Source organism: Canis lupus, chromosome 10, assembly GCF_048164855.1.
Source record: "Canis lupus baileyi chromosome 10, mCanLup2.hap1, whole genome shotgun sequence".
Classification (NCBI taxonomy): domain Eukaryota; kingdom Metazoa; phylum Chordata; class Mammalia; order Carnivora; family Canidae; genus Canis; species Canis lupus.
The window spans coordinates 74,776,020-75,064,377 of record NC_132847.1 but is presented as its reverse complement, the minus strand read 5'-3'; the positions used below and the strand labels follow the sequence as shown (position 1 = coordinate 75,064,377).

Sequence of the window (288,358 nt, the reverse complement as noted above, 5' to 3'; positions counted from 1 at the left end):
CTTGGGCCTCCAACGGTGAGTTTTGTCATCTCAGGTGAGTCGCTTGCCCGTCCTCGCTGCCTGAATTCAGTGCTTGTCATTGCGTTCTCTGGAGCCGGCCCTCCCAGAGTCCTTCGGGCCTCCCGGCCTGGACAAGCTGTGCCAAGGCACTTTGCTCCTCCTGTTAACCCCCACTGCGTTCGCGGCGGTGTGTGCGGGGCGCTGGGCTGCGGGGAGTCTGGCGCGTTGGCAGACGGGAGCGGGGACTGGGTGGGTGAATCCAGCCACACCCCCTCCGCTCCCAGTAGAGGCCCCGAGCAGCATCCGTAGGAGCTCAGTAACCGCGGAGGGACCGGGCAGAGGAATACGTGGCCGGGCGTGAACTCGGGGCCTGGGGGTGACGGCCATAGCCCCCAAGAACACTGGCCGTCTCCTGGCTTGTGGTAAGGGTCAAGCGAGGGCCGCGAACGAGGCTCGTGGGAGCATTGCACCTGGCCCGTGACCGATGTGCGGGGTTTGCATCAGGAGGTCACGAGGCCGAGGAGAAGGGGGGAGCTGTGTTAGCGGGGCCCGGCGTCGTGCCCGGGCAGAGAGCGGCTTGCTGGGCGGGGAGGCCCGTGGGGGACACAGGCCCACGCTGCAAGGGGCCTCTCGTGCCTGAGACGTAGACCGTGTCGTGACTGGGCCCTGAGGCCGGGAAGTGAGGAGGTCGTGGCCCTCTAGCAGATGAAGGGCGAGAACCCCCACGCTGCCATGAACACACGTGATGAAGACCCGGGGTGGCAGGGAGGGCCTGGGGGGACTTGCACGGAGGCTTATAAACTTGGTGTTGCTCGAAAGCAGGAGGAAAGTCAAGTCTCCAGGTGGGGGTTCCCGCAGCCGGGGCTAGTGGCTGGACCGGCCGACCAGGGGGCTGGCCCCTCGGGCTGCGGCGCAGTTTGCGTGGGGTCCCAAGGGGTCAGGAGGCGGGGCAGCCCGGGCCGCACTGGGGGACCTCAAGGCCGGGTTCAGTGCTTGGCCTCCCCCGGGTGCAGACAGCCCGAGCTCTGTGGGCACACGGTGGTCATCCCTTCTTTTGCCCAAAGGCCTTTAGGGGCTGGGGTGGGTCGCAGGACCTCTGGAAGTTTCTTCCAACCACAAGGCTCTGTGGTAGTCAGAAGACAGATAGAGGGAAACAAAACCCAGGGACCTTGGCCTGGATTTCTCTCGGTCATAAATCTCCTCACCGCCGGGTGCCGTCTCTGTGTCCACAGATTAATCTTCGCCGGCTTCCCGCGGGAACAGAAGGACCTACTGACCTCATCCTGATCTCCAGGCTGCGAGTGAGAAATGGGGTCCTCAGACCGGGCCGGCGAAGGCCTCGGCCTGGACAGAGGGCAGCTGAGCCTGCGGCAGGCACCCCGGGAAGAGCAAAGTACACACGGACCGTCTCGCTCCAGAAGGGCCCTCTCCCCGGGGCTGTCCCCAGGGTCCCGGCCGGGGTGGGGAGTGTGCATCGTCCTTCTGCGTGGACGTCTTTGACCTGAGATTGCAAAATGTTGGAGGGGACTGCAAACGCTTATCACATCGTTTTCCACTGTGGCAGTGACCTGGGATAAGTGTGCATAGTTTTTTTTTTTTTTTTTTTTAAAGATGTTATTTATTTATTCATGAGAGACACAGAGAGAGGCAGAGACACAGGCGGAGGGAGCAGCAGGCTCCATGCGGGGAGCCCGACGTGGGACTCGATCCAGGGTCTCCAGGATCACGCCCTGGGTTGAAGGCGGCGCTAAAGCCCTGAGCCCCCCAGGGATCCCTGAGTGTAGTTATTTTTCTTACTTTTTTGTCCACGGTGCTTCTTTCTCACCATTGGCAGCTCAGACGCGAGGCCCTGTGGCTGGCTAGAGAGAGCAGGGGCTCCAGCCGGGAGGCCGCGGGCTTGCTGTCCCTCGGGGCCCGCGCCCGTAACACGGGGTGAGCGTCGTGCCCACTACGACGGGTCTGGCGAGCACTGGGGCTCTTGGGCTCCCGCCAGGCCCACCCCAGTACGGAGGAAGTGCTAACCTGGGGACTGACTTCATCATTGGAAAATGAGGATAAAAACACCTGTCCCCGGGGTAGCTGTGACAGTTGCACTCACTCATTGTTCAACACAGACAGGCCCAGCACCCAGTGGGCACCGGGCAGTGTGCTAGGCCATGGTGGTGTGTGTGTGTGTGTGTGTGTGTGTGTCACATGCCACGTGAAAGAGCCCCTCAGCCTGGGGCCGGGGCTGCAATACGAGCCACGCCAGGGTGCCCGGTCCAGGAGGCCGCTCCCAGGAGGCGCCTTCTGAGGTGGCAGATGGAGGATGGGCAGGAGCACGTGTTCCGGGCACCCTGGCAGCTCGGAGCAGTGCGCTGGGGCCCGAGGGTGTGCGCGAGGGGCCCTGGGGGCGGCCGTGTGTCCTGAGTGTGAGCTGCAACGGTGGAGGGCGCCGCGCCGGGCCAGCGTACACTGTAAGCATCCGGCGTGTCTCCTGTTTTCCGCCACAAAATAGCGGGACTCGGCCGAGCGGAGAGGGGCCCGCCACGGGGTGACTGTCCACCCCATCGCTTGTGCAGTTCACACTCGGAATGACGCAGTGGCCTGAGCACCACGAACACGGGCCGTGAAATGCGTGTGTGAGCGTGTGTGTGAGGTTCTCGTTCCCCAGTGGAGTCTGGAGAGCTGCCCTGAACCCCTTGTCCTGGTGTGCGGGACGCTCTGAACCCCAGTTGCCGTCCTCTGGAGCCTGGGGCTGCTGCCTCCCCCTGTTCTCTCGGAAGGTTGTTTGGAGGAAGGCGCCCGTAAATGCGGGTTCAGGTCCCCCTCCTTGCCTCTGTGGCTTAAGCTTCACTGTCCCGGGGCCTGACGCCAGCCTGCGCTGGGGAGGAGGCGTTAAACATCCGTGGCCTGGGTCGGCAGCGGTGTCCTGCTCACCACGCGGTCCCGGCGTCGGGGTCTGACCACCCGAGGCACTGCCCGGCCTCCCCACCCGGGCCCAGAAGCCACTGGATTCACCGACCATTGCGGTGCAATCAGTGCTTTTAATTCTGACCAAGTGAGCGAAAGGGAGAATAAGGGGGGATCTATCAGGACGACTCATGAAAAATATGTATGTTCTTTAAAGGAAGACGGCATACAAATGGGATATATGTATATATATATATTTTTTTTTTTTCAAAAGGAAAGGGAAAAAAATCACAGGCTTTTAAACAGAAGACTTTAAGCAGGGAGTGAGAGAGGAAAAATATGTCTCTTAAATGCATTCTGCGCCATTGCCACGGGCTGCCGAGCCAGGATTGTTTATTAGAAGATAAGATAGTGAAAAATGTATTTTGCAGAAAGAAAATAGTAAAGTCAGGTCTGAGGCAGATAAGAAGCCAAATTTCTATTTTATGCTCAATTGAGTGACTCAGTTACATTATCTGGGAAGCAGGGGTGAAATAACACCCTTCGGAAATGAGGCCCGGGTGCTCTGGGTCCCCTTCCAGCCTTGGCCAGGCTGAGCCCCGCTGGGCTGGGAGCTGCCTCGCGAGGTCAGCGCCTTTGGGGTCGGGGCTGGGGCTGGAGGGCCGGGGCCTGCGGGGCTGCGGCGGGGCTGGGGCGGGGCTGGGGCCTGTGGGCGGGGCTGCGGTTGGGGGCGGGTCCGGGCCTGTGGGCGGGACCGGGGTTGGGGTTGGGGTAGGCCCCGGGACTGTAGGCGGGCCCGTCATTGGGGGCGGGGCTGTGGGCGGGGCCGGGGCATGTGGGCGGGGCCGTGATTGGGGGCAGGCCCGGAGCCGGGGGCGGGGCTGTGGGCGGGGCCGGGGCATGTGGGCGGGACTGTGATTGGGGCAGGCCCGGGGCCGGGGGCGGGGCTGTGGGCGGGGCCAGGGCATGTGGGCAGGGCTGTGATTGGGGCAGGCCCAGGGCCGGGGGGCGGGGCATGTGGGCGGGGCCGTGATTGGGGGCAGGCCCGGAGCCGGGGGCGGGGCTGTGGGCGGGGCCGGGGCATGTGGGCGGGACTGTGATTGGGGCAGGCCCGGGGCCGGGGGCGGGGCTGTGGGCGGGGCCAGGGCATGTGGGCAGGGCTGTGATTGGGGCAGGCCCAGGGCCGGGGGGCGGGGCATGTGGGCGGGGCCGTGATTGGGGGCAGGCCCGGGGCCGGGGGGCGGGGCTGTGGGCGGGGCTGTGGTTGGAGGCGGGGGCGGGGCTGTGGGCGGGGCCGGGCTGTGGTTGGGGGCAGACCCGGGGCCGGGGGGCGGGGCTGGGGGCGGGGCCGGGTCATGTGGGCGGGGCGGGGGCGGGGGCGGGGGCGGGGCCTAGGGGTGGCTCAGGTGTGCAGGCTGGGGCTGGAAGGGGGCTGGACCTGGGGCTGGGGCTGGGAGGCTTGGAAAGGGAGGTTCCAGCCTTTTCTCCTGGGCTCCTTCTGGTGTCCGTGCCCCGCCCGCTGCCCGAGGAAGGAAGTACAGGGGGCGCCCGCGATGGAGGGTGCTGGGCCGGTGGTGCTGGAGCCGGAGCGCAGAGGGGCGGCTGGGCCGGTGCTGGAGCGGGGGCCTGTGCGGCCCTGGCCCGGGCCCTGCGAGCTCACAGCGCGGGGCACACTCCCTGACCTGCACCTCCTCCTCCCTGACCTGCACCTCCTACTCCCTGACCTGCACCTCCTCCTCCCTGACCTGCACCTCCTACTCCCTGACCTGCACCTCCTCCTCCCTGACCTGCACCTCCTACTCCCGCCCGGCTGGCCCTACCTGTACCTGCAGACGCAGGAGGCGGCTCCCCCAGTTGGCCTTTCCAGATCCGCAGGGCGAGCGCGGGGGCTTGCATCAGGGATCAGGGCGGTCGGGGGCTCACCTAAGGTCACGCAGCCGCCAGAGGCCTGGGCCCCGCCAGAGCCGGACTCCGGGCTCTGCTCCCGGGCACCCGATCTCTTCCTAGAGATCCACCCCCGGCTCTTTCCTCACTCAGGAATTCTTGATTTATTAGCCGGTTGGAGGTTCGCGGCACCTGGAAAATGAAGACTAATTTAATTCAACAAATATTTACGGTCTAACTAACCATGAATGTACCTGTTCAGCAGAGAGCAGGCTTGCGGCCCACCTGCTGGCACAGTGGCCAGAAGGATGGTCCCCGGGGTGTCCGAGCCCTCGTCCCCGAAGCGCATCATTAATTCTGCAGATGTGTTTACGTTAAGGACCTTGAGCCGGTGGGTAAGTCCCAGATTGTCAGCTACTCCATGTCATCGCACGTGTCCTTAGGAGTGAAGCAGGGTAAGGTCAGAGATGGGGAGATAGGGAGATAGGGAGAGGGAAGGAGGGAGAGACGTGGTGGCGGAAGGAGCGTCCAGAGCTACCCGGTGCGGGTCCCAGGGAGGAGAACACCTGCAGAGTGCAGGTGAGGAGGGCATGCGGGGGCCAGCCTGGGAGGACACCGCCCTGGGGACGCACTGCCGCCCCCCTGATCCACCCCAGGAACATAGGACACTAGGTGAGCGATGCTCCAGGCTGTCCACCCCCCTGCACTGACCCCTTGGAGGGCAGGAGGACCCCAGCACCTGCCAGCACACCTCCGCTCACCCTCTGCTGCAGTCCTTCCGCTCCCTGGACTCACGGCGGCTTCCTTTGCGGCCACTCGGAGCTCCACTTGAGGTCAGGTGGGCAGCAGCTGGAGCCCGACCGATGCACAGAGCCTTCGAGCCCGGACCGCGAGGGCTAATGTCATTTGACTCCCACAGAATGGATGTTCGGGGCACCTGGGGGGGGGCGTTCTGGGTTCCACATCCCACTCTTGATCTTGGCTCAGGTGATGACCTCAGGGTCCTGAGATGGAGAGGCACATCGGGCTCCCCGCTAGGATGGAGCCTGCTTGGGATTCTCTCTCTCTGCTCCCCACCTCCAACCCCACACTCACCTTCTCTCTCTTAAAAAAAAAAAATATATATCATCCAAAGGATGAGGGAGACGGAGTCCTTCCTCAAAGTTGCACAGCACGTCCAGGTCAAAATTAAAATCCTGGCTTTCCAACCTCTAGCTCAGTGTCATTAAGATTCTCTGTATTTATTTATGTTTTGATTGGTTTAAAATACTGTAATACTATAGCCCAGAAACTGGCATTTGGTCACCCGATGTGAGGCACCTACTGGTCACCCGGCTTCCTGCGAGGACCTAGCTGCCGCTCCGTGAGACAGACACGGCTTTTGCTCGGTGGGCTGGATACCCCTGTGGGCAAAAATGAGAGCTTTGGCTTTTCTATGCCAACGTATACAGAAGTGGCTAATTCGAGGCAGGTTATAGGCCTCCACGAGAAAGGAAAGCCAACAGAGCGTCTACAGGAAAACACGGGAGAGCATCCGCATGACTTCGGGGTCGGTGAGGGATTCTTAAACGGGGCATAAACCTCACTACCCACAAAAGAAAAGAATGATGAATCGACTGTCACTAAAATGAAGCACATTTTTTGTTGGGAGACGCTGATAAGGGAATGCGGGGAAGTCAGAGACAGGGAGTCGGGGAGTCGCTGTTTGCAAAACTTGCATGTGACAAAGGGTCCGTAATCAGGATGCATCACCTGCGATTAATCAACAAGAGGAAACCAATTAAAAACTGGCAAAGACTTGAAAAGGCAAAAGAGTTAAACGCACAAAAGACCTCACGGTGGTCAATAAGCTCCTCAAAACTCCTCATCGGTCACCGAGGAGGAAGCAGGTAATTGGCCCCGAGATGCCCCTGGCCCCGCTCCCCGGAGGCTAAGGTGAGGAGGAGCCTGAGCACCAAGTGTCCTCAAGGACGGAGCGCACGGCCCGCGCTGCTGCTCTACTTCGTCGTCCTTCCGTCTCTTGAGTTTTTGGACAGCAGAAGCCAGTCTGGTTTGTATCAGATACACACCCGCCCCCACCACCTGCCCTGGACCCCCGAGACTTTGGGCTGCAGTCACCTTCCAGATGGGAAACTGCCCGGTGGCCGGGGTGGTGGCCGTGGCGGGAGAGCAGCGCAGAAGGTCCCGTAGCCTCCAGGGACGGGAGTTGGGGAGGCAGGAGGACCAGGGCCCCGGCGCCCGCCTTCCCCCAGGTCAGGGTGCAGCCCTCCTGCTGCGTGGGCTCCGCTGGCCTCCGGGAGCAGCAGGGCGTCCTGAGGGGAGGAGCCCGGCCGTTGTCCCAGTCCTTCCGTCCGTCCCCTGGCTGTGTGACCTTGAGGCCCACCGCTCCACCTCTCTGGGCCCCGGTCTCCTTCCTTGCAAACAGAGCTGGTGGCGGTCCCTGAGCAACAGGTGGCAGTGCTGGTGAGTGAGTGCGAAAAGCAAACACCTGGCTCGAGGGGTGCTGTCATCAGGCCACCTTTGTCTTGTCTTGGCGTCAGGAGGTCCCAAGAGGCCCTTACCTGTTGCGAGAGGATAACCCATTTCAGGAGCGCCCGTGGATTTTCCTCTGTACCTTCTGGAAATCTCTTTTGTTTACATCCAGACCTGGCCCTCAACACAGCAGCATTGCCCACGACCTCCCACTCCTGCGCTTCGTGTCCTCCTGCTGGGGCTGGTGCAGCTCCTGCGGGGGGTGGGGTGGGGGTCCCGTCTGTCACCTCCCCTCCTCGCGGCTCCTCACTCCTTGGGGAAAGGCAGGGATGCCCTGGGACAGGTCGGGGGCTCCGGGGGCTGCACGGGAGCACGTGCTGACACTGTCGGTGGCTCCTGGGGACACAGGCCTACAGCAGACAGTTACGGTCAGGGCGCTCCAGCGGCTGATGCAGTGATGGAAGGAGGAGAGATGGTGCATGCATGTGTGTGTGTGTGTGAGAGAGAGAGAGAGAGAGAGAGAGAGAGAGGGAGGGAGAAGGGTAAAGGGAGGGAGAGAAGGAGAGGGAGGAGGGAGACTTTGGCCCCGTTTCCGTGCACCTGAGCACTGCAGGTGCAGAGGAAGGGACCGTCGGGGGCTCACAGTCAGGTGCCCTCTGATGCGGCCCCTGCTCGCCCCGTTTCTGGTTCACCAAGTAGGAGGGAAGATGCTCCCCCAGGTAAGGCAGGGGGGAGGCTGCTGTCTGGGGGAGGGGGTGCAGCGAGGGGACGGGCACCAGCACAGGGGGCGCAGACTAGAAACCCCAGCACCCTGCAGCCCGCACTGGGGCTGGGTCAGGGCCTGGTACTGGGCAGGGAGGCGGGACGGGGCCTGCACTCTGGGGCTCCAGGGCTCCCTGGTGGGGGGACCAACGTGTCTGAAGCCTCGGTGTCACCTCCTGTGGGACGGGAGTAAGGATTCTTCTGGTTCAGGACCCCGCGGGCGGAGGCGGCCGAGGGCCTGGCGCACAGGGCCCCAGGCTTACTGCTACTGTCGTGTGTGTTGTGTGATATAATTAAGGGGACCCGGTTCTGCTCCCCCCGCTTGTGACGTCCTGGTTTATAACAGGAAGTGTGTCCTTGGCCTCCGTCCTCGCCGGGGTGACCCAGGTGTCCTTGCTCACGTTGCTGAGGTGGCTGCTGCCACCCCTAAGGTTGGGGCTTGGCTCCCCAAGGACCCACTGGGGCTTGCGACCCCACCCCTGACCTCCGGGCGCTGAGGGGCCACCTTGTAGGACTGAGCGCCGGACCCTGGGATCCGACGCTGACCCGGGTAGACGGCAGGACCCCAGCTGGGGTGCGGAGCGTCCTTGCTTGTGTCAGGTTGTGTCAGCCCCGGCGGATGGGATTGCCGGTTGTTGTGTGGAGACCCCCCAACACGCACACTGGGATGGCGTCCAGGAGACCCCCAAATAGCTGCTTCCCTTATCTTTGGTGCATCGTTCTGAGCGCGGTTCCTTGAGCCGCAGGGTCTACAGCACCGGGGAGGGGGTCTCAGCACAGGCTCCCCGAGTCCCCCTCCGACCTGTGGGCTCAGCAAGCGCGTGTCTGCCCTCCCCGGGCGCCCGGCCGAGTCCCGTGCCAGGAGCACAGCCCACAGCGTGGCCGCCGACACCTGCTAGTGCGTCCCCCTCCGTTCCTGCTGGCTCGCACACTTCCTGCCTCTTCCACCCACCTCCTCCATCTCTGACCCCCCTTCCTCGATAGACCGCGTCCCCACTCTCCACCCCTGTGATTGGTGACTTTGGGGAGACCCCGGGCACTGTACGCGGCACGGAGGCCCCCGTGGGGCTTAGCCCCCCTGCCCCGGGAGGCACTCCCCACCACCCCGTGTGCTCCCCCCGCGGCGTGCCTGGTGACGGACAAACAGGACCTCAGAGGCGGGCTCCTTGGGGTGGGGTCCCGGCTGCCACTCTGTGACCAGAGCATAGTAACCTCCCTCTCCCGTGGCCCCGTTGGCTTCTCTGTGAACCAGCACGTGGGCGTTGCAGGTCGCCGTGTGGCCTGAACGAGCCCGGAGCCCCGAAGGGTGGAGCACCTGCCAGTCGGCCGCCAGCGCGGCCCGGGCCTCCAGCTTTTTGCTCTCTCTCAGCTTGATGGGTTTGAGTCGCTCATCCGGGGGCGCCTTCCCCAGCCGCCTTGGTCCTCCTGAGCATCATCCCCGACGTCTCATTTCTGGACAATAGCAGGTGTGTGGCCTGCCTGGACTCCGCCTGGAGAGTCCGTGCCAGCTGTCGTCCTGGACATCCAGACATCAGCGGCGCACGCGGGGGCGGGCAGGTGACGCCAGATGAGGGCGGTAATGGGTGACACTGGTGACCAGGCCCCCGCTCCCCTTCAGCCGTGCCTCCTGAGCCTCTCCCCACTTGCTCCTGTCACACAGCTTTGACTTCCAAGTTTGCTTTTTCCGAGTTACCAGTTTCCCCTTCCTTTCGGTGACAAAGGCCCCCATCGACTTTCGGACATGCCGTGCTCACGGGGTCGCCATAAGCGTCGTGCTGAAATTACTACGGAATCCAGACATTCAGAGACTTTGACTTCTTTCTTTGGTAACATGAGATCTTGTCCAAGGGTATCTCCGGGGGGAAGCGCTTGGTTCTCTCCGTCGTCTGTCGTGCCCTCCTGCTGGTGGCTGGGCTCCCGGAGGGCCTCTCCCCGTCTTGTGAAGGTCGACTTAGGTCGACTTTCCTTGTTCTGTGGTCGTCCCATGGGGATCTCTCTCCCGCTCTCTCTCCCCACCTCTCCTCCTTCTCCCTCCTCCCCTGGAGTTCTGGGCTCACAGGGGGCCTCTGGTCATAACATAGGTCGGCTTGTAGAGCAGAGGATCCTTCCAAAACCAACCATCCCAGCACCCCGTTTTATAGCCAGACAAAGAGGTGCTCCTGGCCTAGGGCCCCAGGAAGGAGGAGCTGCAGGGCTGGGCTCCTAGAACCTCCCAAACCCCCAGGCCTGGATCTGCCGCCTTGCCTCTGCGGCTGTGTACCCCTTGGCTAGATCCCAACACAGCCACGTGCCACCCACCCCAGCCCTCTTGTTCACAAACCCTCAGTACCAACTTTTCACCAATTAAGGGTCGTATCCCCCGAGCAAGCCCCCACCCTGGCAGTCAGGTCTTCACTAATACAGACAAAAGGCTTGGAGCTTCCTGCCCAAAACTAAGCACTCGGAAACAGCTTTCGGTATGTTCTGACCCTCTACGGCCCCGCAACGGAGATCCCCACTATCCATTCACCCCTTTTCCCCTTTTACTAATTTCCCTCAACCACCCGTCCTGCCAACTTGGGTTGAGCTCATGGCTGCCCAGCTAGAAACTACGTTTCCCAGCTTCCCTGGCAGGAGGGAGTGGCCTCGTGACGGGTTCAGGCCCAGGAGGGCGAGTGCCCTCCCCGTTTTCTGGTCAGTTCCAGGCCGTTTGCCAAAAGGCCAGCCTGCCCTCCCCGGGCGCCCCGTCCCCGTTTGCTTGTGGCTCAGAAACGGCTGTGCTGTGGATGCGCAGCGAGCAGGCCCCGCGCCCGGTCCCTGGGCACCGGGGGCATCACGGCAGCCACGGCCGGACCCCCGGGGCCTGGGACGCTCACCGAGCTCGTGCACGTGAGGGGGGTCAGCTGCTGTTTGGTGTGGCTCCTGCGCTTGGGGATCTCTGTAGGAGCAGCTCCTTTGCACCCCAGCACAGGCCGGCGTCCCCCTCCTACCTCTCCCATGACGCCCTCCGTGCCCTACTAGTATCGCTAGTTCCCGAACACCCGCTTCCCCCGCGCCAGGCCTTTGCTCAGGCTGCTTCTCCAAGACGAAGGGAGGTGCCCTCGGGACACACGTGAACGTCTGGAGGGCGTCGCCTGAAAAGCACATCGACGCTGAACCCGGGCTGGGCGGTGAGTCCTGGCTCTGGCACTTTGGGCGAGTCCGTCGGCGCCCCGAATCTCCGTGCTCTTACCCGTAAGCGCACCGGGCCCGGCGATGCGTGGCTGACTCGCGAGGACGTTTCCAATGACTGATGCTTAGTGTGAGCACAGTGCTCGGTCGTCACGTGAAAGCTGGCGCTTACCACAGTCCCCCCGGCTGACAAGTCCCGGCCCGATGTCATTCACCCCAGAGTTTTCCAGCTTTCCTTCTCGATTCAAATCCTGGGGGTGTGGTTAGATGCACAGCTTCCCCATGTCATGTCCCAGCCCCCTTTTTTCCTCTCTACATATTTTTTATTGGAGTTCGATTTGCCAACATCTAGCATGAGACCCAGTGCTCATCCCGTCCGTGCCCCGGCCCCCACCGGGAAGTTGGGGACACGCGGACCCTTCTTGCTCAGCCAGAAGCAGCTGTCTCCTTCCCTCCTGAGTTAGCCGAAAACTCCTTGGAGTCTTCTGTTTAATCCCTCTCCGCTTTGCATTATTATTATTTTTGCGATGTACACGTCCGTAGCTCCACTAATAATAGCCAACACTTCTGGAGCGCTCATCAGGTGCCAGATGCGATGTAAAGTACTTTACATACATTATCGTCCCTAATCCCCTACCTACCCTTTCATCAGCTGCTGATGGAGAAATTAATAGCAGCTACTTTATATTGTGCCTTTAAAATGTGCCAGGCGTGCAGCTGGGCACCTCTCACGGTTATCTCAGCCCTTCATGGCAGCCGGCCCCCGGGACGGGGATTAGCGCCCCTATTCTCCCGGAGAGCTAGCGAGGAGGTTCAGAGAGGCAGAGCGACTCGTCCAAGGATGCTCAGCCTGAGGGGACGGAGGCAGAGAAGTGCGGCTGTTGGAAGGCGGATGGAGAGAGCGGGCTTAATCTCCCGACTCCTGCAGGGAGAAGGTGACTTCCGCAAGCTGACGCCCCTCATGAGAACTTCACAGACCATCCCCACCCAGGGGCGGCATCCAAGCAGAGAGGATTTACTGCCTTCCTTCTTGATTGCTGCAGGGGCAGGCAGCTGCGGCACCCATCTGGGCAGCCGGGGAGAGGCGCCGGGGAGGGGGAGACAGCTCCTCTGAGCTCTCTGTGGATCATTGTCAGATTTAGGGAAAAAGATGAGAGTGGTCTGTCTTGCAGGGCATGGAGTCTGGTGGACCCCCACCAGGAGTCGGGGCGCCTTTCGGGGCCTGGGTGCATTTGGAAATCGTTCTGATGGTCAGAATGGCTCCTGATGAACCAAGCACGTATGAACTGAGTATTTGCTGACCGCAGGGAGGGATGAATTTGGTGCAGATTCTACTTCAAGGAAGGCAGGAGAAGAGTGAGCCGTCGCCGCCTCTTCAGCTAAGGAAAGCGGGTAGAAGAACCAACAGCCAACCCCGCCCCACCGCCAAACGTTTCGTTGTTGTTCCGTGTCACAAACACACACGGATGGGCTCTGGGCCCGTTTAGCCTAGGAAGACCTTGACCCTCCACACTCCGCCTCCCGCCCATTGGGTCCCAGATTGAGGCTTAAGCTTTCCGCAGCCCCGGACCCGCAGGGAACCAGCTTACGCTGTGGGATGGCTCCCTACTGGCAAGAAATGCAAGCTGAAGCCGTCAGCCCATGCAGAGCGTGGCTCGGAGGGGCCTGGGCAGCCTGGATGGGCGAGGAGAGCAAGTGATCGCGCCGCCTTTACAGGAACACTCCACATCCTGAAGGATCCTCGCCGCTTGCGTATGAGCCGCGCTTTGCAGTTGCTGCAAAGCAACCTAGGGCCTGTGGTCCCACTGAGCCACCCCGACCACCCAGAAGAATGGATTCGGAGAGGGGCCCGGGGAGCTCGGGTGCCCGAGGCGGCGTCCCACAGACACAGAGCTCACTGCCCCATCCACTGGCCCGGCGGCGGCTGCCGTCAGCTCACCCCCAGAGTTCTGCTCGCTTGACTGAAAACCCGCACTTCTCACAGGAATATTTTCCCTTGCCTTCCATCCCCTCGGAGGTGGGGGAGAAATGCCGCTATATTGAACAACAACTCTACCAAACGCCGGAGCAGAGATCTAGCAAGAGATGAATGAAGCGTTTGGGGCTGAGAGCTCCTGGCGCCCCCGAGTCCGTGCACGTCCTAGAGGCTCCTCGCAGCATCATCAAGGAGGGGAAGGCTCAAGGGGGTGCTTCTGAGGGGACCAGGCTCCAGACTGCCCTGGTAATTGGAGCCCCCAGGTAGAATCAGTGACCTCTCAGCAGGCAGCGCACGTCCGAGTCAAACAGATGGCAGGTACGTTTGGATCTTTCCAGGATTTTCCCTGCAAACCAGATCCTAGGAGCCAAGCAGACAGCTGAGTCATTAGCGCATCGACTTGGCCTGTGTAGACCGCCAATCTGGGTAGCTCAGGATCAGGATCCAAGTCATGTCTGAGAGAGCAGCGGGCCAAGGAACGTCTGGAAGACCCCGGGCATCAGAGATGGTGAGGCTAGCTACGTCGGGACCCCCCGACTGGGACAGCCAGAGGTCAGGGTGGGGGGTTCCGGTTCTGCGCAGGCGCTCAGCCTCAGCCCTGTGAGGATGGCCCCACGGATGGGAAGAAATGGCAGGATTATAAATAAATAAATAAATAAATAAATAAATAAATAAGAATAAATAAATGAATAAATAAAAAAGAAATGGCAGGATTAGCCCCATGATCAGCGCGGGAGGGCACCGCGGAGACTCGAGGATCGGCCGCCATCGCCCTTCCTCTTCTCTGCTTTCACGTCTCCCCCAGGAATCTGCTTCCTTCAAATCAGCCCGGCTTTCTCCTGGCCCACGGCACTTCACGGAGACGGCTCTTCCGTGGGGTCCCCGCATCCAGAGCGCCTCCAGGGCCTGAGTGGGAGCATTCCCCGGAGCAGGCATTGTCATAGACGTCAGAGCAGGGAAAGGCCCTTCCAGAGGACGCCCGATCTCAGCACCGGGTGGGTTGGGCGTTCATGTCTCAGCGTCCCTCCCACGCGCTTCACATCCGTGGTCCTGGTGTAATTCTTGACAGCAGCCCCTTTCACTCTCAAAAGTGAGGGTTTTTGGATCCCAAGTCATGAGTCTGTGCCGACGGGAACGTGGAGATGCAGAGAGGGCTAGATGTCCTGCCCGGGTCACAGGGCAGGGTGGTGATGGAGCTGGGGTGGGACCCAGGGCCCCCCCACCCCAGGCCTGGGCTCTGGCCACCGCGCACCCTCCCTTAGGTATTTGCCTCATTCCGGAGAAGATCTCAGGCAGTCGCTCCCCCACAAATTTACTACCTCGTCGTTACCGTTTACCACCTGCGAATCATAGACGCTTAGAGCTTCCTCTCGTAAAACCAACTTGGGAATGTGGTGCGCTTGTATATCAGGAGCTCGCATTAATTCCAACGTCTCCGGGGATTTAAAAGTTCTTCCGGAGAAGTCGTCCTTCATTCTGGAGTTTTACGATGACTTTGGTCGGAAGCAGTAACGGTCTGAGCGCTGGCCTCGCTGTGGCTTCGGAAGCATCTGGAACACCAATGAGGAGCGAGGACGGGAACTTGGAGTTCCGGCTTCCCCATTTATCAGATGTGCTACCCGGAGCAGGGTTCATCGCCTCTGCGAGCCTCAACTTTGCCGGCGTGTGTTGGGAGGGGCCTGGTTCTAGGAATTAGACATTTTATAAGCATCCTCCCTTCATCCTTAAAGGGCCCCAACGAGGTAAACACTGTTGCGTGGCCCAGCTTATTGACAAGGAAACCGAGGCCCAGACTGGTGAAGCAACTCACAAGAAAGTACCGGAGCTGGGGTTTAGATGCAGCGGGGCGCGCCCGGGGCCTTGGGTGCTGCTCTGACAGTCGACAGTCGGCTGAAATGCTCCCAGCGACAGTCGTGCCAGCGTCTCCTGAGCGCTTGCACGATGCACCTGGTCAGCACTTCACACGCACCCGCCTGTTCGATCCTCGCGCTGAGCGTGTCATAGATCCCGTGCACAGTGGGTTCTGAATGCACAGTTTCAGTTTATGGAGGGGGTAACCGGCCCAGAGGGAGCACGTGATGTCCTTTCCCCAAAATCAAAGCTGAGATCAGAAGCCAGGTCCTCTCCACGTCGGGTGACACTGCGCTCTCAGGAGTGGCCGAGAGCTGGCCTCGCTGGGAGATGGGCCGCGGAGGGAACCCAGGAGGTGGCTTGGCCTCAACTTGCAGCCCCTGTGGTTCTATCTCCCTTCCCGGGCTGGCCTCCCGTCGCCCCTCGTGTCCTCTCTTCCTGGCCACTCTTGCAGCTCACGGCTCCCGGGGCAGACCGGGCGCTTCCGTGGTCGCTCAGCTCTCGGCGCGGGATGCCTTCCTGCTTTTGTTCACATGGGGGATCCTCAGTCTTCCTTCCCGCATCGACATACCTGTGCAGCCCTTTCTGACTCATGGCTGCTCCTGCCCGCCCATCCCAGGCACCAGGAGCCCCTCTTTAGCACAGCTCTCTTGTACAGCTGTCGCAGTTGGAGCAACCTGCTGGAGCTGGGTTCGAGTCTGGGAGCCCAGACATCGGGGAGCCCACTTAACTTCTCTCTGCCTCACTTTTCTCATCCAATGAAAGGGGACACCAGCAGGGCCTCCCTCTTGGGCTTCTTATGGGAATTGGGGGAAACACTATGTGACGTGCCGGGGGGCATAGCAAATGCACAACAGGCCAGAGAGGCGAGGGCTTCTCTCTGCGTCCGTCTGGCCTACCAGACAGTGAACAGATTCGAGGCAGAGAATACGCCTTTCCCCCCCCGTCCGAAGCGTTCAGCGTCACACCAACCTTGCACATGGCAGCTCTCTGCAAAGGGTGGATGTGAATTTAATTTCCACCCCGGAGTGTCTGCATCTCAGCTGCTAATGGGGAGGGGAGAGAAGTCCTGGGGCTGCTGCAGAGATTCTTTCCCAGGGGAAACCAAAGAGATAACAGTCATTTATTCAACGAGTCCTTCCTTTCCTGGATGCCTAACTCACTGAATGTCTCCCGTTTGCCTGGGGATTCGGTTGTGGCGAACAAGACAGCGAAGGTCTTACTCCTCGCTCACCTTATGGTCTGTTGAGAGAAAGCAGACGTAAACATCCAGACGTCAGTTAGCCAAACCGCCTCCGAAACGTAATGCCCCACAATGACACCCATTTATGTAGCCGGTCATACTGCGGGGGGCTGGGCGGCTGGGCGCCTCGGGCCTCGGCGTGCCCGGCCGAGCTCTGCACCCAGCTGGCTGGTTGGCTGGCACTGGGTGACCCAGGACGGAGCACACGCTGGCCTGGGGAGCCGGGGCGGGTTCTGCCCACGTCTCCCGTCCTCAAGCAGGCTCGCCCCGGCTTCTTTATACCCCGGGCACGTGGTCCTCAGAGCTGCAAGAAAGAGCAAGGCCCAGGGTGCAGACGCTGCTCACATCGCTGTGTCACGTCTGCTCTGGGCCCACAGGCCAAGGAAACTCTCGTGGCCGCACCCCGCCTCCGTGGGGCTGGGGACCCTCTGGTTCCAGGAAGGGGAAGAATTTGTGCCCGTGTTTGCAATCGTGCTGGTAACTCATCCAGAGTATTCCCTAGGACCTGTCGCCTCTCCCCGCTGTCACTCCTCCTCGAGGGGGCTCCCGCTGACAGCCTTTCTTGTCTGACGCCCTCTTTCCTCCCCGGCTCTGAGCCCATCTATGTCCCACTCAGCGGTTAGAGAAATGTCTACAAACCGCAAACCTTACATTTTGATCTTCCTTTTATTTTTTATTTTATTTTATTTTATTTTATTTTATTTTATTTATTTTAATTTATTTTATTTTATTATTTTATTATTTTATTTTATTTTATTTATTTTATTATTTTATTTTATTTTATTGTTTTATTTTATTATTTTATTTTATTATTTTATTATTTTATTTTATTTTATTTATTTTATTATTTTATTTTATTTTATTGTTTTATTTTATTTATTTTATTTTATTTTATTTTATTGTTTTATTTTATTTTATTATTTTATTTTATTATTTTATTTTACTTATTTTATTATTTTATTTTATTTTATTATTTTATTTTATTTTATTATTTTATTTTATTTTATTATTATTTTATTTTATTATTATTTTATTTTATTATTATTTTATTTTATTATTATTTTATTTTATTTATTTTATTTTATTTTATTTTATTTTATTATTTTATTTTATTTTATTGTTTTATTTTATTTATTTTATTTTATTTATTTTATTTTATTTTATTTTATTGTTTTATTTTATTTTATTATTTTATTTTATTATTTTATTTTACTTATTTTATTATTTTATTTTATTTTATTATTTTATTTTATTTTATTATTTTATTTTATTTTATTATTATTTTATTTTATTATTATTTTATTTTATTATTATTTTATTTTATTATTATTTTATTTTATTTATTTTATTTTATTTTATTTTATTTTATTATTTTATTTTATTTTATTGTTTTATTTTATTTATTTTATTTTATTTTATTTTATTGTTTTATTTTATTTTATTATTTTATTTTATTATTTTATTTTATTATTTTATTTTACTTATTTTATTATTTTATTTTATTTTATTATTTTATTTTATTTTATTTTATTATTATTTTATTTTATTATTTTATTTTTTTATTTTATTTTATTTTATTTTATTTTATTTTATTTTATTTTATTTTATTTTATTTTTTGCTCTTCCTTTTAAAGCCCTGGTAAGTTCCCTGTTGTTCTGAAGATAAAGACCAGGAGCCTCACCCAGGCGGTGAGACCCTGCACGACCTCACCCCCCCGCGGCATGGGGCTCGCCCCCTCCCCGCGATCTTCCCCGAGGATCCAAGAACACGGAGGTCCTTCCAAGTCTCGAAACACTGGCCCTCCCTCTGGCCCCGGGCCTTTGCTCATGCTGTTCCTTCATCCTGGAGGACTTCCCACCCCTCCCCACCCGGATGAGCCGCCAGCATCTTTTGGGTCCCCAAACTAATGTCACCTCCTTGGGGAGTGTCCCCTGATCCCCAATTAGATGGAGTCCCACTCACACGCTTTCAGGACAATGCATGCCTCCCACCCAGGGCACCTGCTCCAGCTTAGAATCATGAACGTGGGGGGTTATTTGGCCACCTCTGTCTTCCTCACTAGATGTGCAGCTCCAGGGGACACACACGATCCGTTGGCTCGCCGCGGGATCCCTGGCACCTAGTGCAGCATCCGGCACACAGTAGGTGCTCACTAATGACCATTTAATGAGGAATGCTTAGGCGCCTCACACATCGCTGTTCTCATTTCCGTCTCGCCTCTGCTCTGTGCGCGTGTGGAATTTGTCAGCAAGAGAGCCGAGAATTTGTCCTGAATTTTAAATAACATTTGATTCCAAAACGGGGAGATTTAGCAGACAAAGCTCTTTCCTTCATCTTTTTTTTTTTTCTTTTTTTAAACTAAGGCTGAGATACTGCTCACCCTCTGGGGACATCTCCCTCCCCTCTCTCTCCCCACAAAATGGGCGCTGTGAACTACTCTCTTGGAAATCTCGTGAAAAGGGCAGGGTATTGGAATTTGAGACAAAGGGAAGAAAAATGAGCTGGCTTGTAAAGTCTGCCGGCATCGTAATGAGCGAGATTATTCTGGGAAATGCAGGAGTCTGCTGCAAAGGCCCTGGTAAGAGGCACTTTATAACCAGCCTTGGGTCAGGCACGTAGCCCCCTCCCGCACCTGGACACGGCCGCGCAGCCAGCCTTCGCCTCGTTCTGACAGCAGGAGGGGCAGGAGGGGCAGGAGGGACAGGCCTGCAGTCGAGGTCCCTTGGCACCACCGGGCGCCACCAAATTCAAGGATTGGGCTCGGGTTTTCCTGCTGCTTCGACGCTTCCAATCTCTGGGCCAACCTTGTGAATAACTTGGGGAGGAGCTCTGTGAGGCCTAAGTCTGCCGGACTCAGCTCGGGGGCCTGGGTTCGAGTTTGGGCTCAGCTGCCAACATGCCGTGTACACCTGGGCACAGATTCTCCTTACCTCGGCTTCGTCGCTTCTGATAATATTTATTATTTTTATGTCCATATCTATGGACACAATAGTTACACACTAACCGCAGTTGACCCTTGAACGAAGCCAGAGCTAGCGATGCCAACCCCCCTACACAGTCAAAGATTCACATATAACCTTTAACTCCCCCAAAAGGTAGCTACGAAGAGCTTCCCGTTGACCAGAAGGAAGCCCTACTGGCAACATGAATAGTCGGTTGACATATATTCTGTATGTATCTGCATTATGTACCGTATTCTCATAATAGGTTAAGCTAGAGGAAAGGAAATGTTATTTATTTTTTAAAAGATATTTATTTATTTATTTATTTATTTATTTATTTATTTATTTGTGAGAGAGATCACAGAGCGAGAGGGAGAAGCAGACTCACCGCTTAGCAGGGAGCCCAACACGGCCCTCGATCCCAGGACCCCGGGGTCATGACCTGAGCCGAAGGCAGACGCTTCACCGACTGAGCCACCCGGGTGCCCAGAGAAAGGAAGTGTTGTTTAAGAAAATCATAAGGAAGAGAAGATTCACGGACAGTCCCTGTACTGTATTTATTGAAAAACAAAAATCTGCGTGTAAGTGAACATGCACAGTTCAAACCTGTGTTGTTCAAGGGTCAACCATGTAGGTCAGTGGTAGGGACTGAATGTTTGTGTCTCACCAAAATTCAGGTGTTGACACCCTGACCCCTGGTGTGGCTGTATTTGGAGGTGAGGCCTCTGAAGAAGTAATTAAAGTTAAATGGAGGGCGCCTGGGTGGCTCAGTGGTTGAGCACCTGCCTTTGGCCCAGGTCGTGATCCTGGGGTCCTGAGATCGAGTCCCGCATCGGGCTCCCTGCATGGAGCCTGCTTCTCCCTCTGCCTGTGTCTCTGCCTCTATGTGTCTCTCATGAATAAAATATCAAAAAAAAAAAAAGTTAATTGGAGGTCGTGAGAGTGGGGCCTGGTCCGGCAGGATTAGTGTCCTCATAAGAAGACACACCGGGGAGCTCCTTGCATCACTGCTAAGTGAAGACACAGGGAGAAGGCGGCCGTGTGCGACCAGGAAGAGAGCTCTCACCACAGCCTGACCTCCGACTTCCAGCCTCCAGAACGATGAGCGACACATTTCCATCGTTCCAACCACCTGGCCTGTGCCATCCTGCTGCAGCAGCCCGAGCAGACTAATAATATCGCCAGGCACGTGTGATTTGGACGCGGGTCATCGTCACAGCGATTTTAATGGTCGGGGCATTATTATTTTCACTTGCGAACACAAACATCGAAGCTTAGGGAGGTCAGAATATTTGTCCCAGGTTACATAGCAAGTAGGTGGGAGTGTCAAGATTCAAACCCGGGGGGGATCCCTGGGTGGCTCAGCGGTTTCGAGCCTTTCTTTGGCCCAGGGCACGATCCTGGAGTCCCGGGATCGAGTCCCACACCGGGCTCCCGGCATGGAGCCTGCTTCTCCCTCCTGTGTCTCTGCCTCTCTCTTTCTCTCTCTGTCTATCATGAATAAATAAATAAATCTTAAAAAAAAAAAAAGATTCAAACCTGGGGATGCCCATCTGCAAAGTCAGAGCACGAGCCCTTGGGTCTCTGACAAAGGGCCTGACTCACCCTCAGGCTCACCTTCTTGTCCAAATTCAAGGTGAACGATGGGGACCTGCAGATCCAGGCCGGGTTCCTGTTTAGACTCTGGATTGCTGTATAATTTATTTCCATGGTCTGGAAATCATACCATCCGACTGGCGCAACCGTGGATGCCATCGTAATTTCTGTCTTTCAGAAAAGAAAACGGAAGCTCAGAGAAGTGACGTGACTTCCCTCAAGGCTTCAGAGGGGAGCCAGGATTCAGCCCTGTACCCGTCTTCCCCTCTGCTCTTTAATTCACACACTGGGCTTTAAAATTATGAAGATTAAGCCAGGGGTTCTCCAAGGTCCTCCAGGTGACGTACATGAGCCCATGAGCATAGTTGGCATCACTGTCTGGACCAAGGTTGGACTCCTCAGGAGGATGCGGCCTTCTCCAGACTGTCGACCAGGGTAAGGCAAGCGAGGCACTCAGCCCACGAGCACAATTTAAGGGCCACCAACAAAATTCAGTAAATATAAATAAATACTTCATTCAACATTTGTTAAATCAAAATTAATGTAAAAATATCCAGATGGTTAAGGGCAAAAACTAGACCCTGCACACACAGATCTCACCTTCCTTGGCTTCCCCGGCCTTCCCAGGGTCGGGGGGATGCCTTGTGCTCTGAGGTCTGGCTGCCTCCCACGAATCCCTGGAGATGTGTGATGAGAGCCGGGAGCAGAGCAGAAGCAGCCCGGCTGCCGTGGCTGGGCTACCGGGCGGGGCGGGGCGCTGGGGGCATCACACAGGCCATCACTGGGGAAAGATGGCAGCAGCGAGAAGACGTGGAGCCTGGAGACCAAACCTCACTCAACTCACACCTTTGTTCCTTGGGAAAATGGCTGGACGGGCAAAGGCGTCCAACCTACAGACCTCCTTGGCCCACCAGGTAAGCAGCCCATGCCCTCAGGGGGTCCCGAATCCCTTGTGGTTCTTTAACCTTTTAGGAATTTCAGTCCACCCGAGAGGGTTGTATGAATGTTGAATTTCTTGCCCTCTCCATGCACACCCCACCCCCAAAATCCCCAACACCCAGAGATGAACACATCCCAGATCTGTGTGCAAGTTCAAGACGGGCGAGAACACCCCACACCCCCATTAGTGGAATTCTAGTATTGCCCATTTCAAGAGCTTTGGTGACGCGGTGAACGTACCTTGTATTGGGACGGAGCAGACCAGAATCACCGATCACAGTCTGAGTGACCCGCCTTGCTCCTGAGCCTGTTTCCTCGGCCCGTCAACGCAGGTACTAGCGGGACACCCACCTAGCAAAACGCTGCGAGGCTCCAACACGCCAACGGACGTGAAAGTGCCTTGTAACCGGAGTTTGCTCCCAGTGGGTAGCAGTTCGGACGCCATCGTGATCTCTGCCGGCCTCTGAAAGTTGGCTGGCCGGAGCGTCGAGGGCCTGGGAGGCGGGAAGCGGCTTCTCCGTTGGGTGGGGTGAGCTGGGCCTGCCCCCCTCTGCCTGCCCCTGTCCCCTTCACCAAGCACCCGGCGCCCGCGGAGAGCGCCGTCGTGCACACCTGCACCCCTCTCCCTGCAGATCAGTCACAGTCGCAGATAAAGAGGGTGGAGGACCGAGGGAGGCCACAAAGGAGCTCCCATTAGTGAGGCCTGTGTGTCTCTGGCGGAAGGGGTTGGTAAACAGTTCCCACTTATCTCGCTCCTCAGCATTTAGCTGATTTCCATAATGAGCTCCACTGAACCGCAAGGCCCCGGAGGTGTCCCCAGGCTCCTGAAATGCTCTGTGTTCTGTAAATCTGATTTGTGGAGAGGTGTAGACCATGGTGTTAACACAGGGGGAAGCGTGTCCATGCCGGGCTGCGGCATCTGGGGACACCGAGGCCCTCGCGGCCCAGGCTGACGCTGGTGGGGGAGGCGTGGCCGCTGGGACTCCGTCATGGCCCCTGGTAGGCACCAGGCGGGGAGGCCTGAGTTGAGGAATCGGCAGGCATTGGCTGGCCAGGCGGAGGTCGCGGGGTCTGACCACAGGGGGATCAGCGTCCCGACTCCTCTTGCATCAGCGACTCGCGTTACAGCCAAGGACTCCAGCAGGGTGGGGCCAGCTCAGAACCTAGGAGCACAGGGCACTCGTCTCAGGCGGTCACCTTTCCCCCCTCCCCCCTTCCTTCCTCCTTTCCTTCCTCCCTTCCTTCCATCATTCAGCAAGCACGTGTTTCGGGCCTACGATGGGCCAGGCCCCGTGAGATGCACTAAGGACAAGGTGATGAGCCATTTCAGATCTGGACGCTGCTCCCATGGAATTGACACTCTGGTGGAAGAGATGGAAATCCATAAAGTCATCAAATAAATAAAGGTAAAATTGCCACTTTGAGAAGAGTGGTAAAGGAGAGATACTTGATAACATGAGAGCCTCTGACAGGGGAGAATGGTATAAATAGGGAACCCTTCCCTGAAGAAGAAATGCTTGAGTTTTGAGACCTGCAGGAATTATTTCGGTAAAGAGGGAAGAGACTCTCAGGCAGAGGGCCCAGCTTGAGCAAAGGCCCTGTGGCCCGAGGGAGGAAGGGTAGGGTACTGGTCAGATGCGGTTAGCGTTTGCTGCAATAACGAGAAACCCCAAATACTAGAAGCTGGATGTAATGGAGATTGATTTCTCACTTGTACCGTGGGTTTGTCATCACTTAGCATGACAAGGTTCTGTTTCAAATCACCCCCATTCGGGAAGACAGAGCTTACATCCTTGGGAACTTGCAAGGTGCCATGAGGAGGAGGAGGACCGGGAATGCTTGGTGAGCAGCCCTGAAGGCTCGACGGTGGTATGACGGAAGGACGGAAGGACGGAAGGTCCATGTGCCGTTGTGAGGGTCTGGGTTCATGCATTAAAGCAACGGGCAGCCGTTGAAATTTTGTGAGCACGGAGAGCTTAATAAGGGGAGGCTGCTGGTGTTCTTATTTTACAGATTATGATGTTGATGTCGATAGTAGCAGTGCTTGAGTACCTACCCCGGCACAGGCACTTATGTGTTTCCCTGCCCCTGGGACGATGTATATTTACTATTTTTATCTCTGTTTGACGAGGAGGGATGTAGGCAAGGGAAGCAATTTGCTCAGAGCCACAGCTGCTGAGTGGTGTCCATTCTCGCCCATCCACCGTTCTAGTCAGGGGCCAATCACCCATCGTTAGGGCTGCAGGGCTGGAGGGCACTGGAGTGGTTACCCGCAGGCAAGGGGGTGAGGGAGGTGTCATCGTGGGCAGCCCCGGGCTCTGCCGTGTTGCTGTCCCGGCACATGGATGGCACTTGGAGGACACTTTGGAGGGATGTGTGGGAAGGATGGAAGGATGGGAGGGTGGGAGGAGGGATGGAGAAGGAAAGGATGGAGTGGGAGGAGGGATGGGAAGCTGGGAGGAGGGATGGAGAAGGAAAGGATGGAGTGGGAAGAGGGATGGGAGGCTGGGAGGAGGGATGGAGAAGGAAAGGATGGAGTGGGAGGAGGGATGGGAAGAAGGATGGAGAAGGACAGGCTAGAAGGCTGAGAGGAGGGACAGAGAAGGAAAGGATGGATGTTCGGTGACTCCACACAGGAGGGCTGCGTGGAGGAAGCTGAGCACATGACGTGGTCTCAGTCCCAGGATCAGGTTTACAGACAACCTGAGACCTGCACGTGGAGGTGAGGACTCAGGAGCGGGGACCTGGTGTGGCCTTGGGGGCAGGGAGGCCGTCCGACAGACCCGGGCCACGGAGGCCTCACGCGTGCCAGGTATTTTAAAGCATCGCGTGTTTGAATCCGTGTTCGGAGGCCCGTGCGGGGGAGCAGGCCTGCGTGCACCGGGAGTGCCAGTGTCCGGTCCCGGGTCCCCGGTAGTCGCTGAATCATCGAATGTGGGTGCAGTTAAAGGCCAAGTGCAGGGGAGAGGAGGCTGGTTCTGGTCTCTAAGGTCAGGTTCCCTGTGATTCCCGATGCACAGAGCCAACCTGCAAGGCGCTGGTCACAGGGCGGCCGCTCCCGTCGTCGGGAGCCTTGCAGCTCTCCCGTGTGTCCTCGTCTCTGCGGCGGGCGTGGGGAGGCAGCGGCTCCATAGCAGCCTCCTGGAAGACTTGCCCGGACGTCCTGCGCGATTTCCACGTCTGGCGGAAGGCCCGCAGCCTCCCTGTTCGCCACACGCGGCCTTAGGATCGACGGCCTTCGCGCCTGTCGCCCCGCCGGCTGCTAGGGGAGCCGGAGCTCCAGGCTGCGGGGGAAAAGCAAGGAGGGCGGGGGGAGAGCACGAGGGCCTGGGCATTGTCCTTCCGCCTCACCCGGTGCACCTGTCAGTCTTGCCGGCTCTTTCCCAGGGACCCACACCGGGTACCACCGCGCCTAGTAGCCCGCGTACCCTAATTTCATCTTCCCCTTTATTCCCCCGTTGATTCGCAGTCTATTGGTCTAGTTGCTCAGGTGCGCACTGACCAAGCGCCCAGGAAGCACCCAGGCCCGTGTGAGTGCTGGGCTTCCGCCTGCCGGGGCCCTCCTGTGTTCTGTGCACAGTCTCTGCTCAAATGTGCTCTCCGTCCTGACCGTGCGTAGCTCGGGGCCCTCTGGTGTCGTCCCTCCATCCGCTGGCACCGGGACCCCCGCACCCTCTCCCCCGTGCCTGCCATCTCTCCCGGGTAGGCTCCTCTCTGGGTGCCCTGGGGCTCCTGCCTCTGCACCTTTCCCTCCGACCATCCCCCAACCCCACCCCGCGGTCCACTCTGCCCGTGAAATCCCAGCAGGCTTTCGAGGCCTCACTCATTTCTCTAGTTTCTTCCAAAAACGTCCTCTACCCACTGGGTGGGTGTGCACTCCTCCCTGTGACCGCCGGCGAGCGGTGACTTTCGCTCATCACGACGGACGCAGGCAGGGAAGCACCTTGAGGTCGCACACCAGACTCGACACTTTTTTTTTTTTTTTTTTGGCTTGTTTTTAAATTTCATTCATTCACGGGTCTGGTGGAAAGAACTGTTTTCAGAGCCCGAGAAGGGGGTAGTATTTGGGTTTTTTACTTACCAGCCGGCTAAGTTATTAAATGTCTCTGAGCCCGCTTTCTTTTTTCTTTTTTTTTTTTTTTAATTTTTATTTATTTATGATAGTAACAGAGAGAGAGAGAGAGAGAGAGAGAGAGAGAGGCAGAGACACAGGCAGAGGGAGAAGCAGGCTCCATTCTGGGAGCCCGACACGGGACTGGATCCCGGGACTCCAGGATCATGCCCTGGGCCAAAGGCAGGCGCCAAACCACTGCGCCACCCAGGGATCCCTCTGAGCCCGCTTTCTTTCCTTTTCTGGAAAGCCACGATTGTGACCCTCGTCTCAAGGCCCGTGGGGCCGCCGGGACCCGGAGCACAGTGGGTGTTCACGGAGTGTCAGCGGCTCGGAAACGTGTCCCTAGGGCAAGGGCTTTCACTGCGCGCTGGGGTGCGAGCGGCCCCGGCCCCCGACCTGGCCGTCCCCAGGCCACTGGGGCGGAGGCCGAGCCGGAAGGACGACTGAACGAGGCATTGAACACAGGGACTTACCCAGGCGGGCATCTGGTCAGTGCTCAGGACACCGTGTAAGCGCCTGGTGCAAGGGCGAGAAGGTATGGCTGGGATGTGGGCGATAAGCGGGTGCTTTTTAATGGTGTCACGGCCTCCGGTTGGGGCTGCTGGGGCGTGTTTGCAGCCTCACGCTGTTCACGGGCTCAAAGGGTGTGAGTGAGAGAGCAGATCGTCGAGCAAAGACAAAGGCCTCCCCGGAGCAGGGTTCCGGTGACAGAGGCGTCGAGGGCCCCGACGGCGGGAGTGAGCGAGCCCAGCCCCGTACCCCGGGCCCGGCCTGCGACGTCTCTCTAGCCAGAGCGCCCTCCGGTCAGAACGGGCTTCCGGAGGCAGGTGCGGGGCCTGGGCGAGGCCGCACGGTCCCAGGGACCCAGAAGCAGCCGCTGCTCACCGGAGGGAGCCCGCGCCGCGGCCTGAGCTCCCGAGTCCCTGCCCAGCTGGGGGACCTGGCTCAGCCGCGTGCCTCCGAGAGTCCCCGTTTCTCTCCTTTGCTCAAGTGTAATTAGCAGCGTGATGTTGGCTTCAGACGAATTGCGGTTTCTTATCAGCCGTGTTGGGGCGTCGGACTCACGCCACGTGGTGACACAGCTCACGTGAAGCAGGTCGGCCAAGTGGTCCTGTGGACCGTATGTAAGATTTTGGGTAAACTAGCAGTTTTTTTTTTTTTTGAATTTACTTATTCATGAGAGACACGGGGAGGGGGGCACAGGCAGAGGCAGAAGCAGGCTCCCTGCAGGAAGCCCGATGCAGGACTCGATCCCAAGACCCCTCGGTCACGCCCTGGGCTGAAGGCAGCATAAACTGCTGAGCCACCCGGGCTGCCCGTCATTATTTTTTTTAAGGGGTTGGGAGAAAATATTTTCGAATCACGTATCTGATAAGGGTTGAATGTTCAGAATAGATGAAGAGCTCCTAAAACTCAACAGCAACAAGAAAAGAAAAGAAAAAAAACCCCAGAAGTATTTTTAAATGACCAAAGGACTTCGACACGCATTTCTCAAGAGAAGATCCGCCAGCGGCCAATAAGCAGGTGAAAAGATGTGCGGCACCGTTAGTCCTCGGGGAGAGGCAAACCCAAACCGCGTGCAGTTATCCCCTCACGTCTATTCGGATGGCTGTGGCAGACAGACAGACAGACGAGCTCGAGGACGCCAGCGCCGTTGTACCTCGCTGGTGTGCAGGGATGTGAGATGGTGCGGCCACCCCGGAAGCCAGCTTGGCAGCCCCTCAAAAACCTGCGCGTGGAATCGCCATAGGAACCGCGACAAGACCCCGGGCCATAGGCTCAGGGAACATGAGAGCGCACGTCGGTGCAAACGCGGCACCCGGCCCGTCGGGCGCGGCCCCTATGAGCCCAACGGGGGGAACCACCCGGGTGTCCATCGGGGGCCGAAGCCGTCAGCACCCTGCGGGGCACACGGGCATCGCTCTGCAGCCGCAAATAGGAATAAAGCTCCGGGAGGGGCCGCGACCTCGACGACCCTTGAAAGCGTGTGTTACGTGAAAGAGGCCCGAGGCCAGAGGATAAATATTATTGTACGATTTCACTTATATCAAACAAATGTCTAATATCTGCACCCAGGAAACATGAACGAATGGCAGTTACCATTCCCGAGCCCCTGACGCTGTTATATAAAATGATTAACCATAATCGTCCCGGGGGAGCCGCCATTGGAGGCAGCAGAGCAGACGCGAATGATTGATTAAGCGGAGAATTACGGGGGGAGGACCGGGGCGTGACCTCAGGACGGTGAGATGGAGCCCAGGTGGGGTGTTGGCTCACTGCTTGAGACTCTCTCTCTCTCTCAAATAAATAAATAAATCTTACTAAAAAATTATGTATTATTATTATATTATTATTAATCCGATTATTGGATTTTAGACATTCATCAAGGCCTACCGTGTGCCAGGCGGGAGTGGGCCCCGCTGGATCTGCCAGCGGCTGGCAGGGAGCAGAGCGCAGAGGGACTGCTTCGGGGACGCAGGATCCCCTCGGGGGTGGTGAGGACGCTCTGGACCAAGGTCGTGGTGATGGACGCACCAGGCGGCGGCCGCCCTCGCTGCCCGAACCGTGCGCTGCGCGATGGTCAAAGTGTCACACGTGGTCTGCACGATGGACGCGCTGGGGGTCGTAGGTGCTGTAGTACCGCCGAGGTCCTGCACCAAGGCCGGGCCAGGTGGGTTCCAAGGGAGGGGAGGCCTTGGTGCCCGCGAGCCGCGGCCGTCAGAGCGGCGACATGGTCACGCGTGCGCCGCCGCGGGGAGGGGGCCGGGCGGCTCAGCCACCTGCCGGGCTGTCCCCTCCCCGGTGCAGGGCCCGGGGCCTGTCCTAAGGGATGAGCAGCTCTACCGGGAAAACGCGGGGTGTGCTCCGCCCGCTGCCGCAAGGCCCCCGATTGCGGGGCCGTGGAACGGACGGCGTGTGAGCGCCCGGAGGGAGGGGGCGGTGAAGGGCTGCTTGGGTGTAATTGTGTATTTTGGAGTTTGGGGAACGTATAGCCCGAGCTTCCCTTCCCACCCCCATTTAATATTCCACAAACACTCGCCACATAAACAACATGTCTTTTCTCAGCCCTTATTATCATTCCCAGAACCACTTGCAGGCTTTCAGAAACCCATTATTATAATTATAATCAAGAATCTTAGGACAGAGCCATTTGTGCCAAAAATACATTTACACTTGGAATTGTTTGCAGAGGAACAAGAGCGAGAGATGTCGTTTTACGGCTCCGGAATCTATTGGTGGAAACTCCTACGCCATTTAATTTCTCTTCCTCCATTTAATTTCTTAATTTAAATTTTTGTTGTCAAATTCCTAACTAATATTTTCTTTGGTCTCTCCCTTTTTTTTTTTTTTATCCCCTCCCCACCTTGAGTCTTAATTTTCAAGGGCTTAAAGAGTGCGCTCACCGTCTTCACCCTCTTGGCTTCTCCATCTATGGGGGGACAGCCCCAGGCCAAGGCGCAGAGGGGCTGGTTTCAAACGTATCAGCGGGGTCTCCCCCCCACCAAAATAACTGCCTACACCCTTGATTCTTTTATGTTAGAACAAAGGTTTCCATTCCATAATTAGAGATAAATCAATGCGGAATGACTTTAATTCAGTTCACATTTATTTAGGTATTTTTTTTTCCGTCCGTAGGCATATATAGATGAATCAAACATAGCTCTTGTCCTCAAAAAGAACATGGTTCATTACAGGACACAGAATGTGAATAAATATTCGTGTTGAGAGGCAGGATGTAACGAGAGCCATAGAAAAGAGAAAAAAAAAAGAAAAGCAAAACAAAAAAATCCCTGTGCTGCGGGAAGGAGAAGAGGGGGCGGTGCGGCCAGATCCCAGCAGAGAGCCGGGGGGCCCGGGTCACCCGCGTTCACAGGCGCTTGCCACCTGGGTACACCTGGGCACACCTGGGCACACCTGGGCACGCCTCATGTCAGGCTGCGGCCACACCTGGAGCGCGCGGTCCCTTGGGGTCGCATGTGCACTGCAGAAATGCTGCTGCCAGCATCGCGGCTGTAAACCCCGGGAAGGCAGGTGTGATGGCCTCAGGTCCCCCGTCCCAGGCCCCGGAGCCCCAGGCCCGCTGGCAGCCCTTGGGCGCGCTGTGCAGGAAGCCGGCCGGGAAGCAGGGGCTGGGCGCACAGGGGGAGGCTGGGAAGCGCCACTTGGCGGGGCGAGGGCCCCGATGTGAGGCTGGGAAGGGAAGGGAGTGGGACTGGCAGGGACTGGCAGGGAGAGGCGCTGCGACTGGGAGCTGCGGAGGGGGCTCCCCGCTGGCAGGCTCAGCCCAGCCCTGACGGGGCTCCCGTCCCCATGGGGCCGGGACTTCCTACTCCTGCCTCCGGGGGGGAGGCTGAGGCGGGCAGGGCCCTGGGTGGGGCGGGGCGGGGGCTCTGCGGCGGGCACCCCAGGCGGTGGCGGCTTCACCCCCGTCTCCGGCAGTGCATGTCCAAGCCCACTGTGCTTCACAAAGGGGGACTCACTTGGGGCTCTTCCTTCCCTTCCTCTGCCCCCCCTGCCCCCCAGCTCCACGCAGACTGTGCTTTTACACGGATGCATGAGAAACACTCCTGCGGGAGGCCTGTGGAGAGGCCGGCAGACCCCCCCGGACGGGTCACAGCCCAGACCTCGGCCGTCCGGCCCCCACGGGTGCCTTCCGTCGTCCCTGCTCTGTCCGTGCGCCGCACCCCAGAGCAGCTCCTCTGCAGGACCTCCCTGCATCCCAAGCGGCATCCCCGACGCAGCTTCCTCCCTTCCCCGGCACCTTGAGGGTACAAGTTATCCTTCCGCGGCCCAGGTAGAGCCTGAAGCACACCCTGAATGGTGGTTGTGCTTGTGATCTCTTATTACAAACGTGATCAATGGGGTCAGACTCAGCCGTGCGTGGGGAGCGTCGGCCTCCACTTCTGTGCCTCTTTGTCCCCTGGGCCCCTCTCCTTCTCGGGCTTCCTGGTCAACCTCCTGGTGAATGCACAGTCCCCAGAATCTGTCAGTTCAACTCAACGTGCTTGGGTTTAATGAGATGGGCCCCCGGGGGACTGAGAGCCGACACCCCTGGGTCCACTCCCCGCCCCCTGCGACCCTCCTGTCAGATCTCACAGCCTCTGTTCACTCACTCGGCAAGGGGCTGAGAAGGCCTCACCTCCCAGTGCTGTGAAGACCAGGTCATCAGGGCAATGCAGCCGTTCGCCGATTCACTCCTTCCTTCCTTCCTTCCTTCCTTCCTTCCTTCCTTCCTTCCTCCAACCACCATTCGACACCTGCTAGTGTCCGTCCTGAGGCCCCCATGGTGGCGGGGACACATGCGTTCCCGTCCCGTGGAGCGTTCACGCGACTGCCGCACAAAGGCAGTCGGAAAGTAAATTAATTAGTGACTCTTGAGCCGCAAACAGGCTGTTAAAAATAAAAAAAAAGCAAACAGGGCGCAGGCATAGAGGAGATTCCAGAAGCAACGCAGATAGCAAGGTCGGGGGGGCCGTGGGAGGAGGGACGGGCGCCCGCGAGGAGCCTGTGGCCAGCGCCCGCAGCAGACCCTTTCTCCCCCCGGAGCGGCCACTGCACTTGGTAGGTCACCCTGGTCCCGGCGCGTGTGCCCGTCCCTGGCGATGCTCACGGCGCAAGCTTCATTATTGACCTTGGACTTTCCTCCTCGCTTCCTCAGGACCAGGAGGCCAATCAGAGGCGGCCTGGGCCGGTGGCGAAGTGTCCCTTCCCAATCACGTGCGCTGCGTTCAAATTCCGGCCGACCATGTCTGAGCACGTGCCCGAGTGTAGGTGAGGTGCACACGCGTCGGCGGGAGATTGCCTCACATCCAGGGAAGCCCCCCGAGGGTCCGGAGAAAGCCCCCGGTAGGCGCCTGAGACCTATTGGCTGAATCTGTCCCTCTTAACCCTTAGCTCCTATTCCAGGCTTTCTGAGTTCAAACCCTGCTCCGGGTTGGGCTTTAGCTGAGAATTAAACCGGATGACATTCGCCGTGAGGACCCAGGAGGTGCTGCGTGAACGCTTCTGGAAAGACGGGATTGGACGGGGTGGTGGGGCCGGAGGGCCCTGGGGGCCGTCCCGAGGGTGGCTGTGGGGCTTGGGGCGGAAGGGCCTTTGTGGGAAAACACGCACGCGAGCCCGTCCTGGGTTTTATTAGTCTGTCACCCACGTCTTCCCTCTTGAAACACTTTGCAATCAAAAAGATTTTGGAGTGGACTATTTTCAGCCCTCTGCCTTCACCCTGAGCCGTGCTAAGAGGGAAAGCTGATTAGGGAAGCTCCGTGGTGTGCACATAAGTCAGAATCACCAATATCCCGCCTCCGCAGGATTAGACCGTTAATTTTCCCCCCGGAAACATTACAATCATGTTTTCAATACCCTGGTGTCACTCTCTTTAGGATGCATTACGGCGAAGACCCTGAAATCTGTGACTCTTCTTAGCCAACTTAGAACTTCTTTCGAGGCACGGTCCAGAAATCCCCCTTGGCTGAAGTGCCCCGTCCCGAGTAACCCGTCCGTCCCCGCAAACGCCCGTCAGCCTCCCGCCACCCAGAACCTCCAGCTGCCGCGTGCAGCTCGTGCCAGGATAACTTGCATTTGGCTGAATGTTTCCTGTTCGATCTTCTCCATAAGAGGAGAACCCGGGACATGGACTCAGACCACCTGCCAGGATTTTCACCTCCTAGAACCTCTGTGTCTTTTTTTTCTCTTTTTTTTTTAAGGATTTTTTATTTATTCATTTATGATAGAGAGAGAGAGAGACACAGGCAGAGGGAGAAGCAGGCTCCATGCCGGGAGCCCGATGTGGGACTCGATCCCGGGACCCCGGGGTCACGCCCTGGGCTGAAGGCAGATGCCAAACCGCTGAGCCGCCCAGGGATCCCCTCTGTGTCTTTATCAAAAAAAAAAAAAAAAAAAAATAAGGTGCAAAATCGGAAGACCTGTCTTCCAGGTCTGTTGTGCTGTTTCCATGTGACTATCGGGGCGTGCCGACAGCTCCCTAAATTTGCATATATATTTTCTAAGTGGATGTGGCTGCTCTTCCTGAAAGTGTATGTTGGGTTCATGAGGTCAGGGGCCAAATATTCTATCACTGACTTTCTGTGTGACTTTGGGACCATCCCTTCCTTTCTGTGGGCCTCAGTTTCCTCGTCGTACAATTCTGATTTTGAATGTGATGGGCGGTTTTCAGATTTCCTTTATTTTAGAGAGCGTGGGTGCGGGGAGGGGCAGGGGGAGAGGGAGAGAGAGAATCCTAATGGGCTCCATGCCCAGCGAGGACCCCGATGCAGGGTTTGATCCCAGGACTCTGAGGTCGTGACCTGAGCTGAAATCAAGAGTTGGATGCTTAACCAACCGAGCCACCCAGGCCTCCCCACCCGGTTTTCAATTGTCAGCACGCGTGAGAGTGCACGGGGTGGGGGGCTGCTGAGTAGGAAGGTTTCCAGCCCTTCTGACTGGGGGACGAGGGTGCATCCTGGAATATGCATTTCCTTGCAGGCACCTTGGGAGATTCCGGACACACCGGAAGGAACACCACAGGGATCCCCCAGCTAGCCTTCCGCTTGTCTGAGAGGCACGTGTGAGTGTGTCTGGGACTGCTCCCTTGGAGGCCGGCCCCGCAGAAGGGAGTTGGCGAAGTTCTTTGGCAAAACCATGCCTAGCCAGAGCCTCCCCGATGGAGTCAGGTCAACCACGAGAGACTCGCAGTCACAACACGACAGGGACCCGGTGGGGGGGCCTCAGCCCCTGGTTGCACCGGCGGACGGGCTCTGCTGCCTTAATCACAGCACCTCAAGACCCATCAGGGGAAGGCAAATCAAAGCCCTAATGGGATGTAGCATCACCGCTGACAGGACGGAGATTATAAACACACACACACACACACACACACACACACACACACACAAAAACAAAAGATGCTTAAGTATTGGCGAAATTATAGGAAAACTGGAAGCTTTGCAAAGAAATGCAAACACGGTGCAGTTTTCACCACGGAAAACAGTATGAGATGTCCTCCAAAAGGTGAACGTAGAGTGGCCTCATCATCCAGCGGCCCCACTTCTAGGTAAACACCCACCAGAATGGAAGCGGGGATCTTGGAGGGATGCCGGTGCCCCCACGTTCACGGGGGAACCCATCGTAACCGCCAAGCGGTGGCAAGAGGGCCCATGCGCACCGACGGAGGAACGGGTGAGCCGTGCAGGGTGCCGTGCAGTGGAGCATCAGCCACCCGTAGTAAAGAAGGGGCTCCTGCCACATACAGCGACACGGATGACCCCCGACGAGGGCACCGTGCTGAGTGCGACAAGCCCACCACGGGAGGACCCACACGGCACGACCCCGCCTATACGGAGGGTACAAACTAGCACCTCCCGGAGGCAGGCAGTAGGACCGTGGTTGCCAGGGGCTGGGCTGGGGAGCCCCGGGGGGCATCCTCCAAGGCCCTTCATGCCCTGGCACCTGCTTTCCTCCCTGGCTTCATCCCCCACCGTACATGCTTCCAAAACCAGTGCGGGGACGGCCCACCATACCCTACGGGACCGCGCTCTCCCAACCCCAAACACCTTCTCGCGTGCTCTTTTCTCCTCTTGGAACCTGCGCAGCCTCCACCCCCCACCTCCCCGGGCCCTCCTATCCTAATCCGCCAAACCGACTCCTGAGCATCATTCAAAACCCAAATCAGACATGACGGATGTCTTCAGGAAGCCTTGCCCGAGCCCCCCAGAGACGGTCCTCGGAAGGAGGACGGAGACCTGCCCTGGGTGAGCCTCATTTCACTCCCCCGAGGGGCTGGTGATGTCTGTGCTTTTGCAGGTGTTACTGCCCTCCTGACGCTGAGCCTCCTGGGAGAGGGAGCCTGGGTCGGGTACATTCCTGCATCCGCAGAATGGGTCCCTTGGAGGACCACCCCGTCTGGGGGCTCTGCCCTCGGGTGGCACGCAGCGTTCCGTGGATCGCCACGTGGACGACGGGGCTGGAGTTGTGCGGCTCAATCGTTACGGCCACACGGGAGGTTCTCAGCACTTACATGTTTGACGGACGAACGGACAAGTGAATGAGTGAATGGAAGCATCGCTCGCAGTCCGAAGGTGTGTGAAGGTGCCAGTGGCCTCAGCTCCCAGGGCCAGGGCATCTCCGCCCCCAGCAGGAACTGTCTCCTCGGCCGCGTGCTTGCTGCGGGCCCTGCACCCCGCCTGGGCCTCGCCGCGCCGGTTCTCGGGCAGACGCTCCTTGGAGACGCGACACCGTAAGTGCAGACGAATGAGCGCCTGAGACAGTCGCGTTGGCTTCTGCTTCATCAGGAACTCGAGGGGAAGGGGGGGGGAAGCCGTCACTGCTTGCCACTCGGGGATCGCATCAAGAGAGGAAGGAATTTTAATTTTTCAGGTTAGTGAGAGGATATTAAAGTGGCGCAAGGTTGGGTGTCACGGAGATGGAGAGTCTCTTCCGACTCAGAGTGACATCCGCGGAGCACTTCACCGGAGTCCACGGGCAGCAGGGGGCTCGGGGAAACGACCCTCCCTTCTGGCTCAGAAGGCTTCAAACAGACTTATTCATTCATTAAATATTCACGAGCACCTGTGTAGGCAACACGGCCTTGGAGGGCAGGGGACGCAAAGGTGACCGCGATCAGATCCCGGAGCTCCGGAGACTCGCCAGTCGGTGGAAGCGGGCCGGCAGCGACACTGTCATTAAGTCACCACGCTGCGGGATGATAACAACCTCTCCCTCCATCTGGGCCGCCGGCCACACCACACTCCACGCCCGGAGCCCATGAACTCTTTTTCTTTTTTTTCCTTTTTCTTTCTTTCTTTCTTTCTTTCTTTCTTTCTTTCTTTCTTTCTTTCTTTCTTTCTTTCTTTCTTTCTTTCTCTTTCTTTCTTTCTTTCTTTCTTTCTTTCTTTCTTTCTTTCTTTCTTTCTTTTTCTTTCTTTCTTCTTTACACCAATCCTGTGAGATGGGTGCTGCGGTCATCTCAGCTTTGTGGGTGGGAAAATGAGGGCACTGAGAGGCTGCGTGGGGCCCAATGTCACACGGCAGCTGAGCGGCACAGGAGGGATCTGTACCGGGGCCGTCCACCTCCAGAATCCGCGCCGCTCACCATCCTGCTGTCCCGGCGCATGCATTCTGCTTTGGGAGCCATTCACTGTAGAGTTGCAGGGAGTTTCTCGAAGGTGGGGACTCGGGAGCCAGGCTTTGAAGATTAAACCAGGGGTCACCAGGCGTCTAAGGTGCATATGGAGCCGTGAGCAGAACTAAAGCAGGTGCATGCAGGACATCTTGCCAAGTAGCTGATGGTCTTGTCCCCGAGCCGCACACTCCCACACCCAAGACGGGGGTCGCCAGCCACACAGGGTACCCCTCCTGAAGTAATGTCTGGGCAAAGAAGGAAAGATGCCCAGTACCAATGACCCGCTAGCCACAGGTGGGGGTGGGTTGGGACTCGGCACCGCGGTGTCGTTGGCCCTTTCCGGTGTAAGCTACTCATTGGGTGCCTGAGAGACGGATTGGGGAAGGACGGGCCCAGACAGCCTGGCCGAGCAGATTGTAACGGGTGCGGAGGGGCCGTGTTGAGAACGGGGGCGGGTTGTGGTTCGTGACGTAGGTCCTGGGGATTCGGGGAAGGTTTGCAGCGGTTGAGAGGAAGACGGATGTGTGCACAAAGGACGCGGTGATTTCAGTTTTGGCCTCTCTGTTCTGTCTCACACACCCCCCCGCCGCCCGTGAGCCCTGGCAGGGGGCATCAAGGATCGCCGATGGACGGTAGTCAGGAGGAAGGGCAGGGGACCCTCACTGAGAAAGACTCAAAGTCACCGAGAGACCTCAGAGTCCACTAATTGCAGGTAATCCTGCTTGGGGAAGCTGAAGGATCGGCCGTGCAATATGCCAGCCCGGCGTAGGAGAGCAAACCAAGGCTGAGAAAGAGGAGGGAAAGAATAAGAACTCCCTTGAACCGACTGGGGCTGGTGGTCCAGGGTCTTGGGGGGCTTGGGGGGAGTTTGCATCTTATCATTGACCTCATCAGAGAGTGGGAGTTGCTCTCCGCCGTCTTCAAAGCATCGCTTCCTTGATCCTGCCAACGAGCTTCGCCCTTTATGCTCAGAGTTTCACCATCATGGAAGGAGCCCCCGGGTCGGAGTTAGGGGGGTGCGTTCCGGCCTTGACTCTGTCGCTCGGGCGTTGTGTGCCCTTGGGAAAGTCTCTGCGCACCCGTTTCTACGTCCGTAAAACAAAGGGGTCGCCTCGAAACATGGGGGCAGAGTTGTGTCGTGTGGGCTCCCAGCCCGCCAAGCACGGCCTCGCACACCCGGTTAATCCGACGCAGCATGCTTTACCCAGGGAGCCTGGGGCCGGCCCCACAAGCTTCCCCATCCCAGTGCTCCAGGAGGCCCATCAGATTCCAATTCTACTTGCCGGGTCTCAAAACTCCCTTCCACCTCCGACGTTATCGGATTGTATGAAAAATCATTCATGAGAGAGGAGGAAGAAGGTTCCAGAAACACACGTCGGTGCTATGCATGCTGGAGAGGCCTTGAATGCCAGCCTGAGTGTAAACGGCTTTGACGTTTCGAGCGGAGCCGCCATTCAATATGCTCAAAGCAACACAACAAATGACAGCCCAGTGGCTTCATTTTAATGGGCCAGGGCATAGGAGGCCACGTTTCCATTACAGGGAGATCTATAAAGGAATCACACCCATTAATGGTTCCCATTAAATTCAGGGCATGTGGGGAAAATTGTAGTTTGATTTAGTTTAGCAACATGAAGATATTGGCAAGATAATCGCATAAAAGCGACACCTTTTACGGCTGGGCTATTTGATTTTATGTTAGCAGGTTTCAATCCCTCACATTTTTATGATGGCGTATAGGTTTCCCCACCTAATGTATGCATTAGCCGGAGTAAAGGTTAAATAGGTTGTTTCAACATTCGGGATTCAAACCTGATAGTAATGATAAAATAATAACATCGCTGGCCCAGAGCCCCCTGCCCGCCCCCAGCAGAACCCACCCCTCTGCCCCCGCGACCCCGAACCCGGCGGACAGGGCGGGTAGGGACGAGCCCGTGGGGCAGAGACGGAGACGACGTGGGCTGTGGGGTCAGGGGCCCCGGTTCACATCAGGCGGGGCGAGCGCGCCTGAGGTTTCCGGAATCGGGGACGCCTCCAGCGCGGGGCTGGCGGCGGGGTTCACGCGCGAAGCCCCCCCCACGGATTCACGCTCATTCACACCTGTCCGATGGAGAGGGCGGCAAACATGAGGAACCGTCCTCTCAAATTAAATTTCTTATTTAGGACCAAAAAAGAAAAAAAAAATTGTGAAAGGGCCATTATTTCTTCCCGGGAACCGCGTTCTAAAGGGCCCGCTGCCTCCCCGCCGTGTCCGCGGAGATAACGGGGCGGCCGGGTCGCCTGACCTCGGGGCGCTGGAAATGAGCTCCTGGGCGCCGAGGGGGGCCGTGCAGTCATTTCCCAGGCATTGTTTTGGGGCCGGAGGGGGGAGGCCCGCGGGGAGGCCCTTAGAGCTCTTCCCTTTTAATATCCCGCCAAGCCCTTGGGTGCATTTAAGCCTTTAATTCTTCTTCTTTGTGCCTCTTCCTTTCCCTGATAAGTTTTTGAGGCGTCTTTGAAAGGAAGGCGAATATTAGCCCCCCGCCCCTGCCTTTGTGGGCAATCCCTGCCCCCAGGGCTGAAGCTCCTTGGAGAGAAGCCGGGCTGGCCCTGTAAGTCCGCTCCTCGGCCTTTCACGCTGGCCCTATTTAAATATTCCAGACAATTTCAAGACTTAATAATGATGAATACGATTAAGATTAGGGTTTAATAAGAGTGTTAAGAAAAGATTTTTCATGCCGATGGAGGTGGGCTGCTGTGGAAATTGAATGGGCACCAGGCCTCTCGGGCCACCCTGGCCAGGGGCCCCTCGCGTCTCCCCGTCTCCCCGTGTGTGGACTCTCTGGGTCCGGAGTCCTGGGGGGACCCGTGCAGCCCGTGCAGCCCGCAAGCGAATCCCCCGCCCGTCGGGTCGGCCACCCCCGTGCTGGGCAGCCGGGAGCTCACCCTACACAGACCTCGGCCGGGCTGAAGGCCCCAACCGGGCTGGGGTTTGCGGGGAAGGCTTGGGACTCGGGCGCTGCAATACTTGTCCCAAACCAGACGGGTTCCTCCCTACGAGGGAAGGGCGGACGTGTCGCTGTGCGGAACTACCGAGGACAATCACTGGAACGTGCTACCTTCAGCTCCTCTTGGCTCATACTTGATTTGGGGATTTTTTTAAAAAAAAGACTATTTATTCATGAGACACACAGAGAGAGGCAGACCCAGGCAGAGGGAGAAGCAGGCTCCCTGCAGAGACCCTAATGCAGGACTCGATCCCAGGACCCCAGGGTCACGCCCTGGGCCGACCGAGTGGGCAGGTGCTCCACCGCTGAGCCCCCCAGGCACCCCTGAATTGGGGCCTCTGTACCTACCCGGGTCTCCCCCACACGGGAGAAGCCAAAATAGAGACAAGCCCCAAGCTCGAGACACAAAGCTCTAGGCCAGAGCGGACGAACTTTCTGTGCCTCGAGGACCAGGGTGTGGACCGGTGCGGCGGGGCATAGGGCCTCCGGGGCCGCCGACAACATGGACAGAAGGGACCCCACACGCCTGCTACCCCACACGGCTCTATTTACGGGCTCAGGAAATGTAGATTTCATTTCGAAAGAAATATGACGCTTTTGATCTTTCCTCAACCTTTCAAAAGGTAAACACGATTCTGGGCGGGCAGGGTGTGGCCCCGCTGCCGCCGGCGAGGCCCTAGTCCCAGAGCTGCTTCCGTCCCCGGTGCTCGGGCCCAGCCGCCGGCCTGGCATCGGAGCCGCCCGGTGAGGGGCCGGACATGCAGGATCTCGATCTGCTCCTTACTGCTCGGGGCTCCCGCCGCTCCCTGGAGCCCAGCACAACCCCCCCACCCCCCCCCGGGACGGGCTCCGGAGACCCTGGCTGCTCCCCGGTAGGTGCATCATCCTGCCTTTCAGGGACCCCTGGGTTGAAGTCCCACCTGTCTACCCACCTGTCTCTCCCTCTCCCTCTCCCTCTCTCTCTGTTTTAAGATTGTATTTATTTGAGAGAGCGAGCGAGCACGTGAGCACAGCAAGGGGAGCAGCGGAGGGAGAAGCAGGCCGCACATGAGCGGGGAGCCGGTCGGACCCCGAGCTCACGCCCCGAGCCTAGCAGGTGCGTCCCCGACCGGGCCCCGGGTCCCCTCCTGCGCAGCCCTTGAGAGCAGCGCCCTCCTTTCCGTCCCACCACCTCATGACGCACGTCTGTCCGTGGCTTTCCGTCCCCGCGCCGAGGCCCACCCCGTTCCCGCGACGCTCCCGCCTGGCTCCCGTGCATCCTCGGGGAAGCTGTCCCCTGAGAACCCCACCGCCGGTTCTCTGCCTCAGTCTCCCCAGCCCTCACCTTTCTCGGGCTGTGCTGCTGCCTGAGCGGGCGCTGCTCTGTGCTCAGCACCGTGCCGAGGCCGGAGCCCCTGCCTCCCGCGACGCCGTCCCGATTTCGAGGCCCTGCTTAACGGATGACCTTGTCCTGCCCACGGGAGGATCAGCGGCCGCGTTTCACGCCGCACCTGCCGTCTCCCTCGCCCCCACCCGGGTGCCGCGGGCAGGCGGTGCACACGGAGAGCGCTCAGTGGCCGTACGTCCAGGGCACACAGGTACGAGGCTCCCCACTGAGCCCAGCGACAAGCCCCCACCCTTTAAAGTGACCGGTTATGAGACCTTTCGCGATCCAGTCCTTGCTTAACTCTCTGGCCTCGCCCCCTCCTGCCCTCCCTCCCTCTCCATCCGACACTTGAAGGCATCTTGCTCCGGGACTGGGGACACCTGGGTCACACCTGCTGACGGGCCAGGAAGCCTGGACAGATCACAGCACGCTTCCAGGTGAGGTTGCGCAGCTGGACTTGCCCCCAGGCCCCCTCAGGGTTGGCCCATGACCCTCCGTGATGGCAGAAGGGCAGCACGGGCACCCCATCCTTCCCAACGCTTCCCCGCCCGGCTTAGCCACCACATGTCCCACGAGTCCTGGCCCCGGCGGCCTTGAAAGCCACGTCAAGAGGCTACAGGAAAGGCACTGGGCCCTTTTCATAGCGGAGAGCTGTCGGGCTGGGCTTCGGGACACTTTGAGCCAGACGCCTCCTTATCGTGGGGGGACTGTCCTGGGCACTGCGGGAGGCTTAGGTCTCCCTGCCCACCGGACGCCAGGAGCATGCCCTCGTCCCCACGGCTGCGACCAGCGACCATGTCTCGACATTGCCGAGTGTCTCCTGGGGAGGGAGGCCCCCTCCGCCCGGGGAACCAGGGCTCTAGGGAGTCCACAGGCATCCTCCAAGTCCGCAAAGGCTCTGATTCCCAGATCACCTGTTCTCACCCCCTCACTTGGGCGGTGAGGAAGCTGTGGAGCCCGGGGAGGAGACGGGGCTTCCGCGGAGACTCCGCCGTCCTATAATCCCGGTGCCCCCCGTGCCCCCGTGCGTCCCGCGGCTGAGCCACCACAGATGCTCACGCCAGGCCCCTCCCTTCAGGCCGTGTGGCTTTGCACGTGCTGCCCACCCCCCCCAACCCCGTTCTCTCCGTTCGCCCGCAGCTAGAGAGCTCAACAGCCGCCGCTTCCGTGCTCCGTGCTCCCCTAGCGCAGCCGTCGTGGTGCCGCCGAACGACTCGCTCCTCCTCCCTCGCCTTTCAACCGCGAGCTCCCGGGGAAGAGGGCCTGGGTCTGACTCGGCTTTGATTTGGCACCGGGGCCGGCCTGTAGCAGACACTCAGTAACTATTTATTGATTAAATAAATTAAAGGTCATCGAGCTCAGCTGCTCTCAGGCTTTTTAGACTAGAGCATCCTTTGTTCAAATGCGTCCTTCACAGAAGCATAAATGAACAAAAGAGATAAAAGTAGGGTGCTCTGAGCTAAAACGGGGGGGCGGGGTCTGGGCAGTCTGCTTTCCTTCCCACCGCTGCACCTGCCACCCCGCCCCTCACCTTCGTGGAGCGGCCCCAAGGGAGCTCCGGGGAGGAGCTGGGTTTAAAAATCACTAATCTGGTCCAACCTCAGTCTGATGCTTGAATTCTTGCCAACGAGGCTCAGGATTCTCAAACTTGGCTCTGGGTCAAAACCACCTGGGACAGCGAACGGCTCGGATTCCCAGACCCGTCCGGCGAGAGATTCCGGTTCAACAGGCCTGTGGGTGGCCCAGGGACATGTATTCTAGACTCTCACCGGCTAATCGGACGGCACAGCTGGGCCTGGGACCCCTAAAGGCACATCCCGCGGTGACGGCGTCCTGCGGCCCGGCCCGTTCCTCTCGAAGCCGGCCTGACGGTTAGAAACCTCTGTTACTCGTAAGGCTCCACGCTTTTGAGCATCCTCCACCGGCCCCTGGAAGTTCCCACATTCTAGAACACTCTACGTGGGTGGCCGAACCTTGACCGTCCGCAACTTTAAAAAAGGAAAGGCCGGTAGGAAGGGCAGGGCCTCAGGGGACGTTATTTGGGTCACGTGGCCCCGTTGCCCATGGCCCACCCCGGGAGTCAAAGGGCTCGCAGGCCGGGACAGACGTGTGAGCTCTGGAGCTCGGCCCACCACAGGGGATGGGGCCACATAGAAGGGGCGGCTTGCCCGCAGCTCCAGCGGCCCCCCACGAAGACCCCCACTTCCTCTGACAGTTCAGTTCACCCTGAGGGCTGGTGAGACGGAGGTGAAGGGCCCGGGGAGGAGGAGGTTGTAGCTGACGTGGTCCTGCGCCCGGCGAGGCCGCAGACGAATGTCACAGACGCCGCCGGAGCCCCGAGGCTCTGGTTCGGTCTCCCTCCTCGGCCGGCCGCGTGGTCCTGGGCTCACCGTGTCCGCGCGCCCGGCCTGGTTTTCACCCGTGAACCAGCGAGAGTTCGAGTCCCTTCTAGGGTCACCGGAAGCATCGGACTCCGTTGCGGACGTGCCCGCTGTGGTGTGAGGCACGCAGGTGTGAAGCTCCCCCTCCAGGGTTCAGGGTTCAGCTGATGAGGGTGACCGGGCGGTAGCTGGCCTTGCCCGAGGGCCGTGTCCCGGGCGCTGAGTGCGCACATCACCCAGCGGACACCGGGCTTGCAGCGATCCCACAGATAGAGACTAGGGAGGGTGGCTAAGGGGCTCGTCCAGGCTGGCAAGGGGCAGTCTCTGGTTGGACTCTGAGGCCGCCTGACCCTGGAGCTTGGATTCCTACACACCCCACAGTACAAACAGGCAGGATTTTAAACAAGGAGCCTCCTAGTTGGAAGGAGGGTCATGAGCCGGGGACCGAGCTGAGAAGGTGACAGGTGCAGGTGAGGAACCAGTGTCCCCGGGCAGGACGTGGCAGGTGAGGTTGAACAACAGGATGAAGCGAGAACGTGGGGAGCCTCGATTGTGCCATTGGGAATATGGGTTTGACGGCACATGCAGCGGGGAGCTGCGGAGGCCTCCGACTGCTGCGCGAACAGTGCGGCCCTCAGAGATCTAACGGAGGGAGGACAAATGGGTGGGTGGATGGATAGATCTGGACTTTATCCAGCCCTGTGCAAACGAATCCCTTTCTGGCATTCCTGCTTTTGTGTAATTTCCTCCCCCCCACCGTCCCCAAGCATGCGCTGCCCTGGTCATTTGCTTTGCACGAAGAGAACACAACAAAAGTGATTAGGACCCTCCTCCTGGGATCAGGTCACAAAATACTTTGATCTGTGCCCTCGGCTGCCTTCCTCTCACTCTCTGGCCTGACGTGCTGGCCCTGACGGCGTACGTTCCCCGGCTGTAAGGTGTCCCCGGGGGAGGACAGCCCGGCAGAAAGGCCAGCTCAGTCTCTGGTCAACAGCCTGTGGGGGACAGACTCCTGACGGCCCCTCGCGTGAGCTCGTAAAATACCCTCCCTCAGTCAAATGTTGAGATGAAATGTCAGGCTTGGCGGAGTCAGGGGAGTCAGCAAGAGATGGAAGGAGGGAGGAAGGGAGCAAGGAAGGGAAGAGAGAAGGAAGGAAGGGAGAAAAGACACAGACTTCCACCTCCCAGACGGGGAAGGGAGAAAAATAGTCCCGTTCACGAAGATTCCACAGAACAGGAAAAGGCAACCGGTAATTCGAGATAAAATCCTTTGCTGCAAGCCACAGGAGCCCAGAGAACGGCACTAGGTACCCAGCGCTGGGTAGAAACGCAGGCTTCTGAGTCAGCTGACGTGGGTTTGATTACAGTTCGGCGTGTGTGCAACGGGGCCGAGGTGGTTCATTGTCTCCTGTTGTCTGCTCGCTCCTTCCTCCTCTCCAGTAGAGCTCCCCAGTGCTAGCTGCTGGATTTTATCTATCCCCGTGCAACGAATCACCCCACCACTTAGTGGCCTAAAACATCGACGATTACTAATTAGCTCTTGTGGGTTCTGTGCATCGAGTTTGGGAGCAGCCTGGCTGGTATTTCTGGCTCAGGGTCGCCCATAACCATGGGAGCTGCAGGCCTGCAGGCTGACTCGGTCACGTGGCTCCTCGACGCGAGGACGTGTCTGCAGGGCGGCCGGAGTGTCTTCATGGCATGATTGTGGGCTTTCCCTAAAGTAAGTCGTCTAAGCGACCAAAGCAGGAGCTGTCTTTTATGCTTTGGTCTTGGAAGCCTCCTCGTATCATACTATGTCACACTGTACTCTACTGTATTTAATTTTATTACACTATATTATGTTAGTCACGTGGACAGGCCTGATGGAGCGTGGGAGGGGATTGCACAAGGCCATAAATATCAGGGGGTGAAGATGACTGGGGGCCACCTCCCGTGGCTGGACACGTTCTTCCTCGGAACAAAGACTGCATTTCCCAACGTCCTTGGAAGTTAGGTGTGACCTTGTGACCAAACTCAGCCTAGAGGAATTGAGCTGAAGCCCTGTACCCACCTTCTGAGGCCTGTCCTCAAAGGGAGCGGGTGTTGCATTCTCCTTCCGTTTGCTTCTTCCTGGAGTTTAGAATGTGAACTCCATGGCTGGGGCTGAAGTAGCCCCCTTGGACCATGAGGTGACAGCCGTGTGTCGAAGGTGTTGGGGGAACACATAGAAAGAGCTGGACCCGATGAGAATGCTCTGGGTTGTCTACATGCACGGAAGAGAAATGAGCTTATCTTGCATCGAAGTCAGGGTCGCATCACGTTTCGCATCACACACAGGCACGTCCACTGGGCTGTTGCGGTGCTTACGTTCTCTGGACTCTACAGTTGCGAGTGGCCAATCGTGTCCCAGGTGTAGAGTGTGTGGCACAACGCGGGCTCATAGGAGGAAGCTTAGCATGCATTTTTGAGTTATCGTGATCCCCATTTTACAGATTGTAAAACTGAGCCAGGTGACAAAGGCAAGGCTCGAACACAGGGCCTTTCTCAAAACCTGTTCTCCTAACTATTACGACATAATAAGTCGCTCTTTTGGTAACACTGGACTTGGGAGAGGGCGTGTGAGTCTGTGGGGGGTGGTGGGGACGTCTTCAAATGCCCTTGGAAGAAGAGAGGCAGGGTGGGAGCCGAAGCAACGAAGGCTCACGCTCTCCCTAACGGAGGTCCTGCCAAGCCGGCCCGCCCAGTCCTGGGATGCTCAGAGGAAGTACTTTTCGTGTCACTGGGTTCTCGGTGCCGCCTCCCAGATGTCCTCCGAGGGCGAGATACCGGAGAGGCACTGGCGCAGTAACTTGAACGTGACTTATGTTCGACTGGACTCCGTGCCAGCGCTCATAACCAACCCTGAAATCAGTGTTTTCACCCTCGTTTGGACGATCAGGTGTAAATATACATTTTAATTATTTACATAATTAAGTCAGTGATTTGCTGCTGATCCGATATGTTTGACAATATTTCAGTGCCATCTGTTTCCTAATTGGACTTAATCTCCAAAAGATGTTACCAAAATAGCCACCAAATAATTACAAAAAAAAAAATTTCAAGCCGCAAAAAAAAAAAAAAAAAAAAAAACCAAAACCCTCCATTCCCCTCACTGCCTTCATAGATGCACATAAACACACGCGCCGCAGTTTGCAGTGGCCTTGGGCATCGTGTGCAGGTGCCTTGGTGGCTCGCAGCGTATACGAAGGCCTTGAGGGATGTAGCGCACAGCACGGTAGGCTCGGGAGGCGAGTTCCAGAGTCGCTGCGTGACCTCGGGCGGGTCAGTCCCTTCTCTGGGCCTCATCTCTGGTGAGCACAGAACCCGCGTCCCCATCTGGCGCCCACTGCACGCTAACTAACCCCATCACGTGGCTGCTATTCCATTGTTGGGCACTTTTTATACTGAAAAGTCTTCCTTGGAACAGGTTCTGGAAACTGAGGTGAAGGCTGCCTTTTGCACCATGACCTTGGGTGACCCCTTTCCCTTCCGTGAACCTGACGTTGGCCGTTCCACAAAACGGAACTAATGGCGTCCAATCGGATTAGGTAACGCTTGCCGCGCCGTCAGGGTCACGCAGGGCAGCCTCTGGGTCCAGAATAGGCTGCGAAATCACATTGTCTGGGTTCGAATCCCTGCATCCCGCTCTGCAGCCAGAAGCCTCAGCTTCCCCATCTGACAACTGGGGCTCAGGATGGCATCTTCCTCCCAGGATTATCGGAGGTTTACACGAGAGGACGTCTGAACCATCCCTGGCCGGCGGCGAGCTCTCAATTAAGATTAATTGTCACCGTTACGAGGTTGTTGTAAGGCCGTCACGTGGAAACCTGCTTTGAAGGACCAAGGGAAATAGGGACTTTAAAGGATTTTGCACAGCGCGTGCTACTTGTACATCCATTTAGAAACGTGGCTCTCGGGTCTTTGAAAAACTTTATCCACGTTTTATGGATGAAAAACATGGCAAAGAAGGTTCAAATGATTTAGGGGTGGGGTGGGGGTGACTTTAGAGCCTGCTGATTCCACAAACCAAGCAGGGGCTCCGGCAGTGCAAGAGGACTTGCTTTCTGTTTGCTGGAAAAGCTTTGTCACGGGCTGCTTGGTTTTCCGCTTTTGGTGAGGCCTTTTTTGGTGTTTTTTTTTTTTTTTTTTTTTTTTTTTTGAGAGTACTAGAATCTGTTATTTTTTTCCTGTGTGGCCCCTGGATCTGGAGAGATTGAACGATTAATTAATTAATCCCACAAAGTTTTGAGCACCTGTTCGGCGCCGGGCACTCTCCCGGCACAGGGGACCCGGGGAAGGAGGGGACCCACGGCTGCACACACGCGCCCCACGACACCCGATGGGGAGCGGGGCCCCGAGTAGACGGTCGGGGCTTGATGACAAGGTGACTCTCGATTGAAGCAAGGGAATGTGCATGTGGGGCCAGGAAGGAGCCTGCCCAGGCCGAGGCCACGGCGACTGAAGTCCCCAGGGTGCAGGCCTCCCCCGGAGGCCAGGGAGCAAACGAGGTCGGGGGACACCTGGGACCGCAGCTGGGGCCATGGTGAGGACTCGGGACTTCATTGTACACGTGCATGCGGGGCCGTGGGAGGATGGTCCCCAGCGTGGGAAGGGCACGGTGAGATTCATGCGTGTGCTTGGTGACTCGGGCTCCCGTGGGGAGCGGAGCCAGGGCAAGCCGAGAGCAGCAGTGGGGAGACCAGGGTGGCCCCCGGCGGCATGACGGCAGCCAGCCCCGAGGGAGGGAGAGACGGTGGCGGTGAGGCCAGCGATGCTGCTGGGGAGGGACGTGCTTTAAAGGACCCCGCCTGGCGGGATGTGCCAGTGGCGTGGTGCGGGGCCGTGAGGAAAGGAGGGGGCTTGGGGGCGACTCCTGGGCTTCGCAGCTCACAGCTGGGGGGACGGGACTGCTCATTCTGGAGACGCGGGGTGCTGGGCGGGACGCAGGGCATGTCTTCGGAAGGAAAGAAGGGCCTTTACGGTGGGATGGGCAAACCGAGCCCATCAGGGCGAAGGGGAATCCATGAGCACGTGCAGGGCCTGAAGCCCAGGCCCCGCTCCGACCATTCTGTAGGGACGGGGCTACAACGGGGTTAATAAAGGGCCGAGGCCGTCCACGGGGCGGGGGGCACCCCGGCATTTAATGGCAGGAGAAGGGACCAAAAGGAGCAACAGTTATGCTGGAGGAAAATCAGGTGGCAGGTGGGCCGCCATCGCCTCGGCCCCGCGGGGGGCTCACACCAACAGCCCGTCCCCTCAGTTCTGGAGAGCAGAGTCCACAGGCGGGTTAGCGGGGAGCCCGGGCGCCCACGGGGCCTCGGGAAGGTGCTCCTGGTCCCTGCCCGCTTCCGGTGGGCCCGGCATCCCGGTGCTGCTCGCCTTCCGGCCACGTCCCTCTCTATCCGCCGTGTTTCCACGTTTGTCTTGCGGTGTCAGCTCCGCGTGTCTCCAAGTCTCTGCTGGTCGGGCCCCCAGTCATTGAGCTCAGGCTCCCCCCGAGCCCAGGATCCCAGGATGACGCCGTCCTAACCTAAGGCCGCCTTCACACAAGTCGGGGGTCAGGAACACAACGCGCCCACCACGGGAGCCGACGCGGTCTTGGGCTGGCTGCACTTTGTGTCCTCTGTCCGCGGTGTCTGGCGGTGTCCGGCGGTCATCGATTGTAACTCCTCCCACCTTGGTTAATTAGGAGAATTCAGCATGGTCACATTTTTCAAATAGTAATTGTGTGAGATGCGGGCAAGGGGTTAACCTGAAAAAAGTTTTCTGTGGTTAGATGTAATGGAGCAATCTGGGGTTAAATACGTGGATTTTTACCACTGCAGGACTTTTCAGTGCCTTTAATGGATGGACGGGCACTGGGAATCGCTAAGACTGGGTGCAGGATGTAGAGCATCCCCAGTAGCTCCCAGAGCCTCCAGGTCACAGAGGAGGAGGGGCCGGTGCGGGCGGCCGGGATGCGGGATGCTGAGGGAGAGCTAAGACACTGAGGAATCAGGGGAGACGTCTCACAAATGACACGCGTATAACCTTCAGTCCTTTATCCTCTGGAAGACGCTCCTGCGCATATTGCACCATCTATTCAAAATCAGCAAATTCCATTATGCAGATGAAATCCTGTGGAAACACATCTGACATGAGGAGAGAGAGAGAGAAAGCTTAATCCACCTCAGACATTTGATTTCATTTTAACCTTCCCAGGAAAAGGTTTCTTCTGTAATGTTTCCAATGGATTCGAGTTGATCCTATTATGCTCCATATTCATTCTTTTCCAACGAATATTTGAAAGGCGCCCACCAAGGGCCAAGTGCATTACGTATCTCGTCCCCTTTAATCCTTCCACGGGTCCTACAAGGCTTCCCTCCTTTTGTCAACGAGGAAACCGAGTCCGCGAGGGTGGGGACCACCTGGCTGACGCCGCGCAGCTAGCGGTCCCAGGGCTGCCTGTCTCCGACGCCCACGCCTCTTCTGCACGACGCGGAATGGCTTTTTGCTCGTTTGTTCAATTGTTTGGAAGGAGGAAGGACGGGGCTTGGACCGAGAACGTCAAATACAGGGAAGCAAGTTGTTAGCAATAATAGTAGCTCCTGACGATTGCACTTTTGCTCTTCGGCAGGCGTCCTCTGACCGAAAATCACGGCTGTCCGGCGAAGTGGACGCTCGCGTGAGTGGTGCCCTGGGCCCCGACTCCAGAGTTCAGGCGAGCGGCCCGTGTGTCTGGTGTTGGGAGTCCGAGCGGAGGCCTGCACCCCACGGCGGCGGGGACCGGGGTCTGGGTTGAGAAGGATCCCGAAGCTCTCTGTGGGCTCAGTGAACCACGGTGACTGCTGTCTGCCCGGGGCTGGAGGTCACAGGCGTGCAGGTGCGTCATTGTTCCTCGGTTCACCCGCCCCTGTTCCGAGGCACCTGCCTTGTGGCCTCCTTTCCCCGTTTCCTCTTTTTTTTTTTTAAAGATTTTATTTATTTATTCATGATAGACATAGGCATAGAGAGAGAGAGGCAGAGACACAGGCAGAGGGAGAAGAAGGCTCCATGTAGGGAGCCCGATGCGGGACTGGATCCCAGGACCCCGGGATCACGCCCTGGGCCAAAGGCAGGCACCAAACCATGGAGTCACCCAGGGATCCCCCCGTTTCCTCTTTTATTGAAAGCACAGAATGGACAGTTCACCGAGGGAGGGCGAGCTTGGAACCATTCGAGGCGTGGTTGGGTTTAAGAGCGTGTCGTCGCAGCGGGGAGGGCCTGAGTGGGCTCCGGGGGCGATGACCATGCCGCCAAGCGACCCCTCGACCGGGCGCCATCATCTCAGGACGCGTGTCGCTGAGCAGCAGCCACAGGTTCCTTCAAATCCCGCTGTCCCGCAGCTGCTCGCACGTGTCCTCCTGGTTCGCTGTGGTCCTGACCGCAGGTGGGGCGGGAGCTAGGGTAAGACGGAGACAGGTGACGTTAGCCCTGGGGGCGTAGTGTGGATGGAAGGAACCACGGGCATGGCCAGGAAGGGGTCGGGTCTGGACACAAAACCGTTTCCTTCTCTTCCCTTCACCTCAAAGCCGCCGGTTCTTTCCTATGTTGAATAATACCAACGCGATCCTAATACCCCTCGGTTATGAGCTGCTTACTATGAACTAGAAAGTCTGCCGAATGCCTTGCGGGGCGGATAGACTTTAACCTGCGAATGAAGCCCAGCCTGCCCCCGGACACACACCCGTGTTACAGGTGGCAAAACTGAGTCCCACTGAGGTTTACTCATTGCCCCGCTGGGAAGGTTCTGAGCCGGGATCAGAGCGTGGGGGCTTGCAGAGCCTGCTCCCCTGCCCGTGATGGCCCCCCCAGGTCGGTCAGACCAGCGGGGATCCGGGGACACCCCTCAGGTACGTATTTGCAGATTCCGAAGTGTGGTTTGCTTATAAACATCAGATCTGGGGCGGACGCAGCACAGCCCGCAGCGGAGGGCACAGGCCGGGCCAGGTCACCGCCGCGCCGTCGTGCACCTGCTGTAAATACAGGCTCAGACGTTGCGTCTCCCTGGCCAGAATCCTGACTTCGAATACGTGCCCCCCAGGCCTCTGTCTTTTCTCAAATACCCACATAAATCCTCAAATTTCTTGTTACTCTTCCTCGGATCCATTTTTTCCCCCTCCCTGTGTATTGTTTTAAGCAGGAAGAAAACTGCCTTTTTTTTTTTTTTTAAACCCAATGTAATGCCTCACTTGGGGTTGTCTTGCCAATCAGGGGATGAACTACCACCACGTCAGGCCAGGCTTTCAATTCAGCCCCGTCCTCCTGGTTTGCCATTTGAGTCCTGGAATTTACACAGCCTCGTTCCCACTCTAATTGATTCTTCTAACCTGACCATGACTTCCCCCTCCTGTGCTGAGAACGCCTGGCTGGCCTTATTTCTCTGCTGTCAGGCCATAGATCACCTTTAAAGGGACCCACACTGTCAGGAAGTTTATGTCTCAAATTTAAGATTTCTTAAATGAAACAAGAACTGCCAGGCAGTTTAAAGAGCTTAATATGGATAATAAAACATTCAAACACGAGATGTTCTTTTTTTTTTCTTTTTCCTGAAAACTTTATGAAAAAAGACATGGACATTTCTCTGTATCACGGACCCACAAAATGTAGCCAATTTCCTTCAGCCCAGGAAATGTCCAAAATAGGACTTTTGCCTCAAGAAGAGAACGTGTAGCTATAAAATCCACCCTCCCTCGGACGCTCGTATCATTTGACGTGTATTTGCAAATGGTGACACTTGCCCTGCCGGTTGGAATAAGAAGGAATTAGCTATGATGATCGAGACTCTAAGGAGAACACGGAGAGTAGGTTTAGTCCGTTTCTGAAATCGCAGTGTTTGGACCTCGGGAACACCGTGGGTGTTGTACTAAGTCATTACGTCTGCAGATACGACCCCGGATCATGAGGGGACTTGTGTGTCTTGTTGGGACACACACCGGGCTGGACTTGGGTTCAGTTGTGTCCCTAAGAGCCACCGTTGACTACATGAATTGAACTCTCACAAAAATCCCCGGACAGTATCGTTATCCCCGTTTGACAGAGGAGTGAACCGCGGCCTCTAACAGAGTGACGTCAGAGTGGTTCACAAGGACACGCGGCAAGAAGGGGGGAAGGTCAGGATCTGAGCACCCGTCTGTCTGATGCCCGTGTCTCCCCCCATAGCCACTGCGTGCGTCTGGACCAGTCGCTTCCAGCCTGGGCCTCAGCTTCCTTAGGGCCAACCAAGGACATTCACGTAGGGAACCTTACTGTTGATTACGAAGCTGAAATGGACTTGGGTTCAGAAGACCTGCTCTTGGGATCCAGAATCTGTCCACAGGTTGTGCAGCCTTGGGTGAGCCATTCAACCCTCAAGCCTCGGTTCCGGCAGCTATGAAATGGGGGTAAAATCCTTCACTAGAGATCCCATTAAATAATGGAAATGAGAGCGTTCTTATTTGTTATTAATTGTTAAGTATTATTTTTTAAAATATTTTATTTATTTGAGAGAGAGAGAGAATGGAAGAGCAGAGGGAGGCGGGGCGAGCGGACTCTGGGCCCAGCGCAGGGCCTGGCGGGACGGGGCTCAGTCCTACCTGATGCCAGGACCTGAGCCAAAATCAAGAGTCAACTCACTGAGACGCCCCTCATAAGTATTATTTTAAAGCCTAAGCTTATTTTTATTCATTAAAAATGATTGCAATAGGACCTACCCCTGAAAACCTGCATCACATTCATCACATTGATCACTAGCTTGGAAATACCTGCCATCTCGCGGTCATATCCAAGACGAGGCTGCCTGGACGAGGGGCACTGCAGAGTGACTGGGGGCAAGGGCTGCAAACTCAGACCCTTCCCTGCTCTGTTATGTACCAGTGATGTTATCTTGGGCAAGCGGCTGAACCTCTCTAAGGCTTGGTGTCCTCTGTGAAGTGGAGACACAGCGGGGCAACCCCAGGCGGCTGACGTGAGGGTGACATGGGCCACGGACCCCTGTGCGTTCCCGGCCCAGAGCGGTGCTCACTTCGCACCTGCGAACGAGACGACAGCCAGCCCAGTGGCACCCAGAACACGCTGGATCGCCGTCTTTATCGAATCAAATAATCCGCTCGGCCCGCCAGGCCTCCTTGATTTCATGGCCCTCCCTGTAGCCGCCCCAGCAGCAGCGATGCTGAACCTGCGTGGACCGACTCTTCCTGCGAGTGGACGCCACGACAGGGTGGCTGATTTAAATTTCAAGTTCCGAGCTAATTCGCCACTAATTAATTCTTAGCTTCATCTGGTCCTTTGCTGTATGCGAGGCTGTGTGTGCGGGATCCCACTGGCCCGTAGAGAACCCCGTGAACAGCGGGAGTGACGCTGGGGGCGCCATTTGGGGAGCTGGAAGGCTGAGGCTCAGGGGAGGACGAGCGGCTCCTCCAGGAGCACCCGGGTAATCAGAAGGCAAATCCAAGCATTCACCCACACGCACACACTCATGCGTGTATACACGTAAATACACGTGCGTGCATGCGATCCTACATGCGGGTACGTATGTATGTCCATATAGTACTTCAAGCCTTCAACTGCACACATGTACACATATTCAGGCCATGGGTGGGGATTCAGGCCATACATGTAATACAGGTACACGCAGTACGCAGGTAGGTGGGTGTGTACACACACACACACACACACACACATGCACAATTTCTCTTTCCCCAGTCTGCTTGCTTGAATGCTCCTCCCATTTTAAAGAGGATTATCTGCCACCAGGGGACATAATGGAAAGAACACTCGAGATTTTCTAGGCCGGCTCCACGTCAACACAAGGGTTCCTACAAGAGGGTCGGGGTCTGGGAGACACGAAGATGCCGCAGCGCTAGCTCTGCAGATGGAGGAAGGGGCCACGGGCCAGGGGGTACCGGGAGCCCCTAGACGCTGGGAAGGGGAAGGAGATGGACTCCATCCTGGAGCCTCCGGGAGGAACGCGTCCTGGCCCACTCCTCCCTTGATGGCAGCCAGTAAGGCCCACCCGGGACTGCGGGCTCCACTGGGAACTGATGCACCACCACCGTCTCTTGCAGGGCGACTTCAGCTGCGTCCAAACTGGTCTGTCTCCCCCTATTCCTGCCAACCCTCCACCTGCAAAATCTCTCCCCCGTGCAGCCTCTAGAGGGATCATTTCAAACCTAACCTGCTAATGTCCCTGGTGTGCTTAAACCCTCCACAGCTCTGTCCCGCCTCTAATAAAATCCATGCCCTTTACGGTGGCCTCATTTTCCCAGCTGTGGCCTGGAGGGTAATGGACTTGCCCAACCGGTCCTAGGAGGACAGAGGGAGAGCTGAGCTCAGAACCCCAAGATCTGGCCTAAGTTCCCCCACTCTGAGAGAGATGTGAATATTCCTTGATCCGGAACCATCTCCCCAAGAGAAAGGAAGGGAAGAGCTTTCCCAGAGAGATGTCAGGGCAATTGCCACCGTGTCGGAGGTTTTCAGAAGGAAGGCTGGAAGAAGTCGGAAAGCTCCTTCTGGAAACTTCTCTGCTCTCAGACTTTCCTGTCCTCAGAAGTGCACAAAAGGCTGCAAAATCTATGACTCAGAGGAATTCTCCAGGAAAAAAAACAGGTTTGGCCATTCCAACCAACCACTCGCTCTCTAAGTGCATGACTAGGAAATAATGACGATCAAATGTATATTTATTTATGTCGGGTTATAAACTCAAATGCCTGCAGGACCAGACTGGAAACATATGGGTGGGGATTCAGGCCACGTGTTGCTAGATCTTCTGATTTTTCTTTTTCTTTTTTTTTTTTTAATATTTTTTTAATTTTTATTTATTTATGATAGTCACAGAGAGAGAAAGAGAGGCAGAGACACAGGCAGAGAGAAGCAGGCTCCATGTACCGGGAGCCCGATGTGGGAATCGATCCTGGGTCTCCAGGATCATGCCCTAGGCCAAAGGCAGGCGCCAAACCGCTGCGCCACCCAGGGATCCCAGATCTTCTGATTTTTCAAGAGAAAATAGAAATCTGCAGTCATATGTGAACACTCCCAGTTTTTAAGTACAGGCAGTGGATTTTAACAATTATTTTCACCATGTGAGGGCCAAACAACATTTCTGAGAGCTGCCGAAGGCCCACAGCCATCTGCCTGAGATGCGGGTCCTGCACACGTGGAGCCACGCCACCAGTGCCATGCCCGAGTTTTGTGGTCAGGTGTGGCCCCATCCCACCCCATGTCTTTCTGCCGTTTGGATTTCGGCAAATGGGGAGTCGAGCAGAGCAGGCCGGAGCTCGTGCCGGGGATCTCCGAGCTAGCTCTTGTCAGAAGAGCGCACGGCACCCATGCTGGGAGCCAAGAGGACGGCGATGGCGTGATGGTAAGGGCCACGCTCTTTCCTCAAGTTAGGCCAGGTTCTCAACTATCCGATGCACCTGCTCATGCTCTGCCGTCTATACACTGGCTGAGCTGAAGAAGACAGGCTCCCTGCGTGCGTGAATTCACGGTGGGCCCCCGGGGGCTGTGAGACACGCAGATAAACAGGGAAGCCTCGGAATCTGGATCATGTTCAAGGTAGATTTATAAAAAAAATAAATGAATCTAAGAGAACACAGTCCTGCCTTGGAGGGCTGGCACACCAGGTAGACTTCCTGGACGAGAAGACTGGGATGAGTCTTTAAAAATAAAAATTATCTTTTAATTCAGGTACAATTGACACATGACATTATATCCGCTTCTGGAGTCCAGCATGAGGACACAATCTTTGTCTAGGTCGCGCAGTGATGGGCACACGAAGTCTAGTTAACAGCCACGACTCCTCAAAGGTGATGGAGGGGGTTATTTTGCGAGGTAAGCGCGGGTAAGCGTGCTCCTGGAAGAAGGAACCTCTTGAGCAAAAGTCTTTGCTCGCGGATGATAGACAAAGTCTCGTTAGGAGGAATGAATGTGCATTTGGGGAAATGAGAGGATAAGGTAATGAGATAAGCGGAAATAGACGATAAGATAAGATGCCGGGCAGACGGTGGCCAGACTATGGGAGAGATAAGGGGCTGTGCCACCGCCACGGGCACCGGGCACCGGTCACCACCTCAGTCTGGCTTGGCACTGACCCTACGGAAAGGCTTTGTCTTTTTCCTCAGGACGAGACCTGGGCTCACCATCAGGGAGGGCCCAGTAATGCCAGGGAAGGGCCCCCTTCGGTCTCCTTGTCCCCCATCATGTCCCACAGCACGTGTCCCTGTGGCAGGCCGGGCATCGTGCCCTGGAGACCAGGTGAGGGATGGGATCTGTATTCAGACCCGCACAAACAGGGAGTGCAGGGCACATCTGCCGAGCCTGACAAGAGGGCGCCGGCGACAGGCCACCTTCTCCCGGGATCCACGTGCCCCGAATACTCAGGGACCCAAGGTTGGCCGTCTTGAAAATCCAGATGATCTTGATTTTACCCAGGTGCTGTCTCCTGACCCCCAAAGGTCACAATGGCTGGTTTACCTTTGCCTACGAAGAAGCCCTATTTTTTTTTTTTGAAACCGTCTTTCAAGTTTTGCTGTTTATTCTGTTGTTGTTTTTTTTTTTTTTTCCAGATGGCACCTCCGTGAGTTCCATCTTGATGATCCTGTTTAAAATCGTGACTCCTACGCCACCCCGTCGCTCCCTATCTTCCTGATAATCTACTTTATTCTTACCAGGATGTGTCCTTCAGGAGAACACGTACTTTAGTTGCTTCCGCGGCTGCTCCCTCCCAGCACCTGTAATGGTGTCTGGCACACAGTAGGCTGTCGATAATTATTTGCTGCAAGAGCCAACTATGACATTTATTGAGCCCCTGTTGGGTGTGTAAGGTCTGCACCTTCGCGGCACGTAGCAATCTACGGGCTATTTAACGTCAGACACGGTCCAGGGCAATCGCTGCGTCCTGTCCCTGTCTGTTTCCCCGGGCACAGAACCACGTAGGTGGCGGGTGCTCAGCAGCTCTGGTCAAGCCCGTGGGTCTACACGACGTGATCCCTCCAAGCCGGCCAACCTGGGCTTCTTGACAGCCGCGGAGGGTTTCCCCGACTCCTGAGACCTCCTGACCGTTCCCTGCACGCTGGCCACGTTGCGCCCCGAGGGCCAGGTGCTCATCTGCAGCGACAGGCCGAGATGGTAAGATGGTAAGACCCAGTGCCTCTACCTCCCGCCTCGGTCAGCAGGTTCACCCGCTTGGCTTCTCTGCACCCTGGCTCCTCGCCTGTAGGCCGAACTGAACGGTAGCGCCTCGGTCACGGGGCTACTGTGAGGGTCACGCTTAATACCCTCTGAAAGCAGCGGGTACACCGGGAAATTAATAAATATTAGCCATTGGAAATGCTTTTTGAAAAAAACCCTCTATGTGAACTTTAACCGTATGCTACCTCTCCTGGGGTGCCCGCCGGGGGTCTTGCGGTGGAAACGCTTGCGTGTCAATCTTCCCGAGCGGATCTCCCATGGAGAGTGGGTTCCCGACAGAGGGGTGGGGTTGAGAGACGGAGGTGGGGGCCAGACAGGTAGGCGGTCGAGCTGAGCCCTGCTGCGGGTTAGCCGTGCAAACGCCGGCAGGTGCCTTCATTTCCCGGATCTGGGCTCCCTCTGATAAACGGGCGTAGGGTATAGTCACGGCCCAGCGCGGTAAGCGGCCCGTAGGCAGAGTCTGGGACACGTTCGGGCCGTACATACCTATGAATGCGCGTCTCATGGCTTTTAAAACTTCCTTGCTGGAGGACGACGTGTGCATCGAAACCGGTGCCCTTTCCCCGGCTCCCCTGTGGGGACCGGAACCTTCCACCGTGTGCCCTTTCTGCATTTCAGGCAGTGCTCGTGCAGAGTGAAGGCTGGATGGGAATACCTCCTTGCCTCTTGTGGGTGATCGGTTTACACCAAATCACAAAATCTGATTATAAGTTTGTAAATGTCTTTGCTTGCAGAGAGAGGCCCGTATTATTAATGGCCATAAAATCAAATTACCCGCTGCATTTCTATCGCAAAAGAAAAACGGATCCATGTTCACTAGTCAGCCTGCATAACGTGGATGTATAAACAAAAATGGGGCGGGGGGACACCCACCGTGTTATTTATTCAGTTCCAAAACATTTTCCACACACCATATGGCAGGATTTTTTTTTTCTTTCCCAAGCCTTTTTCACAGATGTAATTATAATTCTTTTCACCTTCCCCAGAGAGATCGTCTTGAGTATTGTAAAGATTGTGTGAAACTTGAGACCTTACAGGGAACTTTATTATCGTGGCCGCGTCTCCCCCTCCTTCGCCACATTCAGGGCTGGCCTGGGGACGGTAGCTCTGCAGAGCATCGGGCCTGCGGTTTGCCCCGCGGACCATTCACGGTGGGTGAAGGTCAAACGTCATCGTCATATCGTGGTCTCCCGTCCGTCAGCATCTCACGGGCAGGGATGCGGTTCTGCTGGACCCGTGAGCGACACCGTCGGCCTGAGACGGGCCCCAGCGCTCTCTTTCTCTGGCCTCTGGCGCCGTAGGGTGCTCCCCAGTCCCATTAGAACGCAGAATTAGCGGGGTTTCTGCGCCGCACTCGGAGCATGAGGATCTCAGCATTTACCTCCTGTTTACGTCGCGTGGAACCAAGCAAAGGGGCTGGACCCTGGAGAGGCAGCTGCTAAACACTTGTTAATTTTAATTTTCCTGCCGCATACGGGTATTGGTAAGGGCTGCTCCAGTCAACTCAGAAAGTGCAGGCAGGGGGGTCCCTGGGCGGCTCCACGGTTTAGCACCTGCCTTCGGCCCAGGGCGTGATCCTGGAGACCTGGGATCGAGTCCCGCATCGGGCTCCCTGCGTGGAGCCTGCTCCTCCCTCTGCCTGTGTCTCTGCCTCTCTCTGTGTCTCTCATGAATAAATAAATAAAATTAAAAAAAAAGAGAGTGCAGGCACATAGAGCCAGGCGTCCCCGAGGCCGCAGAGACCCCGTTTATGAAACACGCACCGTGTGTCAGCTCGGGGCCCGGAGCTGTGTGCACGGGATGTCATCAACCTGGGGGGCATCCCATGGGGTAAATAGTCTCCAGCTTTTACAGGGATGGAAACGGAGGCTCTGAGCGCTTATGTGCGATAGGCGAGGTCACGGGCGTCCTCTGTGACCACGATGTGGTACAAGAGCAGCCCCAGGGGCTCCAGCACAGCCACAAAACAGGGGCATTTTTAGTGACCCATTGTGAAATGAGGAACGGAGACTCAAGGCCTAGGGAGCTTGCGCGCGTCCCACAGCCAGCAAGCGTGCTCTCGCCCAGTCCTTGCCCAGTTCACGGCGCCCAACAGTGCGTCATGCTCCCTCTGAGTCTTAAAACACGGACGCCTCACCTCCATTTATATCCTTGTTTCCACGGGGCGATGTGTTCCAAGTGCCAAACATCCGAGGTACAAAGGAACTTTTGGCAGCGTGACCTGTGTCTGTGTTGAAGACGGTCTGTATCTTCCATCCTGATGGGGCGCGTCTGGCAAGAGCGAAGCCCGTCTCGTGACTTACCAGATGGCGATTTCTTTTCTCCAGCTGGATCGGGAATCCCGGGGGACCTGCAGGATTCCAGCAGCTCCACCCCTGTGCCACAGCTTCCCCGCCAGACGCGGGGCCCCCGAGACCCTCCGCCCGGGTTGCTTGGCTGCAGCGGGGCGAGGGGCTGCCCCAGGTCTAGGGGGTCGCGCCCTTGGCCTGCTCCTCAGGAGTTGCCCGCACGGACGCTCTCTGCACTGGAATACGGATGTGGACGGCCGCGCGCACCCTGGAAGTTTCGGCCCCACGAACGGTTGGTGCTAAAGGGCAGGGGAAGCGGATCCCGTGGACACCAGCCAGCGGGGAGCTATGCTTAGTGCTTTGCGGCAGCGCTTGCCCATTGCTTTTGAGCCCAGCTCCCAGAGAGAGAGACGTCTTTGGCTGCGGCCCCGTGCACGTAGGTAAGTGGAACACGCTCTATGCGCAAAATGTGTGTGTGCGCGGGGCCGGGGGGGTATACCTGAGACAGAGAGCTCACGGAACAACACTTACCCTTATTGTGTGAGTCTCACCCTTATTTTCCTTTTTTCTCTCTCTTTTTTTAGAGAGAGCACATGTGAGTGGGGGGAGGGGAGAGGGGGAGGATCTCAAGCAGACCCCTCGCCTAGTGTGGCGCCTGACGCGGGACTCGATCCCACGACCCCGAGATCACGACCTGAGCTGAAACCAAGAGTTGGGGGCTTCACGGACTGAGCCCCCACATGCCCCACACCCTTATTTTTCTAATCCAATCCTTTTCCATTTCTTTCCTGTCTGTTATGAAAGTGTGCTGGGCACACTCCTCTGAATGGTTTCCCCAGCCTATGGTTTGAGAACACTGCTTTACTATGGGTTCCATTTACCTCTCTGGGGCTCTAGATCTAGCCTCTCTGGCCTCAGTTTCCTCATCTGTAAAATGGATATAAAACCATTCCTTTTCTCATATGATTGTTGTGAGAATTAAATGAGGTAATGCTTGTCTGCAGATCGTCAATAGGTGATACCGTTTCTAATACAAAATGGTGAATTATTATTATTGTCTAGTTCATACCATTCACTTGATTTTTTTTCAAGATTTTATTTTTTTTACTCATGAGAGACACAGAGAGGCAGAGACACAGGCAGAGGGAGAAGCAGGCTCCCTGCAGGAGCCCGATGTAGGACTTGATCCCAGGACCCCGGGGTCACGGCCTGAGCTGGAGGCAGATGCTCTACCATGAGCCCCCCAGGTGCTCCCTCTACCGTGCACTTTAAGGATGGGAAAATGAGAGCTGCTGACAGGGAAGCTGGCCGGAGGTGGCCCCGGGAATGAGCAGAGCCTGGGACCAGAGTGCACCCTGCTCACGTCCATTATGACCTGGGCCAGAGGGAAAGCCCTCACTGGTAGAGATGGCACCAACTCCTGGGGTCCCTGGCACGCCCCTCCCAGCCCTGCCGGCACCCATCCTCGCCAGGCTACCCGGTGAGACTTTTCAAAATGCCAGCGCCCCAGGGAGGCCCCATGTCTTTCCACCTGCTGAGCTTGCCAAGGCGTGAATGGCTCCCCTGGTCAGGGAATGAGGCCACCGGGATGTTCGAATGGGAGATAGAGGCCCTCCCACGGGGCCCAGCTTGGGAAGATAAGACAGCAGAGGGTGCTTCAGCTCTGAGCCTGCTCTGTTAGAACCCCAGAGGCGTAAGCTCCGAGTTTGGTGGGGGGGAAGCTGGTAGCAGTGAGTAAAGCGTGTTCTCAGCCTCTTTGCAGACGGGGAGGCCGGGCCTTGAAGCCAGCTGTCCAGCCCCACGTCCCCAGGTTTGCCCGGGGCGCTCCCCTCCTGGCCTCTGCTCAGGCAGTTCCTCGCACCCACTACCCCACCGCTTCCTCCCCATCCTAGTGTTTCCCGGGGTGCCTACCCTGACCCCAGCTAGCTGGACTCCTTTGGGGGGAGGCATTCATCATTCCCTAGCCGCGTCATAGACGAGCATATGAGATTGTTCCCTTCTGCTAATATACGAGCTCCTCGAGAGGCCGAATCTCTGAGTTACCTTTGTGTCTTTTTCTGGCACCTGACGGGGTATTATGTTTGCACATATGAGGCAATGAAGGGCATGTGTCAGGTGAATGGGTGAGGGGAAAAAATAGGTGGGTGCGCGGTAGGTGACTGCTTGGCTGCACTGATGACACATTTGCGTGTGTGTGTGTGTGTGTGTGCATTTTCCAAACAAAATTGTAAGCCCAAGGGTCTCACCCTTGGGTGCTCATGAGCATCCCCTTGCAGAGTTTATATAAAATACTGAGGCTCCACCACCAGAAATTCTGTTTGGGCTAGGACCCCGGAGTGCACGTATTCAGCATCGTCTCCTGGTGATTCTAACGTGCAGCCACGGCTCAGAGGCCCTGCCGTTAGCTCCCTGATTAATAGGAAGACGGTATATGAGAGCGCCGAGTGGAGGAGCTGGCCCGTGGGAGTGCCAACAAACATGTATAAACACTTCCTCTCCTCTTGCCCCTCGAGAGCTGGGACTCTGTATTGTGTCGGGAGCCGGGCTCCGGGGACAAGCTAAGGAGAGGACGACAGATGTTTCAGGGGGGAACGTAGTCAAGAGTCCATGAGCCCGTCCAGAGAGCGAGTGCTCCACGCTCGCAGGACTTCGGTGGAATCCCTGCGGACCACGGCATTCGGGGGAAAGCTTGTGAATAAGGTGGGATCTGAGTTGGGGCCCAGCGAATGGGCAGAGCTTGGCACATCGGTGAAGGCAGGTAGGAGGACATCTAGGAAGGGGCCAGAGCATCCCCAAAGACAGGACGGCAGGGGAGGACTACCATGTGCCCGGCCCGGTGCTGAGAACTCATCTGCGCGACCGTATTCAAGACTCATAGGAACGGTGACTGTTCCCGCTTTGCAAAGGCTGGGACAAGGTCCGGAGAGGGATGCACGAGCTAGCTCAGGGATGCAGACAGACTGAGCGGCGGCCCTGAGGTGCAGACGGGGTTTGTCTGAGATCCTGCGTGCTGGAGAGAGGGGAAGCAGGTCACGGTGTGGGGGCAAGTCTGTCTGAGTAGGGGCACCTGGGTGGCCTTGGGCTCAGGGCACAACCCTGGGGTCCCAGGATCGAGTCCAGCATCGGGGTACCTGCATGGAGCCTGCTCCTCTCTCTGCCTGTGTCTCTGCCTCTCCCTCTGTGTCTCTCATGAATAAATAAATAAAATCTTAAAAAAAAAAAAGACGTAGTCCGCCTGAGTCGGAGGGTTTGGAGGCGGAGGCGTCTCTGGGCGAGCCCGTGAGCCGCGCACCTCCAGATGTGGAACGTTGCCTTGGGGGCCACAGGGAGCCGTAGACTTCTGAGTGACCTGATGAATGTGGCTCAAGCCACGGAGGGCCGAGAGTTAGCAGGGTTGACAGGAGCCCGAGGTAAGTTATTTAATCCACGACTGGCCGAATGAGGAAATGGATTTTTACCTTTCCTAAATTATTCCTGCCGGGGATCGAACCCAACACTTGAAACCTTTCTTGGGAAGGAAATTTGTAAGCATCGGCCCCAGCAGGTTGGGCAACGTCATTGCAGTGCTTTTCCCTGGGGGGCCTCCGACGGGAGGCTTTAACTGAGCACCTACTGGGTGCCGGAGCCGGTGCTGCGGGCTGCAGAGCAAGGGCTCAGGAAGACCCGCTCCCTTCTCCCCATTCCTCCCGTGGGCGATCCCTCGGAGACCGAGCCGGAATGGACTCATCGAATGCCTTCCATTATCTGCCAGCCATCTTTTCGCGGAGCTGAAAATGCACAGAATTACCTTAACATTCCTAACTGGGTCTTATTTTCCAAGCCGCTTTCATCCCTTGTCTTGCTTTCCTTTGAACTACACCCAATTTATCACTTTTTTTTTCCTTTTCTTTCTGGAAACATGATGCTCAAAATTGAACACAGCCATCCAATTAAGTCTTAACCACAACCAACGAGGTGCCTGGCTTGTTCAACATGGTGAAATCTTATTAATAGGTAGGTGGGGAGAGGGGCCGTGAGTGTACTTGGGACATTTAGATTTTAATTTTTAGTTTTTTATTTTTATTTATCTATTTATTTTGAGCAGCACATGCAGAGGTGGGCAGCAGAAACCAACACCCCATCCGCTGCCTTAGAAATATTTATACTTAATTTTTTTTGGGGGGGGCATGTTTTATTTGGGAGGGTTTCGCATTCACTTATTTTATTACCTTGACATTTTTATACCCCCGGTAACAATTTTTTTTTTTTTTTTTGTAAGTTAAGCTTTTACTTAGGTACAGTGTAAAGCTGTTCTCGAGATGAAAGCTGTTATCTGATTCAGGGCTTAATGTTGAAAAGTTCTCAAGCTGAATCTAAAGACATTTCCTGCATAATTGTGTACTTAGAATTCACTGGCAGCGCAAGAGAGAGAGAGAGCTTCATGTTCTGTCTGGAATCACGAAAAAAGACAATTTATTTTTAAGTGAACTGGGGGAGATGGGGGGAAAAGAGCCGGCGACGGAAGACGTTTAGCTGAGTTACTGAAATACCATCTGGAGGCTTGGCTGGGAGAGAAGAGAAATCCTAGAAGGAGCAAGATGTGGGGCAGCTGAGCTGAGGAAGGGCCAGCGTATCTGGGAGATGCCGCCCGGACCGGCGACGCGATCTGTACAGAGCAAAGTGGGTGGGTGGGGAGCTCATTAGCCCTTGGAAAGGGAAGACAAGACTCCTTTAAATTTTTAGAAGTTGTGACCTAGGGCACATAAGCCAAAATGTGCCATTTGTAAGTGTCCAGGGTCCGGGCGTACGCAGCACACATGCATTGATATGCAGGCGGCACATTGCCCGTTGGCAGGCGGGCGGGCCCTCTTCCCTCCTCCCGCAGTGAAACTCCATATCCATCAGATACTCCTGCCTCTTCCCCCTTGTCCCTGGTCACCACCATTCGTCAGTTATTTCGAGATGGTTATTTTTTTTAAAGATTTTATTTATTTATTTTAGATAGAGAGGGAGGGGGAGAGGGAGGGAGCGTGCATGTGCAAGCAAGCAGGGGGAGGGAGGGCGGAGGAGAGAATCCCAAGCAGGCTCCACGCCCAGCACGGAGCCTGACGTGGGGCTCGATCTCAAGACCCCGAGATCACGACCTGAGCTGAAACCACAGGTTGGATGCTTCCCCAACTGAGCCACCCAGGTGCCCCAGAAAGCTATTTTTTTTTTTTTTTAAGTCGGAGAAGGGTCCATGAGGCCTCAACTAATCGACCGACTTTACGCGACACTGTCACACCGTGGCTCCTGCTTTCCCGCTCCTGGTCCCGTCTTCTGTGGCGGCGGCTGTCCTGGGTCAGTGTGTCCCCACCTGTGCTCTCCGTGAGAGCGGGACGCCTTAGGGGCAGCCTTCAGACCTGGGGCAGACGCTGGCAGCTGACGGGTCCTCACGACTACCGTGCAGGGGGCACCGGGATCAATACTCCACACCTCTGACCTCTGGGGTGCTCAACCCTGCAGAGGCGGGGTGCTCAACCCGTCCTAGAGGCGAAGCAAAGGAGCGTCTGGGAATTCAAGGAATTGCTCAAGGACAAGGAGCAGAACCGGGGTTTCAGGAAGAGTCCATCTCTTGGGGGCACCTGGGTGCTGCCATCGGTTCTGCGTCTGACCCTTGACTCTGGCTCAGGTTGTGATCTCAGGGTCCTGGGACCGAGCCCGTGTGGGGCTCTACGCGCCGTGTGGAGTCTGCTTGAGAATCTCTCCCTCTGCCCCTCTGCCCGCTGCGTGCCTTCTCTCTAGCTCAAATCAATGCATCTTCTAAAAAAGAAAGTCTACCTCTGTACCATTTTCCAAGACGTTTTCTGGAAGACCACTTTGGTGGGATGGAAGTAGGTACTGCGCCTTAAAACTGAAAAAGGTAACGAGAAGGGGCCGCGCTCCTTTCGTTTTGTCTGATACGTTGGGAAATACTGAGTTTGACACAGTTGAACAGAATCGTCCTCGCAAAACATCTCAGGGGCTGCACTCTTCGTCCAGTCCTCAAGCTTATTTTTCATCTTTTTGGAAAAATTTGTTTATCCAGTACTCCATAGGAAAACCTCAGTAAGTGCCAGGGGCGACATTCAAAATATTTAATGTCTGTTGCAGCCTGGACGATGGCCAGTCCTCCTGGAGAGTGGCCCAAACAGGAACAACGGGAGCCAATAAGCAGTGTGGGCACCCCGACGGGCGCTGACGGGAAGTGCCACCTGCAGGTCACCGGAGCTCACCTTAACCCATCAGGGCTCTTGGAGGACGGACAGCTCCAGGGGGAGGAGCAACCAAGCATGCCAACCTTCCCCGGGGGAGAAGGAGGCCCATTTCCTGAACGTGCTTCCTGGGGGCCATCCAGGACGCAGGGGTTGGGAATGAGCTTGTGTCTATGGGATTCAACCCCTGCGTGACCTACAAGAGGTTGGCACACGTCGGGTGTGCGGTGCGGGCCGTCGGCTGGGCTCTATTGTATTTTGAGCAGAGGCAGCACAGCTCACTTATTATAGGACCCAGTGGGTCGGGCTCTTCAGAGGGTGCGTGGTGACAAGAGGCCACTGTGCAGCCCGCGATGGGTCTCCGCACCAGTCCCTAGCACAGAGGTGGGCCGGGTTATCGGAATTCTCTCCCCATAACGCCTCACAACCCCCTCTTCTGGGAAGTCCTTAGTGGGCCGACCCCAATTTTTAGTAAGTGACTTTAGTAAGTGACTCCCCCCTCGCCGCCCCCCCGGCGGCGCAAGTCGAGGCAATATAGGTTCCTTCCTACCTGTCAGGTGATGTTGCTACCAAGATAAAGGCCGTGCCTTTTGAATTCCACATCTGTCTGGGTCTCTTCCTCGCTTGATGCGCAGCCAGGAGCGGAGTGGGGAATGTATCGTTAATATTTATTAAAGGGCTCCAAATCTCTGTAATCTTCCATCTTTGATCCTGTTAAATATTCTAAACTCCTTTTTTATTTAAACATGTTTGACTGGTCTAATCGCGGGCTGATGTGCCTCCCCGGCTCCCCGTGCCTTTTCGGCGGTGAGCCGGGAGAGGAGGGACGAGGCGAACGGGGGACATTTAATGCTCACGTCAATTCCACTTCTACTTTGTTCAAGTTGAAGCAGTTTTACCTGGAAAACCCACCACTGCGATGGCTGCGCAGGAGATTATCACCAAGGAGTCAAAGCCATGTACGTGGGGACATTCGTCCCCGTGTTACTGGGAAGAGGGAGGTGTTAGAGCCTCCTTCCTGTATCGCGTGGAGAGCATGTTCCAGTAAGTCGTATCGGAACGCAATTTTACGCAGTGATTGAAATCTTAGTCCTGAATATGACATCGGATTTTTGGGAAGCTCTGTGGCTGTAGGGCTACCAGCGCCCACATCTCACAATGCCCGCACAAGGGTTGGATAGGAAAAAAATTAAAAAAAAAAAAAACAACAACAAGGGTTGGATGGGGAACGTGACCACTGATCATGGCTGATTTATTACGGGCCGTGGGATTACGAGATTACGGATGACGTCGTCAGTTTCTGTTATTTTAGTGTTCAAGACCCCGGAAATCACATACCATACATAGTGGAATAAGTATTGACTTCAGAATTGGGCAAACCTATATTCAGACTCAGATCTTTGTTACTTCTTCATGTAGGATTTTTTTTTTGGGTGGGGGGATCTCTCATCCTTACCGAGGAGCTTCATGTGTGGAAAGTGAGCTCTTCTTTCCGCCTCAAATCAAATCAACGAAGCTGCGATTTCTTGTAAAAACGTCCAGTATGATAATAAGCCACCGACTTCGACTTCTGCTCGTTCCCGGCGATCTGTGTGTTGTGAAGCTATCCTGCTCTAGAATTAGGAAGCAGCACCGCAGCGTCCCCGTGCAGGTCTGAGTCTCAGCTCCACCGCGCCGTGACTCTGGTGACCTTGGGCAAGGGCATCTGTTAGGATTTGACCTGGTGGGTGAGCAAAGTCCTTCTTTTTCCTGTCTGAGCCCAGAACCAACTGAGAAAGAGACATCTGAGTCAGATTGAGATCAGAATATTACCTTTCTTCCTTTAAAGCTGTTTGGAGGATGTGACAGGGATGCGTTAGCAGCTGTCGGCTTCCTAATCCCGATTTTCCCCTCTTGGCCTCAGGACTCCCGCCTCAGGGGAGAGTGGCTCCCCCAGGCTCACAGGAAGGGAGAGCAGAGTGCAGCCTCCCCGTAGGTGGCAGCTTCCAAGAGAAATAGGTTTGCAGGTCTATTTCCATCCTCCTGATATTCTCTTGAAAATTCAATGGGGTTGCACAAGTTGTTTTGTACACGGTGACGGGCATATAATTAGTGCTCAGTAAATAGGTTGAGCTACTGTCCCTCTACCCACTTCCCCAGGAAAGGACCCCTCCTAGATGTCTGTGGATGAACCGCCAGACCAGTGAGGCCACGGGAAGAGAGGTAACACGGCATGGGATCGAGACTGTGGCTTCTGAAACCAGATGGTCTACATACGAACCCTGGCCTCGCCACCTGGTTGCATGACCCTGGATGGTTTACTTGACCTCTGTGTGTCTTAGTCTCCCCATCTGTAAAATGGGCCCAGGGCCCTAACTTCTCTCTGAGCCCTTAGAAGGATTAACCAAACTGATAGCTGTAAAGCGCTTAGAGCAATCCCTGGCACATAGTAAAAATGTTTGCTAAATATAAATAAGTAATGAGGACCTGGATATTTACTATAGGGCCTCCCCATTCCACAGGATCAGTAGATTTAGGCTATAATGACGACATGCCCAACTGTCCGCATTAATAGAGTATTGGGAGGATGTCTCACCCTTCCAGAATCTTTTTTACATTTCTCACTGCCCACCCCTCCCCGATCCCTAGCCCCCATTCTTTCACTTCTTGGTTAGAAAAAAAAAATAGCTCTGCAGCTGGCAATGGGAATGATTCTGCTTTAAATTGCCTTCCGTGGTGTGTGCAGAGTTGTAGACGTTGGGTCCGCAGCCTTCTTTCTCCCTCCTACCACCCTAAATTTCTTGGTTAAATTCCCAGCAAGATGAGGATTATTTATAATTTGGCCCTAACTGCAGCCCAGCAGGAGAACATGTTAATGAGTTCATTAATTAATTAGCTTGCATTTGCATAGTGCTTTAGCATTTGCAAAGATCTCTCGGATTCATTACTTCATTTTATGATCACAATACCCCAGTGAGGGACAAGGCAGGGGTTATTCGAGACTGTCAGACAAGGAGGCTGAAACTCAGTGAGGTTAACAGGTCAGCCCCAGACAACTAGTTCAAAGGCGGAGCTGGGATCATTCATTTCTGGCAGGAACCAAGGAGCTTTACAGACCCTCATTTAAACCCGAGCTCCAATCTGTGTTACGGCGGGATCCTAATCAAGTTACTCATCCTCTATGGTCGTTAGTTTCCTCATCTGTAACACGAAGTTAAAAATAGCATCCACTTCATTAGGACTGATACGAATATTAACCAAGCTAATACACAGAAAGCTCACACTCTACTCCTTCGTCAGTGGTAAGGCCATTATTATGGCCACAACGATAAGCTTCCACCAAATATAACACGGTGTGGACTATGGAAGCATTGCAAGCAAAGCATATTGGGAAAAAGGGGCAGGAGTAAATTGGATCCACTTGATGCAGTGGGGAGTTGGGGAAATCATCTCGGACGCATGGGGGTTGAACCTTGACAGGTTAATACAAGTTCTTCCAAGCAGAGGGAAATGAAGGGAGATCCCAGGGAACAGTGATTGACCCAAATCACAGTGCGGTGAGCCTGTTGCTGTCTTCAGGTTAGGTGTTGGCAGAGGATCTAGTCGTGGAAGTGATGTTGGGTGTGTAGATACAGATGGATCACAAGAGAACGAGGGGGTGCGGTGGTTGTTGGGGTGTGGGTGTTGTGACAGCGTAACGTACCTCGTGCTGAACGTCATAACTGGGAGCTGGGCCCAGAGATGGCATGGAGTCCCGAGTGGTTGAGGTGGTGGTAGGAGTGTGCACGGGGGATGGATAGACTCTGGTAGTGCAAGGAGCCAGAACAGCAAGGATTATATCGTGAAGTTCTCGGAATCCATGAAGTGCATGTGTATTTTTATGGAAAACGGTATGAACGATGCTTGTCTATTTTTCTTTAAGAAGATGAAATGATCTAATCTGATCCATGCTTCAACAAGATTACACTGATTGTAAGCACATGGGGTGGATTGAAGAGGAGTCTTCCTTTCACAGGAGCAATATACAGGCTTACCCTGGAATGTCTTTTAAAGAAAAACATGTTTGTTTCCACTTCTAAATTTTACTCTTGTATTTTCTGAAGTTCTGTTTGATTTCTAAGCCTGCAGGGTAAGGTTTACAAGCTCAGACTTGAACACATGCAAGTCTTCCCATCACCAAAAGGCTTAGATTCGTAAATTCATAGAAATTTAGGCTAGCGTGGGGTCGTGGGGACCTCCCATTTGAGATTTTCCTGGGACGATTTGGGTAACCATCGTGGTCACACATTTCTCCAGGCCGCTGACTCCTCACACAAGTGAATTGGAAGTTCTGTGATATCTTGGAGTCGTCTGGCTTACCCAGGCGCAAACCACACTTGGGGATCACTGGCTGTTAGATACATGAAGGGGCAAGAGCCTGGACGCCCCAACGCCTCTTCTACCAGAGAGTAGTACCTGGCCAGATAAGTTGGGGGCCTTCCAAACTAAATCCCCAACTCTGTCCCACTCCCAGCACACATGCCTACAAGCCCTGGTGGACACGCATGCATGCGCGTGTGCACAACACACACACTTTTATATTTGAACAGTGACGATTCACAATGGAACATTAAAGACTCTGTAGGACAAGCAACAAAAGCAGCAACAAAGCCAGAGTTTAACGCTATGTTTCCCAAACTTAATTGACCATAGAAACAACATCATTTTTTTTTTTTAACAGAATACTTTTCACATCCCACCTTGGGACATTCTGATCAAGCTAGTCTTCTGGTCACCAGGGTCAGCTCAGGGAGTTTGCTAGGGCTACAACAGTAGTTATTGCTGGAGCTCTGGCTGGAATTCACGTTCAATGCCTTGGACATGCTCATTTTTGTAAAAATATTCCAAGTTCTGAGTCTTCTGGCCCAAGTCTGCAGTATGAAGATCTATTTGGGAGAGTGTCACGACACACAGGAGCACAGCTATCTGTCAGTTATGATCATATGTGTCACTGGAGAGTTTTTCTCTCTCTGAGTCGTTGATCTGCACCAGGACTCTCTTGTTATAAAATGTCTTGAGGAGTGAGGGTTTTATTTCCGCCTCATCTGGTTTTTGCATTTGTAGTTTCTGCTTTGTCCAAACAAATTACTCTTTCGGAGGATGAAATACTTGTCTAATTTTTTTAAGTAATATGTCATTTAATTGCATTTTAATAAAATCCACAGGAACTCAAAATTTTTTTTTTTATCTTTTACGAAAATGAAAGCAAAATGGGAAAGTCACCATCTTCTCTAACTGCCAGCACATTGCAGTGAACACAACCTGGACACCAATGTTTTCGTAGAAACAAGCTTGATGCTAACTCACCCCACTTTTTTTCTTGGACATCAGGGAAGACTACATTTCCCAAACTTCTCTGTAGTTAACTTAGGATCAGTTGATTTGGTTCTGGCCAAACGGACATCAGATTGAAGTGATTGTATTCCACTTTCGTTCTTGGTTCTAAAATCTGCTGTGCACTGCTGGGGATTTACCCCAAACATGCAGATGCGGTGAAAGACAGACACCTGCACTCCAGTATTTGTAGCAGCAATATCCACAACAGCTAAACTGTGGAAGGAGCCTTGGTTTCCTTTGAAAAATGAATGGATAAAGAAGATGTGGTCTCTATATACAATGAAATATTCCTCAGCCATTAGAAACAACAAATACCCACCATTTGCTTCGACGTGGATGGAACTGGAGGGCATTATGCTGAGTGAAGTAAGTCCATTGGAGAAGGACAAACATTATATGGTCCCATTCATTTGGCGAATATAAAAAATAGTGAAAAGGAATAAAGGGGAAAGGAGAGAAAATGAGTGGGAAATATCAGATTGGGAGACAGAACATGAGAGACTCCTAACTCTGGGAAATGAACAAGGGGTAATGGAAAGGGAGGTGGGCGGGGGGGTGGGGGTGACTGGGTGACGGGCACTGAGGGGGGCACTTGACGGGATGAGCACTGGGTGTTATGCTATATGTTGGCAAATTGAACTCCAATAAAAAATATACAAAAAGAATAAAAAAGAATAAACTAAAAGAATATAATAAATACATTAATTAATTAAATAAAATCTGTGCAATTTTCCTTTCTCTTTCTTTTCTTGGTGACTATGGCATTTCTTGTGTTGAAGGTGGGGACACTTCTGGATGGAAATTCCTGAGTCATAGTGGAGGAGAACCAGCAAGGAGCTCTACCCAACCCGTATGTCTTGTGGTTGAACAAGGCACGGATCTTGCAGTGTAACACCACAGAGATGTGGTGCCTATGCCTTAGGACAGCCTAGCCTCGCCTGTTCTAACACAAACAGCGTGCCGCTGACTTTAATTTTCCCTAATGTATCTGAGTATCGCCTATTAGAAACAAATATTTATTCCTTGAACTCTAAGTACCTGTATAGCATCCCAGAAAGAGTCTCATATCTCTTATCTCCTTTGAGCCTCCCAACATCCCTTGAGGAAACTTGGCAAGGTGTTCATCATACCCGATCTATAGGTGTAGGGGGCACGGCTTAAAGATTGTCCAAAATAACTCAGGATGTCAGCATCTCATCTGAATTCCAGACTCAGGCTTCGTGTCTTCTCCAACTCTGGTGCTCCCTCATCATACTCCTGCAACCTGGTATGAAGTCAGTAGGATGGCAAAGCCAGCCTGAGACATCCAAAATGGCTACTTTCAAGCTATCTATATTCTTAAAGCCCAGAGAAATTTGATTACCAAAACTTTAGAGCCAGCGGCATCCCCAAGCTAAGGAAAACAAAATTCTTCTGGCTATTTTCTTGTATTACTGCGCTTTCCCTGCTCGTTATACATCATTATCCTATACTTGTAGTGGCTACTCTAGAGATTATAATAAGAATCTTTGCCTTATTTAGAGGTGAATATAAATCTGTGCTTTTCCATTTCCTGGACATGCAAGGACCTTAGAATACTTAATTCCCTTTACTCCTTCCAGTCTTTTATGCTATTTCATTGTGAATTCTCATTTTATAAATATTAAACCTCAGTGGGAATCATTATTAGTATTGTTATTGCTTTATACAATCAATATTTACGTAGACTTACTCTACCTCTCCCTGTATCTGATTTAGTTGATACACGTTCTTTTTTCAGCCCACGGTATATTCTGTAGTATTTCCTGTAGTGAATGCCTACTGTTGATGACTTCCTTCAGTTTTGCTCGTTTAAAGTTGTCTTTATTTTGCTTTCATCTTTTTCACTCGATATAGAATTTTAGATGGAGAGTTATTTCCTTTCAGTCTTTGAAGATACTACTCCACTTTTCAGCAGCCTCAATGACTTCTGTCCAGCGGTCAGCCATAGTTCTTATTGCTGCTCCTTTGAAGATAATCTGTGTTTTCCCCACTCTGGTTGCTTATAGGATTTTTTAGTTTTCTTTGGTTTTCTTGTCTATATGTGGTTTTCTTTGTGTTTATACTGATGGAGTTCATGGTGATTCTGGAATCTGGGTCTTGCTCTTGTTCATCAGTTTGGGAAAATGCTTGATCATTATTTCCTCAAATATTATTTCTGTTTCTTCTCTGTCTCTTCCACTTCTAGCAATCCAACTGTATAGACTTGGTCAGACTTTCTCAGGAGATATCATTATATCTTACTTTCTTTCTATATTTTCTATTGTTTTGTCTCTTTGTGCCTTAGACTAGATATTTTCTTTTGTCTTATCTTCTAGTTTACTAAGCCTCTCTTATGTTCTATCTAATCCTACCCATATGTTGTGTTCAAATTGCAGTGACTGCATTTTTCCACTCTGGAATTTCCATTTGATTCTCTTTTATGGCTTCTTGCCCTCTGCTGAAATTATTCATCTTGGCATCAGATTTCTTCAACTATTGATCCTCCAGGGAGGATCTATATTTGCTTCTTAAAGACAGATTAGGAACAGAATTTTAAATCAAATCAGAGATAGAGCACTTTGAAACTGGGTTTTAGCTTTTTAAAGAGCTTTTGGTTCTTTGAATAGATATTTTTAGAGCAGTTTTAGGTTCATAGCAAAATTGAGAGGAAAGTGTAGAAATTTCCCACGTACCTCCCACTCCTGGCTCACATGCACAGCATCCCCTCATTATCAGCACCCCCACCAGAGTGGTAAGTTTGTTACATTTGATGGCCCTGTATTGACATAGGATCACTCCCCAAAGACTAGTCTACATTAATATTCACTTGATGTACATTTTATTGGTCTGGGTAAATATATAGTGATATGTAACCACTGTTATAGTTTCCTACAAAGTAGTTTCATTGCCTTTGAGGACTTCTTTAGTTCTTGGTTATTTTTTTTTTTTAACTCTGGGGAGAGTCTTTCAAAAATCCCAAGAGAAAGCTCCTCCCTGGCAGACCTTGAGCTCCAGTTTTAGTTATTTCAACCCAGGAAGATTACTTTGTTCAACTTCTCTGCCTCTGAGCCTCAGAGCTGCTCTGATACTCATTTAAAGTCATCAAATCTCTATAGTAGGAAAGTAGCAATAAATCTTAGGCTCACTCTCTGGACTCACTTTCCCTCTGAAATCTTAGCCTTTCAAGTCTTGGTAGTTCTCAGATATCTTCAAAATGGCTATTGTGTTTATAATTGATCAAATTGGTATAATTTTTCATCCGAGCTTTCATAGGATTGTTGGTTTGAAACAGAAGCAGAATTCCCTTTCACAGCACTTTCTGGTAAATCTCTAGGTTTCTTTCATTTTGTTTTATTTTTTTCTTCTTCCCATAGTCTCAGGCTGCATTTAAATGTAAATATGTATCTTCACACAGGATAGAATTTCTGAGGATTGGTATAATTAAAGGAACGTATCTGGCCCTAAAACATAAGAATATAGCATGGTTCTAAAAAGTGGTTCAGATCAACACATTTAAAAAAATTAAAAATGGTTCAGATCTGGAAAAGTAAAAAGAACCTGGGAATAGGAGACAGAATCAGCAGCTCAGCATTAGAGTTGTGTTTTGGGCCCCAACTGCCAGATGTTCTTCTATTCTCCACTTAGAAACCACCCTCTTTCTCCGACAAGGGGAGTCAGAGCTGCCTTTTCATTGGATAATTAAGATGAAAAATGTTCATTAGGAAATATGGCATGCTAGAATTTAGAGGGATGGGGGTGGAGTAAAGGGAATGTTAGCCTTGCCTTGATTGGTGCTTCCCAGACAGAAATTAAAGAGTATCAAATGAGCCATTTTAGTGCAAATAAATGGTACCACTTTCATGACAATAACTAATGCTAAGGAAATAAAGCCTACTCTACGAGAATATCAGCTTTGGCTACTTTTTCCACAACTTACATCCAGTGCTAGCCTAGTGCCTGACACATGGTGGACACTCATCAGGCCTGTTTTGCAAGTAACAATGCTTGAAGCTTAAATCCCTATAATATTTCCTTTCCTTTTTCAAAGCCGAAACTAGGAACTCTACACTATCACTTTAACCCTCTTATTTTACGAATGAGAAAACTGCGGTTCACATTTTCTGGGTCATTGCTGAAAGCAGATTATAATAGGGAGCCACAGAATCTTAAAAAAAAAAAAAGTTCCTTGTGACTTAGGCTTTGTTACAAAGTCATGAATGTAAAAACAGGTGCATAAACCTATGGGTAGATAATAGACAGAAATACAAGTACACACCCATGCAAATAATTTACTTAAGAACCTGGATGAAAGACACTTGGGAGTCACTGAAGGAAATTTTGTGTAAACCACCCATGAGCAGAACATGCTGTAATGTGTCCTCTGATGTCCAGAAAGATTACAAGGGCAGACTCTTGTCCATTTTTTTTTTTTTTGCAATAGATTTGAGAATGTTGGCTAAAGTGATTTAGTACAGGCAACCCATGCATTTTCCTATTGCATATTTGCCTTCTACTGTTTTGATAAAATTGTCTCTATCTGTACCTTTTAAGGAAGAATCGTCTGCTATCAATGTTTGCTTACTGTCATTTAAGTGCATGGAAACATGGGCTGAAAAGAGAACACTATATTTAAGTTAAACGTCAAATCTAATTTTTGGAATGGAAACCCCTACTGCTGTCTGAGGTAATTATCAAAATGTGGATCCGGACAAAGCGATTTTATTCCAGCCAGCGCCCTTTACGTTTGGAACAGGAAGTGGGTTAAACGTGACTGTTTTTTTCTTTTTATTAGATTCTCAGAGGGGAAAAAAAAATAAAAGCCTTCATCTTTAATTTGTATCAAATGATACTTTGCTGACATGTTATCTGCTGAAATCAATGCAGCACCCTGGCTAATTTGGAGTGGACTTGTTTTGCAACAATTTAGAACATAGCTTGGGAATTAGCTATTCAGCAAGCCTACATTAAAATTAATTTGATAAAGTATACATTAACATCCTTGACACTTCTCTGAGCATCGATTTTAATAGATCAGCGTATGGGGGGCTCGGCCAGTAAAAGAAGAGCTTCCTCTACGAGATGGATAGAGAAATGCGCCATCTCGCCCTCCCACACCGTGGGACTAAACCCTTCAGCTATCAGCATAGTACATCAAATTTAAGAGTCTTTAAATATTAAATATCAGTGTGCACCATGGAATGTAATAAACCCACTTTTCAAATAATGTTTCATTCCCCGACATCAAAATGTGTGAGGAGTTTTCTTTTAAATATACTGTGGAAGTTAATTAAGTTCACTCAAGTTTATTGCGCGGATTCACTAAGCCTACATTGGGATATTTACGACCCACCCAGAATGCAACTCAGGGAAACTTTTGATATGTTGATAAGTGATAAGGATGTCATTTGAGGTTTATTTTTTAATAATAATTTAATTGTCATTGTAAAATGCCTCATAGTTAGGACAGATTAAATTGCCACCAAAACCATTACTAAAATTCATAACCTCTATAAATGTAAAGTGTTTGCTGCTGTGTCATAAATAACAGCACTTGTTCCAGGAAAATGAGGTGCCTGAAATAAATTAAGAAAACCAAAACATATAAATGCATTAGATTGCAACAATTTCTGGTTGCTGATGGGAATGCAGCTGAACGGGGAGGTGGATTCTTTTACTGGGCAAGGGTTACTTATGATCTCAGTAAATCTTGGGTGGCTGGATGATTTCTACAGTGTTTTTTTGTTTGTTTGGCTCTTTTTGTCATTTTGTTTTGTTTTGCTTCTTTTTTACCTTAGTGGCACTTTTGGAGGGGCTGAGGAGGAGCAGGAGAATCTGGGAACTTTAGAAGAAATTTATCATGAGCAAGGTGACCTTGTCCATGCATGGTCTTCTTGAGTCTCATGTTTCCCATCTGCAAAATGGGATCAGGTTTTACAATCATTTTGAGGGCAGAGAGCCAAACTGGGATGGATTCTTAAGGGATCCTCTCCCATTCTAACATCCACTGACCTTAGGTGAATGGTCAGCTTTCTTGGGAAGCATTTTCTGATTTCTCAAGTAGGATCGGACCTTCCCAATCTGTCATTCATCTAATGCCATTTATCATGTGACTGTTCTATTATGCATCTACTATATGCCCAGTCGTATTCTGAGTTCAGGAGATGCAAAGATGAATAGCACAGATTCTGACCTCTGAGGAGCAAAACCAGTCTCCGAGCATATCATATGTCAATGGGAGAAATATCTCAATACATTATTTAGTATATTTGAAACAAGAATGTCTTCACATGGTTAAGGGGATTGCCCAGATTATATGCAAGAAACTTTCAAGTTTTTAAATTTCATCTCTTGGTACTTGGCAATTTGGCATCCGGGACAAGTTTGGGTGGGTGTGGGATGGGTCACTTTTAGGAATAGCTCGGGTAGAAGATTGAAGAAGAGACTGGCTGTTTTATCCACAGAACTAGCATCTGTCCTAAACATACTGAACTGATAAACAATGCAGCTGCTATGGAACTCACACAGAGAAGTGAGCATGGAGGCCATTTGTAATTCATTGTGTTAATGAGAAATTTTTTAAGAATTATAAAAGAAGAATGGGTTTCTGATCACTATAGGCATGAGTCAGTAGATGCATTTGGACCTCAACTGGCTGAGAGACATAGCCTGGGCTGATTGCTGTTTTTGAAAGAACTCCAGGGTTTTGCACAGTGAGGAGGAAAACCAATGTTGGATTGGGAGCTAAAAGATTTGGATTTTGGTCCTGACTGAGCAGCTTCCTCTCTCTCTGATCTTGAGTAAATCCCATTCTTTGTCTTGGCCTCGATTTCTTCACATGAGAGATGAAGATGGTTGTGATGATCCCTACGTCTCTCTTCATCCCATACAGACCATGCTTCATGTCGGGATGGCCAGATGGCTCCAGGGTGGGGGTGCTCCCAGGTCAGAGACAATACGAGCTGCAATCCCAGTTCAGGGAACATGGACTATGAGGCCATCAAAGTTGGGGGGTGGGGATGACCCAGCATTTCCACTTCCTCATGGCTCAGTTCTCATTGTTCTTTTGAAGTCAGAGCCAAACTAGAGAATAACTAAACTCGCAAGACAATCAGGATAAAAGGGGACTGAGGAAGAATGAGAAGGTTTAACTTTCTGGCCCTTCCAGCCAATTACAGCACGTACCCTCCAAGTGAGGGTCCCCACTGCGTTTAACAACCCAGCAGGAAACAGCCTTGAAGACAGTTCACAATTCCTCTCTCTGACATGAAACAAAACCAAAGGTTCCTTATTAGTGGGTTGAAAACCTAGGGACAGTAACCAAGAAAAAATAATAAAGTTGTAAAAGTTCTTTCCTGTTTAATAGAATTTTGTGTTAGTATTGTAAATTAATGTAAATGTCACTTTAAAAGAGGATACAGAATAAAATCCTAATAAAGCTGGATAGCACCACAGGGGTGGTGAGTAAATTGAGAGCCTATCTGATTACACTTCAAGATGCTGCTTTTTAATTCATGGGACTACTTTCATTTCCCCCTTTATTAGATGTGGTGGTTCAGGGTGAGTTTCTTGGGTGAAGAGGGGTATATCTTATTTCTAACTCCATGTTAACTAGTAGATCACAGAATAGCATTTAGCATTTGTGTAGGTTCATTTTTTTTTTTGCAAGTGTTTCCAATTATTAGTCAATCCCTTTGAGAAAGCCAAGTGGAAGGTTTGGCCAACAATGAACAATGAAGCCTAGAGAGGTTAAGTAAATAAATTGAGATCCCACCAAAAATTGAAAGCTGAACCATTTTCTGGTATGTGTCTAGGAGTGCGGTTCAGCTGCTGGGAGGTGGAGATTGACTCAGTCATATACTTGATCATGCATATATCTCCATGTAATAAATGCTGATTGAATTAAAGTTTCTGCTGGCATTAGGTTTAGAAACATCTCTTACTGGGAACTTTATTTATTTATTTATTTATTTATTTATTTATTTATTTATTTGGCTCCGTGCCCGGTGTGGAGCCCAATGGAGGGCCCAAACTCACTTGACCCTGAGATCACAACCTGAGCTGAGATCAAGAGTTAGATACTTAACCGACTGAGCCTCAGATGCCTCTTACTGGGAACAACCAGAAGCCTTGGGAAGGAGCCTTCTTCATAATTACTGGATCCTCATTTCTCTTGTCTGGGGGAGTGGATTAGACTCAATCCAATGTGTTCCACCCAACACTAGCAATTTGAGCTACTTCATGGTAAGAGGCATCCATGGCTAAGTATGTCTGGACAGAGATGTGAAACTTCCCCACCTCTAAGAGATGCATAGCACACCCCAGTATGCTAAAGACTATGAAAAGGCCTAAAATAAGGAAATCTGTTGAACTTCAAGCTATTACTACCAACATGATTATGATTTAAGAACTCAGTTTCTGAGAAGAGCCCATTGACATCCTTTAGGTGTTTTGTGAGCATTCTTGGGCAGATATTGGACAAAATATTCTCAAAGAGCTCTTTGGACTCTATTTATTGTTTATTATTGACAACTTCTCTTTGCAGGTGAGAAAATCAGACCCTCAGAGAGAACAGATAACCTAATCAAAATTTCACACAAATGGATAGTTAAGCACTTATTTTAGACTATTTTTTAAAAGATTTTATTTATTTATTCATGAGAGACACAGAGAGAGAGAGAGACGCAGAGACACAAACAGAGGGAGAAGCAGGCTCCATGCAGGGAGCCCGATGTGGGACTCGATCCCAGGACTCTAGGATTATACCCTGGGCCAAAGGTAGGCACTAAACCACTGAGCCACCCAGGGATCCCCTTATTTTAGAATCTTAACATGAGTTCCTTTATTTATTTTTTTTAAAAAGATTTTATTTATTCATGAGAGACACAGAGAGAGAGGCAGAAACATAGACAGAGGTAGAAGCAGGCTCCACGCAGGGAACCCGATGTGGGACTCAATCCCAGGACCCCAGGATCACCATCTGAGCTGAACGCAGATGCTTAACCACTGAGCCACCCAGGTGCCCCATGAGTTCCTTTCTTTGACAGCTTTTATCTTACCAACAACGGGGACTCATATGGCTTATCTGACCCACGTGGCCACGTTTACACTTGAAACTGTATTCCAATGTCTAAGAGGCCCAAGGTTTCCTTCCATAGCCTTCTTTGAGGAAGGCCATCCTGGAAATAGGGTAGGATTAGGCAAGAATGGCAGCTAGGGTTAAGTTAGGAGGCATCCTTTGTATGTCCCAAGCAGGCTTTCCTGATTCCCCCAAGTCAAGTTAGGTGGACTTTGTACACATACTTCTATCACGACTCTTCAGCATTTTCTTTAGAAATTGTATTTTAAATGTATATATTCTTCAGACATTTCTCAAAAGAAGACATACAAATGGCTAACAGATACATGAAGAAATGCTCAATATCACTTGGCATTGGGAAAATACAAATCAAAACCACAATGAGATACCACCTCACACTGGTCAGAATGACAAAACAAACAAACAAACAAACAAAAAACAAAAAAACCCATGAGAAACAGTAAGTGTTGCCAAGGATGTGGAGATAAAGGGATCTTCTCACACTGTTAGTGGGAATGCAAACTGGTGCAGCCACTCTGGAAAACAATGTGGAGATTCCTCAAGAAGTCAAAAATAGAGCTACCCTAGGACCCAGCAATTGCACTACTAGGTATTTATCCAGAGGATACAAACATAGTGATTTGAAGGGACATATGCACCCCAATGTTTACAGCAGCAAAGTCCACAGTAGCCAAAATGCAAAAAGAGCCCAGATGTCCACTGATAGATGAATGGATAAAGAAGAGGTGGTGTATATATAACAGGGTATTGCTTAGCCATCAGGAAGAATGAAATCTTGCCATTTGCAATGACATGAATGGAGCTAGAAAGTATGTGACGTGAGTCAGAGAAAGACAAATACCATCTGATTTCACTCATATATGGCATTTATGAGGCAAAACAGAGGATCACAGGGGAAGGGAAGGAAAAATAAGATGAAAACAGAGAGGGAGGCAAACGATAAGAGACTCTTAACTATAGGAAACAAACTGTGGGTTGCTGGAGGGGAAGTGGGATGGGGTAACTGGGTGATGGTCATGAAGGAGGGCACCTGGTGGAACGAGCACTGGGTAGTCTATGAAATTGATGAATCACTAAATTCTACTTCGGAAAATAGTAATACACTATATGTTAGCTTAATTGAATTTATTTTTTATTTTTTTAGCTTAATTGAATTTAAGTTAAAAAATGTATATGCTCTTTGGAGAAGGAGTTATAATTCAGTGCTTCTAGCACAGTGTCTGGCACATAATTGGTGCTCAGCATCATTTTGAGACTGGGTAAGTGAGTGAATGCATAAATGCATGAATGAATGAGTGAATGAATGATAGTGATTGAAACTCTAAACATCTTAAAGCCCTGTCGCCACTGTCTCTGCTGCGTGGGACAGGCGTGGGCTTGAAACAACTTTTCCAGTGAATCTAGGCCTTAGCTGGCTCCTTTTATCTCCATTGTCCGCCTCTGGATCCCCTAGTCTTCCGTTATTTTTGTTTTGTTTTTCACTTTACCCGGGGCCCTATTTTACCTTGGAGATATTTTCCATTGACACAGCACATCGATCCTAAGGACAGACAAGGTCTTTCTTGGCTGCATCTCCTCTTTTCTAAGGAAGGATTTGTTTGTGTTTTTAAGTAATTGAAGCATCCCCGGAATATTTCTGGAGGGGCGACACTATGTTTAGAAAATACTACAAGGTACCGGAGAAATCGTGATCAGTGAGGTAGAGAGAGGAAAGAAGAAGATGCTAGAATTCAAACTCAGTCTTGGAGGTCAGGGAAAGATTTATGGAGGAGAGCTAAACTGGGATCCAAAAGATAAACAGGAGTTAGCAAGGAAAAAAAAAAGAGGTAAGCGGAAGTGGTGTAGACGGAGGGAAGAGCGGGTGAAGAAGTCTGGATGTGAGAACACACAAGCTTCGTTTGGAGAATGGGAAGATGATCTGTTTGGCCGGAGTAGAGCTAGTTGGTGCAGGATGGGGGTGGGGGGGTGGGGAGGAAGTGGCCGGAGCCAGAGAACACACCAGAGGGAAATGCATGCCATACCCTGGGTATGTCTGTGGGGCGCAGGGACCCCAAAGACTTCCAAGCGAGTACTGGATGAGAACAGATTGATGCCTTCGAAGCTGGGCCAGATCCGCAGTCTGGCTGCAGAGGGGAGAATAGGTGGAGACGAGACAAAACTCAAGGAGCCTAATTAGGAGCTTGCTACAGTCACCGAAGAAATGATTGTGTCATGGGCCGGTGGGGGGTGGGGGCGGCCGTGACAGTGGGAATAAAAAACCGTTTGGCTTTGCAATTTTTTAGGAAATTGAATCAATTTGATGATTAATTAAATGTGAGAGATGAACGAGGGGGATGAATTAAATATGAGTCCCAGTTTTGTGGCCTGACAACCGGGTGGGAATTGATAGATCCCACTCATTGATAATGGAAAAAAACAAAACAGAAAAAAAAAACAAAAAAACAAGGCAAGGAGGAGGATTTTTACTGTTGGGGATTTCATGATGCAGGATCTAAGTCATATTTTTTCTTCCTCTTCAAATCCGTTTGTTGTCAGGGACAGTTACTACTTCTTTGTTTACTGAATTTACCAGTCAGTATACATAGCACGGCGTATTAAAAGGAATTTGGGTTCCATAGGTACCCCAAAGAGCCCATTTATACAACTGTGGATCTATCTGCAAATGGGTTGTGGGGCCCGCCCAATTCAAGCAAAGAATCAGCAATATTTTGAAACAACTGATGGTTCATCAAGTTTTATAAGTGGGGCCACTTGCACCTTTGGGAAGCAGGATAAACAAAATAATAAAGATACTTCGGAAAGTATGCGTGAGCTATTTGGATTTTATGTATTTTTGATGAGTTGGAAAAGCAGTGCAATAGGTTCTGCTTCAATATGTTACCTCGTAACTAAAGAATTGGTTTCAGGGAGGGGCTGAGTTATTTGAAATGCGTCTAAATGAGTGTGACCAGGAGCTTAAAGATACTTAGGGTAGGTGATAGAAGGCACTACCGCAGGAATCTGGAATACTTTCTTCTGGAAAAACGAGGGTATCAATAAGTGTCCATAAACGGACACATGGCTCTTGTAGGGAAGACATGCTTGAGGTCTATAGATGGTAAAGTAGAAACACATGAATCATAGAGTTGGACATGGATAGGCTCTCACCTGAGACATTCAATAATTATGTGACCTTGGCAGGTCCTTCAGCTACCTTGAGGCCAGTTTCTTCATCTATAAAATAGAGATATTAATTACCTCCCCTGCAAAGCTCAGTTGGATAATAAAGAGAATGTGACCACTTGTCAACTCCTATAATTTTCTACGTCTGCCTCCCTAATCTAATTCCTATCACCCATCTTCTTTCTGACTTCATTGCAAGCATCCTCATGACATCTTATATCTATGATTCGATCCTATTCTAACTGAACTCTTGGCCTCTTGTCTTGTTCTCTCCAGCCACCAGCTATGCTGTTCATGGAGTGATCTTTATAAATTCCAAATATAATCCTGTTGTCCATCCTCCTAAAGCTTTCCTGTAGCTATATAATAAAGTCCAAGCTCCTTAGTATATATTCCAAGTCTCTAAATTCCCTGGGCCATCAACTTAACACTCAAGCCACCAACTAGGTCTTGTACCATATTAAATGATTTGTGACTCCCCCAATTGACTAGTATTTTTCTCACCACTAAGCCTTTGCTCACCTTTCCCCTTTTCCTTGGCATCTCCTTATCCCCTCCCCCTGCCACACCCACACTAACGTCAAGATCTACTGTGATAGAGAAGATATAATAGCTCACCAAACCCCCTTCATTTAGAGATCCAGCAATGGAATCCTTGGAATAGAAGATGGTGGAGTCATTCAACGGAAGAAGCTTGGATATGTGATGATTACATGGAGCCCAGACCCTGGCTAGCCATCAATTAACTCTAAGAGGAGTAAGCAGTAAACCTTTATTATATTAAACCAATGATATTTGAAGGTTATTTGTACAGCTTTTAGCCCTCCTTAAATGATGACACCTACTTGGCTTTCAAGACCTCTTTCAAGGTCACTGTTGGGGCACAAATCCCCAGTCTAACACTTTCCCCTTCCGTGGCAAGTCACTCAGTCCCTTTACATCTTGTTTACCATTTTCCAATCGGGGAATACAATATCCCTCAGTTTATGGTTCTGGCTGGGGATTAAATAAGGTAGCCCACGCAAAATATCTGGACCAGAGTGAATACTGAATAAATGCCAGCTTTCATTATTATCTCCAACATCATTCCAACCCTTAGACTCTGTTATTGATGATTTTGAAAACTCAGAGCCAACACTACTGAGACATGGCCTTAAATGTTTCCCCCATGGTTCTGATGAAACAGTTTTTTTAGAATATAGGCTGTAAGAAATCCATGGAATGTTAGTGAATACAAAAGTCACCTGGAGTGCCTTTCCTAAATTCAGTCTGATGAAAAGACCATTTCAGTTGAATGACCATCTTGGTGGCGAGAAGCTGAAGCGGCAGTTATGAGGAAGAGTCAGACACTGAAGATGACAAACATCATGAGACCAAGTTTTATTGTTATCCTTCGTCTGCTCAAAACTTTGTCACTGAAATAACACAGACCACTAACCATCTGTTCCCCAAAAGCCATGACTCATGCATTTCATGCTCTGCAAATCCAGTGCTTAAAAAATCATCAAGTATGCACAGTTGTTCCTACCTACTAATTGTATCCAGCACTTCTATTTGTTGTGTTGTCTTTCAACACTTTTTGGGGTGTTTTGCTACCTGTCCAACCAAGGTTGTAATTAACTCAGTTTCCGTGGTGTCATGAAAAGGGCACAGTCATTGGTATAACACATTTGCTTGGAATCCTGGATCTATCTCTTATTATTTCTTTGAAATTGGACCTTTTCTTTACCTCACTGAGTCTCAGTGTCACTACCTACAAAATGGGCATAATGATACCTATCTTATTGTATTTTTGTAATAATTGGAAATAATTAATATAGAATGACTGTCACATGACAGGCACTCACTAAGAAATGATAGTGTGGTACATATCCATAGATATTGATAGACATATTTTTCTCTTCTTCAATTTAGATTCCACAGAGAGCTAAATATTATAAGGCTTATGCTCTAAGCCACCATGCCAAGTTTTATTCACAATATCTTCCAAAATATTTCAGAACAATATTCTGTGTATTGAGTGCTTCAATGTGAAGACTGGTATACGCTGTCCTTTACATAGCTCTGTTTATTTATTCCCCAAGGAAAACAGATTAAATTGGGTTACACATGAGCTAGGAATTGGGGTTATGTATAAGTAGTAAAGACCCCAGAAGTAATGGTTAGATTAGATTAGATTAGATTAGGTTATTTACTCTTTCATGTAAAAGAATTCTAAGGATAGATAGTTTTTCATGAGTGGGACAATGGTTCCAACGTGTTATCAAGAATATAGGCCTTTTTCCTTCCACTTCACCATTCTAGGGTATTAATTCCATCTTCTTTGAATTCCATAGTTATATATGGTGTCTAGGTTTTCAACCATTACATTCACAACGTGAGTTGTAAAAACTCAAAAGGTGGAAAGGTTGAAAGAACAGCCTTCAAGATGAGACCGCTTACTTCAAGCAGTCTTTCTGGAACTTCCACATGACACTCACTTATATTCATTGGCCAGTCCTAGCTTGTATGGTTACAACTAGCTGCAGAGAAATCTAAAGACTGTAGGCTTATATTTCTGGGTGTCAGCATTCCAAACTAAAAATTTAGGTTTCTATTACCAAAAGGAAATAAGAGGGCCAGTGAGTGGCTCATCGGTTGAGCATCCGACTATTCATCTTGGCTCAAGTCTTGATCTTGGTGTCATGAGTTCAGACCCCACATTGAGCTCCACACTGAGTATGGAGCCTACTTAAAAGAAATAAGAAAAGGAAGATGGCAAATAAGATCAGCAGATATTAGAAATATAATCCAGCAGTCATAAGAGGCTTTAACCCAGAGACCAACTCTACTTGATTTATACAGGCTCAGAGCATGTGGTCAAGTGTGATGCTGAAGCCATGAAGCAGGACCCTGGGAAAAGGGAACCATGATTGGTTGGGTGTCCCTCTGGGTGCAGACTGGGGATGGGTGGCAGCAGTCACACTATGGGTTCATTATCCTGGGTTTACCCCAGAGGAGTGACTGGGATTTCAGCCTGAATGCTGCAGGAAGAATAGATATTTTCACACAATAATGATGGCAGATTCTTATGATATGCTTCCCAGATCATTTTCTTATTTGACCCCTCGCACCCTGACAAAGATGAAGTGGACAGAGATAGTTCTCATCTGAATTTTGCAGTGGAGAAAACAAACTCAGTTGGGTGAGGCAAAATGTGTAAGACCATGAAGCCATCAAGTGGGAGAGCTAGAGTTTAAGTTTTAGCCTCCTGACTTTACATACTTATATTGGACCTGAAAAGCACTTAGAAGCAGTGTGACTTTGGGGTCAGACAACTGTGGCTTGAATCCATGTTCCACGTTGCAGGATTTTCTTGTTTTGACATGCAGTGGTAATCATGTTTTTGGTGGTGGTGGTGGTGGTGGTGGTAGTCTACGGTTCTATGAGTGCCCCATGCATAGATCCTTGTGAACTCTACCACATATGGGAAATACTACATGTCAAGCATCTCAAATAACCCCCTTGTGTGGGCATGGAAGGCTCCACTGTGAGGCTAGTGGGCTGCTTGTGCCAAAGCTGCTATCCATAGGGTTCCATGCCAGTGAGGAGCATATTCATTAGGCGTATCGGATGGGAAGACCGGGGCTGCAAGGGACAGAGAGTGCAAATAAAATGGCCCGAGGCCATAGAAAACACCTTATCTCACATAATGAGGAGTCCAAAGGTAAAGTGGCTTACAGGTTCTCTGTGATGCTCTTGACTCCATATCTGGGCTGCATTCTCTGAATGGTAAAATGCTATAGATGTTCCAAGTATCACTTTCAGACATACCCTATTCGGAGGCATAAAGTTACCAACCTCTTCTTTTTTCTGGTCTGGAATAAAATATTCGTGTCTGGAAGCCCCAGGGCAAAGCATCCTACCCACGTGTCTGCTAGGAAACTAATCATGGGCAAGGGGAATTGGCTTCCTCTGATTGGCTTATGCTAGTCAGGATACAACAGCCAGGGTGGGACATGGCCAATTTCCCATGAAGTATGTGGCTGTCTGGTGGGTTCTGTTAAGATGCAGGGAGTGGTGTTACCGATAAACAGTAGGCAACGAACAGGAAATCTACAGGTGGATTTCTGCTGACAACTCACTTCCCATGCCCTACCCGCTGCACCTGTCTGGATCAGCACAGGAGTCAATTTCTAGACTATTAGAGTCTTTCAGTATCTTTCAAGTATATGTGTGTGTGTGTGTGTGTGTGTAGGGGAGATGCATGGCGAGAGGGGAGAGAAAGAGGAAGCAAAGCAACTGCTGTGGATGTTATTCTATGGAACCAATATTAGCCCTACAGTGACAACAGTATCTTGTTTGCTTATTATAAATAAAACAAAAATCCCACCTGAAAGTCATTAGTCACGAATCTCTGTATCTCTCCATTCGGTAAGACAATTATTCCAGGGAGACAATTATTCCAAATTCACGCAAGGTCAAAAAGAAGGAATTAGTTGATTTGGGATAAAATAATATAATGTATTCAAGTATTTTTTTTTGCACTATGTAAGTTGCAGAATATAAAGTTGCTGTATAATTAGTGCATAAATGACTCATCGGAGAGGTTGAATGTTGTTTTTCTTTTTTATTAGGACTTTCCAGTGGCTGGTTGGTGGGAGGCAAATGTTTCCAACAAGTTTTAAAGCAGTATTTTATGGGTTTTCACTTAGTGCTGACAAAGGATGGACACAAAGCAGTATGACGTCTTAACAGATCAACTAGCGACGCAGAGTCAGCTCTAAGATTGGGGTAGTTATCTTGATTCACAATCCACTTAATCTAGCCTATTCTCTTGGTCACTTTCAAAGCGTGTTCATCGGTATGTGGGCTCCTAGAGAGCAGAGCTATGTCCTATGTCCTACTGATCTTTATGTCTGCAAGCATCGTCTACCGTAGGATCTGGTCCATACTAAGTGTTCAGAGAACATCTGCTGAACCCAACTTAGAAATGTCACGTAGGTGTCCTTGGGACTTTCAGTTTCCATGTCTCTCTTCTCCTTAGTGTATCTTGCATATATCAAAATACACTAATTTTTCACTCCTGTCCTTTTCACTTGGTCTGTGGGCAATATCCAAAGTCAAAGCAATAGAGAATCTTGTTAACTTTATATGAATGAGTAGACTCTTTGTTTTTTATGTGACTAGGTAATAAACAGATTTTGCGAAGACCAACAATCACCCCTATTTATGGTGATAGGAAGGAATTGGGTGATCTTGCCCAAAGCCACTGAGGACATAGTGGCCCTAGACCAGAGTTTCGGTTAATAAAGAAGGGTGTTCTGTTACTGGTGTTATATGGTGCGGCCTGAGATTCCCAGGAAAGTTCTCAACTAAACGAGGCGTCTCACCTGAAATTTCAGTGTCAGTGTTGGGTCCCTTGGCACTAAATTTCTGATTTGAAATTATATTTGCTTAACCCTGTTTTAGTTGGCAAACTACTTGACACATCATCTCACATGATGGTCCCAGTGGCCGGGACAAACGGACCGGGTGGGCCTCCTTAACCCTGTCTTGGAGATTAGGAGACTGATTCACAGAGGTTAGATAAGTTGCAAAGCCAAAGGGCCTTGAAAGCTATGAACATGTTGGCTTCAAATTAGCCAACACTTTGCTCATCACCCACCCCTCTGTGAACCTCTCGCTTCCTTATTTCCACTAGTCGGAACGAATTCTTCCATAATCTGTGTTCTATCTAATGCAACCGACAGATCCTGTCATTATCGCATTTGGCTGGCTCTGCTTTATTTTTTATAGAATCTTAATACTTTCAGGGAACTTAAAGTTAGGCCCAAACAGACATCTGCTGCTGGAATTCCATCTATACCATCTTTACAAGTCTCGACAAGGAGTCGTCAAGACTCTTAGGATATTTCCGTTGACAGGGATCTCGCTACCTCTCGACGCAGCCTGTTTCCTTAAGAAGCCCTCTTCTAAAGTTCTCCATTTTAGAGAGGTGTGTCTGCCTTCTCTGGGAGAATGGGAACTCTTTGCAGATAAGGCTGGGTGTCCTTATCATCCTTGCATCTTACCCATCTCCTCCTGTTGTAGCAGGAGCTCAATAAAGGCTTGTTGAATGAATAAATCAGTGGATGAACGGTTGGATGAGTTTCTAATAAAAGCTTCAAACAGCTCCGTCTAGTATCTTCTAGAAGCTATTGACCTGCCACCCAAGGTGTTTTTAGTTGCTAATTTACTTTCTTCCAGTTGGGGTTTTGGAATCTCTAATGCAAATATTTTTGAGATACAAAGCACAAGCCATTGGTCTGGCCTCTCATAAACTGGATGTGTATCATCACTGAGCACGAGGAGACGCGAGATACGGAAGTGTAGTCATACACGGAGCAGCCAGCAGCAGGGAGATACAAACTGATAACTGGCTGCAGGATGATAACAGTTAAGTCGGGAGGAGGACGAGGACGTTGTCTCATCCTGGAAAGGAGCAAGCAGCACGGTGATCTGCTGGGGGCCCCAGAACGTGGCGGGAAGGCAGAGGTGGGACACCGTGGTGGCTTCACTTACCACACGCACTGGAATCCTGGCTCTTTGCTTACCAGCCGCGCGACCCGGAGAAACCACTCAGTCCCTCTGTCATCCAATGTCCTGTATGGAAAATAGAGATTAAACGAGTTTGTGCATGAAAAACACCTAGAACAGCGAGCGCATGGCGTCTAATTTATCTTCAGGACGGGATTGGGGGTCAGGCAGCCAGGGTTCTAGCCCCAGGTCTGTCTCTAACTAGCTGTGTGAGTTGGTCGCGTGAGTGCAATTCTCCAGCCGTTAATAATACGAGGATGATAATGTACTGCATCCAGTGGTTATGGCCGTTAAATGAGATGAATACATTATCCTGTTCTAATCGTCAACTGCTCTGAGATGCAGATGAAGCCGGTTGGCGTGCGCTCATCCTGTGGACCCTCTGGATAGCAGAGCTCTTCCCCGGGCTGTCGGGAATTCCTGGAGCGCTTGCGTCCCTGGCACCCCCTGGGCTCAGGGGTCCTACACCCTTGAGGACGGGCTCTCTGCGGCACCATGCGTACCCCGATTGTTTTCTTCTGTTTTTACAACAATCACAACTAGTTCTCTTTCAGGTACTTGTGAATTAGGGAGACACTGCTGCTGACTTGAAAGGAGCATGTGCATGTGTGTGCATGCGTGTATGTGTGTGTGTTCGGAGAAGGGGGAATTCGCATCCACAGCTCCTAGCCTCCCGCCACGCATGTGGCCTTCCTCTGCTATCTTCTCTTCACCTTCTAACCCCCGGATTGTCGAGGAAACCCCAAACTCTTCCCTCTTCTGTAAAGAGCCATTGATCTCTTCTCAGATATTTTGGCACCGGCTGATACTCGAGACTAAGGTCTCGTCTTCATCCAAAGCATTTATTAAGGGATTTTTCCAACTAAAGACAGCCTCCCTTCCACTGTTCTTCAAGTTAACTGGTAAGTCTATAAAATTTGACTGGGTCTTCAATAAATGCTACTTCACCCAGATTCACTTTCAATTTAATAACTCTCCCTCACTCTCGTTCTCTTTTTTCTCATGTGGTGACATGGCGCCATGTCTATGAATTCTGCTCCGCGAAGAATGGAGACGCATCATCCCCCACACCGGCAGCGGAGCACAGTTCAGCCATCTCCCACAGGAAGCCAGGATCAAAGTCATCCAAACTTGCACCAAACCCTGCCTCAGGTCCAGCTGACATTGATAACAAGGGGACTTGCTCTGAACTGAGAATCTAAAAGCGTTCAAGGAACAAAGGAACCAATCAGGTAATAAATACGCCAAGAGGAGCTCTCCAAGTGCTGAGGAAAAAAGGAAGAAAAACCTAGTCTGAACGTTTCTCTCCAGACTTCGGCACCCCTCTTATCACGCTCTGGTGACTCCCCAGAGGCTAAGCTTCCCATCCATGCAGGGGAAGAAAAAAAATCCAGTCGGCCACTTTCTTTTCTTCTTTCTTTTCCTTCCTTCCTTCCTTCCTTCCTTCCTTCCTTCCTTCCTTCCTTCCTCTTTTCTTTCTTTCTTTCTTTCTTTCTTTCTTTCTTTCTTTCTTTCTTTCTTTCTTTCTTTCTTTCTTTCTTTCTTTCCTCTCTCTCTCTCTCTCTTTCTTCTTTCTTTCTTTCTTTCTTTCTTTCTTTCTTTCTTTCTTTCTTTCTTTCTTTCTTTCTCTCTCTCCTCTAAGAAGGAAACAAGATTTTTCCCCAAACTGTTTTACAAAAATTTTAGAAATTGATAAGCAGATTACACAATAAATAAAAGAAAGGTTTTTTAGAATGACAGAGCCCCGTGCATCTCCTGGTGAGCTGCTACCATCATGCCCAGAGAGCCATTCTTCAGAAGGGTGAACTTAAGTGCATTCAACTAAATGTGGATGACGAGTACAAGACCCAGACATTGCACGGGGTCCCAGGAGTCCTGAGGAAAGGAGTCCTGCCATAATGGTGCTTATACCTTTGGCAAAGAATTATGAAAATTATTATAATTGTGATTATGATTTTTTTAAAGTAGGCTCCAAATGCAGGGTGGAGCCCAACTCACAACCCTGAGACCAAGACCTCAGCTGAGATCAAGGTTGGATGCTTAACCGACTGAGCCACCCAGGCCCTTGTAGTGTGATTATTTTAATGCATATCTTGAAGGAGAACTACAGGCTGCCATCAAAGCACAATAGGAGGTCTTGACTTTGGTTTGAAGCTCCAAGGAGAGAGTGCTCAGGGAAGGAAAGTCCGAATTGACATCTATAATGGTTAATTTAATGGGTCAACTTCACAAAGCTCTAGTACAGAGCTGTGTAGCCCAACACTAATTTAAGTGTAGCTATGAGAGTATTTTTTAGGTATGGCTCACATCTATCATCAATTGATTCTAAGAAAAGAAATTAGCCCTGAATACAGGAGGTGAGCTGTACCCAATTAGTTGAAGGCCATAGGAGCAAAAACTCAGATTTCCCAAGGAGGAATATATTCTGTTTCAAGTTTCTAGTCTGTCAACCTGGTCTATGGACTTTGGACTTGACAGTTTCACAATTGCATGAGCCAAATTCCACAAAATCTAGATAGCTGCGTAGCTAGCTAGAAAGAATACACACACTCGTGCACACGCACACAACATCCCATTGGTTCTTTAGACAGATGAATCTAAAGGATTTGTGTGTAGGCAGGTGAAGGAAGGAAGTTGAGGATGGTGTTCCAGGCAGAGGGAACAATATGTGGGAAAGTCCTGCTCACTATTTTTCATTTCACACTTTGAAGGATTTCAAGGGCTCCTGGTTTGGCTTTTTGGGTTCCTTGGAGGATTCTCTCTATTTACCTTCCTTGCAGTGATCTTGATGCAACCCCAGGCCTGGCAGGTGCAGAGTGTCCTGTCCACAACTGGACCAATGATGGAGGAGGGGGTCCGGGGAGACCCTTGCAGGCAGGAAGGTGCTTGAGCTCGGAGGCTAGTGTCCTGGGTTTGCTCTTCACTTCTGTCCTTTGGGATCCTTGGGCAAGTGTCTAAGTCTCGTTTTTGCTGTTGTTTTTGCTGTTCTATAAAATGAGAAAGATAATAATAATATAATGAGAAGAGCTGTAGAGGTCTTCATAAACTCCATGTATGATTCCAAGCATGAAACATTAATTCAGCTCATTCCCTCACCAATCGTATGGGATGGGATCTATTGCTGCCCTATACTTCATGGATGAGGAGCCAACCACGTGAGTCAGGCTCAAGACCCCAAGGCCAGTAGGTCACAAGACCAGGGTATTTTATTTTATTTTATTTTATTTTATTTTATTTATTTTATTTTATTTATTCATGAGAGACACACAGAGAGAGGCAGAGACACAGGCAGAGGGAGAAGCAGGCTTCACGTGGGGAGCTCCATTCAGGACTCGATCCCAGGACCCTGGGGTCATGACCTGAGCCCAAGGCAGATGTTCAACCACTGAGCTCCCCAAGTGTCCCCATAAGAGCAGATTTTGAGCTCAGGTGGAGTTGAGCTCTGTACCCTTTGTCACGATCACCGTATTAGTACTGGTCCCTGTGTGCCCTACCCATTAAGGCTGCTGTAAGCTTTGGCTATCACAGGGGTGTTTTTGAGAATTTTGTTCTGGCTCCAGTGCAATTAACATACTACGTTACATTAGCTTCAGGTGTACAATCTAGTGATTCAGCGGTTCCAAATATTGCTCAGTGCTCATCAAGATGAGTGTACTCTTCACCCGGTTTACCTATTTCCCCCATCCCCTCACTGACCACGCCTCTGGTGGCCGCCTGTTGCTTGTCTCTAATTGAGAGTTTAGCTTTTGGTTTGTTTCTCTCTCTTTTTTTCTCCTTTGTTCATTTGTTTTGTTTCTTAAATTCCACGTATATGTGAGATCATGTGGTCCTTGTCTTTCCCTGACTTATTTTGCTTAGCATTATACTCTCTAGATCCATCCATGTTGTTGCAAAGGGAAAGATTTTGCTCTTTTTTATGGCTGAATTATATTCCATTGTGTATGTGTATCTCACATCTCTCTATCTATCTATCATCATCATCTATCTCACATATTCTTTATCCATTCATCTCTTGATGGACACTTGAGCTGCTTCCATAACTTGGCTATATTGTAGATAATACTGTAATAAACACAGGGGTGCGTGTATACTTTCTAATTAGTGTTCTTGTAACCTTTGGGTAAATACCCAGTAGTGCAATTACTGGATTATATGCTAACTCTATACTGTCTCCACAGTGGCTGCACCAGTTTGCATTCCCACCAACAGTGCATGAGCATTCCTTTTTTCTCCACATCCAAGGCAAACAACAAATTTGCTATTTCTTATGTTTTTGATTTTTAGCCATTCTGACAGATGTGAGGTAGTATCTCATTGTGGTTTTGGTTTCCCTGATGATGAGTGATGTTGAGCATCTTTTCATGTGTCTGCTGGCCATCGGGATGTCTTCTCTTTTTAAAAATATTGATTTATTTATTTGAGAAAGGAAGAATGTGCACAAGTGCTGGGGGGTGGGTCAGAGGGAGAGGGAGAGAGAATCTCAGGCAGACTCAAGCCTGAAGCCCAGTGCAAGTCTCCATCTCACAACCCTGAGATCATGACCTGAGCTGAAACCGAGAGTCAGATGCTTAACTGATGGAATCCCCCAGGTACTCCCCGAATGTCTTCTTTGGAGAAATGTCGGTTCATGTCTTCTGCTCATTTTTAAATTGGATTATTTGGTTTTCGGTGTTGAGTTGTATAAGTTCTTTATTCAAAGGGCTTTTTAAAACACACAAAGCTTCCTGAATGGAGATTATTATTATAGTATCTTTCTCTTCTTCTGCAGAGGCTCTGGGATTTCTTCACAAATTGTCTTAAGACTTGTCTTATTTTTATTGAATGTTTATTTTCTGAGTGTCAGGCTCTGCAAGATCTCATTTAACTCTGGCATCAATCTTACAAGGAAGACATTTTATCTTCATTTTGGGGATGAGGCCACTCCGGCAGGCAGTCAGGTCCAGAGAGAGGCCAGCGATGAGCCTGAGGGCACATGGGGTGATGTGGCCCGGGTTTTCCTGCAGGGCAGGCACCCGCCTCTGGCTCCACCCTGCTTCTGACATCTGTCAGCCTCTCTGCCACTCACTGGACCAGCTGGGCCCGCGTTGCTGGACTTTCCATGTCCAGGGAAGAAATGGTTTCATTGGCTTTTTAACAAATTGGCATTAATCATTTCTGAACACATGCTTTCCAAGTTATGACTTTGATTTATGAATTTGAGCCGCTTTCCTTCCTCAGCCCTCTCCATAGCTCGCTCAGGCTCAGGTGTAGAAATGCAGACGCCCCGGGCCCTCGGGCCGGCTCCCTCCTCTACCCTCCTGCCCAGCCCAGCTCCCTTCTTGCACTTGTATTTCTGCTTCTCTGGATCTGCATTTTCCTCCTCCCACTCGCCGTCCATGTGCCCTTCCTTTCTCTGTGGCTGAAGCCCCCACTACCATGGGCCCCGAGGCCGAATGAGTTCTGCGCGTCCCACACACACTCACACAGCTTGCGCTCCCCTCCTGGAGCCGTGAGTTTGGATGCTGTTCTGGGGCCAAAGGGCCCTGGAGAGACCTAGGCAACTGTTCCTATAACAGAGGTGTTTTCTTGGACAGAGCATCTTGCAAGTCCTCCCAGTTTTTTTTCCAGTTTTGTTTTAACCCAGTACCAGCTGACTACCTACTGTGTGCTTAGATTATACAGATTCCCTGTGACTTAAATATTGTGTAGCTCTCTCCATATCAGAATGAATAAGGATCCTTGGGAAAGGGTGAAGAAATCAAGGAGGAGAACAGAGGAAAAGGATATGGACTTGGATAATGCATTCTGGAAGGAAACAAAAGGTGTGTGGGGGCGGTGGGGAGAGCAGCACCATAGAATGCCCAGGTCCTGTCTGCAAGTTCCAGAGTGCGGGCTGGCTCCGGGGAGGGGCAGGGGTGTGAAGGGGCTCACGGAGTAGGGTCTAATGACAGTTACAAGATCCCACCTACTGGAGAAGTGGGGGCTGAGAAATGGCAACAGGAAACTTTGATGCAATCATTTTGATGTTAGGGGTTTGCAAACATTTGGAGGTGGCCTGAAAGACAAACCTTCAAACCTTCAGCTTTTATTTCTGTTGTAAAGTCACATGAGCAGAAATCATCCTCAACCCATCCCCGAGGTTGTCCTCAAGCCTCCCACCATGCATGAGATTTGCCCCCCTTCCCGGGGTGTCTTTACGAGTCCCTGCACGCCCGCGTTGTGCTTCCTCATCCATCAGCCAGCAGCTGCCAAACCTCCGATCGGTTGTGCCAAAAAACCCTGCTCGGGGAATCACACCTGCATGAGCAGAGAGTTCTTTTAAAGCATGCCGAGATGAATAAGGTAAATAAAAATTTCCCAATGCTTTACTCTACCCGAAGCAACTGAATGACTCTGGGTCTCTTAGCATAGTGAGGCTTGCAGGGGACGCGTCAACAAGGCAGCCGTGACAGCCTCTTGACTTAAAGTCTATTTTGTCTGGTCCAAGTACGGACGCCTCTGCTCCCTTTCCTTACTATTTGCATGGAATGTCTTTTTCCATCTTTTCACTTTTAGCCGGTGTCTGTCCTGAAATCTAAAGTAAGCCTCTTGTAAACAGCATTTTGCTGAATCGTTTTCAATCCAGCGGCCACTCAGCATCTTTTGACTGGGGAGTTTCATCCGGTTACATTAAAAGTACTTATCAATAGAGGGAAAAAAAAAAGTCTCTCATTTCCATTTTGTTAATTATTTTCCATCTACCTTGTGGTTCTTTTGTCCCTCCTTCTTCCCTTGCTGTTTAACTTTGTGTTTCATAGATTTCTTTTTTTTTAATTTATTGATATGTTTTGATTCTTTTCTCTTTTGAAGCTTTTGTGTATGTTTTACAGCTATTTTCTTTGTGGTGACCATGGGGCTTACATAAAACATCTTATAGATATAATAGCCTATTTTAAGTTGATAACAACTTAACTTTACAAGAGATGAAAAAAAGTACATTGTGTAATGATAAAAAGGGTCAATTCCTGGGAAGATATGACAATTATAACTATATGTGCACCCAACATCAGAGCCCCTGTATATAAAGCAAATATTGGCAGAAATGATGGCAGAGATACACAGAATAGAATAACGGTGGGGACCTCAACAGCCCACTTTCAATAATGGACAGAATTATTAAGGAAGCAGAGGACCTGAACAACACCATAGACCAACTGGATCTAACAGACATTTATGGAATGTTCCACCCAATAACACGTTAAACGTTCCTCTCACGTGCACGTTGAATGAAGTCAGCCCAAAGTTAGCAGAAAGGAGCAGAAACAAGTGAATTCAAGGATAAAAACAAAACAAAACAGTAGAAAAAAATCAATGGAACACAGAATTGATTAAACATTAAAACAGAAATTTTACCCCATGTGACAATGTGGATGAAAGTTGAGGATGTGAGGCTGAGTGACATCAGTCAGTCACAGAAGGAGAGATGCTTCAGGACTCCAGTCGCCTGAGATATCAGAGGAGCAGAGGGTGGACGGTGACGGCCAGGGGCTGGAGATTCACTTATGCCAGATGAATGACCTCTTGAGATCTGCGGGGCCACACGGCCCACAGTTAACAATACCGGATCATACCTTTAAAATTTTGTGGAGTGTAGATCTCATGGTAAATGTTCTTACCAAGATAAAACCAAAACGAAGCAAATACCAAATGAAAATAAGAAAGTCCCGTTGCCGTTTTATCTGTTTCCTGTGCAGGGGAGAGGCAGCCCGTTACCACACAAAGATCTTCAGCAGGATGTGTGCGTGTGAGTCTCAGTGCCACTTCTTGCTAGTTCTGAACCATTAGAAAAGTAATTCTATCATTCCGACTTCCGATTTCTTCAGTCCATAAGGTGGGAATGAGATGATCTGCATCCTGTGTGTCACAAGATGATCATTAATGTCATTTACTTTGTGAATTCTGAAGCCTCCTTGAAGATCCACCATCCAATTTCGCTCAGAAATCATCTTCTCTTCTTCCTTGCGAGAATGCCAAGGTTGAGCGAGGTCCAGAGACAAGTTCAAGGTGGCACAGCCTGCCCCTTGCAGAGCTGAGATCAGATTCCAGGTTTTCGAGTCTCCCTGAGAGAGCTTTTCTCAGTACCAGGGTTCCTTCTTGTAAAATTTAAGGAAGAACACTGCCCTCTTCCAAGACGTTTTCTTAGTCATCCTGTCCTTATTTCTGACATTTCTACTGGTAGTGTTCAATCTAGATCAGTTTTCTGGAGACACTTGTTTTCTTACAGAGTTAAGGCATTTGAGAAAAGGGTGGAAGTTCTGTGCTGGCTTGGTGAGGTCCCCTAGAAAGCCGTGTGTGTGTGTGTGCACGCTTGCCTGTGTGTATGGAGCTTGTTCCTTAAGGGGAGGATATAAGACAAGTAGGTGGATTTGGCGTGTCCCCCTCCCCTCAATTTTCTTCAGGGTAATTACTCACCAAGGAAGGAATAAAATGATTGAGAAATAAATATTCCACATGGAATGGTGCACTTCTGCTTGGACATAGGCTTCTGAGCAGCTCTTACTTCTGATACGTGAGCCACAAACTAGCCTATGCATGGAGATCCCACATACAAGAAGCGTACAGATCACATCTTCAATGGGAATGAAGAAACTCTCTTCCCAGAGACCCTTGAAACTGTCATCTTGGCCAGAGAATGCCATGGTTTTGTCTTTAGGAATTGCTTGGTCTGGTGAGCTCTCAGAAGTAGGACCTTTTGGGGTAGCAATCAAAAGGCTTGCCAGTATTTTAAAAAATCACAACTATATGAAGATACTAATCTTCAAATGGAAACAGTCCATTTATTTCATCTCCTCATCCTGGAAAAATCACACAGAGTTCACAACGTAATTTATGAAGATCTAAACAATGCTGTTGACAAAATTCTTAATTTTCCTCCTGGACTGGTCCTGCTGTGAAGGTCTATTTTATTCCTAAATCTGGACATTCAGCTCCCAGGGTCACCCATGAGGACGGGTGGGAATGGATGAAAAAATTCAGAGTTTTTCAGAGAGAGCTTGGGGGTAGCTGGCGGGACATCAAAAAGCTCTTAGAGGAAAGTTGACAGATGACTTAAGAATAAATGAATCCCTTAAAAACATTCTGGGTGTAAAACATTAATGGAACCAGTTCGTGGCCCCGAAAGCATTTAAGATTTTTTTTTTGTTATTGACGCCACAACATTTGAAAAATAGGCAATGTTTAACGACCTGGAAAAGGTGCATGGTGCACCCAATCCTGTGTTATTTGTGAAGTGCTTGGAAGAGCCCCTGACAACAGCATATCCGCAGGGACCCCATTAAGGAAGGCCCCTTAGAGGATCTTGTAGATGTGGGGAGGGGCGGTAGAAAGCTCAGTAAGAGTCTCATCAGGGAAATGAAAAAATGGCAGAAGTGTTTCCATATTGAACTGTGTTGCATTAGTCACTCTCCTGGAAAAGGCTCCAGCGTTATCAGCTGAACAAAGGAAGAGAGTGTCTAAAATATGAAGATTACAGTCTGTATTAGAACGACTGCCACATGGAGAGAATTACCCATCTGCTTTGATAAAGGAACAACATGGTACCGTCTGGAGTCTCAGAAACAATTATTAAAGTTGGGATATACTGGATCCCCCTAGAAGTATCAATGGGATGATGGAGAAAGGATGGGGCAAGGCAAGAGAGCTGAGCGTAGAGAGCCCGCTGCATTCTGGGCACTGGGCTGAATGTTGTCATACACTGTTTCATCTTAATATTAATTTCTGTTAGACACCATATGTATTTTACAGATTAGCAAATTAAAGATGACAGTTTTGAAGAATTCACTGAAGGCCACACTGCTGATGAATGGCAGCTCCTTAACTTGAATCCTGGTCTATTTGGCTCCAAAACACATGTTTAAAAAAAATGAATTGCACTATGGATTCTCCTTTTGTGAAAATCTACACATTCTTGTCAGTTCAGGTCTTCCTATGTGGAGCTTCATTGAGATCTGGTTCCAGAGAGTCGTAGACCTGTCTCATACCTACTATAGATCCCAGGACATAGGAACCAAGACCGAGAAATCTGAAATACTCTTTTGTAGAGTTATAGATCTCTTAGCTTTTTGCCTAATTATTGTCTTTTTTTTTTTTACAAGATAAAGCAGAAAGAACCCCTGAGCTGGGATCCACATCTTTTTAATTCTAATACTGGCTCAGCCACGTCTAGTTTCATGAGTGCGCGTAGTTCACATAACATTTCTTAGGGAGAATTTTATACACTGTCAAATAAAATAACATTCACTATGACTGACTTATATAATTGTCATGAAGATCAAGTAGGATGGCTCCAACTATCAAGTGAACTAGCAAATTATTATTGTGACTCATTTGTAAAGGGCCTCATACTGCTTTCAGACAGAGAGTTTTGGTAGATGCCTAAAGAAATGTGACACTGAAAGTTAGGGATGATTGTTTTAAAATTTTTATGACCTTCTGGTAATTTCATTTTGTTATATATTGGGTACAGTCTGAAAAATTAATGGGGGGCACTATAGGTGATTCACAAACCCTTTGGTACTACAATTCAGTATCTTATGAATGTGTGATTTCTGGGGAGAAGGGTACATGATCTTCATTATATTCCCAGAAGGAGCCCAGGACTATAAGGATGAGGCTCTAGTTATACAATCCTCTAGCCTTGGATTATTTGGGGGCTTCTGGTTCGAAGGCAATGATAACTGCGTAGACTTTATCAGTCAAGATCCAGCCAGGGAAGCAGAAATCACACTGTGTATTTCCACAAAGGGAGTTTAACATAAGATGGTTGTTACGCTGGTTTTAGAGAGACATACAGAGGAAAGAAACGGAGAATATTTCAGAGACAAGAGATGCTGAGGGAAGCTACTACTCCTAGGGATGGGCAAGTGCAAGAGGGAGGTTAGGGTGACGATCTCAGAGCTCACAGAAGGGGCCCGAGCAGCTGGTGGTCAGACCTCTGAAAGAGAAGTGCCCTAGGACCGCTGGAGAGGCAGGGTCAGACTACCTACCCTAAGGGGTCCACACGGGAGCTGGCATCCAGCCTTTTCCCTGTGGCACCTCCTGTCAGCAGACTCTAGCAGGAAGCCACAAAGTCGATAAAACAATTTAGGGAACGTCCTCAGTAGAATTCCCGGATCTGAAATCATGAACAGAATGCATAAAGGTAGATTTTGGCGAATGATTTCCATGCTGGGCTTGTTCGCGCGCCTATGAAGAGCACATAGCAGGGATTCCTTTATATGTTTGGGAGGACATTCTCAACAGACTTGCACTAGTGTATCGATGATCCTGCTATTTCAGAGAGAGTGGAAATCACACACATGCGTACTCCAGACATCTTCCTGATGTTTCCTAAAGGATCTGTGTCAGGACAAGTGTTACTGCTTAGGTGGTTTAATGGGACTTAGGAATGGCTGGGGGAAGGGCATCGGCATCATTCTGGCTGGCTCAAGCGAAGAATGAGTGTTGAGACTGGAGTCTAGGAGGTGGCTCGAGTCTCCGTGTGGTCAAGATGAAGATGGAGAGTAAAACTGAGGAACCTCCACACTGTTTTCCAGAGTGGCTGCACCAGTCCACATTCCCACCCACAGTGCAGGAGGGCTCCCCTTTCTCCACATCCTCGCCAACATCTGTTATTTCCTAAGTTGTTCATTTTATTGTTCCTATTGGTGTGAGGTGGAATCTCATTGTGGTTTTGATTCGTATTTCCCTGATGCTCAGTGATGTTGAGTATTTTTTCATGTGTTTGTTGGCCATTTGTAGGTCTTCTTTGGAGAGAAATATCTGTTCATGTCTTCTGCCTATTTCTTAACTGGATTATCTTATTTTTTGAGTGTTAAATTTAGTAAGTTCTTTATAGATATTGGATACAAGCTCTTTATCTGATATGTCATTTGCAAGTATCTTCTCCCATTCCATGGGTTGCCTTTTAGTTTTGTTCATTGTTTCCCTTGCTGTGCGGAAGCTTTTTATATTGATGAAGTCCTAATAGTTCATTTTTGCTTTTGTTTCCCTTGCCTTTGGAGACGTGTCTAGCAAGAAGTTGCTGTGGCCGAGGTCACAGAGGTTGCTGCCTGTGTTCTCCTCTAGGATTTTGACGGTCTCCTGTCTCACATTTAGGTCTTTCATTTATTTTTGAATTTATTTTTGTGCATGATGGAAGAAAATGGTCCAGTTTCATTCTTCTGCATGTGGCCGTCTAGTTTTCCCAACACCATTTGTTGAAGAGACTTTTGTCCACTGGATATCCTTCCCTGCTTTGTTGAAGAGTAATTGACCACATATAGCTGTGGATCCATTTCTGGGTTCTCTATTCTGTTCCCTTGATCTATGGGTCTGTTTTTGTGCCAGGACCACACTGTCTTGATGATCACAGCTTTGTAATACAGCTTGAAGTCTGGAATTGTGATGTCACCAACTTTGGTTTTCTTTTTCAACAGTCCTTTGGCTATTTGAGGTCTTTTCCGGTTCCATACAAATTTTAGAATTAATTGTTCCAGCTTTGTGAAAAATGCTCATGTTATTTTGACCAGAATTTCATTGAGTGTGTAGATGGCTTTGGTAGCACAGTCACCTTAACATATATTGAACTTTATTAATAATAAAAAGAAAAAGCTATATTAACAATAATAATAATACATGGTGCTTACTCTTCTTGAAAGCACTTTAATGCCCATTAATGTATTTACTCATCTCATTAAGCCAGTGAAATTGGAGCTGAGGACTTCATTTTTCTTTACAGGTAAGGAAAGTGAGGCTTCACGTTTAGGCAACATGGTTAAGTCCTTATGTCCATTTTTAAACGACTCATCAGGAACTTGAAACCAGGCCTTCTAAATCCCAAGCCTGGGATGCTCGCATTTTATGTGGTTACTATAGGGACTAAACTAGTCAGACCTTGTGACCGCTCCAGTCATGAATACTAGTTATGGTGATGTATATATAGAGAAAAATAACCTGTGGCTCAAACATATTTGGGAAACATTGAAAACCGTAGTCCCATCTCTGTGACTCATAATTCATCATATGAGAATATCAAAGAGACCTAAAAGACTTGAAGAAAAAAAATACTGTAGGTTTTTTGTTTGTTTGAATCACAATTTGGGGGGCCTTACGTGGTCCGTTAGCATGAAGTATCCATTTATACCAAGCGGAATACCAGTGTTCCATCACACACTGGGGAAATAGTGCCTCATCCCATCTTCTAACCCTTGACCTTTCGAATCAAAATCGACTTTCTGCCTAGACGGTCACACAGCCATCGGGAGTGTTCAGGCAAGGCCGGGGGCCAGCTGGAGGGCTTTTCCAGTCTTGGCCCCACCTGGCCACACCACAGCTCTCCCGTCATCAGGCTCAGCGCCTGGGGAAAATGAATTCAATACTCACAAGATTCACTCTGTAGAAAGATATCCCGAGTTGATCATCCAAGGTGATTCTATCTATCTCATGGCCCATGTTTTGTTTTTAAACTACAAGCTTCTGATTGCCCTGTGGCAGCTCATGATTTATCAAACTTCTGTTTGGTAACCCAGTGGCTCCCCCCTGTGAAACGGGAGTCCAGCTTTGAGTCCCGTCATTTGCGGCGTGGTGGTACCGGTAGCGGCTCAGCTTCAGAAATGTTAATAACGATTAATTAGGCAACGTGGCTGGAAGGAAAACAGATGAAATCCTGAGGGCCGGAGAAAAGGAAACACGGGGCACGTTTCATCCCAGAAGAGTGGCAAACGTTCTCTGTTAAAAAGCTCTGCTCCGTGTTCCGAGTCACTCGGACGGACGCTGTCGCTCACACGGAAAGGCACCAGACACGCACTGAATCGTCATTTTGTCCTGGGCATTTGGAAGAGGGAGCGGGGGAGCAGAGAAGAGGAGGATGACTTCCTTACGCTCCGGTAACAAGGAGATGGACGTGCACAACACTGGCCACGTGCTCTTTGTGTAAAACAAGCCAAACGGAGATCTGCCCCCGAGGAGAGACAATAAATCCTCATGATGCGGGGCGGGGTGCATGGCCTGGGGAAGCTTCCCAGAGGAAATGACGTTCAAATTGTGTCTTGAAGGTGAATAAGAAACCTGGCCCTGGAAACTCCCCCTCTCCAGGGCCCTCTTCTGTCAAGGTGCCCTCTGCCCCCTGCTTTCTAACCTCAGTAGTTTTTCTCTGGCTCCATCTTCAGGGCCTTTGCACATGCTGCTCCCTCTGCTTGAAACCCTTGCCTCCTTCCTTCAGCTATCCGACTCCATGTGCCTTTCAGGTCTCAGCTTAAATGTTACTCCCCAGAGAGCAGCTCCTCCCGAGACCCTCCGTACAAGTCCATATACATTGCACGTCCCACACCGTCCTCCTTATGACATCTGTAGCCCATATCATGCCTCTCATTTCTTCGTTCCTCTCTCTCCTGCGTCGTTGCTTTCGTAACCTCCCTGAGATCAGTAACTGCCTCTACTCTGTTCAGCGTTGTATCGCCCCCATCTCATTTAGTGCCTTCCACCCTGGCTCAGGACTCACTGGTTACGTAAATCAATGAAAGAAAGGTAGGGCCAACGAGAATGTCCAGGAAAGGTGTGTGCGGGTTAGTGGCAGGTTCTAAGCCGCGTGGTTTGCGGGGCAACGGGGTTGGGGGATCCAGCCTTCTCTCCACACAGGAAGAGGAGCAGCTGCATGTGGGGAGTGGTAAAAGCATTGTTAGATACATGCGCGCAAGGGAAGCGTCCTGCAGGTCAAACGGTGGCAGTGAGTCCCTGGCTCTTGAGTGCGTATTTGACCTTTGGATTCATCCTCTTTTGGGGTCCATGTAGCTGCTGTGGGAAGCCAGAAGGGCACTGTTGTTCCAGAGTGGTGGCTCTACGTCTACATCTCAGGAGCAATCCCCTTCCTTCCTCCTCCTGGGTGGGGTTCATCTTGGCTTTAGTTTCCATGCCTCTTGGAGCCATCCGGATGGTGGGATGTCAAGGGACAGGATTAGGGTGTGGGCCTGGAGATGGGCTCCAGGGTGGGCATGAGTCTGCTTTGAGCTAATACCCTAGGCCTGAAGTAGACTAGAAACCTTCAGACATTACATCAAGTCTGGCATGTTCAGCAGAGCTGGGAGTCCACGGAGCATCTGGAAACAAATTCTTCTAAGAGGCGCATCGTCCTGGCTGACACGTACTGAGCCCTAAGCCTATGGCAGGCACCGGGCTAAGCACCACATATGCATTTTCTAATTTAATCCTCATCATCACATCCTGTGGGGTAGGTCCTGTTATTATTCCCATTTTGTTGAGGAGAAAAATGCAGGCGGTCTGAGCTTACCCAGCCAGCGGGGAGTGTCACCGCTGGACTCTGCACCCCGAGACCTTATGCTTCTGTGCTCCTGCTTCTGGAACCTGCAGTCAGAGTAGGCAGCTGCCGGAAGATTCTGGGCTCAGGATCGTCGCCGTCTCTTCCTCGCTCCCTAGACGTGAGGAATGGAACCAGCAGCTGGTCCACGGAGGGTGGGTGAGGTGAGGGTGGTGTGCGTGGGAGGACTGGGTGTGAAGGATTAGGACACTAAGCTAAGAAACGCGGATGCCACTCTTGGAAACCAAAGGGATTGTTTGCACACGGGAGTGGCATGTGAGGGGTCAAAGTGGCGGAGTGTGGCCCTTGAGCGCTGGGGGCTCAGGAGACCAGACCAGGCGCAGGAAGCCCACGGCTGTGGTGGTGAAGATGGGCATGGAGGCCTCTCGGGGCTCGAGGGACAGGACGTGGCATGAAAGAGCTTTCCGTAGTCACTCCGTGATGGGACACATGTTCCCCCGTCCCCAGCCCCACACGACATCGCAGCAAATGCACTCCTCCCGATTGGTCCGTATGTGCTCACCGTCCCTACCCCACTGAGAAACCCGAACTGGCTCCGGCTCTGAAGAAGCGTGAGTCCTTGGGCTTCTCTGACTTGTGAGACTGCTGCTCTTAGGACGTGGTCTTTGATGCCGGCAACTGAAATCAGGTGCCTAAAGTGCTCCCCATGGGCTTCTGTGACCCCAGGACTTAGGAGGCCCAACTACTTTCACTTCTGCGTCATCAGGATGCGATAATGACCTTGCTCACTCAAGGGTGACGGTCTACCAACGTCTCCCAAGCGTTTTAGGGGCAAATTTAAGAAAGAGAATAGGTGGGACGCCTGGGTGGCTCCCAAGTGAGGGACTCGCCTCTTTACCTGATGGGATGATGATGGGGGGGGAGGGGGGAAGGGACCCCTACTTCACAGGGACTCCATGGGCGTGAAATGCAGCGGCGAATATATAACAGTGCTCGGCGTAGCAGCTGCCGCAGGACAAATAGCCTCAACTTGGACAGAGCCTAACCACGTGCTTGGGACACAGGTGACACCGTTCTCAGGAGGCCTCTTCCATCGGCACCGTCTCCCTTCCCTCCACCGTTTATGCCCCGTTAAATACTGAGACGTGAGTAGCACCACTGGTGATAAACATACATATTTTTTCTCCTGGGGCCTCTTGTCCAAATGGAAAAAGACAGCACGACGGCGCAGGCTCCACGCGCCAGTGGAGCTCAGACCCCTGACCTGGCCCGTCGTCTCCCACCGTGTGGCTCCTGCGTCATGTAACCCGAGGGCAGCTCAGGGCCTCGTCTGGGTGGCCACCTGCTCCAGAGAAGAAGGTGGTCCTTCTCCATCTCCGCTACCGCCCAGCTCCGAGCCCACGGCTCCCGTGGTGGGGCCCAGCCAGCTGGGGGCCCGGGCGCAGGGCCAGGGCAGCGGCAACACGACGGTCGCACCCGCAGCAGAGGCAGAGGCCGCGGTGAGCCGACAGGCCCTGGCAGCGCGCAGGTTGGAGGCATCATGCTGAAGCCCAAACAGGGCCCGGCGACAGAGGCGACTCACACGTCCTAGGTCTGGGCATCGGGGAGCTCGTCACGGCCCAGAGGAGCCGCCACGCCCTGCGCGGGGGGCAGGGGTCCCAGATGTAGAAGGAGGATCAAGGGCAAAGGATCAAGGGCGATGTTCAAATGGCAGGTGGAGGTCCCGTGACCGGTATGTGGCCCAGGGTGGGGGGTGTGGGGTGAGCAGAGCCCAGGACCCCCAGCTAACGGCGGAAGGCATCCCACACACGCCAGCAGAGACCCCGACTGGCTGCCGGGCCCCGGGGCCGAGTGAGGTTTTGACCTCCACGTCTTGGGCGTGGGTGTCCCGAAGCTGGGCCTCCTGGCCGTCCTGGGGCTCAGGCCGCGCAGCAGCCCAAGGAAGCTGGTTCCTGGGACTCGGCCTTCAGGACGATGGAGCCACAATTTAGAGAACTCGACCGAGGTCTGGTCACTTTTCCGTGGTTGTGCTCGGGTTTCAGTGTTGCTCCGGGCCCTGGGTTCCCACCGTCCCCATGCGGTTGCCTCTCAGACAGTCTGCAGTCGCCTCACCTCGTATCGTCTTAAAAAATCTTAGAACTGGCTCTGCCGACACGTAGGGTGACGGGCGCCCACCCCTGGAGGCAGTCCGGTGAGTGTGTGCTATCGTGGCCGTCGTGGTCGTCGTCCCCATCGTCATTGCAACAGGACTCGAGGCAGCGCTTGCCGTACCCCGGAAGCGTGCCACGCGTTTAGGACACAGCATTCAATGTCCCCCGCCCAGTAATCCTAAGGGGTAGGTGCAATTATCATCTGGATGAAATGACCGCTCAGAAAGGTTAAGTGACTTGCCTAAGGCCACACAGCAGTGGGGATGACTTGGATGCAGACCCAAGGTCAACTAGACGGTGCACGACTCAGAGGGTCGCCTGCCACCACGGGAACCGGGCGCTGGATCAGTCACCGGAGCCACACGACCGAATAGGATTTAGTCCCTGACCTTGAACAGGGCACGGTGGGGATGGGAAGAGTCTCCTAGGGGTGCACAGCCTTTGTCGCCTGCGCAGTCCCCCAGGCAACATGAGCACAAGGCCTGGTTGTGGGCAAGAGTGGAGGAGCAAGGAGCAGCGGGGGGGTCGGGGGGGCCAGCACGGGCCTCCCGGGAGGGGAGTGGGACCCCGCAGAGCCGCGTGGAGGCCCCCACTCGCCGCAGGGGACAAGTGCGGGTTCTCAGGTCCCCAGACAGACGACCGGACCACGCTCCAGGCTGCGGTTATTTATCCCCCCGCCCCGACTGAACAGCCTCGTGTACACAACCTGCCCGGATGCAGATGCGCATCAGGAAGCGTGCCTGGCTCCCCGGCTTCCCGCTCCAGCGCAGGCCCCTTTGCTTCGAGCGCCCCTTGCCCTCTCGCTTGCTCTCGCTCGCTCTCCCTTTGTGCAAACTGTGTCACGTGTACGACTGATGGGCACCAGATGGCTTTAGTAGGACACGGGCAGGATTCCTCTTTCATGCGAATATTCCTCATCGTAGACCTGAGTCATGTTGAACGAAGACACCGACCCTATAACAATAGAGGGAGGATACAGATAAGGCAAGATCTTGATGATCATGTAGGGTGACTGTCATTTGGGGGGCACTGCTCTTCTCTGCCTTTTACAACATGGCAGGCGGCGCTGGAATTCTCTGCGGCCCTGACGCGCCGTCCCCGACCTGCGTTCACGCACAGCATCCCATGACGCGGCGTCCCTCCACTCGGCAGGGTGCCATCCGTCACCCTGTAGCACATGCCCCATCGTCCCTAAGGGCTGTGGCCCTTGAAACTCTGTCTTTTCCCCAAGCTCAAATCCTGCCATCCAGTGGAAGCTGCCGGTCTCCAAGGAAAACCCACCAAGTAACCAGCCTCCTCTGTCCCTCCATCCCTCTTCCCTCTCTAGGCCTGGCCAACGTTCATCTGTTCTCTGCCACCGTAAAATTTTGTTAATTTGTCTTATTTAGATAAACCGTGTGGGATGTAGTCTTGAGAGGTTGGCTTCCTTCACATAGCATCACGCCCCTGAGATCTCTCCAAGCGGTTGTGTGAGTCAATAGTATTCCACGGTGTGGCCGTATCAGAGATTTTTTTTAACCCATTGCATGTTGAAGGACACTTGTGTTGTTTCCAGGTTTGGACTGTTACGAGTATATAATAATATTATGAATAAAACTGTTTGAATATTCATATCCAGGTTTTTGTGTGAACTTGTTTTCATTTCTCTGAAATCAGTGTTCAAGTTCAGTTGCCGGGTCGTTTGGCAAGTGTATGATTAAATTATAGGAAAATGCCACACTTGTTTCCAGAGTGACTGTACAATGTTCATTCTCACCAGCAAGGTATAAATCACTCAGTTTCTCTACATTCTTGTCAGCATTTTGTGTTATCACTTTTTTTCTGTTTTTTTTTTTTAATTTTTTATCCATTTTGAGCATGTAAAGATACGTCACTTTGGTTTTAATTTTCATTCCTTTAGTGGTTAATGATGCTAAACATCTTATGTGTTCTCTGTGTGTCTTTTGCCCATTTTCTAATTGGATTGTTTTGTTTTAATTGTTATATTTTGAGATATCCTTATATTTTCTAGATTTAAGTCTTTTGTTGGCCATGGGGCTTGCAAATATTTTGTCCCAGTCTATACCTTGTCGTGTCATCCTTTCCCCTGGCTCTTTCATAGAGCAGGTTGTCTCTCCATCCATTTAGCTCTTCTTTGATTTCCATCAGCAGCTTCTTATAATTTTCAGTGTACAATTTTTTGTACACATTTTGTTGAATTTATACCTACTTACTTCGTTTTATTTGGAGCAATTATATACAGTGTTATGTTTTTATTTTCTGTTTCCACGTGTTCATTGTTAATATATAGAAATATGGATGATTTTTGAGTGTGGATCTCCTATGACTGTACTGCATTCACTTATTAGTTGTAGTGTTTTGTGAATTCCTTGGAATTTTCTACGTAGACCTTCGTGTCATTAGCAACTGAAGAAACTTTAATTTATTCCTTTCCAATCTGTATACCTTTGAATTTCTTTTCTGGCCTCATTGCACTGACTAGAACTTTTGGTAGTATTTTGAATAAGGGTAGTGAACGTAGACAACATTGCCTTGTCCCAGTCTTATGGGGAAAACATTTGTTGTTTCACCTTTAAGGACAATATTAACTCTAAGTTTTTGTAGATCTTATTTATCAAGTTGAAGGCATTCTCCTTTATTCCTAGTTTTCTGAGAGCTTTTGTCATGAATAGGTGTTGGATTTTGTGAAATGTTTTTTTGGCATTTGATTCTATGATATTTCTTCTTTAGCGTGTTGATATGATTAATTTTTGAATATGACCCAACCTTGCTTACTAGAACAAATCCCACTTGGCCATGCCTTATAATTTTTCATACATTGTTGAATTCAATTTGTTAATAGTTTCTTGTAGATTTTGTGCCCCAATTTTATGAGAAATGTTGGTCTTGAGATTTTTCTTTCTTTCTTTTTCCTTGGACTATCTTTGTTTTATTTGGTTATTGGGGTAATACCGACTTCATAAAATAGTCCCTCCTTTTATGTTTTCTGCAAAAGATTGAGTAAAATATGTGTTCATTTTTAAAAATTGGCAGAATTCTACTGAAGAACCATGTAGGCATGGATATTTTGACTCTGATGCTTTCAAAAGACACAATTAAGTTTCTTTAATGGTTATAGGACTATTCAAATTATCTATTTCATCTTGGTTGAGTTTTAGTGGTTTGTGGTTCTTGAGGAATTGCTCTACTTATTCTAAGCTATCAAATTTCAGGGCGCCTGGGTGGCTAAGTTGGTTGAACATCTGACTCTTGATTTGAGCTCAGGTTGTGATCTCAGGCTTATGAGATGGAGCCCAGCATCAGGCTCCAGACTCAGTGGGGAGTCTGCTTGGGGTTCTCTCTCTCCCTCTCTGCTTCCCCCCCCCATGTCCCTCTCTGTCTCATTAATAAATAAACCTTTTTTAAAAAGTTGTCAAATTTCTCTTTTGTTTTCAGAGAGAAAATTGTTGCTCCCCTTGACAAATGTCTGTGTCCTAAAGTCTGCAACAAAACACATTGCTCTCCATGTGTGTTTTCTAATTCCCCTCAGCTGCCGTGGTTTCTACCTTGATGATCTCTTTGTTTATCATTGATGGTCTCCTACCCTTCAGTTCTCTGGGACAGTGCTTTTTAGCCCCTCTCCTTTTTAGTTTCAGCCCCAGGGGACATTTGGCACTGCCTGGAGACATTTTTGGTTGTCACAGCCCCAGAGGGCTCGCCATTGACATCTAACAGATAGAGTCTATGCAATGCTACAAAGTGACTTATGATGTGCAGCACAGCCTCTACGACACAGGCCTATCGGGGCTAAGATGTCAGTAGCACTGAGGTCAAGGAACCCTGCACTGGCCTCGCTCCAGCATGACCTGCAGACCAGCATCATTTGCATCACCCGGGAGTTTGTTAAAAATGCAGAATCTCAGGACTTACCAGAGATCTATAAAGTAGGATCTATAGTTTAACAAGATTTCCAGATGGTTCATACATATATTAAAATAGGGCATACATATATTAAAGAAGTACTGCCCTAGAATAATTTCTCCCTGTATTGGTTTCTTATTGCGGCTATAACAAATTACCAGAGATTTAGTGGAATGAAGTGACGTGAATTTATAATCTTCTAATTCTGGAGATTAGGAATATGAAATGGGTCTTGCTGAGCTAAAAATCAAAGTTTCAAAGGACTGTGTTCCAGGCTTTAAGGGAGAATCTATTTCCTTACCTTTTCCATTTGCTAGAGGTTGCCTTCGTTTCTTGGCTTATGATCCCATTATTCCACTTTCAAAGCCAGAAACATAGAGTCACGTCTTTCTCATCCTGCCATCTCTCCGGTTCTGACATTTCTGCTCTTTTCTTGCATTTTCAAGGACCCTTGTGATGACTCTGGGCTCACCTGAATGATGATCAAGTTTACTCTCCCTTATGCTTTATCTTATAGCCAGCTCATCAGGAAGCCTAATTCCATATGCTCCCTTAATTCCACTTTGTCACACAAGGTAACATATTCAGAGGTTCCTGGCACTAGGGTGTGGATACCTTTGGAAGGTCTTTATTCTGCTTCATATACTCCCCGATTGCATTGATCATCAGAGGCAACCAGAGAGCAATTGAAGCAGTCAGCTCTCAGGCCCTAATCATATCCTATGGAAACACTCTCCAGGCTTAGGGGCTGAGGACGTGTATTATTCCAACATTTTGTAGGTGACTCTGACGATCACACAAATTTGGGAACTACTGCTCTTGACCTCTTTGGGTAGCCAATTTCTCTTGGAGCACCATTTCCTTGCCTTTACTTTGTAGTAAGGTCCACATGCAAACTCTCTTGGGGTCTTTGCTTGGCTCCCCACGAAACAGAATTTGGGACAAAGATTCAAGTGCAAGTAGTCGATCTGGGAGGTGATTCCAGGAAACAGTAGCAGGACATTGCTGTTATAAACATTGGGGTGCAGGTGTCCTGGCGTTTCACTGCATCTGTATCTTTGGGGTAAATCCCCAGCAGTGCAATTGCTGGGTCCTGGAGCAGCTCTATTTTTAACTCTTTGAGGAACCTCCAAACAGTTTTCCAGAGTGGCTGTACCAGTTCACATTCATAGAAAGGGAGGTGGGCAGGGGACAGGGTGACTGGGTGATGGGCACTGAGGGGGGCACTTGATGGGATGAGCACTGGGTGTTATTCTATATGTTGGCAAATTAAACACCAATAAAAAATAAATTTATAAAAAATAATAAATCTAGATTAAAAAAAGAAAAAACAGTAGCAGGAAGTGGGGGATGAGACAGGGAGAGAAAGCAGTTCCTAAAGGGTGATAGTCAAACATTTTACCCCTATTAGAAACTGGGGCTTCATCCCACCAAGGAACTCTGATAGCCAATATGGGACACAGATTTCAAAGTTATCTCACTTGGGAAGTAGATAACCTGGGATGTTTGTGCCCTGGTTTCTGTTGGTCATTGCTTAAGTGATGTTCCCAGGGCGGCATTAATTCCCTGCCATTTTGGTCTGTTATATGCACTGGTCTAGTGGTCATCTGTGGCCAGAGAAAGCCCTCAGGCAGAGATGATGATGCTGGCATCTGGAAGTCAAAAAGCGTCCACTGAAATGGTACGGCCCAAGGAGGTATGGGCAGGGGTGTAACAGCATCCATTCCACCTCGGGTGTTCAGCAAAGTTTTTTACTGAAGTCACTAAAGAAGCAATATTTACAAAACAGGAGACTAGATGGAAGAATTTTATTGAGAGTCACCTGCTAAGGTAGAAAAAGAATGAGGGACACTTGTTTGTGCTGAGGAGGGAGCAGGACCCTAAGCCCCTCTTAGCCTCCAGGGTCCAGAACACTTATTTCTCCTGCTGGTCTTGTCTCTCCGTCCCTGACGGTTATGCTCCCTCCTCAAATCCCACTGCTGCTCCCACTGGACTCAGGGCACAGAGCATGCACAGGGCATAAAAAGATCACAAGACTGGAGTCAGCTGTCCTGATAACTGTTGTAAGGGCTACTCTGAAAGTTTATCGAAATCATGCTTAAAAACTCCCCACTTGGGTGCCTGCCATGTATGAAGTTTCCTTTAAATGCTAGTTTCTTGCTTCTTTGCTCAAGAGGAAACCGAAACGACTATAGGTACAGATTTAGATGCAGATATATCCATGAACACCCTCATGACCCTGTACAATAAGGTAGATTCTCATTGGAATTGAGGCCGGAGGATGAGTTAGAGGCCACCTGCGTAGGGTGGGGTTCTGAACCAAAAGCAGGATGGTGGGTGTTGGCTTGTGTCATGGTGCTCGCTTCCCTCTGCCGTCCTTCCATCACCTGTGTCTTCTCCTTTTCCATAAGTAGAAGCATCAAGATTTTGCTTTGGGTGGTCAGATCTGTGGTCAAGATCTGCCTACTTTTCCTGAGTCCCTCATGACCCACAAGCCCTGCGATCCCCTGAGAATGTTGGTCACTGATCCTAAATTCTCTGACCCACGTCCAGTCCCTCCGCTGGGGGGAGGCAGTGCTCGGGCTTTCCATTGCCTCTGAGCTGCCAACTTGGCCCTTTATCCATTGTTAAGACCTGCCACTGTCTCTTCATTCCAAATTCAATGCACCCCCGCCCCATCTTTTGGCCTTGGTTTCCAACAGAAAAATGATGCAAAGTGGTACGAATTTACAAGAGTGGCACTGAATAATGAATCGAGAACACAGTGACATACAAGCAATGAGGTTTGCTACATAGTCTTCATTTAAGCCAGCGATTTTTCTATAGTGTTATTCACGGAGGTGCCGTTACTCTGGACATTCCTCACTATTTACCCTGGGCCCTCTTTAGCATAAAGCATCCCACAGCCTACCTGTGATTCAAAAAATAAGTATGAAAAGGGTCTATCTTATTCAGCAAACCTATTCTCTGAGGTGTTTCTCCCCCATAGAAAAGAAAACGCGTATTGTCGCATAGGAGTAAATTGGACCGGAAACCCTTTAGGATTTTGCTGGGTTTTTTGCATGCGTCTTAGGAACATTCATGCGCTTATCTCCAAGCTTGTCTAATACACATTGCGCTGTGTTAGCTAAATGTTAAAATCACCCCCGAGTCACCCCAGCAAGAGTGGTGTTTAGAGGCGACTCGAACTCAGTGTAAACTTTATATGTAAAATCAATTCGAAGGAGGCAAAGGCAGATCCATGCTTCTTGCCAAAGGGAGGAAGAGTGGGTTTATCCGCTCGGCTCAACGGGCGAGAAGCGGCTGTGTTTATCAAGTTCTGCTCTCTCCCCATGACCGATCCATCAAGCAGGTGTGGATACCAAGTGCAGAATCATAGTAGGGCTCCGGAAACCTATTTATTTGTAGAAATTAAAAAAAAAAATTGAGGCCCAGAGAATGAAACAACTTCCCGAAGGTCCCAGAGCATCCCTCACGTGTTCCCCCCACCGAAAGGGCTCAGCACATGAGTCCCATGTTCCTGTGGGTTTGGGTGAAAGTCTGACTCTATGTCCCCACGTGCAAAGGGGCCAGAGACAATCCAGTTTCCTAAATGAGCAGGGTTGATCACAGATGAGCACCAAGCTGATGCTGGATCTGAACTCGGGAAAACACTCCTTTTCGAAAGGGTAATAATCAAGCCATTGGCCTGGATTAAAACCAAAACAAAAATGACCAGTCATGACGGGCCAGAGCGATGCCTTTCATGTCAAACCCCAGCCTTGGAGAAAGAAGATGAGCTCGAGAGGTCCGGAGTTAAAACCCTGTTCCAGGAGGACAGAGAACGTTCGGGTCTAAGAAGACAGAGGAGGAAGCTGTGCCCCATCCCTCTTCGCCCTTAGGATGCAGAAGGACGTTGCTCTACGTGAATAAAGAGGCCAGAGGAGTGCAGAGGCTTTGTGGGTGGAGCAATAGGTTGGGAGAGAGTGTTAAGCTCACGAGGTGCAGCAACTCTTCATTGCAGGTGTGCTTGCTCTGAAACGCGGCGGTGCCAGGTCACGGAATTTATGAATAAAACCCCTTCCTTATTTTGACTCAAAAGGAATAAAGATTTATTACCATCCTAACCAGGGAACCAGTATTGACCCACGGGCTATTTGAGATTTTTAGCATTGTGGGCAAGAATATTTATTGCTTTTAATTACCATAAAGTAGCAAGGATCTTGTTTTCAATAGATTTTTCTCCCGTTCCCCGATGTCGGGCTGCAGTTCTGGGCGCGGGGAGAGGGAAAATAATGCCGTATCGTGTTAAGTAAAAATCCGCGGACAAAGATGATCATTAAAAATGACCAAGGCTTCTTTTCAATCTCTCTCTCTCTCTCGACTTTCTTTCCAATTCCAGAAAATCATGATAGCTTCCGGGAGGGGGCATGGGGGGGGCTTGTGGGAACCGGTCCCCGCTGGCCAGTGACCTCCAGCAACTCAGCTGACCTCTCTGACCCCTTCCCCTGGACCAACCAAGTCAGGGCAGGAGCACAAGGGGTTCCAGGGAGCGCAGGCTCTCGCTGGACTGGGGCGTTGTCTGTGTGGCCTTCAGGGAAGTTCTTCACCTCGCTAAGCCTCGGTTTTATCATGCATAAAATGGGGAGAATAACGCTTCCTCTGTAAGGTCCTTGTAATGGTCAGAGGTGATGAGGGGTTAAAACACATGCCCTCAAGGGCACTTGATGGGAAGAGCATCGGGTGTTATACTGCATGTTGGGAAATCGAATTTCAATAAAAAACAAGCAAACAAAAACACATCCCCTGGCAGGGCTCTGAGTACGGAGCGCTCAGCAAATGATCATCATGTTGCTAATTGGAGGCCTGGAGGCCAGAGGCTGCGTGCGCTGGCTCTCGCCTTCTCTCTCCCTTGTCCACACATGCACACGCACATGCACACGCACACGCGAGAAGAGGCCAGAGCGGTGGGGTTGTGTGATTTCCAAGAGCTCCTCGGCCGCTAAGATCTGTGTATCTGAGTCGTGATGCATCCTTGGTGGCCGGCGGGAGGAGCTTCCAGCCGTGGCCGGTCACGCCCAGCAGCTGACCCCACGTCATCGGGGGTAAGGAGAGCAGCTCTCCTCGCCCCGTGTTGACAAGGAAAATGCTGAATGCGGAGGACACTGATTGGCTCCACAGAAGAGAAGAGCACAAGGTGTGGAGGCCCTTCAGCGTGGGCCGCACAGGGAGGGTCGTCACACGTGTCCACGCCGTTCCCGGGGCACGTGGGTCCACCCGTGCACGTCGCCCTCCTTTGGTTCCTGCATCTCCCGACGGGCTGAACTTGGGCATGTTCCGAACTTCCCCAAGTCGTGGTTTTCTCATCTGCAAAATGGGCATAAGCACCTCTATTCGAGGGGTGACTGAGGGCTCCTCACGCAGTCTGCGGGAGGCGTCCTCATGAGCGTGGGGCGCTGCGAGTGTCGGTGCGGAGTCGGGGCCTGCGAGACCTCCGGGTCATCACTCTCCTCTGCAGCAGTCCCGGGGGGGAGATGCCCGCAGACGGGGCCGGAGGGGAACCGGCAAGTTCACTCCCGCAGTTCCACACTGTTGCCCACCATTAAAATCGTGCCCGTGACCGGGTTAGTGCACCTGCGCCTCCCTTGGGGGCCTCAACGTGGCCGCCTTCTAGGGAAGGTCTGCATTCGCCACGTGTGGTGCATGTGCGCCGAGCGTGGGAGAAGCTGTTCGTGAGCAGAGGGGAGGGAAGGGGCTCGAGCTGCGCGCAGACACGCGGGATGGGGACACGGCGGGAGCGGAGCACGGCCTGAAGCAGCAGTGGAGGGGACCCCTCCTGACCCCGGCCCTCCTGGCTCGCTCGGGGTCAGTGACCACCAGTGCGGAGGCTCCTAGGCTCAGCATCACTCAAGGAAACGCAGGGACGTTCCAGATGCGGTGATTGCATTTAAGGGACACAGGGAGGGAGGGGAGAGTGCAGGGACGGGGGCTGGGAAATAAAGGAGAAGGAAATAAAGGAGCGGGAGGAGAGGGGGGGACCAACACTGAGGGGGAGCCCCACAGGCGGTGGGAGAGGCAGCGGCCTGGAGAAAGGCCTGGAGCGGGGAGACGCTCTGCCCACCCCCCATTCCTGCCCTCGCCGGGGCTGCGGTTGGCCCGGGACGCCTTGGCCACTTCCGTAGGGACCTCTGGGCGCAGGGGGGTCCGGCTGTGCTCCGCCCGCCTCCCCCCAGAGGACAGCGATGCTCTGCGGGTTGGCACAGGCCAGAGGGCCTCCTTCTTTCCTTCCTCGTCCAGCCTCTCGCCCCTGGAAATGCTGCTCCCCGCCCTTGCCCTTCAGTTCTTTGCTAAGGAAGAAAATAAGAAGAGCGACGATGAATTGAGATTCTTCTACATTTTTACTGCAAATGACCACAGACAGGAGACTTTTCCAGGTCAACGGCTCTCTCGTGGGGCTTTACCATCCGGCCGCACCGGCCACCGGCACCCCGACCTGCCTTCCTTATGTCAGAGGCGCCTTCAGGCTTGCGCGTGGCCCCCTCCGGGCAATGGGGACACACACAGCTGTCCCATGAATGGGACCCCTTGCCCGGCATCCTCTCGGGGCTAAGCGGAGACAGGATGGGCAGGTCTGTCGTGTAGGGCGCGGGCCGGCGTAGACGGAGCAGCACGTCGCCCGATTCGAGGGACAGCACGGAGCTCCCCGGAGGCTCGTGCTCGCAGGTCCACGGGGGTGGAGGCAGCGCCGCGGTGGCCCGGCCCGGGGCTCTCTCTCCAGCAGCCCCCGCCCCGTGGTGCCCTGCTCGTCAGTCGAAAACTCCCTTCCCTGGGCGCGGTTATGTCTCACTTAGAAACTGGGTGCTTTCCCTGGGGGTTAAATCCTTATTTTATTTTTTAAATGAATTTTATTTATTCATTCATGAGAGACAGAGAGAGAGGCAGAGACCAGGCAGAGGGAGAAGCAGGCTCCATGCAGGGAGCCCGATGCGGGACTCGATCCCAGGACCTGGGATCCTGGTCACGGCCTGGGCTGAAGGCAGACGCTCAACCTCTGAGCCATCCAGGAATCCTTATTTATTTTTTTTAATGCTTTTAAATGAATTTAACAATACCTTTGTGTGATGTGTGTTCTTACAGGTGCTCATATTCATGAATATCGCAGAAAGCCTTTCCAAGAATTTCCTGATTTGTCCCCACCCCATCCACACAAACACGTTTTCCAGCCCAGTCTCTCCGTCAGGGAGCACACCTGGGAGACTGGGGGACGGTGCCGGGGGCTGCTGACAGTCCTCTTGGTGCCACGCTCCGTGTGCCCGTGAATGTCTTCCCACGCACCAGCTGATTTGTGTCTCGGCAACATCCATGACCAGGCTGAGAAACCGAGGCACGGAGCTACTGAGGCTTAGACGAGAACGGAGCGGCCTGGTAAAGCAGAGCACTCAGGGTCGAAGGCCAGAGGGGCCGAGGCTGTTCATCGGGGAGCTGCTGGGGTGGCTGCGGTTGGGGAGGTCAGGGACCCGGTCCTCCCTGGCATCCGTCTGCTCTGTGACTCCGGGCAGGTGTCCGGGTCCTCGTCTCCCGCCCGCAGCGTGGGGATAACAGGGACGCGGAGGGCGGAGGGTGCGTGTTCCTAGCACACGGCGGGGCTGCACCACCGAGCCGCCCTCCTCTACATCCTGCCGTCGGGCTCCTGATCCTCGGTGGCCCCCACACCCCGGACGCCCGGCAAGAGGCTTTCGTGCGGCGACATGGGCGCTTCCCCCCAGGACGGCTCGCCCGCCCTTCCGCTCTCGCAGCGCAAACCCGTCCACGTCTCCGTTTAAAGACGCTCGCTGCTGCTCTTTCTCGCCTTTGCCTCATCGCTTGTTTGATCCCATTTGCCCTTTAGGGGGGAGGAATCTTCTGCCTGGGAGTCTCCTTTCTAAAAGCTGTGACATTTGTGGTTCCTACGGTGTTAATGTCTCAGCGAGCCCGGCCCGCCCTCCAGGGCGCTTGGGAAGCAGCGGCATCTTGGCTTCATCCCGAAGACCCTCGGGGCACCCGGACGGGTCCAGGGATAAGTTGAGGTTCTGACTTTCTCCGGGATGGATGCGGCGAGAGGCTTCTCTCGGGTTCCTGGGGCCCCGGAGCCTCGGGAAGGCTGCTGGGTCGGGAGGACTCGGCCAGGCAGCCGCCGGGGCTCCAAGTGAGCGTTGACCTTGGAGGCGAGGAGGGACCGTCTGAGAGAGCCCCAGAGCGCCCGTCAGCTCACCTGGCAAATAAGGGAGTGGGATCAGATGATCTGTAAGGCTGCTTCTCCCGCTGATGTCCCGTCGGAGCCCAAAGGAATCGATTTTAGTGATTAAATTCGGGGCACCGTGCGGGTCTGGGGGAGATAATTGGGGAACACGGTGGTGCCTTTCAAATCCATCCCCACGGTGACCCCCACCTCCCCCTAATTGTCAAGAAAGGCCCTTCAACCAATCTTGGAAGAGCTGGAATTATAAATTAGACACACCCACACCCCGGGGCACCTGTTAGGAGGAGTCGCTTTACAGACGGTGATTGCACTCGGATGGCGGTGAAAGCAGCTCCCCTGCCAGTCCATAACCCAAACCCTTTATTACCTGGCAACAATGCATCTGCCCCGTCTACATCCTGCCTTTTTACAAAGAAAGAAAAAAAAGGTGACAAGTCAACAAGCTGATAACCTGGATTTATCTTGAGAAAATAGATTTCATGATGTGCCCTGGGGTCAGTGCAGCTTTAACACGATTCCACACACCCTCTGCCTCACTTCTGCAGCCAAAGACTGAAAAACCCCACAAAACTCCCGAGCGCTTGTCTGCGCCTCGCTAACAAGGATGAAGCCTTCACAATTTCGCTAAAAATTCTACAACATTTCACACGCGTTCCCCTTCGGGACCCTGACAACAGCCCTCCGAAGCGGGAGAAGCGTCTTTGTCTCTAATGTACAGATAAGGAAACAAAAGTCGCGGAAAAATCCTTGCCAGAGGTGAGTGGCTCCGCGCCCGGCACCTGCAGTCCCATCCTGTCACCGCGATGCTCCATGAGGGGCTTCGGTCTCTGGTCCGCGAAGTGATGCCCGGGCCCCCCGTGCTGCAGGAAGGCTCATCTGACCCGGGATCGCGGCCCGAGCCGGATGCGTGCTCCTAACCCGCGTCCCTCCTGCCTGCTGACGTGTGCAAGGGTTCAGGAGCCCAGCGGACCCCCAGCCGCAGTCCTGGCCCCGCGGCCCCGCCTCGCCCTGCTCCTGGGTACCCCGTCGCCCGCTCGCCCTCACCTCTTGAGCCCCCACGTCCTGGAGGACGGGCAAGAATCATAAGGCAGGCTTTGCGGCTCTCCCTCCGCCAGAACTTTGCATTTCCTGGCCGTTCCTGATAACAGAGAGTTTACTTATAATTTTGCGCAAGCCAGTAAAAGCAAAAGAAAATTGGAAGTGAGTGATTTTCACCGCCTGCCTCCTGCGAGGTTGTGCCGGCAGGTGGAGGACGCTTGGGAGAAGGCGGGGCCGGGGGTCTTTAACGTTCAGCTTGCCCAGCGCCCCGACCCTCCGAGCCTCTGCCTGCTCCCTGCGGACACCGCCTTCCCCTGCTCCACCACCACTGGCTCCCGAACCTCCAGACCGCCTCCCCACCTGCTTTCCCCCACGGGCTCCTTCCCCTCCGAGGCACCATTTCCGCGGCAACCAGAGGGTTCTTTTCAAATCACAGATTACGTCTCTCCCGTGAAGGGGAGCAAAACTTTCCCTTCCTTCCCGTCTAGGTTCTTTGGCTGGTCTGATAATTAAATTGACGTAAGACAGATTCACAGGAGAAAAATTTAATTTCACGTGTACGGGAGCCCGTAAAACCCGAGGCCCGGGGAAGCGAGTGAGGCAGGCAGCTCTTATACCTTCTAGACAAGGAAACAATGAATTTGTGAAGAATTGTTGAGGCAAAGCAGTTTGGTCTTAGGGCCTTGAATTAGTGAAGAAGTAGCAAAGTTTTTTCTCCCACAGCCTTCTGGGCCCTGAACTGTGAGACTGCGCGTCTGCCGGGAGGACGCCTTCCGCCCGCCTGGTGCAGGAGGGCACCTGCACCTGCCTTCGGGGGGACGGAGGAGACCAGTGTCCTTCCGGCACCGGCTGTTTCCTTACTCACTTTAATTCAAAATAGTCAATATGTCAAAGTGGCACATATTGGGGCAGCCTGTTCCCTTCCCCGTCACCCACTTAAATTCCTCCAGCCTCCCCCCGGCCTCCTGCCGCAGGCCCAATGCCTCCCCCGGACTCACCCACAAGGCCTTGCATTCTTCGCCCGACCTCCTCCTCTCCCACGGCCTTCTTCCACCTCCTGCATCTTCTATGTATAAAATTCCTTTCTGCCCCAGTGCCTTTGCACGGAGTCTGCAGATTCTTTCCTTCCCACGGATCCTCCCCACATGTGCATCCACACACCCCATCACACTTAGGAATCTCTGGATCTCATATTAGACGCTCCGTTCCCGGGGAAGCATCCCCAGTCTCCACGCTAGGCCAGGCCACCTGGGTCCGTGTTGCCACATGGCGTTGTCTCTTCTCTGTAGTGCTTGGTCATCCTTGCTGTCATGCTACGGCATGTTCGTTTATGGCATTTCCATGTTCTCCACTAGGCTGCAGGCTCTGGGGGGGACAAGGGGCCGCGTCTGCTTCCTGAGCCAAGGCTCCTTCGTGCCTGGAGTGGGGCTCAGTATACATTGGCTGTTTGGTGAGGCTGTATTGATCCGTTGGTGGAATGAATGAATATTCCGGATTACGCAGCTCTGCCTTTACCTGGTTAGTTCCATCCCAGAGTACAGAGACCTTCGGACCTGCCCCCCATCTTCCCCTCTTCTTCCCTAAACACAGCTTCTTCTCTCTCAATATTGCACACTCACGACCTTGTGATTTCGACTTAGGCTCTAGCTCCCCTAAAGGTTACGATGCAAAGATACGATCGCTTTTATGATTTCATCCATTTATTTTTCTTGTCTCTTCTCAACCTACTGTTCTCTCCTCTACTCAGTCAGTATTAGGATACGCTATCCGGCCTATAAAGGAGAGAAATGCATAATTTACAAAGCGGTCCTGTTAGTAAGGATCTGACCATCAGTTTAATTTATAACTAGGCAGCGAGTACACCAGGGTAGGTCACGCTTACAGAAAAATGCTGTGTTTTGAGGTGTTGCAAACATTGACAAAAATCTCCAGAAGACCGCCTATTCCCCGACTGAATAGTTGTTTTTTTTTCCTTTTCTGTTTTTTTTTTTTTTTCTTTGCAAGGAAAAATGTTTCCAAAACAATTTTTACCTTCCTAACAGCCAAAAGGTTGTTAAGCGGCTTCACACATTTTTCCCTCTGGGGTGTTCATATCCACCAAAGTTAATGGATGGAAAATTAATGTTTCTCTCCAAATGTTTCCACGATCACAAAGCAAATAGTTGATTCTGCCAAGATGAGAGTGTAAATCTGCCCTCAGGAAAAGGCTTCCGTCACTATTACCCACATCATGTAGCCCCAGTGCAGAGACTGGCCTAATTACCATGGTAATTAAGGAAATGTGGATTTAGGGACCTCAGTGGCCCTCCACTTATAACTGACCACACCCTATGATCAATTGTCCACTCTGCTGTTGTTTTTCTACTGGGGTAGACTTAGTTTTCCTTGTCTACCACACAGTTTTGTTTTTTTTTTTTAAGTGGTGCTTTCCAAATATTGTGACTCAAGTCAACACAAGTTGAAATATTTTCTAGGCGAGTAAAATGGTTTAATTATGAATCACTTTCCAAGAAATAGATTGCAGCTAAAGCCCACATGTCCACAGAATGGATGGATTGTTACCAACTTCCGCATTAGGGGCTCATTTATGATTCTGTTTTCAAGGATCATCATTTAATTGTTGTTGATCACAAGTGGGAGAACATTAACATGTCTCTTAAGGAAAACACAAGACAGGGAGCCCGAAATTTGCAAATAGGTCCCTATTTAATAAACCTGTAGCAGAGCCACACTTGCAACATTTAGTAATAATAATTCAAGTGCAATAAGGATTTCTGCTGGAGGATTGTTTCTGGTCTTGCCGAACTCCAACCAAACACCTTCAAAGAACGGTAGGGAAGATATGACTAATAAAAGCAAACATTGAATGGAACTTGCCGTGATGGGCATGGAGGGGGGCCCTTGGCAGAATGACCACTGGGTGTTATGCTATATGTTGGCAAATTGAACTCCAATAAAAAAGTAAATTAAAAAAAAAAAAAGGAATTTGCTGAGGACCGGACACTGTTCCAGCTTTATTTATTTGGATTAACTTAATCCTCACAACTTATAGAAGTAGGTTGCTTTTATTCTTCTGATGCTACAAAGAAAGAAAATGAAACATGAGGGTTAAATGACTTGACCAAGGCTACGGGGCTAATTTGAGGCAGATTTGGGATCAAAGCTGAGCAGGCTGTCTTTGGGTCCTATCTTTTAACCATTAGGCTCTACTGTTAAGTAAGCTCCAGGAAAGCAAAACCTTTACTAATCCGTGTTGGGGGATCTGCCTTGATTCCTTTCCTGGGACAGGTGGGTTCTAGAAGGAGCCCGAAGCCATAGTGTTCTCTCTCTATTGTCCACCAGGAGCTCCGCATGCAGTTCCCAGGCTCTTCTAACCATAGCTGCCTTGCCTCAGCCCAGCCCTGAGTTAAATGCACCCCCTAAGCAGGATGTACTACTTCCCAAACCAAAATAAGGCCCCACAAAGAGAAAGAAAAGGCCTATTCAGACACCATTGGGACCTGTGGAATATCTAGCTGAAGAGATCTCTCGTTTTAAAGATTTTATTTTTATTTATTTTTATTTATTTTTATTGCAGTCCGATTTGCCAACATATAGCATAACACCCAGCGCTCCTGACTGTGGCTCTTCTGGGTCAGGATGGGCCTGGCTCTCACTGGTCATCCATATGCAAAGATCCTTCCCTTCCCAGCCAATTGCATTAGCCTTGTTCTTTTTTTTTTTATAATAAATTTATTTTTTATTGATGTTCAATTTGCCAACTTACAGAATAACACCCAGTGCTCATCCCGTCAAGTGCCCCCCTCAATGCCCGTCACCCAGTCACCCCCACCCCCCGCCCTCCTCCCCTTCCCCCACCCCTAGTTCGTTTCCCAGAGTTAGGAGTCTTCATGTTCTGTCTCCCTTTCTGATGTTGAATAGGCACCGCTCCTCAACAGGGGAGCCAGACACAACCCCCCCACCCCCCCACCCCCTCCGACAATAAAACGTGTAGAGGGGAAACATGTCCACTTTCTCCTATGGGGAATGAAATCTAGGTAAGTAATGAATTGGTTTTGTTAGCAAGAGCAGTCTTATTAAGAAGTCACATGAAAAGCAGTTGACATTTTGTTTGGACGTGAGCGAAGGACGATAAAGAATAACTTTTAGACACCAAAACGAGTTTATTCAAAGGAGGAACGCACAAATAAAAAAAAAGTGGAAAACAGAGACAGTATGTGCAGGTTTCTAAGGAATTGTGATAAATTTTGTTATTTTGATGTGTTTATCTTACCAGCCACACGCCCCCACTCCCCGCCCCCCCAACAGGAGCCTGCAGGTTGTTGCAAATGGGACAATGGCACTTAGGGGGGGTGGTCAGAAGCAGAAAAGCAGATTGCAGGCTCACCAGTCTAGAGGTGGTGATGGAAACTGTGAAACTGGAAGAGATTTCCAAAGAGAAGAGGACTTAGAATAAGGAAGATAATGAAAATGGCATCCTTTGGAAAATACATTTAAGAGGGAAAAATTAGTAGAGGCCCCTGGGTGGCTCCGGTTAAGCATCTGCCTTTGGCTCAGGTCATGGTCCTGGGGTCCTGAGATCAAGCCTCGCGTTGGGCTCCCTGCTCAGCGGGAAGTCTGCTTCTCCCTCTGCCCCCTCCCACGCTGCTGTGCTCTCTCTCTCTCTCCATAAATGAATAAACGAATAAATAAATAAATAATTTTTTAAAAAAGAGGTAAAGATAAATAAAAAGGAGTGGAAGAGGTAGTGGGGAGAGGCTGCAGAGCAAGTGGCATATTATGGGGGAAGGAGACCAAACCCAAAGGGAGAGCAATTCTGCTCTAAGGGGTACAGTCGTGAGTGTCACACTTTCAGAGAGGTCACGACACGTGAAGACTGGGAAAATGATTTCTGATGTTGCAATTGGATGACCCTTGAAGGGGCTTTTCCTGTGTCCTGCAGCAACCCAGATTTCTGGAAAAATAACACAATAAAATACTTTTAAAACGTCTTATTAAAACCCACTAACTGCTGACCATGGATATGAGGAGTATGTCACGCAACGGACTTCAAATGCCAGCCAAACTTCTTTTGGAAAAGGATAGCTTTGCATTCATTTTTAGACATTCCTGATGGAAGGCCAGCTGTTGTCCATGGTGCTAAAAGAGTCATCTGGCATTATAATATTGCGGCAATATGACCAGTATAGTTGGAGTGAATTAGGTGTTTCATTACATGCCTCTATTTGGGGGATTTATTTTTCACTGAGATGAGATTTTTCATATATATTTCCCATCTGGAAGTTGTTTTTTTTTTTTTTTAACTCCCCAATGGTTAACGCTAGAAACCAATTGCTATTTTTTTTCCCTTTTCTTTTCTCTCTCTCTCTCTCCCTCTTTTCAAAAGAAATCCCTTGAAACATGAGTATAAGAAATCGAGGTGAGGGAAAAACAGAAGTGGAAGACATGTTGAAAAGGTTAGACAATTCTTTCTTTTTTCAAAATATCTGAAACCGTAAACACTCCACTCAACTCTACCCCTCCCACAGCGCTCTCAAAGTAAACAACAACAACAAAAAGAGCCACAACAACAAAACTTAAACTATAGGAATTCCACTGATAACCATAACTAAAAATTAAAGTAGAAGAAAACGCTGTATCAGTTTTATAAATAACCATAAACTATTAAAATGGTTGCAAAAAAATAAAAAAAATAAAATGGTTGCTAATGGAGTCATAGTCATATTTTTTTGCATGTTCCTCCAAAAAACACATTTTTGAATCAAGAGAAAAATGGGCAGCACATAACAATAAGCAATTCCTATGAAATCAACATAACTGATTTTCAAGGTCACGCAGGGAGGGTCCACAGGGCAGAGTTGCCAATGAATGTGTGAGTTCAGGGGTAAGTAAATCACCTAAATATCCAGTCAAGAATTAAGCCGTTTGACTGATTGGACGACCAAGCTAAATAGGAAATAAGGGATCCAACTCTCATCATGAAATTGTTAGTCAGATATGATTAGTCCGTGACGTGTCTCCAATGGGAGAAGGATAGATGGAACTCAGCCCGAACAGTAGAGGTATATATTTTTGGTTTGTTCAGGAGAGGAGGAGACTAACAGGGCATGCACTGTCCTTCCCCAGCAATTCCATCGGCGCTGGACACTGAGTGCCTGGGACACCGTGAAGCGCTGTAATAAGTAGGAATAGACATGACTGCTTAGGAAAATAAACCCTTAAAATTATATGAATGCTTACATAAATAATTAGGATGGCAGGGAGGTATGCCATAGGGCGTGTAAGGAGATAACTCCCTAATTCTACCCAAATCGAGCCACGCTTGCACTGACATGAAGGGGACAGAAGGTGACAAAAGAAAGCATATTTCCGGCAGAGAGAACAGCACGTGTGGAAACCTGGAAGCATATATATTTAAAGGACAGGAAAATAAAAGGCCACGTGGCTCAAGAGTCAAGTATGAGAAGCAGAGAAGCACAAAGCGGTGCAAGAAGGGTGAGGGGGTCACGATGCTTCTGTGTCTGCGGAGGGAGCCTGAAGTCAGTAGGGCTGGCCGCTGGGACGGGAAGAGGGACCTAAAACAGGGGCAGTAAGAGCAAAAGGGCATCTGTGAGGATGGTGGGACGGACCCCTCGAGGAGAGGCGGGGAACCCTGTCACGCTCTTGCCGCCTCCAGCCTTCCACTGTGGCAGTGGGGATCGCCCGAGGAGAGGCTACCTTCTTTGTGCCAGTGAGATGCTCACCTGATCCAGGAATGGGGGACATGAAAGGAGAGAATTCAGGAAAGCTGAAGGAGCTTACAGGCCTGGCCGTGACCCCACACCGACCGGGTGAGCCAGACGAGAAGCACAGGGTGAGCCAGCTGTGTGCCGGTCCGCGTTCTCCGGGAAACAGAACCATGGATTGTGGAGGCTGACACTTTCCAAGATCTGCCGTTGGCAAGGAGACCCAGAGATGCAATGATTTAGCTCCAGTGGAGGCCAACAGGCTTGAGGCCTAGGAGGAGCTGATGTTTCAGTTTGAGCTGGAAAGCAGGGAAAAACCCCAGGTCCCATCTTGAAGCCTGTGGGCCAGGAAGACTTCCCTCTTCCTCACGAGCCGCTCAGGCTCTTAGGGCTATGCATGCCTTCAACTGATGGGGCGAGGCCCACCCAAGCTAGGGACGGCAATCTGCTTTCCTGGGCGCACTGACCCAAATGTTGATCTCATCCAGAAACACCCTCACGGACACACCTGGAGTCATGTTTGACCCAATGTGAGGACACCCTGTGGCCCGGTCACACACACGGAATTAACCATCAAAAGTTGCAAGGTCACCTTGGGCCCTGTAACGATCTTCCAAATGTAAAAAGATGATGGATACTTCAGTTTTGCCTTCCAAATCATGAAATATATGTCGTCTGGCTGTTCGTTCTAAAGTATTCAGGGAAGAGAATTGGGGGGAAGGTAATGTCAGTTAACTTGACATAACACAAACCCATCACAAGGGCGTTTATCAGAACTGAGAGTAGAAAATCGTACACGACTTGCCATGTGGAGAAAGGATCCCAGGGATCAAAAGGGGGTATCTTCATCTTCCAATGGGGGAAACGATGAGGATGATATTATGTGGTAGCATTCCTTTTTTTAAAGTAATTTTCATTTGTTCATTTATTTTTTTAGGGAAAGAGTGAGGAGCAGGGGCAGAGGGAGAGGGGGAGACAATCTTAAGCAAGCTCCGCAGCCAGACAACGCCGACATGGGGCTCCATCTCACAACCCCGAGATCAGGACCTGAGCCAGATGCTTAACCACCCCCCCTCAGCCACCCAGGTGCCCCATGTGGCAGCATCGTTGAATCACGTGATATGACGGAAACAGAACCACAAGTCAAAGGTATCAGAGGTAGGAAGGGCCCCGTCACTGAGAAGAATCCAAGCAGAGACCATGCAATCTCCTTTCACAAATGTTTCAAGGTCATTTTTAAATTGCATGAATATTGAGCTAAACGAGGGCTGGGTTGTTTATTTTTCAGAGTTGCCGGTTCCTGTTCTTTCTTTCTTTCCTTTTTTCTCTTTCCTTCTTTCTTCTTTCTTTCTTTCTTTCTTTCTTTCTTTCTTTCTTTCTTTCCTTCTTTCTTTCTTTCCTTCTTTCTTTCTTTCTTTCTTTCTTTCTTTCTTTCTTTCTTTCTTTCTTTCTTTCTTTCTTCTTTCTTTCTTTCTTTCTTCTTTCTTTCTTTCTTTCTTTCTTTCTTTCTTTCTTTCTTTCTTTCTTTCTTTTCTTTCTTTCTTTCTATTGGAGTTCAATTTGCCAACATATAGCAGGGCTATATCCCGTCAAGTGGTGGTTCCTGTCCTTAAGGAAATTCCATATCTCATGAAAGATACAACTGCTACACTGAAAAATAAAAACCAACAAACCCCACGATGTAAGAAGGGGAAATAATCTAAAGACTTGGGATGTGAGTGAAGCAAAGGAAAAACTACGTGATGAAGTTGAGATATGTGTGTGAGAAGGATTTTCGGGGCTCCAGTAGGGAGGGGGATCCCGAGGTGAACATCAGGACAGGACGTTGTGAGGAAAAGGTTCTGACCATGTCATCCTCCGGCTTCAGTGCCGTAAGTGCCATGGGGCATCAGCGCGGCCTGCGTGAGCCCGATGGCTACGTGGTCGTCTTCCCTGCAAGTCGCCACCCGTCCCCTGGTGATTGCTGTTCTGTCTTCCTCTCCTCTGATTTCCTGAAACTGTCGACCCCTCTACCCCCTTAGAGCTTTCCTAGTGTGCTGCTGTGCAGCCTGTGACGCTCTCCACCCCACTCTGGATCCCACTCTTCACCTGCATGAACCTATTCATGCTTCATTCTCAGCGTCAATATTACCCGATTCCTTAGTTACACACCCTTATTGCCCCCTGTACCCCTCCTTCATCACACTGAGCATAACTGGAATTCCTTAGTTATTTTGGGGGTCGTTAGTTTGTTTCTGATTCCTACCACTTAACTATAGGCTGAGCGAGGTTGTGCACGGCATCTCCATCACTTCGCATGACACTGAGGGGTTGTCAGGCATTATTTGGATGGAGTAAATGCAGGAGGAAGACTGGCCTTTTGAACAGCTGGATCCTGGGATCTGCATCTTTGTAGATTAATCTCTTAACTTACAGGGCAACGCGATGATCAGTTTTTGGTGCTGAAAGCATCATCATCTTGCACCGTTTTCAGCTCTCTCCCTATTGAAGCCAAAGCAGTTTTTATTTTGGATTTGCTAAACGTGGCCCAAGCGTCTGCAGCATCAGAATGAGCTGAACACATCCCTTGGCATTTTGTATCTTCCTTGGGTTGCTCGAGAATGGTCCAATATTTTCCTGCTCCTAGTTGAACATTACTTTGCAAACATCTGCTCTGGGTCCAAATTCCTAGGGAAACAGGATTTAAGACATCATTGTGACTCTATTTCTGAGCTTACCTCATTTGCTCTCTGAAGACCTTTTCCCTTGGATTCCCATGAAACTGAGAGTGTTCTGTAAATCTTCATGTGGGAGTTGGTTGCAAAAGGAGTCCAGGGGGCGAAGCTTCCTGTCTGGATCATTGAGTGTTTGGCCTCATCTCAAATACTTCTATCTTCTCTGGGAAGGATGGGAGATGTGTCCTGGATCTCTGGCGAAATCCTGAGAAAGAAGGTCAGAGAAAATCGAGCAATTAGTTGGTGAATAGAAATGTCCATTCAGGTTTTTCAGTTTCTAATTTGTCTTTCAGCCAAAGACAGATACACCATGGACAAAGAGCAAGGTGTTTAGGACTCTGCCTGGGGGAGCCAGGGAAGGATTTGTAGAGGAAATGCATGAAAGATGAGGAGGGATTTGTTAGATGGCAAAGGGAAAAGGTATTCCTTTCAGAGGAAACAAATCAGGGTAAGAAGAAGGACATGGGGTGTGTGCAGGGTGGACAGGGCGAGGTAAGGGGGACAGACAAGGCAGTGAAATAAGATATGCATTTCTTATTGTGATTCCTGCCCTGGGGACCACGGGGACAGTCTCCCATCACAGACCTGGTGACTTTTGCTTGCCTGTAAACGGCCTCAGAAGGCAGATGCAGCCTGTGATCATCTGGACTCCCCTTTTCAGTCTCTGCTGAGTAAACACAGAGGGCCCAGCTTTGGAACATCATCCTTGCTCTGTCCTCATCTTTGAGTTTAACTCATTCTCTGATTACTCAGAATCAGATTCTTCCAGAGTCTTTCCAGCAGGGACAGTCCGATGTTTCTTCTTTTGCCCTTTTTGTTAAGTATTTGCACAGCTTATTGCAAACATAAAGACACACGATCTATCATTTTATGTTGATGTTGTATCAGGAAACTTTGCTGGGGTCCCATATTATTAGTTCTAGTGACTAGACTATTGCACTCTTGGATTTTTCGTGGGAATTCTGAAGATAATCATATTGCCTGTGTCACAGTGAATACTTAGGGCAGAAGTTGCATGTTGTTGGGGGGGGGATGGAAATGTTTGTTTTTATTAGAATTTATTTTATGCATTTGGTAGATATTAACTCATTGAATTTGTGCACTTAATCCTGTGCATGGGCTACATCATCCTCATCATCATCTTTATCAAAATCTTAATTTTATAGGTGGGTCAATTAAGGTGTAGGGCTGAATAACATGTCTAGGGATTCTGAGACAATGAGAGGGAGAGCTAAGGTTGAGACCCAAATGGGACTTCGTCATCCATTCTTTTGACCAATAGGCCACCTTGCCTTTCTGTTTTTATTTTGTCTCCTTTCCAAATTTGGTCTCTTATTTATTTTTCTTGTATTATTGCATGGGCTAATATCTTTCAGGATAATGTTAAGAGTGCACCTAATTTGAAGATAATTCCAATAAAGATTTAGCATTGAGTATGACATTTGCTGTCCCTACAGTAGAACTTGTGCACACACTAAGACTTTCACTGAAAAATTAAAACAAGATAGTGTTCTCGGTCTGCTCACTGCAAGATCAGCCTTCTGCAGGAGCTGGTGAGGTTAGATCCACTTCCTATATGCCTCATGTGTTCCTCTGTGCCTCTTCCACAGCTTCCTTTTGTACCAAGTGAATATTATCTAGTGTAACAATTTAATTTTTAAAATATTTTTCACTATATATACTTTCTCTTTATTTGTGTTGTGTTTGCTCTAGGACTCACCACATCCCTCTTATGGATGGCATATTTTTAAAGTATCCTCTTGGCTTAACTAGCTCTTGTTTTAAGACTATCTCAGGTCTGACGCAGCATGTCTGCTGGGTATTAAATCCTGAGAGCTCAAGGCTGAATGAAGTCACTATCTGTGTGAAGTTCACTTTGATTTTGACCAAGAAAGGTGGTCTCTGAATTTATGTCTTATCATGGTTGGACCTCTTGGTCTCACCCTCAGTCTTGAACTAGGACAGGGGACCTAACATCAGTGTGGCAAGGCTGCAGTAAGGATGGGAAAACCTCCGTATTTTCACTTTGGTTAACTCAGAGTTTGTAATTTCTTTACACTCACCATGAGTAAAAGGATTTGCTAAGCAAATGTGTAAGGAAAGCAGCAAGGGAAAGAGTTCACCTACTTACATAAACCAATAGCTTTTAAGAAACTGAGAACATGATTAGAAAATAAATGGATGGTTTTCTTTTAAAAAAAAAAAGATTTTATTTATTCACGAGAAACACAGAGAGAGATGCAGAGACACAGGCAGAGGGAGAAGCAGGCTCCATGCAGGGAGCCCGATGCAGAACTCGATCCCAGGACCGAAGGATCACGACCTGAGCCAAAGGCAGATGCTCAACCACTGAGCCCCCCAGGTGCCCCAAATGGATGCTTTTCATTAAAAAAATGATCCCACCTATCCACTAAAGCAGTTTGGGGTGGGTGGGCTATCTTCTCAGGCAATCTTCCAAGGGCTTTCGACAGGACCACTTCCTCTCTGTAAAATCTACCACAATGGTTAGGGTAGAGAACAGAATATAGACTCTGGAGTCAGAAAAACCTAGGAACAATTTTTGTCTCTGCTCCTTGGTAATTATCCAGATGAGTCCGAGTGAATCACTTAATCCAGGGTTACTCAAACTGTGGTCCTCAATCCAGGAGCACCTGCATCTCCTGAAGATTCACTAGAGATTTTGAACCTCAGGTCCTGGCCAGACTGATTGTATTTTAAGAAGATCCCCAGTGATCCATATGCATTTTGAAGTCTGAGGGGCACTGACCTAGGCTCTGGCATCTTCAGGGTCTCATAGTGTAGCTGGGATTAAGTGGTGCGACCAGGCTGGTACAGAGAGGGCTCTCCAGAAATGGTGGTTATCTTCAGCGTTAGTATGGATGTTTCTGTTGTGGTCGCTGCTCTCGGCCTGAGTTTTCCCAGCCCCATCACCCGGAGGCACACCGGACCTTTGCTTCAAAGATTGGAACCTTGTCCAAGCCATGGCCAGGGAACTTATCACCTTCTCTGAGTCTGCTTTCCAGTCTATAAAATGGGATGATAGTCCCCAGCTCAGATGGCTGCTGTGAGATTAAATAAAGTGATGCACAACATCATTTCAGAGGCTCGGTGCTGTGCTCGACACTTTCTATCCATTTTCTCACTGAATCTTCGTATCACTCCCATGCGGTGAAAACCATTCAGAGAGCAACATCGTGTGCCCAGGGACAGAGCTAGCGAGCGGCAGAGCTTGTGCCCAAACCTGGAGCAAGTCTGAACCCAAAGCCTCTAATTGCTTGATTCTGGGCATCTCCTGCAGCATAAAAATTTCACTGCCATATCCAGATGTCCTATCTGTCATCAGGTGTCCCCTGCCATGAGGAATTACTAGTGGTTGAATGTGGGCTTTGACTTTCCACCCTATTGTGTTGACACTGGCTGGAGGCAGTGATTTTGCTTCCCTGCCCACTTGGCCACACTCTGATCAACCCAATTCACTCCATCGTTACCCATTTTTTTTTTTTTTTCTCCAGGGGCTCAGACGGCCAGATTCAGAGTCAGTTGCCTGGGAGAGTCAGGTGTGACCACTCTTGTTAAGGAGCGAGAGGCTGAGCTAATTATAGTCATTAAAGCTTCCTATTTACATAACACCTCTCGGGCAGAAGCAACACAGAGCATGTTTCCAGGGCCATGCAGCAAAGCTGTCCAGCTCACACACTGCTGCGCGGCTGCTTCCCTGGAGGCTTGGAGCAGAGGCTGGGAAGTCGCACGTGTCCACATCACACTGGACCACAGTCCAGACCTCAGAGGCAGGGCAGGAGGAAGCAGTCAAGGTGAGCAGCAGCCAGGCCTCCAAAGAGCCTAAAAGTGGGCTCCTTCCAACTCCCAAGAAATCCACAGCCTGACTACGCCCTCGCATGTGAGTAGCTGCTCTTATATAAAGAATGGCTTGTGTTACAGTGATAATCAGTATCAAGGATCCTATTGCTGCTGTGTGTCTTACATCCATGATCCTTAACTCCTATGAGAGCCAGATGAGGTAGTGGCTATTATCCACATTTTACAGGTAAGAAAAATGAGGCTCTGAGAAGTTAAATATATCTAATCAGGATTGTGCAGACAGTGAGTGACGTAGATGACATTTGCACCTAAACTATGCGGCATCGCAAAACCCATGAGCGATCCACCACCTCATGCGGCCTCTCTCAAGAACGCCACCAATTACCTGGCAGTTTCATTATTAGTTACTTTTTACAACCTTATGATATAAATGGATGTCACCTCTGTTTGGTAGACGAAATGCTCATGTGTGAGCTCACACACGCACACACACACACACACCCCAGGTTCAGAGAGGTCTCGCATCTCTTCCCTGGTCCTATCTCTAGAGAGTGGCAGACAGTGCTTCCCTACCTGGATTTCTTGGCACCATGGCCTGCTACTTGCCTTTTATGCAATTAGTATGGTCTTTTAAGGAAATCAATAAATGGTTAGTGATGCTGTTAATAGATATTGAATGAATACAAATCTGGTGTTATTTATCACAGGAGCGATACTTTATCTATTCCTCTGAGAGTAACACTGGCTATATCTGATGTGCTTGAATTATGTGAGGTGAGCGCCATACCTGAGTCCAGGGGTAGCAGCCAGTCTACCCTAACTTCTACCTCATTGGAGAAGCTATCCCCGCTCTACCACCAGTGGATCACCATCAGTTGAAATAAACCTACTTGTTCAGAGTCACCTGGCTGGCAAATGGAGAAGCTGAAACTCTGAATCCCTTATCTTTCCACGTATCTATATCTGAAATATATTAAACTTGATGCCGACCTTTACTCAATACATAAATCGAGCATTATCAAGGGCCTATTGTATGCTGGATACTGTGCCCGAGTTGGGTATACGGAGTTAACAGATTATGCGGAGTTCTCCTCCCTCTCCTAGGAAAGAGACAATACACAAGTAACCAAACACATAAGCCAATCCAAGTTGGAATAAGGATTAAGAAGGAAGGAAGGAAGTTACAAAGAATGGAATTGGGAGGTGGGGAGGGCTTGGCTATTGAGTATGGTTAGAGAAGACGCTGCCAGGGAAGGAACATTCAAGCTGCGCATAAACAATAAGAGGAACCGGGCAGACTGGCCGTAAAGCCACCCAGCCTTGGGAACTCTATGTGAGAAGTCCCCGAGAAGAAGGGCTTGGCGAGTTCAAGACCTGAAGGGAGGCCGGGGTGCTGGAGCACAGAGAGACAAGATCTGAGCGGACCGAGAAAAGGGAAAGTGGAAAGATGCACCAAGGGGAGCTGCTGGGGGGCCCAGAGCCAGGGCGAGGATTGCGGATCCTCGACTTCAAAGTGAATGTAAATTACGTTTTGAGAAAGATTCCCGTGGCTCCTGTTCTCGAAAAGAATACAAATTTGCTTTATATTTTGAACTTCGCAGTGGAGAAGAAACCAGATTTTAGAGACAGAAGGATCGGAGTTTACTCCTGCGTGGGAGACTTCTTTCTGTCTGTCCTCGGTGAGCTCCTCGATCCCCGCCGAGTCCATTTCCCGGTGGGGTCAAGCTAAGTCGCGCTGCAGTGACAACAACAGAAAATACCCGGAATTGCAACAGCTTCATGTAACAGATGTTAGCTTTCTTCTCATTCGAAGTCCACTGCGGACTGTCCATCGCTCCAGGGCAGAGCCCTCCCTCCCCGGCTCAGTGCTCCAGACCGCTCCCATCGGATGCGCCTTCATGTCCGCCGGTTGCTGGCTGTGCAGCGTTGGTCACTAGGATAAAAAGCTTCCCTCCGGGGGTGCCGTCCATCACATGTGCTCACACTTGTTAGATAAAGCGGGTCATGTGGCCACCCTTCACCTAGGGGCAGGGTGGAGGCCTCTTGTTTACTGGAAGCCAAGGGCATGCAGGCCTCTGTGAATAGTGTGATTATGCATTTCTCACCCAACTGGCAAATGGCAAGTGGCACATGTTAGGGACAATCTGTGCAAAGTGCCTGTGCTGTATCTGGCACGTAATAAATGCTCAAGGAATGCTTTTGATGATCGGCTTCCCCAAATTCCTAGTGCCGTCCCTCTGGGGAATCTCTTCCAGAGGGCTATATATTGGATATCGACCATCGTGAGTAGCCTATTATGGGAGGAGGAAAGTATGGAATCATCACGTACTTTAGATCAGGGATCAGCAAACTATAGCCCATGGGCCAAACCTGGATGCCACCTATTTTCTTTCTTTCTTTTTTTTTTTTTTAAAGATTGTATTTATTTATTCATGAGAGACACAGAGAGGCAGAGACCCAGGCAGAGGGAGAAACAGGCTCTACACAGGGAGCCCGATGCAGGACTCCATCCCAGGACCCCAGGGTCACGACTTGAGGCCAAGGCAGACGCCCAACCACTGAGCCACCCAGGTGTCCCAGCCACCTGTTTTTTTTTTTTTTTTCTCAATTAAAATTTTACTGTAATACAGACATGCTGGCACATCTACACATGGTCAGTAGCTACATTCACCCTCCAGTGACAGAGTCAAGTAGATGCAGCAGAGACTGTTGGCTCCCAACACCAAGATATTTCCTATCTAGACATTTACAGGGAAAGTCTGCTCACTGCTGCTCTGGGTGATTTTTCTAATGCTGTCCCTCCCTAGGGACACCGAAACTCCTTTCTCTGGAATGTTCTCAGTCCTCTCCTGACCTAAGGACACTATGACATTTTACTTGCAACCCACACCCTTGTCCCCATCTTCCCAGTCCCCCTTAACTCTGCTTTCATGAGGATTCCCTGCCAAATTAAAAACGAAAGAAGTCAACAAGTGAGGAGCTTGAATTTCTCCTGGAATATATATTTTAAAATTAAATTCAATTAGCCAACATATAGTACATCGTTAGTTTCAGATGTAGTTTTCAATGATTTACCAGTGGTGTGTAACACTCAGGGCTCATCATATCCTGGACTTCTAATTCCTCTGTCCACCAGTGCCAGTTGTGATTCAAAAGACATGGGAGTCATCAAAGCCAACCATCTCCAGAACCCAGTCTCTACTCCTTGGAGGCAGCTGGTGATAGGTGCCTGTCCCTACTTTTCTTTATCCATGGCACCATTGGCTTTTTCTCTCTCGCTTTGTGCAATGTCTGGTGGGGAATGGATGCTGCAAAGGTCCAGGGAATTTGTCAGCAAATGTGGTATTTTTTTTTAAAACCACATTAGGGGGGAAGAAACCTGTTGTAAATCCTGTCCAAAAAATACTTTATAGAGTCCACATGTCCACAATGGATAAATCAATTGCTCTAAATTAAATTCTCTAAACCTGAAAGGCCTGGGTCTCATACTGGATTTATTCAGACTCTAGGAAAACGGTAATTTTCTAAGTCAACATCCTGACCCCACTTGAGTCAGCTACTGATCATGATAAATCCTTTCCCTACCACTTGCTGCTCCCTTTGAAGGAATTAGACATATGTCCTGGGGAGAAAAGTACCCAAGTCTAGGGGACAGAAACTAATCAAGAGGTGTCAGCCAAGGTAGCGGGCGCGCTGCATCACAGACATCCGCCGCCTGCTGCAAAGGCTCCTGGACCCTGCCCCACATGAGGAGGTCACAATCAGAAAGCCGAAACTGCCTTGGTGGTTCCTCTCCTCATCCAGAGCTGATGGCTCATTAATTTAGTCCTCTTCCTTTATGCTTTCCCCTAAATTTTGCATGATCTGGACTCTGTGCAGGTGTGGCAGTGACATCCAATTCAATCTTTGAGCCATGACTCCAGAGGTAAATAAACTTTGATGGGAGTAGCCACCCCTGTGAAATTATTCCAGCTTCCCAAACCACCCTACACCTCATACAAATCCTCTTTTCCAGCACAGAATCACAGCTTAGTTGGTCGATTTAATGTTCGATCATCTATTGCTATAGCTTCAAGGGAACTTTCACGGTCATGCGGTTTGGGTCTTCTCCTTTTCAGGAAAGAAGTGAAACCTCCGAGGGCTAAGGTCACATGCTCAGTGGTCTTGACGTCTCCATCCCGGTGAGTTTAAGCGTCACTGTTCCTCCGGAAGTACGATTATATTAGCTTGGGGATCTCGGAAGACTTTCACAATGATGGGGAATCAGATCTCTGCAAGAACTTTTCAGATCGCTTGGAGGCCTGCCCTCCCAGCAGGATGATACGCTCCCAGTTGGCAGCCACAGGGCTCCCCAGGCAGGTGCAGAGCTGCAGAATGAGCTCCTGGGAGCTTCCTAGGGACCTGAGAAGGTTTGGTGTTTTTAAGGCCCTCACCTTGAGGCCATCCTAGTCTCTGGATTCGGGGAGTCTAAGGATTGGTGAATTTCCTTTGGGAGCTACCCTTGAGATGTGCTCTCACCTCATACCCCTGCCCAAATCTGCCATTACACAGCAACCCAGATCTGAGGCTCCCCGGAACGTGAGCACCAGGTGAAACGTTCCCCCTGTTTCCCTTTCCTCTACTGATATGGATTGTGGCCACTGTTTCCTGAAACGTCCATGTTACTTGGCATTTTGGGGAGAGGGTGGGAATATTAAGCACTTGAATTGATATGCAATTTGACAGTGTCTATTCCAATAAAGATCGAATATAGCAAAGACTGCAAGGTTCCCAAGAACTTTGAAATATAAATAAAACCGGAGACTTCAAAGAAGCACATGACTGTGGCAGGCCACTTTGTTTGCAGACACCCCCCCCCCCCGCTCCAGGTCCCTGGGAGTAGCTGCACGTCTCTGCAGTTCACTGACACTAAAGGGGGAAAGTGAAAAAATTTGAGACCATTTAATCACTCCGTTTACACACGAGGAAACCAAGCCTCGGCATTTATGTGACTCAGCCAGGCAGCTCCACGGGATAACGGGGAAAGGGCAGCTGTGGGGGTCCCAAAGACTTGCTCTTGACTTGGGTCTTTCTCCCCTCGTGTGACTTTGGGGCAAAAATTTTCACTTCTTCCAGATGGTTTCTCCAACTGTAAAGTGACTCAAGACAAGGTGGTGCAGCTGTTAAGCTATTGCCAGTAAAATATCCAACGCTCAGAAGTGACTCAGTAGATGCTAGTGACCGTCCCCATGTGGCAGAGGCGGGAGGACAACTTCCTTCTCATTCAGCCGAGTCCCTGGATACACATCTCTGTATCATTACATCCCACTGCGTATCCTCGCATTTGGTTCTCTTTGCCTATTAGAAGTGGTGGGGTTTCCATTTTTACTTACCTTGTCAACGAATTCCCTCCCTCCTCCCTCCCCAGAGATCTGCCACTGGTAAATTCCTACTCACTCCTCCTTTAAATTGCTGCTGGAATTCTAAATCCTTCATGAAATGTATCCCCTCTTCCTCCCTGGCCCCAAACTCCCTGCTATCACCCCCCCTCCCAACATTTGATAATAGTTGGCATATTGGGTTGTAACGGTCTGTTTGTGGGTCTGTCTCCCCACTTGACTGTGAGCAAGGGTGGAACCTGTTTCCCTTCTGATCTCCAGCCCCCAACACGGAGGCAGCTCGGTGTAGGTGCTCAATAAACAAATGAATGCATGAAGGGATGAATTGATGGAATGAATCACTTTGCCCTCCCCACCACCGACAGAGGAGAAATTAAAGTCTTGAATACTCTCAGTGTCCAGAAGGAAGTGGATCCTTTTTTATAGGGACAAGCCCAGAACCCAAAAGCGGATGTGCCAAGACGAGCCTCTCTGCCATCTTAGTAGAGAACAGCTCCATCACCACGCTCCCCGTGACGCATCCAGCTCCGAGTTCATCTCTATCCCCGCCACACGCTGACCTTCAAGACTGTGGTTCCCCGTCTGTCTCCCCTCCGTGTCACCCGCCACCCGCCACCCGCCGGTTCGCCTCCCCTGCAATTAGCACCGCCAACTCTGTCTCAGAATGCCAGGCCAGGACCTGGAGTAATTGCAGCTCGAGATTCCTCCTGACACAAATGTTGACATTCTGTTGGCATAACTTGCAATAATGTATGCAGATTGCATCCTTCTAGGGCCATAATTATTACTTCTCGGCAAGAAATAGTCAGGTTATTCCCTGGCTTGATTTCTAGGAGCCAATTTCACTTTGAGAGCTGACTTGTTTAGAGAAGCGAGAAGGAGAGGAGGCACACTGGAGAGCATCCAGGGAGCAGGGCTGCCCGGCCAGGCCTGGGGGGCCTGGGGGGTACCCTGCGGCGGGAAGAGCCTGACCGGGGGAATCCAGGGTTCTAGGTGACTCTGCTACTACCAGTCTGCCCTTTGAACTTCTGGAGCTGGGCCCTAGGAATATGTAGTTTATAAGAGCCTCAGATTTTTCTTAAATATGGAACAAAGGATCCCTGCTAGCATCTCCAGCCTCCCTTCACTCCCACGAGTAAGAAACTCCCATCTGGCTTGAGGGCACAAGGGAATCCATGAGGACCCAGGGGTGAGCCACAGTGCCAGGTTAGAGGCCTGTAGAGGAGGCCCTCAAAATCAGACGGGGTTGCTTTCCATTGCTTACTCTGTCTCCTGTGCCTGGAGAAATGTATCATCACATGTTGGGAAAATATTATCACCTTTTGACCTTCCCTTGTTCTAGTTAAATCACCAGCTCTTTGCATCCCTAGAATAAAGAAGTCTAGACTTTGATATTGTAATTAGAAATAGGCCCCTGCTCTGTATTAAAATAAAAAGACTGAAACAGATCGTGATGCTCTCGTGAGGTCTATTAATTAGCATGCCAAATTGTTTTCGGTCTATTTTATGTCAATATAGCCTAGAACTGAATTTTATTTGAACAATTTGGACAATTTGCTTATTCTGTTCGAGCACGGTTTGGGATTCACTGAGACCTCCAGATCTTTCTCTAACTTCTCTGTGCTTGACTACGACTTCATTCTATCGTTTCCTCCATCCATGTGAGAAGAGGTATGTGGTCCCATGTGGCTTGGTCCCCGTCATGTAGTGGGTGCTCAAAAGTAAAGCCATTAGTTGAAATTGAGCGGGACATTGGCAGGGTTGGACGCTCATTCCCCTAGAAGATGAACTGCGTTGCCTTCCCGAATTTGCATTCCATCTTGAGGCCTCAGAGAAACAATCTGTGTGTATAGGCAATGGTGGCCAAACTCTGAATTATTCTCTGGGAAAAGGGTCATTTGTCACGTACTTGTGTGTTCCCTCTTGGGTCTTTGGGGAAGGAAGTGAGTCAGAGAAGTGAGGATGATAAACAGCACCTGGCCTGGCTCCCCGTTCTGGAGAAAATCGTTCCCAGCTGAATGCTCAGGCCACCCCAGTCCAATAAAGGCTTCATGGTTCTCCCGGCAACGTGTGTGGCTTCTCCCAAATGGGGACTGAGGGATGGAAGGACGTCAAATGTCCTCTTCTCTTTCCCTTCTCATTTTACAGGAAACTCGCCACATCATAAACCCTGCAGGATGTTTCTCTTGGGGCCTTTTCTTCTCTTGCCACCTCGGTCTTCACCCTGGCCTCCTGGGTTCCTGGCTGCCACCACTGCAGATCTGTGGTCCGCCTGCGAGGCAGCAGGACCTGAAGCCCTCGCGAAAGCTGCTCGTTAATTCACTTGATGGGCCGACTCCAGATGCAGCCAGACCCATTAGGAGACAATGGTTCATTTGGTGCCTCAGCTCCTCTGTAATGAAGCGAGAATATGTGGGGTCCCCCGGCTGCTGGGATGAAGCACAGGGAGGGGAGGCACCCCCCGCCCCCTGCAAGACTTGGCTCCCGCCTTGAAATAGAATTGGAATCAGAGGGTCCAGACACCTCCTCTCTCGGAGTCGCGCACGTCGCACCCCTGGAGAGAGACGGGGCCGTTCCCCCTCCATCCTGCAGCCGAGCCTGTCCTGCATTCGAACTGTCTGGTGGTGCCCCTACCGTTCGGAGGGGGTGAGATCGGGGCTCTCGGGCACGAGCTGGGAGAACCTTCTGTCTGGCTGCAGACTCCGTGCGGCCTCATCTGTCTCCAGCGTCCACCGTTCCCGTCGGATCAGACCCCCTCCTCCACCAGCACGTGCCCTTTGCTTTCTTCACCACGTGAAGAAAATCTTTGCAAATCTAATTTCCTCAACCTAAAATGCCCTGCTTTGCCGTCACCGTATCAGTCCATCAGAATCCTACATGAAAGACCCAGGAAAATGTCATGTCCGCGCCATAAAATATTCTTATTTCCTCTAACAGAAAGTAATTTCCTGTTATTATTTGTCTTCTTATTCTATTCAACCTGGACTTGAGGTTGTATAATTGTGTTTCTTAAAAGTCTCTCATTACAGGATTGTGAACTCCCTGCATGGGGTCACCACTTTCTTGTTCATCTCTCTCCTCCGGGCTGCCTCATATGGAATCTTGAGTATCTGAGGGACTCTGGAAGTGTTTGCATTGAACGCCATCCTCTGCTAGTCTCCAGATCTGTTCTATATGCTGTGCCGCCCCAGGACTATGCCGAGCACTGATTCTAAGAGGATATGGGTTTTCCTTAGGGTCACCTCCTCCGAGGTTTGGAAGAGGCTCCAGACGTCTCTAACTCGCACTGTATAATTCAATACGGATCGCCGAATTGTCTCGAGCCTTTTGGTAGACCCAAACTGAACCATCCTGCAGGGGATTTACGTCTCATTTATTCGCCTTCTGTATACTGCTGCCTAAAGCTTGATTGGCAAGGTGGTACGGGAGGCCTTCTCACTTACCCTCTGGCCTGTACCCCAGAAGCAGCTAAGCCAGCCCCGAGCCCCGAGAGGGCTCAGTCACATTCACCTCCTAGAGATCAAGCTGTACCATCTCTCCTCCCTCTTCCTTCCTGACCCAGCAGGTAGCTGATAACATCAAACATGTTTTATTAGGAAAATGTATTCCTGGACGCTCATTTTTAAAAAATTTATTTGTCCATTTATTCATTCTCATATTCATTAAATATGAATTGAACACATAGCATGTGATTATTAAATATCTAGTCTACCCATGCATTCCCCTGCAAAAAAAAAAAAAAAAACAAAAAAACTCACCCCAATCAACAAAAAACCCAGAAAACTATTTGATGTCTTTCAATTATACACAAAATAAAATTAAATTTCTTACCTTGCCACCTCCCTAGTTACAAAGACACTGACTCCTGTGCCATCCACCCTGGTCTGCTCTCCGCCCCCATAGTTTCTTGCCTCTGAGCCAAAGCACCTGACGGTCCCCAATCCTGAAATTTGTCCCCACCTCACCCCTCCCGTCTCACCATTTGTATGGCTGATTCCTCTACTTTCATTTGAACTTCTATGAAAAGTCCTCTATGAAAGGCCCTTTTCTGAGTCTCTAGACCCAGGTCAGTGGCTCCTCTACGTTCCTATCCTCCCAGACATTTTCTTTTATCGGAACACTTAACCGTATGATATTATACTTTCTGTTTATTTGCTCTTCTCTCCTATTAGATTGTAAGATCCCCGAGGCCTGCGATCATATTTTGTTTTCCCTGGCATTCTTAGAATCGAGCACCATACCTGTGAAGGGCAGATGCTTCAAGTACTTATTTACCAGGTGGATGGATGGTTTGGGTGCTGTCCCAGCAAAACAAATCTGGTAAGTCCTGTCCCCTGCATCAGGGAGCTCACGGCTAGTGACAAAGAGTGTAAAGAGAGCAATTATAATACATCGTGGTGGCCGGTAGGGCGGAGCCCGAGGGAGTGGGGGCCGCGGGTACCTTGGCCACTTCTCAGGAATGCGGTGGAGGATGCTGAGTGGGAGCCGTTCTCGCTCAGAGTGGGGAGTCAGCACCATAAAAGCCAACACCATGGTCTTGAATGTGAGTCTGCGGGGCAGCCCCAGTTCCTATAGGAATTTATTTTTTTTTTTAAAGATTTTATTTATTTATTCACGAGAGATACCGAGAGAGAGGGGCAGAGACACAGGCAGAGGGAGAAGCAGGCTCCATGCAGGGAGCCCGACGTGGGACTCGATCCTGGATCTCTGGGATCACGCCCTGGGCTGAAAGCGGTGCTAAACCACTGAACTACCTGGGCTGCTCTCCTTTAGGAATTTATGCATTGATTTGCCACCACAGTTTTTTTTTTCAGGTATTTATTTATTTATTTATTTATTTATTTATTTATTTAAGAGAGCGAGAGCACATGAGTGGAGGGGGGGCCGAGGGGGAAGCCGACCCCCGCTGAGCAGGGAGCCCCATGTGGGACTGGATCCCGGGACCCCGGGGTCGTGGCCTGAGCTGAGCCCCCGGCGCCGTGATCTGCCTCCACAGCCTTTGTTCCTGTGATCCAGGTCTTCTTAGGAGGCCGCATATGGATCTCCTCGGCTCTTCGACACCTTGACTAATTTCCCCCCGACTCTAGCAGGAGTGCTGAGCCCTTGCCATCTCCCGCGCAGCCCTCCGCTCCCTGCCGCTCCTTGTACCCTGAGTGTCGCCTGCCGCAGTGTCCGGCCCACGGAGCGGCCCCCCGGGCCCCATGTAGACGCTGTGGCCTCGGCAGCTCCCCTTCTCCCAGGATGTGCAGGGCCGCAGGGCAGCTTGGGGAAGAGGCCTGGTCTGAGGCAGCGGCCCCGGGGCCGGATCCAGCTTCACTCTGCGCCCCGAGGCCGCCCGTGACCCCGAGGCCCGGTGCAGCTTCTGGTGGGGAAACGGGGTCCCGAAGCCATCCCGCCCCCTGTGGCTGTGGGAAGGCTCCGTAGCCGCAGCCACGGGAAGGCCCAGAGCGGAAATACTGCAGCAGCACCTGGGCGCTTCTGTCCTGGGGCCATGCCCCGGTGTCTGCCCCTGTCTCCCAGGCGAGGGGAGCTGTGACGAAGGCCAGGAGACAGCCGTGGATGACAGCGATGGGGCTGCACCAGGCCCGGGGGCTTCCTGGAGGGGGGTACATATTTAGGGGGTCCGCTGGGAAATAAAGGCACCGCTGCATCTCTAAGGCCAGGAGGCGGTGGTGCAGGCTCAGGGGAGGTGAATGTTCCTCTAAGCAGACGAGGAAGGAAGCAGTGAGGGGTGCGTGTGTAAAACACGACGAGATCTGTGATACTGGACAGTACAGTGTGAGCCGAGATCCTGCAAGAAGGCAGCTGAAGAGCCTGCCGGAGGAGAGGCTTTGATGTCCAGCTAATTCATTTGGCATCTATACCCGGGAGGTGCGGAGCCGCGGCAGGGTTCCAAGCACAGGGAGCCACGGCGGTTCGTTTTGGAGGAGGTAGCTAGGGACGGTGAGCCTCCTGCTGCGGCCATGCCCCTGGCTCCCTTCTGTGCCTCCCACGATGCACAACTCCCTAAGGCCATCATCGTTTCTCTTACGGCTTGTCCCTAAATCCCACGGTGGTTCCCCCTTCCTGAGCAGAGAAGGAGAACAGCTGGTCACCATCCCACTTGAAAACTATTCTTGAGACGTTTCCCAAAATGTGCTGTATGCCTCATTCAAATTGCATTTATTCCGGTTCCCACAATCAGTGCCCTAGTTAACTGTTCCACCCGAGGTTCCTTGATAGTTGTGACACCGTCCCAGGAGCTTGGGGCGCATGGGGTGGTGACATGCATAGGATGGCCTGGCCCAAGAAGCTGAAGCACTCATCCCTCTAGCTGATTATTACAACTCTCCTCATTGTGGCCTCTTTAAATCCCCACAAATCGCTTGCATTCGTTTGCTTTACAAGGAACTTTCTCATTATGCATATTAATGTAGCTTCTCCAGGGAAGGCTGGGTGGAGACATTATGCCCATTTAATAGATGAAGAAAAGAGATGGTCATGATCACTCTGAGCAAAGACAGAAGACTGAGCTGGGAAGCAGGGCGCCTATGCTTCGTCTTGGCTCAGTCGTCAATTAGCAGTGACCTATTGTCATATGAAGCCGTACGGTTATTCTAAGACCCGCATCATTCTAAGACCCGTATTCATTAATTCAACACCGACCTATTGAGCACCCGCTTTGGGCCAGGAACTGTTCTCAAAGGAAGCAAAGCGAACAGAACTATCCTCGTGGAGCATCCTTTCAGGTAGGGAGTCAGTCCGTAAGCAGACAAACAAGGGAGTGGAGACTATCAGACCTACAAGTACAACGGAAGCCGCCGAGCGTGATGGAACTCTCTGCTAGACGGTGTCTTATATAGAATGAAAAATTGCCTCTTGAAAGGGATCACTTTGAAACCCAGAACCGATGGAAGACAGAGACTAAGGCATGACGATAGCCGGTGGAAAGCTTTCCAGGCTGAACAAACCACAAGTTCAAAGGTCTTGAGGTGCGTATGTGCTTGGCATGTCCTAAGGACAGCAAGGTCAGGGTCGCAGAGGCCAGGCCCCGGAGGGTCTTGTGGGCCAGGGCGGGCACTCTGGAGTTTGCTCTATGGTGAAGGAGTGCCGTTGGAGGGATTTGGAAAGGACCAGATTCAGCTAAAAAACAAAACAAAACAAAAAAAACCCCAAACCTACTCTGGCTTCTGTTGCTAATGGGGTGTTGGTTGGACCAGAAGGGAGAATGGCCCCACTACCAGCCTTCGGAGGCGGTTGGCCTCGTCTGTGTGCGTAGTGAGGCTTGTGGTCTCTTCGGCTCCACATTTCCCGATCTTGCTGCAGGCGATGTCTGGCCAAGTTAGGATCGGAATCCAGCTATTTGGAATTGTGCTCTACTGCACGCTCCCTCTTGAAGCCCCAGATATAGTTCAAGTGAGCCAGTGTCACACCCTGGCCTATTCTACGCCATCAAAGTTTGCTTGTCACCAAGCTGAAACTCAGTATTTTATTTTATTTTATTTTATTTATTTTATTTCAATTTATTTTATTTTATTTTATTTTATTATTTTATTTTATTTATTTTATTTCAATTTAATTTATTTTATTTTATTTTATTATTTTATTTTATTACTTTAATTTAATTTAATTTATTTTAATTTATTTTATTTTATTTTATTTTATTTTATTTATTTTATTTCAATTTAATTTATTTTGTTTTATTTTATTTTATTATTTTGTTTTATTTTATTTTATTATTTTATTTTATTTTAATTTATTTTATTTTATTTATTTTATTTTATTATTTTAATTAATTAATTAATTAATTAATTTTTAATATTTATTCATGAGACACACAGAGAGGCAGAGACACAGGCGGAGGGAGAAGCAGGCTCCCTGTTGGGGGCCCGATGTGGGACTTGATCCCGGGACCCCGGGGTCACACCCTGAGCCAAAGGCAGATGCTCAACCGCTGAGTCCCCCAGGTGACCTTGAACCCAGCATTTTAGAAGAGTACCCATGTGCGTATTCCGGAGCCCTCATGTCTGCTTTCTTTTTTTTTTTATTTTTTTTTAAATTTTTATTTATTTATGATAGTCACACAGAGAGAGAGAGAGAGAGAGAGGCAGAGACACAGGCAGAGGGAGAAGCAGGCTCCATGCACCGGGAGCCCTACGTGGGATTCGATCCCGGGTCTCCAGGATCGTGCCCTGGGCCAAAGGCAGGCGCCAAACCGCTGTGCCACCCAGGGATCCCATCATGTCTGCTTTCTGAAAGTTTTCACCTCCACACCCTTGCTCATCCTGTGTCCTTTTGCGCCGAATGCGTTTTCTAATCCTGCCAATCCCAGATAAAATAAATTCTGCCTCTTTAGGGAGACTTTTTCCAATCATCAGAGCCCTCGGCCTTCTGTTTATGTATCAGGCACCTGCTGTACCACCTGCGGATGCCGGGCATCCAGCGGGGAAGGAGTCGGGGTGAGCCCCGCCCTCCAGGAATGTGCCTCCCTTCAGGAACACAGACAACCGACTCGCAGACAGTCCAGATGACATCAGGCAGTGACGCATCAGGAGGCAGGAGGGCTCCATGACGCAGCGTACCTGCAAGGATATTTTAGAAGGAGTCGTCAGGAGGGCCTGCTTCTGCCCAGGTTCCCTATCTGTTTAATGAAAAGACTATTCATGAGGGTGTGTGGATTGGGAGGCCACGCTCAAGTTCCCAGCCGAATTCTTTCCCCGGAGTGTGCAGTTGACAAACGTCCTTAGGATCTGAGCGAAGGCGAGCGGGAGAACAGGTGGCAGTAGGAGGAGGAAGGAAGGCGAGAAGAGAGGGAGCAAACAAGCCTGTATCATGGTGACCAAGGATCCGAGAGAGGACACGCTGTCAAATAGGTGTGTCTTAGTTCTGCCTCTGTGGAAGGCGTCTCTGCAGGAGACCACCGGCAGTCTGTAGGGTGAGCGCCTGCATATGGGGCTGTGGAAGAGGTTTCCAGCAGGTCTCCACCATGGGGCCGCCCTACACCCCGCGGGGGGCACAGACCGCCCGTTGGTGGGATGCCCGAGGGTCCTGCCAGAAGCGATGGGAGAGTTCGAGGGCATCTCCTTGCCCCCCTATGTTATCTGGGGTTCCATATTCCACAGGCAAAGTGGTGGAGGTGGAGATGCTAAAATCCTCCAACAACGACTCCTGTTTCCCATTAATATGCTAGAAAGAGGAGAGACATGGGCCGTGGGGAAACTGCAACTACTCGGCGGCGTTTGTTAAAATTAGCTGATGGGCAGCCTTCTTCCTCCCAGTAGAGACCACGGAGAGCTCGCATGCTCGTTGGTCCCCGTGACCGCGCCCCCTTCATGTTCCCTGGCTGCATAAAATGCGACTTTTCTCCTAAGTAATTGATGCTCTTTCTGTCTGGTTCCCCGAAGCAGTACAGGCTTTAGCAAAGGAAACACTGTCTCATCTTCCTTGTTACCGGTTCTAGTGAAATATTCCCTGGTTGACAACTTACCAAACCGGAGGGTATGAGGAGGGGGCCCTAGTGGACCTTCCACTTGCCCAGCCCTGCCCCGTGGTATTGATAACTCCTACTTACAGAGGGGATATGGAGAAAATGAAGGGTGGATGGGGGGAGCAGTGTGACCATATTCACTCGCTAACTCGTGCACCCACCCATCCCTCACTCTGTCACTCTTCTGTTCTATCTTTACTAACTTACCTGTTCCCTCATTCACCTGATCTATCGAGGTCCTTGGGTTATGAGCAACTCAATTCTGAATATCTTAAGAAAACAAAAGGGTGAGTATTGAGTAATCCCCAAACAGCTCAGTCTTCAAAAGCCAAAAAGATTGTTATGGGCTGAGCTGTGTCCCCCGCCCCCACCCCCTCCCACATCCCCACTGAAAAGTCACACACTGAATTCTGAACCCCCCAGTACCTCAGAATATGACCTTCTTTGGGAATAGGATCGTTGCCGATGCTATTAGTTAATATGAGGTCGCACTGGAGTCCAGGGGGCCCCTAATCCCATATGACTGGTGTCCTTATCAAAAGGGGGGATTTGGACACAGCAACTGACAGACAGACACACACACACACACACGAGACCACAATATGAAAACACACAAGGAGAAGATGGCCATTTGCACGGCATGAGATAGGCCTAGAACATTCTCCCTCACATCCTAAGACAGAACCAGCCCCACTGACACCCTGATCTTGGACCTCCAGCCTCTTGAACGATGACATAAGACATTTCTGTTGTTGAAGCCACCCAGCTTGTGATACTTTGCTACGGTTTGCACTAGCACACCGATACGGTGAAAGATGTAAGAATCGGCCGGACCAGACCAAACCGGATAACTCAGGGAGAAAACTGAGCGGTTCCAAGGACTTCAGCAGGGAGATCACCGGCATCTTTTGGAGCTCGCCGTGAGAAGACGCAGACCCAGTCGTCTCCGTCACTCTTTCTTCCTTCTCGTTCCCGCGGTGGGATCTGAGTGGCCCAGCTTCGTGAGTGTGTCTGCTCTCGTGTCGGTAGCCCCAGCTCGCAGGGGGCAGCCGCACACACATGGCCCCCGGGGGCCCTCGGAGAATCTGGCAGAAACGTGGGAGGGCGTCCGCATTCCCATTGCTACCTGTTCTGGCCCCAAGTTCTGGGAAAAACCGTCCTTAAGGCAATTTTACTTTGAGAGACACAAAGCATGTGTTCGTCCAGCTGCACGGAAAGAGAAACAGGAGCTAAGAGTGAAGAAGGTGTGGACACAGGGGCTCACAGATGACTTCCAGGGAAGGCCGGACAAAGATTCGTGAGAAGGTGGCCCTAAACTGAAACCTTGAGAGGCGGATAAAATTCAGACCTGAAAATTCTAAGGGAAGGATTTTTGTATCTGAAGAAGCACAAGCGGAGACGTGGAAGCACGGAGATCACGCACCGGGGAGCACAGGGAAGTGAGGCAGTGGGACCGGGGGGACGGGGCAGTGGAAGGTCCTTCAGGAACACTGCGGCCAGCTCGCCCGGGGTCAGGCTGGAACCCCGCTGAGCCGAGCGTGGGGAGTCAGCACGTGCTTCCCCACGGCCGGGGCCAGGATGCCAACCGTGCTTCAGGGCTACGGTAAGGCCGGCAGTGCCGGGTGGGCTGGATCCACGCTGGGGAAACTGAGGGCAGAGACACACCAATGAGGAGTCAGCTTAGCCCAGGCAGACCTGCAAGGGAAGAGAGGATGGGATGATCGCAAGGAGTTGTGTGCATCTGACTCACACTCCCCTGCTCTGAGACTTTGGCCTTGCTGAAACCACTATCTGGAATGTTCTATTTCCATCTTTCCTTCCTTCGAGGCTCCATGAGTCGGCCTCCTCCACGAACCTTCCCTGAGTTTCTCTTTCGGCAGGAATCTCTTCCTCTTCTGACCTCCTCTGGTGCTTTAACTTCTCCGTTCTTCACGGGCCCAGAAAACTTTTGTCCGAGGATTTATTCATGAAACGAGAAGCGAACGCCGACTGTATGCCGGAGACTCTGTTGGGCGGTGCGGGTCCAGAGCTAGGCGGTGAGCCTCTGTCGGTATAGAGGAGCTCTTTTTGCAAAACTCCACACTTTCCTGCCAGACTGGAAGATCTTTAAAGAGGACACCACACCATCCCCAGCCTCTGCACCCCACGGTGCCCTGTGCGGTGTCGGCTCCCCACACGGTGGCCGGATCGATGATGGATGCCAACACCTCTTTGTTCCTGTCAAATGTTTCATTTCATGTTAAATCCACAAACGTATACTCTATGACCTTGAAGGCAACCACTTGTCACTTGCTTGGGATGAGTTTATAAAGAGAGAAAGGATGGGTTGATTGATTCTTTAATTACAAATCTTTGGATGCTTTTCTGTGCCTCTAATATTGTATTATATACCTGAGGTGTCTGCGTCCAAGTGCCTCTCGATGGTGATTGAGCATTCAGCACAGAGCTCAGAGGAGGACAAACGGCCTCATTATTCCTCGGGGCATCTCGGAGAGGCAGCCTACAGACAGGCCTCTTTTTCTGTGCTTCCTAAGCAAAGACACGGGGGCTCAGGTAGGGATTGTGGAGGGGGTGAGGGCACAGAACTCCTTCCACGTTAGAACTCACAACACTCTCACCGTAGACCGTAGATGTAGAGACATCTTGGAAGACCACGAAGCTTGGCCCTCCCTGGACAGATGGGGCCTAGTTCCTCCGGGAGAGAACCCAGCTCCTGGCACCGGGGAAAGACGTGGAACCAGATAGTTGATAGTACAGTATTAATGAGTTCAAATTCATAGAACTTGAACCATTTAAACCTCTTTCATTCAGCCATCCATCTAGTGAGAAGATTCCTCCCCACGGTGTTTCTAAGGTGACTGTCAGGGTCCTGCTTACATACCTCTGAGAAGGTGAACTCACTACCTTTCGAGTCAGCCAATCCCATTGATGGGCAACCCTCACTTTCTACAGCGTTTTAAGGCTGAAGCTCGCCTCTTAGTAGCTTTTATCCCTTAGACCTGCCTTCTGGGGACACATAGAATAAATTTGTTTCCAATCCACATGGAAGCTTTTAAGGTATTTGAAGACAACTGTCAAGCTATCTAGCCAGCCTACGCCTTTCCAGGCTAAACATTCTCAATTCTTTCAAGAGATCTTCCTGTGAAATAGGTTCTTCCCTCTCATTATCCAATTTACTTGTCAAGAACTCACTCTGGCCTTTCAATGCTCCTTTCAAAATGTGGTCTATAGAACTGCATCTGTAACTCCAGTTGAAGTGTGCCTGTGGTTTCACCTCCTTTGTTCTAGTTCTTATACTTATGTTATTATGGCCTGATGCTCACCTAGTTTGTCTGTGGACTCCTATTGAATGAATCACTTGCAAAAACCTCCGGTTCTTTTTTTTCGGAAGGGCTACTGCAAGGCCACATTTTCCATTTAATTGTGAAGAACGTCTCCCAGAGGGATATTTACTTTCTGAAGGACGTCGGCGTAGTTTGGATAACACTGAACCCCAAAGAATGACTTCCCGATGGCAGACATTTAGGCACCGTGACGCCGAGGAGAGACAGGAGCTGCTCCTCCTCCTCCTCCTCCTCCTCCTCCTGCTGCCCCCACCCTCCTTGCCGTGCTCGTGCCCTGTACACCAGAGGAATCGTGGGAGAGCACAAAGAGGCGCTGCAACCTTCCCTTCAAGTCTTCTTCCCGAATGTGGAAATCCTGGTTCCAAAAATGTACGATTAGCTGTGAATCCACGGTACTCTCCCAAGTGGCCCCAAGTCCTGCATTGCTAGAGGTCATGGATTTTTACGGATATTTCATTAACACTGGAGGATGGCACTTCCTTGCTAATGATCGCCTAACATTTAATAAACACAGCCCAAGAGTTTTACAACCTGTTAACTTGCAAGTGGCAGTAATTAACCAAAAATGATAAATAATTAAGGCCTAATTACATGGTATCAGTCATTTCATTTTCCAGCCTATGCAGTCAGTGGGTTTGAACTGCCGAGCAGGGCTCCTTCTCCATCCCTCCGCCGTCATTGGAGCGGGGCTCCGGGAGCGCTGGGGCCACGCGTGCCTTTATGGGGGAGATGAGACGAACGCTGGCTCATTAGACCAGTAATTGGACTGTTTCCCTCGCCAAGGCACATTCGCATGGAATGGTTTGCGGGCGTTGGGTTTGGAAGAAGAACAAATGGCCGTATGAGCGATCCCGGGTTTCTCTGGCACTGAGGAAGGTAAAGGCTGGGTGGAGGACGCCGTCTGGGAGGTAGAGAGGAAGAGCATGGCCAGGAGAGGAAGGGCATTGGGCGTCTCCCACCTGCCGGGGGCCGCGGGCAGGACACCTCCCTTCTCTGGGCCTCTGACCAGGGCCTGTGTGAGCGGGTGGGGGGTGTTAAAGAAAATATCGGGGCGCTGGCTAACCGAAAAGCCCAGAAGATAAACATTCCCTCGTGTGGCTGGTTACAGGTGCCCAAAGAATATCATGAGCATCTCTGCCTTCATCTCTCAACTGGGTTTACTTGGCGTCAACCTCATTCACAGAGTGAATGTCCCCGTGTAGTCACAGACGGCTTCCTCTGTCACCTTCTGAGGCCATGCTGCTCCCCGTTCACATCCCAGGGGAAAGATACGGGGGGACCTGGGTCAGTTTTATCAAAGTGAGAAACAACAGTTCAAATGAAGATAATGATGGTGATGCTGATGACGGAGAAGATGCAACAAGCCGTTGGGAGCACTTGGCACACGTCTAGCAATTAGATGAAAGGTCCTGTAGGCATTACCCCGCCTCAACCGCACACTAAGACTGTGAGGCAGGGACCCTTATTGTTCCCATTTTACCTAAGACTGTGAGACAGGGACCCTTATTGTTCCCATTTTACCTAAGACTGTGAGACAGGGACCCTTATTGTTCCCATTTTACAGGCGGAGACATTGGTCCAGAACAATTCGTTCATGCAGCTATCAAATGGTGGGCCTGGGCGTTGCACACCACCAGCTCCTTTATGGATATTGTTGCAATTTGCAGTGTTTAGATATTCAGGACCTCACCAGGCCTTCCCCAAGAATCCTATAGAGCAGGTGTAAGTAATCCATTCCCATGTCACTGCTGGATCTATAACCCCCGTGCAAGAGGTAGACCCGGGCACAGCTGCTTCTGCAAAATAAGGTGTTAGGTCAGACCAGCAATGTTTTTTTTTGATTTTCAAATTTCAATTTTTTTTTTCTTTTGAGAGAGAGAGCATGAGCAAGTGGAGGGAGGAGGGGCAGAGGGATGGAGAGAGAATCTCATGCAGGCTCCGTGCCCAGTGCAGAGCCTGACGTGGGGCTCGATCTCATGAGCCTGAAATCATAATGTGAGCTGAAATCAAGAGTCAGACACTCATCCAACTGACCCACCCAGGTGCCCCACCAGCGATTTTTATTTTTTATTTTTATTTTTTTCAGACCAGCAATTTTTAAACTGTGGCCCTCAGGTCCTGAAGATCTTCCAAGGGAGTTGTCCCAGGAAAAAGGGAACTGGGTCCCTATGACCCTGGAAGTCCTCACCCCCAAATAAGGTCAGGGCAGCTCTGCTTTAGTCAAACTTACATAGTGAGTAAATTTTTTTGTGATTTCCACTGGAAGCTGCTAAAAGGAGAAAAAGGCGTGGGCACTCCAGCAGATTAAAGTCAGGCCAAGCTCCCAACAGCGAGGGGTCCACAGGCAGTTCTAGGGCTTGTCCATCCGGGCAGACCCCCTGGGTCCTTGTCCCACCGAGAGGCGCAGCGGGGAAGCACACACCTAGTACCTGGGGTTTAATCGTGGTGGGCGAGCAGGAGGGGGGATTCAGACCTTTTCCATGGGGTCCTCGTGCAGGGAGGGGGGGCCAGGTGGATTCTTGGGGCGGGTACGGAGGTCTTCCTCCACGTGTTCACCTACGTGGTGCGATGCTTCCCTGAAACGTGTGGGGTCATTACAGATACCAGGTCTGAGTTCTGGCCCCTTTACAGACCTGCTCTATGACACGGAGGACATCATGCTGGCTCCTTGGGTTTCAGTTGTACCATATATTATTATTATTATTATTATTATTATTATTATTATTATTATTTTAAAGATTTTGTTTATTTATTCATGAAAGACAGACAGAGAGAGAGAGAGAGGCAAAGACACAGGCAGAGGGAGAAGCAGGCTCCCTGGGGGGGACCCCGACGCGGGACTCGATCCCGGGACCCCGGGGTCACGCCCTGGGCTGAAGGCAGGCGCTCAACCACTGAGCCCCCAGGCGTCCCTGTAATTATAATTTTTGCGATTTTACTGGACGCTCCTCCTCCGCCCCCAGGCTGTCCCAGCTCGGTGCGGTGCCCACACCCGGGGGTCAGCAGACTTCGGCTGGGAGACGGTGTAGAAGGAACCGGCCGGGTCCTTCTCGGGATCTAATGCCTCAGGGGAGTGTTCGGGCTCAAATGCGTGGGGACGCGCAGCTGGTGGCTGTCAGGTGCAGGGAAGCTGAACGATGGTGAGGGGCCACGTGGAAGCCCCCCTCCCTGGCATCAGGCGGAGGCAGGAGCAGGGCCCCCCAGGCAGAGCTGCTGCTCCCCCAGAGGACGAGCAGGCTCAGAGCCCTGGTCCCGGCCCCCAGGTCTGCACCCCCTCACCACGACCCAGCCTCCACCTGCCCGCCGCCCCCCAGCTCCCGGGGCCACGGGCCGCAAGCCGACAGGCCCGGATCCTGCTGTGCGTCGGGCGAGATCGTCCTGCTTCGAGTAAACAGCATCTGTTGCCAAGTTCGTGTGAGGACCGGGGCGTTCGGGGAAGGAAGTCAGGAAACACTTGGCTTGCCAAGGAGCTGGGAAGACCCACCGCAAGGGCCTCCCCCGCCCCCCGCGTCCTTGAGGGGGAGGCCCTGCGACCACTTAGGGCCTGTGGTCAGAGGCGCGGTGCAGAGAGCCCCGGCGGCCCCAGGACTCTGGCTCGGCCTCGGGGGACCACGGCCGCAGGACCTCTGGGTGCAGCGTTTGTCAAGTGAGGAGACGAAGGCTGCTCGTTCCCTACCTTCCGGGAAGCTAATTAATAACTCAGCCTGGCAGAAAAAAAGAAAACTTCCCCACCCACAGCCCTGTTCCCTCACTCGGCTACTGTCAGCCTGAGCTTCTCCCCAGGGGAGTGGGGCTGACAGATGGTGGAGAGAAACAGGGAGCAAGGGGGGCTTCGGTCTATTTTTGGTTCCCGTTTGAAAGTTTTTCAAGGAACTTCAGGAAGAGGCATCCTCTGCTCTGCTTTCTCTCGGCTCCACACTCCGCGCAACCGCAAGGACATGCTTTTCCGAGGGCTGAGAATGTACCGGCCACGCAGGGGCCCAGGTTTCCGCTCAACGAGTGCGTCTTGGCGTGAACGATCATTTATGTATCCGTGTAAATTAAAGAGTTTTACGTTGATGAAGACCCTTTGGATCGTCGCCTCCTACGTGCCCCTTTTAGGTTTCTGGGTCTCTCTCCTCGTGGGGCTTTCCGCTGAGTGGGAAGCGCCAGACAAGGAAGCAAGTGCTGACAACATGGGCCATCAGCCGTGAGGGCGTGACCTGGAAGCTGCTCCCTCCAGGAAGCCTTTTGGGATTTAGCCCCGATCTATCCTATCGCCCCCATGGCTCCTCTCTTGGCCTCGTACTGATTACCCTACGTGGCGATTTCTGAGAGACCGCCTCCCCCGGCCAATGGTGACCTCTACGGTCACAGGCCACGTCTATCTGGGGTTGTTCTGTGGTCCCAGCACTCACATAATCTTGACCACATGACGGGTTCAGGTAACTAGACTGTGTCCTTCGAGCTTTCCCCTAGCTGCACCCTCTGCCTCTTCTCGCTCTGCCTAGGCTTCACTTTTGCAAATCCATACACCTGTAAAAACAATTATATCCTCTCAAGGGAATGCTCATCTCATCCCACCTGGAGTTTTATGTTGCCTGTACTAGCTCCCTCAATAGTTACCATATTCCAGGCAAATAATCCAATGCTATCTTTCAAGTAAATATTGAAAGGAATAATAAAAATACGACTTCCCATTATGTCCACAGTGGTTTACGTTTTGCAAAGCAGCTCCTCTATTTTCACACCGAGGCACCCAACTTCGGTTCAAAGGAGATCCTGCTTCCCTCTTGGAGACAATAGAACTTTCTGGACCTATTTCTACGCCGGTTCCAACTCAGTTGTCTCCCTGTCTAGAGCCTCTTCCCTCAGCACACTCCCCACTCTTGTATACCTTGATGTTGCTCCATTAAATATTTATGCCAAGATTCATTATTTGTCCATTAAATATTTATAAGCTTGGGAGCCGATATCAGACAATATGTATTTCCTTCTCCAAGAATAGTCTGATAATTAAGTATACAATCCATGAGTTTCTTCTAGGCAGCCTATATTTTTTTCTTCTCTGTCCTGTCCCCAGAAGGCTGGCCTGTCCTTTACGAAGCCATTTTACTACCTGCCTTGGCCGCCCCTTGCTGCCAGGTCATTCTGGCCACCTGTACATTCTTCAACAAAGGCAGATTGTTTTCCTCTCCAAAATTTGGGAAGAGGCAGACAGCCAGAAGTGCAATTTCTCATGTTTTTTCTGGAAAAGGTTGGGGTGAGCTTCCTGTCTAAGCAAGCTTTGTGGTCTAAGCACACACAGCTTTCTGTGGCATTTAAGGAAAGAATCCAAAGGTGGGACGGGCTTTTTGTGAGGGGTGGTGGTGTGGACCATGGGGGTAGAGCACTGAGCAGTGATGGACTTCAAGGGAAAGCGGGATTTCTTTTGAGGAAGTCCATTGGGTCCCTGCAAGGACCGGGATGGGTCTGAAGTCATCGTTCCAATGTGAGGGTTGTGGGATTCACCTCCTTCCCCAGATGTTGCTTTCTTTTCAAACCTGCCCAGATTACATGGGGAGAGGAGCTCCGGACACAGTCCTTTGTTGAGTGTAGTTGAGTTGAGGGCACTGGGAAACGGGGGCATGCGCACTGGGTCTGAAGCCTAGTTTTCTTCTGTAGCGACAGGGTGACCTGTGTCACGCTACTGGCATCCCTGACCTGAGGACTAGCGGCTTACTATGTGCCATGCACTCTCCTACTCTCGTCACCTACGTGATCTCACGGTATCTTCCCAGTGGGATGACTTTTATCCCCGTTTTGCTGAAAACAGATGCTTGAACTTTATCTGACTCGCCCACATTTGAGCGGCTTGTCAGAGGCAGAGCTGGGACTTGGATCCGAGCACTCTGATTCCACGGCGCTCGTGTCAAGCAGGCTCTGAGCTGGTTTGCCAATCCATAGATCGAGATGATCACACCGACCTCGTGGGTGAGAGGATTCGGGGAGAGAGTGTGTTTGTCATAGTTCACATCGCGGCTGAGGAAGAGTTTCCCAAAGAAATGGTCAGCCTCGACTACCCACATTTATAATCACTAACATAATAATAACGTTTTCATTGAAGAGGCTGTCCATGGAATGGATTCCTGGCCTTTGTATTTGTTCAGGGAGGGTCAAGTCAAAAACAAACAAACAAAAATCACAGTAACTGATGGGAGTTTGGTTAAAGATATTTAAGTATTAATCCGAGGAACTGTAAGGTTCCTCAGGCCCTTAGTTCTAGGATTCCAGGAATGCAGCACTCAGAAAGTAAAAGAATATAATAATGTTACCTTGGCTCCCCTCCAGCAGAGGCAGTCCTTCAGGAAGGAAGTTTGGTGCTAGGGCCCTCTTCTCCCCCTTCCTTCCGCACAGGCTGCTCTCAGCACCCCAGTCTCCCTTTCCTGACCCAGGACTCATGCCTTCCCTGATCCAGCTCGCAGGGGAGTTCTTCTCGACCCTGGGGTTTACCCCTCTGCTTCCATTCCTTAGAAGGAAGAGCCCTCCTGGACAGAGGTAGAGTCCGTACCCTGAATCCCGCCTGATTTTGGAGTAATTGGTATAAACGTATCAATGAAGTAACCTCCTTCCAAGTACTATGTTGGGTCTTTAACAGGCATCTTCAAACATAAAGAACACCATTTATTCTACTTGAATCGTATGTGTACATTTGCTCTATTTTGAGTATGTACAGTGGGTCACTTTATTCAGCAAAATTTATTGAGTACCTACAATATGCAATATGTAGCAATATACAATATGAGCAAAATACAATATGCAAAATTTATTGAGCACCTACAATATGCAAGGCACCATGTAAAGTGTTAGGGAGACGGTAGTGAGAACTACAGATCGATCGTGTCCTTCATGAAGCTTATAGTCTAAAGGGAAAGAAAATACTCACGGAATCTCCGGCGATACTAATTATGGCATTCACTTGACTAGGGCTCTGGAGAGAAACCTCAACTATATCAACTCTCATTCTTAGCAAAATTGTAAGTGGTGACTCTTAATATTCTTATAAGAGAGGAGACTCAGCCTCCTCCAATACTTAGAGTTGAATTTCAAGAATCATTGAATACGTGCCTGCCTTTAAACACTATCAGCTCCAACAACACTATCATGCAAATGGATAGTAAGCATAGGATGTTTAATTCTTTAGTGGGGAAAACAGCTCTTTTTGGTTTCCTGGGTAATGAGTTTATTTTCGTTTTGACACATGCTAATCTGCCAGATGTGTGGTGGGGTTAAACGAGACAGTGACACGATTAGTAAGATCTCAAGCCCCTCATTGGCTTCGGGCTCTATTAGTAAGTTCTCAAAAATATCAGTTCCATCCATTCTATATGACTCTTCCACCCTTCCGCGCTGGAACCAGGCCCCTAAGTGTCTTCACTTACTAGTTGCCCTTCCGTTGGAACACCTTTAGTGACTGAGAAATCTCACGTCAGTGGAGAAGAGTGGTCCATGGTCCAGTAGCCTCAGGAGTGTCTGGGATGTTACTTAAAATGCAGATTTTGGGGTCCCGTCCCAGACCTACAGAATCAGGAACTCATCTGTATTTTAACAAACCCTTCAGGTGATTCCGAGGCAAGTTCAAGGTAGACAAGAGCTGACCTACAGGTCAAAGAAGCCAGTTCCTTCTTAAAACTTCTTATCCTCTCCCTTTGCCCATCTCAACTATTTCAATCTGTTAACAAATCAATGGGCATCAGCATTGTTGTGTCTTACAGAAGATGATAGAAGGTTCCTGAGTCATTAAGGCTGCCTCTCCATTACCACATTCAAGAGTGCTCTTTGTGGGATTCAGAACCAGCAGTCTACCCTTTGTTCTTCTCTGTCCTACAGGTTGTCAGGAAGACATTTATCAGTCAGACACATGTTTTCACCAACTCCTCTGGTTCTACAAAAGTATGAATGGAGAAAAAAAAAAGTATGAGTGGTGGTTTCAGTGCCATGTGCTTTGCTTGGAGAGGGGGGTGGGGAGGGAGAGGAGAGAGCACAACGGAAATGTCTTTCTATTCAGCCTAATTTGTGTAAGTTTTCAAGCTTCTGCTCACTCTTCAGCCAGTTTAAGCAAAAATATCCATCTCATCACATGGAGATACCTAAGCATTGTCTTGGTTGCCATTGTGCCCCCATCTTCTAGCGTGATGCCAGCCACATAGCAGGTGCTCAATAAATACTTGTGACTAAATGGATTCCACTATACTTTCTAACTATAATGTTAAGAAAAGACCAATAACACATCAAGGAGCTGCTAAAATTGTTCCTGAGAAGGAAGGGGATTCATCAGTGGCAGCTGACCCCTTAAGACAAGTCAACCACTTTTAATAAATTCAGCAAATGTCTGTCACCCAAATAAAATACCAACTCAGGAACAGAAATGTCAGCAGAGAATATCATTTGCCAAATGTTGATTTATATAACTATGGTACCTTCATTCCAATAAGGTGAAATTTTATCAAAGCTAGGAATTTAGCAAAGAATTATAGAGTCTATTATCATAAAAACATGTTTTCTTAGATTCTCTAGGAGCACAATAGTTTAGCGGGTTATAATCTATTACACTTTAGAAAGAGGAAACAAATGGTAGGAATAAATAGGAACTTTTCTAGCTTGAGAAGTAAAAGAAAGCATCCACCACCCCACATACCTACACCCACACACAAATGTACTGAACATACATACAAAACCCTTTTTTTAAAAAAGAAGAGATGCTTGCCAGGTTTGATCTTATCGAACAATCTAGAAATCATATACATCCACATGAAATCTCCAGCTGTGATGCCACCAAGCCTTCTTAGCTAGTGAAATGCCAAGGTTTGGGGACCCACTGAGGAAAGACCTCATATAATGGGAGAGTTTGGCACATGAAGTCAGATGGGCTCCAAGTTAAGGAAACCTATGGAAATGAATTTAGGGGAGACAATACAAGGGATGCTCTTGAGATGATGGGCCCACCTCTTATCCAGGACAGGGCTAATCACCATTGTCTCAAGCACATTTTTGGGAGCACCACATCCTTCTTGAGGTGATCTACAGCAAAAGACTTCTGATTGGTTGGATTTGGGAGACCCTCCCCTTGTTGGATAGCCACAATGCATATGTGTTTAGTAGAGGCTGATGAGAAATCCTGCATGAAGAGTCTTATCCACCTAATGATTTTCAAATATAATTGATCAGCGAAAGCTCTGGCTTCTGTATCAACCTATCAGCATTCTTCAGAACTAATAGCCCACCAAACATACTTTGGGAAGCAAACTATATCCTTGAGACACTGATCTAAATTGATATCCTTGGTCAAGGACCACTTGTACCTGGAAAAAAGGGAGAATTGTAGATTCACCTGTTTGAGGAAGTCAGAGCAGAGCCTGTATCCTCCCTGTGGAGGATGGATCTCAGCGTGCTTCATACATAGTAGGTATTCAATACAGCTCGATGTGAGTTTGGTAAGTGTTGGTCATGAAACAGAGACCATGGCATTTTCCTTTACTCAGGAAACGGTATGTCTCTGGAGCTCTGGCTTCTGCTTGTTGAAGTCATAGTAAGATGGATTTATTCTAGAGAATGGTGATTAAAACAGCCAAAGGGAAGGAGGGCATTAATTACATCTTCTGGAGGGAGAATAACACTTTGTCTCAGAAAGATGAAGATTGATAGGGAATAATGATTAATAAACTTGGAGAACACAGAGCACCTACTCTGTCGAGGCACTGGGAAGGATACCTGGATGAACAATGAACTTCCTCAGCTCTGTCTGGTGCCAGTACGATTGTCAAGATGAGCAGAGACCCATGCTCCAAATCTTGTAATATAGTACCTGTATAAATTTGCCTGAAGACAAAGCTTTGATTTAATAAAACAAATCATAACTGCCATGAAGTTTAATATACACATTGACTTTATTACTCTAATGAGTAGAGTGGGAAGAAAGGAGGTTCACTACAGAAAGTTCATAGCAAATAATGAGAAGGATTTGGGGAAAGAGTTCTGTTGTTGTTTTTTTTTTTCAGTTGTATCTGAAAGAACTAACCTATTATCTTCTTTGTGTGGACCCACTGAAAAAAAGAATCCTATAATGAAAAAAACCCAAAACCCATATGCTCCACCCATTGTTTGTCTAACAAAAGAAGCAATGGTCATGCCACACTCTCATTAAAACTTCCTGTTACCCACAAGTGGAGGGCACACAAGACTTGACTTAATTCTTAGAATCCTCTCCCATTACCATCCTGCATTACCTTTTGCAGCTGTTTTTGATTATTTTGCATCCAAGACCAATTAAGTTCATTCCATTTTTGTTACATGGGATTCTTTTCTTTTGCCTTGACTCATGGTGCATGCATTGCCCAGAAAGCCCATCTGGTCAACTCCCTCTCAGTCTTCCAGACTTGTCTTAAATGTTTCTTCCTCTGTGAAGCCATAGTATTTTGTAAGACTCACACCCTCCAAAAAGAGGGTATTTCCTCTTCCTATACTAGCTCTTTGCATATCCCTCCATTCTGGGGTCTTCTCAAGCACTGACCAATCCAAATGGTCACAAACTATTGGTCTGGAATAGGGTCCTGAATGTCCTCTGCTTGTCCATAATGTCTGAGGCACACAGAGGGCCCAAAGTTGGCAAGGCCAGTGAGGATGAGGCTACTGATTACTCAGGGGCTTAGAGAAGCAGGTATTTACAACAGGGTTCAGAGCATTTCAATATTTTATCAACCTGGTGGTCATCCCAATGCCCACGAGCTCAATATCAGCCTCTATAGTTTCTCAGCACATAGATTTGGAATTATTTACATGTCTGGTTTACCCATTAGATTGAGAATTCTTCCAGGACAGAGACTTTGAGTCTTGTTTATCTTTATGTCTCCAGAGCCTAGCATGGCGCCTGGCATGGAGCAGGCATATTGATTTCTAGGAAGAGCTTAAGGGCTCTCCCCAATGAATCAAGATGAAATCATTTTCCTCCATCCTCAAGGAGGAGGAGGCCTGAACTTGATTGGTCGTATGTAGATTCACCCATTGAGCTGTTCCAAATTTTTATTTGTTTGAGTGGGCTTTTTTTTTTCTTTTCCTGTGATGTTTTAGAAATGAGTAATTATGGTTGTAGCTCACTGTTTCACTTCTCCCTTCCTAGAATACTGCAGGCCCATACCCTTAGTCACGGCACCTCACCTTCTAGTGGTGAGATACGGGGACTGGCTTTGGCTGTTGTGGGTTATGAAATAGACAAAGCAGGCTCCATATTCTGCTTTGATCTAAAACTATTCAGGACTAACAAGATTAGGAAAAAGAAACATTGGGACCTCGCTTAGTAGAGTTTCAACACTGGGGTTTGGAGTGAAAGCCAGAGCTAACCATAGTGGCTCTATACTTCATATTTTGTCAGGAACTTTGTGATGAGGGATTTAGGGCAGTATTTGAAGATTCCCAAGCTCCCTGGACATCATACAGTTTATTACTACCTTAATAGCAACCAAACCTCACCCCAATTTCTCACACAGAATAGTATATAGTGAAGGAATAAAGAAAAGAAGGAAAGAAGGAAGGACAAGAGGAAAAATAAGCAGACAGACAGACAGAAAGGCAGAAAAAGGAAGCTATCAGTCATCAGTGAGCTAATTCACAGAGTAAAATGGGAGTCTGTATGCACAGAGTGCTCTAACAGCTACTAAGCTAGATCTGGTTTTGGAAAACAATGAGTTCTTCAAGGGAAAAAAAAAATCATTTTTTCCCCCTGAGAAACAGAGCATTGGTATTCCTCTCAGAATCTAGAAGCTTTAGTTCTGGTACAGGGTAGGGTTTCTTTCACAAATAATATTTTCAACATCATAGCCCTTGGATAGCGTTGAATAATCCAGGGATCTCATTTTCAGCTTGGCGATGCATCCCCTTCCATGCAGAGCTAAATGTGGGGCTATTGAAGGGGCATTGCAAAGCAAACCCAGCCCTGTGGAGTCTGAGCTAACCGTGCTGCTTTGCAGGGTTGGCTGTGGGGCGTGGGGATGCCACACTTCCCTGGGGCTTCAAATGGGCAGGAGTCATTTGCTGAGCCATTAGTAGTGGAACAAAGAGGGAAAGAATCCCGAGATCTGAGAGTGCACACATGGGAAAGTTAGAGGCTGGCCTTATACTTACAGAGTTTAAAATTAGGAAGGAAAGTAGCCAGGCCCACCCATTATTTAAGGTAGAAGACTTAAGAGTCCTAGTATAAGTCCAAATAACTCAGTAGGAGAAGGATAAGAGGCATCTCAGATTTCTGGAGGGTGGGGACGGGGAAGGAGTTGAAGAAAGGACTTCAAAGAGGTAGAAGCATTTCTACTTTGAAGATGCAAAGACTTAGCATGAACTTGGAAGAATAAAAGGATCCTGGTAAGTGACAACTGGTGGAAAGGGCATTCTAGGTGGAAGGAACAGCATGAGCTAATGCATGAAGTTTGGAAAGTGAAAAACATGTTTCAAAATTCATAATGATAACTTTGATTTGTGCAGAGAATACATGTTAAAGAGACTGGGAGCTATTCTGAATGGCTTTTTTTTTTTTTTTTTTTTTTGTCAGAAGAGTGACAAGAGAAGAACTGTGTGTTGCAAGGTCTGGAAGCCTACTCAACTTACGGGTCTGGAAACCAAGGTGAGTCTACCGTAATTACTTGTAATGATGAGAAGAGCAGAGATTTATCAATTTCTACATCTTAGGTATCTCTGCATCTGTCTATGGAAAGAATCTATTACAACATAGAGAGGCGGAATCCTGAGAAAAATGGCAGGTCACTGTAGGGTAGCAGAAAGAGAAGTATTTTCAGAAAATTCATGTTTTAATACCAGCTCACTTGCATTTCTGAAGGTTTGGAATCCTTATTAATAAAATAGAGATAAAAAAACTTTTTGCAGGGTTATTTTTAGAATGTTAGCGTATGACACCTGGAATATAATAGATAATTAATTAGTTTTTTGCTTCATGCTAAACATGAGCTGCTTAAAGCTTATACATCAAAGATGTCAGCATCAGTGAGAATTACACAGACATTATTCACCATCCAGTTCATCCCATCCATTCCTTGCAAACTAATTGTAGACAAAGTGAGTGCTAAATTCAGTTCTTCAAGACGCAGGATACTCCATGAGAAGGCCACTTTCTCATGGAAGTAAGTAATATCATGGTAAGAAGAAGCCTGGAGAATCCCCTGGTCCTGCCTATTCCAAGACGGAGTAGACACATTTAAAAAAAAATATAACCCAACTTAAGGAGACACCCAAGAGACCACGACTTTACAATGAACATGCCTGGGGCCCCTTTGCTAACTATTCAAAATGTCTTTGGATGGCTCCATTTGATCCTCCTTTTAGGTCCAGACAGGAGACCTTTTAGCTCTTAACCAACAAAGACCCGAATGCGTCTGTCCCTAATTAGTGTAATGAGCCTTTTGGCTCCTGCTTTATGACAAGTAAATGAATTTGCCCTTTTGGTGACAGGTCCTTCAGGGAATGATCTGAAGACTTGTGTAACAATGCCTCCAACGTACTAGGTCATTAAAAATAGTTGTCCAACTATGAAATTAGTTATTGATTAATATTGCAACAGGAAGATCATTACGTTATGAAAGAAAGAGAAGTAACGTTACGCTCTTGGCCACATCTTACTGAGAGCTTTAAACGTGGAAGGTGTGGAATTATTGCTATTTGGCAAGGAAAATGATTGTTCAAAAACGTCCATGGATTTTAGAGGTCTAAATGGTCATCTCCAAGAATGCCCATCTGGAGCCTCAGAAGGATGTGTGCATGTGCATTCACACACACATGTACGTACGTGCATGAGAAATACCTAGTCCCATTCTGCCCTACTTAGAACTAGGTCTTGGCATTTATTTTAGTACCAAAGTATTTTAGAATCTGAATTTTTTTCATCATTCTCTGCACCGCCACAAAATAGTCTATCTTTCTGTGGTACATTGTGTAATGTTCTCTGGAGCAATGTTCTAATTTTCAGTAATAGAATTTGCTGTGACAAACAGGGCTCGCATGAATTTCCAAGGGAGTGGTGAAGAAGGAGCAAGGAATGGCCTGTGGAATCAACAAGGCTTTTCCTAAGGTGGTAACATTTGAGCTGTGCTTGGACAAGTAAAAAATGACCAGGAAAAGGGGACCAAAGGGCACTTAAGTAAAGGGAATGGCATTAATCCGTTCAACAGATAGTTGCAATAACGCGGAGGTATCACAACAGAAGTCCAAGAGCCAGCAGGGCACCCAACCAGGGGACTTATACCTCAGTGATGAGGGGAGTCCTTCCTATGTAGAAATAAGTCAGCTAAGGGGACTTGAGAGGGGGAGATTGTAGGAGAGGCATCAGCCCATGGAGGTCCAGAGACGAGAGAGAATGTACTTGCCTGGGGAGGTGAGGTTCTGTGAGCAAGGCTAGAGTATGACGTACGAGCAAGCAAAGCATGCAGGATGAGCTGGAGCAGCAGCTGAATGGCAGAGCATTAAAGGTCTTGCAAGCCATATCAAAGAATGTGGATTTTGTCTTAATGGCAATGAAATGTCATTGAAGAATTTTAAGCAAAGGAGGCACGACTGGTTGCAAGATTCAGAAAAATACATCAGCAACTATAAGGACAATGGATTAAAGCAAAACCAGACTAGGGGCGGGTTGATCATTCAAGAAATCTTCTGAGTCTTCCTGTGAGGTGAGCGACGATGATCTGCCGTAGATGGCGGCAGTGGGACAGACACACGTGAGACAGAGGCGGAGGCCACAGCATGGGCGTGCCTGTGAAATATAAGCGCCTGCTGTGTATGGAGAATGTCAAGTGGCTCATTATGGACTGAACACGGGGTGCGTGAGGGTGTGTGAGGAGAGAAGATCTTGAAAAGGCAAGTTGGAATCAAACTGTAAAGGCCTTGAACGTTCTGGGGAGCTTGGCCTTATCATCAGGATTTACGAGCCATGCTCTCTAACTCCCCACGTCTTGGTAACCTAAACTGTTCTAAACATCTATTATAGGATTCCAATTTCATTAGCATTTTAACACATTACCACATTTTCACCCTTGAGCGGCCAAGCATGGTTATGTCTTCATATTGGAGAGTAAGTCATAATCAGACAATCCAATACTTTCCACCCCATAAGGTTATTTTCTCGACATTTCCCATTGTGTAATTGCCAGCTATCTGCTCGGTTCATGTCGTGGCTCCCCTCACCTGCGCTGGCAATTTCCAGACTGTATCACCGCCCTGGAGAGCGCTCAGCGTGGGATTACAGAGTGCCGGAGCTGGAGGTGATTCTTGAGAATCGTCTAGTTCAATCTCTTCGTTGTGTGGTTGGTTCTCAGAGTGTTGGAATGATTGATCCAGGCAAGTGGCAACTATTTCAAGCCTAAGCAAGACTCACCCGGTCTTTCTTCCAGCCGTGATTCCTGTCAGATCCTGCTTGGGACAGCTCTCTGCAACTGGTATAATTATCTGGGGTCATAGAATAGCTCTGGTTGAATTTTCCTTGGAGAGTTTCCTACCATTTTACTTTGCTGTCTACCTTTCTGCTCAAAATACTCCATTATCTTGAGATGGGAGAATTTTAAATGAGTGTTTGAGCCTTTCTGGGGCGAATGGGCTGAGCTGTTGAAGAGTCACGATAGTCTTTAACATTTAGTAGGGCACTAAGTGTGCCAGCCACTGAATTAGGTGCTTTCAGCTGTTATTAACACATAATTTTTGCAAGAAACCTCTATTTTGTATGTATATATTTCTTTTTTTGTATGTATTTATTTCTAAGGTTTATTTATTTATTCATGAAAGACACACACAGAAAGAGGCAGAGACATAGGCAGAGGGCTCCCACAGCAACCGCATGCAGACTCGATCCCAGGATCCTGGTGTCACAACCTGAGCCGATGGCAGATATTCAATGACTGAGCCACTCTGGCACCCCCAACCCCCTATTATATTATAGTATATATGCCATATGTATCATACTGTATATATATATATATATTTTAAATATAAAATAGTATATATATATATTTTTTAAAATATATATATATACTATTAATTACCCAATGTTATAAATATGGTAACTGGAGCATTATCAACTGACCCTATGTCCAATTGTGACCAAGTAATCGATGCCAACATTTGAACCTGGACCACTGGATCCATGCCTAACCACCGCGCTGTAGTGCTCTTTAAGATTATAGTGTAAGCATTCAAATTGAAGAAAGCATCAGAAAGAAATGCTGGCTTCGTCTCATCACACATCGGTATTCACATTTGCCAATTTGTTGATTTTTTGAAACTCATCAAGGTAGTAGGTGTCACCTCCACGGTATTTCTGCCTTTGGAAGCACTTACCTGTGTGAGCCTGTGATAATAAAAGGAGGCTCGTGCGGGAGCACCTGCCTGGGCCCATTTCTAAGCCCCGGAGGTAAAGGCAAGTTTGCAACGAAATAGGAACAGGCCGCCAGCCAGGACTGTGACCTCGGGGAGAGCGGTCACCCTGATTCCCGGCGGCTTTCGATCTGTGGGAGCCTGCCTTTGTGAGGCCCAGTCGAATTTCGTCTTTGTAGCTTCTGCGGGATATCTCCACATATTGCCTCTTTGTTCTAGAAAGGGTTACCAGCTCATCTGAGACATCCCGTTACTGAACGGTGGAGTCCCACGGGACCAGCCTGGCACCAGGAGCTCTCCCCAGTGGCGCAGGGAAGGAGCCAATCCTCAGAGCAGGGATTTGGGGCTGGGGCATCCAGAGTGTCTGTCCTACCACACGCAAGCCTGGAAATGGAAAAGAGTTGACATTTAGCTTGCTGCCAGCTGCTGCTGGAAACACAGATACGGATAATTTATCTACAAACAACATTAAAAAGATAGGCCTCCCTCTTCAGGCAATACTCTGAATATGGGGGAGATTGATAACAATATTCATCAATTATCCTTTATATTTGATGTTTCCTCAGACATTTTTCCTATCTCTCACAATAATCTTATGAAACAGATAGGTTGTATTTCTATTTTATACACGAAGAAACCGAGGCTCGAGGAGGAAAAGTGACTACTTGAAGGACAGGGAAATACTGAAAATGAGAAATACTGTCCCAATCAGCTTCAAACACCAAGACGTTGGTAGACCGTGCAGGTGTTAACACAAATGTGTGACGACGCCGGTGTCTCCGTGGGCAGCGCCTTGTTCTTGGGAATGGGTCACGCAGCAAATTTTGTCCAGGCTTTATCCGTGAAGATAATTATTCTTTCATGTTATAGCCTCAACTTCGGATCTGTTTTTACCTAGGGAAATGCAGTTAATAGATTGAAAGTGGATGTTCTACCCGCCCACGTTGTTCCAGGCCCAACCTGGTAAGCATCCCGGCAGGGCCTACTGGGGCTACCTGGTAACCCACTGTCTCTGCATCTCACGTCCATTAACCACAAACAACAAATAGCTGACATATGCAGGATATTTATTATGTGCCAGGCGCTCCTCCTGAGCCCTGTGACTTCACCTGAGCTGACCCCTCACCCCCAAAACCGCCCTCCCAAATTCCTCCCCTGGGCCTTTATCTCATAATCTCCTTTATATCCACCATTTTTTTCTAGAACATTCCTTTCACTGTCTTGCCTTACCTGAAGTATGTCTGTCCCCCGAGGGCGTCATATCCTCCACGGCTTTATGGAGAAGGCAATTTTTCTCTCTCGTGTCACATACTTCCAGACGGGTAGCTGGGGAGTAACCAGATTTCTCCCATCCATTGCCCCTCCCTGCCTTCTGCAAAAGTTTACATTCTTGGAAAGACGTCAACTGCCTCCTGCTTCCTCGTGGTGACTGTCTACCCACACTCCCGTCCCCCTCCAATCCAGCGCCTGTGCCTCAGTCACTCTCCACGCCATTGTCCATCTTCATTCTTGGAACTGTCAAAATCCGGGTGACAGGTGCATTCAAATCATCCAGCATTCAAATCTCCATTTCTCGACCTTAATTACGAGAAACATAATTGTCATGAACTTTGTTCCAGTCTGTCCCAAGCACTTGTTCCCATGGCCACATCTTAGATCCACATCGTTTGAAAGCACACCCAAGACCATCTCTAATGCAGACCTTCAGTCACGAGTCTTTTGTCCTTTGCTCCCCTGACCCCACTGCTATAATGAGATGCCGTCCGTCACAGCTCCCACCTTTGCTTCCTTTCTTATTGAACTTGGATTCTGTGGCCACCACTGTCATCATTGCATGATGAAAGGTCTCAGTACCTTTGCTCCTCACTCCCTCGCCGTAGGTGATATCTAGACAAAATTGATCGTGAATACCCACTCAGGGCCCGGGCGCACTCGACAGAGAGCCACGGTCTCAAACCTCAGCTGTGCTCTGAGGCCTGGGTCACAATCCTTCCATGCCTCTCTAGTCTTCCATGCTCCCCTGAACCCAGAAACACATGGATTCCTACTCCCATTCTTTAGGATAGGCTCAGCCTCCAGGCCAGCCAAGCTTCCCCAACACATCACACGTAAAGGAGAAAACCTCCCCCAAATCTGTCAACCCGTGTACGGGCGTCCTTGTCTCCTCTGCCTCCTGCTGCACGCCAGAGGGCTTCTCTTTCCTTCACATTAAAAGCTAACCACCCTCACCCCGTGTGAGGTCTCTGGCTTTATCTCTTCTCACTGCCTTGCCTCCTTCCACCCTTTATCCACCAGGATCCTGGGGCACCAGCCCCCTCTCTAGGGGTCCATTTACTCCCCATGCAAATGTCTTCCCGGCCCCCTCTGGCAGCGCTTCTCCAGGATTCCACGTGTCTCACTTACACTCCACTTATTTTCTTACTCCCACATCCAAGATCACAAAAACAAAACAAAACAAAACAAAACAAAAACAAAAACAAAAACAAAAAAACGGTCTGCTCAAGCCACGTCCATTTGCTCAACTCCCAGCACTCGTCAATCCAGGCCACAGCGGTGCCTCCCCAGCAATCCACTCAACGTGTTCTTGTCAAGGTCAATAATAATAATCCCAATTTTGTCAAATGCCATGACCACTTTTCTGCCCGTGTTTCATTCAATCTCTTAGCAGCTTTAATCAGAGTTATTCACCCTTTTCTTCTCACACCACTCTTAATAATCTCTCTCCTCTCTCTAGCTGCTTTTTCTTGGTCTTCTTTGCATATTTCTCTTCCTCTACCTGACATCTAAATGTGGGAGTGCCCCAGGGCCTGTTCTCCTTCTTTCTCCATATACTTCCCTTAGAGAAGTCTATCCATTTTCATTGCTTTAAACGTCATATATATGCTGATAACTTCTAAATGTAAATTTCCAACATAAATTGCTCCTTGAACTCCAAATCTGTGTATCTGCCCAGCTGACATATCTTTTTAACACATCCACAACCTTAAAGAATCTTCTCTTACCTCTGTCCATCCATCGCATCCAATGGTACCACCGTCATTCAGTTGCTCAAGCCCAGCATGTCAAAGTCACGCGTGAGTCTTTGCTCCCTCTTTGACACCCAAATGCTTATCAAATTTTCCCTCATTTCTATTCATGAGAAATATTTCAGATCCATAGACTTCTGCCTGTCTTTCCTCCACATTATCCCAAGGCTCCGCCCTGCCTCTCCTGGACTAGTACAGGGGCCACTTTTACTCTTACTGTCACCAAATCTCTGTCTCACAGAAGAGTCAGAGGAATGCTGTAGTTACATAAATAATACAAAGTCAGTCGTCTGCTTTAGGTGCTCCAGTGGATTCCCTTCATACTTAAAACAAAGCTCAATGCCTTCCGAACCTACAGACTCTACACAATCCAGCCTCTACTGACTTGTGTTTTGCCCTTCCTCTCCTGGTCCAAGACCACAAAGAAAGGGTTGGACCCCAGAATAAGTACAGGGATCCACCTGGCAAAGGTGAACTCTTCTGTTCTCCCCCTTCATAAACTCTGTCCATTTTCATCATAGTATTTACAGGTTAAAGGCTGAACGTTTGTTTATATCCTTATTGTCATCCTCTCTCACTTCATTGCAAGTTCCGTGACTTCAGGATTTATGTTTGTTTTAATCACTAATACACACCAGCAAACAGAGAGTTGATACTTTATAAATAACCGTCGAATGCATGAATGTTGCTGGATGATAATTATCAGATTCATATGTAGATAAATGACATATTTCTTGTACAAAGATTTAGTGTTTAGATTATACTTTGGGGAACCCCCAAATACATTTCAAGTGAATTCGAAGTTCTATGTGACACATACGATGGTAAACCATCTAGCATATTAAGAGCACAAACACTGTTCCTGGTGGTTTAGCATCCTCCTCACTGCTATCATGTTGTGCTTGTTAACACTCTCATCAGTAGTTTATAGAGCATATTTACCAAATTCCAGCAGCTGTGCTAGACACAAAGTTGAAAAAATGAGGAGTAACACATTCCTTGTCCGAGGTATACTTGTAGGAGAGAAAGCAAAGACACATTAAAAGACAAACAAGGAAAATGCAGAAAAAGCTCTATGATTTGGACTTTTAATCAGATTCCTTTTGATGAAATAGGAATTAGAACAAGCAGTCCCAGGTATTTTTGCATGCAAATATTGTTATCATGTACTAAAAGCAGCACTTTAAAACCAGAAAACAGAAATACGAGTCATACTGTCTTGTCTCAAAGAATTCATATCCTGGAGAAATTAACTCTAGCATTCTTATTATATTAATCTGCACTCCACATAGAGGATGTATTTCTGTTTTTATCCATAACATTGCTGCCAGATTAATAAGAATTTTCAAGATGTTAATGGATTGATTTCAGCATAATTGTAACTATATTAATTCAGTGCAATTACTTCTCGGTAAAATTTAAATGAAGCTAAATTGAAGAAATTAGAAATATTTGAAATCTCTAGTTGGAAGCCTGGAGGCATTGTAACCTTGTCTACTCTCGTCTCAGAGAATTTGTAGTCAAGCTCTGGGAAGGTGGTGAGGACTTTCTTGTAAATTGAAGAGTTTCAAACCTTATCAGCACTTTAGAATTTAGATTTCCCAAAGGGATCGAGAAGGAATTAATAATAACCCCTGAGCGGTCCCTTGGGACAAATGTGCCCAATCAGTCATTCAACACATTTTTTAGTGCTCTGTTACAAACAGATGCCCACAAGAAAATACCCAGATGTAGGAGGCTAGTTTGGGCACATAGTTGAAGCTATAGGGAAATTATGAAAAACTTCCAAAATGTAACATCTTTAAAGAACTCTTACGTAGAGGGATCAACATCATGTGATAAAAAATGCCCTGACTTAGGAGATCAGCTCTGTCGTTCATCAGAGGTTCACCTTTGGACTGGCCCCTCTGTGTCTTGCTTCAGTCTTGTCATGATTCTTCTAACTTTGCAGTGCACTTTTGAAGATCAGATGGACGTGGGAGCACTGTTGTCAACAGTTAAAAACTTTACAAACGTGACTAAAGGGAATGACTGGAAAAGCACTTGAGAATTGTAATTAAACCAGTAGGAAGAATATGGTAGCAGGGCTTCTTAAGGACAATGTCCAATTTAGGAAGATTGGCTCAAACATATCCCAGCATCTCTAGTCTTGCCAATATACTTGTTCCATTTCTTTTGGCTACTTAATAAAGAATGGTGACTCAGTCAACTCTTTTGTTGCACATCCACCATGCCAGGCTCTGCGATAGGCTCCATGAGGGCTGGTGAGATACCAGATATCGACATTTCAGGTTCTATGTGAGCTCAGAATTAAATAGGAAAAGAAGAGGAGGTAGTCAAATTTAAATGTTTGCACCTTCCTAGATGCTCTTCATACTGTAGATCTCATGTAAGTGTTACAATACATAAGGGAGATTTCTCTTTCCTTTTTATATACGCAGATGAGGTCCACAAGATGCTAAGTGAATGCCCAAGATTAGAGTTCTCGAAATTTAGATTAACAAAAATCAGCAATTTCTAAAAAAACAAAAATCATGTACTTTCTACTATACTTAGTGTGCTTCTAAGTTAAAAAAAGAGTCATAAACAAAAATATCATAAAAATAGATATTAACTGTCAAATTAATGGTATAATCTAAATCTCTTCCACCCCCACCAGGATCTCGCATGGCTGCTTTCCAGATTTCTGCCCAAATATCACGCTTCCAGACAGACTTTTCTGCCCACCTATCTAATGGCAGATCCACTCCCACCTACTTATTGACATGTCCTATTACATCACTGTGTTATTAATACCATAACCCTCATCTCGCTCTTCAATTGTCATTTTTATTTCTTAAGGAGGTAATACAGCACCACAGGAGCACAGAGTATGGATCAGTGCTGTCCGATAGAAATATAACCCAAGTCACACACAATTTTAAATTTCCCAGGACCCTCATGTAAATAAATAACTAATAAATAAATAAATAAATAAATAAATACATACATACATACAGATAAAATGGATTTTAATGATCTATCTTATTTAATTGACTATATGCAAAATATCATCAATGCATCATCAACAGACACACATAAGCAAGAAGACATTGGATGCTTTTTGGTACTCTGGAATTTTGTGTGATAAGACATGTCGGTTTGGACTGGCCACATGCCATGTGGCCGGTGGTTTTCACAGCACCGGGTAGGGCTTTCTGGGTTCCAAGCCAGCTCTGACACCCCTTCACTGTCTAACCTAGAAATTAAATTCCACTAGAAAAGGTTTTATCTTCTCTCTACCTCCCTTGAACCCCAATACCTAGAACAAAGGTTGACGTGCTCTAGAAATGACCACTTACAGCAAGTGCTTGTGCTTAATGTGCTGGGGCAGGGGAGCCCGGAGCCTCACTCTGAGTGGATTTAGACGTGCACAGAGGAATGTGAAGACAGACCTAGATCTAGGAAGCTCAAGGGGCCCGAGCAAGATTAATGACCAATGGCCTGATTCTTGTTTGGAGAACAGTATCCAGAATCCTCTTTTGCATGAGGAGATGTGGAAGCAGAATGGCGAACAGAATGTTTCTAATCGATGCTGAACATTCCTCCAAGGATCATATGGACCTGAGTGTGAATTCCATTTCCATCCGGGTGGTCTTGGTGGGCAACCTGTCCAATCTGTCTGTGCCGGAGTTTCCTCATAGGCGACGTGGAGAGTGTTAATCCTGAATCCTTATTTAAGGATTGAATAAAATACTGTATGCAAATCGTTAGACATCTAGTGTACATGCAGAAAGTCCATCGGTGTTGCTGATCCGATTGCCCTCGCTGCCCTCACTGCTCATATTTATTTCTACGTGGATAGGGCGCTAATTTGAAACCTTGAATGCCAAGCTACAAAATCCCAGCTATAGCCTCAATAGCCACGTTGCCGTCAATGCTTACCAGCTCCTATTGCCCCATCCTCCAAATAAACCTTTCAACAAGTCTTCATCGCCTCTAGGCTGAAGCCCAAAGCCCTGACCGATGCCCCCAAAACTGTCTACATTTGGGCCTCACCACCTTCGTTTTCCTCCAACCCTTTCCACATTACAGTTTAACCATACTGAATCATCTAGAATCTTCCAAATAGGGGAGCATAAGTGGCTCAGGTGGTTGAGCATCGGCCTTTGGCTCGGATCATTATACTGGCATCCTGGGATTGAGCCCTGCTCAGGGAGGAGATTGCTCCTCCCTCTCCCTCTGCCCTGCCCCCATCTCTGAAATAAATAAATAAAATCTTAAAAAAAAAATGAATCTTCTGAATAGCCCATTCTATCTCAATTCTACTTCATGCAACTCTATCTTTGAATATACCATCCCTCTGCCCTCGTCATTCACTTGTCTGCCTGGAAAACTCCTGCATGCACTCCAAAACCCATCCCGAGTGTCCTATCCTGAGCAAAAGGGGCAGGTATGGGGCCATATCTTCCACAGAGCAGTTTTTAATGCAGCTTCTTATTTACATGCCAGTTTCCTTCACGAGACTGCCGTATATTCGAAGGAAAGAGCGGGGTTTTATTTGTGTGCGCATCCCCAATGCGCGGCACAAAATAGATGTTCAGTAGACACTTGTTAAATGAATGGATGTTTACGCTATAGGCGATGGGAAACTCTGAAGACGCGGAGTTACCGAGGTTTTCGTTAACGTCTGGACTGCTACATTTCAATTCCTCTTTGCATAACTCTTAAACTGATTATCCGGGAACCCCATCCTCTCCGAAACAACTGCTGTCAGTGCCTCACATATGAGAAAAAGATTAAAACCCAAACCCGCTTTCCTGGTATTCATCTTCCTCAGCGACGCTTTAAGTGCTCCTGGCTTATAAGGTGGGATTTCCTAATTGTGTTTAAATCTCCCATCTACTGCTGGCCATAGATGCGCTAACAAATGAAAGTTTAAGGGGTGGGGTGGGGGGGGGAGAAAGTTTTGCCTCTTATAGCAGGGAAATAGTTTGAGGCTATGTTTTAATTAAAATGAATATCTGCGCTATCTTAATGTTATTGCCAGTTAAGTGTAGCAGGGTGATTTAAGAGTTCTATAACACAATTATACTCTGGTAATGAAGCTCTGCAGAATTATCCTCAGAATTTAGAATGCAGAAGGGAGCAGTAGCTCTCATTTGTAACCACGTTACGGCCTTTATTGTTACAGTATTTTCTGTTTTCTTCAAAGATTAACTCAATCGTATTTAAGTCTCTGGCTACATTACAGAGAGAGAGAGAAAACGGGCAACAGGAGCTGCTTTAGCGGCTCTGAAGCCCGTCTTAATGTTCCAGGGCAAGGACAAAATAGCAGGGAAATTACGGCTCGGTGTCACCTTCCTACCGCTCTCCCCGCGGCCCTGCCCACTGAGCCCCCTCGGCGGGCCTGTGCAGTTCCTGGCCAGTTGTCTGCTGGGCGGCAGGACGATGGGGACAGAGTTGGGAACACGAGCCAGGGATGACTGCTTTCTGGGGAGAGGGAGGCCGGGCACAGGAGTCCGCGCTGTCCTTGGTTGCGCGTCCCCCGAAGGCATTTGATGTGGGACGAGGGCCGCTCCGGCTCGCATGCTGCGTTAATAGTGGTGAAAGGCGTAAATCCTGGCGACGAATCCAGAATCCATCGTGCATTATCTGTGGGGCCGCAGACGAATCATGCAGCCTCTCCAGGTCTCAGTTGATTGATCTGCAACATGGGGAGATAGTCAACACTACCTTGCGGAATTTTTGGGAGGAGGTAACATCCAAGAGAGGTTGCACCCGCAACTTCGAACGGTGACTGGCACGTGGTACGTGCTCAAAAAGTGACAGCTAACCTAATTATTGTAGAGATAACTCTTGAGTGACTAGGCTGGAGCTCTGTTTCCCCCAAGTGGCATCATCAGAAGGCTGGCAGAGACCAAATCATACACATGTATATTCCCTAAAACTCACACTTCGAAAAGCTTAAAAACAAATTTTGGTTCAATGTAACCAATATTTAACAGCCATTATGCAGAAGACCTCACTCCAAGCATTTCACGTTAACAGAGGCATGAAGCATATCTATCTTCAAGGACGCGTCTTCAAGGCTCCATCTTCAAGGATCTTATAGCACAGTGGGGGAAGACAGACGTGCGGACACAGATGTTCTAAAGAAAGGGACATGGTGAGTAGCAATGCGAGGTAAGGAATATTTTACTTCCATTGGGGAAGATTTTAATGAAGGAGTGACATTTGAATGGGATGTTGGGGGACAAATGATATTTTCATAGGCAGAAAATATTGGGAAGGGACTCCAGGCTGAGAGAGAATCGCGACCAAGTTCAGATTTAGCAAAGTCCAGGGAACGATTAGAGAAGGGGAGAAATCTATTGCCAGGGCAGCACAGCAGGGTGCGTGTCTTTGGGGACGGGCTGTAACAGGGTGACTTTACAGAGGTCCAAGTCAAATCATTTTCACTCATGAAAGGCAGATGGAGGAGTTTTAACATAATCCCACGGGAGCCTGAGTGTTTCCGAGGAGGGTCAGTCCATGATCGGACATCTTCTGTACTTGTTTCTGCGTTGACGTCTGCTCAAGGATACAGGATGCTATAATCCCTTAAGGCTATCTTCACATCAATAGACTCAATTTGAAGAGATGTGGCAACTTCACCTCCCCTTTGATCCCCAGAAAAAAAAATTGTTGACCTAAACATTATTATTTTTTAAAATTCATTTTCTTTCTGAGTAGGCCCCACACCCAGCATGGAGCCCAATGCGGGGCTTGAACTCACGACCCAGAGATCAAGACCTGAGCTGAGATCGAGAATCAGACACTCAACTGACTGACTGAGCCACCCAGGCGCCCCTATCTAAACCTTAAAATGATGAAAATAGTTCCTTCGTCTTCTCCTCCAAAGCTCTGCTTCCTTCTTCTCATCTTCTATCATAGTAACTAATGCTTATTTGACATCCACTGTCTTCTGAATTCCATACTTCACTATTTACATACTTTAGCTCATAGTAATGATAGGAGCTTCCTGTTATTATTACACCTATTTTTCAGAATAGAAAATTGACATTTCTAAAGATGAAATGCCTGGGCTACCATGAATCCAGCTGGTGAGCAGTAATAACACTAGAGACTAGGTCTGCTTCCAATCCCCTTAATGGCACATGCAGTTCTACTCTACCATGGGTGGGGTCAGGTCGTTGGTAGGTCATTAGCTTCTGGAAGGAAGCATGGTGTGGCTTTGACATGAGAGCCAAGAGATGGGGGTTGTACAACTGATGATACCCACTCGTGATGTGATGTTTTCCAGGTCACTTGTCCTCCCCAGGTTCTCACTTTTTCCAACAGTAAGATGAGAAGACAGACCTAAAACATTTCATATTCATAGAGAACTTGCCTGTTTGTTCTTTCATATCTGTAGGATTTTTAAAAAAAGATTTTATTTATTTATTTGACAGAGAGAGAGCACAAGCAGTGGGGGCAGCAGGCAGAGGGGAAGGGAGAAGCAGGCTCCCCGCTGAGCAGGGTGCCTGACACAGGGCTCGATCCCTGGACCCTGGGATCATGACCTGAGCTGGAGGCAGATGCTCAACCGACTGAGCCCCTCAAGTGCCCCTTGTTTGTTTTTTCATATCTTTAACTCATTAGCTTTTTTTTATTTTTAAAGATTTTATTTATTCATGAGAGACACTGAGAGAGGCAGAGACACAGGCAGAGGAGAAGCAGGCTCCGTGAAGGGAGCCCGACATGAGACTCGATCCCGGGACTCCAGGATCACACCCCAGGCCGAAGGCGGCGCTAAACTGCCGAGCCACCCAGGGATCTCCTAACTCATTAGCTTCGATGCTCACGGCGAGGGCATTGCCCCACTGCACCCACGATAGAGCTCAGGTTTGGAAAAGGGACTTTCTCAAGTCCCTGTACCTAGGAAGTATCAGAGCCAAGACCTGAGCAAGCGTTTTCTGCCAACTAGCTCAGTGCTTTCCCTACCACTCCAAACAGAAGCCCTTCCCAGACAGGAATTTTTGCTGCACTTAACCTACACTCCCCCACACACAATTTTTTTTTTTTTTTACAAACTTTGAATCTTAAATTATCTCTTAAATTATTTTCTAAACCTTTGCTGACCCTTTTAAAATCAGCATATAGCACCATCCCTTCAAGTTATCTTTGCATAAGCAAAATAAAGGCATTCTAATGAGTTTGTGCAAAATGCTTTGCATCAACATGTATGCTCTGGGAGGAGAGGTAGAGCGTGCTTCTCTCCGTGCCCTTGAATGGACGGCATTAACAGTAATGCCCCTAGGTATTTACATCACAAATCTCCCCCTGTCCACCCTCCAGATGTTATTAAGCCAAGATTCCCTATTGATTCACAGTGATGTCAGAAAGTAGAGCCAAGACATAGTCAAATCCTTAGCTCTAAAATAAAATAATAAAATAAAATAAAATAAAATAAAAAATAAGAAATAAATCACCAAAAACACCCAGGGCAGTGGTGGGACAGAGAAGCTCAGCCACAGAGCTGTCAGCCAACACAACACATATAAATTCCGTTTCTTGGATGGAGAAACATAATCATTAGTCTGGAAAAATTTCCCTAGGCTCTGAAATGGACACACCGTAAATAATGGGAGCATGAATGGATTATGGTGAGAATCTACCCAGCTTATCAGGACCCCACCCGTTGTTTTCAGCCTGAGAATCATTTTCTTTATGGTGATTTGAAGAATGTAATCAGCGGCCTCTGTTGACCAATGGAGATGTATGGTGGTTTACAACGTCCTTGGTATGCTCACGTTCCCCTCCCCCTTGGAAGTGGCCCCCTCTGCCTGGCTAATGTTATGCCACTCGACTACCTTTGGCCAAAGCTCACTGGAGCTATGGATTCCAGTGGGGACCCCAGCCTAGAGGGTGGGTGGTGCCACTCTGATCTTTCCTCTTAGAAATTTGGACTTGGGATATGGCCGGAGTCCATGACCGAGGGAATGGCAGGGTCCTGCCCGCTGAAGGGCGTGCGCTGCCATGGGGCAGCACAGTTGCGATGAGTGTGATATTGGGAAGAGTTGACCGCGGCACATGGAGAAGACAATGAAGCAAATAGGCAGGAAGAAAAAGACACAGGAAACCATGGGCCTTCAAGCAAAGAAAGGGAAGATACGTGTCTTAGCTTCTGGCCCCGCTCTTTGGGAGCAAGGTATATTTCTCATTCCCAGGTAAAGGGAGCAGGGAGGGTGTCTTCCAAAGCTTCTCAACCCTTTTCATTATTTTACCTTTGCAAATTTGAGAGGTTGGCGTTTGCTCCTTAAAATCTTACAGATCTTTAAAATATTCGTTAAGGTGGGAAAAACTTGGTAGTACAAACACTCATGATAGTTCATGATTTACAAAGAAACAGATATGTGACCGGATATCGGGATTCGATGCTTTATTTCTACACAATAAGCATTTGGGGCAACTGGCTGCACCCAAGGCAGTTCTGTTTTAATTTTTACGCCTGTGTGGTTTTCCCGTTAATAGTAATCGAGGAGTTCCTGCTAATGATGATGCCTGGTATTTATTGGATGTTTACTATCTTGAGTAATTGGCCAAGAGTTTACATGAATTAGTTCACTTATTTCTCAAAATCACCCCACAGGGTAGGTATTATTATTGCTCCACTTTACAGATTAGCAAACTGAGCCTCTGAGGAGTTAAATAAGGATTTACATTTGATAAAGGGTCCAGGCATGGGGCAGTGAGGCAAACTGCCAGAGTCAGTGTTCTGAATATCTATACCAAATTCCTTGAATATGCAGCATGGCTTGGTACCCTATGTTTGAGGGAAAAAACCCCATATAAGATGCAAGTGGGGTCTGCCCTGTGAAGGGACCAGCCCAAACTCTGTCCAATAGGGATGCTTATATTTAATACTGGATATAAATTTAGTAAAATTCTTCGAGGAAATATAAATAAAGGGTTTGCCACAGAGACAGGGAATCTGGAAGCCAGTTACGATTCCAAGTGATTTTTTGACCACTTTCCAATTGTACAGCGGTTGAGGGTATGCATTCCTGTCGAGAGAGCTGTGTCTGAAGAGTGGAACCAGCCTCCGTTCGCTGCAGGACTTTGAGGGGGTTACTATGCACTCCTGTAGCTTCATTGATGAAGTGGAGCCGATTCTATACCTGCTCCGGAAGGTAAGAGGAAAGGAGCCCAATACAAACAAAGTAAATCCCTAACACTGACCACTCACATCGCAGACACTTCATAATGATATTTATCGGGATGACTGAGGCCCATGGAACTGCGCTGCTGATTAGATAATTTCTCTGTTTATTGAATGTCCACAGGTGCAGAATCTGAGGCTCAGAGAGGTCAAGTCACTACTCAAAGGTTGCAGAGCAAGGAAGACCCAAAAGGAAAATTCGAGCCCAGCTGTTTCAGACCCAGTGCGGGCTTGCCAGCTTGCTGAGAGAAGACCATGGAGGACCCCTGAGACCTTGCCGTGGAATGTGCATCCACACCCATTGGGGCGTAAGAGAGTGAGTGTGCAGGAAGGATAGGGACACGCTTTATTCCTGCCCGGAGACAGTATGGACATCGTCATCAGAGAGTTAGCTATCAGTACTTGGGGGCTCTCAGGAAAATGGTGAAAGGCGATGAAATGGACAAAAAAAAAATTATTGGGGGCTGTGTCTGGCCCACCCTTCTGGGTTATATCTCCCTTTCCATGTCTTTGAGCCATTTACCACCCTGAAATTCCAAGAAAACCCATAATAATGCAAGGGATTATTAATCCCTAGAGTTGCAAATTGTGTCCAGTGGAGATGAGTTGACGGCTGCCCAATAGAGAGTAACCAGTTTTGCCTGCCTGCCTACGTGTGCTCCTTGATTTCCCCCTTTGAATGGGTTGTAACGTCTTTCTGGTCCCCTCACTAATTCATGAGTTCAATAAAATATTTGGCATATGCTCCTGTCATATTTATACGAGAGTCATGTCTTATCTTTTGCTAAAATTGCTCATAAACAGGACGGCGCTGCCCAGTGCGTTGTATGGTAGAGCCAATCAGGTACAAGCAACTGTTTCAGAGGGAAGTCAAAGCTTTGCCTTGCGTCGCAGGTGCAGTCAGACCAGAAACACCCCATTCGTCGGATGGAAGGGAATGACACATGAGGGGTCGGAGGCCCAAGACAGACAGGCTTCCCTCCGTGCTTCCAGGGGCGGCTTGCCGAGAAGCAAGCGCCACGGCTGCTTCGGTGATAGCTGAGCAGCCCGAGGAGTGAGTGTGGGAGGGCGGACAGGCCGCGGGACCGGGAGTCTGGCGAACAGGGGCTTCCGTCCAGCTCTGCCATTAAGCAGCTGCGTGACCTTGGGCAAGTCACTTAACCCTGTGTTTCCCCATCTGCAAAATGAGATGCCGGAACGAAATTATCCCCAAGGTCCCTTCCAGGGCTAACTGGCTGTGGCCGTGTGATTCTGAAGACACTGGGTGGTCATGGCTCAATGGTCCTGAGCAATTCTTAGCCCGGAAATGAGCAGGCCTGCGTGGGAGCCAAGGGCTCGATGGTCTGTGGAATCTGGAATGAACTCGTCCCTCGTCATCTTTCCTTCCATCAAGTATAATGGCCTCTGGCTCGGGGAAGGGTATTGGGTGGGAGACACCGAAGTGTCTATGTGAAAGGATTTAAACTTCAAAACCAGGGTTTTGGCGAGAGGGATCTTTGCGTCACCTCCGCCTACTGCTGAAGGGGATATATTTTAATTGTTTCTAAAAGTGGCGTCCAAAGCCATCGTTGAGAGAAAACCAGTGCTTTCGAGAAGCTTTGCTGCTCACTGTTTACTTTTATGGAAAGTCACTTGAAACGCGCCATTCTTAGCGTTTGCCTACAGGTTGGGGGACTTTGGTCGAAAAGATGATAAAGTATAAACCACCAGTGGGGGTCCTGGGCTCAATGACCTCTGATTTCCCTGATACCGCACCTGCAGCCAAATATTATGACTGGAAATCATCGCGCTTTGTAACCTTTCTTCACTTCAAGGGCTTGCGCATCATACACAGTGTGCACTGAGCAAGGGCGGAGGAGATTTAATTCAGAAAGTCACTCTGTCTGTCTGAGCCCCATCTCTGGACCTTTAGAACGAGGGTCCTGGCTTCGTACCACGGAGGCCTTCCCCTTCCGAAGTGAGCATCCTGCTTCGCACCTGCGGTGTAGCTCTGCTCGGACAGGAGAGCGGAAAACTGAATCTGAGAACAAGACCCTGGACCTCAAGGGGTCCTCACTTGAATTTTCCAGGAGCCCTTCCGTCCATCGATTTCTGCCCAGGAATTTAAAAGGCGGGGTCTCGTATCAGCTCAGAGTCCGTTTCCGAGTTCCTAGATCCCCGGCAGGCATCTTTGAGCTTCGCAATTGATACATCTCCCCAAGTGTTTCCTCCACATGACATTTGATTCTTCGAGGTTCACAATTGCATTCTGTTCCATTCCGGGAAGTTCAGTGGGGTGAAACGTCGGACTTCTGGGAGTGTAGGCAGTGATGGAAGAACTTGTAAAGTAACAACAAATCTCTGGTTTCCTCTCAATCAGAAGCGGAGCCGTGATTTCGGCGAGAACGTGACCTTATTATCCAGTGTTGCGTTATCGTCCAGCGAAACCCAGGAGGCCCGGAGTCAGCCAGAGCCGGGCCGCGGTCTCTACCCCCCCGCTTCCACGCTAGGTGAACTTGGCCTCCCCTTAACTCCTCTGGGCCTCGGGGTTCTCACTCTAGAACCTTCTGCGAATTCAATGAGAAAATGCATGAAATCATGAGCTGCATCAAATACGCATGAATTAAATGAGAAAAGGCATTCACTAGAACACCCGACCTGTAATGAGCGTCAGTAAATGGTTATGGAGGCTTTCACCAACAGCGTCGTGATTCACGGGTCGCTGGGATCACTCTATTTCTCACTGACTGTAGTTTCGAAATCTGTTGATCCTAGATGAACCGCTTCACTCTTGACCTCAGCGCCTTCGGCTGTAAAACTGGGGAGATAGAGGGATGAGGCGTCCCCCAAGAGCATCTTTCAACAATAACGTCCTATCATCAAGAAGACCGAGAGGTATAACCACTTTCATCTTCGCTGCCAACTCCAGCCGCTGAAAAGTGCTTTTCTGGAATGTTCTCTTGGAATAGCATCGTGATTAAGAGCACGGATTCTGGAGCTAAATTGCCTAAATCTTTATCCAGGTCGACTAGTTTATTAACCACGTGGGATCTTAAGCAACGTATTCAGTCTTGCTGTGCTCACAGTTTCTTCTCTGCAAAATAAGGATCAGAGGGGCCCGTACCCCATAGGACTGCGGTGAGGACTCGTCGAGTCAATCTATAAACAGGCCTGAGGGTCTCCCTCCGGGTGGGTGCTGTGTTCAGGTTTTGTGGCTCTTGCGGCCAGGAGGCCCGAGGCCACCTCTGCGTTCAGGAGGAGAGCGCTGCGGGGGCAGCCGCGGGCACCGACGGCCTGGCCACGTTCCTTGTCCGTGCTGACACACCGTCATCTGTGATGGACACAGGACAGCCCCCCAGTTGGGACATCGGGGAGGCCAATCGCTCCCGAAGAGAGAGAAACATGACCCGCTGCACACACGTCATCTTCGTTGGAGGAGAGGCTATCGGAGGTTGGGGAAGGTCAGCCAGTCAAGCGCTGGAGGGGGAGGCAGAGGACACAGAGGGGGCAGCTCGCCCTTTTCGGACCCGAACACTTGAATTGCACGTGGCAGGACATGGTGCGCCCAGCAGGGAGGCACCCAGAGGTGCCTTGTGACAGAGAACGCGGGAGAGGTGGGGGCGATCTCTCTGGAAGTTTCCAGATGGATGAATATTGGAGCCCCGTTACCAGTCCTATTTCTGGCTGAGCCACTTCCTTTTGCAGAGGATTGAAAGGATTCAGGCTCTCAAGTCACAAATGGTCAAATTGGGTCCAGGATAGGGTCTAAAACCCTAATCCTACGTCTGTGGTGACAGCAATGGTGTGCTTCATTTTTGCCCCATTTTCTGTCAGGGAAATGGAAATTCAGCTGCTTGCCAATGATGTCAGGGTGCATGGAAGTACAAGAATTACCGGGGCACCTGGGTGCTCAGCGGTGGAGTGCCTGCCTTTGGCTCAGGGCGTGACCCCGGGGTCCTGGCATCGAGTCCCGCATCGGGCTCCCTGCATGGAGCCTGCTTCTCCCTCTGCCTGTGTCTCTGCCTCTCTATGTGTCTCATGAATAAATAAATAAAATATTTTTTAAAAACCCCAAGAATTACCAAGTATGTGGTGACACCATGAATTTACAGCAGAGCTTCACTGGTTTGCTGTGGTGTGGGGATAAGCATGGCTGGGATATGCAGACACGGGCATTCAGATGGGGTGACACACTAGAATCCCGGGATGCTTTTAACAAAATACAACTTGAATAAAACCTTTCTACGTTGAATGATTTCCATAAGAACAGCAATGGTGGAAAACTCACCATGGTTCTGTGTGGTACTGACATTATTGCCATTTTACTCATGAGGGGCCAAGGAGTCAAGGCTGCACTGATTAAATGGAGAACCACCTGCAGAGCTCGGTGACTTAGACAAGCATCTGTTATTTCTTATGGGTCCCGGGACCAGGTAGGGGGTTCCACTGGTTGGAAGAAGGTTTGGGTAATCTTGGCTGAGCTCAGTCTGGCTTCATGGATCCGGTGGGTCAGCTTGGGGCTGGATGGTCAGGGATGGCACCACTCGATGTCGGGCACTGCGTGGCCGTCAGCTGGGGGGACAGTGTGACTGGGCCATAGATCTCTCATACGCTAATAGGACATCTCAAGACTGCCCTTCTGGAAGGATTCTGGGAGAGAGAGAGACGAGGAGCAGTGGGAGGAGGAGGAGAATCTGCTTCCAGCTCGCTCGCAGCCCACACTTGGAACTGGCAGCATCACGAGCTCCCTGTGTTGGGCGGTTCCAGTCCTGAGGACAACTGGGCTTCAAGGACAGTGGAGACTGACTCCTCCTTCCTACCAAGTCACATTGCGGAGAATGTGGATGAAGGGACGCCTGACCAATTGCGGCCAGCTTTTGCAATCAGCCAACTGTAGGGTCCTATAAAGAAAACCAGACTTCATCTCAGGCCAGGAGTCACTCCGAAGGCCATGCCCTTAAGCGCTCTGCTGTGTAGACTCACTGTGTTTGCAAGCACAACAATGGCCTTCTGGGACGGCTGAGTGTCCTCCGTCCCTCAGGTCGACGGCGGCACAGAGGGTTAGGGGTCAGCCCCAGCTGCTCCAGCACGAGCACCGCCTCTCACTGACCGTCTCCTCCAGGTCTTTGCTTTTCCAAAGTTAGAAAAAAGTAAAACAAAACCAGCTGACGCAAGTCCGTGTGGTCTGGCGGACAGACGGACACAGGACACCGAGGCGCCGTCATGGGTGCGGGAAGCAGCCGCACATGTGTCCTGTCACTTGCTCCCGGGCTGGGAAACCAATGAGCGATCGGTCTTCACCGTCCCCTTGAGCCAGGCAGCCCCGGACCAGGGCGCTTAGGGGACAGAAGAGAAGCGGCTGCGCCCCGCGTGTGCCCGACCCCAGTGGGAGCCCTGCAGGCGGCCCACACCGCCACGGCCCGGGGCCCCTGCCTCTGCTGCACGCGTCCTTCTCTTGTCAAGGTCACGTCCCATCATCGTTTCCTGGTTGTCGGCATTCCTCCGGGTTGGAGGAAGAGACGAGAAGGTTCCCCCGAGACCTTGAGGACAGAGGGGTGACCCTCGATTCCGCGCGGTCAGAACTCCAACAGATCAAAGAAACTTGTGATTTCACAGCCCCCGGGGCGCCTTCCTCCTCTGGCCCAGGCGACCTGCATGCGCAGGCCTGACCCGGCATGGCGTGGGGACAGCCCGCTGGACACAGGCCGGCCAAACACTGGTGGAGAAAGGCTCTAGAAGAGGTTGCACAGTGGCAACTGTGAGCCCTGGCTCCCCGGGGAGAGTACCCAAGCCGGGCCGGGCCGAGAAGGGGGCTCTCTGGACGGATTTTAAAATTATGAGGTTCCCTGGGAAAGCTGGGACTTCCGGTTCTCTTGCAAAATACGATCCAGAAAGCCCGGGCTCACCAGACGGGAGGCGCTCGGGGAGGCCGGTCTCCACCCTGTCAGGCTCACCTAGGCCTGGCTGCGAGGCCCTGGGCACCCACGGCTCAGCCTCTGTACATCCACTGACCCACGCACCCCACGCACCCCATGCACCCCACGCACCCCACGGCCCACCCCGGAGCTCCCGTCTCCTCTGGGAAGCGCAGCAGCTCACTCTGCAGGTGCGGACAAGCTCCATTGGGCTCCCGGGGGGCCCACTCCTGGGGGTAGTGGGCTGGGGGCGCTTTCCTTTGAGCCCACCCTGGGCAGCGGGAAGGGCTTTCCCTAAGAAAGAGCCCCCGTGTCCCCCGGCAGGTGACGGCGGGCAGGGTGGGGGGAGGAAGGCAACGGAGGTGCAGGCGAGCAACACCTACGAAGCGGAACCTGAGCGGCGGGCGCCTCCCGGGGTGCAAGGAGGAGCCGGACCGAGGCCTGCGAGCTCAAGGGGTGTCCTGGGCCCGGAGGCCGGGGCGCCGTGTTTTGCCCACGGTGGGGAAAGACTAAACGCAGTAGGTGGACAATGAATTTCCCCGCGGACGACAGGGCGACCCTGGCGTGAGAACAGGTTGCCTGGCTGCCTCGATGGCAGCGGCCCGGAGGCCAGGAGACCCGAGGGGCGTGAGCGGCTCCTCCGAGGGATCCCGGAGGGAGTTAGATCAGGAAGCCGAGAGGCATGTTCCTCTGACATTACGGGGCCGCTCCCTGTGGGCAGAGGCCGGAGGACTGGGCAGCTGGGTCCCGCTGGCTGTGCCGGGCCGCCGGGCGTGGCGAGGTCCCGACCCCGAGGGGCGCTACTGCGGGGCAGGGGGCGGACCCCCTCACGCCAGCTGGATTCGCATTTTAATTATTAGAAACCCCGCCCTGTAGAGTCAAAGCTGTCATCCCTCTGTGACTTGGGCTGCGTCCACTGGAGCCACGGTGACAAAGCTTAATCCCTCTCCTGCATGACAGCATTTCAGGTATTGGATGACGGGAATCCTGTTCCTTAAACATCCTGTCCTTCGCAGCTCAAAAAAATTCCTTAGTTCTTTATAGGAGGCGACGTCCTCCTCTCGCACTCGCAGTGCACAGCGTGTTCAAGCCGCGTCCCCGGGGCAGGCCGGGCCTCAACGGCCCCCATGCCTCCGAGGTGGGTGGGTGGGTGGGGTCTGCAAACAGAACCGAGCTCCCAGGGGGCTTCTGAAGCCGAGACTCGGAGCCGCACCCCATCCTGATGCTCTAGCCCGTGGGGATGAGTCCGAAGGTTTGGTTGTGGCAGGACTCGCACAGCAGGAAAGTTCCGTCTTGTCCCCGGACCACGTGCAGTGGCGTAGTCTGGGAGCCTATTAAAAATGCATAGTCTCTGGGGGCGCCTGGGGGCGCAGCGGTGGAGCGTCTGCCTTCAGCCCAGGGCGTGACCCCGGGGTCCTGGGATCGAGTCCCACGTCGGGCTCCCTGCATGGGGTCTGCTTCTCCCTCGGCCTGTGTCTCTGCCTCTCTCTGTGTTGCTCATGAATAAATAAATAAAATCTTAAATAAATAAATAAAATCTTAAAAAAAAAAAAAAAGATACACAACCTCAGACCCAACCCTGGTCAGACTCAACCTCCAGGGCATGGGCCCAGGAATCAGTGTTTTCTAGGTGATTCTTACACAGGCCAGTAGGAGATGCACTTTCATAGAGGGTCTGTGACTAGCATCCCAGGAGCCCAGCTCTCCCCCCACCTCCGTTCAACAAAACTCTCCTCCTCCTCTCACATGGGGCGGGGCTCGGGGCTCGCGCAACCTTTGTGAAGACCGCAGACACGTCAGCACGACTTTAAATAATACAAGGGGAGGAAACCTCTGCTAGACTAATTAAGTTTTGCAATCCAGTGGTTGGGAGAAGTAAAAAAAAAAAAAAAAAAGAATAGGAAGAAAAAAAAAGGAAAGAAAAAGAAAACAAAACAAAACAATATGCCTTTGGTCAATCCATTACAAAAAGAGCTGAGCCGCTGACCTTTTCATTCCGCGTGCGCTGTGTGCGCAGCAACTCGGTAACCTTTTCCAGCTGGAATAGAAAGTTCAATTAAGTTTGTTGGCTCCGAAATCTGCCCGTGTCCCGGAGAGCAGATTAGGCACTTAGGGGCTGCAATTATCCATCTGCTGCTTCTGCAAAACTGAAAAGAATGCCCACGTGCCGCACCTATCCCCGGGCACAGGCAGAGGCGGGTATGTGTGCATCTGTATGCACGCGCACACGCAGAGCCTGCACACGCGCTGGCTGCAGCTGAGACATTCAATCGTTTCCAAATTTGGGTCCTTGATGCTCTACTGGGGACGATTTTCAAGTTAGACCAGAGCCTGGGAGTTGAGAGCCGCCGGGTTCGCGGCCACCGGGCTCGTCCTCCCATCCGTCCTTCGGCGCTGGCCCTTCTCGGGGGTCCTCTCCTGGCTTCGGGGGTGCGGCGTGGACGTGGTCGTGGGCAGGGCTCTTCACGGAAGGGGTCGCTGTTCAGCTGAGGGGAAGCGAGAGGCTTGTGGCGGGGGGTACGGGCCACCAGGGCACATCTGCGCCTTGCTCGGGGACTCCCAGCTGAGGAGACTTAGACGGGCCCCAACGTCCTGAGCTGCTTCCCCCCATGTGTGAGGCGGGGAGAACGGTCTTTGTCTCCTAACGTGGCAGCGAAGACTCACGCCGACCGCACCCTGGAGGTCTGGTGCCTGGTCTGCGCCAGGTGATAAGCGGAGTTGGGATGATACCCAGGGTCACTCTGATGTTCCGCGGTGGGTCTTTAGGTTGGTGCCTGGGTCTTCAAATTTCCTCTCGGGTCCCCCCCGTCCCAGGTCTGGACGCTGGGCCACCCTCTCCGTGTGCCTGGAAAGCATCCGTAGCTCACTCCAGGGCTACACCCTCTCTTGTTCTTCCGTCTGAATCTAGAACTGTCTCTGAATTTCGCGTCTACTCCACCATGTCCTAAATAGAGATTGTTCTTTGAAGACCAGGGAAGTGAGCTCTTCAAAGCATAAATGAGATCAAACCAGTCTTCCCACTCCCATCCCATCCTCCCAGCACGAAGCTCTCCAGTGACTTTACATAGGATTTAAGTGAAGTCCAGACTCCTCACAGGGGCCTGTAAGGTCCAGTAGTCTGGCTCTCGCCTTGACTTCTGGCTCACAGTGCTCAGGACGCAACAACCTTCTTTTCAGGCCCTTGAATATACCCAGATGCTTCTTGCCTCAGGACCTTTGCATGGCTCTTTCGTCAGCTTGTGCTCTTTCCCTAGGTTGTGGCATTGTTGGTTCTTTCTCACCATTCAGTGCCATCTCCTTGGGAGGTCTTCCTGAATAGCCCTTTCTAAATTTTTTTATATATATTATTTATTTATACTCATGAGAGACTCAGAGAGAGAGAGAGAGAGACAGGCAGAGGGAGAAGCAGGCTCCATGCAGGGAGCCCAATATGGGGCTTGATCCCAGGGACTCCAGGATCACACCCTGGGCTGAAGGCGAGCGCCAAACCACTAAGCCACCCAAGGATCCCCCAGCCCTTTCTAAATTAATCCCACTGTCCAGTCTCTCTATGTCCATCCAGCTCCAAGCTTTATGTTTTCACAATTTACTTCTTATTCACTCATTTTGTATTTATGACTTACTTCCTGCTCCCTGGATTGTGGACTTCACAAAAGGACGGGTTTGGTTTGTTGTGTTCAACACTATCTCCAGCACTAGAACAGTCTCTGATGTATAAAAGGGGATCAGCAAACCTTCGTTGAATTAATGAGTTGATGGACCGAAGCCTGGGTCTGAAGCCCTTTTTTGATGATGGTTGCTTAGGTCTTAGATTGTTCTTTGCCTCAGGATCCTTGGTTTCTTGGCTCTAAAATGCATTGATAAAGGCACATCACGGCTTCTCGCTCAACCTCCCCGGTCCCTACTGCTTTACTCGTTTATTTCCAGTTATCTGTCATCCTGGTGTCTGAATGCCTTGTTTTATGTGCTAGCTTTAGTGGCACCTCTCTCCATTCAGGTGTCTGCATGCCAAGTACAAGGTCAACTCCAATGGCATGTCTGGATGTCTGGAAGAATGTTCTTAATGAATTCTAAAATTCTTAAGGTGGTGAGATTTACTTCTTGTCTCCTCCTGCAGCCTCACCTTGTACCATGCTACCTGGGGTATTGAATGCATCTATGGACGATACCATGTCGTACATGCCATGTAAGGCAGTACATCTAAGAGAAAAGCCCCCTCTGTAGCAATTGGCCCCCAGTGGGTAGGACTAGACCAATCACTGCCAGCTTCCTTAATTTTCCCCGTTTCTGAGTCAATACCACCCAGAGAAAGCCCAATATGGTCCGCAAACCAATCACATTAGATGTCCATCTCCAGCTTTGGATGTTAACAACCCCCCATCAGAGAATACCTGAAGCCTCCCCTTTATTCCGCTCTCAACCTTTCCTACCCTCCTGTTTGCCTCCGAGTCTGCCAAACACAGGTGACGCCAACTGCTTGCTTTGCGATATCAAGTTCTGAATAACAGCATCTGTTTCTTCTCATTCGGGTTGTCTCTGTTTATTTCCCCATGCATGTTATGGTTACCTGCGGCTTCGAAACCAATCATCCTCAAACTTAATCACTGAAAATATGCATGTTTTTGCTCATAGTTTTGGAGTTAGGGATTTGGGAAGGGCTCAGCTGGGTAGGTTCTCTGTAGGCCACATGTTAGCAGCTGGGCAGCTGAATCTGGAGGATACACTTGCAAACATGATTTCTTCTTGGTCATGAATGCGGTGCATCTGCCCCATCCGTGTGCTTTGGCTTCTGTTCCACCCCATGGTATCTCAGCCTTCGGGGCCCCAACACATGATGTTCTTGGCATAGCCACTCTTCTTGCATGGAAGCTCCCTTCCAAGAGGCAAAAGCATAAGTTACACCCAAAGGGGCCTCTGTCATAGCCACCACGTTTACTTGATCAGACCAACCACAAGGCCGCTCAGATTCAGTGTGTGCTGGGGGGATAAGGTACATCATATCAGAGAGTGGAGGAGTGGTGATGTCACATTCCTGAAGAGCATGTGGGATGGGAGACACTGTCATGGCCATCTTTGGAAACACAATCCATGTTCTCCTTCCTTTCTTTCTCCAGCCTACTGCTCTTGTTTCCCTAGTGGCGGGTACATGATGTTTCTTCTGCCCCCAAGGTTTGGGATCTTTGCAAACGCTGTTACCTCTGTCTGAATGCCTTCCCTCCCGATCCTTGTCTAAAATTTGACATCCACTACAAATTTCAGCTACAATATTACTTCCTGTCCAGTCCTCTGGGAAACATTTCTTGATACTTCCCTCAAAACCCACATGTAGAAACTAAATCACATCTCCCCCCCACCTCTGTTTTCTGCCATTATAGCATTGATCAAAGTTTGGAATTGCATTCTTACATTATTCTTGAATTAATCTCCTTCCCCCCTCCTTCCACTTGTCATGGATATGAGCAGGGGGCAGGGGCTGGATGTGTCCATCACTATTTTAGCCCAGTGCCAAGTACAGTTCCTGACACACAGTAGGTGCTTAATACATTTTTGTTAAATCAATCAATGCATTTACTTAAACTTTTCTGCCCTTGCATATATGTCTAATAAGAGCCTTGTGTTTGAACTTGCTGTTAGGGCCCTGAGCCCATTGAAAAATCAATTCAAGTGGAATTTGTCCTGGCTTAATGACATTAAATGTAAAGATCTTTTACCAGTTGTTGTTATTTTCATTAAGTCTCTAGTGAACACAGACAATGCATGATGAAAGTCCAGCCGAGTAAGAGGAAATCAGCTGGGCTTTGGCAGAGATGTGGATTTGAATTCCTACCCTTACAACCAATTGTGTGAAGTTAGGTGATTTATTTAACATTTCTGACTCTTCCAATTGCACCATCTGTAAAGTAGGAATAATAACATATGCCTTATAGAGTCTTCTTAAAGATTACATTAGATAACAATCCCCAAACAGCCCCATTTTTAACCCAAGAATCACGCTTATCATTCAAAGTTTATCCAAACAATTGGAAATACGAACGTTAGCATCAGACCTTGTTCTTCTTCCTTGCCACTGGATGACTTAGCTTTTGTTTAATCCCTGGCGTTCTAGCTTTAGTCTGATCTTAATATGCTTTTGAAGGTAAGTAGAAAATACTTTATTGTCGGTCTTTTTAAAAAATTCAAGATGACATCTATTAAAATCAGCATAATTGATTTATTGACTTTTCAAGAAGAAAACTAAGAAATTTGTCCTCTGTGGCTATCCTACCTGTTGACATATTTCTTAACTTGGTTTTTGATCTTCAGATGAAACAACAAAGATAAAAAAAATTGAAGGAGCTCTCTTCTTTGAGGGGAATGGAATAGATTTGAGGGAATACTCACCGTTTAGGAAAACGGAACCTTTTATGCCCAGACCTAATTCTTGAAAGAACCTTCTAGAACCAGTGATTTCTGTGGCGGACAGAAGCTTTACTGACACACCAGGAAATTCACGTGTGTGACCTGTGGGCACGCCCCCCATTTTCAAGATGACAAAGCCGAGGATCGGAGAAAAACCACTGCATGGCCAGGACAGAGCGCAGCTGGAACGCGATCCTGTCGTGCATTGACGGTAACAGGTGCTCTTCCCTCCCCTGGACGCTTTCACAGCTTGTGCCACCCATGGAGAGAGGCAAAGCAGCAGAGAGCCGGTGCAGCAGGGAAATTAATTTCAGGTCGCCTTAGTCATTGCTGTCAGACTCCAAAGCCCCGACACGGATTAGCAGCCTGTCTACTTCCTCCTCCGAGAGGAACCACCAGTCATGCTTGTGCGTGACCGGGGTGGCACCCCCAGAGCCTCTGCCAGTCCCGCCATCAGACAGGACGTGTCTGGGAAGAAGAATTTGCAGCCGACTGCTCTGCCATTCAGGTCCCCATATGTGTCAATTGAGTAATTTATGGATGCACTTTTTGCTGCGCTGCAAAGGAGATGCACAGGACCTTTGGAAATAATTCAATCTCTTTCAAGGGAACACATTTGGGGAAATTATTGTTAATGCATCTGAGTAAGAGGTGCTCAACCCCGACAAATATTTCATGCAATTATAGCAAAGATGAGGCTGTGACAACCAGTGACCATCAGTCATTCTCCAGATCAATAATAACCATGGAACATGCAATCAAACCTAATCAACACCCCGTGATTAAAGAACGGGGCCTCTCTTCTCTGCTCTCGGGGTCATAGTCCCTGCAAAGGATTGGCTCAGAGTCCTCAAGACAGCACATAACGTTGAAACAAACATGCAAGTATGGTCTTTAAAATCCAGCAGATCTGGGTCAGATCCTATAAATACTTCCTTCTCAGTCTTAGACAAAATTATATGATAAAAACTAACACTCACTGCTCTCTTTGTCTCTGTCTGTCTGTCTCTCTCTGGTGCCATACAGTGTGCTAAGTACTTTGTCTGTATTATCTCACTTAACCTTACAATATGCATGAGGTTTATGCCAATATCCCCTCTTTACAACGAGGAAACAGCCTCAGAGAGAGAGGTTAGCTTGCTCAAAGCCACTTTCACAGCAAGTGACCAAAGCTTCAGTAATTTCCAAGGTGGGGAACTTTCAAACTAACCAATGCCTGGACCCCACTCACTTCTTATACCTGAATCATAATCTTTGAAGGTAAGAACTAGACAAGTATTGCTTCAAGTAAAAATTTTAGTAACTCTAGGAGACATACAGAAAAACAAGCTCATAGAGAATATGCAGCACGGAGTATTTTCACAATGTAAACATACTGTGTGCAGAACAAACCAACCCCTCCCGCCCCCGGGAGTCCCCTCGTGTATTTTCCTAGTCACGACCACCCCGTTCTGCCCAAGCATGACCATCATCCCAACTTTAAATAGCAAACATTAATTTTCCTTCCTTTTGCACTTTATGTAAATGGAGTCATTCTGTTGACATAGTTCTGTGTCTAGCTGCATGTGACGTTCCTGAGATTCATCGATATGTGGAGGATGGAAGCTATTTGTCCAACCTTGTTGCTGTAGGTATCTATCCATTGCATGTCTACGGTGCAGTTCATTTGGCCAATCTGCTCTTGATGGCTGCCTTTTCCATTCTTGGCTATTACCGGTGCTGCTGCTACTAACATTCTTGTATCAGTCTTTTGGTTAGCAAACCGTACGCCTTTCTGTTGAGTGTCTACCTCGGAGTGTAGCTTCCTATTCACTCTGTGTGCAGGTCCAGCTCAGCAGATCCGGGAATGTGTCTTTTAAAATTCCCAGGTGATTCTGAAACTATCAAGGGTCGAGAAACTCTGCATAACCCTATGTCACTGCCCTCATTTGGAACGTCGCTGTTGTTACTTTCTGGAATATAATTAAGTCACGATAAAGTTCTATAGAGAAGGTTTTGCCCTATTACTAAAGACAACCTCTCTTCCACCCTCCAGTCCTCCATCCCATTTCTCCGAACCAAGGCATTCTAATTTTTGTTAATGCCTAAGTTTCAAAGGCTGGCGGGTCCTGGAAGAAAAAAGAGCCTGAATGCTTCTGTCTCTTATTCTTGGAAAAGGAAAGATTTTTGCCATTGCAAAGAAGAGAATAATGTAATAGCATAATTTTTGGCACCAAATCTCTTCGTTGCTGAGGACCCATGAAAGGAACTGATGGTGTTACAGCAGATAATAAGCACACAAAATGCATAGTACATAGCGTGGCTCTCAATAAATGGTCCTGTTATTATGATTATGATTATTGCTATCATCAGTAGTAGCAAAGAAGTGAAAATATGCTGGGGCTGTGGGTTCTTCATGAAACAGATCTGGCCAATCCTTCCTGAATCCTCTCAACAGGTCCCATGGGCCAGGCTGTCTATGGGACCAGGAGTTCAGAGGGGAACAAGCCAGGTTGTCTTGAAGACGCTCACTGTCCAGGGGAGGGGGCTGCTGTTATCTCTGAGCTTGTTGAGTCCATGCGCTATGCGGTAGAGGGAGGGCACTTAAAAATGTGGGAATTTCAGAGAAAGCCAATCCCCACTGTCCCAGGAATGTAGGAAAGCAGATTCCTACTGAGGAGAGGCCACAAGCTTTATTTCCTACTCAAGGGATCTGTACACAGAGACCTTCTCAGAAACTATATACATTAGTCAGAGTGATTTTCATCTCAAATTAGAGAATAACTTAATTTAACTGAGAAAGAGGGGGTGGGAGACATTGTTGTTGAGAGGTTTCCAGTGCACAGATGCTTAGGACAAACTGCACCACTGGGCTTCAGGCAAGGGGAGTGGGCAGCTCCAAGGATGAACAGGTCTCAATGTTCTGGTTCCTCTGTCTCGTCTGTTTGCTTTCAGCCCCATCTCGTTTTCTTCTCTACCTCTCTCACACGACTTCTTCTTCTTCTTCTTGGTTGTCAAATGATCCTTTGTTGAAATATTTTCCTTTATAGTTAACTCACTGGACATTCCACTGCACCACTATTGATGTCATCTATGATGTCATGAGGGTGATGGCCATCAACATTGCAGCCCACAGACGGGGCAGTCCCCAGGATTTCTTTAATGGTTCCAGAGAGTTCTCTGGCTAAAGATCGGTGTCGCATCTGTCGGTCAATATTGACAATCTCATCAAAAGTGATATTTCCACTGTGCTCAATGTTTTTCTGCTTCTTTCTGTCTCTTGATGTTCCTTGAGGGCTTTGATAATCAGGGCAAAGGCAGAAGGTACCACTTCAATCTGGGCCTGTCTGCTCTGAATGGTCAGTTTCACTGTAATCCTTAGACCCTTCCAATCACCAGTTGCCTTGGCGATGTCATCACCAACCTTTTTTGGAGACAGACCCAGCGGACCGATCTTCGGGGCCAGGGCAGACATGGCACCGACCTCACCACTGGTGCACCTCAGGTACACGACTTTGATCTCGTTGGGGTCAAACTTAGGCGGCATGGTGGAGGCAGCTGGTGTTGGATGAACCCAGATTCAGGATGACCGAAGACCTCACACGACCTCTTCTTTATCTCCATCTCTCAGATTCTTCATCTCTTGGTGCCTCTACCCCTTTCTCTTCTCTTCCCTCCAGACCCTCCACTTACTCACAGTTTCTGCTCCTCAGAACTTTAGCCTTGCATGGATTGTTGGCTTGCCACAGGCCTTAAATCTGGCACAACTCAGCCTCAAGAGCTCCATGCTTTCGTGCCTCCTGTTCCATGTGTAGCTACATTTTGTGTCTCAGTTGATCTCTCAGAGTTCACCATTTGAATCACAGATGGGTTCCCATTTTATAGAGGGCTTCCCTGAGTTTGGAGCCCAACTCTGATATAGTCAGCTGTGGCCAGGGGAAGAGCGCCTCCCGATCTCAGGCTCCAACCATTCAGCTACAGGTGGGCAGTTGCCTTAAGACAATGCATTGGGTGGAACAGACAATGGAACATGGTAAGAAACCCTGTAAGCTGTAAGAGTCTTAACATCTGAAGCTTGCTTGGTGGGGAACCAGAGGATCCTGGGCACCAGATATTTTGTTTAGGTCCTTTATGAATACTCAGCAACTGGTTCATGAGGTTCAATAGTAGTTTTGGAATGAGCAAGTTCACTTCTCTGTTCTCTATAATAAACGTGGCTTCCCTCCCTGCCCCAGGGCTTTTGGGGTTTCACTCCTTCACTTCTTCATTCAGCAAATATTTACTGAGCATCTACTTTGTGCCAGATACTGTTTTATACACTTGATATTTAATGATGGATAAATTGGCAAAATCCCTGCTGTTGTAGACCATAGGTGCTAGAGGAAAAATAAAGTAAAGCAGTGGGTAGTGATAAGAAGGATATTTATGTGAGGTGGCCAGGAAAGTCTTGTTTGAAGAAGTAACACGAGTAGTTAAATAAAATGAGAAGTGAAACTTGCACAAATCTAGGGGAAGTTTTCCCTATAGGAAAGATTTCTTTTCACTCAGATGGAACAAGCAACAAGTACAAAAAGCCTAAGGTGAGGATAAACTCTGTACTTCATAGGACAGCAAGATGGTGTGCCTCCAGCCTCTGAGATAGAGTATGACAGAGGTAATGGTGTGACTTCTAGTGATAGGCCATAAAAGGCATTGGCGGTCCTGCCTTGGCCTCTTGACTCATCGACTCTGGGAATAGTCCGCTGCTATGTCACAGGGACACACAACAACCCTATACAGAGACCTATGTAGAAAGGAGCTAAGCCTTCTGCCAATAACCAGCAACAACTTGCCAGTCACATGAGTTAGCCCCCTTAGAAGTGGATGTACCAACCTCAGTCAAACCTTCAGATGACACCAGCCACAACAGACATCTTGACTGCAACTTCATAAGACCTTCAACCAGGAAGGTCCAGCCAAGCTTCTTTCAAAATTCTGGTGCAAAAGAATTGTGAGATAGTAAATAGTCACTGTTGCTTGAAGCCTTTAAGTTTTAGGACAGTTATTATGCAGCAACAGATGATCACGACATGTGGCCACTGAGTCTAGGACAGAGTGAGCTCCAGAGGGATGCTGTAGATTAAGAAGGCAGCACATGGTAATAGTAAATGAGACTTTGTAGTTTATAATAAGGAATTTGAATTTATCCTGAATTTAATGGAAAGCCGGTGGAGGATTTTGACCATGGGAGTTGTATTAGGTTTTAAACAGATCATCCAGCTCTGTGAAGAATTGAACCCAAGGGGGCAAGTGTAGAGGCAGGGGGACCTTTTAGGAGACTACTGTGCTTGTCCAAGTAGAACATGATGATGCCACGGACTCTTCAGACTCTATTTTGAAAGGCATAATCCATGGGTTTTCTGATGGATTGCAGTAAGGTGTGGAAAGTGAAAAGAGAAGACATATTGAAGCTTTCTGTCATCAGTCACTGGGAAAAGAGGGTGCCATTTATAGTGAGGAACACAGTGAGGGTGGCATGGGGAACAGATCTACAAGTAGAAGAAGGGAACATTTGGAGGTCAGTAAAATGAAGAAAAACCAGTTGTAAAGATCACGAAGGAACAGAAAAGGAGGTGGGAGGAAAGCCAGGAGAGTGGGCAGTCCTAGAAGGGACAGGAGGGAAAGCCTTACAGGAGCAGAGAGTAAATAGCTCAACCAAATTCTTCTCAGTGTTTCCGTAAGTGAGCTGTGGGCACTGACTGCTGAATTTGGCATGACGGACATGATTGCCAACCTTAGGAATGAGAAACTCAGCCTGCCAGGTGTGCTTATGAGTTCATCAGCCCCAGAGTGTATCTTGCTGGTATATATTTGCTAGAGCTATGATAAACCAGTGCAGCCGGGACCGTTTGTCACCCATCTGTCAAATTCACATGGCAATCTTCATATTGTGATTCTCCTCCCACACTGACCAATCAATGGTGCCCGAATTTTTGCACCCATGGAATCTGATACTTAGAATACAGCCTGCATTGGAAGGTGAGAGTCCTAAGTATGCACTGGAAGGAGGAAGAGCTGGAGGCAAGGGGGCCAGATGGGGCTGGGCAAAGTAGCAAACTCTTGATGCGACTCTAGGGGCCACGGGAAACTACCGAAAGGTGTCCTGCAGGTTTTGACATGTCCACTCTGTACTTTGTCAATCCTCCAGTCAGCAAAACAGAGAGCAGAGGGGCTGAGAAGGGGATATTAACTGAATTTTTTTTTTAATTTTTATTTATTTATGATAGTCACACAGAGAGAGAGAGGCAGAGACACAGGCAGAGGGAGAAGCAGGCTCCATGCACCGGGAGGCCGACGTGGGATTCGATCCTGGGTCTCCAGGATCGCGCCCTGGGCCAGAGGCAGGCGCTAAACCGCTGCGCCACCCAGGGATCCCTATTAACTGAATTTTTAAAAAAGATTTTATTTATTTATTCATGACAGACAGAGAGAGAGGGAGAGGCCGAGACACAGGCAGAGGGAGAAGCAGGCTCCATGCAGGGAGTCCGATATGGGACTCGATCCTGGGACTCCAGGATCACTCCTGGAGCCGAAGGCAGCGCTAAACTGCTGGGCCACCGGGGCTCCCCGATATTAACTGAATTTAATAGGCTAAGCAGGATTTGAGTTGCACAGTTATTACTCCGGGTGAGGAAAAGTTTTTGCTGAACTTTAGGGATCTATGAAAATCCAGGTAAGGGAATAGAGATGATGTTGTCAGAGGATTTACATGATGAAGCGAAGAATCACAGATTCAAGAAACCCACTTCTTTCTGGACTAGAAAATTAGAAAGACCAGGCCTATTGTAAATTCTTTGCCTCAGTTTCCCCACCTGGAAGCAAGTATTGCCCCAACACCGATCTTTGATCACAGGCTTCTCTCCAAGAGGCCAATGAGCCCCTGCCTCCGGCATTGGCAAATAGCCACTGGCTCCCGGAGGGAGCAGTGATTCATGCAGGTGAACAAAGCCAACCTGGAAGGAGATGCAGTCCGACGCTCCCTCCCTGGCACCTCTCCAGCTTTGGTGTCTCTCCCTCCGCACTTCAAAATCAGATCAGAATCACTGGGTGCTGGCACTTAGGAGGTGCCCAACTGGTGCCACTTACCATCATCGGTGTTGTCTCAGGGTCCACGTATCTGTGTGTACGGTGATCTCCCTACCTTTATTCCTCCTTGGTTCCCAGCACCCGATACGGTCTCTGTCACATACCAAGGCACAGAATCATGCCGAGCTTTACTCTTTGCTCGATGATTCTCTGTGCCTCTACAGTTTGGGCACCACTCCCCCAAAGCCTCCTGCCCTTCATCAATTTCCGGCTTCCTAGGGAACGCTAAGGCACTGTGGTCATGCACTGAGGTAATGGATATGCAGTCCTTGGTCGGGCCAGATCTTGCAGCCCGGGGAACAAGATACAGGCAGAGCTTAGAGCTTCAGGTCAGAATTCCTCCATCAGATTCACTTGGGGAATTTTTTAAAAATATTAACTCCCAGGCTTACATTTTCATTCTGTTGGTTAGTAAGTTTTCAGACAAGGGTCTAGGGATTGGCATTTTCCAACAAAACCCATATGACTCAGTGGATGGGACGTGGGGAGTTCCGTGAGAAGGTCTGGTGTGTACATTATTCTTGACTTGACCACTTAGTTTGGGATCCCAGGAAGGCCTGACGTATTTAACATCCGGTTCCTCCACCTGCAAAGAGGAAAAAAAACTCCTCTCTCATGCTTACCCCTAAGGGCTAATGTCGGGACAATATGAAATAACCAACAGCAGTGTGAGCTTGATAGGTGTCACATTTCTGCATACAAACCACAAATTGTTGTCATTAAGCATTAGTCACTGTTTTAGCCTTCCATGTATCTGGCACTTAATTACTAATTTAAAAATGCATTATCGGGGCACCTGCCATGTACAAGTTAGGGTCTTCTATCTCCCTTGGATTCTTGATAGGGGTTCACTAAATTGGCTGTAAAATTAGTGGCTGATGACATTTTAATGTACTGCCTCTCCAAGTACATTGCATTTACCCATCTTGAAGAAAATCATAAAATAATATAATTGATAACAATAATTGCATTCATTTTATGAAAATTTTACAATGTACCAAGTGCTGTGCTAAGCGCTTTTCTTAGAGCTGAAAAGGACTTTTGGAACAGTCTAGTAGAGGCTGCAAATCAACACGTTATCGATCATTTTTTCTTAACTTTAATAGTGCTTTAAAAGGCAATGCCACTAAACATAAGACACTTTTGATAGAAACATCAAAATCCTAATTCCTGTGGTTTCTCAGAAGACTCGTGGCACATACCACTATCACCTGCCTTAGACGTAAACTGAACCCTCCCATTTCACAGATTAAGAATAGGACGATCAGAAAGTTTATATGGCTTACCTGGAATCATTTGGGTCTGTCTGAGAGCCTCTGCTCTTTTATGAATAAAATTGCTTCTTCAGCTTAGTAGCCATCAAAATCTCCAGCTCAATTAACCTGGTGCCGTGGCCTTCAACTCAAGTTACGCACCACAGGCTAAGCAAAGCCTCTTCCTTCATGGCCATGACCTGCCATGATCTCTAGCCCTCGCTGTCTCCCTGGAGGCTCTCTCAAGCCCTACATCTTTTACATGTTCTCTCCCCTGCTCCCATGCACATCACAGGCACAGAAATGTCCCATCAGGTGCACGCTCCTGGTGCTTCTTCTCATGATCTCCTCACCTCATTAGCCACCAGGTCCCCTTTGTCTGGAAGACAGGTTCCTGGCACAATGATTTAAGCAGTCAATTTAATTGGAAGATTAGGAAAGGCCCGGTGTCCAGTCATCATTTGAGAACAGATGGAAACAGTCCGTTTTAAAACCTATTCCCCTGCTCTGAATTCTTGCATATTTTGTACAGCTCCCACACTCTAGAATTTCCACGTTGTTTTGGCACCACTAGCTCCTTCATTTGTTGACATCTCTGCCCGAAGATCACCTCTGCAGAGGGGGCTTCCTGGCCGCCCCATCCAACGTGGCCCTCCGTTGTCTCCTGTCAGTCTGCATCCAGATCACCTACATCTACGTCATCCACAATATGGTGGTGAGTTGATGGTGGCCTCAAATCTCACTCCAAAGGGCTCATGGCACAGACTGGAAGGCATCCCCAAGATCTCACCTTCTAATCTTCACACCTGTGTGTAAGCCCCTCCTGCTAAGTATGGGCAGTGACACATTTTTAACTGATGGAATATAACAGAAGTGATGAGATGCGATTACAGTCTGACTGTGATCTGATCGTAGCACGTTTAGTAGACTCCATCTTGCCAGTAGACTTGCTCTCTCCATTGCCGGCATTGAAGCAAACTGCCGTGACGTCAGTAAATGCCCTGTTGGAGAGGTCCCTTTAGCAGAAGGGTCTCTGGGCAGCGTCTAGCAACTGAACAAGAAACTGATGTTCCTGGACTTACATCCATGGGGAAATAGATTTGGCGAACAACCTCAGGGGGCTCAGAAGTGGACCCTTTCACAGTTGAGCCTCCAGGTAAGAACTGAGGCTTGGCCAAAATCTTAATTTCAGCCCCGCAGAGAATGCCGCTACCTCTTGTCCAGACGCTTGAATTAAAGAAACTATGAGGTGATAAATGTGTGTTCTTTTAAGTTGTGGTTTGTGGCTATTTGTTAGAAGGCCTAGAAAGCTAAGATGGATCTTTCCCCATTCCTTTACCTTGGGTTCGGCCCTGTAACTTGCCTTGGCCCATGGAGTGTGGCAGGAGTGTCGGTGTGCTGGTTCTGTGCGTGAGCAAAGAGGTCCTGTGTACTTGTGCTTGCTCTCTTAACATCCTGTCATCATCCTCAGAAGCGGGTGCCTAGGCTAGCCCATTGTTTCCAGAAAGAGAATGAGAGCCTCGAGCAATATTCCCCAGTGAAGTCTCGCCTAGACTGGCCCTTTCCCAATTGCCCTGCAGAACTGAGACTGGAGATCAGATCTAATTCTTCATGTGTTGAATTTTCAGTGGAAAGCAACTTACACTAAATACTAATATTTATATTTGCTTAATACTCTGGCATCTGGGGTTTTCATCTGGGGTTTATACATAGAGGTCATGAAGGGAGCTCCTTAAAACACTTGAAATTATTTACAAAATTTACATTTTGTGCATTTGGTGGGACAGAGAGTCTATAATGGCTTTTTGCATTCAGAAAGAGACCCATAACTCCTCTCCCGTGAAGAACCACTGATACTCACAGAAATCACTTTCTCCCTTGCCAAGTCCGAGGGATAGTGCTGTTCCCTTAAGAAATATGATTCTCAATCCCAGTTCATTTCTCTAAGTTATTTGTCTTAAAATTTTATGGATTGGTTCCTGGTGGCTTTCTGGCCAGGTGCCATTTCTTCATACCCATGTATTTTCTGTATCAGTTAAAAAATATCAATATTTCCCTAAGGAAAATGATTCTAATAGGGATATTTTTAAAATCCTAACAACAAGACCTATTAAGACTACTAATACCCTTAAGTTCTTTCAGTTTTATGTCTCTGAAAGAGATGTGAGTGTGGAATATTGATGGGACTCACTGTGTTTCCAATTGCCAGGAAGAAAATATCAGAGAACCCAAAACAGCATGGAGCTCAAATCCCTACTCTGCTCTCATTTCCTAACTGTACAGCCTTACAAAGTTCACTTTATCTCTGCATTTTGGTTTTCTTAGCCTCTAGCTTGGGCCAATCATATTTATAGTCACAGGGCTGCTGGGAGAATGACACGAACTAACATGTGAAAACTTACTTGGCACATAGTAAGTTGTCAATAAATGTTGAAAATTCAAATTTATCATACTTCCTGCCATTTCTGCTCATTTGCAACTCTTCAAATTGGGTAGAGCCACTTCTTCGTCTCAGAGATCACTTGGGGAGTAGAAGTGGATTGTTTGTTGACTATTCAGACAGGCTCCTCCTTTTGGGAGACAGGGGCTATGTAAATACCAGCATTATTATATTATCCATCTGGCACTGTGGCTTTGGAGTATAATTAGCTATTGCAGAAAATACATTGAAGAAAGAAGGATCCAGGATGATTTAACAATAATAGTAGCAATTAGCATTTTTCTTGTTTTGTTAAGGACATAGAGTTTATGAGACACTCCAAGAATTTCCAAATATTAAAGAGACTTTAAAATCATCATTACACTTTTTTCCACTCCCATCATAATCGCCCTCATCTCAGCCATCAACCCATCTCTTGTCAAGAATACTCTGACAGCTCCTAGCTGGCCCCCTCCTTTCTAGTCTCATTCTCCTTTAATTCACTCCGTGCTCTGAAGCCAGAATGATTTTTCTAAGGTACAACCCAGACTATGTTGTCTTTGAGGCCCCCGGATGGGCTTTTAATGACTGTAGGAGAAAGGCCAGGCTTTGTAATAATGTGTCCAAAGCTTTTCTGGGCTGGTCCTTGCCTCATACCTCCCCACACATCTCTCTCCATTCTCTATCCCTGCTCTGTCAAATTTCATTTCATTTTTCCAATCATTCACAATTCTGCTGTTGGAGGGTGAGGGAGTTTAGTACATGGCATCTGTCTACTCCATGCCTGGCCCTGAAACCAGATGAAACTGGCACTGGCTATTGGGGTATCACCGTCTTCCCTGATAACTGCTGTAAGAGAGCATGTCTGTAGGGCCATCAGTCACGGCGCCTCCCACCCCTTCATCCCTGGATTACACAGACTCATCTGCTCCCAGCTCTGGTACAGTAGACAACTGCAGGCCTTCAATAATGAGGCACTGCCTCTGTGCAAATTAGGGCATGGAGGAGCAAAGCAGAAAATCCTTGGCACTCTAAAGATTTCCTAGCTACGACACAAGAAGTGTGAGCCATAAAAGGAAGCAAATCATAAGTTGGGCTTTGTGGAAACTACTGCTCTTTAAAATATGTCCTCAAAGAAATGAAAAGGTGAGCCACAAACAGGGAACAATAGTTGCAAAGACATATCTGATAAAAATAAAACTTGTATTAGAGTATATAAAGACCTCTCAAACTTCACAAATAAGAAGATAGACAAACCATCTAAAAATGAGCAAAAAATTTGAACAGACATTTCAGCAAAGAAGGAACACAGTAACCAAAAAAAGTGCGTGAAAAAAAGCTCAGTATCAGGAGCCATTAAAAAAACACAAATGAAAGCCACAATGAGCTGAACAGCTATTAAAATGGGGAGAAGAAAACTCACACCAATGGGGGGGGAGGAGGTGGAGAAACTGAGCCTCTGGCATTATTCATCGGAAATTTAAAATGGCACAACCACTTTGGAAAACGTTTTGGCACTTTCTTTCTTTTTTTTTTTTTAAGATTTTATTTTTTAGGTAATCTCTACATCCAACATGGGGCCTGAACTCACCGCCCTGAGATCGAGAGTCGCACACCCTGCCACCTGAGCCAGCTACCATCCCCTTGGCAGTTTTGTGTAAAGTTAAACGTGCACTTAGGGTATGCAGTAGTTTCCTAGGTCTACCATGGCAAACGACCACAGATTGGGCGACTCTAATCACAGACAATTATTTTGTCAGGGTTCTGGAAACTAGAAGTCCAAGATGAAGGTGTTGGCAAGTTTGGTTTCTCATGAGGCCTCTCTCTGCCTCATCTTACATTAATCACCTCTTTAAAGGCCCCATCTCCAGTAACGGTTACTTTGTGAGGTACTGGCGTTGCGGGGAGACCCATTCAGCCCATGACACCAAATAGCTCTGTGATTCCCACTTCTTGGTATTTATTCAAGAGAGATGAAAACATATGTCTGCACAAAGGCACGCACAGGGATGGGCATAGTAGCTTTATTTATAATCACCTCCAACTGGAAACAACCCAAACGTCCATTGACTAGTCAACGGATAGACAACCTGTGATACATCCAGGCAATGGGATGCTACTCAGTGATAAACAGAGCAAACTCCTAGCACAGGTGACAACATGTCTGAGTCTCTAGAGTGTGAAGCTAAGTAATAAAAGTCAGACATAAGCAGCTGCATACTGTATGATTGCATTTCCATGACATTCTGGAAAAGGCAGTGTCGTGGGAACAGACGTTGGATCACTGATGGCCTGGCCCTGGGGGTCGGATGGAGGAAATTAAATGCAGAGGGTCATAGAGGACCTCCTTGGGGTGGGGTGAATATCTGCATCTCGATGGCAGTGGTGTTCATATGACTCTATGTTTGTCAAAACTCATCAAACTGTACACCTTAAAAAAAATTATTTGCTTGAATGTAAATTTTATTTAAAAAATATCACGCTTAAGAAGTAAAAGAGACACACGGATTAAAACCCAAGCAGGCTTATGAGCTTTCTCAAAATCTCTCAGGAAGTTATTTATGCAAGTTCAACCTGCACCCAACATCTTGTCGTAAATACAGTCATTGTTTATTGAGATGCTAAGGAGAAAAATAATTGTCTCACCGTATAAACAAAGCAAACTCGTTAGCCATTCTTTCCGAGAAGGAATGACAATGAAAACCCACTAGTGAAGCCACTGCCCATCAGGGTCCCCATCTGCATTGGCAACAGTCTTCCACAGCTGTGTGATCTCAGGCAGGGCCAGGCCTTTGCAAGGAGAAGAGCACGTCGATCTAAGGACATCTGCGGCCTTGGATTCCATTCTTGGGAGAGTCACACACGTCCCACTGCTAGTTTGTCTCATTTCTCCAAAGGAGTCACTGGGTAGTTCTGGGCCTCAGTTTCCCCCACTCTTACGAAGTGTAAGTGCCTTGTGTTTCTCAGGGACAGACCCAGTGTTTGTTAAAAAAAGAAATAAATAATGCCATGTGCTGCCCACTGCACTGAAATTTACTGTTTCATTTCATTTCTTCTTTTCATTTCATTTCTTCAACAACCCCGTTTTGTGGGTTAAACAGCTAACCCTTCAAGGTAGACTAGAGAGGCAAGCACACAGTAGATACCATTGGTGTCTGTTCCCCCTTGCTCTGACCACTTCCGTGCTCCCGACTTCCAACCACCTGTGATTTTTTTCTATGAAACTCCTTTCCCCACGTAGACAGCAGGATGGACATGACCCTACTGCATGACGTCTAACAGAAGTCAGTATAGAAACATCCAGCTCCTCTTCCCCTGGAGAGGATAATTCTGAAGTCTATATTATAAACCAGCCTCCTGGATTTCCGCAGGGGGTTTACTTCTTGGGCACCCATCCTTGATGGGTTGCCTTCCTTTCTCCCATCTTACTTCTCCATTCTCCTACCGGCATTGACTTCACCGTACCAACAAACTACTTGCATGGCAGTCCTTACCTCTTGGTCCGTATCTGGAATAATCCAAACAAACAGCCACAATGGCACCTAGAAAAAAGTACTGCAGTGGTAACCATGAGAAGTCGTTCTCAGAGGAGGCTCAGACATCACGTGCAGAATTTGAATCAATGAATCAATCAATCAATGATTAAGAAAGAAAGAAAGAAAGAAAGAAAGAAAGAAAGAAAGAAAGAAAATTCCGGGAGCATCAGAAGGAAGAGAGCTAGTAGAGCTTTGTCATGCTAAAGAAATGCTTTCTGGAAGCAGTGAGAATTTAGCTCAGCACTTAACCCTGAGTGAGAGTTTGGGTGTCTCCTTATCTGCATAGTTTAATATGTGGCTGGACTGTGGCAGTTGAGGGATGAAGAAGGCAGCAATTGACATGGATCAGAGGGCCCAAGGTGAACAGACTGAACTGCCCGGGTGGTTTCGTTTCCTTCCACAATACCACCTCCCTAAAAGCCTGACACCTCTTCCTTCCAGGATGTGGGAAGAAAGCAAATGAACTCACGCGATGGCATCTGACAGGGAGTTCCAGATCCCGGAGTGTCTCTGAGCTCCTGGACCCCAAGTCAGGGTTGGGATGAGCAGCAGTATTTGGAACAGGGACTGGCCTGACTCTAGGGAGACTTCTTCGTGCTGATTCCAAGGAGATAAGCTGGAGGCATGTCACATCTACGGAATTGTGTTTGTGATCTTTCCCATGTGGTTAGTAATACCTCTCATGGGGCTATCACAGGTAGTAAATGGCACAAGATCCGTAGAGCTCATCACAACGTCTGACACACAACAAATTCCAATTAAGGGGACCCCCAATGAGCAAAATATCTTATGGCAGAAAATTGATTTTGTCTTCAGTTTCTAAGTAACAGCTTTGTCCTTAAAGGAGTGTGTTGGCTCCAATAGCAAACCCATCAAGTGGAGACCATGGTGTCTCCCTCCCCAGGTGAAGATTTTTATGACCTGATGCCTGTGGAGTACATGACTGATGGTCAATAGGTACCGTGAAATCTTGGTCTAGAGACATAGGAGGAGGTGCTGGTCTTGAAGAGCTATGGACCACAGCTTCCTCTGAGGTGTCTCCCCAGCGCTTATTCTACCCAAGGGCATAACTCCAGGTGGAGGAAGATTTACCCTGAAGCTGATGAGCTTGTACTTCATGGCTCTTCACTTGCCCAGCCCTATGAGGCCAAAAATCTATATTCATACTTTGGCATATTTTTGTTAAATAGAACTCCCTCCATCAATTGAACACAGCTCAGTCCCCATGACCAGGACTTGCTCCTTGCTGGGGGCAAGGGTTGTGATGGGAATGTTCTCTGGGCTCAGAACATTCACCTGGTGGAATCCAGGTGAAGCTAAAGGAGTGAATCCAACCAGAACCATCCCTATAAGGCAGCTGTGCCTTCACTCAGGTGTCTCTCTTCTTTCATCCTTTCCCACCTCCCTGCCTTTCTTCCAGAGTCACAGGATGTCCAAATGTAGGAAGCATCAAGCTTTATCACCTGGTTTCTGAAGAAAGGAAGGTGTTTATTTCCTCAGTGGCTGAGTCAAGCTAGAACTTTGGCATCCTGTCTTCGAGTTTAGAGTGACTTTCTTATACTGTACCCTTCCTTCCTCCCTCCTTCTTTTCCTTCTTTCCTTCCCTCTTTCCTTTCATTTACTGCCTAGAAATAAAGGAGTTTAATCTTTTCTCTAAAAGGAAGTTACTTCCTGGAAGTGGCCGACAAGGGACAAAGTGCTGTCTAATTTTTTTGGCATCCTACTCTGGGACTCGATTGTTTCCACTGGCCTTTTGTGCTCTTAGTTTATGAAAAATCAATAGTTTAATATAGAAAAAAAGTCCCCTGGCTATCTATTTAGAGCTGTATTGCCTTCATTGCAGGCCTCTGGCTTTGCCTGCCTGCCAAGAATTCCTAAGTCAGACTGTTTGGTGCATCAGCCCAGTTCTCTGGAGCCCACCCACCTGATGCTGGATGGTGATAGCAGTAGCAGCAGTTACAGAACTCAGACACATGTCCAGGGCTAAGCACTTCTGAGAGACATCTCATGCATGATGACCCTCATCTACGTAGTTGACACCCAATAAATGCTTAACTGAATTTCTTCAAATGAGTAATTGCAGTACCAAGTAGATACGAAAGATAGCATCATCCTTATAACAATAAAAGAAGCAGCTATGCCGTGGGTGACTACTGTATTTCCCACTGTCATTATTAATTTTATCCTCTCTCTGGCACATTACTTAAGAAAATAATTATTATGCCCGTGTTGTAGATGAAAATATTAAAGCTTAGGGAGTTCCTGTGATTTGCCAAGGCCACTGTGGGGAAGCACAATTAGGTAAGTACCTCCTTCCTCTAGCTAAAGCCCATAGCTTCTCCTCTTGAACTTCGGGTCTCTGGGTACAGGGGAAAATACAACCCAGAAAGACTTAGTGATGAGCTCTTAAATACCCATATCTTGGACTTAACCTTGCCCCTGTTCCTTCCCCAGCCCAATCAACCGAAGCCCAGAATAAGCAATGTGGACCCTCGAATGGAGTCGGGTTGACCTTTAGGTTCCCTGATCCATGGTAACCCATGATCCATGCTTGGACTCAAGGTGAGGTGGACCATTTGGGTTCTTTCCTTAGAATTCTGGACATGGATACCTCAGGGAGAGAACTAGTTGGTAGTGACTTCCAGTGCTGGAAAGTCTTGCAGGCACTCTGGCTGGAGCAGCCCTCATGGGTTATACTCAAGACAGTAGAGGAAGCTTGGGGAATGGGAGAGGAGAGAGAGAACAAAAAGGAGAGAGTAAGGCTGTTGTGCTTGTGTGGAGGAGGAAGAGAGAGAGAGAGGAAGCCTCTTCCTGCTGCCTCTGGAGCTGTGTGTTTGGGAGTTAGTGTCCCACCACTGAGCCGATGGTCAGCAAACACAGCCTACCCCCCCAGAACTGGCCAGCTCCTTATTTCTGTAAGTGATTTTATTGGAACATAGTCACACCCTTTCATTGACACATTATCTGTGGCTGCTTTCGGGCTACAATGGCAGACTTGAATGGCTGCAATAACAACCAGATGGCTCACAAAGCCCGAAATATGTACGATCTGGACATTTGCAGAGAGTTCGCTGACCTCTGAGCTCAGCCCAACAAATTCCTGAACACATGAGGACTTGTGTTCATAACTAAGGTCATTTGAAGGATTTTTTAGGTTTCAGAGACTTTGTGTGCTTTTACTTTGGGAAACCTTGTGAAATACCATCACATTCCACATTAAACATATTTCCTTAAGACTTACATTAAGACAGAGGTATAGTTGGTGTAGTTGATACAATGTAACATTTTAGAGAATTTTAATTAAGCAATTGGTTTTGACTGTACACGTGGCATTTGTATATATTTTGAAAGAAAAGTCCTCTCCCCAGCCCTATCCTGGGGGATCTCAGACCCTGACCAATCTCATGGAGCCAAGGCTTTGCCTATGGGCCCTGTGGATATGATTGCCAGGCTCAAAGCAACTGTAGCATCACTTCTTCCTTTATCCTATTGTTTTTAGTAGATTGACTGAGATATCATTTACATGCCATAAAATCGACCCAGTTTGATAATTCCTAGTAAATTTATAGAGCACGGCACCCACCACTGGAATTACAACTCCATCTAACTTTTCAACTTTCCATGCTATCTTGAGGTACACTTTCCCTTCCAGGTAGCTTATCACCCTCCAAGCTATGTTCCCTGAGGGCCAGGCCGGTGCTACCCAGCGTCAGCAGCTAGCACTTGCTACATGCCAGACTGCAAGGTCTACACTTTATCTGCAGGGTCTCATTGAGGTCTCATGGGCCTCTAGTGTGGCAGGCCTGGTCACTTCCAGTTCCCAGATCACTATCCAGCTGACAAGTGTTAGGCAGATTTCTAGGCAATGTGAGAGGGTCATCAGCACAGCCGCCGCTCTCAAAGTAAGTGGAAGGATCAGAGATGGGCACAAATAATGAGCAACTGAAAGGAACAGCCTACACTTTTTAGGAGGATGACATTGTGATTAAATCTGCGTTAGAATCCTGGCTCTGACTCCCATTCGCTGTGCAATACGGGCCGGCTATTTCGGTTCCTCAACTATAGAGAAGGACAATCATAGATGCATGCTTGAGGTGAAAAGTGGACTCATTAACCCATGTAAGACACTAGGAATGGTGCTCAGAGCAGAGCCAATTGCCGTAAATTTGGGAACAACTCTTAGAGACTGACAGACTTCCTCTTAGCATGCAACTACAAAGTGATTTAAGGAAATATTTGATGAGTCTTCTCGAAGTCCCTCTGGGTGTTCAAAGGCAGAAGGAAGCCTTCGAGGAGAGGTGGTATGAGGATGGAGGAAGAGAGCAAGCAGCGTGCTGCCTCTCATGGATTGGTGAGAGTGGATCTTGAACAAAGTTTTGAGGAAAATGATGAGAAGCCTGTCAATGGAGAGGAAGAAGCAGAGACAACATACATGGATGTTTGGGCTGTGTTAGAGAGAGTCCCCAGGCCATGGGATTACGGGATTTACCTCTTCTGGGATACTGAGTGGGTCAAGGAAATTGTAATTAAAAAATAAAGACCAATCCCCAGCTGTCATCCAAACTGGGGAAGGCACACAAGACAGAAGTGCAGGTGCCAGCTACGGGAAGTATTTGTAGATGGCCTGTTTGTCAGAGGAGGGATGTAGGAAGGCTCCATGGAAAAGTGGGCTTTCGGACTTACTTGGTCTTGGGTCATATGTAGGATTGTCGTATGCAGAGATGAGAGGCAAAGGCACCTCAGAAGATGAAATAATGGATATAAAAGAGGAAACTGAGACCTCCCAGAGGCAATAGGAGTAGGAGCAAGTTTATGTTAGGTTGTATAATAACATAGATAGCCGTAACTGCTGCGTGTCATGTGATGTGCCGTAAACTTTGCGTTACCTCATTAATCACGACAGCAATCCTGTAAGATAGGAACCATTTTCACTATTGTGTAGATGAGGAAATTGAGGTCCAGAGAGATTCAGCAACTGGCTCAAGGTCACGTTGCTGGGATTCCCAAACCCCAAACCTGTGCTCTCTGTAACCACATGAAGGGCGGAGGTGGGAGTTCTGTTTGGACAAGTGGGCGAGGACTGGGCATAGGACCGCTCTGGACTCCAGGTGGAAGAGTTTGCTTGAAGCCAACGCTGTCCTGACAGCTTAGTGAAGAAGACCCAGTGGTCTGTGAGCCTGGGGCACGTTGACTCACTTCTCTGGGTGTGCTGTTTCTTCATCCACAAAAGGGGGATCAGAAGAACCACCTTCCAGATGTCATACGACGATTAAGGGAGGCAATTCATGTGAAGCTTTCACGTAGTTCTGTCTGTGGAAAGTACTGCAGGACGGGCAGCTGGGATCATTGCACGCATCCAGCAGCCACCATGACAACTGGCCACAGATTGGGCGGCTTAAAAAAACAGAAATGGAGTCTTTCATTGTTCTGGAGGCTACAAGCCCAAAATCAAGGTGATAGCATAGCCAGGGAACTCTTGCTTGCTTCTCCCTGGCTTCTGGTGGCTACTGACGGTCTGACTGACCTGTGGCCTACAGACAATCACTGCAATCTCCGCCTCTGTCTCTACGTGATGACCTCCCTTGTTGTCTCTGTTTTCAATTGACATTCCCTTCTCTGTGTACGTGTCTCAAATCACTTCCTCTTAGAGGGATACCAGTGGGTTTGATCTCACCTTAATCCACTATGACTTCATCTTAACTTGATTCCATGAACAAAGACCCTATTTCCAAATAAGATCTTATTCTGAGATTCTGGATGGGCATCAACCTTGACCCTTCGGCCCTGTACCATCATCATCATCATCATCATCATCATCATCATCCTACCTATGGAAGAAGTGCAAAGTGCCTGGTGAGGTTCTGGTACAGCGTCGGCGCTCGGTCAGGGTAGCCTTAAGTAATAGCAGCGGTGATGATAAAAAGTAAGACGATGCATGTATTTAATACCATAGTTAGTGGATGGTAGGACTGCTCATTCTCTTCTTCCCCGAGACAGCAAGCACCCTGGGATACACGCAGCAAGGTGCCCCATAAATATTGGTGGAACAGACAGCAGAGCTCAGTTTCTCAGGAAAAGTCCCAGCATTTGTCTCCAAGAAATGGACACGAGATGCGGCCTGGAGCAGCCGGCGGGGCTGTCACCTGTGCGCAGGAGGTGTGAGTGGGTGACGGGCTGGCTCCCGCCACGGGCACTGACGGCCGCTCCTAATGAGACAGGGTGAGAAATGAGCTCGGTCTATGGGGCTGCAGTTTCATCCTTTCTGAGCCCACAGGGTCCCAGCATGATGACACCAGCTGTTTTCAGATTCCTCTCTGTAAAAAGCACAAGCTGTTTTCTGGTTTCCCGGGGCACGAGGTGCCCTCCGCGCAGTGTGCACCACCACCGGGCGGACAGGACTTGAGGAGGCCTGCCTTCCAAGCCACAGGCCGCGGCGGGGTCCCAGCGGCCGCGCCAGTTCCTAGGACCCTCGGTCGTCTCATCTGGGAAGTGGGTGGGGGTGTCCTGAGGATTAACCAGCCAATGGGTCTGAAGGGAATGTTATCACCTGGAGGAAGGTAAACGTGTTATGGGTCGAGGCCCCGCCCTGGCGGAGCTGAGCCTTTCCTCCCTCGCAACTCCCCACGCGGAGCTGGATTTCTTATTCTCTCTTCAGCAAATCGCATGTTTAGAGAAGCATTTGAGAGGTGCCTGGTGGCTCAGCCGGGTGAGTGTCTGACTCTTGACTTTGGATCAGGCCATGATCTGGGGGTGGGGACGGAGCCCTGCATCGGGCTCTACGCTGAGCAGGGAATCTGCTTGGGATTCTCTACCCTCCCCCCCACCTCACTCTCTCTCTCTCTCTTTCGCTCAAATAAATAAATAAATCTCTGGGGAAAAAAGAACAGGAAAGAAAGAAAGCATTTGAGACTGACTTGAACTCTGACCCTCCTGAGCGATGACAGCTCCAAGTGCTGCTTTCCTAGCGGTCTCTTCCCAAGAGGGACCAAAGTGATGAGCGGGATGAATTTATTTGTTAGCTCATTTACCCGTTTACTCCCTCGTCTATACGTTTATACCTTTGTCTGTCGAGCCATCATGCATTCAACTATCATCTATTAGGCACTTGCTCTGCGACGGTCGTTTCCTCCGGACGCAGCCGAACCCAGCGAGGCCTCTGCTTTCGCGGCGCTCGCTCACCAGCTCTGGGGGCAAGTACCCGAACACACACACCCAGGGCAAGGTCCTATTTTGTGACTTGGGGCAGCTCTTTTCCTCTCCCTGGACCTTAGTGTCTCATCTATGAAATGAGACAACTGGACCAGTTGTCCTCATTCCGTCTCCCAGCAATCGTAGGAACAGCTGCACCAGGTGGAACGACACCAAACTGGGAGTCAGGGACTTCCCGTCGTGGTCCTCCCTCTGCCAACAACCTAGAAGGAGTCCAAGTCCTTTCCCGTCTGGAGGCCTCAGTTTCCCGGTGTGTACCTGCTGGGGCTGGGGGCAAAATAACCCCCGGGATCCTTGCAGCTTAGAGCCTCTTACTTCAGAGACCGCTCAGCTCCCTGTCTGGGGACCAACGACACAGCGGCAGCAGCGGCACCGAGATCCAGAGGAAGGCGCCCTGGGGGTGGCCCGGGACCCGAGCTCCTAGGAGCCTCTCTCGGTTGTCAGCAGTTTTCCTGGGAACTCAGCGTCCTGCCCGCTGGCGATCTCGGTCTCCTGCTCACACAGGCCGAGGAAGAGAACAGACAGCGCCCTTCCCTCCCTGCGGTCATCCTGCCACCAGGTCCCCGTGTCCCACCCCAGGCCGCGCTGCTACTGAGTACATCCAGGGGAGCTGAGGGGGGCCGCAGCCCTGGACCACTGGCCGAGGGGGCCTCCTCCCACCTGCTGGGCTCCCAGGGGCTTCTTTGAGGATGTCACCTCCCCCCTTGAGATCTGAGGGACGCCGAGCAGCTGCAGCGAGGCTGTCGGGGAGGGCGGGGAGGGCGGGAGAGAGAGCAGGTGCGCTCTGGGAACCTGGAGAAGCTCAGTGTGGCTGGAGCACCGAGCGCTGAGGCCGAGGGACCCAGATCCTGGAAGGGTCTCAGGAAACCCACGACCAGAGCTCCAAGCTCAGCAAAGCCCTGCGCTCAGAGCACCTGAGTCTCTCCCTGGAGTCTCCCCAAGCCCCAGTTTCCTCCCAGATAAAGTGAAGAATAGTCTCAATGCTAAGTCCTTATTTTAGTTTTCCGGTTTGATGGGCGCCTCGCTATGATATTTTTAAGATCCCTGCGTGGATGTGACTTTCCTCCCCTCTGCAGCCTGCAGGCGCGGAGCACCGAATCTTGCTCTCAACCAGCCTCCCCTCCGCGTGAACAAAAGAAAGGCTGATTGGCTGTGTGCATCCGGGGTCTTTCTCCTTGGCTCTTCCTGCCTTGTGACATCCACTTCTCCCAAGTACATTTCAAAGAGATGTGATGAGTGGAACCCCCGGGTGGAGGAGGCTGAATGGATGGCCAGGGAGATTAGATTAGAAAAAGGACAATCCATGTTACTTTTAAGGTTAATGTGAGCAGACTAAAGAGAGTTCCTCAGGAAAATCAGGTTAACGGTAAGGAGATGGAAGAGGGATGCATGTTAATGGGGACAGGTGGGGAGTTGTAAAGGACATTTAAAGAAGAGGAAGCAGAGGACAGAAGCTGGAGGGATTAGATGGAGGCCCGGGAGGTCCTACAGGCTTCCTGGAATGGGAGCTGCTCCCAAAAGGTGCTCATCTTCATGTTGGGATCGTCCCAGAAGCCACTTAGAGGAGAAATGGAAGGAGCTGTGTGTCTCAGCCGCTCCCAGACCAGCCTGTATCAGTGCTCACGAGGACTGTGGGCCACTGGGTCACCCCCCCCTCCACTGGGTTTCCTTGCGTCCATCACCACGATGCAACCAAGGTTGCTTTACCGCCTCCCTGGCTTCATCCCATGCTACCTGTCTCTGGTCGCCTCCCTTATGTGGCTGTTTGTCAAGATTTTGTGTCCTTCGATGCTTGGATGCTTGGGCAGTTCCATCAGTCCCACCTCTCCCCGTGGGAGACCTGTGTTGGAAGTCCTAACTCCCACTACCTGTAAACGCGACCTTATTTAGAAATAGGGTCTTTGCAGATGTAAATCGAGTTAAGATGAGGTCATAGCGGATCAGAGTGGGTCCTCAATCCAACTGGCCAGTGTCTTTATAAAGAGAGAGGAGACACGGTCACCGGGAAGAAGGCCACGTGACAGTGGAGGCAGAGATTGCTTGGTGCCATGAAGCTACGAGGTAAGGGACACCAAGAGTTGCCGCCAACCTCCAGAAGCTAGGAAGAGTGGAGGAGAGAGTTTTCCCTACAGGCTTCAGAGGGAGCATGGCCCTCCCAATACCAGAATTTCAGACCCCCGGCCCCCAGAAATATAAGAGAATAAACGTCTGTTGTCAGCAAGCCCCCTGGCTTATTGCGGTTAGATCAGCAGCCCTGGGAAACGAAGAGAGCTGCTTCTCAGTTTTTGCTCTGTTTGGTGTTGTTTTGCAGCAAACAGCTGTCACGCTTGCCTGTCTCCGATCGTCCTGGGGACGAAAGCATCTGATTTCTGTTTTTGAAAGTGACCCCGTCCCATCCTGTGCACCTTCTCCCAGCAGGAGGGTGGCCCCATGACCTGCGAGGCCAATCGGACAGTCTCCCTGGAAATCCGAATCTGACCCAGGGTGGCACAAGCTGCATAAATGGCCGGAGCTCACTTGTCTCTGTGGCCTTGCTCTGAATGGACGGTCCTTTTGTCCCCTCTCCCTAGATTCCTGGAGCGGCCCCTGCCCCTTTTCAAGACCAGGGATCAGATCCATAGTTTCCAGGTTATTTTTATTTATTTATTATTTTTTCATTTTCTTCTTAAGCTAGCATTGATTTCTGATGTTAGCAATCCAAGAACGTAACACGGGGCAGGCTCTTCTCCCCACACTCAGGAATACACGCCTCCACGCCAGCACTCACGCGGTGATCGGGGGTGAGTCCGCAGAGGACTTCCTCACCTCTCGCCCCAGGAGGAAGAACCAGGTTTCTATCTGTGTCAGGGGTGCTGGGGAAAGTGGAGACACTCCATTACCGAGCGGCCAAAGGAAAGGCACCTCCCAAGGGTCCCCTGTAGTGTTGTGCACGCTTTGGTGCTAAGAAATGGTAAATTGATATGTTTAATGCTATCTTCCATCCTAGTCCCAAAGGACATCTCTCACAACACCCCTGAGACCAGTACTCGTGTGCTCCAAAGCCAGGACTGGGAGTGAGGCTCCTGGCAGGGGGGGTGGAGGCGGAGGGACTGTGCAAAATCTAAGACTCCCATGATCTCTACTCCCATGATCGGGGTCATGCAAGTGCCATCCTTAAAAGTAACCGCTTCATTAAATTTTGCCCAAATATGCACTTTTCTTAATTAAAATACCCCAAATCCCAGTGCTTCATTATCAAATCCGCAGTGGCTCGGCCAAAAAAGAACACACCCACATTATTCCATCCCTTTAAGGAAAGGACAGATATGTAATAAGATGTGGTCAGTGCAGTGGAAAAAGATTCTAGGCTAAGAGGCAGAGGAAATGGGTCTCATGTTTGAGCTTCTCTTTAATAGTTGTGTGATTTCAGCGATGTCAATCTTCTGGGTTTCAAGCCCATCGTCTTTAAAATGGGAATAATAATGGTAAGACTTACTATCATTATTATATTGTCTTGTGAAAATTAAGTAATATATTTAAAGTAGTTAAACAATGCCTGGCTCAGAGCAGGCGTGGTACAAACATTAGCTGTGCCTGTCATCATTTGATGGGCAGAATGGTTCTGAATTCGTCTCTTTTCAGGCTTTAGAAAGAGGGGGTGATAATGTTCACGCACATAATTATTAGCATCATTGGGCATCTCCAACTTAAAAAAAAAAAGGTGTGAAACTGAAAAGCATGGATCATGATCTCTGTGCCAACAAGGACGGTTAATCTGTGAGGTACGAGTTTGAGTTCAGACACCGGAGAATTTTTAACTCTGACACATATTGGCCGCCTTACCTTGGGCAAGTCAGGCTACGTTCCTAAGACTCCATGCAGTCATCCTTAAACTATAGGTACCAATATCCCTACCTTATGGGGTTTTGTGGGACTTAAAATGGGATTATAGGTGCAAGCACTTTTGCATAGATTCTGAGAGTCGGGGAGTGATCAGTGGAATATAGCTGGTATCATCGTTGGCGAAGGCGCTGTTGAGGCAGGAGTTAAAATGGCAGTCGTCTGTGACTTTGGAAGGTGATTTATGGGAGCCAGTGGTTCTCTCCAGCAGGCAGGAGAAGGATATCAATCGGTAAAAGTAAGCTGTAAGTGAAAATTGAAACTGTCAGATGGTGTGGACTCCCTGCTCAGTCTCTGGCAATTTTTCCTCTCTTCTTTTAATTAAAAGTTTTTGTCTTCTGATGTCAGAGTGGAATAAATCACTACTGACCTTGGCATGCTCAGCGCCTACCTGGGGCTGAAGCCTGGGTGTCTCCTTCCTGGGGAATCCAGCGCAGGGACCTGCTCCCGGAGGTCACTCAGCAGGTCTCCCAGCACAGTGGTCACGATGGCTTTGGATGCTGATCTGCTAAAAACCCAACTTGGTGACTTCTGGATGTTGGATTTGGGCAGGTTATTCTGAAAAATGTCTTTCTTTTTTCTTTTCTTTTTCTTTTTTTTGTGAAATGGAGGTAATATGGCCTACTCTTGTTTTTTTTTTTTTTTGTTTTGTTTTGTTTTGGTTTGGTTTTTTTTGGATCATACTACATCAGAAAAGGTATTTCTAATGTGATGGGTACACATACAAACTCTCTTTCTCACCCTGGGCACTGAAGCCTTGTTCTCCGGAAGCACTTGACTTTCTCAGGCCTATCATCCAACGTTCCCCACTTAAGGAAACAGTGTGGCCTTGTGGTGAAGAGAGCAGGCTCTGGAGTCAGACCACTTGGATTTGAGACTCAGTTCTAGCATCTTCTCTATGACCGACCGGGTGAGTTAACCTCTCCGTTCAGGTTATCTCCTCCAGCATGAAAACTGATCTCAAAACTGAGTACTTTGTAATGACCATGATATTTGGATTACAACTTAGTGAATCAAGAATTCAGGACTCAGCTGGACATGGATCTTGGATCCATGTGGAGGATTCACTTCTACGATGACTTTTCCATTCACATGCCTGGTGCTCCATTGCTGTTCAGCCTGCATCTGCTTCCCATGACATCCAGGCTCCAGGACCTGTAACCATGGTCTGGGCTTCTCAGAGCATGACAGCTCCATGGTGTTGGACTTTTTACACAGCTTCTCACTGATTTTACAGAGAGGGTATTCCAAGAAAAGCTTCTCATGACACAGCCTCAGAAGTTCCAGACACCATTTCTGCTGCCTTCTCCTGGTTCAGCAAGTTACTAAGGCAGCCTCGATTCAAGGGGAGGAGAATCCAACTCCATTTCTCAACTGAAGGGGCAACAAAGAAGGTACAGCCACTTTGAATTGATCATATCCTCCAAGCCTCCGCTTTCTACCTCATGGGACTTGGGGAGAACTTAACGAGGTACTGGGCCAACAGCAGTTAGCACAGTAGCTGACATATGATAATCACTCAATAAAGTGGCATGTTATGATTGGTTGCCTCTTCTCCAGCCGTCCTTTCTTCCTCATGGCGGCTACCTTCCTCCCCACCACTTACCCACTGTGCACACATGCACAAATCAGAGGTTTTTCCCACATTGAAATGAATCAATGGCTGTAGGAGGAGAAATGAGACAGTCCTGGGCAAGCGATTATGGCTCATGCTATGATCCAGACCTGGACAATAGTGGTAGTACAAGGAATCAGAAAAGTGGATGAGTTCAGGGGTCATTGGGAAATTACATTAAGAGCTTAGTGATTGATTGATTGATTGATTGATTATTTGATGGAAGGGGTGTATAAGGAGAAGGAAATATGAGTCAAGACAACAGCCAGGAAGTTGACCATGGTAACTGGTCGGGCAGGGGTGTGTTTCACCAACATAGGAAACACGACATTTAGGTTCTGCTGGTTACTGCTTCTTTTTCTTATACCCTTGTCTTCCCCTGGGGAGCAAGCAGACACCTTAGGAATTTAGACGTTGCTCTTTCAGTTACAGGGAACCCTTGAAGCTGGTTGATCAGAGGAATGACATGAAATAAACTGTTCCTGAGGCAGATTATGTGGTTCATAGTGAATGCAAGACAGACGACTCTACCCTGCATCAGTTTTGGTCTATTCATATTTAAGACTCTTCAAGGCATTAATACGGCCTCATCTTTCGCATAGATGGAGTGCGGTCTTCTGGTGGAAAGTTTCAATTGTAGGGCAGCCCGGGTGGCTCAGCAGTTTGGCGTCGCCTTCAGCCCAGGGCGTGTGATCCTGGAGACCCAGGATCGAGTCCCACATTGGGCTCCCTGCATGGAGCCTGCTTCTCCCTCTGCCTGTGTCTCTGCCTCTCTCTCTATCTCTCTGTGTCTCTCATGAGTGAATAAATAAGATCTTAAAAAAAAAAGTTTCAACTGTAGAAGAAAGTGAGAAAAACAGTGTTTTCCAACTTACTGAGAACATAGACTGCCCAGATTCCCAGGGGGAGAGTATCTGTCAATCTGATTATTATTATTCAGAGGTCCCATCCCTTTACATCTCCATCAGCCTAAGGTGACATCCCAAATGAAGTCTGTCTATCACATTGTCTTGTATCCTCCCTCCAGCGTGGTCCTTCTTTATGATCTTTGGCTAAACTCATTGCTCATAGCTCCATGCACACAGCTCCGGGCTTCTCCAAATGCCCCCTGGCCAGGGAGGGCTCTTCTGTGATATTTGATCTGCCAGCTGGTGTCAAACAGGCTTAGTTTTTCCACAGAGTAAATGCACTGCAGAGAAACCGTATAAAAAACACATATCATGATGACACGAATTCAGATATAACATGATAGGCAATTTCCCCCTTCTCCATTGTAGCCTTATTCTAATTTTTTCTGAAATTTTGTAATGACGTGATCCCATATTTGATTCAACTGAAGATTCGGAACCCCGTTTGGAGCATCATGATGGAGGAACAATAAAAGCAGCAGTGAAATTGTTAACAATTACAGTTACAACAGCAGCCAACTCTAAAGTGTGTTCGTTACATCCAGGCATTGTGCTAAACACTGTCTACGTGCTTATCTCATTTAATCGCCATTAGCATCCTTCATGACGGATGATATTTACGTTCATATTACACGTAAGATTTAGGGAGGTCAAGTAATTTGCCCAAATGGCTAATATGTAGTGAAGCCGAAACTCAGATCCAGATCTTTCTGAGTTGGTTCCCCTGGTGAGTGAGGATGTTCACATGATGCTGGATATTCACATCCTACTGCCCGGGAAGATTTCTGGATGCATTGGGTTTGACCTGAGCTTTGTCTTGATGAAGGACTTGCAGTCTAGACTGGTTTACTTTACTGAGTACTGTACAGGGCCCTGACATCCTGCTGGATGGAAAATGATAGAAACACATTAGGCAATCAAAATGTAAACGTTTTCACTTAAAGAGCAAATTGTGGAACGCGTGGGGGACTTGAGATCCATCACATCGGAATTCAGCAGCAAGGGTAAAAGATCCAGGTATGGTAATAAGTTCAGACCAAGGGAATGTCTGCAGAGTGGTGATTTAATTAAAGATAGAGGGATAGTTTTCATACCCCCATTGCTACTGACACAGGCAAGTGGCCAGGGCTCTGGAGGGCAGGTGACAATCAGTGCCATTCACTGGGGCTCCAGGGGAGATTTGCAGAGACTTCTTGTCGGAACTCTTTTTTGGCTAATATCTTAGAACCTATTCATGAATTTATTATGCCATCGACACCAGGTAGAGAAAGTAAAGAGTGATGAGGACCAGGCATGTGAGTGCTAGGCAGCGGGACAACTTGGGAAAACACATTCCTTACACCTCCACTTAGCGCGAGCCCATGATGGTGTATGGCCATTTCATCTTTTAAGGTGTTCCAGAAGAACCGACAAGCCTGAAATGAAGTCATTTGCCCCCCACGAGAGCAAATCAAGACTTAATTACAGTGTTAAACCTATCCCAGGAATGTGACCTTTCAACAGCCAACTCCAATTTTCCAGATCAGCACTAGTGAGGTCATCTGGGTGATGAACACCTTGTCATTCCCTGTCCCCCAAAAGAAAGATGCCCTGGCCTGAAACCATCCCCCCCACTTTTTGTTCTTTTGCTGATAATTTCCTTGACCCACTCACGCATCTTTCAAAGCCTTCCATTTTGTACAACTCCCCAGAGCATCCCTCTACGTGCTGTATGTGATGCTACCTAATTCATGACTCGCTTAACAAAGCCAATTAGATCTTCACATTTACTTGGTTGAATTTTTTTTTTTTTTTTTAACAAAGGCAAGCTGGGCATCAGAAATGCCTAGGTGAAATATGCAGGCTTGTAAATACTAGACAAAGTAAAGAAAAAAGTCCTTCTGGCCCACATCTGTTGAGCCAATAAATCCCATGTTTCTGGTTGGAAATACAAAATTTATTCAAATGTCACTTGCTCTAGGAAGCTTCTATGTTAGTTTGCTAGGGCTGCCATAACAAAGTGCTACCATCTGCGTGGCTAGAAACAGCAGACATTTTTCCTGTCATCATTTTGGAGGCTAAAATCTGAAATCAAGGTATCCGTAAGGCCACACCCCTTCTGAAGCCTGTAAGTCTGTCTAGCTTCTTGTGGCTTTTCTGGCAATGGGGGGAGTGGAGGTTGGGGGTGGGTGGGAGGGAAATTCCAACCCCCTAATCACTTGGTAGGTTCCAGTGCTAACCACCCCCATCTTTAGGTGCTTTCCTGATGTCGCTCTATTAACATAACAAAAGACACTCTTACTGCTCTCATCCCTTAGGAAGTTCCTGGTCTCTGTGGCCCAGACCAAATATATATTATTTGTTATAAAACACAATGAGACAAATACCTTGGGGGAGAAGGGGTTCCGGAAGTCATCAGAGAGGAGTCTATGCTGGAGGGCGTGGTCAGGAAGGATAAACAGGATTCAGTACGTGGGAAGGCAGGTTGAGGCATAAAGCACATTCTGGGACAAAGCAAAGCCTCAGGGAAGAGTTTGCAGGATCCCAAGAAGTTTGAGGAGAACTTCCAGGCAGAACCAAGACCCTGGTCAAGCCAAGGCAGGGGAAAAGGGCGGAGTGCTTGAGAAGCAGTGGCTGGCAGTATGGGGGCATGCTGGGAGGAAGGGTAAGAAATTAGAAGATCAGGTGGGGCCTTCAGACGAAGGACCTTGACTCCCAGGGAAAGTACTTTGAATCAGGGGAGTGGCCTTGGGATGGAGAAAAAGATACACTTACGAGGTTTTCTCACGTGGAATAAATAAGAGGCATATTTGGTCCACAGAGTTGAGTGGGCTCGTGTGCAAGATATAGGACTTCTTTTTCTCTGCCTGTAACTGAAAGTAATTTCTGTTTTAGGTCATCCTTCTACTATATGGTGATTGTTTATTACCTGGGATGTAGGTAAATTCTCCCCTTCTGTGGGATGGGGCCTAAGTCCAGGGGACGTACCCAGGGTTTAGGCATCCTATCCTGAGTGTGGACTCTCAGGTCCTCATTGCTCCTCTCCTGGCCCCGGCAGCTTATTGGGAACTTGCTGAATCCTCCCACCTTCTCCAGCACAGATCTGTCCCCGTAGAGACCTCATGGGTGCCGCTGCTCCGCATGCACTGCCTTGTCTTTGGGGCACTCTAGGAGCATCTCTCAGCCCTGTCTGCCCACACCCTGGGCTCTTGTAGGCCTCAGAGGCCCTAGACCTACACTGGGTTTCTCTTAATTTCTCGGTCACCCTGGGGCAGACAGAGCCGAGGGCACCTTCCTCACACACGTCAATAATGTCTAACATGTTTAATTTGCTTCACTTTTTATCTTTCCTCTTCAATTTGATTCATTCTTGATCTCAACATCAGCTGTGAGGGAGGATTCTTTTTTTAAATCCAACTCAAAGATTCTTAATATGAAACATAATAGAATTCTAAAGGTCTGTGAACTTAGGTTGGGGGACAGTGGGGGATGCATCTTTATTTTTACTAACTTCTGACTAGTGTATCATTTCCTTTCCTTACAAATCTAAGCAACAAATCACACTGGTTTGAGCAGTGTCTGTGGCTTTGTAAAATACAGAAATAATAGATATTTTCATATCACATTAGAGTCATTGCAGATATCCTGAAATATTATTGATATATATATATATATATATATATATATATATATGGCTACTTCCAAATTATAGCAATCATTACAATATCTTATTGATATGTCAACAAGGTACACATATATTACTATACCACAAAATTTTAAACTTTTAATGAGTGTATTTCATATAATTGGCTTCCTCTGTGTTTATATCTATTTCATTTTTCAGGAAGAGTTATTAAAAACACGAAATTGGGGCCCCTGGGTGGCTCAGTCTGTTAAATGTTCCACTCTTTTTTTTTATTTAAATTCAATTAGCCAATATATCATTAGTTTTAGATATAGTTTTCAATAACTCATCAGTTGCATATAATACCCAGTGCTCAAACGTCCTACTTTTGATTTCAACTCAGGTCTTGTTCTTCAGGTCCTGCGATGGAGCCCTGCATCAGGCTCTGCGCTCAGTGGGGAGTTTGCTGCTTCTCTCTCTCTCTCTCTCTTTCTCTCTGCCTCTACCCCTCTTTGTGTGCACATGTACTTTCTCCCTCTCTCTCAAAAAGTAAATAAATAAATCTTTAAAAAAAACCCCACAACTTTGAAATGGTGCAAAATGAGTACTAGGCTCCTATAGAATGTGAGACAATCTCTAACACCTCCTCTGGTTTCCTGATTCCATAGTAGTCTTCACCTTTCCTTGCTTTTGGGCTATTTTATGACTCTGAAGATTGACCAAACAGACCAATGGAAATACCTCTTGTCTGGAGAGGTGAAATGTGTCCTGTAGAGGTACAGAAGATCCCTCTCCGACCTTTCCCAACCACCCCAGCTACAAGCGAGCTTTGCACACATTAATACATTCATGACAGCATTTCCAATGGCCTACAGATGTTTCTGCTCTTTGATTTGTCCTTTGAACTGGTTTGTAACACTTTCCTGATTTCTTGAATTGCTAGTGAGTTAAATAAATACTTAAAACCCCATTCATTTTGTAGTTGTGGAAGACTTAACGATTTCATGCTGTAAAATCATTTGCAATATGGCTTATGCACATAAAAAAACGTTCTGTGGTGTCTATAGGTGTCACATGTCACCACAAAGGCTAAGAAACCCAGCAGAAATCCCCCACCCTTGGGTACCTTCTGGTTCTAGACTTCTGATACTCAAAAGCCTTTTTTCTTCTTCTTCTTCTCTTGCCCAAGCAGAGCAAGCCGGGGGGGTCTAGCTGCTGTTTGAAAGAAGGGGGTGGTCAGGTGAGCAAGAAAGAGCAGGGTGAGGATGAAGGAAGCGGAGGCACCACCTAAGACTTCAAAATCATCTGACAACTCGAAATAAGGAAGGATCATTTTCATCTGACAGAAAAGGAAGGGTCTAGGATGATGTTAAATTAAGGGCTTTGTCTGACGTTACTCTGGAATCCCAGCGGTCCTCTTCCATAGACTGTATTCCACAGGGCGGGGCGGGGCGGGGGTCACTGTCCACTCTGCCCTGAAGGCGGAGCCCGGGGGAGACCGGATACAGGCCCAGCATCTTCGGGCACATGGCTCTTGAGGCTGAGCAGCCGTTTGGCTCCTCACTATAGCTGTCTTTCTCAGCAGGGCCGCGTCGGGGAAGTGTCAAGCTGGTTCCCCATTGTACACATCAATGTAGCTGTGTTGTTGCTGGTGTAGCCTTTTTTTTTTTTTATCACAAGTCTGGGCCTTCTGGTAATAGACAAAACATGAGCCTCTGCTTGCCTGCTTTCCTCTGTGCGTGTCATCGGTATAATCGGGGAACAGGTGGGTACAGGCGATTAATGGGTTGGGAGGGGACAGGAGGAGAGGGGATCTGCTCAAGGGGTGCGGGGGGAGTTAATTTGACCCTGAAGCTCAGAGGCACTGTCTCCTCCAGCAAGGCTGCCACCGCAGTTATCGGTGGGAACAGCCTTTCTCCAGGCTCACAGTCTCATTTCCAGTCTGGGCATGCTTGAGAAGCCATTACCATATTTATAGAGCTACCTGGCCCCACGGCACACGCATGAGAGGGTTAGAAAGACCTATCTATTTTTCCAGCTGTGCTGCTATCCTCGGCAGCAAGGCTGGCGGGGGAGAAGGGAGGGCCTGGTCCCAGCATTAGGACAGATGAGAACTAGCCTGGGGAGGCTGGCCAGAGAGGAAGGGCCCGCTGGCCTCCTGCTTGCCTCTTCCAACTGGGTGGCCTGGGCCAGGGTGGCTAGTGTTGGATCTCTCAAGGCTGAGAAGAGGAGCATGGTGGACTCTGGTGAGGGAGAGGATTGCCAGGGAGCCAGTGTCCATGTTTGCTAGTCTTCACCCTCAACCCGGGTACCTTATTGAAATGCAAAGCTGCCGGCAAAAGGGGGGAGGGGAGGTCTCTGGAAGCAGCGCCTGAAAGTGGACAGAGCATGAATTTAAGAGACAAAGAGATCTTATTAGTTGTATAACCTTGGGCAGATTATCTAATTTCTCTGACCCTCATTTTAGTCCTTTGCACAAAGGGGATGATAATGAATTGTTGGGAGGATTTAATTACAGACATAGTTGGATGTGTCTTAATAAATGCTCCTCTTCCTTGATTAGGACATTCTGCTCCACGCTTCAGTTCTGGCTCACATCACTGCATACGATGTTCGTTACAGTGGTCAGAAATGCCCGTGTAAACGTACCCACCCCTCACTACCCCATCCCCAGCACACGTGCCCTCTCTCTCTCTCTCTCACACGTGATTTTGTTTTAATCTTCAACCATGGCACATCTACCTTGTTCTTTATACAAGTTAGTGAGCCTTGCAACCAGGGAAGTGGCTCTGAGTCTCAGAATTGTAGTCCCAAATAAGGGCCCTGAGACTGGGTGTCTGTGTCTCCTGGCACCCCATGATCCCACAACCGTCTGGATCTGGTTACAATATCAAGGTTGCAATGAGAGCAATTGATAGCATGCTTTACCCCCTGCTCAGTCCAGCTAAACGCCAACTAAATTGGTACCAGTTGAAGAATATATTTCACTGGATGCTCTGGCCAGCTAATGGGGAAGAGAGAGCAAGCATCTTGAAGGAAACCCCTAGTTCTACAAGAACACAGAACGAAAGAAACCGTGGACTCTCCATGTTGGGACCATAGGTGAGTGCTATTCACAACCACTTTCCCCACTTTTCCTTTAATTAGGGCACCTGATCCCAGAGGGGAAGCGAGAATTTGGATATCATCTGAGAAAACAAATATATTTGGACAGAAGGGCATCGCAGCTGCACATGCATATTATGGGGGTGGATGGCAGTGGGTTCATGGCAGTTAGAGAGGCCCTCCAAGCACAGGTCTCTGGACTGAGATGCCAAGACACAAGCAAAAGAAGACCAGATAGAAGTGGGGGAGAAGTGAGGAGCTCTCAGAAAGTATGGGTCCTAGTGTGAAGAAGAAGGAAAAAAAAAAAGAGTGGTGTAGAACCATGAAGCTAGAAAAATCTGTCCTGACCCACTTATTCCTCCCAAAAGTTAGGGAAAACTAATTTCACATAAGAATAGGCAACAGGGAAGGATCAAGTTTGAGTCCCATACAAATTTATTAGTGAAGAAAAAGGAGACTGGAGAGGATAATCTCTATTGGCAATTTATTGGCAATGAAAGTGTACCATAAAAACATACTCCAGACAGAAGACAACTGTAGGCTAAAATTTCAAAATGTACTAAAAGAAATTAAGGTAATAATGGGGAAATGAAAGAAAACATAAATTTGTAACAGAAACATTTAGTAATAAAGTGATAGAACTCCAAAAGAATTAGAAAATAAAAAACCCACTCATTTCAGAAATAAATATTAAACAGGAAAGAACACAAGAGTGAATGAAGACAGCAGATAATATCCTAAAAAATAAAGGTTAAAAGGAGTAAACTTCTAAACCACCAAAACAAATGAAAGAGATTTAAGAGAAAAGAAATAAGATTTGAAAAAAAAAAAAGTGACAGTAATAGAAAATAGGTATATAATACGTAAGCGTTCACAAAAGAGGAAAACCAAGCCATGGAACAGAAATCATAAAAACGAACCAACCAAACAAACTGCTCTTTTCAGGCTGGAACCATGGAGAGTGAAGAGAAGACAAAGAAGGTTCCTGCTGTGCCAGAAACCCTTAGGAAAAAGCAAAGGAATTTTGCAAAGTTGAAGATCAAGCCTGTGAGAAAGAAGCCTGCCCAAAAGATGCTTGAAAAGGAAGGAGGAAGCTTATGTATTAAAACGCTAAGCATTACCCGAGGAATATAGGCGGGTGTTCAGAATGGAGCCAGGAGGAGCAGAATGGCAAGGAAAGCTGGCAGCTTCTGCGAACGTGCGGAACCCACGTTGGCATTTGTCATCGGGATCAGAGGTAGCGGTGGTGCCAGCCCAAAGGTTGGAAAACTGTTGCAGCTTTTTCGCCTTTGCCAGATCTTCAGTGGCACCGTCGTGAAGCTCAACGAAGCTTCAGTTAACATGGTAAGGCTTGTGGAACCACAGAGAGCGCGAGGGAGCCTGAAGTCGGTAAATGAGTTGAGCTGTAACGGTGGTTATGGCAAAATCAACAAGAAGTGAATTGCCCGGATAGACACCACATTGGCTGCTCGATCTCTTGGTAAACATGGCATCGACTGCATGGAGGACCTGATTCATGAGACCTACTGTAGGAAAACCTTTCAAAGAAGCAGATACCTTCCTGAGGGCCTCCAAATGATCTTCTCCACAGAAAGACCACCCGTTTGTAGAAGGTGGAGACGCTGGCCAACAGGGAAGACCAGAAGGCTAGGCTTACTAGACGGACGAACTAAGATAGCTACCATGATCATTTTTGTAAGCTGGTCAGTTAATAAATGACTAATTTCGGGCTGAAAAACAAACACCAAACACCAACAGCAAAACCGTTTAAAACAACTTTGCTTAAAAAAAAAAAAAAAAAAAAAAAGGATCTGAAAGCACATACTAGAAAGGAGCACCATGTAATCAAGAAAAATGATCCAGAATGACCAATACTGAAACGTTCTAAAAAATGCTTGGAGCTCCCAGGCAAAAGGACTAAGTCACTTGAGAAGGAAAGAAAATTTGATGGCTATCAGATTTCTTGACAGCGACACTTTATAACAGGAGACAATGGAATGACATATTTAAGATACTCAAGGAAAGAAAATATGAGCCATATATTATTAATCCAGCTGAACTAACTTTCAAGCATAAAAACTGCAGACAAACTGCTATCAATAAGCAAGAACGCAGGAAATATTGTTCCCAGGAGTCTTCCCTGAGTAAACTACCAAAGAATGAAATTGACTGGAGCGACAGTGACATAAGGCCTGGTGGTGAGCATTAATATACAGCTACCTGTAGAACAACGTGTAAATGATGCTTACGGGAGGGAAGGTATTGGCCCTAACAGCTGTATGCTCTGAAAGGGTAGGAACACAGCATTAAGTTTCAAAAAGGGGAAAAGCATTTAAAAAGTAGATTAAGCTCATGATCACTTTACGGTTATTACCTAGGAATAAAAGGATATTGTTTCAAATCAATTCCAGGGATAGAAGATGATGAGGAAGAGATTACTAGCAAATTTTAATATTATTCAGAGTAGTAAACTGATAATCAATTGTCCTAAATATAAAAGTATTGATAGAAAGGAGGCAGTTTGAACTAACTTACAAACTTTTTTAAGCACTCCATCCTCCCCCTTAAAAGTGTAAAAATATAGAAATGAATAAAATAGGACAAATCATAAAAGACAATTTGTATAAAAAATAGTATATTTATAAATATAGCATAAAACATGATAGAGCATAAGGCAAATATAACAATCCTGTCTATAAGTATCATGTGCTTAATTCACCTCTTTAAAAAATTTAGATTCTCTAAAAAACAAATTCTACAGTGTGCTATAAATAAGAGATTTAGACCTTGAAACTATGAGATAGAAACGGGTTAAAAATAAAATAAAAGGATGGGAATATATATATATACCCGGCAAATGGAAACAAAAATAAATCAGAGGACATTTCCATCATCCCAAAAAGAAACCCATACCCACTAGCAAATGGTCTTCACTTCCCTCAAATCCCCCAGTTCTAGGCAACTAATATGTAACCAAATATAAATTATGTCTCAATAAAGCTTTACAAAAAAATAAGTAAAATAATTCAAGGTTCCCAGTCTATATATCAGAAAGGGTAGAATTTCAATAGAGGGACCAACCTGTCCACTTTGCCTGGGATTTTCTTGTTTTTAGCACCAAAATTCTCATCCTGGGAAATGTGTGAGCAAACCTAGATGTTAGTCACTGTAAATGTAGACCGATGCCATTTAAAAGAGTCACAGAAAGATATTTATAATGTTATACACTGTAAAGCGCAATATAGAGCTGTTATTAATACTAAAGCATCCAAAACCACAGCAAAAACATAAAGTAAAAACTCTAGAAATAAGAAAGAATATAAATTCTTAGCAGTATCTAACATACCTAGCACAATCCAAAATTTGTGAAGTAGGCCAAGTTTGATACAATTTAGGAGGCCTAACCAACACAGTGAATAAAATAGATATCTGAATCTTAGTAATTCATAACATAAATTATTTTCAAGGGCATATAGAATATTCATGCAATTGTCTATATTTTAGGACACACACACATGCTTCTTTATAAGTTCCAAAGAATAGAAATAGTAGAAATTTACGATGATATTCAGGAAAAGTAGAAATAATAGAAATTTCCTTAAGGTTTTCTCTCTCAAGTAATTTTTTTAAATAGTTGACTAAAAACCTGGGGAAAGCGAAATAAAATTATAGAATTATTTGAAAATGATACTACTATTGAAAATATAGCAAAATCTATAGAATAAAACTAAAGCATTTGTCAAAGGAAAAAAATCAAAACTTGAAATACCAATGTCAAATAAATTAAAAAGATAAAATGAATGAATAAAATGCCCAACTCAGTAAAGTTAGAAAAACTAAAACAAAGAAAACTAAAAAGAGTAGAGGAAGGAATTAAGATGAGAGTAGGGGATTAATGAAGTGGAAAAGTTAATTTAGTAAGTAAGTCCAAAATTTGGTACTTAAAAAAAATATATCAATATAGCTACTAGCAAACCTAACTGAACATTGGTGGAAGAAAACATTCATACATAAAGTTAGGAATAACAAGGGGGAAATAACTATGAAAAGAAAAAACATCTCAAGAGATGACTTTGTATGATTGCGGGGAATATACCTGAGAGTCAGATGAAATTGATCCTTTTTATAGAAAACTACAACTTGCCAAAATTCAGAAAACTGCAAACAAACCAACTGTCTTTGAAAAATTTAGTGAAATTCGTTACAAAGGTCCTCACACAAAATCAAATTCACATTTGAATTCTACAAAATCTTTAAAATCAGATTATGTCAATGTTCCTTAAATTATTGCAAAGTATGGAAACAGAAAGTACGCTTCCAAATTCATTTTATAAGATGAGCATAACATTTGTTTCAACTTCCTTAGCAAAGTTTGCTCCAAAAAATAAAAGTACAAATCAACATTACTTATGAGTATCAATGCAAAAAAGATTAACATCAGCATATTAAAAAGACATATATTACCACCAAGCGGGTTTTATTTCCAGAACAGAGTGTGGTTCAATATTAAGAAATCTATTAATATTATCCATCATATTAATAGAACTAAGAAGAAAAAAATCATATGACATGTTTATAGATGGATGAGCCATTTAACAAAATCCAACACCTTACACATGTTGAATACACTTAGTGAAATAAGAAATATCAGAGGATATTTCCTTAGCCTGTGCCAACATTTGCATTCATTATCCAAATTAATCCTAATGACAATCTTACAAGATAGGTAATATTCCCATTTGCTTATAAGGAAACCGTGGCTTTGAGAGAGAAAATAAATGATCTAAGGACACATGTCATTAATATGTGGAAAAGCTGGTATTTGAATTTATGATCACCTGACTGCAAATCCTATTAGTGTCTATACCTACATTATTCTTCCTTCTGCTGGCTCTTCAGAGTTGTCCTTGATCACCATAGATCTCCGCTTCTGCTTCTTGTTTCTTTCCATCTTTCCTTCCTTCCTTCCTTCCTTCCTTCCTTCCTTCCTTCCTTCCTTCCTTCCTTCCTTCCTCCCTCCCTCCCTCCCTCCCTTCCCTCCCTCTCCTTCCTTCCTTCCTTCCTCCCTCCCTCCCTCCCTCCCTTCCCTCCCTCTCCTTCCTTCCTTCCTTCCTTCCTTCCTTCCTTCCTTCCTTCCTTCCTTCCTTCCCTCCCTCTCCTTCCTTCCTTCCTTCCTTCCTTCCTTCCTTCCTTCCTTCCTTCCTTCCTTCCTTCCTTCCTTCCTTCCCTCCCTATGGCATTGCCTTTCTTTCCTCTAACAATTCATTTGTTCTCCTCAGGTGGACGGTATCCAATGCTCTGTCGTTTCACTTCAGGACCTAGGGTCAGTTCTTCCCATTTGAGTCTCCTATTCCCCGCCCTACTATGAGCTCTCGGAGAGAAAGCCTCTCGCCACTCACACCGCTCCTGCAAAGTGTCCTGTGTGTTGTTGGAGTTCAGAGGAGTGCCTGGGCGTGGCCCGCTGATCATTTTCCAATCAAGTGCTAGCATATGAAGGTTGATTCCATGAATTCAAAATTAGTACTGATATTTACCATCTGCCTAGCAATATGATCAGGGTCCCCGTATCTATTGATTATACTTCTGTAACCCCAGATACCCCCTTGAAGACTCCCTGCCTCTTGACACCCAAGAGAATCCTGTGGTCGACGTAAGGTTGCAGTCCTCTGCAGATTTCTACTGATTCAAGGTGGGAGTAAGTGAGGTGGGGCAGGGAGAAGGTGCTTATCTTTGTTGGTACCTCTGCCTCTTAGAAACTCCATGAATCCTGCTTCCATTGCACGCTGCTTCATGCCTATTATAAAATGTAACCCCTTCTTCAGAATTAGCAACCACCAGAACCATCATGGTGAAGTGACTTATTCCTACTACGTGAGAGGACACTATTTTACAGGCATGCTGTGGGCGGCCAAGCCTGGAAGGAGCCACATCAGCCAGTACACATTTCTCAGCTTTCTGCTCATTTTCTAGATTCCTTTTTCCCCCTCCTTCTATCTTTCCTCCTCTACTCCTTTCTGTTGTCCCCAGAGCCTGCAATTCAACTTCCTATATGATAGAAAATAGGACATCACCCTTCTTATGTCTTCATACCCCCCTTATAATGCTGACACATCAAAATTCATACTTATTCTCTCCAAAAAGGTTGTTCTCTCTTTAGTGCCTTCCATTAAGGTTATAAAAAGTCCCTGGTTCATTATTATACCTATGAGATGCAAGCCCCTGAGGCCACAGTGGCAAGTAGGACAAAGTCTAGGGAACATACAGTCCGATAAAAGTTGTTGGTAGAGATGTGTAGTAGAAAACAATCTGGTGGTTTTCACAAAAGTTAAATGCCATATATTACTTAGCAGTTCCATGTATCCACGCAGAAACTTACTTATTCATGAATGTTTATAGAAATATTACCATAATAGCCAAAAGGTGGAAATGACTCAAGTTCTCATCAACAGTTGAATGGATAAACGCAATGTGGTATGCCCACCCAGTGGAATATTATTCAGCTAGAAAAAGGAACCGAGTCCTGATTCATGCAGACGAAACTTGAAAAAAAATTAAGCTGAGTCAAAGAAGCCAGACATGAAACGTTATCTACTACATGGTTTCTTTTGTAAGGTATATCCGTAATGGGGTGAATCCATGGACAGGAAGCAGATGGGAAGTTGCCAGGTAAAGGGGCAGAGAAGAAGGAATTATCACTTGCTGCGATCCATAAAGAAAGGAGAGAGAGAGGGAGGGAAAAAGGAGGAAAGGGAGGGTATATGGTGTTTTGATGGATATGGTAGATATGATGAAAACTTGGATATGGGATATGGTGGGATGATGAAAACTCTTTAAATCTAGAGAGAGCTGCTTGTTGCACAACACTGTGAATTTTCTAAATACCACTCTATTGTACACTTTGAAACGGTCAATTGTATGAGATATGAATTTTACCTCAATAAAAATAAATACACAATACACAAAAAATAGCCAGTGGTCAAGGATATAAGTGGTAATACTTGGGAACCAGTGTGAGGGGAATCAGACCTTAGGTATCTCATGCCAGATGTCCCTGAAAAGTGGGCCTGGGATGACAGCCCGAGGCTCCCAGGTGCCATTGCACCTGCAATCAGCTGGTGCAAGAAGGATTAGCACTCATCTCTGTGACTGATACTGAGGAAGAGAGGTGGCTAAAGAGTTTGATGGACAAGTGACATTCAATCGGGGAGCCAACTAGCTTAGTTGGGTCGGGAATAAACAAATCATGCTGCCACCTGCCCCTTCCACCATTCAGAATACTTTGACTAAAATCAGCTGTGTATGAATATCGAGGTACAGTTTCCTTTGAGGATCCTTCACCCTTAAAATCAGAGGGATCCCTAAATGCCACCATTGAGATCTCTGGCTTTAACAGACTAGCTTGGCTTCAAGGCTAGATGGAGGCTATTGTTTATCATCATCATCATCATCATCATCATCATCATCATCATCAAGATATAGAGATAATCTTTCTTACAGTAAAAATTTCACTGAAAGTATTCATCACACTTAAATGTGTGTTTACAGATGAATATCATGTTCCCATAGATTTGCATTTTTGTACTTTTATCAGTTTTAAAGCTTTTTTTTAAAAAAAGATTTATTTATTTTTAGAGAGAGCATGCAAATGGAGGAAGGAGTGGAGGGAGACAGATAAGCAGACTCTCCGCTGAGTGCAGAGCCCGTCGCAAGGCTGGATCCCAGGACCCCAAGATCATGACCTGAGCTGAAACCAAGAGTCAGATGCTTAATTGACTGAGGCACCCAGATGCCCCAAAGCTTACTCACTTTGACCAGTTTTTAAAGGGTATGTCACTTGCTGGGTACCAGACACCAAGAATGGCACTGGCCAAGGCAGGAGACAAGACAGGCTTCCTTCTTCCTTTCATTGACGTTATGGTCCTGAAGGGAATTTAGAATTAAGCACACAGTTCCAGGTACTAGGAGTTCTATGAAAAGGTACGTAAACCTGACAAGCCATGGGGGCACTTCAATGGGAACCTACTCTAGCTTGGGGGTGTGATCAGGAAATCTGGGAGCACTGTTGTACGGAAGTGATGTCTTAGACACGTTGCAGAGGGTAAAGCAGGGGTTGATCAGATGAAAAAGAGCTGAAAGCATGTCCAGAAAGCAGGGATACCCTTGCCGGTAAGCAGGGCAAATGTCATCACTACCATTTTACAAAAGAAGAAACAGGCTCAGAGGGTCCATGACCTACTCAAGATCACCTCGGCAAAGGGACACTGTTCAGTGAAACCTCCGAGAAGTTTGCTTTATGAGAGCCTTCCAAGCAAACAGCTGATGAAAGAGGATTTAATTATATTTGCATTAGGTTCACAAACACCTCCTGACTAACTCAGCTGGGGGTCTGGTTATGATACCAGCCTCAGGACGTTGGGGCTAAAGCCAATGGGTGAATCTATCATGATTTTGATTGAAACTCCTGTCACCTCCATTAGTTTCCACTCTCGCTCCATTAGTAAAACCCAATTTAATCTCCAAAAAGATGAAGCACTTCCCCATTGACCTCTAAGAGGCCACAGATTCCCGGGAAGTATCCTGCCCAAGATCTTGTATGTCAGCACATTTACTTCCCTTTAATGGCCATCAATCCAAGGAAGACCTGCTTCCACGTTGGGAAGTTAGTTCTTGGGGGAGAAAAACTGACAGCAGAGGTGCCCATGAAAAATGAGAAAGGCCCATGGTTCAAATGTCATTGCCCAGAAGCCATGTTCAGATGTCTCAAAAAAAAAAAAAATTGCAGCAGCATGGAAGAAAACGTGACCTCATTCAGGGGGTTGCGGAGGCAGAAGCAGATCTAGGGTTGGAGCTGCTGGGAAGTGGATTTTGGCTCGGGGTGCCCAGGGCCTCCCAGAGCTGTCCAGTGCTCTCCCTTGCTGCTGCAGCGTGGGCTGCATGCACAGTGAGCTCTCTGTCCTGGCAAAGTGGCAGAGACAATGGGTTATCAGCTTTCAAATCCGTGTGAAGGCGACTTTTACACTGATAGAAACTGGAGAGAACGGTGGAAACTGGTCATTATCTTTTCTGTGGAGCAAGTGGCCAAAAGACAAAGATGCCAATACACCCTCTATTCATTTTTTTTCTCCTTTCAAATAAGCTCATCATAACTTTCACATAGAGTTCCCTGAGCCCTTCTTACCACATTTCATAAATGTCTGTATTTCTAGAAATTGCTGCTGACTCCAGACATTTCTCCCCTATGTGTTAAAATGTGTGTATTATCCTATGTCACATCATCTTAAAATCTTTAAAGGTACCAGTATATGAAAAAGAATGATCTCACAGGTTAAATGACAAATGCTAACATTTGTCCTCTCAGGTGCTGTATGTGAACAAAAATCATCGATGCCTTCATCCCCAAAGACAGAAGCACATAATTTGAGAAATCAAACAGCTCAAAGCTCTCAGTGAAGATTTGGGGGGAAAATACTAAAGGAATAAATCACAGGGAGTAGATATTAGAAATCAGGATACCTGGACGTCAACTCCAGATCCACCTGCCCCTCGGAAACTATGTGCTCCTGTGGAAAGCTCAGGTCTGCCAGAGAAAGAGAAAAAGACAAGAGGAGCAGCAGGACAGATGCACGTTAGGGATTAGAACTTCTCTCGGTGTAGACGGAGATATTGGAGTATCATGGAGACTGGCTGGAAATTAGTCTTGAGAGGTAGGTTGGGGTCAGACTGTGAAAAATATTGAATGCCTTATGAAGGAACTTGACCTTGGTCTGGTGTAAAATGTGTTTTCACTTACGGTTTTCTAGCGAAGGAGTAGCATGATCAAAGCAGCATTTGACAAAAAGAAGTAAAGAAGACACTTAACAAAGCGGAGGACAGACTTTTTTTGGACAAAGATTAGGACCTGAGACATTCAGATGCCCAAGTCCAGGTGAGGACTCAACCGAGGACAGAGACAGTATGGGACACGGAGTCCACATACCTGCGGGTGGGAGTCCAGGGAACATGGAGTGATGGCCTGGGGGAGGCAAGAGCTGGCGGTGGTTAGATGCCATGCTGGATGATCAGTCTAGATTTTCAGGAGCTTTTTAGGGAGAAAGTAAAGAACTAAGACCACAGAGTTGGCATTGGACTCATCCTTATTGGACTTCTGGATCTGCCATTTAATAAATCTGTGAAATTAGCTGTGTCTCTACTCAAGAGTCTCAGTTTATTCATCTGTAAGATGGGAATGACAATACGAGTCACGTTCCGGATTACTGTAGGGATTCCATGAGAAAATTCACAAAGTAGTGTAGTGAAATAACGCGTGAGAAAATAGCCAGTAAACGTTACATGTAATTGTTGGTTACATATTATGTAATAGATGGAGGATATAAAGTAAAACGGGTTAAAAGATGACATTTTCCAGAAGTCAAATATGTTTAGGCAAAATCAGAGATTTTGTTTTTTTCAACTAAGGCAGTGTTTTGGTTGCTCCTATGGGATGATAAGACCAAGGATCTGGACATTACCAAGTATTTCCATCCTTGTTTCTGCTTTCTCTTTGTAGATGTTTTGTTCTCTTGGAAGACCTTATCCCTGTCACAAGAAGCAGAATTGGAAGTGTTTATAACCAGGCATCTTGGCTTTGTCAACAAAGACAGACTGGCTCCCTGGAGCACCATTTCAGATTTTCTAGTTAAAAAAAGAATGTGATTGGCCTCGTTTGGCCAGGTCACTCCCAGGACAACCAGCTGTAGCCAGGGGGGTGGGTAGTGGGATCAAACCCTCATTCATAGTACACGGTTGGAGTGGGGAAGAAGCATTACAAAAATAGAGTCTAGTTGGAGACCTATTGATTTTGCTGAGCTGGCTTTGTAAGTCTGTGCAAGATCTTTCCTCGTGCCATGGTGGGCACACTTTCTTTGTGCTTTCTTTGCTGGGCAGAGGAACTGGGCAAGGTGAGTGCTCCCTCCCCTACCTCTCCACCTTCCCTTTGCTCAGTGCTCCCCTTACAGGTTTGTTGAGCAGACAACTTCCCAGATACTTGGGCATTGAGGGGCTGTGTGGTTGGGTCGTACTGTCTTTGCCTGGGCCAGTTACCCTTCCATCACTTGAGATTCTGGGCAGAGCTGTGAATGAACACATTTCAAATGCTATCAATATTTTATGAATTTCCATCCACTTACTTTAATGGGGAACTGTAAAAGCATTTAACCATATTACACCCCATCTCTCAGGCACCGCATTATTCCAACAGAGCTGTTTTATTAGAGTCAACCACCGGGGCAGTTGAGATGGCTTTATCCACCTCCCCTTCACCCCCAATTTGTTCATCCTCATGTAAGTCTGTTTGTCTGTCTGCCAACCCATCTCCAATCTATGTATATTTATCAAATAAAATCAACCATAGCCAAGGGAACATCACTTTGGTAATAGTCCACGTGCACATACACCCACACGTGTGCACACATTTATATGTACGCACTCTAGTGCACTGGGGAAGGTTTCATCTCCTGGCCTTGCTTGACTGGACTTGAGCTTTGAAAGGACACTTGGTTTTATGGACTCCCCTGGGTTCTCTTCAGGAGCATTTACTCCTTTGTCTTCTGGGGAAAAAAAAAAAATCTCAGGGAAGCATTTTACCTGAAGTTTAAATACTGAAATTAATGGTTAAGCATCCAGGCATTGGAGTCTAATAGACATTGGTTTCACAGGTCAACTCCACCACTTACCTTTCTGATCTTGGGCAAATCACCTGACCTCAAAGTGCCCTCTCTGTAAAAGGGACATTTCAGTAGCCATCTTTCGAGGTACTGAGGACCAGGTGAGAAGCATGTGAAAGCACTTAGAGCAGTACCTCCATGGCCCGGGGATGAGAGCAAAAACAGGCTTTCTGAAGCTGAAAGGGCTCAGAGGCCTTTTTCTTTTCCCTTCCCAGAACTTCTAGTCTATAACATGCATTTGTTACTGGAGATAGCTGCTGTCTGAACCATCTGCCTGAACACTGTTTCCCTCCCATCACTGCCTCTCTGCCCCCCAAAAACCCTGCTTCATACCCCAGCTGGGTGAGGACTTCATTTCATCCATTCTGAGAAGACTTCTCAGTGCCCCTAGACTGGATTAGGACCCTTTCTGTGAGCTTCCCATCACCACCCACTCTCTTTCCATAATGCAGTATGTAGGTCACTCTGTTATAATCATCTCCCCACTCTGAATGACAAGCTTTCTGTGGTCAGAGTTCAAGTACTATTTCTTTGCACAACTAACAAAGCCCTTGGGATCTGAGCTACGCCAACCTCATCTCTCAAAAAGCTTCTAACCAACCCCTCTTCTCTGTCCATTGAGTCTAGCCACCATTTTGTTCTAGTCACCATTGATTCTGTGCCAGACAGATTCTCACTACGGTATATGCAATAACTAATTTAATCCTCCATCAGCCTTATGAGATGGAGACTATTTTGATCCTCATTGTACAAATGAGGATGTTGAGGTTAGGAGATGATAGGAAATTTATACAAGGTCCCCAGCTAGTAAGGAGCAGAGCCAAGGTTTGCACTCTGGTGGTCTTACTCCAGAGACTGCACCACCACCATCCTGCACTCCTTATTTATACTCTATTCTATCCATCGCTCCAAAAAAGGGGACCTCCACACAGTTTCTATCGCCCATGCTACATTCAATGTCAACTCATGGCCTTTGCACATGACCCTTCTCCCAGAGATGCCCATCTGCCTCCCGACTTATCCTCCCTCAGGTGCCAGAACACCTTCCTCAATGCCCTGACTGTGTTTGCACCTAACGTGGCACTTATAGTGTGCCAGTCTGTTTACTTGCCCTTTTGCCTATTGGGCTGGAGGCTTCTTGGGGTATGGGCTCTGCCTTTTTCATGTTCCTGGTATCTAATGCGGTTCCTAGCCCCTAATAGAATATTAGTATCTATTGGTTGAAGAAATTCTTTTGACGTTCCTGGAAGCTAAAGGGTTTTCTCAATATTGTCATCTCTTTTAATCTTGGCTTCCACATGAATTGTATATGTAAATGTCTATCTTTGATAACATGGTTATCTGCACACACAACTAACTAAAATGCCAGATCAAATGAAATAACTGCTAGGTAAAGGTACACGTAACACGTGTCTCTCTGAATTGCTTAACCAGCCAAATGAATCTGAGGGCTCTAGAGCCAGCTAGTATCTACTGAGTGTTTGGGAGTAAGGGTTTGGTGTCTAACTGCTAATATCTCTGGGACTCTTTGAAGAGGAAACTGTGTTCACAAGGAAAAAGGACAAATGGGAAAACAATGGACAGATTTTATGCCTAAACATCTGGGCCCATGTAGCTTCACCCAAATACTAAGCATCTTTGCTAAGAGGTGCTGGTATAAAAGCTTTATGGTAAGAAGCATAAGTAGTTCCCATACCAATGAATCCAAATAGTAGGGTCTCCAGAATAGTCTTTGAGTCCATTTACTCGAAAAGGCTTTTGGACAAGGAGGGCTGCATGCTAATTCATCCAGACGAATGGAAATCCATTGCAAAGAAGGAGCAGAAGCTCAGATTTACTCCATTTTCCAGCAACTTTTCTGAAGGCTGTGTGTGTGGCCTGGTCCATCCCTTCTGGCTAAAGTACTGGACACAAGGCAGAAAAATCCTCCTACTTAAAATATCTGACTTACAATGTCTTAGAGTGGAGAGTGTTAGAGCAATGGGTATGAGACAAATTTCACACGATGATGGACAGTGTCAAGTACCAAGTGTTACTGCTAGAAAAATCAAACTAAGGCTCTAAGTAGCAGAGTTAGAAGACAAAAAGACTTGAAATAAAATGATGATAGATGAGTAATGAAAAGAGGAAGATTCTAGATGTTTGCTACAAGCAGAGGTATACCTTGCTTTGTCAACTTTCTGGCCAATGGGTCAGGGTCAGTGACAAGGGTAGAGATCACAAGTGTTCACCAGGAGAATCAGGATCTTCTGAGTTATTGGTCAAGGAGGACTTTGACTGGAGCTACTCTGCTTCTCATTGGCTCCTGTTCTCATCTACCTCAGTGAGTCTGGGGGTTGTGTCTGATGGGATCACCATGCTTCCTTGTCTTCCACAGCTCCCTAAGCTCCTCTATCCTTAACACAAGAGTGAGATCCTTTCTGACAAAGAAATGAAATCAGCTGCCAAGCTTCATCAGGTGCCTATGTTTCTCCCCTCCCCACTTCCAGCAAAACCTTTCTTCTGAACAGACAGAAAACATTTCAGCCTCGTGACAGCCCCCTGTCACTCTGATGCTGAGTGTCTCACTTCTGACATGATAACTGTGTGTGTGAGACAGACAGTGTTTGTGTGATGCTGGCGGCTTTGTAGTGGAATCACAAGACTGGGATGAGGGAGGCAAGTCATGGCTGGGACATCTGGGAACCCAGGTCTTTCTCCTCCTGTATATCTCCTGCTCGACTGGTTGGTGTAGCAGCAACTTCTCAGTCATGCAGGATCCCAGCCCATTGTTCAAGGAACCTCAAGCTACAAAACTCTACCTCGATCTGATGGTTACAGAAAAACTAGCTCAACTCAATTGAAGGCATATTTGCTGAGATCCTGTTTTGTGCCATGCAAAGATGTTTGATGCCAGGGACTACAAAGATAAAGAAGAAGAAGGAGGAGGAGGAGGGGGAGGAGAAGGAGAGAATTACAATCAAGGCTCCTCTTGAGGACATGCTACTTATGATGTTTTGTGGTTATTGTTATAGATGAATCTACATTTGATCAGCTCAGTAACACTGTGAATACGGTATTATAGCCCCGTATCACAGATGAGGAAACTCAAGCTCAGAGAAGGGAAGTAACTTGTTAAGCTCACACCAGTCATGAGTAATGGATCTAGAACTCTGATTTAAGTGTCTTTGGTTCCAAAGCTTTTAGCATTCACCTTTATGTTCTATTTTCTACAATGAGTCCTGTTTAGTAAGCTATAAAGTCATAAGCCACAAAGTTATCTATATATTTATATACACACTAAAGCAAAGTCTTATTGTAACCCAAAGGAGAAAGCAAGCCATATGGCATTCGTAGGTTTTAGAGTAAGACAGACCTGCATTTGAACTCTTTCTTCAATTTCCTAGTAGCTGTGTGATGCTATTAACTTCTTGGGCCTCGGTGTCCTCATCTACAACATGTAATAATGGCATCTATATTATGGAATTACAGTGGCAGTTGAATAAGAAAATGTATGTAAAGTTGACATAGGTAAATATGGCATGTTACTTTGTACAAAGCCTTCGGATGCAATCCCATTTGATCCCAATAACAACCTTGAGCAAAATACTATTATGTTACTATTATTATTCTTTTTTTTAATAAGTGTCAAAAATTGAGGCTTATGTAACATGTCTAATCAATACATAGCAATGTGGGACTAGAGTTCAGAGAGTCTGATCTCAAAAACTACTTGTTAGGTGAACAAGTTGGGCTCCATTGATAGGGTGGCTTAAGATCCATCAGAACATCCTCAAGAACTGCAAAATATTTACTTTTACCACAGCAGGCTGCATTCTTTGACAAGAGGGCCTATTGGGGGACCTATGTCATCCTGTTGATCTTGCAAGAACCTTCTGTTATACACAGGACATTGCTTGGAAATTGCCACCATGGTCTCTTTTGGATGATTGATGCATGCCAATTGTATGCATATACTGTGTATTGAAAGAAAACAGAGCTTTTTTTTTTTTTTTTTTTTTTTTTTTTACTATCCATGGGAGTTTCCATAGCTCATGCCTTGGAATAGATCAGGTTCAATTACCAAAGATGTTTTTCTAGAAAAGGTAGATTAATACCAATTAACAGGTCGAGATAGGAGTTGAGACCTTAGCCTGTTCACAGACTGAGTTGTGATTTCATGTCATCTGACACATGCATAATTACACACACCAGGAAGCATCCACCAATGTGTGCATCACAATAAATGTGTGCTTAATTACAAGTCACCATGCATATATGCTTAATTACACATCCTGCTACCTGCAGGATTAATTACATGTCGTGTTACATGCACACAATCAGGAGAGGTGACATTTGATGACATTAAAAGAGCTAGGAGAACATAAAGGAACAATTTTTAAACAGTTGCATAATGTGTGTGCTTTTTTATCTCCACAGAAGGCATCAGACGTTAATTTCTACTCAATCAATCAAGAAGCACTTATTGAACAAGTCTTGTCAATTTTACTTTCATGGTGTCTCCCGCATGTAGATTTCCCTTCCCATTGCTGTGATTCCTAATGTCATCACCTCTCGCCTGACAGTTCAAGGTGATGGGAAGGACACTGCACCCAAATCTCTCTCCCTAACTCTCAGCCAAGTCATCAGCATCTCCAACCGGCATTGCTCTAGAGATCCTTAAGGGGACCCCTGCTTTCTCCCGGGTCTTAAACTCTCCACCACAAGCCAGTGCTCAAAACCCCATTCTGGTCATCTCAGTTTCTATCTTAAAATTCCTCAATGACTTTGCATTGATCCAGAGCAAAGCTGGACATCCTGAGCTTGAACTTCAAAGCCCTTTCTGTCCTGATCTCTGCCCACCCCTTCAACGTCTTATTGCCTTGACCTCTGTCCCTCACATCCAGCCACACTGCTTTTTCTCCAACCTCCAAACAGACCATTATTCCTCCTACCTCAAGATCATTCACACATACTGATTTTTCTGCCCCCAAACGTTCTCCTCTTTTTGCACATATCTAATTAAATCCTACCTAACCCTCAGATTCCAGCCCAAATATACCTTTCCCAGGAACATATTCACTAGTACCCCAGACCAGGTTAGGTCCTGCTATTAAACTCTAAACTTTTCCTTCATAAGAAATGATGACAATAATCATCATGGGTCATCTGTGCAGTATTCCCATTAATACCTGCCTGCCTCAGTCACTGGAAAGCCCACAAGGACTGTGATTGGGTGTGTTTTATTTTCCATTATGTTCTCCTAGTATAGGGCCTGGCACACAGTAACTTTCTAGTAAAGTTATCAGACTTAATAAATAAAAATACGGGATGCTTTTCAGCTAAATCTGAATTTCAGATAAATACTGATTTTAAAACATTTTTATGCATGCAGTATTTGGGACATACTTCTAATAAAACTTATTTGTGCCTACCTGAAATCCAAATCTAAGTGAATGTAGTATATTTTATCCGGCAACCCTATTCCTTAATATGTGATGATTGAATGAATAAATAAATTGGTAATTAGATGAAGTTTCAAAAGACTTTGGTTCTAATTCAGCTATGGCTCTGGCTTATCCTCAAAGGCCAATTCACTCTTCCTCACACATACAATGAGGGTTCATGATATATAACTCTGACTCTTACAATATTGGCACAAAATGGTGAGAAACTAGGGTAAAAGCCAAATAATGATCCCTCCCTGCCACAGCTCTCTCTAGGACCATTCTTTGTTTATAAAATAATCTGTCTGGTTGAGCCTTTCCATTTTCCTCCTCCAAATTCTAGCTCTCTCTCATGCCCCCAGCCCCAGATTTAAAATACCCCATTTTTGCATAGGACTTTTGTCATCTGAAACTGTCACTTTTTTTTTTTTTTTTGAGAGAGAGAGAGTGTGTGTGTGCAAGCTGGGGGGAAGAGCAGAGGGAGAGGGAGAGAGAATTGTAAGCAGATTCCACGCGGAGTGCAGAGCCCAATGTGGGACTCAATCTCGTGATCCCGAGATCATGAGCTGAGCCGAAGCCAAGAATCAGACACTTAACCAACTGAGCCACCCAGGCGCCCCTGAAGCTGTCACATTTTAATTCTAACAGAGAGGACTGGGACTGATATTTAACATTAGTTCTTAAAGAAATAAAGATAAATGCAAAAAGATCCATGATGAACAAAATATCGGAAGTTTAAATAAAAACAGAATCAGTGGGACTGCTTTTTTTTTTTCTATTGCCTCGGGTTCTAATATGGCTTGGCACACACTTTTTATTGAAATTTTTGATATTTTGCTCATTTTGATATTTGCATCAATTCTGATTTTTTAATAGATTTTTAATTAATTAATTTATTTGACTGAGAGAGAGAGAGAGAGCACAGCAGGCAGAGCAGCAGGCAGAGGGAGGGGAGAATCAGTCCCCTTGCTGAGCAGAGAGCCCCATGCAGGGCTGAAGGTCTTGATCTTTGAACCTCGGGGTCATGAGGTGAGCTGAAGGTAGATGCTTAACCAACTGAGCCACTCAGGCATACCTAATTCTGATTTTTTTAAAGAAAATATTTTGAATTAAATATTTAAAAAAATACACTGTAAAAGTCCACTGAATGTAGGACTTACCTTGATTGCTAAGTGTTTTGCACCCCTTTCCATTTAGCACCCAGGCTGAGTGCCTCACACGCTTCACTCTTGTCCCCACTTTTGTAAGCAGAGCCAACCTTTGAAAGAAAATTTATGGTGGGCAGGGCCTCCAGGGCAGGGGTAGGAGTGTCAGAAGTGCCATGCTGAATTTATCCTGCGAGCCAAGAAGAATAGAAAGGCTTTGAGCAAGAGAGAGCCCAATTCTGCTCTGAGCTTTAGACAGGTATTGTGGCTCTGATCCGCTCTAGAGAATGGGTTGGAGGGACTGTCATGAAGCTTGGAGGCCACGGAGGAAGGCAGTGTGTGAGTGATGCACGAGCTCAGGAGCAGGGTGGAGGTGGTGGGGGTAGATGACAATGGGCTAACCAGATTTGCTTGGAAGGAGCACCTTCTCCCTTACTTCTCGGCTATTCTCTGTCTCTTCTCTGTTCAGCTTAGCACGTCTTGTTGGAGAAGAGCAGGCAGGGAAGGAGCACAGAGGGCGGGCTTGTTAGCTTCAATGAGTGGGATTCTGACTACACGGATGCTCCCTGATTTATTTGCAGACCTTCTGGGCATCTTCCCAGCCCCTACATAAATTAGTTCCCCAGAGATCCATACATTGAATAGCATACTCATTGTTCCCTGCGTATATGTTCCCAGAGGTGGGCCAACAAATTCACTTTCTGAAATAGTCTGGAAAGGGACTGTGTTATTGACACTTTCCCCCATGGTATTTGTATTTCAAAAAGCAACATGCTCAGGAATCCATCATTTCAATTAAAGCTTATCTAGGTCTCCAATGAAAAAGAAATATCAATATGGCAGAGTCCCCAACCCAGGAGTATCCAAATTTAGCCTTCAGCCTGAAGCCACCATAAATGTGCTATGTGACCTTGAATCCACTGCGTGGCTTTTCTGTGTTTCAGCCTTACCTTTGGGAGGAAGCTTCCAGTAGACAGAAGCGTCTGAACTGTGGTCTTGAAATCTTGATGTTGCTACTCACTGGTTGAGTGCCCTTGGTGGAGTTGGTTTGCCTTTCTGAAATACACCTGCCTTCTCTTCCTGTTAAAGAGAGAGAGAGCCATGCCTTTCCTTGTAGGGTTGTGATGAGGATGGAAGGTTTTTTTTTGTTTTTGTTTTTTTAGATTTTATTTATTTATTCATGAGTCACGAGAGACACACAGAGAGAGGCAGAAACACAGGCAGAGGGAGAAGCACGCTCCTCGCAGGGAACCCGATGTGGGACTGGATCCCCAGATCCCGGGATCATGACCTGAGCTGACTGCAGATGCGCACCCCCTGAGCCACCCAGGCATCCCAAGGATGGAAAGTGTTAATGTCTGGTAAGTGTTTAGGACTTCCCAGTATTCAATAAATAGCCATCTCCCCCCTGCAATGGTTAATGGAGACCGGTAATAGAAAAGAATGTGCCAAAAAAGAGCAGAATGCCATTTTTTCAGCTGGCAAAAACTCAATATGATTGCATGCCAAGATTTGCTGATACAATGAATAATTTTGGAGTAATTTTACAATTGTGTATACAGAATGCCAAAATTCAATAAGAGGGTGGGTTTTGATGAGACGGAGGCATTCCAGCTAATTGTAGTGCCGTATAGAGAAAAGCTGCTTGTATTCTGTGTCTTAGTAATATTTTTCAACTATGTACTTAAAAAATAATAATTTCCCATCAATAATCTCTTGACAGTTTCCAGGATGCAAAAGAGGAGACACAAGTACACTGGCTCCAGACCATTGTGTGTTATGGTCTTTAAATTTTGATCACGAAAACTGTCATAGATTTTAAGTCTTTGTGATTTTTTTTTTTTATGTTTGACTTAGTTATTCCTTTAGTATGTTTTCAAGTTGGGTCTCAAGTCAAGAGGAGCATTGTCTCGCCCCATCGTGCCAAACAACCTGTGAAGTTTGAATATTCCCCTCTCCCCACCCCCGTAAATGGAAGCCATAACTGCTTCTTAGATGTGGTGTTCGATGAAATGAGAGAATGTATGAAATGAGCTCAGCTCAAGATCTGATACAGAGCAAGGATTCAATGACTGGTGTTGTGACAACCATCATTAGAATGGTGATGATTAGATAAGGTGTTTTCTTTATTTCTCCAAATATTTTCTGATTTTCGATTGAAACTCTCGATATTTTGTTCATCATGGATTTTTTTTTTTGCATTGATCTTTATTCCTTAAGCATTAATGTTAAATATCAGTCCCAGTCCTCCCTGTTAGAATTAAAATGTGACAGCTTCAGGGGCACCTGGGTGGCTCGGTTGGTTAAGTGTCTGATTCTTGATTTCGGCTCAGCTCATGATCTCAGATCATGATCTACTGTAGCCCTGTAGTGTGACTTCTGCTTCATTAGCATTTTGTACTATGTCATAGAATAGTTACTTTCATTTTTATTTATAGATAAATGAATAAAATAATTTTTATCCTATGAGAAATACAGTTTTCCATAGCAAAATGAGGTTTGTGAGGTGCCCACAACCTGGATTCTTGTAAAAAATTTATCAATTTATCCAAAGTCACCAAGCAAGATCTTTGATTCTGAACACTTTTCATTCTTCTTCCAATTTTTTGAAATTAACGTTATCTCTGTGGATTTTCTTTCAGAATATTTAAATTTGAATTTGACTTTATATCCTTTGGAATATGGTTGAGATACTCCCTTTCTTTACCCTCCACTTTGTTCTGCCATTAGTTGGCGTGTTCTCAGTGAATGCAAATTCATTTTTACATCAGCAAAAGAAAAATTGAATAAGGAAGGCCATCTGATATGTAGTAAATCAAACAAAACCACAATGAATTTCAAAACCAAGTATAAATTTAAGACACAGCATGATGTGTAGGAAAGAACAATGAGCTCAAATCAGGTGATTTGGAGTCTACTTTAGACCCTGCCGCTGACTCACTGCATGACCTTGGGAAAGTCACTCTGCTTCTGCAGGTTTCTGGTTTTATTTTGGTAAAATTAAGTGTAATGCTAGATAACTATGAGTTAACCATTGATTTCAATTAAACATGTTATAATTCCCATTAATGAATCTAAACAGATTAAGCCTAAACCCCAATCAAGTGTTAGAAAGTAATTTGAATTTTACCAAGAGTAAGTTATATATTTAACCTAATTTTCTCCTATCATGGGTGTATTATATTGAAGAGTCCTAAGTATCATGTCTTTGATTTAACACATTGACATCAGGGAACTTGGTCAAGTTTCTCCTTATGTGTTTTTGAAAAAAATTAGAAAAATGTGAACCAGATCAGTGGCAAATAAACCTAAGAGAAGACTGGAATCTCCAGAGGAGTTACATCAGCATACATATTTCTGAATCTCTTTCTCAGAAGTTCTGATTGAGATGGTCTTGGGTCAGATCTGGTGATCACGATGATCTCTAGTTGGTTCTGAAGATCATCTTATCTTGGAAAACACTGGACTAGATTATAACCAGGTGGATTAGTTTGTTGAATTACCAGGGTAAGTTACATGGTTCTACTTGATGCTTGTCAACTTGTGTATGCGTGAATTGGAGAAGATATAGAAGGGATATTGATCAGGTGTATAAATATTGCAGATATGTTGGATGACAAAATGAAGGTTCAAAATTACATTGATGGGTAGACTAGTGAGTAAAAAGAAGCAAAATAAAATTTAAGGGATGCACAAACTCCTGTACTTCATTTACAAGATGTAAAATTAAATGTACAGTGTCAGATGGGATGCACCTGGTCTGTGAACAGCTCATGTAGAACAGACTTTGAGGAATGAAAGGACTAGAGTTAAGGAATGTTTCTTAAAATAAAATTATTTTCATGTGCAAGCACTTTATATATGGTAATTCTGTTTTTTAATTATTTGAGGAACCTGTACACTGTTTTCCTTGGTGGCTGCACCAGTTTTGCATTTCCACCAACAGTGTGTGAGTTCCCTTTCCTCTACATCCTTGCAAACACTTGTTATCTGTTACTTTTATTGACAATAGCATCCTGACAGGTGCGAAGTGATATCTCATTGTAATTTTGATTTGCATCTCCTTGATCATCACCTACCATATGATCCAACAGTCCCACGTCTGGATATTCATCCAACATAATTGAAATCGGGATCTTGAAGCAGTATCAGCACTCTTATGTTCATTGCAGCCCTATTCACAGTAGCCAAGGTATGGAAACAATCTAAACGTCCATCAGCAGATGAATGGATAAAGAAAGCATACATACAATGGAATAATATGCTGCAATATTAAAAAGAAGGAAATTGTACAACATGCAACAATATGAATGAAACTTGAGGACATTATGTTAAGTGAAATAAGCCAGTCACGGGCAGACAAATACCACGATTCCATTTATTTGAGGTATCTAAAATAGTCAAATTCATTGAACCCCAAAGAGTGAAATGGTGATCATCAGGGACCACTGAAAAGGGAAAATGAGTTATTGTTTAATAGGCATAAAGTTTTAGTTAAGCAAGATGAATAAATTCTAGAGACCTACTTTATGACATTGTACCTATATCAAAAATACTATATTGTACACTTAAAAATTTAAGAGGGTGTTCTTACACCAATAAAATAAGGAAAAAAAAAACACTTGTGTAAAGTGTAAAACATTACAAATATTATTCTCTTGAGAAGTGAAGCCAGAAGACAACATCAATCTAACCAAAGGGCAAGTATGAGAAAGCTGCTTTGTTTTTTGGCTCCACAAGGCAAGGTTCACTTGAGTGGAACATAAGGATTGGACACTTTCTATGGTTAGAAGATCACGGGTTTCCTGGAGCAGGAAGCAGTCCCTTACCCTTCACCGTGTTCAAGCCTGACGGTCAGGATCTTTGTGGAGGGGACTCCTTGCTAAGGTCAGAGTTTGCCTCCTTGGTCTAAGACCCCTAAATCCTCTCAAAAGTTAGCATTACAAGGTGGGGGTGATGGAGGCATTCCCAGCACCTTCCTGAGGGCCTAACATGCCAGGTGAATGTACCTAGAAATGGCGGGGTTGCCAATGACTTGCAGCTCCAATGATGGAAAGCGACTTTGCTCCCATTTAGTTTAATGCATCTGTCTTTTCTCCCAGGGCATCAGCCAAGTGCCTGCATATTGGGCTCATCAGTCTTTCTGAATTACAGAATTGGGGGGTTGCCTTTCCCTAATGAACCTCTTCAGAAAAACATACTTCTTCATATTAGGTTCCGATTGCATTGGGAAGCAGCAATTGCCTGGAACCTGTTAATATTTCAGGAAGTTGCACCCACCTGAGTGATGTGAGAGCCAACAGCCTTGGAGAGAGCTGGACTAATGGCCTTCTGGACTGACCCTCACCTCACCTTTTTTTTTTTTTTTTCAGGATTTTGACTTCTATTCTTAGGTAAGAACAGATAAAGAACAGGGACAAATAGCAGCAAAAAGGGCCTGTCATCTAATCCAGCTGCGTCCGGGCCTCAGGAAGGGCACCTGTGCAGGACACACACCACTCAATCCTTGGGGACCCTCAGAACCTCACTTGGGGCCTGAAGTGCATCTGCTTGGTGGCATTGTTCTTCATTCCCGTCTTCAGCATCCACTTCGATTTCATCCTCTGGACGTACTGCATGTCCCGCTCATGCAGAAGAGCTGCTCCTGTGCTGCCGGTCCATCCCAGGGCTCTGTACTGCTGCAGTATCCGGCCCACGGCCTTCTGATTCTTAGAACTGCCTTCCTCTGCCTTCTGCCTTCAACCTCCCTGAAAGGATCTGTCTGAGTCTGTGCCTTAGGACGCTCTGTGTGGCTGACCAAAATGGGACGCTGATGGAATCCTAATATTAGGAGATTTTGGCAATCAAGTGAGATTAAGTTTAGGAAGCCATGGTACTTGGATTCTCAAGACTGTTGTAGATCCAGGAAATGTGTATAGTCCCACCTTCATGTATGTATGTATTTGTGTTTCAGGGAAAGAGAAAGAGATAAAGAGGGAGACAGAGGGACAGACAGCAGCACCACAAGGATTGCAACATGGGAGGGAGAATCAGGAGAGGTCAAGAAGATCCTTAGGAAGCTCCGCTGCCTGAAGACATGGAAGTCCCTCTTTAATCAATTAATCCACCCAGCAATATCTTTGTGAAGTGGCCTTAAACTCCTCCCTAAACATCCCCCAAATTGGGCAACTCGGGCCTGCTTCAGATAGCCCGTTTTCTTTTTGTACAGCTCTGGGAGCTGGAAAGGTCTTATTGAGGCCAAATCAGTATGAAACGCTTAGTTCCTTTGGGGAATAATACTAACGAGGATGATCATAACAGTCTACATTTACTGAACACTTCCTACCAATTAAGCACTCTCAGAAGTACATTTTCTGGTTTAATCCTGATTATCACGCTATCGGATCCATGTCATGCATCCTATTTTATGGATTAAGAAACTGAGTCCAGGGAGGTTCATGTGATTTGCTCAAGAAATTGGAGGTGAGTTTGATATGATTGAAAAAGCTCATCCTCTGAACCTCTTCCTTATGTTCTAATGCAGGTCTGTGGGTCCTCCCCTGAGTGAGCCTCCTTCCCGCCCCCATCCCCGAAAGAGACGAGATCCTAGATCTGCAGTTCATCTCAAACTTTTCACCAGATTTGGCTCCAGTCAATATGACTATCACCGCCCCAGAGCAAATGTTTCCAAACTCTCAGGACTCTACAATCCTATGTTTGCACCTATTTTTTTTTTTTTTAATGTACTGGACTTCTGTTTAAGATCGCAATTGCAGAAAAGTTCCACAGCTCATAAAAGTTTAAAAAACTATTTCAATAGACCAGAATATAGCCCTACAATCTAAATATTAATGGACTATTTTAGGACAATCACACATATTGTTATGCCAACCCATCCCCAAATCCTGAAAGCATTCATGAACAATGCTCATTAATAAAAAGAGGGGCTTCCATGTCCATCAGGCAGGGGAGCTTCCTAAGGATCTTCTTGACCTTTCTGACTCTTCCTCCCATGTTGCAATCCTTGTGGCACTGCTGTTTCTCCCTCTGTCTCACTCTTTCTCTCTCTCTCTTTCCTTGAAACGCTCGCTGAAGTGTCACACTTCTCCCCGTGCCTGCATTTACACCTGTGCTTCTCCTCCAACCCCCACTCCACCTTGACTCTCACCCTTGGGAGGCTGACATTTGTATTAATCACGCCTTTTAATTGTCTCTATTCTTGAAGCGTTGACATTTGGGGGGCCTGCTGACTCTGGGAGGATTGCCTTCAATTCTTACAGACAGTGAAGGATCTGGTGCATCTGTCACAAGCGAGCCACCCAATCCAGATCCCACACCCCAATCACCCTCTTTGTGGGCTTGTACATCCTGGGCCACTACTCTCCTGCTCTTATCACCCCAGGGCCAGGAGCCAGTTACCTGGAGTCAGCCCCTGCGTCTCAGAGCCGACGGAAATGATTTACATCAGACAATGATAAGCTTGGTCTCCTCACTTGTTCCTTCCCGTGGAAACCTCAGGAGAGGTTCTTGTCCATGTTTTCCCACCCCCACTTGCCCCCAAACCAACCCTGATGTTTCCCCCAGGGAGCCCCTTGAAGCATGGGATTTGTGTGTACAGCAAACTTTTCACTGGCAATCACCTCCTGAGCCGTGAGCCCCACCGTCCATGAATAATAATAACCCCTGTGTTTTTTTTAAATTTTTTTATTGGTGTTCAATTTGCCAACATATAGCATAACACCCAGTGCTCATCCCATCCAGTGCCCCCCTCAGTGCCCGTCACCCAGTCACCCCCATCCCCCACCCACCTCCCCTTCCATCACCCCTTGTTCATTTCCCAGAGTTAGGAGTCTCTCATGTTCTGTCTCCCTTTCTGATATTTGGGGAATATAAACAATAGTGAAAGGGAATAAAGGGGAAAGGAGAAAAAAAATGAGTGGGAAATAACCCTGTGTTTTAAAGTGACTCTCCTTTCTCAGAGCTGAGCCTGTTGTTCTCTGCTTCTGTTTTTTTTTTTTTTTCTTTCAGAAGTTATTACCAAAATGAAACCAAATCCGCTTCCTAGGATTCTTTCTTCTAGAAGAAAGGTATATACACGTGGATTCTGAATAAAGACTTTTTCCCCCAACTAAAGACACAAACACATATGGATACACACAAGGGCACATCCTAGCCCTGTGCTGACTGCCCTGGCCTTTAGCTCTTGCTCCTACCCCGAGCCCTTCACGTCCCTCCCATAGCTCCTGGCCACCAAGGCTTCTTGGACTTCATTCTCTTTCTTTCTCCTTAAATACAGCCTTTCGCTTGTCCCTCTTGGACCAAGCTGCCTCAACCGTTCCGAGAAAAGATCCCAAGGCCACTTCTGCTGCTGCATGTCCTTCACCTTCATTCCTCATATGATCTTTACCACAGGCCTGATCTCACTGGCTCACAATTCCCTTGTAGCTTCCTCTTCTGTACCAGGGTGGGTGCTCTGTGGGGCTGGGGCCTGTACAGCATCCGGCTTACCATAAGCTCACATCAAATACTTCCCGGTTGAATCCATGAAAGAATGAGCGAATGAATGAATTTGACTTGTGCTCTCCATCCTTTGCCCTTCCCTTTCCTCCCAGGAGCCATCAGTCATCAGACACACACACACACACACACACACTCCTTTACCTTGAAATGATGCCTCTGTTTACCTTTGGGCAGATACACACTGGACAGCCCCAGGGAACCATTCAATTTCTTACATATGATTTATAAACAGTGAGTCTTCAACTCAGTGGTCAAGGGGGAACTTAATTTTTTTTCTTAATGCATAAGAAATATCTGAAAATATGGATTCGGATTCAGAGAAAGGGAAGTGGAAGAGGCAGAAAAAAAGAAAAGAGGGAATGAGTGAGTGAAAAATGGAAGGAAGGAAGGGAGAGTGGAGAGAGAGTGAGAAGGGAAGAAGAAGAAAGAGAAAAACCAGTTGATGGGTTGTTCCTGCTGGGACGGGTGTCTCATCTGATATACTTCGGGTAAGTGGGGTGTGGGACCCCATTGCCCCAAACCTTATTCCCCTACAAGCACTACCTCTACATTGCCAAGTTATTCTTGGACCATTGTCAACATGTAGGGAATGTACTTGGATGCCAGTTGCTAGAAACACCCAAGGAGTAGGAAGGTCCGATCTAGCACCATTGGGAGCTGTTCTGTGGGCTGCGGCCCCACCCCAGGCCTTGTTCCCCAGACTTGAGGACAGGTGCAGGTCTGGTCCCCCGTGGCCTTCTATTTCTTTCTCTCCATCTAAAGAAACATGACAGATCGGTACAGGCGCTGAACTAAAATGATTAGTGTGACTGATCTAAGCTCCAGGAAGCAGATGGCCTTGGAGCAATAGGTCAGCTTTGGGTGTGCAACCTGGGGGGGGGGGTGTATTCCATTCAGGAGAATTAAGGACACATTCCAGGCCCTTCTCCCTACCCCTCAGCTCATGCCTCCAGAGACTTGACCGGGACATCCCCCGTAACTGCTACCTCCATAGAGACGTCGCTGGCTCCAGTTCAGAGGGGATAAGGACACCCGGTCTCTCAGCCTGTCTGCCCACTTGAACGGAGATGTCGCTCCCTCTCTCTTTCCGATCTTTGTATCTCTTCTCCTTTGGTCCCTGCTCCATTCTGTTGTGACTCCAACCACAGGGGAGGAAAAAAAAAGAAGTCAGATATGGAGATATCAGCGGAGCAAATGGCATTTCCCGTTAATGTGGCGGCAAATGGCCTCCTCCTTGACTTGTCATGTTTTAACTCTCTTAAGGAAGGAAGTGACAGCGCGCTCCTCTTCTCCAGGCCCAAAGGCCGGGGAAGAGGTTTCATCCGGATCATTAACTCTAAGGCATGATTTCACCAAGCGCACCTCTCCGGGGAGCATGTGCACCGACAAGAAATGGTGTCAGGGCAGCATCCGCCAGCAGGGCCAGTGCGGAGCGTCAGGACCTCAGCTCCCATCCACGTCCCAGAGTTCACAATCCTGAGCTGTTCCCGTCTACAAAGGGAGGGTGGCCACCTGTGCTCGGCCTGCTTTGAATAGTGACAGCGAGGCTACCATGACGTGGTGCGGAGTCAGTGGAGGCTGAAGCACCACGGAGGCATTTGTCATGATGATGGCTACTTTTTGTTGGGTTGCCGGCCGCCTGCACACTCTGCAGATTTCTTTGTTCTTCCTTTCCAATACCAACCTCCTCACAGCCTTTTGTCTCTGGGTCTCCCTGGATCAAACCCTCCTCTCTGAGAAATCTCCAATCCCAGTCATTTCCATGTTAATATTAGTCCACGTCCTTGCCCCTGGGCTCTCCAGGTCAGACCACTCTTGACCATGTGGGCACAAGAAACACACGTCAGATCCTGCTCAGGCCCCACAGTAGTTAGTTCCCACCGGCATGCATTTACTTACCCAGCACGGTCTGATGAAAGTTAGCCATCATGTAGTCTGCGTTCCAGGCATGGTCGTAGATGGTGAAGCCAGAGCAGAAATGAGACAAGGGAGGTCTCTCCTTCAAGAGGGAGAGATGGATGGGGTCCCTGGGTGGCTCAGTGGTTGAGCATCTGCCTTGGGCTCAGGTCATGATCTCGGGGCCCTGGGATCGAGTCCCACATAGGGCTCCCTGCAGGGAACCTGCTTTTCCCTCTGCCTGTGTCTCTGCCTGTCTTTCTTTGTGTCTTTCATGAATAAATAAATAAAATCTTTTTTTTTTTTTTTTTTTAAATTTTTTTTATTTATTTATGATAGTCACAGAGAGAGAGAGAGAGAGAGGCAGAGACACAGGCAGAGGGAGAAGCAGGCTCCATGCACCGGGAGCCCGACGTGGGATCCGATCCCGGGTCTCCAGGATCGCGCCCTGGGCCAAAGGCAGGCGCCAAACCGCTGCGCCACCCAGGGATCCCAAATAAAATCTTTTTAAAAAAAGAAGGTGAGATGGAAAATAAACAGGAAGGTGAACAGAGAAGACCATTTTAGTTAGTGATAAGTTACAGGAGGGTAGTTACACCAGGGATAAGGCAGGAGGGATGGCAGTGTGGGCAACCCTGGAGATCTGAGCTCCACCCAAGGAAGGAAGGAAGCAGCCGCATGCAGCTTGGGGATGGGAAGGGAACAGGACAAGGAACGAGCACTTTACTGAGGCCTGGGAACATCATGGGCTCATCAGGGCTGCAGAAAGGGGTCTGGGGTGGTGAGCATGGGGTGGACGGCAGGGGGTGCCCGAATGAGGCAGGCAGGACCCTGTAGACTATAATAAGGTCCTCAGCCGTATCCTGAGCACAAAGGGAAGCCTTCGCAGGATGTAAAGCAGGGGAATGACATGATCAGATTCACCTTTTACAAAGATCAGTCTGGCTGCTCAGTGGAGAATGGAATTGTTGTGGTTGAAATTCCAATAGGGACATTCAGAGCCCTCCACTAGGCGAGTCCAGCCGCAATGTGCAGCCACAGCTTCCAGCTCTGCCACTCATCCTGGGCCCCTGGCACGCTCCACTCTCTATTATTCCTAAATACCACGTCCTTTCACACTTTTAATTCAACTGTTGTTGCCCTTCTGATAAAACTGTTCCAGGGGGCCTCGTACCCCTGGCCAGCCATGCTGTGTGCTCGGACGAGGAACCAGAACCGGAGTGTTCTCATGGGCTCGGAACAGGATCGGGGAGTTAATGGAGCAGTAGATGTTTAGTGCTCGGTCACCATGTGCCTGGCACTGTGCTGGGTTCCTAGGATTCAGGGAGAATGACACGGGCCGAATCTGTGCCCGCGTGGAACTCGTGCTCCGAAGAGGGAGAGACAGTATACAGGAAATATGGAACAGGTGAGAAAGCCTATTCTGTGAAACATAACCCAGTGCTGGCAGCACTCATCTTGGAAGCAAAGAACCATAGATTCCTGGTCTCCTGGAATCTTCAGCTTATAGAATCAAATCATCCCAGGAAAAAAATAATCAGGATTTAGAAATGAATATTTATCAACTCTCTGGAGGATGGGTGGCTGTATAGGCTTAGAAGTGATAGAAGATACCACAAAGGAAAAGACATAAAGCAAACTGGGAAAATACCCACAGCAAATATGACAAAGGATTACTATCTTTATTATGTAAAGAGCGCATGCAAATCAATTAAATTCGATGAAGACCCCAGCAGATAAGTGAGCAGAGGGCACAAAAAGACAATTCTCAAAAGAGGGAAATACATACAACTGGTGAACAAACACAAGAAAAACATGTTCATTCTCTGTAATAATCAAAGAAACGCTTATTAAAACCATGAGATAACATTTTTCGCCTATTGAATTAACAAAGTTTAAATGAAACCGAGGAGAGGATGGCCCAGCCGATGCTTTCGAGAATGGGATGATCGAGATTCTCAGGCATTGCCGGGAGACGTGTAAACCAGGGCAACTGTTTTTGGAAAACAATTTGGCAATGTGCACGAAGAGTCTTAAAATATGATTTTATTTTAGTAATTTAATTTCTGAGATTTTTTTTTTTCCTAAAGAAAGATTCCAAAAATAGAGAAAGGATCTATGCATGAAGATTCTTTTTCCCCCCCGGAGCATTATTTATAGTAGCCAAAGGGTGGGGGGAGGAGAATGAAATAGAAAATTAGAGAGGTACAGATAGCCATATAAGGAAACATTCTGTGGCCATTTTAAAAGATGTTTATGAAATGCTAAAGTTAAGTGGAAAAGGAGGACAGAAAAAGAAGCTCTGCGTTCAGTGTGATTGTGCTTGTACGGAGACTATCATAGGCACAGTGACTTAAAGATTTGCACATTTTTAGAGCAGAGCATCCCTGGGGATGTTGGTCTGGGTCCAGGGACTTGGACTTGGCCGCCCAGCTGAGCCTCCTCTAGGGTGGGAGGACCCAGGAGGGCCTCACCCTTCCCGGGGGAACTTGACTTGGTTCCCCAACTCCTGAGAGAGCACCTGCACGATCTTAAGAAACCAGGCTCACTTCTGTTTCACCAATGAGAAACCTGAGGTCCAGAAGGGAGTCGTATCTTGCTGCAGGTTGCACAGATGTGTGGAAGAGCTGGTGATAGAATTCAGGCCTTGTGGGTTCACACCGACACAGCCTTGTAGCCCGGCGTGCGTCTGGGTTAATGGGTCGGATTTGCATTGGATCCAAGGCGTGTGCGTGGGCACATGGGCTCGTGTTCATTCCCATGCGCGTGCTGGCAGGTGGGCACGCCTCTGTGCGCTCAGAGGATGGAGCCACCAGCCCTCGTGGTGCGCGGGGGGCATCCCTGGGGTGTTCCACGTTCGCACCCACAGTCAGGCAGCGACGCTGGGTCGCCCTAAAGGGCTGCGGGTTCGGAAGCGCAGGCGGGCGGCACGTCTGTCTGCAGCTGCCATCCGGTCGCGCCTCGTTTTCCCGCCGCAAACTGGCAGCCCAGGGCCGAGGCCACAGCCTCAAGGCATCCCAGCCCGGGTCACACCCCAGACCCCAGCCCCCAGGCCCCGGAGCTTCCCTGAGCGGTGGCCTGGTGGAGGGAGGGAGCTCCCGGGGGCCACGGGGCTGGTTCAGGCCGCAAACTGGCGGCCCAGGGGCACGGCCACAGCCTCAGGGCGTCAGAGCCCAGGCCAGACCCCAGACCCCAGGCCCGGAGCTCGCTCCTGCAGCAGCCTGGTGGAGGGAGGGGCTTCCCGGGGCCATGGGGCTGGTTCAGGCCGCAAACTGGCGGCCCAGGGGCGTGGCCACAGCCTCAGGGCGTCGGAGCCCGGGCCAGACCCCAGACCCCAGACCCAAGAGCATGCCCGATGGCGGAGGGAGGGGGCTCCCGGGGGCTGCAGGGCTGGTTCAGGCCGCAAACTGGCGGCCCAGGGGCGTGGCCACAGCCTCAGGGCATCCCAGCCCCGTGTCAGACTCCAGACCCCAGACCCGGAGCATGCCCGATGGCGGAGGGAGGGGGCTCCTGGGGCCGCGGTGTCCCCTCCCGCCCGCGGCCGACGCCGCCCCCAGGTCCCTCGGGGTGACGGGCGATGCCCCCGCTTGGCTGAGCCCGGGCCGCCGCCTCCCTCCCTCCCTCCCGCGGACGGACGCGCGCACCGCCGGTGGCCCCGGCTTCCCGAGCGCGGGCGGAGGGGCCGGAGGCGCCCGCAGTGCCCTCTGCTGGCCCGTGGCCGCAGCGGCCGCCCCGACACCCCAGCACCGCGCCTGGGGGCGACCCTCCCATGGAGACGCGGTCGACCAACCACCTGCTGCAGCCCGGAGCCCGGGGGTCCCCCCCTGCAGCGAGGTCCGTCCCGCGTCCAGTGGGCGGGGGGAGGGGTGGTGGCTGGAGTCACAGCTCTGACCCTGTGACCTTGGGCGGACCCGCTGGGGTTGGCTGGGCCTCGACTTTCTCCTCTGGGAAAGGGCCACACCAGGGGGCCTGACATGCCTGCCCCCCAGGGCGCATGGTGAATGGTGACCGCTGGGGGATGAATGCTTTCTGAGCTGGGTCCCCATGCCTAGGATCTCACACTTTTTTCTTTTCTTCGTCTTTTTTTTTTTTTTTTTCACTCTTGCTAGGAATATGGCTGTGATTAGATGTGCCAGGTGTTGCCCAAGAGGTGAGGAGGGTAGAGAAATGAATTCTTCGCTGGGCCCAAGTCAGAGGGACAGCGCTACGTTTGAAATCAAATGGAGAATTCTTATACTGGATTGCAGCTTGTTTTAAAAATAATAATGGCCATAATAACACAATTGCACGTTCGTCTAGCATTTTTTCACGTTGCAGAGTCCTTTTCCGGGCCCCCAGAGAGATAATGGATGTGAACACTTCAGAAAATAGACAGCTTTCTGTGAAATTAAGGTGATTTGTATTGAGGGGTGAGGTTTGTCTCTATCCATCATTGACTAAACAAATCGTTTGTTTGCTCCTGTTCGATTGATAAAGAGGATCGTGGACCCCAGGAGCAAGGCGAGGCTTTACCTGCCCCTCTCTCCATCCACTCCGTCCACAGAACGCCTGCGAGGCTGGAATCCATGCTGTTTGATTGCTTCTGGGGATGGAGCGCTCACTTCCACTCTATGTGGAGGTGCATCCGTCACCGGATAAGCAGATGCATGGGGTGTTCAGTCCCTCCTTCCCATCACCGCCTCAATCCAGACAGCCAGTTGCACTCATTTTGCCCCTAGGGATCTCCCAGCACCTTCATCCTTTGTGTCGCCGCACACGGACCACCTCGGTAGCCATGCTCGTAATCCTGTGTTTGGACTGTCAGCCTAGACTCGCCCCCTTCGCCCCCAGTCGGTGCTGCACGTTGCTCTGTCACAAGCAAACTCAAAGTGGCACATCCCCACCTGGAGTTGTGCAGCCTGCTGGGCGAGGCCCGTGGTATCCTCCACAGCCCAGCCTCTGGCCTGCTCCCGGAGCAGGGCTTGGCAGGCCACGGCCTGAGGGCCAAATGCCACCCACGTCCTTCACGTGTGCCACGAATGAAGGATGCTTTTTACATTTTTCAGTGTCAAATGTGAGATAGACTGTTAGCCTTCAGTTTGCTTAAAGAATCGAGCACACAATCTGACCCTCCACTGACTGGTTCAGGTACTTTTCGTGTATGACGTCACTTAAGCCGTACAGGTCTGTGGGGGAATCGCTATCTTTGCCATCTGACAGAGGAGGAACCTGACACGCCAGGGACACTTCGCTTGCCCGAAGCTACAGAGCCCTGAGGTGGCCGGTGGATCAAAGACGCGGCTCCGCTGACCTCAGCCAAGCCCTCCCAGGAGTCCTGCCGGCAATCTGCCCTTCCCTTTGCTCGGATAACTCAGTTCCCACCTGGATGATGACACATCCCCTAGCAGATCCCCACTATTTGTGTCTGTGGCCTCCTGCCGACCCGAATGGGGACCTGCGAGGGGTCAGCGGTCACCTATGTTCCACTTTTATTTCCTCCCCAGTACATATCCCTACACCCGGCTCACTGCAGGTGCTGAAAGTAGTGCTCGGTGAACCAGATTGCAGGGTTTCCTACATTAGGAGCACCCCACGCAGGTACTGGGAGATCCCTAGAGTGGGGAGGAGGGTAGTCCCTGGTGAGCTCTAGCTTCAGGGGGAGGGTGAGGAGGGAGTGAGGACCCTGGAATTTGCAACTCTTGCTCTGAAGCTTGATTGACAACAGATTGCGGATGGGACAGGTTCTTCCAGAGGTGGACTCCGTGAAGAAGGCTGCAGGTGTAAGCCAGGAAGGGCAAGGATACCAGGTTCTAGAAAGACGGCAAAAAGGAAAACACCTCCAGGTAGGAGTCTTCTAAGTTTCCTATACAACAAGCAGCACTAAAATGTTTGAGATGCTGTTTAACTGCAGGGGAAAGGTGTTCCTTGTGCTCTTAGGTTCGGGAGGGGGGCTGCCCAAGGGAGGTGGATGCGAGGGCTCTCTCAGACGTTCTTTATCTCGGGCGTATTACCGTGGGGTCTACAAAGTCTCCCTTTCTTCCAGTCTTGGATTTTGGGACGAGAGTAGCAGTTGGTCTTTTAGTCCGCATCAGAGAATTACAGCTGCTCGAAGGGAAGGGAGGGCTTAACCATCGACCAATTCAACCCAATGGGAAGAAATCCTAGGCAAGAGGGAAGTAACTTCCTGGAAGGACCCAGGGACATCTTGCCAGCCGTGGGTGACGGCCAGAGCTGGATCACAGACTGGCGGCTCTCCTGCCCCTCTCATCCCTGAATATGCCCTCCGTTCTCTTCTACTGCCTTCCTCCCTGAGGCACAGAGTGTGGCTCCCTGTGGTTCTCATCAGTCGTGTCCCATGACTGCCACCAGGAAGACACTCCATCTCTTCCTTTCGTTCTGGTGTGCAAATCCAGGGGCTTAGACGCAGGAGCTCCCTCTGGGCCAACTTGCTAGGGCCAGGGGTTGGGGCATGGCCTTCAGGGTCCCACTGCTATCCACTGAGGAGACCCCTAAAGTGGGGATGATGGCATTGTGAGCTGGGCGGCTGCTTCACCTGGTATATCTACCTCAAAAGATAAGAAACAGGGACCCACAAGGTTGTTACATAGTCTCCTCCAGAAATCCCAATTTTGGGGGGCACCTGGGTGGCTCAGCAGCTGAGTGTTTGCCTTCAGCTCAGGGGGGGACCCCGGGGTCCTGGGATCGAGTCCGGGGGTCCTGTGATCGAGTTCCCACAGGGAGCCTGCTTCTCCCTCTGCCTGTGTCTCTGCCTCTCTCTCTCTCTGTGTCTTTCATGAATAAATAAATACAACCTTAAAAAAAATAAAAATAATAAAAAAAGAAATCTCAATTTTCCAAAGAAGCTGGGATTAAAGAACACTATTTTGAGTCTTGGGTCTTCCTTTCAGGAAGAAAAGCATGGAAGTCCTCCTACATGCTAGCTGTTGTGTGTTTAATCCTTAAGGCAGCATATGGCAAGGTAATGTTTACTCCTAACTTCTACACGAGGAAACCAAGGTAATCTAAGTGAGGACGCTCGACTGGTAGACATCTAGCCTGGCAGGGCCATGTGCGTCCACTGATATCCCAAGCTCTTGTCCCTTTCTTTATACAGCTTTATCCCTTCCATTAACCAGAAAGTTGCTCTACCCTTTGGGACATCGGTTTCTTCTTGTAGGAGAAGTGATCGTTTCTAATAAAAGAATTCATCTTTTCTATTTAATTATCACACCTTTTCCTGTTTTCCCAGCCTCCACGGGCACACACGTCTCTAACTCTGTGATAACTGACACATCCAGTTATTACAGAGGAAAGACACTCCTGACCTGTGAATTTCTGGGCAGTAAAGTAGTGAGTTAGTCTCTTGCTCAGGAAGATAAAACCCAGGCTCCGCTGACCAGGCTGTAAGCTGAGCTCTCAAGCCAACTTCCTGCGTGAGCTCCAGTGAGATGCTCGTCTTCTCAGCCTCGGTTTGCTCATCCGTACAAGAGAGACGCCACCTGTGCTGCAGAGACCCCGGGCGTATGTGGTTGGGCTACTTAAGGAATCTCTCTAAAGCCAGTTCATGCAAGTGGATTGTTGGTTTTAGGAGCTGCCCTTGTCCACATCCATCCAAGGTCCTTGGACGTCCAAGGTTTTCTTATCTGTAAAATGTTGGGAGTTGAACAGAATACATCGCCTCCTTCCACTGTCATATTCTGAGCCTCTAGCATCTCCGCGCAGAAAAAAAAAAAAAAAAAGTGGGAAATATCAGAAGGGGAGACAGAACATGAAAGACTCCTAACTCTGGGAAACGAACTAGGGGTGGTGGAAGGGGAGGTGGGTGGGGGTGGGGGTGACTGGGTGGCGGGCACTGAGGTGGGCACTTGACAGGATGAACACTGAGTGTTATTCTGTATGTTGATAAATTGATTTATTTATTTAAAAATAAATTTATTTAAAAAAACAAAAAAAATAGAAACAAAATAAATAAATAAATAAATAAATAAATAAATAAAAAATAGAAAGAGCAAAAAAAAAAAAAAAAAGAAAGGAAAATGCATGCCTATCCCTCTTCTCACCCTCCCCTGCCGCCTCCCCTACCTCTCTCTCCTCAGCATCCCAGGGACTCAGTCAACACCCCTGCCCTGTGCTCCCAGAGATAACTCCAGCAGCAGGTTCTCTCCTCCTGGCTCTTAAGGTGGCCACACACTGGGCTAAATAAGCTGCTTACCAGCACGGGAAAGGATGACATTTAGAGTATCACATCTTTTTTTTTTTTTTTTTTTTTTTAGCTTTGCTTTAAGGGAAACTGGTTTGGGAATATGTTGGGAAGACGTCCCTCTAATTTGGTACTCGGGGCTCTCGACAGTGGGCGTGCAGGAAGAGAAGTTCATCTGTGTCTCCTTAGGTGCTTTCTAGGGGCCAAAAGATCAGTGCTATTTCCCTCCCTTCCCAAGCCCCTTGAAAATGACTCGGCTCAGCTGGGAACTCACCATGTCCCTGGCGCCGAGGCTCTGAAGCGCTAGCAATGAAGTTTAGAGGCCCGGTCAGTCGTGTCACCTTGGGGGAGTCATTTCACTTCTCGGAGTTTGGATTCCTCCTCTGCAAGGTGTTAGCGTAATAACTGCACTCGCTGAGACGTCCCATGACAATGGCCAGAGCCAGTGAAGGTCCCCCCACATCCTCTCGCTTAACCGTGCAATAGCTCTTGGACCGCAGTACCATCGTTATTACTACTGGGGGGATGAGACGGGTAAAGTTCAAAGGCGTGAAATAACTTGCCTGGTCTGGAAGGTGGCCTCATCTAGAATTCAACCCCAGTGCTATGTGACTCCTGTGCCCTTAGCCTTTAGCTCCTCAGCTGGCCCCGGCTATGTAGACGGCGTTCCCGTTGTCCGTTGCTGGGTACCACCCCACCTCACAACTTAGTAACCGAAGACAACCACCCTTGTACCATGCTTCTGGATTCTGTGGGGAAGGAAGTTGGGCAGGGTACACGCGGATGCTTGTCTCTGCTTCACAGGGTCTGGAGCCTCAGCTGGGAAGACTCAAGAAGTCTAGAGGCTGGTCTAGCCCCTGAGCTGGGGTGACTCACAGGCTGGTCTCGTTCTGATACTGCTCACCAGATCACCCATATTTAACTCTCCCCGTGGACCAGGCGCCCTCACAGCAGGGGGGCTCCCGGGTATGTGGACTGTTCCTTGTCAGCACAGGGGCTCCAAGAGTGAATGTTCTAGTGAAACAGTAGAAGCTAGGTGGCCTTTTATGACCCCGCCTTAGAAATCACGCAGCAACACCACTTCCTGCAATCTGGTCAAAGCAGCCGTAGACCTCCTCAGATTAGAGGGGCAAGGCACGTGGCTCCACCTCTCATGGATGGAGTTTTAAAGATGTTTGCAGCCATGCTCTGAAACCACCGTCAACGGGATGAGCTGTGATCTATGCTGAGACATCGGCTAGATTGATAAAGACTGAAGAATCTGATGGGATCAGGGCCAAAGGCAGCTCATCGGCTCTATGGTCGGCCTCACAATGAGCTTCCCAAGAGTCTGATGAATAGTGGCTGAAGTGGTGGGGAAAGTGCATCTTGATCTGAGTCAACACTATTCGAGACGACCTCATCTAGCATATCCTGTAATGCCGCGGGGGCTTCTAGACATGGGTGATGGGCGAGGCTGACGAGGGAGCCGATTATGACCATTGAGTCTTGTTTCCTGATGATGGATGGTGGTGGAAGGCATGGGTTTTAGGATCAGACAGACATGGGGTCAAACACAAGCTGGATTGTTTCCCAACTCTGTGAACCTGAGCCAGTAACTTGGCCTTTCTAAGTTTCGGTTCACTTTTACGTGAACTGGGACTCTTGTGAGAAGTCAAGGAGAAAGCTCCCACGTGGCGCCTGGAGCATAGTACGCACGTATTAGAGTTAGTTATAGCTCTTTGTCATTCATTAAACACATATTTACTGAGCCCTTGCTATGTGGCCACCGCTGTCCTAAGTGTTTACAGTATTTTTATCATTGCTGCTATCGTTATCCTCAGCAGATGCGGTCTACCCGCTTGGAGAAGCTCCTCAGATGGAAACAGAGAGTGCAGGGGAAGGTCTGAGCCACCCGGGAAGTAGATGAGGCAGGCTGGGGCTCAGGGAACCCAGACCAACAGCCAGTTGTATCTACTGGGTAACCCAACAGGGATAGGGAAAGCCTCACACTCAATCTGGGCACACGGGTCCCGAGAATCACCTTGAGAGGGCCAGCGAGACCATTCCCTGTTTCCGGGGTGGATGTACCTAATCAGGCCAGTCATGGGTGAGGTTAGTGGGTCCCTGCAGGGCTGGGGGGTCAGTGCCTGAGGTGGAGGAGTCATGGAGGGGGAGAGCAGGGGCCACACCCTCCTCCCCAGGGTGGTGAGCCTCCGAGGAGACAAAGGGCCAGAAGGGGCTTTGCAAACGGAAGGAGTGACATTAGGGATGATTCAGGGATGCAGCTCTGAAGCCAGCCGTCCTGCCCGCAGCTCTCCCCATTCCTTAATGTGATGTGAAAGGAAACGAGCACACTCTGAAGCCAGACTCTGCTTCTTAGTAACTGGGATACTTCTGACAGATTTTTCTCTTTGAACCTCAGTCTTCCCATCTGTTAAGTGTGAGTAGTGACAACCATAACCATCCTAACTGGTGTGAGTATTAAATGAAACCTCCATGTGGAGATTTGGACTTGGAGTAGGCCTGTGTTTTTCATGGTGTCCGAGGACTCCGGCGTTAGACCGCCCTGCTGCACCTGTTTAAAATACAGACCCTCCATCGACTCCTACGAGGGTTCCTTCAACCCTTATTTTGCTCCATGTTTCCCTATGGCTTTTATCACCTGATATACATACAGTACGCTGCTTCATTTTTTACTGCCTGTTTTCCCCATTTTCTTTCCTGGAAATGCCGCGAGAATAGAGATGTGGCGCTTCTCTGCCTCCAGCCCCTAGAACCGTGCTTGATAAACAGAAATAAAAGAACACAGGGACGAATGAATGAGAATCCCTGGAAGGGAGCTCTCAAATCAGCCTTTTCTTGACTCACCCCAGGGGATTCTTACACACACTCCAGGTTGGAGGACCACCATAGGACGTACTTCATCAACACTGGTTGTTTTTCCCCTTCTTTTCTCCTTAAGGATCTTAAATTTGTTTAGCTTGCTCAAAGAACCAAATTACCAAGGTGAGATGAGGGAGTAAGTAACTCTAGGATGGATAGGATAATCTGATAGTCCCCATTCTCTGTTGTCCAGCCATCCCGGCCTTGAAGAGAGAGGACTTTGGTTTTGTGTATTCTGATTAGTGTCCCTTAGGCATTGACCCCTCACAACTGGGTGCATGGGGTGCAGGACGCTGGGAGGCCCGAGAAAGCAACTTGCCCACTGACCCCACCTTCTTCTTGCTTTCATGCAGGGCCTTGCTTGCTTGCTGCTGTCGCATTAGACTTGGGATGTGGCCTATTTAGGACCAAATAGGGCATGGCCTCTGGCCTAGCAGGATGGACCACCGTTCAGAACTGCACCCTGCTTCCTGGACTGATCCGGCTCTGGTCTGGGAGTGAACCCAGGGTGGCTGGCTGACCAGCACCCAAAGGCCATGGAAATAGAGGGTCAAGGGTGTACCAGAGACTGAGGGAGAAGGGAACTGGCATGCATGCACCTGCTACCCTATTGTTCATATATCACCTCTCTGGCTTTGAAGATTTGAAGATTTTGGCAGTTATTGCCTGTGTGACTTTGGGTCATTGACCTCCCTCTCTGAGCGTTGGTTGAGTCATCCATAAACTGGGAGTAGTAACAACCACTCACAGGGGGTCCTTGTGTGGATTTAATGCCCTAGGTGTTTCCCTTCTTTCTTTTTTAACTCCTTAAACCCCAATTCATGGAAGGGAAAACAAAGGAGACTGTTAGATGGAGGAGGTTGCCTGCTGCTGGGGACACAACATGCGGCCCTAGGGACAGGGCCAAGGGCAGGGATGTGCACACTGGGGGAACTTTGGAGCCACTTGACTTAAGGAGCTCAAGCTAATCAATCCCTCTCAGCTCATCACGGGCCCTGCAATCAGGGCTCCCCTGCTCACCTGCTGCTCTGCCCTTGGGGACGCACCAGAGCCAATCATGGGGCATTGTTCTCTCAGCTCAGTTCCTCGGAGGAGCACTCGGAGCTTGGCCAGGAGACAGCAGGACGACTCATGGAATCCCAGGCATGGGGTTTCGATCTGGACGGCCCAGTGCAATACCGGCCCTTCTCTCACAAGAATAAGGAGGTGATGTGACTCAGCCAAGGTCACAGAGAAAGCTGGATCTGGAGAAAGGAGGAGATGTTTATATTCACTGGAATTCCCATTCATTCATTCAAGAGTGTTTTACCCATTGCCTGTTATGAGTGCAGGGCATCTCAGGTCTCACAAGGCCACGCTGCAATCCCAATTCTACCCTCTTTCCGATGCTCCATTCTTTCTTCTCTAAAGCCCAAGGGCATTCCAGTGGTCACCTCACTCAGACCTGGGCCAGGGCTACAGAGGCTTTCCTGCCTGCCCCTTCATGCCCTTCCCCCGGCCCGGTCCTAGACTCTCAAGCTCTAGAAATTACTCAGGACACCAGGAAATAGTGGATCCAATTGGAGTCAGCGGAATTTACTTTATTTGAATTGACTTGAACTGAATGAAATGGAATCGCAAGATTAAATGGAAATAATTGAATTGAAATGTAGCAAACTGGATTGAATCAGGATTAATTGAAATAAAATCAATCGAGAATGTATTGAATCATAGTACTAGGAAAGGTACGGACCTCACCTCCCCCCACCCCCGACCCTGCTCCTTGTATAGCGAGAGAGTGAAAGCCCAGCAAAGGCAAGTGTGGTGCAGGAGGTGATAGAAACTCAGTGACTTTGAGAAGGTCAAGCAAGTGGCAGAGCCGGGCTTCCAAGCCAGGTCGTCCGACTCCCTGGTCAGCATTTATCTCACTATTCCGTATTTCCAGAATTAGTAGAGTCTGAGGTTGCAAGCCAGGAGCCACTAGAAATCAGCAAGTGAAGAGGACTGTGGGAAAAATGATGTGCCCGATTTTAATCACCTCTCCACCTTCTCATGAATAACCAAGCTTGTCGTCCTCTGACGCTGGCTTTCCAAAATAGTTCCCGTCTGGGCTGTGGTAGGTACACGGAGAAAGGGAAGCGTCAAGTCTCTGAGCCTAGTGGCAGAAGGAATGGCAGCGAAGTTCTCTGGCCGTGATTCCCCTGAAACTGAATTTACTTTGAGGAATAAAGATGTGACACTTGCAGCGGACCACCTTCCTTGAATTCCCAATCACGAGATCACTGTGCCTGAAAGTCCACCATTCGTCCTGTTCCTTGGATGATGTTTTTTTTTTTTTTTAATTCTATTAAGATACACATGTGGTAGCTGGAGGAGGTACAGCATATTTAATACCCACATATTAGTGTAATGACCTTATCGCACCAACTATCTGACACTAGAACGAAGGCTTGTGTGGACGGTGGAAGGAAGTAGAGTTCGCAGGAGGGAAGTTGGTTTGGATCAGTGGCCAATGCAATTTTTTTAAAGACATTGATATAAATTGCTCTACCCAGGAATTTAAATCTGAAAGTCTCTGTAATGAGGAGGTATTATTCTTATGATGAAAGCGTTAGATAATAATAGTCTATACTCGGGAGGAAAAGGCAAATGGTAGCCCATTGACCCTTTGCGCCCTCTCTCCCCTCACGTGGTCATAACTGCTGATCAGTGCTCAACGTAAGAATTAAGGTTCGCAAGTAATCTTTATAACAGTGTGGGGAGAGGTAAATCGGGCACTCTCGGCCTCGTTTTACGGAGGAGAAACTGAGCTCTGGGATCGCCAGTGATGCTCCTTCAGTCTCAAGGCAAATCAGAGGCAGGAGGAGGACCAGAGCCTTCATGCCGGCTCCCCAAATCCAGAAGTCTCTCAGGCGTATTGTATATGCTGTACAATTGCCATCGATTTCCCGTCATTGTTCCTTGGTTGTGTGGGCCAGGGGAGGCAGGAGTCAGGGGGTGGCACCTCCACAGCCAAGGGTGGCCACAGTGCATTTCACAGACTTGAGCCAAGAGGCCTCTGGAGAGCGTAATCATCCTAGTGAGCTGCGGTGCTTGTCAAGGTATGTGGTCGGGATGCTCGTTGCTGTGACCTGGACACAACCTGCCCTGCATGGGAACAGCAAGCTGGCCGGCAGGCCCTCAGCCCACCACAGGCTGGCCTGGTGACGCACCAGGGGAGGAGGCCAGCAGCTTCCCTGGCTCCACGTTCTTTAATGTTTATGATCACAGCTGTCTCTTGCCAAGGAGCCCTACACCCAGAAGTAAGGGTCCTGTAGGAATAGATGGGTGGTGGCGAGGCAGTGTTGCTGATAGATTTTGGCAGCGGGATGGGTCCTCACTCTACCCTCAGAGGTTTCAGGTACCCCAGAGGTACCCCCAGAGGTTTCTAACCCCAGCAGGATGGGTCCTCACTCTACACCCAGAGGTTTCAGGTACCCCAGAGGTACCCCCAGAGGTTTCTACCCGCAGCGGGGTGGGTTCTCACTCTACCCCCAGAGGTGAATTGGACTCAGGAAGACGTACAGAGGAGAATCGCAGTCATGCAGCTTAGACACGCGCGCGTCCAATCTCCATCCATAGGAGGGATCCTCTCAGGACACGGCTGTGCCCAGCGCCAGGGACAACCCATGGGAGGAGCCTCAGGCCAGCCACCGAGGGGCTTCCCTCACTGGGCTTCATTCCAGGGCTCATTTTGCTCCAGTTCCAGTAACTGTGTTGTTTTTATGTTCCCTTTGGATCAAGTCTCCGCACACGTTTCTGCCATTAGCGTCATTGAGCCCACGGATACTTAACGGGTGCTGTTCATGTGACAGGCACTGTTCTAAATCCTGGGAATATAGAGGTAGAAATGGTAGACAGTGTCTGCATGGCGACTGTATCCATGGCGAGACAAACAAACAAACACAGGTACGCTGTACTGTCGGGAGTGGCAAGCCTCATGAAGACCAAGAAATGACGCAAAAGCACCAAAGATATTAATCTAGTTAGTGGATGTGGAGGGGGTGAGGCGGTCAGAGAGGGCTTCCCTGAAGATGTAGAGTTGGAGCAGACTCCAATTTGGTGGAAGAATGGGTCCTGTGACTGTCTGGGGGAAAGTGTTCCAGTTGCAAGGGGTCAAGGGCAAAGACATGAAGATGGGGACAAAGGGGAATGTCAAGGAGCCACCAGAAGGCCAGCCAGGCTTCAGTGACGGGAGAGCAGAGGGGAGCAGTGGGAGATGAGGCCAGGTAGGGAGCTGGACCTAATTCCTTACTGTTAGGTGGGCCGGACAGAGCCTCGAAGGCCAAGGTAAGCTTGCTGGGGTTCTCAGTCCAGTCCATGTTCTGGAAGATTCCTCCGATGTTAGTGGCACCTTCCTGGGACCAAAGATGCCTCCCTCCGTGCTCTTGTTGGATGGCCCCAAAGTTGGCTGTTTCCAGCTGTCAATCTGTGTCTCGACTTCGCCGTAGCAGCCCAGAGCAGCAGTTGCTAAAGCTGAAAGACGCAGAGGGGGCTTCAAGTCCCCGCGTTTTACTCGTGGATTATTTTTCTCTTTGCCCCTGGGATTGAACCAAATTCCATTCCAGTTTAAGGCTGGCCCTTGCTGCTTGCCGGTCTCGGCCCCAGCAGGTCTGCGTTGCTGCCCTGCTCCGATGATCTCCAGACATACTTGGGAAGCTGCCTCTGCTCGACTAAGACAGGAGTACTTTGTGATGGAGATTGTAATTGGAAAGAAGTGTGAATAATTGATGTGTTTTCTTCTTTCTTGTTGGTGAGCGAAACTGGCCCCAGCCAACCTTTTGGCTCCTGCCTTGCCACACCCCGCAGCCCTATTTCAAGCCCTTGAGTGTTTGCACACACTGCACACTGCTCTCTCTGCCAGGAGTGTGTATCCCCCACTCCGTCTTCACTTTAAGCATCTACTCACAAGACAGATTTTTTTTCCTGAGAAGTCTCTTGACAATCCCGGGTTGCTATGCAGGCTTCTGGTGGGTTCTTTTGGCATCGTGTCTTCCCCTGCCCCCTTTGATGTGATGCTCTAATTAGCTAGTCCTAAACTTGTCCTCCCCTGGAGAAAGTCTACTCCAGGCCTGAGGATGAGGGTAGAACTCGATGGTTAAAACTTCACAAGAGGCATATGGCCTGAGTTCAAATTCTGGTGCTTCCATTTGCTAGCTCTGTAGATTTGGGGTAAGTTATTTATGTTCTTCTCTGTGTAAATCTCATCTCTAAAACTGGGAAGGTAATCATGCTTTCTTATTAGGCTACTTGGAGGGGTAATCAATGCTAATTGACCTCTTTGTGTCTCCTTTGGCCCCCAACATATCAACCACAATGAGGTTTTTTTTTTTTTTTTTAAATGTACTCTTTCCACAGATTTCTCACATGCTTATAACCTATTTCTCATTAGTCAAGTCTCAGGTCCCATAACTATTCAGAGAGGCTTTCCGTGGCCACGCATTTGAAGCAGACCCTCCCCTAACCAAGCCACTCTGTCCCATTACCCTTCAGAGTCGTGAGCAGTGCTATTTACCTAACATTTTTGGTTCTACCTTTTTCTATGGACTGGACAGGAAGATACTCAGTGTTTCTTGCTGTTGGGTGGAGTTGTGCACCTAGTTCTAGACAATGAGTTGTCAGCGAAAGTAATAGAAATTATTCTCTAAGCTTTTAAAGATTTTTATTTATTCATTTTTAGAGAGAGAGAGAGAGAGAGCATGCAAGCACATGAGCAGTGGGGATGGGCAGAGGGAGAGGGAGAGAGAGAACCCCAAGCAGGGTCCAGCTCAGTGTGGAGTCCAATGCAGGGCTTGATCCCGTGACCCCTGAGATCATGACCGGACCCCAAATCAAGAGTTGGGAGCTCAACTGACTAGGCCACTTGGGCTCCCCTTCTGAGCTTCCGATTGCCAAGGCAAGACCTTCCAGACATATCTTTTCCCTCTGACATGGTACCTGGCAGTACCCAAGAGGAGCCCCTATATGATGATGATGAGGGGTACTGTCCTTCTCCATCCTCTACCCAGGATGTGGCATAAACAACAATATGTCTTATGACACTTAAGACCTGGGGGTCAGTTATGACTGCAGCATAACCCAGGCTAATCTGGCTGATTTACCCTTTGAATTATTTATCTTTATCTATGAATACGAGTCTTAGTTACTTCTCAGTGTCTACTCTCCCTCACGTCTGTAGTCATAGAACTCTTCATTTTTAGCTAAGGAGTGGCTTTGCAGAATAAAGACTACATTTCCCAGGTCCCCTGACAGGTGGTCTCGCCACGTGACAAGCTCTGGCCAATGTGATGTGAGTGGACGTGAAGTCTGCCCCTTCTGAGCCTCACTCTTTTTTTTTTTTTTTTTAAAGATTTTATTTATTTATTCATGATAGTCACACAGAGAGAGACAGAGAGGCAGAGACACAGGCAGAGGGAGAAGCAGGCTCCATGCACTGGGAGCCTGATGTGGGATTCGATCCCGGGTCTCCAGGATCGTGCCCTGGGCCAAAGGCAGGCGCCAAACCGCTGCGCCACCCAGGGATCCCCTGAGCCTCACTCTTAAAAGCCACGTCCTCTCCTTCCTCCTGGCTAAGAGATGGAAACGCCGACTTCACCTCTAACAAGCAGACAGGGGAGATACTGTTGAGATGAGAGAACAAAAAGAAAGAGAGAACCAGGTTTTCCGACAGCGTGGAATCATCACACCAGCCCCGGATTCCTTATGTCTGGGCTGTTATATGATTAAAAATAAACTTTAAATCTTGTACAACCTCATGTTATTGGGGTTGCTATTCTAGTGATGCAGGCTGTATTGCTCACCAATATCTTAGTTCTTCAAGTCATCTTGCTCGTTCATTCCATTGATTAGTGTCTATTCCCACCGCCCCAGCACACGCGCACACATGCAGGTTCCTTGAAGACAGGAATGATTTCTTTCCCGTTCATGGCTGCACCCACTGAGCTTAGCACAGAGCCTGTCGCAGACTAAGTGTCGAGGAGTATCTGTTGAATAATCAAGTGTACGTGACGGACAGTAATCCCTGAGTAGATCATTATTGATTGTTGTTAGATATTACTCTTCTTTCTATTACTTTTCTACTAGCCATCAGAAAGCTTTGGTCACGTCACAGTTCCTAAGGCCCCACCGCCCGATGTTCCTCTGGCCTGCAAGAGCCTTTCTCTTCTTTCTTATTTACCAAATCCTTTCAAGAACAAGCTCTGGACTCACGTCAGAGATTTACAGAATGCAATGGCTCAATGGCTATAGGGGACCTTAGCAGTCACATGGCATGACTCTCATTTTACAAGTGTGTGAACAAGCTCAGAGAGGGCGGGATTATCTTGTATTTTAGTTGGTTCTGGCAGTTGTGACACAATACCATAGGCTGGGTGGCTTAACGACAACAAAAATTTCTTTCTCACTGTCCTGAGGCTGAAGTCCAAGATCAAGGTGCCAGCAGGTTTGGTGCCTGGCGAGAGAGTCCACCTCCGGTGGCCGACTGCTGACTTCTTGTTTCCTCCATGACCAGAGAGGCCAAGAGAGCCCTCCAGCATCTCTTTTCGAAGAGCACGAGTTCCACTGATGAAGGCTCCACCCTCAGAACCTAATTATCCCCTAAAGGCCCCACCTCCAAGTACCACCACACTGGGGCTGAGGATTGCTGCATAGGAATCTGGTTTTGGGGTCGGGGTGGGGGGGCCAGTCCGTAGCAATTTGTTACAAGTCATACATTAACTGATGAGAGAAGGGTCCAGAATCTAGGATTCTTGCCCTTATTTTAGTGTGCTTATTGTCGCAAGAATTTCCAACTCCTCTTGGGTGAGTTATTCTTTGATCAGACTTAAAAGATACAGGTGGACTGTACATCCCAACATCTCCTACATTGGGACTCTGTAGTTGCTGGGTGATCGTGTCCTCACCTTTGCCCGTCAGGACTTGCCCACACTTGGAACTCAAAAGGGCTAAAGGCAGAAGGGTCCCTGAAAGGTGAGTGAGATAACTGCCTCAGTCTCCGTGTGAGGGCACCAGAGACGCGAAAAGAAAGATGAAGAGACTTCTCTGACCACACTTGGTCCATTTAGAGACTCTGGGAGGAATCTCCAGCATTCTCTACGGAAATGTTGCCCAAAGTGGGAGTGTAACACTTCGATGGCCCGGGAGTGTAACACTTTACAGCCCAGGCTTGACAGCATTTAACAGGGATGTGGGTGGGAGCTCAGTGATCACGTGTCAAGAAGAATGAATCCCATGAGCGTTGCTAAAACCCGCCGCCGGCACTGAGAAAACATACAGTTCAGCACAATAAATACAGCATAGCCCCCAAGCTAACCCAGTAGAGCCAACGAGGGGGCCTGCCCTCCTTTCCTCCCCAGCGTTAACCTTCTTCAAGTCCAGGGCAAGTGAAAGAAAAACTAGAAAAATAATGCCTGTCATAGTGCAGGGGCCTGGGAAATGTCCTGGAAATCAGTTCATCTGGCCCTTTCAGCTTTTCGCAGCTTCCCCTCCTCCTCTGATCCCCAGCAGGCGCCTTATAGTTGCAGTTGCAGGCCCTGGAAGGTGTGGAGGGATCCCCAGTAACTGGCCTAGCAGCTCCCAGAAGATTTGATCAATAAGACCCTCCATTAACAACAACAAAAAAATGCTTGTTTGATCAAATATTCACGATGCAAATTAGCGTAGTCACAGTTCTGGGTTATCTCCTGATTACAAAAAAGAAGAAAACAACACAAACATTAAAAAAAAATCCCCCCAAAAAGAAAAAAAAGCACATGGAACTTCTCAACTCCGTATTTCTCTGCAATCTTTGATCACAATCTTTTTAAAACCGATTTAGCAAACCATGACTATGTCAGAGAACACTCTGGAAAAGCCAGTGTACGGGATCCCTGGGTGGCGCAGCGGTTTAGCGCCTGCCTTTGGGCCAGGGCGCGATCCTGGATATCCGGGATCGAATCCCACGTTGGGCTCCCGGTGCATGGAGCCTGCTTCTCCCTCTGCCTGTGTCTCTGCCTCTCTCTCTCTCTCTCGCTCTCTGTGTGACTATCATAAATAAATAAAAATTAAAAAAAAAAAAAAAAAGAAAAGCCAGTGTAGCCCAAACCCGTCATTTGGGGTTTGAGACTCAGAGGAGGGAAACCGGCAGGGTGGGGACGCGAACCCGGGTTCCCTGATCCAGAGTCCACTGTGTGCAGTGTCTCCCCGTGAGTGACACGACACGTTCTCAAAGCCGTTCTCAACGGTCCCTGTGTCATTTAACAGCCCATCTGCCAATGGATCATGTCACAGAAACATGCGACCGAGACGATGTGTCGTGAAACAAATGGCTTTACAAGCCGGGGGACCAGCCCTGTGTCCTGCTCCTTAGGAGCGATCTGCGCGTGTGACGTGGGTGTGACAGGCCCAGCGAAGGGCTGGCTCAGCTCGTGTACAGTCCTGCAGGCAAGGGGCTGACGGCTCCGCCACCAAGTCGCCGCGCTCCCCCTGCGGTCCCTGCGGCTGCCGGCTGGCCCGGGGCTTCCATCCACACTCTGGGTCACCCACGGCCTGGAGGAAAATCTCGGGCTTTCAGTTCTCACGTGGCTCCCTTCTCCGATTTCCATCCTTATTGGACTTAGGATCACAGGTGGTTCTAGGGGCCCCCGGGGGCTCAGTGGTTGAGCATCTGCCTTCAGCTCAGGCCGTGACCCCGGGGTCCTGGGATCGAGTCCCGCATCGGGCTCCCTGCAGGGAGCCTGCTTCTCCCTCTGCCTGTGTCTCTGCCTCTCTCTGTGTGTCTCTCGTGAATAAATAAGGAATATCTTTTTAAAAAAGTGGTTTTCACGGACTCACGCGGGAAGCCTACCTATAACGCTCCCACGCTTACCTTGACTTCTTCCGTCCAGTGCAGCAGGAGCAGAGCCTCTTCCTGCCAATGACCACAATGACCACCCCCCGCCCGCGCTCCAACCCCTACGCCCCCCAACCCCAGGGGTCTTCCAACCTCTGTTCTCCGTCACCATCTCCCTCTCTACGGGCTTCTCAGCAGTTTACGAACACACTCTATTGTTTTCCTTTTTGCACGGATGCGTCAACGGGAGGGGTTAATCAAGTCGCCTACGGTCACGCAGCAAATGTAACAATGAACACACGTCCCTTCAGCTACTGAAAGTTTCTCTATGCTTCTCCATAAAGTTCTCAAAAACACCGTCGAGCATGCGGTCTCTGTTCCCCGCCGCGTCATTCCATCTTCACCTCCCTCCAGCTTTCTGGCTTCTCACTTCAGCCCAAATGCAGCCACTTCATGTTGCCAAGTGTAAGGTGGGCTCTGCGGTCTTCACTCCACTTGACCTCCCAACCGCCTGGAAAACACTGCCACTGTCCTTGGAATCCTCTCCTGTTCTCCTCCCACTTGGCTGTACCCATTCTCCGCTTCTCCTGCCAGCCCCTCCTTTTCTACCTAAGATGCTCAGCTCCCCAGACCTTGATCTTGGGTCCCTTCCCCTCTTGGATTCTCTGCTTTGCTTTATCGTGATCTTCGTCTCTCACTGTTCGCTTCCTCTGTGGGCAACACACACCCAGGATTACGTTTCATCTCCATGCAGCGGCTGCCACATTTATCCCCCTGGTCCAGACTCTCTTCTGGGATGTAAGCTCATGACCACTCGTTGCCCTGACGCTTCCGGACACTTGTCCCCAACTGCAATCTTCACCTCTTGCCAGCCTCCTGCTTCTTCTTAAGTTTCTCATCTCCCTTAATCACCTAAGTTCCTTTTTTTTTTTTTTTAAGATTTATTCATTTCTTTTAGAGAGAGAGCACATATGGGAGGGGCAGTGGAAGAGGGAGAGAGAATCCCAAGCAGACTCTGAACTGAGCTCAGAGCCCAATGTGGAGTTTGACCTCATGACCCTGAGATCACAACCTGAGCCAAATCCAAGAGTCCGACGCTCAACCACCTGCACTACGCAGGAGCCCCAATCACCTAATTTCTTATGTCAGAAGCTTGGGAGTCATTTTGGAGACCTTGCATTCCCTCCTCCCTCTGCCAGCTCAGGCATCAATCACAATATCTTACTGAATCTGTGTCCACAGTGCAGCGCAGATTTATCGACTCCTCACCATGCTCACTGCCTCCCCTGCGTCGAAGACAGCCAATAGTCACTTGATGCCCTACTGATGGGTTCTCCACCTAGAGGCAGCATGCTTGGTTTCATTTTTAAAATCATAGATCTGATTATTTTGCTCCACCACTTAAAACCTCCAGCAGCTTCTCCTTAGTCTTTGAATGCAGGTCGCAATCCTTCTCCTTGTCTACAAAGACCTGCAATGATCTTACCCGCCCCCCAACCAACCTGTCTCCACTCTCCATATCTGCAGGGTCCACTCACTCTGGCATTTCATCTACTACTCCAATGCTACTTGCTCCCTCTTGCCTCAAGGCATTTACACCTGCAGCTCTCTTTCCTTTAAAAAACACTCATTTCTGGGATCCCTGGGTGGCGCAGCGGTTTGGCGCCTGCCTTTGGCCCAGGGCGCGATCCTGGAGACCCGGGATCGAATCCTGCATCGGGCTCCTGGTGCATGGAGCCTGCTTCTCCCTCTGCCTATGTCTCTGCCTCTCTCTCTCTCTCTCTCTCTGTGTGACTATCATAAATAAATAAAAATTAAAAAAAAATAAAAAAAACACTCATTTCTTACCAACACCTCTGAGAGAAATATCTCCTGACCTACTGGATCAAGTCAGTCCTCGTCTCCACGACCATCATTAAAACACTTATGACCCTTTCTTATGAAGATTGTTTCTTTCATTGCATTTATCGATAATTTAATTATACAATCATCTGTAGAGATCACAGACTTCACATCTGCTTCCTTGATTAGAACATATTGGGATTCTTGGGTGGCCCAATGGTTGAGTGTCTGTCTTTCAGCTCAGGGTGTGATCCAGGGATCTGGGATCAAGTCCTGCATTGGGCTCCCTGCAGTTTATAAATAAAGAAATATTAAAAAAAAAAAAAGAAAGAGCACAACATCCATGAGGGCAGGCACCAAACCTTATGTGCTTTATGATTCTAGCTTGAGCACTGTAGTTGTCACATGATCCTTGTGCAATAAATATATGCAGAATAAACACAAAATAAATAGTATGAAAATGTTTTTGAAAATGAAAGGAATCAGATGTAGAGTATTTCAATCCGAGGTGCTTTATCTCTCTGGATGTCTGTGGCCTTGTCTGGGAAACGGAGGGAAAAAAGGCCCACCTTGCCTATGTCATGAGTGTCGGGATGAGGGAGTGAGCTCGGAGGGCTCGGTGGGTCTCTGCAAACACACAACAAACTGTTGTTATTGCTCTTTGCTTCCGACTGGCTCTGGAAGGAGGAGCGTGGGCTGCTTTTGTGATAGAAAAATACAACCTTAGATTTCTAGTGTGACCTTGAGAAGGTCTGTCTCTCTGGATCTCAGTACCTCCAGGCAGAAAAGGAAGCAACTGGGCCAGACGTGCCTGCAAGGTCCATTCCTTCCTTGTCACCCTAAGATCCGCTCCCACACACCAAGGTACAGAGATGGCTCAGTCAAATGCTCCGGCAGGTGATTTGTGCTGTCACAGATGATCACCAGGAAGGTGCAAAGTTTATCTCCAGAGCAACGCCACATCCAGAGGACACCTCATGGGGCCACATGGTCAGTTCTCATGGACAAGCCTGAGCTGGGTGTCAGGGGCCAGGATTTCGAGTCCAGATCTGCTGCTTGTCGGTTGTAGAAGCCGGAGCTGGTCTCTGATACTCTGGGAGCCTCAGCCTCCTTACTGGAAATGCACAGGGGTCATAAAAGTGACCTCACTGAGCCAAAACAGGGAGAAAACAAGATCGTGGTCAGGAGAGTCAGCTGCAGATTCAAAAATGCTCCACACCGTGTTCAGCGGGCAGGCACGTGACATCTCCTGAACAGTGGGAGTGGGTCCTATTATCCTTCCACACAGATGCCTGCCATAGAGCGGTGGAAACAAAGGGTGACACAGGCAGCCCTAGCAGTTTAAAGCAGCAAATCGTCCCCTGTCCTTAGCCTGCAGCGCAGAGCACAATTTTTTATCCAGAGATGGCAAAATTGGGCCTGGAGTCACTTGATACCGCAGGCTATTGTCTCACAAATGATTTATTAACCAAGGCTGCTCCATGCTCAGAAGTTTGCACGCTGCCCAGGGTCCCCTCTCCAGAAGGGAATCTTCCTCCCCTAGGGAATGATTCTCTGGAGATGAAAATGAAAACTCTGTTTGGGACGCCTGGGTGGCTCAGTGGTTGAGCAGCTGCCTTCAGCTCAGGTTGTGATCCCGGGGTCCTGGGATCGAGTCCCACATTGGGCTCCTTGCAGGGAGCCTGCTCTCCCTCTGCCTGTCTCTGCCTCTCTCTCTGTGTCTCTCATGAATAAAAAATTAAAATCTTAAAAAAAAAAAAAAGGAAAAGAAATTCTGTTTGTCCTGGGGCAGTCTCCTGGAAGCTCTCTTTTTGGCTAAGTCCTAAGAACATTCAAGGGTCCACCCCTGTGGAATGGTTAGCGAGGGGCAGGACCACCTGGTAAAAGGTGTGTCTTAAATTGTGTCTGCTGAAAAATAGCTCTGTGCATCTACGTGTATGCGTGCAAGTGCATGTGAAAAGGACAGCAAATACAAATAGTTTAAAAATCCAAAGTCTGCCATTTGCTATCTTTATAAACTTGGGGAGGTTGTTCAGTTGTTCCAGCCCATGTTTCCTCTCTTGTGGAGGGATATATTAATGCCTCTGCGATGGGATCATGTGAGACTCAAAAGATGACAAAAAAAATAGATGAAATGCAGATTGAGCCTTTAGCTCTACATGTGACACATTCTAGGGGTTCCTGGGTGTCAGAGATGTTTCTTCCCTTAGGAAAGGCCAAGAGGTCACCCTGGGCCTGGCAACTTGAAAGGTGGTGCCTGCAGCAGCTATTCCTCACTTTTGTGGCTGTATCAGTCATCTACTGCTGCGTAACAAGCAACCACAAATCTCAAGGCTATGCTGTGAGCATTTATTTACCCTCCAGCCCTGCTGATCTTAGCTGGACCCAGCAGGCAGCTCTAAGCTACAAATTGGCAAGGTCTATGCCATGTGCTTCTTGTCACCCTTGGACCAACAGGCAAGCCCGGCATGTTCTCGTAGGGATGGTAGAGGTTCAAGACAGCAAACAGGGATGCGAGAGAGCTTTGGAAGCCCACACTCAGTATGGACACTGTCATTCCCGCCCCTCTTCTGTTGTCCAAAGCCAGTCACGTGGTGTGGCTCAAATTTAAGAGTTTATAAAGACAGTAAATGCACTTGGCATTTTAGGAAGGAGGGAAGTAAAAATCACTTGGCAAAGGTTATGAATACAGGACGGGGTAAAGAACTAGGGCCATTAATAAAGCCTAGCACAGCCGCTATGCGTCCAGAAACTCTTCATTTTTCATGTATGTGGAAGGGGAACACGATATAAAGGGTGGAAGGAGAGTCCCTCGTCCCCCTTTCTAAGCAGTAGGAAGAAAAATATTTTCTCCCCTGCTTTCAGTAGCTAAAGCATGGGAAATAAATGAAGCAGAGCAATCCTATATTCCAGCCCAGGATATTGATTCTTTTCTTGATAAATTCTATATATTTTTATTTTCTAAGATCACTTCGGATTCATCTTTTTATCAAGTAACATATGCACATCATGCAAAAGTCAAAGGATCTAAACAACCATGTTACAAGAAGAGGACACCTCCAGTCTCCCGTCTCCCAATCACACAGTTCTCCTACTTGACCAAACTCATAACCAACGATGGTTTGCAGCCTTCCAGGGAAATCGGTTTAGATGCTTGCATCAGCACACCCATCCCTTTTGCTTGACATAAGGGATGCACACACCATTCTGTACCTTGATTTTTCACTTGGCAATAGATCTTGTAGATCTCGCCAGGACAGGAGCAACTCTTTCTGTTAAACAGCTGCCAATATTCCTTCGGGGGGAAGGGAGGCTGTGGGTTTTGAAGGAGCAATCCAAAGATTCAGGGTAAGTTAGAAATCACTTGTGAGGCTTCAGTGTGGTTGGGAGCTCCGGCAATAGGACATGAGTACAAGGTTGGGGTTGGGCGAACAGGATGCCTGAAGTAGATCATTCCTGTGCCAAGAGCGTGGCTGTGCTCCGTCTCTTTCCATTCCTACCTGTGTCTGGCCTGACCGCCTTCCCAACAGCGCTCTGGATCCCCCAGTATGTCCCTCGTCTGCCGACATTTATACCACGTTGGCGTCTTTCATCTGTAGTTGAGAACCCTAACTAACACAGAGTGCTGTCAGGAGCAGGCTGTCCGCCGGAGACCTGGGATCGGTAGGACCAGTGCAGGGCTGAAGACGGCCACAGTCCGCTGCTACAGAGTGATGGGAATATCAAGGAAGGGGCAATGAATGGGGAGGCGACAGTGCAGTGTCCCGGGCCTTCACGCACCAAATGTTTCCTGAGCTCTTACCATGTGCCGGATGTGAGTCTAGGTGTTGAGGATCCAGTGAAAGGAAAATGGACAAGGTCTCTGGGCTCATGGAATCAAATTCTAGTGCAGCAGAGACACTAAAGGAGCAAACAAACGTACAGTATGATGTCAGGTAGTGATCCGTCTCAGGAAAAGGGAGCAGAGGATGACAGGGGTAGCATTTTAATGAGAGAGAAGAGAAGAGGTCACCAGCCTCCACCAGCACAAGCTTCTGCTCAGTTAGCACCTCTTCTGCCTTTGGGCAGATGGATAGGCAGTTGTCCAGTCCATGGGTTTGAAGACCTACCTCCCTTTTCATTTATTCCCTAAAAATTTGTTATAACATTGGACCTCTCCTCTAGAGCCGAACATTTCCTGTGTAGATGCTGCGGGCAGCAGTGCCCTGCCCAGGTGGGAGCCTTCCTTCACACAGACCACTTAGTAAGACCACACTGGGAACTGGGAACAAAGGGGGTCTAGGGAGGTAAGATGAAGTGAGTGCGATTCAAGCTTCACCCCGAAGGTCTTGGTGGCAACTTGGGGCTTGCAGAATCACCCTCACACCATGTGGCGCTCATGGTGCTCCACACCCAGACTCTAATTTGTCTCTTCAGGGCTCCTTCTCATTTCTTCTGCTTGGAATATTTTCCAGCAAGTGATGCCTCCCTTCCCTGTCCCCCAGGGGGTGGGCTATAATCTCATGCCCTACTTTGGGATCAGCCCAGTGTAGGGTGAGGATAGAGGCAATGCGATGGAAGGTTTTGCATGTTCTTGTGCAGGAGGTTTGTTCTCTTGAAAGTCTGCAACCCTCCATGAGAAGAATAGGTCTGACCAGCCGCTACTCTGAGGACAGTGGGGGCCCCTGTGAATCAGATCTGCACCAAATGATGTCTGAAGTATGAGTGGAAAAAAACATAAAAGCTTGTGCTGTAAGCCACTAAGTCTGGGGACTGCTTATGGAGCATGTTTGCAGCGATAGGTAATACTTCAATAATGAACTAAATAATTCACTGCTTGGCTCCATAGGGCTTTGATGTGGGAGTTTTGCCTGTAGGGTCCCATCCATTTGAGCTGGCCTCTCTCTCTCTAACCATCATATCTGCATGTCTAAGGCAGAATTGCTAAGAAGATGTCTTGGAGACAAGGAAACGTGGGCTTGAGTTCCTATCTGGCCACTTATTAGCTCTGGGGAATCACTAAGTTTCCTGTGCTTCAATTTCCTCAAGTGTAAAATGAGATTAATAATGTTTACCTTTATAGGCTCTTGCAAGGATTCAGTATATCACATATGTAAAGCTTGGTGCTTGCTATGTGCTCAGTAAATGTTTCCATTTTTATTACATGTTTTCTTAGATAACTTTGCAATAACGCTTTGAGGCAGGGTGTATTATTACTACCATTTTATATGTGAAGAAAGGGAGGCTCGGACAAGTTAATTTACTCGTCTCACAGTTACTACGCGGCAGGATGAGGTTACACGCCGGGCTGCTGCGCCCAGAACCTGTACCTTCGCAGCTGTATTATGTGGCATGGGTGATCGCTGAGATTTCTTGCAGTTTTTCTTTCTTTTTCTTAATATTCCATTTTTATTTATTCATGAGAGACACAGAGAGAGAGAGAGAGGCAGAGACACAGGCAGAGGGAGAAGCAGGCTCCATGCAGGGAGCCTGATGCGGGACTCGGTCCTGAGACTGTGGGATCACACCCTGAGCCAAAGGCAGGTGCTCAACCGCTGAGCCACCCAGGAGTCCCAAAACTCCAAAAACTGTTTGAATTTCACCAACTAGGCTGTGTCTCTCTGAGTGGTATTATTACTGTTGCAATGTTCCCATTGTCTTCTATTTATTTTTTATATGTGTTAATTGTAATTTATTTTTTTTACATTTGTTTTTATATAAGTTAAATTTGCCAACATATAGTATAACATCCAGTGCTCATCCCGTCAAGGGCCCCCTTCAGTGCCTGTCACCTAGTCACCCCATACCCCCCACCCACTTCCCCTTCCACTACCCTGTGTTCGTTTCCCAGAGTTAGGAGTCTCTCATGGTTTGTCTCCCTCTCTAATTTTTCCCACTCAATTCCCCTCCTTTCCCTTATAATCCCTTTCACTATGTCTTATATTCCACGTATGAGTGAGACCATATGATGATTGTCCTTCTCCAATGGACTTATCTCACTCAGCACAATACCCTCCTGTTCCATCCATGTCGAAGCAAATGTAGTGAAACGCCGAGACACCCGCACCCCAGGGTTCACAGCAGCAATGTCCACAGTAGCCAAACTGCGGAAGGAGCCATGATGTCCCTCAACAGATGATGGATAAAGATGTGGTCTACATATACAGTGGGATATTACTCAGCCATCAGAAAGGAGGAACACCCACCATTGTCTTCTATTTAAACATGTGCTTCTGGCTTTCCCTTTCATATGGGGATTTAGAGTCCCTCTGGAATGTGCATTTCTTTAACTAAAAGGGGTCAATTTAAGGAAAACTAGTTACATAAAGAAAGAACAGAAATGGTCTCTGGATAGTAGAAATCATGAAGATGGTGGCTGAAATGACAGTAGCTTAGGAAGTACTGTTTTCTGAAGGTTTGGCATTTTACTTGCGTCCATATGCCCGGCAGCCTAGTCTTGCCCCATCCCCGCTCCCAACCCAGTATTTCAGTCCCCATGGAAGTCCAGTAACTCAGGAGGATCCCCTGGCAGCAAAGGGGGTGGGCAGTGGTCAACATCTGAAGCACAAACACCACACCTGTTTGAGATAACATAACCACTAAAACATACCCCGCGGATTAGCTGTGTGGCTGCAAAGACCTTGCTCCAGCCATCAGAACCCCAATAGCCTCGTTTATAAAAATAGGCATTTTAACTAGATGTGCTCAAAGGCCTTGGCCATTGCAAAATGTGTGAATGTTTTCAATATTATTTTTATTAAAAGAAGCACTTTACCATTGAGAATTTCAAATGTTTTTCTAATAAACCCCCGGAATCAAGGGCAACAATATATTTGCAATAGAAAGTTCATTAGCATATTTTGATAGTTTTTGATCATTTGTGCATGTATTAAAATGAAACATTTGGTAAAAATTAAACATTATATGCAAATGAGTGCAACAAGCCTACTTTTGGAATAATAATTCATTATCTCCCTTATAATATATGTGAGTGGCTTCGTTTTATTTTCCAGTACACCATAGCCATTAAGTCAGCATGTTGGAAGTTGACCAAGAAAGTATAACAGAGGATCCAATCTTTCATTTACATAAATCCCAGAATTACACCTGTCGAAATTGTACGCTATTAATAGGTGACAAGACTGTCACTCGGTGTTCATTTATAATGTTGTCACTGGAACCTAATAAACATTTAGGATATATTTCAGGAATTGTACTTTTTTTTTTTTTTTCCAGGAAGAAGAAAGCGTGTTTGTGCTACAGTAAAAAGGTTTTACACTGAAAGGTGCTGCTAGCAGAGGTGTTGACTTTTTCCTTTGTGCATTTTCCCTTCTTTTGCTTTTTCAAAAGAGAATAGCATAATTATGATATTAAGCTGGAAGGAAATATGGGAATCTTCTGCTTCAGTGCCTTCATGCTATAGGTAAATAAATTTTGATCCAACTCGCTCATTGTTGCAGTTATTGGTGGTGCTGGAACTAGACCCCAAGGTTCTTGACTTTTTTTTTTTTTTAAGATCTTATTTATTTATTTGAGAGAGAGAGAAAGAGAATGCGTGGTGGGAAAGAGTAGAGGGAGAGAGAGAGAGAGAGAAAGAGAGAGAGAGAGAAGCAGACTCTCCTGAGCACGAAGCTGGATGCAAGACTTGATCCCAGGATCCTGGGATCATGACCTGGGCCAAAGGCAGATGCTTAACGGATGGAGCCATCCAGGTGCCCCCGCTCTTGACTTCTAGTTCAGTGCATTGATATGTAAGATATAAATACAGAGACTATAAATATATATGCAAACATGACAGCCATTATGCAGATTATTCTCCAAGGTCAGTTCTAGAGAATCATGGAGCTAGTCAAGTTTCTCATCAATATCATAGTTGTATTTCCTCCCCAAGCTCTTCCTGGACCAGCCACCCCAACCAAATGACAGTCTTTTCTCCACACTGCCACCTCTGCCCAAGCCGCTTTTAAGGGACATGAACTCGTGCTGCACCGGGTGCACTTGAAATTTTAATCCAAATAGATTTTGTTTCTTGCAGTAAATTGTGCATTCCTTGAGGAATAAGATTATTCTTTCCCCAGGCTTTCATGTTTTGTGGCACCTGTTCCAGGGCCAGAATGCAGAGTGACTAGAATGCAAAGAACCTTAAAAGTAAAATGGTCTAACCTGCTTTTTTTTACTGAAATTAGCAGTTTGTCTAAGATTGCACAGCAAGTTGAAGATGAGGTCCTAATAAAATATACACAGCCTTCTCATGTCAGTAATATAAAACAACAAATTGGCACTGGTGGATGTGTTGCATATTTGTGACTTTAAGGTAACTAAAAAGCATGCCAACCTTAGTTCACTAAATTAAACCTTAAGATCAGGTTAGTAGAGTTTATATATATATATATATAATGATTTTTGTATATATATGATATATATATTTTTGTATATATATATATATATATATTTTTTTTTTTTTACCATGACTACATTGATATATTAACAAATAGGCTAGTAAATCCATGGCCACAGTTCCCCAAGCAGTATGACTACAGAGTCATTAGGACATAGTCACTGAGCCCGAGTCTCCAGATGGTCTGGAATGTAGTGAAGAACTAGGAGTAGTGAAGAACCTCTGGACCTGAGACCGTGTGAAGACAGCTAAACAATACCTATCACCTTTCCTAATTTGCCCAGCCCACAGAAAGAAGTGCGATGCTCTTCAAAGGTGTGCAGTGGGATTGTGACGGCACCAACAGGCTTTAAGCTCTGGAATCAGAACCATCTGCATCTGACTCCTTATTTTTTTTTTTAAAGATTTTATTTATTTATGATAGTCACACAGAGAGAGAGAGAGAGAGAGGCAGAGACACAGGCAGAGGGAGAAGCAGGCTCCATGCAGGGAGCCCGATGTGGGATTCGATCCCGGGT

The 288,358-nt window shown here is 48.7% G+C and overlaps 2 long non-coding RNA genes and 2 pseudogenes across 4 annotated transcripts; 2 read left to right on the top strand and 2 right to left on the bottom strand.

Moving 5' to 3' along the window:
- Window positions 1–58,932: 58,932 nt before the first annotated feature.
- On the top strand, window positions 58,933–181,917 carry LOC140641954 (uncharacterized). 2 transcript variants are annotated; one of them, XR_012038550.1, is made up of 8 exons: window positions 58,933–59,605; window positions 140,911–142,828; window positions 142,935–143,082; window positions 164,129–164,200; window positions 177,006–177,123; window positions 179,897–180,147; window positions 180,985–181,129; window positions 181,283–181,917. It is a non-coding gene; the product is annotated as an uncharacterized lncRNA (long non-coding RNA). The 2 variants fall into 2 exon arrangements; XR_012038549.1 differs by having other exon boundaries at window positions 179,555–180,147.
- Window positions 181,918–196,438: 14,521 nt separating this feature from the next.
- Window positions 196,439–197,019, bottom strand: LOC140641018 (large ribosomal subunit protein uL11-like; annotated as a pseudogene).
- Window positions 197,020–229,037: 32,018 nt separating this feature from the next.
- Window positions 229,038–229,756, top strand: LOC140641065 (large ribosomal subunit protein uL30 pseudogene; annotated as a pseudogene).
- A 31,145-nt stretch (window positions 229,757–260,901) lies between these two features.
- Window positions 260,902–271,660, bottom strand: LOC140641953 (uncharacterized). Of its 2 annotated transcripts, none has more exons than XR_012038547.1 (4): window positions 269,813–271,660; window positions 268,816–269,039; window positions 265,205–267,693; window positions 260,902–264,442 (listed from the first exon to the last, which is right to left on the bottom strand). It is a non-coding gene; the product is annotated as an uncharacterized lncRNA (long non-coding RNA). The 2 variants fall into 2 exon arrangements; XR_012038548.1 differs by having other exon boundaries at window positions 271,339–271,660.
- Window positions 271,661–288,358: the final 16,698 nt, after the last annotated feature.